Raw genomic sequence first — 288,358 nt, 5'->3', positions numbered from 1 at the left:
ATTTAAAATTATAGATTCTTAATAGATACAAACATGATTTAGTCCAAGGGCTCTTAAATAGGAAATAAAAAAATATAAACTATATAATAAAAATCAGTAAAATGATTTTCTTTTAATTAAAAATTTCTGCTCCTCAGAAGTTAAGAAAACAGAAAATTAAACAATAACATTTTGGGAAATGTTTGCAGAATATATCTGATATATGACCTTATTGGAAATAAACAACAACTACTTATATATGGAAATAAACTATTACTACTTATATATTGGAAATAAACAAAAACTATACAAAAAAGATCTTCACAACCCAGATAATCATGATAGTGTGATCACTTACCTAGAGATAGACATCCTAAATGTGAAGTCAGGTGGGCCTTAGGAAGCATCACTATGACAAAGCTAGTGGAGGTGATGGAATTCCAGTTGAGCTGTTTCAAATCCTAAAAGGTAATGCTGTGAAAGTGCTACACAAAACATGTCAGCAAATTTGGAAAACTCAGCGGTAGCCACAGGACTGGAAAAGGTCAGTTTCATTCCAACCCCAAAGAAAGGCAATGCCAAAGAATGCTCAAACTACCGCACAATTGCACTTCTCACACGCTAGTAAAATAATGCTCAAAATTCTCCAAGCCAGGCTTTAGCAGTACTTGAACACTGAACTTCCAGATGTTCAAGCTGGATTTAGAAAAGGCAGAGGAGCCAGAGATCAAATTGCCAACATCCTGAACTGACTGAACTGACTGAGGACGCCTTCTGTTCCTATCCATAACGCAAGCACGCTTCCATGTTCAGTTTAGTTCAGTTGCTCAGTCGTGTTTGACTCTTTGTGACCCCATGGACTGCAGCACGCCAGGCCTCCTGTCCATTACCAACTCCCAAAGCTTGCTCAAACTCATGTCCATTGAGTCGGTGATGCCATCCAACCATCACATCCTCTGTTGCCCCCTTCTCCTCTCGCCTTCATTCTTTTCCAACATCACGGTCTTTTCCAAAGAGTCAGTTCTTTGCATCAGGTGGCCAAAGTGTTGGAGTTTCAGCTTCAACATCAGTCCTTCCAATGAGCACCCAGGACTGATCTCCTTTAGGATGCACTGGTTGGATATCCTTGCAGTCCAAGGGACTCTCAAAAGTCTTCTGCAACACCACAGTTCAAAAGCATCAATTCTTCAGTGCTCAGCTTTCTTTACAGTCCAACTCTCACATCCATATATGACTACTGGAAAAACCATAGCTTTGACTGGATGGACTTTGTCAGCAAAGTAATGTCTCTGCTTTTGAATATGCTGTCTAAGTTGGTCACAACTTTTCTTTCAAGGAGTAATTCTTTTAATGTCATGGCTGTGGTCACCATCTGCAGTGATTTTGGAGTCCCCAAAAAACAAAGTCTCTCACTGTTTCCATGTTGGTATGTATTATATAAATAAAATGATATTTCACTTTTATATTATTACTTTGTGGGATTACTCTAATATGTTCCTAAAATGGTTAGACTGGGTCTGAAATTACTTGCTCACTACATGTTGTCAACACACAACACAAAAACACAAGATCAGTTGAAATCAAATGACTGGAATGTAAAGAATGTTCAATCTAAAAAAGTATCTATGTATGACTTTTTTTATTGTTTTGAAACAGAAGGTTCAAATTAAATTAGATCAACAAAGTAGGGAAAATTGTGAGAACAGGATTAAAGTGTTTTACTTTACAGAGATAAAATTCTGAAATTATTTCATTATCTCTGATATATCTAGAAATCCAATGAAATAACATCTTACTCTAATTCATATTTAATTATAGATTCCATGTGAATACACTGTTCTAAGTTGTTTTATGTATTAAGATTATGGTTTTATTATGTTTTAGGCATATTTTATATATATTTCCTTTATAGAGAAAGTCATTCAAGTAAAAATTGTATCTTATCACAAGAAGATATTGTTTTTCAAAATTTGCTATTGTACTTAACTCCATGTCATGATTAGACAATAATGAAAAGCTGCTTACCTAATTTAATATCAGAATGACAAAATAAACAGTTGTCAATAACAACTTTGATGTTCATTCTGAGTAGATCTTCATGTGTTTCAATTGAAAAGAAAAGAATTACATACTTAGTCATGAGAACAGGGCTTAGGAATCTCTCTATATTGAACAAATCCACACCTGGTATTCTAAAAAGAAACAACTGAAGAGGTTAGAGCAGGCTAAGCACAGGTGGGCTCCTTCTGAAAACTCCTTTTAGCTCAGTTCTACTGTCAATGTCCATCATCAGTCGTCAATACAACAATCTCTTCATCTCCAACAAAACAAAACAAATAAACAAAAAAATCTTTCCCTGGGGTTGCCTGTTGCACACTCCAAAGAAAGCACAGTGCTTATGTGACCAGGTGTGCACAACAGGAAGAAGTTAAGATGAAGCCATCAGAATGATAACAATCGTGCCTTGATGAGTTCTTGTTATTTTAAGACACACCTGCTCCAAGTCAGCAGGATTTCTGAGGAAAATCTGAAATGTGTTGGATGTATCCCAAGGCACATAAAAGACTGAATTCAATTCTGTCTAGCTGATGTTTAGAAATTTACAGCAGTGCTGACTGGGCTAAAGGCCTTTCTTGCAAAATTCTAGAAGACTCAGTGTTGCATTTGTCAGAATAAATTACTTAGCAGATCCCTTGCTAAAAATGTATAACTTCCAGTATACTAATGCATATATATGGAATTTAGAAAGATGGTAACAATAACCCTATATGCAAGACAGAAAGAGACACAGATGTGTAGAACAGACTTTTGGACTCTATGGGAGAAGGCGAGGGTGGGATGATATGAGAGAACATCATCAAAACATGTATATTATCAAGTGTGAAACAGATTGCTAGTCCAGGTTGGATGCATGAGACAAGTGCTCTGTGCTGGAGCACTAGGATGACCCAGAGGGATGGGATGGGGAGGGAGGTGGGAGGGGGATCCAGGATGGGGAACACATGTAAATCCATGGCTGAGTCATGTCAATGTATGGCAAAAACCACTACAATATTGTAAAGTAATTAGCCTCCAACTAATAAAAATAATTGGGGGGAAGAAAAAGATCTAAAGTTACAAAATGAAACCCTGAACACTAGAGGAAAACATGGGTGGATTTCTCCTTAATCTCAGTATAGGGAAAGGCTTTCTAAACAAGGCTCAAAATTCAAAGACAGTAAAGAAACAAAATTAGTAAATTTTATACACTAAAAAAAATAATAATCATAAATCAAGAGAAAAATCTCAAAATTAAAATCAAAAGAAAATTTGTAGCACAATTCCCAAAGGGCTGATAGCCCTAACCCCTACTATAAACTTTAAAATTGAGGACCAAAGGACCAAAATAAAATAGAAAAAAGAGAAGATATATTGGCCTTTGTTTTTCAAAAGTATTAAAGTCATGAAAAGAAAGAAAACTGAGCTACCATCACAGACTAAAAGAGACAGGCCATGTGGGATCCTGGCTTACATCCTAGATAAGAAAAACAGCATTAGTGAGGAAAAAAAAGAATTAAAAAAAATGTATAACTTCCTCCCTGCCCCCATCCTTCCTTCCTCCTTCTGAGTATGTGTGCTTGTCTTGACCAAACTAGAAATGTGATAGGAAGGTATATTATTATGTATTGGAAAAGACTCTTTTGGTGTCTCTTTGCAACTTTAGGGTTAATTGATAATTCAGAAAGTGACACCATTTGTATTGTAAACCAGCAGTTCAGTTCAGCACAGTTACTCAGTCGTGTCCAACTCTGCGACCCCATGAATAACAGAATGCCAGGCATCTCTGTCCATCACCAACTCCTGGAGTTTACTCAAACTCATGCCCATCGAGTCGGTGATGCCATCCAGCCATCTCATCCTCTGTTGTCCCCTTCTCCTCCTGCCCCCAATCCATCCCAGCATCAGGGTCTTTTCCAGTGAGGCAACTCTTTGCATGAGGTGGTCAAAGTATTGGAGTTTCAGCTTCAGCATCAGTCCTTCCAATGAACACCAAGGACTGGTCTCCTTTAGGATGAATTGGTTAGATCTCCTTGCAGTCCAAGTGACTCTCAAGAATCTTCTCCAACACCACAGTTCAAAAGCATCAATTCTTCGGCACTCAGATTTCTTCACAGTCCAATCTCATATCCATACATGACTACTGGAAAAACCATAGCCTTGACTAGACGGATCTTTGTCAGAAAAGTAATATCTCTGCTTTTTAATATGCTATCTAGGTTGGTCATAACTTTCCTTCCAAGGAGTAAGTGTCTTTTAATTTCATGGCTGAAATCACCATCTGCAGTGATTTCGGAGCCCCTAAAAATAAAGTCTGACACTGTTTCCAGTGTTTCCCCATGTATTTCCCATTAAGTGATGGGACCAGATGCCATGATCTTAGTTTTCTCAATGTTGAGCTTTAAGCCAACTTTTTCATTCTCCTCCTTCACTTTCATCAAGAGGCTTTTTAGTTCATCTTCACTTTCTGCCATAAGGGTGGTGTCATCTGCATATCTGTGCTTATTGATATTTCTCCCAGCAATCATGATTCCAGTTTGTGCTTCTTCCAGCCCAGAGATTCTCATGATGTACTCTGCATAGAAGTTAAATAAGCAGAGTGACAATATACAGCCTTGATGTACTCCTTTTCCTATTTGGAACCAGTCTGTTGTTCCATGCCCAGTTCTTTAACTGTTGCTTCCTGACCCGCATATGGGTTTCTCAAGAGGCGGGTCAGGTGGTCTGGTCTTCCCATCTCTTACCAAATGGATAGCTATGTGGTGATAAGACTTAAATCTGCTTATGAAAAATGAAAAACTTTGTGAGAACAAAACAATGTGTTGTGACAGAGAAAATGTTGTAATCCATATGTGTTTGCTAACAAAGAAATGAAGCTTTAATAATACTCTGAGTTTTACATGACATCCATCATATGCAGGTTAATCTAAGGGCAGAGTAGAGAGTGTGTAGTTTGCTCTCACTTTTCTTTGCCTCAGCACATTGAGATTCCTGGCCACTTCCAAATTAAAATAAGACAAGACAAAACTAACAAGCAAACAAGCAAAACCACTTATAGTACAGACAAGAGGCATAAAAAATAATTTCCAAGGACATTTTGGATTAAGGATAATTGTAGTTATTTACACAGAAGTGAAAGAATAGGAAAAAGCAGAGTTGACACTCTTTATACATCTGATAAAAGCCTGTGTTGTCTGTTCAGTTGCCACAGTCGTGTCGACTCTTTGTGACCCTATGGACTGCAGCCCACGAGGCTCCTCTGTCCATGGAATTTTCCAGGTAAGAACACTGGAGTGGGTTGCCATGCCCTCCTCCAGGATAAAAGCCTACTATATATGAAATCACAGAGTAAGTCATAATCTAGCCAGATCCAACAGGAAACGGGTTAACATTTTCAGGATATTAAGAAGCCTTTTAGAACTATAGCTTCTATTTTTTTTTATTGTAGCTAATAGATAAGGTAAAAGTAATTATATATAAATATACATTTATTGGAATGAAAACAATATTTTACCTGTTTGGATGTGTAATCACATAATTGTGAGAATATCATGTATGTGCTAAAGTGAATGGTGAGTACTGCACAGAGGCCAGTGCTATGGAGGAGGATAGTTTACAAACTGGGACCTGAAGAATGGGGAGGGATGGGCTGGTTCAAGGTGAGCTGTCTGATTGAGGACATGATGCACAGAGACAAAATAACACACTGTGTAGAGAGCTATAGAAAATGTTTAGGCAACCTAGGCATAACAGACTTCATGAATATTTATTCTCTCATCCAAAAATCATATATCTTCCTATTGTTAATCATAAGTTCATTTATAACCCTCTCCTCAAAAGTTGCTATAACCAAATGACTGAGATGGAATTAAAAAAAAAAAAAAACTTAGAGGTAGACTAGATAAAAATTTTCACTGTTGACAATAGTCTTTAAATAATTTTCTTTTTTTAAAAGGGCTTTATTGATATATAATTCACATAGTGTGTGTGTGTGTGTGTGTGTGTGTGTGTGTGCTTGTGTTAGTCGCTCAGTTGTGTCTCACTCTTTGTGACCCTGTAAACTGCAGCTTGCTGCGCTCCTCTGTCCATGGAATTCTCCAGGCAAGAATGCTAGAGTGGTTGTCATTCCCTTCTCCAGGGGATCTTCACAACGCAGGGATTGAACCCAGGTCCTCCTCACTGCAGGCCGATTTTTTATCATCTGAACCACAGGGGAAGCCCTCACATAACATACAATTCACATATTTGGAATATACAATTTAATGGTTTTTAGTATTTTACCAGACATGTGCAGCCATCACCATACTCAGTTTTAGAACATTTTCATCACTATTTTTAGAAATATTTCTTTGGAAATGATGAAGCTCACCTTGCCAAGTGGAGAAAGGGGACTTTCGGCTCATGTTCCCACATAAGGAATGTGGAAGTCCTCACTCTGTCTTAATAAGGAAAAGGCTTAACAGAATGAAAAATCAATAACTCTTCCTGGATTTGTAAGAGAGGGGAGGACACAGGCAAATCACTGGGTCCAAGACTGGAAAGAAAGCTAACACAGGAAAACAACTTACCTGAGCCGGAGACTCAGGAGCAGAAACAGCTAAGGAACCAGGGCCAAGATAGAAAAACCTGAACTATAATTGCCTTATTGCTGGAGGCACCACATGAACAACTTTGAGAGTTAAGAACTCTGGGGGCACCCAGTAATAAGGAAATCTCCCCAATATTACAAGATTTACCTTCAGCAACTCCACTAGGTTCCCACAGTAAATACTGGAGAAAAATTCTCTCATCCTTTCAGCAGAGGGAAGGGAAAGAAATCTTTTAAAATAAGTTAGAGCATTCTGTTCTTAGCAGGACCTGACCTTTGTTGTTCTTTAGTCGCTGAGTCGTGTCCGACTCTCTTGTAACCCCATGGATGTAGCCCACCAGGCTCTTCTGTACATGGGATTTCCCAGGCAACAATGGTGGAATGGGTTGCATTTCCTTCACCAGGGGAATGGACCCAGGGATTGAACTTGCAGCTCTTGCATTGGCAGATGGGTTCTACATACCACTGAACCACCAGGGAAGCCCCACATATACAATAGGTACATTCCTGCAGAAGGAAATGGCAACCCACTCCAGTACCCTTGCCTGGAAAAATTCCATGGACGGAGGAACCTCATAGGCTGTATATAATCCATGGGGTCGCAAAGAGTCAGATATGACTGAGTGACTTCACTTTCATTTTCCACATCCATAAGGATGACAAAAGGACCACATCTCTTTGTGCCTCATCAAAAAAATAGTCAATTTTTATTTCAGGAGAGAGGTTAATGGTTACTTTAGCAAAGGTGGTAAGTGTAGAGGTTTTGATAATAAGTAAGAATAAGGATGTACTTTGAATGTACAGTTGATGGAAAGATATTAAAATTAGTACATTAGAGGCCAAAAACTAGACTCTCTACTTCCATTCTTGTCTATTTAGAGTTTGTCACACAGTAGCAGGAGAATGTTCTTTAAAGCCATAATTCAAATCATCTCAACTTCCTGCTCAAAATCATTTAACGGTTTCCTTTCTCACACTAGTAAAATCCCAAGCCCTCATGTCTTGCCATGCCTGACATGAATTAACCCTGTGCCCACGTCACTAGCATGGTATCCCTCTAGACACACCAGCATGATGTCCTCCCAGACACACTGGCCTTCTCTGCTTTATTCTGGTTGATGAGGCACGCTCCTGCCTCCAGGCCTCTGCACATAAACCTCTGTCTGGAAAGGTCTTACCTCAGACACTCCCGTGACTTACACCCTCACTGCATACAGGCCTTGCTCAAGCATTGCCTCAGCAAACAGGCTTTATCTATTCTTAAAACTGTCAAGACCACCTCCCACCCAATCAACAATATCCTTATAATACTTTTTAAAAACTATTTATCATTCTTATTAGCACCAGCTATATTTTAGTTATTTATGTGTCTGTGCACTTGCTAGTTTTTCACTGAAATATAAATGTATGACTATAGAGATTTACGTTTTCATTGCTGAATTCCCAAGATTTAGGATAGCACCTAGTACAAAGCAGGCTTTCTAATGAAAGAATAAAAATGCATGAGTGGAGTTACTGAATTGGATTATAGAAAAGATAAAATGAGGACATATCTAGGATGTATTAATCAGTTGGGTATGTGTAACATCCTTTACAGTTTCAGGTCAGAGAAGGGCAGGAAAAGCTTTAAGGAATCTTAGCTTTTTTGACTCATATTATTTAATAAAGACTGCTATCTTAATATAGTAGTAATTAAAATGTTTTAAGATGCAAATTAAGAAAACAAATGTAGAGTGTTGGAAAGGACACTGATCTCAGAACACAAATATCTGAACTTTGAATTTCACTAAGATCATGGCATCCGGTCCCATCACTTCATGGCAACTAGATGGGGAAACTGGCTGATTTTATTTTTTTGGGCTCCCAAATCACTGCAGATGGTGATTGCAGCCATGAAATTAAAAGATGCTTACTCCTTGGAAGGAAAGTTATGACCAACCTAGACAGCATATTCAAAAGCAGAAACATTACTTCTCAACAAAGGTCCGTCTAGTCAAGGCTATGGTTTTTCCAGTGTTCATGTATGGATACGAGAATTGGACTATAAAGAAAGCTGAGCACCAAAAAATTGATGCTTTAGAACTATGGTGTTGGAGAAGACTCTTGAGAGTCCCTTGGACTGCAAGGAGATCCAACCAGTCTGTCCTAAAGATCAGTCCTGGGTGTTCACTGGTAGGACTAATGTTGAAGTTGAAACTCCAGTATTTTGGCCACTTGATGTGAAGAACTGACTCATTTGAAAAGACCCTGATGCTGGGAGGGATTGAGGGCAGGAGAATGGCATCACCGACTCAATGGACATGGGTTTGGGTGGACTCCAGTAGTTGGTGATGGACAGGGAGGTCTGGCATGCTGTGGTTCATGGGGTTGCAAAGAGTCAGACACGACTGAATGACTGAACTGGACTGAACTGAAAATCCATGGAAATTCTCTAAAGTACCTCTCCTGGTTTTTTTGGTTTCTGTCCTTTTGACTTACATTGTCTTTTCTATCTTAGACTCACTGGATAAGATTATTGAGATCATTGCCCCAGCCGTTGTCTTTTTTCCCTTCTGAGAAACAGTCTTTCAGTTGAAACCCTTTACTTTGTTCAGAAACAAACACCCAAGACATCACATCAACCCTCATCAAATGCCTCTGTTATCTTTGGAAGCACATTATTATTCTTGCATTCTTTATTAAATGAGAACAGCTATTGATAAGTTACTTTAAAGATCCATAGTGGTATTTAAAATAAGAAGCAAAATATTATACTGTAAGATGAACCAGTACACAGAAACACAGCTTAATTGGAATTAATTTAGACAATCAATCACAACATTGATGCTGCCAACAGGGCTCAAATTAGTGCCAACACCGGTTGAGATTCTTCTCTGACAATTGTTTTATGAGTATTAAATAAAAAGCGTAATAGCATTAAGCTCAAAGGAATCCTGTTGTTTCTCGCCTCCAGACACAACTTATCACCACTTACTATAAATCTGTATCCACTCATCTTCTTTTCTAGCTTGTTATAGCATTGATTCAAAATCCTTGATTTTTCCTTAGTTACATCTTGCACAACAATTTATCAAATGTCTTGCTGAGATCTAGGGAAAAGACTCCCACTGCCTTTACCTCACCTACTTTCTTATTCACTGCAAACACTTTATCAGATCTCTCAGGTCCTATCCTTTGTTCTTATAAAATGTCGGCAATACGATATGCTCAATGCGCTTCTCTTGAAATATTGCATGCTTGTTTACTGTAATTGAAACGGTTACTTGTTATAAAAACATCAGTTAATAGGAGGATTTCTTTTTAAATCAATTTAACAAATCATTTTTCTATTCTTGTTCTCAAAGAGAAGACTGAAATAGTATGCTTTTCAGAATTGTGTACCCCTTTTTTCTTTATCTCTCATATCACTGCAAAGACTGCTGACCACTCTCTCTTTTTGAAACTATTAGGTTGACCTTTTTCATACCATTTCTTACTGATCCTCCTATTTCTCTGATCATTTCCTCCTTTTCAATCTTTTCCTCCAACAGTTATTTGAACACTGATGTTCATAAGGGTTTCCATACTCAACCCATTATTATTCTCCTACTATATGCTTTCTCTGGGTGATCTCATTTATTCTTGTCACAAACCCTATTCTCTCTCTTAAAACTCTGTTGTCCACATGCCTACTGAACATCATTAACTTCTCTTTGCATAGGAATGTTTAAGTCAATATTTCTGTAACTGGCCTCATTTTTCATTCCATAATAACCTTGATCCCTTTTTCCCCCTTTCCACTGAATATAACTATCTTCTACGTCATTGCTCAATTCAGAAAATTGAGTCATATTAAACCTCTCCTTTCTCTCTTTTCAAATACAGTTGATCACATTTTACTGATATTCATCTTGGAAAACTTTCTAAATTCTGTTTCTTTTTCTTCAAGGCTCTCCTATTACTGTGTTAGTATCATGACAAGAAACCTGTACTTATTCTTGCTATGACGGCTCTTCTGAAAGACATCTGTACACTGCAGCTAGATTAATCCATTTCACATCAACTGTTCAAATCTATCAATCATTCTCCATCATGGAGCTTGAACTTTAAGCTCCTTAATTTTGAGAATAAAGTCCTACTTATTGTGACATAAGTATGCAAAACTCTACCTTTGTCTATCTGGAAATCTTATTTCTGGCAATTTTAATCAGTCATATTTCTCTTATATATTTAGCAATGCTGATCTTTTTAGAAAGAAATTTTTAGAAACTATTTTTTCCCTTAACCTGAACTACATTGGAGAAGACTCTTGAGAGTCCCTTGGACTGCAAGGAGATCCAATCAGTCCATCTTAAAGGAAATCAGTCCTGAATATTCATTGGAATGACTGATTCTGAAGCTGAAACTCCCAATACTTTGGCCAACTGATGTGAAGAACTAACTTATTTGAAAAGACCCTGATGCTGGGAAAAATTGAAGGTGGGAGAAGGGGATGACAGAGGATGAGATGGTACAGATGGCATCACTAACTCAATGGACATGAGTTTGAGTAGTCTCTGGGAGTTGGTGATGGACAGCGAAGCCTGGTGTGCTGCAGTCCGTGGGGTCACAAAGAGTAGGACATGACTGAGCAACTGAACTGAACTATACTTTATTGAATTTCAGAAATTTCAGCAATATGTTTTCTATTCTGCAGTCTTATGACATTTTCTATCATATCTTCATCTCGGTAGTTACTTTATGTTGACACTAATCATTTCAATAAACTCCTCCCACTAGCCTGTGCATTAATAAGATAAAAACTCTCTGCACCCTTAATAAGATGGTGAGTCCTGGGAGGGCAGATTTCACTTTACATTAAACTTTAAAAAAAAAGTTCCAAAGCCAGAAACGTACTTTGGACTTACATAGACATTTAAGGGATATTTGTTAATAAGTAAATTAGTGATTGAACAGATGCATCTATTAACTGTCTCTTCTTGATTTCTAACAACTTCTCAGTAGGGTAAATATTACATCTCTTTTATAGGAAAGAAAACAAAAAACAAAAACAAAACACTAGAAGTTGAAGTAGCCAAAGATACTTCTTTCTTTTTTTTTTCTTTTGTAATATTTAAAAATAATTTATTTATTTTAATTGGAGGCTAGTTACTTTACAATATTGTAATGGTTTTTGCCATACATTGACATGAATCAGCCATGGATATACATGTGTTCCCCATCCTGAACCCCCGTCCCACCTCCTTCCCCATCCCATCCCTCTGGGTCATCCCAGCGCTCCGTCCCTGAGTGCTCTGTCTCATGCATCCAACCTGGACGGGTGATCTATTGAACATATGGTAATATACATGTTTCAATGCTATTCTCTCAAATCATCCCACCCTCACCTTCTCCCAGAGTCCAAAAGTCTGTTCTTTACATCTGTGTCTCTTTTGCTGTCTCGCATATAGGGTCATCATTACCATCTTTCTAAACTCCATATATATGCGTTAATATACTGTATTGGTGTTTTTCTTTCTGACTTACTTCACTCTGTATAATAGGCTCCAGTTTCATCCACCTCATTAGAACTGATTCAAATGCATTCTTTTTAATAGCCGAGTAATATTCCATTGTGTACATACCACAGCCTTCTTACCCATTTGTCTGCCGATGGACAGGGTTGCTTTCATGTCCTAGCTATTGTAAACAGCAGTGTGATGAACACTGAGGTACATGTGTCTCTTTCAATTCTGGTTTCCTCGGTGTGTATGCCCAGCAGTGGGATTGCTGGGTCATATGGCAGTTCTATTTCCAGGTTTTTAAGAAATCTCCACACTGTTCTCCATAGTGGCTGTGCTAGTTTGCATTCCCACCAACAGTGTAAGAGGGTTCCCTTTACTCCACACCCTCTCCAGCATTTATTATTTGTTGACATTTTGTTAGCAGCCATTCTGACTGGCATGTAATGGTACCTCATTGTGGTTTTGATTTGCATTTGTCTGCTAATGAGTGATGCTAAGCATCTTTTCATGTGTTTATTAGCCATCTGTATGTCTTCTCTGGAGAAATGTCTGTTTAGTTTTTTGGCCCATTTTTTGATTGGGTCGTTTATTTTACTGGAATTGAACTGCATGAGATGCTTGTATATTTTTGAGATTAATTCTTTGTCAGTTGCTTCGTTTGCTATTATTTTCTCCCATTCTGAAAACTGTCTTTTCACCTTGCTTATTCATTGTGCAAAAGCTTTTGCACATTCCTTCATTGTACAAAAGCTTTTAAGTTTAATTATGTCCAATTTATTTATTTTTGCTTTTTTTTTTTCCTGTTAGCCAGAGGTATTTCTATAGGCCATATGGTTAGTAATGGCATACCATAAGACAAGACCAAATCTTTCAGTATTAACTATGTATTTTTTTTAACTACAAGCCATAGTTCTTTGAGATATGCTACCATGACCATCAACAAACATCAAGCCAACGATCTTGCTTGAGTTCTGCTAGTAACTGAAAGCATCTAGATATACTAAAAGAGCCTCAGTTAAAAGTCTTTCTCTGTCATTTTATATCCAGCATATAGTATAATGCAGAAATTAAGTAACCTCTTAAATAACACAATTGAATTTTTAAAAAAGCAAGAATGAAATAATCAATGAATGAGTAAAGAAATATTCTAGGTGACCATCTGATTTTCATTGGAATGGAAAGAATGCATGGACAGAAAAGTCTTGGAATAAATGAAAATATTAGCAGATAAAATTTTCAGCTATAGTTTTTTCTGAAGCTGGTTCTGATACCTTCTCTCTTCCTCCCTTATATCTTTAAGTATTGGGGATAGGTAGAGAAAATAGGATTCATCAATGTGAGGATACTACATTTCTGCAATCATCCTGGACAGTAGGGGAAATGATTTTAAAGTGAATAGAATCTGCCTAAATTAATGTGGCTTCACCATGTGTTTTAAATTTATGGAAAGAAAAAAATGGGAAAGAAAAAGATACTTAGCATAGGTAGTAACAGTGTGAAAAAGAGAAATGACTGACAGCTAGAAAGAGAATGGAAAGCAATGTTCACGATCAGTCTAAAACAAACAAAATTAACATTAGCTTATGAGGTTCATTTTTTTTTTTAATTCCTAGGAAATATAATGTATGTTGTCATTATCATGCCCTGTTCTTCTAAAATTTTTACATTTGTAGCAACATGACAAAGTTCATCTTGATTTTCTGATTCAGTTGAATCCCTCTGTAATATCAGTGATAGCTTGAAGCCATCTAATTGTTATAATGATTTAGAGACAATACTAATCTTCATGGAGATCTTTCAAGAGTTAATCAACATGTAATTTATACTGGTTCAGGTGCGACTACCATGTTTTTTGCGTGAATTTCCCATTACTTCTTAAAAAAAAATGCCAAATAGGCCATAGAGTTTTAAAATATGGGCTTACAGTTTGAAAGAAGTTAAATACCTTCCAAACCTTGCTAGCTTAGTTTCCTCATCTGCTGTACATGGATAATAAAAGAAACTCTTTTGTAGAATTTTTTGGGGGGAATGATGAGGTGAGGTATGTAAAGTGCTGTGTACAATGTCTGGTATATCTTCAGAGACAAATATATTTAATATGAACTCTTATTACTACATCATAATTTTAATCATAATATTCTGATGACTAAATATGGAACATCTGAAAAACTCATAAAAAAAGAAATAATGGTTTACATGCTGCTCAAACCCTGGAACTCCTTTGCAGAGCTTTCATATGTGTAGTGTCTTGGACAAAGACTATCACCTTTTTATAGATTCTCACTGATAGACTGGACACAGAGCTGTGACCTCGTTCAGATATATATTATCAGTATCCCTTCAAATAGCCGTTTTATGTTCCTTGTTTATGATGTGAAGGTTTACTATCCCATATCCTGCTGAGTGACACCATGTTTTATCTTCCCTCTCCGAAAATCCTGAGGTGCTTCTTCCACTTCTGATCAAAAAATAAATCTTCAAGCAATTTGAGGTTTACTCAAGTTATTAAAAAAAAACAAAAACAAAAACTGTCATTTGGATATGTTAAGAAACTGGGGTGTGATGGTTCATAGCTAGTGAGCACCCCCCTCCTTTCCTGTAAAATAGTGCTTAGAAATATGAAAGTCCTTATTTTAGAAATTTTGGGTATGTGCTCCTTTATCTTCTAACATTTAATCTTCCTTTTTAAAAAATAATTATGCATCTTAAAGTTAAGGAGATGCAAAATAGTGGCTAATCTTCTTGAAGAGAATCCAACAAAAGGGATTGATAGTTCAATGATCCATCTCAGTTTTAGAGTCACTCCATCCAGTCTGTTTGGTAGTTTATTCATTTATTCATGGAGATTTACTGAGGACTTTCTATGCCAGACACTTTTATGTTTGCTGGAATAAAACTATTAAAGCAGACAGAATACCTGCAAATTGGTTCTTGACTTCTGATTATTTTTAAATCAAACAACCTTGTTTCTTCTCAAGCAACAAAGACAACTGTATTCATGTATTCAAACAGAAGTTTAAGATAAAATACAGAGTAAAAGTTCTTGTGGTAATGTTAAGCTTGGTGGTTCAAGTAATCATTTTTTAGTGCCCATTTAATATTGTCTATATATGTTTCAATATATTCTCAAGATGTCTTCCTAAAATCCACTACCATTTACAAACAATCCCAATCTGAACACACATATTTGTTATTTGCCACATTCTATTTGTCATCAGCTAAGTGTTATAAGAAACTTCAATTTTATTTGATTTATTACAAAGTCAATGCTTAATATCTTAAAAATATATTTAACAATTTTCAGAAAGCTGGATATTTGTTTCTGATCTATGAAGAAGAATATTTAAAATTGGCTTGGACCACAAAAGCCTATTTCCAGTACTTTGTTTCCTTTCCATAAATCATTGTTCAGAACAGTGAGCCAATTTACTATTAGTTTCATTGATCCTCTCCACTGATCTTACAGTTCTATAAAGAATTTTGTCAAAGGCTTTCCAAACATCTAAGTTTAAAATCCTCTTTAACTCCCTTTCCACATTTGTCTACCTGGAGCGAAGTCCCTGAAGAATTTCACAAAAGTAGTGAGCGATCCCTTTTATTCCCTAAATGTGTGTTGTCTGTTCTTAATCAAGCTGAGCTTTTCAAAGTGGTTTCCATTTGATCTCTAAAAATAGTTTCTGAAAGTTTTCAACATAACAGAAGTTAAAGGAAACTCTGAAATATTGAAGTGTGTTTTCAAGACTGGTCAGTTAGTATTTTGTTTCATCATAAATTTAAAGGAAGTTTTCTTAATAGAAAAAAAATATTATCAAGGCAAAAGCTACATGTCTTTTTATTTAAAACAAATTTATTGGTTAAGGAAAAATTTTAGTTTCTATTAATTGGTTATCATATTATATTATTTTTTCATTGACAACAGGGAACACATTTTTTTCTCTTCTTTCAGAATGTTGGGTCTATTAGAGCAGTTCTGAACTCTGATAGTCATCACAGGAGAGGGAGGGAACATCAGTGTTTGTCAAAGATTTGTCTTAAATCTATTAAAATGTTATAATTGTTTCATAGAAATTCACTGTAAATCTATCCAGCATTGAGATTCATATATAACCACAGAAGTCCTGTGTTGATTTTGTTTTTAAATTTCTGATAAAAATATAAGACTCTAATCACCTCTTTGCTTAAGATAAATGTGACCTTGGGTGAATAACTTAAATTTTCTTAACCCTAAAAGCAGATGGCCAGGAAACTTTAGAAAATGGTAGAAGATAGAGATAATAAGATCATAATGAATGCTTGCTTGAAATTGTTGTGTTTTTCCATGTGCTATGTGTTATAATATACTTAGTACTTCTTTGCAAACATGCAGAGTTTTCAGTTGGGAAGGATTAAGCTGATCCCATCAAGGTGTTCCCACTCCTTATTCTACCCAAAACTATTATACATATTCTCCAACATTTTGTAAAAATGAACATAGGGTTGTAACTGCATTTGGTGGATGACTTTATTTCTTTTAAGGTAAACCTCTGTGTCCCCCCAATATCAAGGTGGCTTTTTGTATATAAAATGATTCATATTTAAAATGACCAAGAATGCTTATCACCATTATTGGCATCTGACCCATTCATTCTCTTTCAGTGAAAAGTTTGATTACTGAATCTTAAGTAGATACCTTGAGAGAAGGGTCAACTATTAAATTACCCTCCTTGACATACAAACCTTGGATATTTTCAGCCAATAAAATACTAAAATAGATTTTTCTACTCTACCCACACAGAACAATGGGTCAAAAAAAGAGGATAAAATAAAAGGATTTCCTGATATACAAACTATGGCTTTTGCTGGACTTTTTAATTAAGGCTTAAGGGTCCACAGAAATTTCAAAATAGGTTTTATATAACCCACATTCTTGCTAAAAATCATATGTACAAAGGCCTCTTACATTCTCTGGGAAAAAATAATTTATAGTTCAAATAAAATGTTTCATGAATTTCTCAGTGTACATATTTCATGTATGAATTATCAATTTATTTCACCTATTATTCAATTCAATTCAGTTGCTCAGTTGTGTCCGACTCTTTGCAACCCCGTGGACTGCAGCATGCCAGGCTTCCCTGTCCATTACCAGCTCCTGGAGGCTGCTCAAAGTCAAGTCCATCGAGTCGGTGATGCCATCCACCCATCTCATCCTCTGTCGTCCCCTTCTCCTGCCTTCAGTCTTTCCCAGCATCAGGGCCTCTTCCAATGAGTCAGTTTTTCACACTAGGCGTCAGTTCTTCACGTCTTACCTACTATTAAGATACCCAATTGTCTTTAATTATCACCGAAACCTGAGAGAAAAGTAAAGAAGGTATAATTCTATATGTTTCATGGGTAAGGAAAGTATTACTGATCATCTTAATTAACATTTCTCAAAGCAAAGACACAGATAAGTGGGAAGGTCAGATTCTGAATAAGATATATGATCTCAGAACTGTTACCAGATAGGGAGAGTGGAAAAGAACCCTTCCTCCTGGGCCTCCGTTCTTGATAAGGACATAAAGAAGAATCTGAGGCCTTACCATGGGGAAAAACAAGTTTATTGATGAAAGAACAAAAAGAAAACCTCAAGGGAGATGTAAGCCAAGCCAAGAAAGGCACTGGCACCAGAATGGTGAGGTATGAGATTTTCAAGACAGGGCTTTTATATATTCATCTACGAGGGTGTGAACTGACAGTTCTGATTGACAGTTGCAAGTTACATAACAGACTCTATTGAGCATATCTTTCCCATAATTCAGTCTGTTATAATCAGATGTATGTATGTATAGAATATTTATGAACCTTCATAGGCTCCCCAGCCACCTAAGGTCACTTGAGGACACAGCTATGCATCAAGGCCGCATGTGCCAGAGTTGAGAAGTCCCTGTGGTTAATTTGTATCCACTGGGCATGTTGGGCGCATGTGTCAGAGTTGGAAAAATCTCTGTGATTATTCTGCAGTATGTCTGTGAGTTCTCCTGGGCCTTATCAGGGCATGTCTGGGGTGGATCTTTTTTCTGCTAGGCCACCCGACTGCTCACGCCTAACTTCCTAACAGAACTGTCATCTTAAATTTCCAACTGTTTCAATTACCAACTTACATTTTAAACTTCTAGCAAAAGTACTGAAAATTATAATTAATCCAAATCCTCTGACTCTCCCCATCCAGGTACATTATCTCCTTAGGAATGTTGGTTGTCCTATTGACCATTATTTTCCTAATGCATCTCATCAAATTCTATCGTTTCCCTTCTATTGACCTTTATCAAACTGATCTTAATACTGTGGTTGCCCATAAAGTTTTCCCTAGTCATCAACTTTAAAATTTCTACCACATATTTGAGTAATTGTGTTGCAGTTTCCTATCTATTGTCTAAGAATTGTAGGCTGTGCAGGAACAGAAAAAACAAGACTAGCTATGAAATCTTGTTCTCTCACATATCAGATAGTAAGGTTGTCTCCTGAACTGTAAGACCATTTACTTAATATTTTCTTCTCATTTTTAACTGCTGATATTTCACTGGTTAAGAATTACAGGCAGACACATTTGCCATATCAATAAATAGAATGAAATATATTCTTCATTGATTAAAATGCTACCTATTATATTCTGAATAAGCAAGTCTGTTGGGACAGATGTGGGCAAAGAGGACTGAAAATTGCAGAAGTATTCCATGCTGCCTATTAAGGAGGAATTTGTATTCATAGGAGTGATAACATGAATTCTAATTCTAAAATTGAAGGCAGAAAGTTCAATAAGTTAGGCATTAATTTGCCTACTAACTGCCTGTTCCTTTTCATTATGGGTGCTGCAAGGAACTACTGCTACACATTTGAGAAACATGTTTACCTTTGTTCTATTATCAAATTCTTGCATAAACATGAAATCAGCTAGCAGATAGCTGCCTAACAATTGATTGAAAAGCAAGTGACTAAGGAGGTCAATGTGGGCCAGCACAGTTATCTCCGGTAATTCAAATTGTGAGAAAGTTTTGTTTCACTTTGAGTCTAAGCCTAAAGTCTTTGAAATTTCTACTCATTGATTCTCAAGTATAAAACATTTACGTTAACTTGCATGAGCTTAAACAGGTTCAGTCCTTTAAGATGATGACTAGTTGATATGATTTCCTGATAATTCTGGTCACCGGTTTGCATATAGCTTTAAAACATATTGCAATGCTCAGAGCTGAACACACTATATTATATATACCCTTTGCACATTTAGAAAAAGTTATATATAATATTACTGTAATCTCTGAGTTGACATTATTTTAAAATATTTCAAAGTTTATCAAATACTTAAATACCCTCAACATATTTTCAGCAGTCAAGAAGAATGTTAGCTTTTTTCACAAATCTAAATAAAAATTATTTTATTTCTTACAAATATTTTCTTGCACATTTTTATCTATAACCTATATATTTGAATTATTTTGATTTTTCAATTTTAATTTATAGCTCAAGCTAATTAAGTGTTCCCCAACAAGCAGCAAGTGGAAAACTGTTATTAGAAAACAACTTATTAGGCAGTAAGAATAACATGTAACATTTACTACAGTCCATGTTTTTATGTGAATTGTTTTAATGTTCACAACAAACTATAAAATATATACTACCATAATTCCTACTTAAAAGACAGGGATATAAGTTTAAAGCATTTTGATAACTTGACCAAAGTTACAGATGCACATCTGTGGCTGCCTTACTGTCATGAAACCAAATTCAATTTTTTTCTGCATATAATTTTACCTTTAATTCAAGACTCAGTCTTTCAGTGAAAAATACCAGTAATGGGGCTTCCTTAACAACCCTCAGACATTCTTAGGTAGATTTGAATTCAACATTTTATTTTTCAGGCCAGCTATCAGCATGCCTTCTTACTCACTGTGTTCTTATAAGGAATTCCTTGAACATTATTTGCATTTAGGTAACATAGGAATTCGGTATTCTAAGTCTCAATGGGTCAAATTGCAGGTATTCCCTAGACGTCCCCTTCCCCCAAGTTTGGTCAATCTATAATCTTGATGCTCAATAGAATATGAGACCTTTGGGACAACTCTCTTCCGATGATATCATAGAAACTATCTGCTACAAGTAAATATTTTAAATCTAAAATTAAGGTATACAGACTCAGGCAAGTGTAACGGAGACTAAAATAAAATTACATGATTGCTTTATTATGTAAAAACTAGCTGTGTGTTTTTCTCTTATGATTGCAAATTTTATTCCAAACATGAGTTTTAAAAGAATATGAACGGTGTTTTGATAAGAAATGTAAATGCTGAACACTTTCAGCTTTTAACAATACACCTTTTGAGCACAATTTCTATCAAATATTTACATGATATGAGTAAGTAACTAATTTTAGTTGAAATAATCAAGTTGTTTTTCAATCCAGAAAAATAAATTATTTGTTATATCAGCAGTAACTTTTTTTTTTCACGGTATTAAAAGGCTTTCTAGGCTTCTCTGATTTGAGTTAAATCTCTGTGAATACTCCAGATTCTTCATTATTAAACTCAACTACCCCTTTTTTAAATCACAGATTCAGAAGAGTCATTTTTTTTAAAGTTGTGTGGAATATTTAACATATATTATCTTTTTTCTATTTCACATTTCCAGATTTTAAATATATATACATATGTGTGTGTGTGTGTGTGTGTGTGTGTATGTATACACACATATATTTGAGCATGTGTCTATGTTCGGTATAGCTGAAAATTAACAAAAATATTCAAAATTTTTGCTATATAAATGACCAATGTGGTTAAATGTATGTTCATGTGATTCTAAAGAGACTATAAAATATAATACATCAAAACATATTGCCTCAACTGTATCCAAAAACATTTCTCAATAATATAATTTTAGGGTAAGAATAATCAATATAATAAGGAAATATATATTATTTACTATTTAATCAGATAATTGAAAAGGAAGAGGAAACTTTTAACACATGCCAAGACTACTTGTTCTACAACTATTTATGGTTTGCTTCACAAGCTATGATGGATTTCTGCATAACCTTAGTGTCTTCAAGTTTTACCTTTCTTCCTTATAAGAGATCTTTATTTTCCAATTAATAACCTTATAGCAAATATAGAGGCACTGCAGTCTAAATTAAGAATTAGACATTACTAATATAATAATGAGAAGAAACTACACAGAAAAGAACCAAAGGTAAAGCAGACTAATTGTAAATTCATTAACACCAAACTGTTGCAATAACTATTTCTATTTTTGAAAATCCCAGGTTCCTCTTCATACTCAGGGAGATTATCATGGATCCATATCAATTAACAAAAGCACACACCAGGGAGGATTACATCATTAATGCATATGAGTAAGATGATTTAATTTCACAATTTTACAAGTAACTGGTTTATGGAGGCCAATTTTCAGGAGTTTTATTATTACCTATTGTTCTATTTTATAGTTCATAATTCTCAGAGGAAATTAATTAAAATGATTTTTTAAAGATATAGGTTCCTTCTGGGGCAATACATTAGTCATTTTTATACTTCAACATTCACACATAATGCATAAAATTGTCTTTTAAAAATTACTGCCACTACAAAATCACCAGAAATACAGAAGAAAAAAAAAAAAGCATCTTATATACAGACACCTAAACATAGTTAATGAAGAATTCAGAGTGAAGCAAAGATACCAATAAAGCAAACATTCAGTCATTCTAAATATTCTTTTATGTCCTGGATATGACTTTCCAAGTGTCTGCTGCTCATGCTCTCCAAGTCCCATGTATGCATGCTCAATCACCCAGCCGTGTCCGACTCTTTGTGACCCTGTGGACTGTAGCCTGCCAGTTCCTCTGTCCATGGGATTCTCCAGGCAAGAATGCTGAAATGGGGTGCCATTTCCTCCTTTAGAGGATCTTCCTGACTCAGGGGTAGAATTGGTGTCTCCTCTGTCTTCTGCACTGGCAGGCAGAATCTTTTACCACTGAGTCACCTGGGAAACACTTCCAAGCCCCAACATTACTCCAAATAACTTCAAATTGGTGGACAAATTATAACATTTTCTCACATGGTATTACTAATAAATGCCTGTGGAATTTCCATCTTTTATGTATACAACTAAATTTTTATATATAATCCATATATAATAAATTGTAAATTTACTAGTAACATTTTCTTACTCAAGCTCTTTACAATTGCATCTGCTCTTCACTCTGACAATTTGAGTTTTCTCACATGAAAGCAATATAAATAATATCTATATTTTGTCACATTTACTCATATAGGAGTATCATTTTTTTAAACTCATGAAGTCTATCCATTGACTGTAAAATAATATTTAATTAAGTAAAATCAAGTTTACTGATATCTTCATTTTGACTTAGAAGATGATGAATTTAAATGATTAACTGGTACATTTCATCCTTTAAAAATGAAGAAATTTCTAGATGACTTTAAACAAATGTAAAACTTTAATTTGGTAAGTTTTCAAAAGTAAAGATTTTCTGGTAAAATCAAGGATTTTTAAAAAATGGTTAAAGATCCAATTTTAAAATGTGTGAATGTTGTCTGAGAAAGATTTGCTGATTTAACCATTTTAATTCTCACTGAGTACTTGAGAGACATATGGCTGGCAACTATTAATATCCATTTTTTCTCTCACTCATATATTTGTGCTTCACTATAATAGAACAAAGGATGGAATAGTAGGACTATTTAAAGTTAATCATTTCATTGTTGTTTACAACTAAAGAAAAATATATCTATGTATAAACATGATACATTTGTATGTTCAGGTACTGTACACATATGACACAGTTGAGTGAAGGGAACTTTTGTTTTGAATATGTATTATGGGGGTGATAGTACTACTTTTTGCCAGTTCTTAGCATAGAATTAAAACAGTAATACGTCAGACATACTGGCTATAGAGAATTTTAAAGAATAAATGTTTATAGAGATTCTAGAAGAGATGCTTCTAGGGATTCAACTTTGGCAAATCAAATTACGCTGGAAGAAACATCTTTACACTGTGTCAGAACAGAAACGCTATAAAATATCACTCTGCATTTTATTCTATTTCTATGATCATAATGTTTAGTGGTAGATATTAAATTGGATCACATAATAATTCAAAGACTGTCGTGGTAAAGCAGCCTCATAATAAGTCAGGATAGAGAGCATTTAGAATATATTATCTTTTTCTTAGCAAATAATTTTTATTTAGAAAAAAACAACTCACGGTTATTCTTAAAATTTAGAAATAAAGTTAAATTGGATAAACAAAAGCCATCAGTATCATCCTGAAATAACCACTGAGATCATCGTAAGAAATTACCTAAATCTATATAGCATTCTCCGTTAGTGCTCTGGCTGTATCTCACTTAACCTTTTAGCACACACTAGTGCCCGTGTTTTCACTCATTAGCCAGCATCTGTTTCTGTGTTGGAGGTCCGCCTGAGGCTGCCAAAACACCATTAGCCATTCATAGAGAGCCAGAATATCCTGGGAATTTATGACCACACTCCTGTTCCCACCATACAGGTCTTAATGACTGTCCTGTTGAGCTGATATAAACACTCCTCTTGATTCTGGGTGTCATCTACAAAGCTTTTCTTCTGGGATCAGGACAAAATTATCCTCTAAGGGACTTTGCTTGCATTGCCCATTTTTTGTTCTACTTTTATTCCTGTCCTTTTCCCCAATTCCCTGTTGGATTTTTTTGTTTGGGGGGATTACATCCTAAGAAGTTACATTCAGATAAAAAGACTTCACAGAATCTATTTTTCTTCCAATTCAGTTCAGTTCAGTCACTCAGTCGTGTCTGACTCTTTGCAACCCCATGAATTGCAGCACGTCAGGCCTCCCTCTCCTTCACCAACTCCTGGAGTTTACCCAAACTCATGTCCATTGAGTCGGTGATGCCATCCAACCATCTCATCCTCTGTCATACCCTTCTCCTCCTGCCCCCAATCCCTCCCAGCATCAGGGTCTTTTACAATGAGTCAGCTCTTTGCATCAGGTGGCCAAAGTATTGGAGTTTCAGCTTCAACATCAGTCCTTCCCATGAACACCCAGGACTGATCTCCTTTAGGATGGACTGGTTGGATCTCCTTGCAGCCCAAGGAACTCTCAAGAATCTTCTCAAACACCACAGTTCAAAAGCATCAATTCTTCAGCACTCAGTCTTCTTCACAGTCCCACTCTCACATCCATACATGACCACTGGAAAAACCATAGCCTTGACTAACGGACCTTTATTGGCAAAGTAATGTCTCTGCTTTTTAATATGCTGTCTAGGTTGGTCATAACTTTCCTTCCAAGGAGTAAGTGTCCTTTAATTTCATGGCTGCAATCACCATCCTCAGTGATTTTGGAGCCCAGAAAAATAGTGTCTGAAACAGTTTCCACTGTTTCCCCACCTGCTTCTCAAGAAGTGATGGGACCAGATGCCATGATCTTAGTTTTCTGAATGTTAAGCTTTAAGCCAACTTTTTCACTCTCCTCTTTCACTTTCATCAAGAGGCTTTTTAGTTCCTCTTCACTTTCTGCCATAAGGGTGGTGTCATCTGCATATCTGAGGTTATTGATATTTCTCCTGGCAATCTTGATTCCAGCTTGTGCTTCTTCTAGCCCAGCGTTTCTCATGATGTACTCTGCATATAAGTTAAATAAGCAGGATGACAATATACAACCTTGACATACTCCTTTTCCTATTTGGAACCAGTCTGTTGTTCCATGTCCAGTTCTCACGGTTGCTTCCTGACCTGTATATAGGTTTCTCAAGAGGCAGGTCAGGTGGTCTGGTACGCCCATCTCTTTCAGAACTTTCCACAGTTTATTGTGATCCACACAGTCAAAGTCTTTGGCATAGTCAATAAAGCAGAAATAGATGTTTTTCTGAAACTCTTTTTTTTCAATGATCCAGAAGATGTTTGCAATTTGATATCTGGTTCCTCTGCCTTTTCTAAAACCAGCTTGAACATCTGAAAGTTCACATATTGCTGAAGCCTGGATTGGAGAATTTTGAGCATCACTTTTTTAGCATGTGAGATAAGTGCAATTGTGCTGTAGTTTGAGTATTCTTTGGGATTGCCTTTCTTTGGCATTGGAATGAAAACTGACATTTTCCAGTCCTGTGGCCACTGCTGAGTTTTCCAAATTTGCTGGCATGTTGAGCACAGCACTTTCACAGCATCATCTTTCAGGATTTGAAATAGCTCAACTGGAATTCCATCCCCTCCACTAGCTTTGTTCGTAGTGATGCTTTATAAGGCCCACTTGACTTTACACTCCAGGATGTCTGGCTCTAGGTGAGTGATCACACTATCATGATTATCTGGGTCATGAAGATCTTTTTTGTACAGTTCTTCTGTGTATTCTTGCCACCTCTTCTTAAGATCTTCTGCTTCTGTTAGGTCCATACCATTTCTGTCCTTTATTGAGCCCATCTTTTTGTATGAAATATTCCCTTGGTATCTCTAATATTCTTGAAGACATCTCTAGTCTTTCCCATTCTGTTGTTTTCCTTTATTTCTTTGCCTTGATCACTGAGGAAGGCTTTCTTATCTCTCCTTAATATTCTTTGGAACTCCGCATTCAAATGGGACTATCTTTCCTTTTCTCCTTTGTCTTTCGCTTCTCTTCATTTCACAGCTATTTGTAAGGCCTCCTCAGACAACCATTTTGTCTTTTTGCATTTCTTTTCCATGGGAATGTTCTTGATCCCTGTCTCCTATACAATGTCACGAACTTCCATCCATAGTTCATCAGGCACTCTATCAGATCTATTCCCTTAAACCTATTTCTTACTTCCACTCTATAGTCATAAGGGATTTGATTTAGGTCATACCTGTATAGTCTAGTATTTTTCCCCACTTTCTTCAATTTAAGTCTGAATTTGGCAATAAGGAGTTCATGATCTGAGCCACAGTCAGCTCCTGGTCTTGTTTTGCTGACTGTATAGAGCTTCTCCATCTTTGGCTGCAATCAATCTTATTTCAGTGTTGACCATCTGGTGATGCCCATGTGTAGAGTCTTCTCTTGTGTTGTTGGAAGAGGGTGTTTGCTATGACCAGTGCATTCTCTTTGGCAAAACTCTATTAGCCTTTGCCCTGCTTCATTCTGTACTTCAAGGCGAAATTTGCCTGTTACTCCAGGTGTTTCTTAACTTCCCACTTTTGCATTCCAGCCCCCTATAATGAAAAGGACATCTTTTTTGGGTGTTAGTTCTAAAAAGTCTTGTAGGTCTTCACAGAACCATTCAACTTTAGCTTCTTCAGCATTAATGGTTGGGGCGTAGTCTTTGATTACCGTGATACTGAATGGTTTGCCTTGGAAATGAACAGAGATCATTCTGTTGTTTTTGAGATTGCATCCAAGTATTGAATTTTGGACTCTTGTTGACCATGATGGCTACTCCATTTCTTCTAAGGGATTCCTGCCCACAGTAGTAGATATAATGGTCATCTGAGTTAAATTCACCCATTCCTGTGCATTTTAGTTCGCTGATTCCTAGAATGTTGACATTTACTCTTGCCATCTCCTGTTTGACCACTTCCAATTTGCCTTGATTCATGGACCTAACATTCCAGGTTCCTATGCAATATTGCTCTTTACAGCATCGGACTTTGCTTCTATCACCAGTCCCATCCACAACTGGGTATTGTTGTTGCTTTGGCTCCATCCCTTCATCTTTCTAGAGTTTTTTCTCCACTGATCTCCAGTAGCATACTGGGTACCTACCGACCTGGGGAGTTCCTCTTTCAGTATCCTACCATTTTGCCTTTTCATACTGTTCATGGGGTTCTCAAGGCAAGCATATTGAAGTGGTTTGCCATTCCCTTCTCCAGTGGACCACATTCTGTCAGACGTCTCCACCATGACCCGACCGTCTTGGGTGGCCCCACACGGCATGGCTTAGTTTCACTGAGTTAGACACGACTGTGGTCCTGTGATCAGATTGGCTGGTTTTCTGTGATTGTGGTTTCAGTGTGTCTGCCCCCTGACGCCCTCTCGGAACAGCCACTCTCTTACTTGGGTTTCTTTTAGCTTGGACGAGGGGTATCTCCTCAGGCCGCCCCTCCTGACCCTGAAGGTGGAGTAGCTCCTTTCGGCCCTCCTGCACCCTGCAGCTGCTGTTCCTTGGACGTGGGGTAGCTCCTCCTGACCGCTCCTGCGCGGTCACAGCCCGGGGCTCGGATCATCAACCCTGACCTTGGGCGACGGGTAGCTCCTCTTGGCCTCGCTTCTGCGTGGTCCGTCACAGTCCCCGCACTTGGTCCATCGCAGTCGCGGAGTAGCATCTAATAAATGTCATGTTTCACACATTTAATGACTAAATCATGTACTGAGGAATAGGGGCATATGGCAAATGTTACTGTGGTATTGAGTATAATGCTATACAAGTCCATGTTCACTTCCTTACTTTGTGTCACTTCTAATAACTAAAGATATCTTTACTAACTAGCTAGAACTAGGCCACAGGAATAAGTAAATCTAGATTTATGAAAAATATAAAGGACTTACTTATTTTGAATAAAAATAGTATAGAATAGAAATCACTTCTTAAAGCCAATATTAATATTTAGAAAAATATACAACATCTCTCAAGGAAAATGGATACACTGAATAATAAAGACTAAGAATTTAATCAGTTAAAATGTTGTAACTAGAGAAAAATGACTAAACTTTACAGTTGGCTTTGGCCAACACTATTAATTATTTTAGCTATGTATATTCCAGTGCTACTGGCAACAGTGTTTTTATTTCCTGGCTTGCATAACAAGAAGACTGGCTATAAAACTAGGTTCTGGACATTAGAATAAGGTAAACTGTGTGCAGTTACTCCAGAGCTTCCCAAGTAATGTGGTGATAAAGAGTCGGCTTGTCAATGCGGGAGATGCAGGAGACATGGGTTCCATCCCTGGGTCGGGAAGACCCCCTAGAGTAGGAAATGGCAAACCACTCCAGTTACCTTGCCGGGGAAATACTGTGGATAGAGGAGCCTGGTAGGCTACAGCCCATGTTTCACAGGGTTGGAGATGACTGACCCATTTAACAGGTGCAGCTTCTAGGAACTGGCTTTAACAGGGAGGTGGAAAACTCTCCTGTTGTTTGGCAAGTGGGTAAAAAGTCTAAGATTAGGGGGTTATTCTTGCCCAAGACGTAGAGCATGGCAGTGTCATTATATGCATCATAAAATCACTCTTTTCTGATGGTGCTGCTGCTGTTGCCATTAAAACCTTGAGGTTCTCAGTGTCGAATCCTGACAGGGAGAGAAGTTAGTTACTCTTTCCCTTTAGTTACTGCTACTTTATCAATTCAAAACAAATAAATCAAAACAGTCAAACAAAAGAAAATGAAAATAGGCCAAATTATAAAGTAGATATGGAAATAAAGTGAAAGTCTCTCAGTCAGCTCTGACTCTGCGACCCCAGGGACCATACAAGTCCAAGGAAGTCTCCAGGCCAGAAAATTGAAGTGGATAGCCATTCCCTTCTCCAGGGGATCTTCCCAACCCAGAGACCTAACCCAGGTCTCCTGCATTGCAAGCAGGTTCTTGACCAACTGAGACAGAAGGGAAGCCCAGATATGGAAATAACACACTATTGACACATATAAAGAAAACATTTAAAGTATTATCAGAAAATGTTTGTAAGTTCTTTACTAATAAATTTGCATATTTCCAAAAAATTATTTCCTAAAATAGACAAAGTTGATAACATATATGGAAATCTAAATTAACCAGTAATGATGATGATGTGATATTATACTAATACTAATTTTAATTATAATACAATTAAAGGTATATTATTGTCAAATATGAATTGTTTTTAAAACCTCTATGACACTAAATGATGAAAACTACCCAAAACACATTATGAAGTAAAGTTACATTATTTACAGATATTGATCAGTTAGCATCATCATTGTCAATAATAGCTACATTGTGTTGGGTTTCCTAGTGTCACTAAATGGCATTGGATTATTTAGTCCTTTATAATGATTATAAGGTATTTATTGTTGACCTTACTTGATAAACAGGAATTTAAAAAAGAAATTTATTTTGTATTGGAGTATAGTTGATTTAGTCTTGTGCTAGTTTCAGGTTTGATTTGGAAATATTAAAAAGATTTATACAAAATCCTAAAAGTAGGAACTGACATGGTTGTGATTTGAATCCTGTTTATCTGACTTTGAATCATATATTCTTATTGACTGCCTACATTGTTCTTCTCAAAGTTTTTCAAAATAGTCTAATCTTTGGAATATTCACGGGTGCTACTTGAGGGAAAAAACTCCAGAAGCAGAAATTTAGTAAGTAATGGTTAATCAAAGTTAGTTAATTTTCTCTAGGCAAACTTTCTTAGAAGTATTAATACACTAATATAATTTTGGATTTTCCAAGAAGTAGGGTTCTCAAACATTTTATTCAAAAATAATTTTGAGAATAAATTTGGTAAACCTGTGTTCCACATAACTGAATTTGGAAAATTGCTATGGAAGACTCACAGACCATCACCAGACAGGTAAAATTTGTACAAAGCATTAACTTCCACATGTTAAATCAATCACCATGTTTGAAAAAGGTTCTGCATGGATTTTCATTTCAAGGCCTCAGTCTTCAATATTGATATCAGTTTATCCCTCTATGCTTATGTTTCTGGAATCAATTTTCTAGACTTCAAAATTAGTTTTCTCCTATGTATATTGCCTTTTGCAATTTAATCACTCAGATTATCATTCCATTTAAAACATTGGTTTCTCTACACAAAGGTTAAAATTCTAAAATGGTCTAATATACTAACACTTTTAAGTTCTCCTTGTTTTTTCTTCTTAGTTTTGAGTGGATCTGCCTCTACTTAATCACATATGATAGTTGCAGTTTTATATATTTTTTGTAATATACTTAGTTTATTATTTTCCTTGTAATGTTGCATGATGGTGGACATTTAATGTTCAATTGAAGTTTTGTCCTTTTATGTTGTTATTATTATTAAAATAATTATTCCTATTATTAGGACATACATTAGATATATGGAGGGATATAAAGTATGTAATGCCTATCGATAAAACACTTTAAGAAACAATGTATTATAAATATATTGAAATTACTAAGGGACTAGTTTATAGAGGCTGGTAGAACAGCATAACATCACAGGAAGTTACTATATAAAATCCTGGGAAAAAATGTAGATATACTTTTTAATCTATAGGACTAAGGACCAGCATAATGACTTGCAGCAGGGGAATATATATCTTAAATATCTTGTTCACCTTTGTACATCAGCTGCTTTCAAAAGAAGCTGTTTTGGGAGAACTAGTGAATATCTTCATCATCAATGTTATATTCAAGTACTTACTATCTGCTAAGCATTTTGCTAAGCATTTGCCATAAACTGTGACAGTTCATTTTCCAAATAGTTTTATGAAGCAAATACTAATAATTTGGCAATCTCACAGGTAAGAGAAACAGGCTGTAATGTTTATTTTTATATGTTGATGTGGCTAGGCCACAATGCCCAGATTACTTGGTCATATATTATTCTGGGTATTTCTGTGAAGGTTTTTTTGTTATTTTGTTTTGAGATGAGCATTTAATTAGTGGACTTTGATTAAAGTAGATTGTCTTCCATAACGTGGGTGAGCTGCATCCAATCAACTGACAAACTGCCTTCAGACTAACTGCAGCTCTTCCCAGCTATACAACCTAATAGTCTATAGTGTAGATTCTGGATTTGCCATAATACTGTGAGCCAATTAAAAACTCTCGGGATAAAGAAAGATGATATAAATATAGATATATGCTTTCTGACTCAGCGGTAAAGAAACCACCCAGAATCTAGCAGGAGACACAGGTTTGATCCCTGGGTCAGGAAGGTCCCCCAGAGAAAGAAATAACAACCCACATCAGTAGTCTTGCCTGGAGAATACCATGGACAGAGGAGCCTGGCGGGCTACAGTCCATGGGCCTGCAAAGAGTCCGACACGACTGAAGTGACTTAGCACAGCGCAGCACAGGGCTTCTCTGTTGGCTCAGAGGTGAAGAATCTGCAATGCAGGAGTCCAGGTTTCCATCCCTGGGTCAGGAAGAGCCCCTGGAGGAGAAAATGCCAACCCATTCCAATATTCTCACCTGGGAAGTCCCATGGACAGAGGAGCTTGGTGAGTTATAGTCCATGGGGTCACAAAGAGGCAGACACAACTGAGCTACTAACGCACACTACTGTCAATGGCAAGTGGATTTTTCTGGTTATGAATCTTATTCATTTAGAAAATTAAACTGGTTATATAGAAGACTTTAAGTCTTAAAGCTCCAGGAGAATGTGAATGTATTTGAAATAGTAAACTGGAAATGGGGAGTCAGACAACACAAGGCACAGAAAGGCCAGAGTTAAATTAAAAATGACCAGCATGTATACAGGGCTGTCTTTTCCCCAGTCATCCCCTAGTTTCCATCCAGCAGATTCTTTCAGCAAAAAATGTTTGAATAGGATTTGCTTTCATGTGGTTTAATCACTAATAAGTGGTTTGGCCTCCAAATGAGGTTCATTACCAGTTTCAAAGCTGGTCAAGACGATCTCATTTCTGAGAGATGTCTTTCTGGCTTATCCACATAATGGCTTTCTTCTCTCTGCCCATGTTCACTTCCATCTCCTCTTGGTGCCCTATTACCTCATGAATATCATGAAATGGTTTCTAGACACTCCACCCTCACACCTTAGTTCAATGATTTTTCTCTTTGTGTTTTATTTATGGACTTCTTCTTCCAGGATATAATAGAAATTGGTGTCTAGGTGTCTAGGTTCCAGCTCCTGAGAATCCTGGTTGATCTGTCATTTTCCAAACATACTACTGAAATGTCTTTTTACTTGAATATTGTATGTAAACATCTTATAATGATACATTATCTTCTTGCTGTACTTCAGATTTTCCCTGAAATTGGTAGTTTTTTAAGTAGTTTGAAAGTCAGTGTGATATGTTCAGTTATTTTTGAGCAAATATTTACACTGCCACTGTTTTACTCTGCAGAAAAAATATAATTTCCTTCCCTGTTAATAATGGGTACATTGTTTACTTTAGTTTAAGGACTGTGACAAATCATGCCCAAGCAGAGGATTTACATGGCTTGGGGAGTTGTCTTGGACCTTCCCAGTTCTGACATCAACCAGGAAATCATCCTATGTACTGGTATGACCTGCTGAAAACACTGCTCCTAGACATACAGATCTAGGAGCAAGAAATGAACGTTTGTTGTTGGAAGTGACTGAGACACTAATGTTGTTTTGAATATAATACAGTCAAAATGTAAAGAATCTGCCTACAATGCAGGAGACTGCCTGCAATGCAGGAGACCAGGGTTAAATCCCTGTGTTGGGAAGATTCCCCTGGAGAAGGAAATATCAACCTACTCCAATATTCTTGCCTGGAGAATCCCATCAGTAGAGGAGCCTGGTGGGCTATAGTCCATTGGGTCACAAATGTCACACATGACTGATTGACTAATAACATATACAACATGACAGTATAGATATTTAAAGTCAGTATTTTTTTGTTAAAGAGTACCCTCTAACAATTGTTTTAAACAACAGGCATGCAGACAACAAGCTTGAGATTATACCATTAAAATAATAATGCATTTTACATATAAGAAAGTAATTTTTCAAAACCACACTTCCTATAAGCTTTGCCAGAAATTATTGTTAGATCCAAATTTCAAAATTCTTTTATGATTAGTTAAATAAAATGATACTTGAGAATATAAAGAACAATTTCAATGCTACCACTTGGACTTTTTTAAGTTAATGACACAAACACAGTAATAAGCTGATAAAAATAAAATTCCATGTTAAGAATAGGAAAATTTAAATTTTGAGTCATCTGTGATTTTTCTGTGATTAACCATCTTTTTCTGTGATTAACCATAATCAGTATGCCCAGCACATCCTCACTTCTCTCAAGATTTCATTGTCAAATAACTCAATAAGTAAATTATCCTAGTTTTTGCTAAAGAACACTAACCATCAAAAAATTAAACTGAAATGAGATCCAACCAGTCCATCCTAAAGGAAATCAGTCCTGAATATTCATTGGAAGGACTGATGTTGAAGCTGAAACTCCAATACTTTGGCCACCTGATGTGAAGAGCTGATTCATTTGAAAAGACCCTGATGCTGGGAAAGATTGAAGGCATGAGGAGAAGGGAACAACAGAAGATTAGATGGTTTGACAGCATCACCAACTCAATGGACATGAGTTTGAGTAAACTCTGGGAGCTGGGGATGGACAGGGAGGCCTGGCATGCTGCAGTCCATGGGGTCAAAGAGTCAGACACACCTGAGCAACTGAACTAAACTGAACTGAGACAGAGTAACAGGAGAAAAATTAAAATTAACTTTATATTTATAAGATCCTCAAATATATGAGTAGGACAGAGACCTTACATACCTGAGGTTCAAAGACAAAGAGATAAAATGAAGTATATATGCCATCCTCAGCTAAGGAATTGAATAGGGGTCTGAAGTTTCCAAGGACAGGAGAGTCATTCACAGGAAGACTCTAACTCTGGGAGATAGTGATGTATCCTGCCATGTAGATGAAGCCACTTAGGTAAAATTTGTCTAAGACAGTAACTTTTTCTGGGAAAGATGCCCAATTTAAATTTTTTACAGGTAATTAAAGAAGAAGCAGTTGTCTCTCTTGAGCCCACAGTGGTCAAAAAAATCCATTAGTTGTTGCTCAGTCTCTAAGCTGTGTCCTACTCTTTGCAGCTCCATGGACTGCACCACACCAGGCTTTCCTGTCTTTCACTATCTCACAGAACTTGCTCAAATTCATGTCCATTGAGTCAGTGATGCTATCTAAACATCTCATATTTGCCTTTATCTGAAAATAATCTACATGCCCAAGTAGCACAACTTGGGGAGATCTGTTTTAAATCTCCTTATCTTCCAAGGTTATGTGGGTCTGGTCATCGAAAATGTGAAGAATAGCAAGCATATCCTCAGGGTCAGGCTCGTGTCTACTGCTCCAGTATCGTGTCAGTGGAGGCATGTGACTGATGAGAAAGCCAGCTATGAAGGCTTAATCTGAGGGTGGACAAATCAAGTCTCTATGACTCAAGGAGAAGTAGATTTTGTTAGGGAGTTAGTTGAGGAATAAGAAACTCATGAGGAGTTGTTAACTAGTTCAATTACTTCCATTGTATCTACCTATAAATTGCAATAAAACAGTAGGACTGCCTCATTTGAAAGGCTGAAATTAAAATTATCAGACTAGAGAACAGAGGTCTCTGTTTAAAATCAATTGTCACTTAAACTGTCAATGATTCTAATATAAGGGAAATGAGTTAGCAGAATCTACATGCTAATGTCATTATGCTGAAACTCTATATTAGATAAATGTATTTGATCACTAAACTGATCAATCATTTATTCACTGAGTGCTCAAGTTTTGTTCCTGATACAAAGTATATGTCAAATATAAATCAAACATAGATTTGTCTGCATAAAGCCCACTGTTCGGACTGAAAATATTTTCCAGCAATGAAACCAACTACGCTGTTGTTGTTTAGTCTCCCAGTCATGCCCGCTTTTGTGACATCACAGACTGCAGCATGCCAAGCTTCTCTGTCCCTCACCATCTCCCAGAGTTGCCCAAGTTCATGTCCATTACATTTAAACTATCTCATCATCTGATGTCCTCTTCTCCTTCTGCCCTCAATCTTTCCCAGCATCAGGGACTTTTCCAATAAGCTGGTTGTTTGCATCAGGTGACCAAAATCCTGGAGCTTTAGCTTCAGCATCAGCCATTCCAGTGAGTATTCAGGGTTGGTTTCCCTTGAGATTGACTGCTTTGATCTCCTTACTGTCTAATGGACTCTAGATATTGTAAAGTTAAAAAGGGTAAATCAAATAAATTAATTAAAACATACTTTGGGAGTTTAGGAAGAGTAGAATATATTTACTTCCGGGGAAGCCAGTTACAATAGAATTCCAGTAACATTTCTGTGCAATCAGTCTTGCTTTGGGGATTAAGAAAATAGAATTCACAAGATAAGAATGTGGTTGGGGACACAGACTGAAGACATATATAGAGCAAGCATGAGTCTCTGCTGATACAGACATTCTTTTAGGCATGGACAGAGCTTCACTAACTAATGATTGCCTGCTATGGAATGAATAATGTCTCCCAACCCTTATCATGGGCTTCCCTTGTAGCTTAGTCAGTAAATAATCTGGCTGCAATGCAGGAGACCCATGTTTGATTTGTGGGTTGGGAAGATCCCCTGGAGAAGGAAATGGCAACTCACTCCAGTATTCTTGTCTGGAGAATCCCATGGACAGAGGAGACTGGTGGGCTACAGCCCATGGGGGTCACAAGAGTCAGACATGACTGAGCGATTAAACCGAACAAACCCTCAATGAGACCGTATCTTTAAAGATATAAGTAAAATTAACAACAGTCAAAAGGGTGAGGCCCTAATCCAAGACTGGTGTCAAAAAGAGTGGTGTTTTTATAAGGAGAGAAGAGAATGACAGCCCTTGCCACCACCTTCAGCCTAGCTTGTCCACCCAAAGATGGCAAAATGCAACAAGGGTCTCAGGGCAGGCAAGCAGAAGGGGACAGAATCCCCTGCCAAGTCTGGATCCCTCTCCCCTCCACCTCCTCTCCTGTCTCCCATAAAACTCCAGCCAGAGGAGGTGTTTCCAATCTGAGGATGACTTTCCAGAGCAAAGCCTCTACAAGGGGTCTCAGCCATTTTGAAGGGCACACAGCATCCCCCCTGGTCAGGGGTGTCAGAGAAGGAAGAGTGAGGCTTTTTTGGTTTAAGACACTGCTTGTTTAATGTAAATAATAGAAAGCCTTCATATCTTTTCTGTAACACTGAGTCATTTTAATGTCATCGTTATCGCTATTATTGGTTTTGAGCTTGAAACCAAGCACAGATGCCCTTAGATAAATACATTTTTGAGAAGTGTTCCACAGGAGAAGTTCATGACTTTAATAGTTCTCTCTCTCTCTCTCTTTTTTTTTTTTTTTTGTTCTTGTATGTGTGTGTGTTGGAGGAGCATAAGGAAGTTTTTCCTTGAAAGACTTTTAAAAGCTCAGAATACTTGTCTTCTCTCTGGTCTTTTAAGCAAAAGGATTCAAGGATTCTCAGTGAGAAGAGCATTCTCCTCTAGGTTCCCTGGGGATTCGCCTGGGGCTGGGACTGCTCAACTGAGGAATATTCAGGAAGGTTCTGAAGACCTCAGGGCTCCAGGACAATGAGAAGAGGATAAAGTATCTCTTGGGAAGCTGATTTAGAATCTGAGTCCTCCTCATTCGAGCACCACCCCCTTTCCTCCCAGTGAGGACATGCACTGGACAAAGGCCGTAAGAAGATAGTCAGGAAGCAGCCATCTGCAAGCCACGGAGAGAGACATCCTAAGAAACCTAACCCCCTGACACCTTGTCTTTTGCCTCCTGTCTCAAAAACCTTGAGAAAATAAATTTGGGTTGTTTATGGTTGCTTATGGCCAACAGATTAATACATGACCCTAATGCTTCTGTGTCATGTAAACAAATATAAGAATTTGTAGAAGAAAAAGATAAAGTGATGTGAAGATAATTTGCTAAAAGGAATAAAGCTAAACAAATACAACCAAGATTTTCAACCAAATTTCTTAACACTCACACTTTCAATATATTTAAATAACTAAAATTTGTTTAACTTTTTTTTTTTTTTGCATCTACCAGAAAAGTGAAAGTCTCTCAATCAGGTCCGACTCTTTGCTATCCCATAGACTGTCACCTGTCCAGTTCCTCTGTCTATGGACTTCTCCACGCAAGAATACTGGAGTGGGTAACTGTTCCCTTCTCCAGGGGATCTTCCTGACTCAGGGATTGAGTTGGGGCTAATGCATTGCAGGCAAATTCTTTACCAGCTGAGCTACAACGGAAGATCTGAGGCTTATTCAACTAAGAACTGATGAGATAGACATGTAGATACCCAAATGCAATGTCTCCATTTTGTTTCCATTTGCACCTCTGGGCACTTTTTAACTTGTAGAGAATAAACAACAGCCTGTTTCTAGGCATGCACAGCTGTTTACTTCTGTGAAGGACAAAGCATTTCTATCAAACAAAGTTCCACTTCAGCTCCATTTTTTTCAAGGCATAAATATAATAAATACTCTAGAGTCATTAATACTGGATAATTTGATTTAGTATATATTAGTATTGATTTGCTGATCAATTATATCACATTATCTGCAATCATTCCATGTCTAGTAATTTATTAAGTGCAATAATCTTACTGCATGTGAAAGTCAAAGTATTAGTGAAAGTGTTAGTCGGGTGCAACCCCATGGCCTGTCCAAGGAATTCTCCAGGCAAAAATACTGGAGTGGGCTGCCATTCCCTTCAACAGGGGATCTTCTCAACCCAGGGATCATACCCAGGTCTCCTGCACTGAAGGCAGATTCTTTACCGTCTGTGCTACCATTAAAGGCAATAATCTTATGGCATGGGATGAAGTAAAGAAGCAGCAAATAATTCAAAGAGGAAACTGTGCCCTTATACACACTTTTATGGACTTTGATACTTCATCAAGTTTGTGTGACTGATACAGATATATTGACATGTAAATATATTAAGATATGTTGGGAGGATTGTAGACCCAACTATTTCTATAACTGTAAGAAAAAAGTAATGGAATATGGATTATTTCACTCTTTGTAGACAAAATTAAATCCATAAAATTAATATTACATTCCAACTTTATTGAAAGTCTTGATTTCACTCTGAATGAGAGGGAGAGAGAGAGAGAAGTGGCTAGATATGCATATTAATTTCTTTTATGGATACTAAGCCAAAACCCAAGTGGATAGAATTCTTTTAACTTGGAAATTATTTTGATGGACCTTTTCTCTGGTAACTCAGCATCTAAAATACTACCAGTGGTAATGCTAATTTAGGAACAAAACATACTTTATACATCACTGGGCATTAAAAATCCCTTTTTTTAATGGGATCTTCCTTTTTTCAAAGAAAAGAAACCTGGTGATGTTAAAGGTTAATATTACTTTTCTCTATTGTTGTGTTCTTTCATATTCATATCTGTAAATCTTTGAATTTAATATGAATTTAATAAACTTACCAGTGAGCATGTTTTGCATTTCTTCTCTTATTTAGAGTTTACCTGAAAGACTCTTCTGATATCAATATATTGTCTCAAAAAGTGTTCTGCTTCCCTCAACCATCAAAATTCAGCATCCCCCATAACTAGAAAATCTAGTTTACTGAGAGTCTCCCTAATTGGATGGGCCAGAACCTAAAAGCCTCACTGCACCTTATAAGAAGTTAATAAGAAAAGAGAGTAATTGTGCTAAGTTTGAATATTGGCATGACATGACTTCACATAATTTTTCATAAATACATTTTCTTTGGTCTATGTGATCATTAATTGGTTGCTAAAATTAGAGTTGCTTTAGCAAAAGTTATTTTATCTTTATCATAATTATATTTAGAAAAAAAATTGATTAAATAACTAGAACACAGATTAAGTGCAAAAGGTTAAAATGAATTAAAATTAAACAATTTTACTTTAAAGCAAAAGTGGCTTTAGGGAAAACTAAAGGAAATTGATAAAAAACTAAAAGACCTAAGATATTGATTATTTTGAGGTTTAAAAGTTGATGTTATTCACTACTAATCTCTAATTAGTACTTAAAATTTAACTTTAGCTGTCATAAAGGTTAAATGAAATAATATAAGATTATGAAACTTTTACCCCAAATAGGTAGAAACTAGGGTGAATCATTCATCCTTGTATTTGACTATTTTTGTGTTAGCAGTCCTCAGCCTAACTGTGTAAATTAAAATCTGGATATTTTCAGGCTTTACTGAGGTTGTTCATTCAGAATACAATTGTGAGATTCCTATGCAAAATATTTCTTTGGGAGTTAGTAAAGAATAATGATTATTTTTTATTTGGCTTTACAATGTCCTTTAACCAGAAGTGTATGCACATTGCATGATTTAGGAAGGTGCAAATGACCAAATAAGCCTAATTGGTCAAGTGGGCCTTAGGAAGCATCATTACTAACAAAGCTAGTGGAAGTGATAGAATTCCAGCTGAGCAATTTCAAATCCTAAAAGATGATGCTGTGAAAGTGCTGACACTCAATATGCGAGCACATCTGGGAAACTCAGCACTGGCCACAGGACTGGAAAAGGTCAGTTTTCATTCCAATTCCAAAAAAGCAATGACAGAGAAAGTTCAAGCTACCACACAATTTCACTTATCCCAAATTTTGCACTCATCTCAAAGTAATGCTCAAAAGCCTCCAGGCTAGACTTCACCAATATGTGAAACAAGAACTTCCAGATGTTCAAGGTGGATTTAGAAAAGGCAGAGGAACAAGAAATCAAATTGCCAACATCTGTTGGATCATAGAAAAAGCAAGAGACTCCCAGAAAAAACATCTACTTCTGCTTCATTGATTACACTAAAGCCTGGACTGTGTGGATCGCAACACACTGTGAAAAATTCTGAAAGAGATGGGAATACCAGACCACCTGATCAGCCTCCTGAGAAATGTGTATGCAGGTCAAGAGGCAACAATTAGACCCAGACATGGACCAACACACTGGTTCCAAATAGGGAAAAGAGTATATCAAGGCTGTATACTGTCGCTCTGCTTATGTCAGAGTACATCATTGAAATGCCAGGCTGGAGAAAGCAAGCACAAGCTGGAATCAAGAGGGCCAGGAGATAAATCAATAACCTCAGGTATGCAGAAGACACCACCCTTATGGAAGAAAGTGAAGAAGAACTAAAGAGCCTCATTAAGAAAGTGAAAGAGGAGAGTGAAGGTATGCAAAGATTCTTTAATATCCACAAATCAATCAATGTAATACACCACATTAACAAATTGAAAGATAAAAACCATATGATTATCTCAATAGATGCAGAAAAAGCCTTTGACAAAACCCAACATCCATTTATGATAAAGACTCTCCAGAAAGCAGGAATAGAAGGAACATACCTCAACATAATAAAAGATATATATGACAAACCCACAGCAAACATTACCCTCAATGGTGAAAAATTGAAAGCATTTCCTTTAAAGTCAGGAACAAGACAAGGGTGCCCACTCTCACCACTACTATTCAACATAGTTTTGTAAGTTTTGGCCACAGCAATTAGAGCAGAAAAAGAAATAAAAGGAATCCAGATAGGAAAAGAAGAAGTAAAACTCTCACTGTTTGCGGACGACATGATCCTCCACATAGAAAACCCTAAAGACTCTACCAGAAAATTACTAGAGCTAATCAATGAATATAGTAAAGTTGCAGGATATAAAATTAACATACAGAAATCCCTTGCATTCCTATACACTAACAATGAGAAAACAGAAAGAGAAATTAAGGAAACAATACCATTCACCATTGCAACAAAAAGAATAAAATACTTAGGAGTATATCTACCTAAAGAAACAAAAGATCTATATATAGAAAACTATAAAACACTGATGAAAGAAATCAAAGAGGACACAATAGATGGAGAAATCTACCGTGCTCATGGATTGAAAGAATCAATATTGTGAAAATGAGTATACTACGCAAAGCAATCTATAGATTTAGTGCAATCCTTATCAAGCTACCAACAGTATTCTTCACAGAACTAGAACAAATAATTTCACAATTTGTATGGAAATAACAAAAAACCTCAAATAGCCAAAGCAATCTTGAGAAAGAAGAATGGAACTGGAGAAATCAACCTGCCTGACTTCAGACTCTACTACAAAGCCACAGTCATCAAGACAGTACGGTACTGGCACAAAGACAGAAATATAGATCAATGGAACAAAATAGAAATCCCAGAGATAAATCCACGAACCTATGGACACCTTATCTTCGACAAAGGAGGCAAGAATATAGAATGGAAAAAGGACAACCTCTTTAACAAGTGGTCCTGGGAAAACAGGTCAACCACTTATAAAAGAATGAAACTAGAACACTTTCTAACACCATACACAAAAATAAACTCAAAATGGATTAAAGATCGAAATGTAAGAGCAGAAACTATAAAACTCCTAGAGGAGAACACAGGCAAAACACTCTCCAACATAAATCACAGCAGGATCCTCTATGACCCACCTCCCAGAATATTGGAAATAAAAGCAAAAATAAACAAATGGGACCTAATGAAACTTAAAAGCTTTTGCACAACAAAGGAAACTATAAGCAAGGTGAAAAGACAGCCTTCAGAATCAGAGAAAATAATAGCAAACAAAGCAACAAAGGATTAATCTCAAAAATATACAAGCATCTCATGCAGCTCAATTCCACAAAAATAAATGACCCAATCAAAAAACGGGCCAAAGAACTAAACAGACATCTCTCCAAAGAAGACACACAGATGGCTAAGAAACACATGAAAAGATGCTCAACATCACTCATTATCAGAGAAATGCACATCACAACCACAATGAGGTACCATTACACGCCAGTCAGGATGGCTGCTATCCAAAAGTCTACAAGCAATAAATGCTGGAGAGGGTGTGGAGAAAAGGGAAACCTCTTACACTGTTGGTGGGAATGCAAACTAGTACAGCTGCTATGGAGAACAGTGTGGAGATTCCTTGAAAAACTGGAAATAGGACTGCCATATGACCCAGCAATCCCACTCCTGGGCATACACACCAAGGAAACCAGATCTGAAAGAGACACGTGTACTCCAATGTGCATCACAGCACTGTTTATAATAGCCAGGACATGGAAGCAACCTAGATGCCCATCAGTAGACAAATGGATAAGAAAGCTGTGGTACATATACACTATGGAATATTACTCAGCCATTAAAAAGAATTCATTTGAATCAGTTCTAATGAGATGGATGCAACTGGAGCCCATTTTACAGAGTGAAGTAAGCCAGAAAGATAAACACCCATACAGTATACTAATGCATATATATGAAATTTAGAAAGATGGTAATGATAATCCTATATGTAAGGCAGAAAAAGAGACACAGATGTATAGAACAGACTTTTGGACTCTATGGGAGAAGGCGAGGGAGGGATGATCTGAGAGAATAGCACTGAAACATGTATATCATCAAGTGTGAAACAGATCGCCAGTACAGGTTGAATGCATGAAATAAGTGCTCAGGGCTGGTGCACTGGGATGACCCAGAGGGATGGGATGGGAGGGAGGTGGGAGGGGGGTTCAGGATGGGGAACACATGTAAATCCATGGCTGATTCATGTCAATGTATGGCAAAAACCATTACAATATTGTAAAGTAATTAGCCTCCAACTAATAAAAATAAATGAAAAAAATAAAAATTATATAAACATCAAAAAAAAAAAAAAAAAAGAAAGAGGAGAGTGAAAACCTGGCTTAAAACTCAACAGTCAAAAAATTAAGATCATGGCATCTGGTCCCATTACTTCATGGCAAATAGATGGGGAAACAATGGAAACAGTGACAGACTTTATTTTCTTGGGCTCCAAAATCACTGCAGATGGTAACTGCAACCATGAAATTAAAAGACACTTGCTCCTAGGAAGAAAAGCTATGACAAACCTAGACAGCATAATAAAAAGCAGAGACATTACTTTGCCAGCAAATGTCCATCTAGTCAAAGCTATGTTTTTTTCAGTAGTCAGGTATGGATGTGATAGTTGGACTACAAAGAAAGTTGAGCGCCAAAGAATTGATGCTTTTGAATTGTGGTGCTGGAGAAGACTTTTGAGAGACCCTTGGACTGCAAGGAGATCAAACCAGTCAATCCAAAAAAAAATCAATCCTGAATATTCATTGGAAGGACTGATGCTGAAGCTGAAGCTCCAATACTTTGGCCACCTAATGCAAACAACTGACTCACTGGAAAAGACTCTGATGCTGGGAAAGATTGAAAACAGGAAGAGAAAGGGATGACAGATGATGAGATGGTTGGACGGCATCATTTACTTGGTGGACATGAGTCTGAGCAAGGTTCAGGTATTTGTGAAGGAGAGGGAAGTCTGACATGCTGCAGTTCATGGAGTTGCAAAAAGTCAGACATGACTGAGCATCTGAACTGAACAGTAAGCCTAATATTTGTGAATGAGATCATTGTTTTCTAAACATTTTTCACATTATCTGCATCAATAATCAGTCAGTAATTGCTTTTCTTTAAGCTCACGTTGTACCTGAGTTCTAACTCCTTGGTCCATGCAACTCCTCTATTTGTTGTAAAAATGAGACAACAGTATAGTATACATTATTAAAGTGGGGACAGATTTCACAGAAGTCCCAACTTGGGATTCCTCTGATTATATTTACATATTTCTGTTCTTTTTTTTTTTTTTTTTCTTTATTCTACTTTATCTTATGTCATAAAGTTCTGCACTGGTATTTTGCCTTCTCATTTCAGTGCTTCTATTATTCTTTGAAGATGATTCTCAAACTATATGTCATTAAATTCTAACATTCCATTATAAATGTGGTATCATTTAAAGTTTTACTACCTTACTACCTTGCATACACTGTGAAATATTATGCATGCTTGATTCACTTGTTTAAAGGAATATTTATATGCTACTTCAGCTCTCTAACTCCAAATTGAATATGAATCCTCTCTCCAAAAATTAAAAAAAAAAAAAAATCCAATAGCTCTCACATTCGACAGGGCATGGATTAGTTTTTTAGCAGAGCAAAAGAATCCCTAATTAGGAGTAAAAAGCACTGCAAGAATGTAGAAGGCTCAAGAAGTTAGATCAAAGAGCACATATAATAAGAGCTAACACTAGTTTAGTGATTAATATGTGGTAAGTACAAAATCAGGCACTTCACTGGTGTCACTGCATTAATTCTTATACTAAACCAACAAGGTCACTACCAATAATATCCCTATGTACACATAAAGAAATTCAAAATAAACAACTTTACAAACATCACACAGTTAAGAGTTATTCAATTTGGGGTTTTAATTTAGTAATGCTTCAAATGTTTCATGGCAAATAGATGGGGAAACAGTGACAGACTTTATTTTGGGGGCTCCAAAATCACTGCAGAGTGTGACTGAAACCATGAAGTTAAAAGACTCTTGGCTCCTTGGAAGAAAAGTTATGACCAACCTAGACAGCATATTAAAAAGCAGAGACATTACTTTACTAACAAAGGTCCGTCTAGTCAAACCTATGGTTTTTCTAGTAGTCACGTATGGATGTGAGAGTTGGACTATAAAGAAAGTTGAGCACCGAAGAATTGATGCTTTTGAACTGTGGTGTTGGAGAAGACTCTTGAGAGTCCCTTGGACTGCAAAGAGATCCAACCAGTCCATCCTAAAGGAGATCAGTCTGGAATATTCATTGGAAGGACTGATGTTAAAGCTGAAACTCCAACATTTTGGCCACCTGATGCAAAGAACTGACTCATTGGAAAAGCCCCTGATGATGGGAAAGATTGAAGGCAGGAGAAGAAGGGGATGACAGAGGATGAGATGATTGGATGGCATCACTGACTCAATCGACATGAGTTTGAGTAAACTCCAGAAGCTGGCAATGGACAAGGAGGCCTGGCATGCTGCAGTCCATGGGGTCGCCAAGAGTCAGACATGACTGAACGACTGAACTGAATGCTTCAAAAGCTTATACCACCTTCCTAATATATCATATTTATTCCTTGACATTTTTCAGCATCGTGCTTCTGAATAAAATAATAAAAATAAAAGTAGCTAATATCAACTAATCTTTTAACATGCACTGGAACAATGGGAGCTATGTGACTAAGGTTAAATGGAAGCTATGTGACTAAGGTTAAAATCCAGATAAGTAGCACCTAAAGAAGAGAGAAGAGAGAACATGTACCACTCTGTCCCCTAGGTGGTACCAAGTGTAAGTCATATAACATTCACTTAAAGAAAGAAGCGAGACAGAAAGACCCAAATACAGCTTCTTGCAATGAGTCAGCCCCTCAAGTCCATCATATTCACTCCACAGCAGACAATGTGGCTGGACACAACACATGTTGCACTACAGTAGAAGGACCTCCATCCTGAAACTCAGAAAGTTAGGGGCATGCCTGAAGGTTATTAACACATGTACCTAAGCAGGACAAGCCCAGAACTGGGAAAGAGATGCTGAGCACGATTAACTTTCCCAGCAAATATAATACTATATGATACCACTCTATAAGTTATATTACATTAATATAGATTATATTTATTACATGATACAATGATACTATTTACCTAGTTCTTTGAAGAAAAGTTAGGCCATGTACTAATGTATCTTTGTGTGTGTGTGTGTGTGTGTGTGAATCGTTTTCTTTGAAAAAATGTATACATGGTAAGTTTTGATCTTTTAGAAGTTCCTCATCTCTGTCTCAAATGGAGATCACTATTTTCAATATCTGTGGATCTTTAAAGAAAGATGGAATCTGGGTACACAGAATCACATTCTTTTGACACCAGTCATTTTATGGGTTCTCAACTGAAATCCATAAGAATCAACCAAGCTTCATATCCAGAATGACAGACAGAATAAAAACCTCTGAAATCTGATTCTCCAAAACAGCAAAAAGAGCACTGGCAAAAGTGGTTACATTCTAATTTTTTAGGATTCGAGGAATCAACTGTAGGCTTACAACAATATAGGACTGTTTATTCAAGAAAAACGACTGAATCTTGGTATCCTCCACTAGACTTAGCTACTTGATGATAACCACCAGTCTTGTTTCTTTATCTCCATCATCTAACACAGTGTCTGCCACTTGTAGTGCAAATGACTCTGGAATGATGAAGGCCCATCTAAACCTTTTAATGAAAAAGTTCTCCTAGCCCTATGAGTCAGATGTGAATGCAGCCAAACTCTGCAGCAGTTAATCAGCTCTTGTGAACATCCACACATAGCAGAGCTCTGGGTAGCCATGCCCGTGGTTCTCCTCCTGTGACTAACATTGTGTCCCATAATTAATCCTTCTCCCTTTCTTCCATACCAGTAGCAATCTACCTGTAAAATACATTCAGCCATACTATGACCTTTCCTAAAAGCAAAACAAAACAAAAACATGCTCTTAGTTAATTTTCTGGCAGTAATATCCAAAGATGGAAAGATAGGTGAAATGGGAATCTATTTTGAAGAATAAATGTCTGTGGAAAATAACAGCAACACAACTAAACAAGCAACAGATGAAACATGTAACAAGAATTTCATTCTCATATGTAGCAGTCTCTTTTGGAGTTTGGGGGTTAGTATATTACATATTGCTAAGGTAAAGAATGAAAAATATCTATTCACTAACTTTTCTCTTATTATGTTGGTACTTTATACTAACGTCTTTATAAAAGGCTTGATAATAGCATCCAAGGATTTTTAAGAGAAAACATGACAGCTAGAATAAACGGAATTATCAGTTTTGTATTGGAAAAAAAAAAGAGCTAATAACATTTTGTATTACTGACAACTTAAAGATATCGTAGAAATTTCCTCCAGGAATATTACATATTTGCTGATGGGGGAAATGCCCTTGCCTCCTTTCACCTGGCTGGTTTGTGGTAATGGCTACTGTAAATTGTATTTCACATCATGGTGAGATGTAAATCACCTCTAAGCTCTTTGGGTTTTTCTTGTAACTACTTTTAGAGTTTCAATAACTGCATTTAGAGTATATTTTTCTCTGTCAAGGCAGATTTCATCTTTCACATGCCTCTTCCAATTTCTTTAAGATTCATATATATTATAATATTTAATAATATATTAGGACTATTTTATTTTGTAAAAAAGCCCTATCAGGTTGTTATTTTAACATAACTTTCTATATACTCTATCTGATGAAAAGATTATGTGCCAGACAAAATAATATTCATACATTTACATGCTACAACTTGGATGGGTTAAGCAGAGACATGCTACAACTTGGATGACCTTATCTTGTGAGTACAATATTACCACATGTAATCCCCACTGATGTCCAGTGTTTTAAGCAAACCTTTTAAATTTCTATACACACTGTCCCATTAAAAAATTTAAAAATCAATACTCAAAAACACCTGAGAGTGTTTTAAGTTTGCTTATCCTTAAAATATAAACAAACACTGATTTTTCACCTCACATCCTCTCCACAGGATCTTCTGTCTATTGGAATGCTCCCAATTTTCTGTTTACCTCACAAAGATCCTTTTATGCTTTAGATCAGATCCAAGCTTCCTGTACAGAATTCTTCCCCTAATCCACAGAACAGACAAATTAATTACTTCTCTCTCTCTAACTTTCTCATGATTACTACATGGTACTGAACTTCTGTTTGTTTGTTTTTACAAATTTGTCATTCACTTCATTGTCCCACTCATCCAGTCATTATACAGTAATTGTTTGGGGGACTTCCCGTGACCAAGGCTGGTCTGATGACAGTACCTTATTCCCCAGTGGCTATGATTAATTCAAAAATTTGGCACATAACCAAGGTTAATTACATTCTCTTTCTCTTTCCCTCTTCTCTTTATTTAACTTAGAGTAGAAGAAGATACCTCATATTCTTTTATATTACCAAGAGAATTCACCATCTCCTCTTTTCTATGTGCTGACAAGTAGAAAACTCGAGTCAGCAATAGAAGAAAAATGAATTTTCATGCATAAAGAAACTAATGTGAGGAGAAAGGAAAAGATGTCTTAGAGATATCAAGGCCTTGGTTGAAATATTTCCAATATGTACCCTTGCTCTTTATAATTATGCAAGCCCCCTCATCCCTATTAATGCTGAAGTTAGTTTGAGATGAGTTAATGTCACTTGCAACTGAAAGATTCCTGACTAACATACATACCTAGGTGATGATGAAGATTTAGCTTTAGTTTCTGCAGAATTTAGTTCAGACAATTAACAGCTGATTAAAAACATTTAAACCACATTTTCTGCATGATTACATTATAAGGCACTAAAGCCGAGGGTGTTCTGTTTTGGGTTGTTTTGAATATTGAGTAGAAGAGAAAACTATTCGACTATTCATGAAAGAAAAAAGTTACAAGGAGAAACATAGAGTTCAATATTAGCAATTAGGAGTTCAAGTTCATTGAAGCTAAACATCTCAAAGTAAAACATCATAATGAGGGAAAAGAGAAACGTCTTCCTGTTCCTTCTGGATACCCGCCCTCCCTCTGTAATTATGCACAGAATAGAGAAGTTCCATTTCAAAAGCCAAGATGCCAACAAAGAATATATTAAAGTTGTTGGTGTTTTTTAAATTTTAATTAAAATGTCTGTGTTGCTGTTGTAGTAAGAAGGACGTTTTCAATTTCTTGTACAATAATAGTGAGCAGGGAGTCACAAAATGGTAAGATCAATTACACTTGGCTTTGCCACATGGAGAGCTAAGCATTTTAGAATCAGTTTTTTTTTTTTGTTTTTTTTTTTTTTGTTTTTTTTTTCTGGCAAGTGCACCTTTGTACTTTACAAGACATCAGGAGGCTATGCATTACACAGAAATTAAAAAGAGAGACTTTAATGTATCATCTTCTAGTATGTAGCCAATATGAATTCTTCTCCAGTGGGTTGGCATTTTCTCCTAGATCAGTTCACCAACATCATATTGTCACTGAATAGGAATTCATCTCTAAAGAGTTAATTTCAGTATAATTTTCAGATTGAATGTTTGGCTCTTTAAAGCCTAATTTGCAATCCACTGTAATCAGCCCACAGAGTGAGCCCTGACACCCCAAGTAGGCAGCAGAACAGAAAGACATTGTATATTCATGTTTAGAAAGAAGAAACCAGGGAGACATGAACCCATAGAAATATATTCACTCGGTTGCACACACAAGCTGACTAAGACATTCTGTTTGTACTTTGTAATGGATTTTGCATACTGTGGTTGTCTGGGCGACATTCAGAGGACAAGGGAACTTCACAAAGTGAAGGATAGCAATAAATGTACTGAGAATTAAAATCCACTGACTAAAACTGCAATGGCGTAACTTTGGCATCTATATAAAACTGTCTTTCTTTTTCAGTTGACTCCTCTTTTAGTCAGTCAGTCAGATTTGAAACATATTGCTGATGTGATCTGCCTTTCAATCGGCCTGAGGGCATCTTCATTTGTAAGAGGCAGGGGGTGAAAATGAAGGTTCAGGAACAAAACCATCTGGGGCTACTGTCCTTATGCTTTATGCATGCCACCCGTTAAGAAAAAGTTTCTGATAATTCCCTACTACCTTCTAACTCTATTATCTATTTGATCTCTATTCAGGCTTTAATAAGTAAGAGAAAAGGCATATAAGTAATTTACCTGGCTTATATTTTTCCAAGTAATGCTCTTCAGAGTTGCTAATACTACAGAGTCCCTCAATATATCAATAAAATTTTGATCAATATACCAAAGCCTTGGGATTAGGATATGTGTGACACCTGATCATCTGACACAGCAGTCAGATGAGGCTTAAAAAATGAAAATAAATAGAAAAACAATACAGTGGGCACAGAATAGTTTGAAACTCTACTTGTTCATTCAGAGGCATTTCTAGCTTTTTTTCTTTTTCTAGAGGTGAAAAGATGGCTCTTTTCAAAGATATACTCTACTAGTCAATCAAACATATTAAGACATACGTGCTGAAGAGCCAGAGTTTGTAAATAGTTAAAGATTTGATAGGTTGGGTTCTGTGACTGAGATGATACTATTATAACTCTCGAATCAACTGTAAAATTTTCAAGAGGTTTAAATTTAAGGCTCTGGTGTCTTTCTGTGTTGACAGAATTTTGTAAAACAACCTGAGCCTGCACATGTCAAGATAAAATATACATGCAGGATTCTGAAGTTGACTTTGTGTATATTTGCTGAGGTTGTTAGGGTCTTGAACAACAGCAACGTTTCCTCTCATATCCTATTTTTTCCCAAATTTAATACATATTCCCCAATTCCACACCAATTGCTCTAAATCCTCTATATTAAAAGTTATTCCCACAAATAATAATTTTTCAGATGTTTCTTCTGTAAAATGTAAAAACCAAAACAAAACAAATCTGGCTCTGAGAATTTTTATACAAACAATATGTATCACGTTATGCATATTTTCAGAAGGAAAACTTCCTCCAGGGAAATGAAAATTCTAGTTCAAACAATCTCTTATAAAGATAGTTTTGGCAGGAAAAAAGGTAGTTGTGCTACTCATGATGCAACTGAATCCACATGAGTAGCTTATTAATTGGATGCTGGGTTAATTGATGTGACAAACATAATCAACTTGAAAGTGCTTATCTTTTCCTGACATGGCTTGGTGATTGGCTGAGTTTTTTCCATCCTTTGTTCTATTGTAAATCAATTGGATTGTGTGGCACCAAGAGTTTTGCATTTAGTGGGCTTGTAGTGGTAATCACAAAAGGTACTGGATTTCCAATCTTGTCATCCTCAAATAATATATGATAAACAAGTCTAAGTATTAAAACATTCCAAAGCAACCGGTATACTGAATATAAACCTCCCATTTTATCTAGTTCCTTGAGAAGTTGATATTTCTTACACAACATCGATAGTGTATGTCTAAAACTATAAGACAATTAAGAAATATTACCATTATTAATAAAATTGAATACAGGCAAAATTGGCCACCTGATGCAAAGAGCTAACTCTTTAGAAAAGCCCCTGATGCTGGGAAAGATTGAGGGCAAGTGGAGAAGAGGGTGACAGAGGATGAGATGGTTGGATGGCATCACTGATTCAATGGACATGAGCTTGAGCTTACTCCAGGAGACAGAGAAGGACAGGGAAGCCTGGCATGCTGCAATCCATGCAGTCGCAAAGAGTCAGATACAACAACAGGATTGAATGAGCAACAGGATTGAATGAGCCACAATGTTATAATATTTAGATAAGTTTACTTGTAAAGAATAGTTCTGAAAAAGTGCTGCAAGGTTATGAGAAGGTGACTACCTACAGTTACAGAGACAGTGGAGCAACAGGGAGGGAAGGAAAAAGAACTGCAAATTAATACTTCAGTATCAACGAGAATGAGAGCCAATGAGTTTTAACTGGGGTGGAATGGCGTGTTTATTCATATATTTATTAAACAAAGAAAAATGGTGAGTGCCTGTTTTGTTTTGTTTTAGGCACTTTACCAGCAAAGGTTGTTACATAAGATTAAAAAAAAAAAAATCCAGTTATATGTGAGTTTTAGTGAAACAGTGAATAAGCTTTTAGGATATGTATAACCTTTGCAGTATTTACAAGATGCTTACAGTAAGAACATGTTTGCTGTGAAAATGACATTTGAATGGGTATCTTTTTAATCTGCTAAGTCTGGTGACCCTAACTGTATATGGAGATAAAGTGGTCAAAATATATAATATTTGACATGGCAGAATTTAGAAACAGAGAGATATAATACTATAGAGAATTTTAAATCACCCAAATTTATACACCTAAAATATTAATGGAATGGATAAACAGTTTTTAAGGAACAAAATGGCTTCATGCAATATTTCAAATTTTATGTAACTCTTCAAAACAAACCTATTTCTGATCATCTTTGCAATCATGAACTGCCTTCATCATCTAGAGGAAAATGTCTTACATGTAATCTATGCAGCAAATCCACAAAAACAGCTCTTTAATGAACATCTGGGTTACTTAAAATGAGAAGCATATTACCAATGTATATTTTAACAGTCTTCCTTGAAATCTGCATTCACAATTCTGAGTTTTTATGCTCATTGTAATAAAAATAATGAGCTATATTTGTGGTCAATAAAATTATCTCCCCCAATAATTTAAGAATATTTTCCATGGAAACATATATCACCATATGTAAAGTTGTGTATGGATGTGACAGTTGGACTAGAAAGAAATTGAACACCAAAGAATTAATGCTTTTGAATAATGGTGTTGGAGAAGACTCTTGAGAGTTCCTTCAATAGCAAAGAGATCCAACCAGTCCAGCCTAAAGGAAATAAGTCCTGAATATCCATTCGAAGGACCGATGCTGAAGCTGAAACTCCAATACTTTGGCCACCTGATGCGAAGAACTGACTTATTTTAAAAGACCCTGATTCTGACAATGATTGATGGCAGAAGGAGAAAGGATGACAGAAGATGAAATGGTTGGATGGCATCACTGACTCAACGGACATGAGTTTGAGTAAACTACTGGAGTTGGTGATAGACAAGGAGGCCTGGTATGCTGCAGTCCATGGGGTTGCAAAGAGTTGGGATACGGCTAAGCAACTGAACAGAAGTGAAAATAGAGAGTCAACAAGAATTTGTCATAAGACTCAGGGAACTCAAACCTGGGCTCTGTGACAACCTAGAGGGGTGGAGTGGGGAGGGAGGTGGGAGGAAGTTTCAAGAGGGAGGGAGCATATGTTTACCTATGACTGATTCATGTTGATGTTTGGCAGAAACCAACATAATACTGCAAAGCAATTATCCTTCAATTAAAAATAAATAAATTTTTAAAAAGAATATTTTCCATAATTTTTTCTATATAGACCTGTAATGCCTTTACTGTTAAATTATTATATAAAATTGCATTTGATTGTAACCGAACACCTCTTTAATGTCATTAAATCGGTGTCATAGGTGGCACTAGAGGTAAAGAACTTGCCTGCCAATGCAGGAGACATAAGAGACTGGGGTTTGATCCCTGAGTCAGGAAGATCGCCTGGAGAAGGCAATGACAACCCACTCCAGTATTCTGGCCTGAAGAATCCCATAGACAGAGGAGTCTGGCAGGCTACGGTTCATATGGTCGCAAAGAGTCAGACATGACTGAAGCAATTTAGCACATAATGTTATTAAATAGTATGTGTGAGATGAAAATATATCCTGCCATATTAATAAACAAGAAATGTCACAGCCATCAGTGATTCCTGGCCTCCAAATGTGAATGAGGGCCTCCAGAACTGGGACCCAGGGGATGCTGTCAACCTCTAGGGTGACTGCTGGGGAGCTGGAGGAATGCAAGAAGCAAGGTGAACAAGGAAACAGGATTAGCCCAATAGTTGAGGTGCATAGGAAAGGAATGAATTCAGTGAGACCAGAGGCTTGCATCTTCCCATACATAGAATGCTAAATTCCTTAATTTGATACCTGATCTTTGATGTTCAGACAGCCTGATCCCTTTGTTGCAAACTTGTATATAGCCTGACTTCCCCTCCTGCCTCCTTGGAGCAGTTTTCTCAGAGCTACTGAGATGCTGTCTCCTGGGCTCAGAGTCCTAAACATTCCCATCAAATAAAATAACTCTCTACTTTCAGGTTGTGACTACGTTTTTTAGTTGACATATGTTTCATTGTATTTTGTTTTGTTTCTTTCTATCATGTAAACTCAACTGAGGTAGGCATTCTCTTTCTTTTATTTTTGCCTTTAATATTCAAGGTCTCAAAATGAGGGCTTCAGCTTCAGACATTTCACCTGCATCTCTATCAGGAATAAAAAGGAACTCAAAACACGTCTAAAGGCATATTAGTATTTTTTGTGTGGCTTATTATTTTTTAAATTGAGGTAAAATCAGCACAATTTAATCACTTTAAAGTGTACAATCCAGTGGCATTTAGTGCACACACAATTGCAAAACCCTCATCTCTAGGCCTATACATATTTCTATCACCACAAAAGGAAACTCCATATGTGTTAAGCAATCTCTTCATAGTACTTGGAGAACACCAATCTGCTTTCTGCCTTTATGGGTTTACCTAATCATTCCTTTCATAGATAGGGAAACATATGCCTTGTGACATTTTTTATCTGGCTTTTTAAATTTAGCATCATGTTTTTGAGGTTGATCCATATTGTAGCATATGTGTGTTAGCTGCTCAGTCATGTCCGACTCTTTGTGACTAACAGGGCCTACTTGGGGGCTCATGGTTGAAATGGCTCATTATGTTGACCTCGCAAATAAAGAATAAAATCACAGTGACCCTTGAGATTGACCAAATTGCCCAAACAACAAATTCTGTTTTCCCTCTGGCACCTATATTTTCAAGGCTACAAGACCACCAGATTCTAGACCTCTGGCTATGTGACTGCAGGACTCGGCTACAAGCTAAAAATTAACCATCCCTTCAGAGAATTTTCATTGGTGGGGTATAAGAAAGACCCTGTCAGAAAGGGAGGATGCTGGTTCTCCTTAAGGGCCAGTCACCCTCTTGTTTCCCTCTAATAAATTTCCCTTTTCTTTGCCTGACTGCCTGGCTCACTCTCTTTTCTTGCCTTACAGTGACCCCATAGACTGCAGCCCACTAGGCCCCTCTGTCCATGGAATTCTCCAGGCAAGAATGCTGGAGTGAGTAGTCATTCCATTCTCCAGAGGATCTTCCCAATTCAGGGACTGAACTGGGGTCTCCTGCATCGCAGACAGATTGTTTACCGTCTGGGCCACCAAAGAAGCCCACTGTAGCATGTACCAGTAGCTAATTACTTTTTATGGTTAAGTTCAAGCACAGGTATACCGATTTGTTCCTGCCTTGTAGTTGATGCAAATTTGCGTTATTTCCACTTTTTGACCATTGAGACTAGTGCTGCTATGAACATTTTTGTACAAGTATTTGTTGGGATGCTTGTTTTCAACATTGAGTGCTACATATTTAGTAGAATTTCTGGCTTACATGAGAACTCAGTGTTTAACTTCTTGAGGACCTGCCAACTATTTTCCACTGAGCCCACATTTTACATACTCACAGTCAATTAATGTAATTTTTAATGTTTCTGTTTCTACATCCTACCCAATACCTGTCTCTCTTTTTTTTTTTAAATTTCCATTAAATTGGTGCACAACGGTATTTTATTTTGGTTTTGATTTCCATTATCCTACTGATTAATGACACTGAACCTCTTTTCATGCATTTATTACCCATTTGTGTATTTTCTTTAGAAAAATGTTGAGTCAAGTCCTTTGCCTACTTTCAACTGGGTTATCTTTTTGTTGTTGAATTATGTGTGTTTTTTACATATTCTGGACACTAGACACTCACCAGGTTTATGATTTGCAATTTTTTCCATTCTATAGGTTGCATTTTCACTTCCTTGATATTATCTTTTGATACACAAAAGTTTTTAATTTTTTGAAGTTGAACTTACCATTTTTTAAATTTTATTGTTTGTGCTTTTGATTCCATATCTAAAAATCTATTGCCAAATCTAAGGTCATAAGGATTTATTTCAGTATTTTCTTCTAAGAGTTGCATAGCTGTAGAACTTACATTCAGGTCCTTTGTATATCTTTAGTTTATTTCTCTATATATTCCAAAATAGAAGTCCAACATCATATTTTACATGTGGCTATCTAGTTGTTCAAGCACTATTTGTTGAAGAGACTATTGTTTTTCCATTGAATGATCCTGGCATCCATGTTGAAAATCAATTGGTCATCTATGGGTTTACCAATGAATTTTCAACTGTATACTATTGATCTCCATGTCTATAATTAAACACAACTTCTGTGTTTATTACTGTAATTGTGTAATAAATCTTGAAATTTATCCTCCAATTTTGTTTTTGTTTTAAAGATTGCTTTGTCCATTCTGTGCTTTTAAAATTCCAAATGAATTTTTTTCTGTCAGTTTTTCTGTTCCCCTCAAAACACTTTGGGAATTTTTGTGGGGATTACATTGAGTTTTTAGATCACTTTGGGTCATAATGCCATCCTAACAATATTCATAAACAATGTTCTCCCAATTCATGAACACAGAATGTCTTCCTATGATACACTAACTTTTTATTTTCTGCCCAGCAATTGATGTCTACATACCATAGGCCACAGATTTTTCATATCCCTATAATTAAAAGGAAACCTCGAGGACTAAGTTCAATCCTGTCCTGCCCTCAAAACTAGGGTTAATTTGTAAAGACAGACTGTGAAATGGATACTGGGGGAAGGGCAATTAGCAGTGTCGACTACACCTCATTATAACCAAATTCATGTATAATTCATACATTCTAGTTATATAATCACAGTTTTGAAAGCATTAAAATTGTCAGGACCTTTAAGAATCAGATGAACTAAAATCAGAGAAAACTGAGAATCAGTCTGCCAAGAGCCACGACTGTTACTGGAGCACAAACACGTGGGTTTCTTGTGTCATAGGAGCTAGATTCACAAAGGCAACAATCGCAAGGGACGAAAAGCAGGCCTGGCTCTGAAAATTGACACAGCATGGATCCTGCCACATTCTTTTGCTCAAAGTGTCATGAATCCTGTACAGAATAAAGACAAAGGGAAAAACAGACCACCTATCTTTCTAGATGGAAAGAATATTTAAAAAAATATCCAGAGGTATAGGAAGGCCATAAAGAAGGCTGAGCACCGAAAAATTGATTCTTTAAAACTGTGGTGCTGGAGAAGACTCTTAGAATTCCTTTGATAGCAAGATCAGCAAGATCAAACCAGTCAATCCTAAAGGAAATCAACACTGAATGTTCATTAGAAGGACTGATGCTGAAGCTGAAGCTCCAATATTTCGGCCACCTGATGTGAAGAGCTGACTCATGGAAAAAGATTCTGATGCTAGGAAAGATTGAAGACAAAAGGAGAAGGGGTGGCAGAGGATGAGGTGGTTAGATAGCATCACCGACTCAATGGATGTGAATATGAGCAAACTCCAGGAGATAGTGAAGGACAGGGGAGGCTGGCATGCGCCAGTCCATAGGGTTACAAAGAGTTAGACACAACTTAGTGGCTGAGCAACATTGGGAGGTCATGAAAATCTGTACTCCACACACAAATTATTCATAATCCTTACACATAAAAATGATCATCCTTAAAAGACTGTAGAATGTGTAACCCACTACAGGAATAAGATCAAGCACAAGAACAAGATCATGGTCTAAAATCTCATCATTTAAATCAGGAAGAGAAAAGAAAAAGAAGTTTCTCAGATGCAGTTACTTAAAGACCTGTGAACTAAAAAGACAGGCTATCTGCTGAAGATTTTTCTGAGGACTTAACATAAGCTCTTACAGTCTTATAATGAATTTGACCTTACCCAAAAGTTATTCCTTATTTTAAGAATTACTTTCTGGAAAAGCCTAGAAATGAGAAGAATTGATTTTCAAATCCAGAATTTCCTGCCTTTTATATTTCCCTTAATTGCAATTCAAAATCTTAATAGTTCTTCTTTAGCCATCTCCAGTCTCCCTATATTTTATCATAGGTAGTTATTTGAGATCACATGTCATTCCCTACATTGCTCTTGAAATTCTCTCCAGTTAAACTATTAAACTAGATTCCTTTCTATATTTTCTATATTCCTGTAGGTGATATTCTTGCCAGACTGGCCATCATTTTATAACAGTTAGGCTTCCCAGGTGCCTCAGGTGGTAAAGAATCTGCCTGCCAATGCAAGAGCCACAGGAGACGTGGATTTGATCCCAGGGTCAGGAAGATTCCCTGGAGGAGAAAACGGACACTTCTCCAGTATTCCTGCCTGGAAAATTCCAGGGACAGAAGAGGCTGGTGGGCTACAGTCCATGGGGTCTCAAAAAAGGTCAGACGGGACTGAGCAAGCATGCACGATTATAACATTTATTCCTCTCCTCCAGTCTTCAACAATAGTTTCTCACTATCCTTCTAACCTTCAAAGCTTGACATCTCAGCTTTCAGGCACAATCTCCTCACATCCCTTCCCACCTCTGCTCCCTGTCTAGTGGGAAGGCCAGTGTCACATGATTTAGGCTTTTGATATATAATATTCCAGTTTCCAATACCAAATTTCCTTCAAGTTTTATATTGGTATGTAATAACTTTGAAATGCATGGCTTAAAACACCACTTTATTTTGTGAGTCAGAAATTTGGGAAGGATTTGGCTGGATTACTTATTTCGTCTAAACTACGTAGTGTTAAGCAGGGTGGCTAGGACTGGAGAAACTTTCTAGGCTGCTTTCTTACCACTTGTTTGCCACGTGAGTTGAGATGCTAGGAGTCAATACTGGGACCTCAACTAGGATTGTGGAAAAGAGTGCTTACATGTGGTTTCTCCATATGTCTTGAGTTTCTCACAGCATTTATGGCTGGATTCCAACAGGGATGAAACTACAAGCAAGCGTTTCTAAAGTAGATGGAGAAGCAGCCAGTCTTTCAAGGCCTTACCACAGAAACAGGTACAACACCATTCTGCCATAGTCACTTGTTCAAGGAAGACATAAAGCCTGCCTAGATTCAGGAATGAAACATAATAGACCCCCACCTCCGATGGGGAGGCTTGTCAAAGAATTTGTGGCTATCTCCCATCTTTAATCTGTCAATGTTTAAAAGTGACTAAAGCTGAACATATACATATATATTTACCTCTATGAGCTTTCACTTCCAGTAAATTCCTTCAGGTATATACTCAACACACTTAAGTGCTTATGTACCCAAAGATATGTAGTGGAAAGTTCATAAGTGCAGTGCTTAGAACTGAAAAGAAAAGAAGGGGGGGAATATTTAAAACCTCATTAATGGGAGAACCATTTCAGCATTTTATATAATGATATAATATATAGAATTGAGCACTTAATAATATACAACTACCCATATAAATATGGATAAAAACCGTAGACATGGTGTGGAGTTGAAAACAAACAAATAAAAAGATTATGTACTATCTCATTCCATTTATATAAAGAAGCAAACTGAATGTCTTAGGTTTAGCTTCTGAGTCATGGGAAGTTATCTGGGCTTCCCTGATAGCTCAGTTGGTAAAGAATCCACCTGCAAAGCAGGAGACCCCAGTTTGATTCCTAGGTCAAGAAGATCCGCTGGAGAAGGGATAGGCTACCCACTCCAGTATTCTTGGGCTTCCCTTGTGGCTCAACTGGTAAAGAATCCTTCTGCAATGCAGGAGACCTGGGTTCGATCCCTAGGTTGGGAAATGCCCTGGAGAAGGAAAAGGCTACCCACTCCAGTATTCTGGCCTGGAGAATTCCATGGACTCTATGGTGTCTCAAAGAGTCAGACACGACTGAGTGACTTTCACTTTCACTTTCTGAGTCATTGAGAAAGTTTAGTTTCTTGGCCTTCTTTCTGGTTCAGAGTTATGTTCAGTTTGTGATAATATGTACATATTTCATTTTTGTGCATTTTGTACAGTAATAAGTTAACAAAAACAATAGAAATTATGATCAAACACTATATTGGTTTCTTGTTGCTGTTGTAACAAATTACCACAAATTTGGGGGATTAAAACAACATACATTTATTATCTGAGAGTTCTGGAGGCCAGAAACATGAAACAAGTCTTACTGAGCTAAACTCAAAATGTTGGCAGGGCTACACTGCTTCTGGGGGTTCTAGGAGAAAATGTGGATCTGCCTTATTTAGCTTCTAGAGGCCACCTGTATTCCCTGGCTCAAGGCTCCTTCCCCCATCTTCAAAGATAGCAACATAACATCTTCAAATCTCTCCCTGACTGTGAGTTTCCTGCCTTGTGATTAAGTTAAGGCCGCCAATAAAATCCAAGAGAATATTCCCATTTCAAGTTACTTAACTTAATCACATCTGCAAACCCCTACTGCTGTGTGAGGCAACATATTCACAGGTTCCAGAATTAGATATCTTTGGGGAAACATTATTCAGCTTACCACACATATTGCTACCTCTAATTTACATTCATATTTTCTGACTTCCCACCATTTCCTATTTTTATCTCTCTTTTTCTTTATTCATCAATGTGAATACTTTGGTTTCATTTATCAAATGGGCCCATAAGAAACTTTATCTTAAATCATTCTTTATTTGAATTAGAACATTTCCAGATAAACTGGGATAATTTATGACTGAATTGAATAGTGAATGCTCAATAAATATCATTTTGTTTTGCAGGCATTGTAAAATCATATGCTATGAAAAAATGGGCCCTTTATTACCCAATATTCAGTACAGGGAATAAATAAAGTCCAGCTATTTTAAATAGGAAATTATATAAAGCCTGAAATCAGGTGCTTAAATAATTATTTCAAGGGAAGTATGGACAGGTCCCTGACTGAATAATGGATTTATCCCATATAAAGAGACAACAGATCCAAGAGAGTTATTACTATTTCTTAGTAAAACAGAACTGAGTCAGATAATGGAGCTGTACTGATATTTCATCCTTCTCCTCATATTTTGTAAACTGACAAGGGACACTATAATAGGATATTCCTGTCCTGTCGCTTCTACCTTCCACATCTTACACAAGAGCATGTAATTGCCAAGGTAGCTAAAAGTGAGCCTAGGAAATGTGCTTTCTTTTGCGTCTTCCAACAAAAAGGGGAGCAGAATGGGTTCTGACTGCCAGATATGCTTCACGGACACCATACTCTACAAGACTCTGAAGAAAGTTGTTTCCTAGATTTTCTATAGTCTAGTATTATCTCTCAATTTCTGCCACCATTCTTAGGCTCTAATTCAATCATGCGCCACTTGGGATTAACTTTACTGGATTGTGGGCTTATTCTGACAACCCACCGTCTCGGTGGCTTACCCAAAATGAAGTTCCTGTTCCCCTGCGTGCCAGCAGCACCTCTCCTCTGGGACTACTCTCTCCACAGCAGTCAGCTATGACTGCTCTGCTCTGCTTGGCTCTGCCCCATGAATATTCTTCATTCATGGATCCAAGCTGAAGCACCCACAGCTCTGGAACATGATATCCTCTTTAGAGTGCTACCCAAGACTGGATTTGAAGTTTCCACTTAGAATTTTCATACTTCATTTCTGCTCACATTCAATCCGTTAAGTAAGTCAAAAGGACCTGTCACAACTCAATGAGGTCAGGAAATAAACTTCTGCAAGAGAACTCTAGCTTCTGCAGCAAACACTGGCCTCAGTGAAGTCCTATAGTTCTGCATTTCGTGGTTTTGAAATTCTAAAAATTCTCTTCATTCCTTCTTGAGTTCCATCAACTTAAATTTAGCTTATAAATGACTCTAATTCTTACAAAGTCATATAGGCATATTAAACAATTAATCATATATTTTATAATTTATTATGTATACCCTCTGAATAGTATATGATCAGAAATTACTAAATGCTTAGTAATAACTATATAACCCTACATGCCAAAGAGAAATCATACTATTTTCATGTGACAAAATATACTGGTAGAGATCCTAATATTATGCCAATTTCAAATAAATGCAAACTGACACTTAAAGCACTTTGTAATATACTCAATATCATGGTTAACTAATGGCAGAATAGATGGAGAAGCTCTATACAGTCAGCAAAAACAAGACCAGGAGCTGACTGTGGCTCAGATCATGAACTCCTTATTGCCAAATACAGACTTAAACTGAAGAAAATAAGAGAAAACCACTAGACCGTTCAGGTATGACCTAAATCACATCCCTTACGATTATACAGTAGAAATGAGAAATAGATTCAAGGGATTAGATCTGATAGACAGAGTGCCTGAATTACTATGGACGGAGGTTCCTGACATTGTACAGGAGACAGGGATCAAGACCATCCCCAAGAAAAAGAAACATAAAAAGGCAAAATGGTTCTCTGATGAGGTCTTACAAATAGCTGAAAAAAGAAGAGAAGTGAAAGGAAAAGGAAAGATATATCCATCTGAATGCAGGGTTCCAAAGAACAGCAAGGAGAGATAAGAAAGCCTTCCTCAGTGATCAATGCAAAGAAATAGTGGAAAATAATAGAATGGGAAAGACTAGAGATCTCTTCAAGAAAATTAGAGATACCACAGGAACATTTCATGCAGAGATGGGCACAATAAAGGGCAGATATGGTATGGACCTAACAGAAGCAGAAGATATTAAGAAGAGGTGGCAAGAAAACATAGAAGAACTCTACAAAAAAGATGTTCATGACCCAGATAACCACGATGGTGTGATGACTCACCTAGAGCCAGACATCGTGGAATGCAAAGTGGGCCCTAGGAAGCATCATTATGAACAAAGCCAGTGGAGGTGATAGAATTCCAGCTGAGCTATTTCAGATCCTAAAAGATGATCCTGTGAAAGTGCTTCACTCAATATGCCAGCAAATTTGCAAAACTCAGCAGTGGCCACAGGACTGGAAAAACATCAGCTTTCATTCCAATCCCAAAGAAGGCAATGCCAAAGAATGTCCAAACTACCACACAATTGTACTCATCTCACCTGCTAGTAAAGTAATGCTCAAAATTCTCCAACCCAGGCTTCAATAGTATGTGAACCACGAACTTCCAGATTTTCAAGCTGGTTTTAGAAAAGGCAGAGGAACCAGAGATCAAATTGCCAACATCTGTTGGATCATTGAAAAAGCAAGAGAGTTCCAGAAGAACATCTGTTTTATTGACTATACTGGCATAGTCTTTGACTGTGTGAATCACAACAAACTTGGAAAATTCTTAAAGAGATGGGAATATCAGGCCACCTGATCTGCCTCTTGAAAAATCTGTGTGCAGGTCAGAAGCAACCATTAGAACCAGACATGGAACAACAGACTGGTTCCAAATAGGAAAAGGAGTACACCAAGGCTGTATATTGTCACCCTGCTTATTCAACTTATATGCAGAGTACATCATGAGAAATGCTGGGCTGGAGGAAGCACAGCTGGAATCAAGATTGCCAGGAAAAATATCAATAAGCTCAGATGACACCACCCTTATGGCAGAAAGTGAAGAACTAAAGAGCCTCTTGATGAAAGTGAAAGAGGAGTATGAAAAGTTGACCTAAAATTCAACATTCAGAAAACTAAGATCATGGCATTCGGTCCCATCACTTTATGGGAAATAGATGGGGAAACAACGAAACAGTGAGAGACTATTTTCTTGGGCTCCAAAAACACTGCAGTTGGTGGTTTCAGCCATGAAATTAAAAGATGCTTGCTCCTTGGAAGAAAAGCTATGTCCAACTAGATAGCATATTAAAAAGCAGAGACATTACTTTGCTAACAAAGGTCTGTCTAGTCAAGGCTATGGTTTCTTCAGTAGTCATGTATGGATGGAAGAGTTGGATGTAAAGAAAGCTGAGCACCAAGAAATTGATGCTTTTGAACGGTGGTGTTGGAGAAGACTCTTCAGAGTCCCCTGAACTTCAAGGAGATCAAACCAGTCAATCCTAAAGGAAATCAGTCCTGATTATTCATTGGAAGGACTGACTGATGTTGAAGCTGAAACTCCAATATTTTGGTCACCTGATGCGAAGAACTGACTCATCAGAAAAGACCGTGATGCTGGGAAAGATTGAAGGTGGGAGGAGAAGGGGACAACAGCGGATGAGATGGTGCATGGCATCACCTACTCAATGGACATGAGTTTGAGTAAACTCGGGGAGTTGGTGATGGACAGGAAAGTCTGGCCTGCTGTAGTCCATGGGCTTGCAAAGAGTTCCACATGGGACACAACTGAGGGACTGAACTGAAATTAATGGCAGAGTAAGTATTTGAACTCAATCAATCTGACTCAGAAACTGTGTACATAACTAAATACTATGTATTCAATTGAAATAAAGAAACATCGTGCTCAGTTAGGATATGTTGAACTTCAGTGACATAAATTATTTCTATTTATAGGTTATATATATTTTGTAAACAAATAACTAAATTGATAAAGTTAAATGTTCAAGGAATTGCTAATTTATATGTTACCCTTCAAAAATGCACATTTTTCTTGTAGTTTCTTTTTGCTATTATTAAAAAGATATTGGAGAATAATTGTTTAAAATATTGTGGTAGTTTCTGCTGTACATCAACGTGACTCAGTCACAATTTTATATATATATGCATATATGCACATATATATAAATTTATATTTGTATATATCACTTCCTTCAAGAGCGCCCCCATCCTACCCCTTTAGGTCACAACAGAGCCCCCGGATGGGCCCCCTGTGTTATATAACAGCTTTCTGCTAGTTACAATTTTACACATGATAGTGTATATACGTCAGGGCTACTTTCTCAATTTGTCCCAGCCTCTCCTGTGACAGTTAAAAGCAGGACTGTAGGTAGACTTTTGCAAAGATGGTTACATTCTCTTCTACCAATGTTCATGTCTCTTTGTAATTAACTTTCTCTTCCCGCCAAGAGGTGGTATATGTTTTCCACCTGGAATTCCGACTTGGGAAATTGTATATCAATGGGAGTGCTAGATCAATATTTTTTAAAAGCAACATCATTGGTTCTGTATACAAACAAAAGCTTATAATTAACAGAAAGAAAGGCATGCTTATACATTTCTATTTTTGAGGTGCAGATAATTATAGGTGCAACACAGAAAACTGAGCTGATTTTCAAAGAAAGAAGACAGGAGTTAAATAACAGCACAGGGTGTTAATGTATATTGTTCTAAACTAAATGTAAATGTCATCCCAACTATCTTGAACCTACCCAAAGTGTTTATGTTTATATCTCCTTTTAAATGCAGTATATATTTTTATAGATTTAGAGTTCCCTTACAGATAAGAGTTTGATTTGTTTAATTTTTTCCACTTAAGGAAATAATAATAAACTATAATAATAATTATAATAACCATAAAAGATCAAGGCAAATAGTTCTGCTTCACAGTCAACTTAAAGACTGAAAGCTGTAACTTTATAAAATAGTAGTCATAGTGCAAAGCTGCACAGGGCATAGTGCAAAGATCCCTATCAATGAATCTGTTAAAAATGACATTATAATCAGGCATTTCTGTGATTACAAAAAAAACAAAACAAAATAAAAATCATAAATAGTACAAAGGGAATTCAAATGTTTGATGTTTTTAAAACAAAATTTGCTTAATAAAGCTTATATAATTTATTTTAGCTGTGTGTTCAAAGTGTTAAAGTTAGTAAAACACATGGCCTGCATATTTAATACAAAAATATGAAATAAAGAAAATTATTTTTAAAAATTTCCAAGTATTATACATAAATTCATTCTTTTATCTAATAATTCCATTTACAGGCTCTAACCCCAAGGTGCACTCACACAACATGAAAAGATGTGTGCACAAATGTATTTGTTTCAGGTCTATTTATTATAGCAGAAGGTTGGTGAAATTAGGCAACTGATTTAATTAAGGAGAGCTATACAATGCACTGCTATGTACCTGCAAAAAGAAATGCTGAAGTTATCTAAAGTCTATAAGGAGAGAATAACAGCATTTATAGTTAAAAAGCTAAAAAGAAAATGAAAGACGTATATTTTGACCTTCAGAAAAAAAGAAAAGTTAAAAACTTCTACAAATCTAGGTAAACAAGCTCCCACATATGCAAGTATCTGTGTTTTCTCATTAAGAATTATGGAAGGGTAACCATAACATTTAAAAAATACTGGTTTATAGGTAAGGAAGGGGATAGATTAGAGAAGATAAGAATAGAATGAAGCCATCTATGAATGTACCTTGTAATGTAAATATGGTTTTGGAAACATCTAAACATTCTGCATAATTATGGAACAAAATAAAATCCAAGATAAGCAATTCCTAAAAATTGAAACTGACACAAACGAAAATGTGTGCAGAGGTACCTGTGATGCAACCACACAAAATGGCAATCTTCCCAGTGACACTCATCCAGAGTAATTTGGTTACAAATCCTGGTGGGATATTCCCTAAGGATAAAAACATAAAAACACAATATTTATATTAATACAATTGTTAGTTATCACTAAACACATTGCTGATGGGGTCATCAATTTCGAGACTGTTAAGCATGTAGTGACATAGGAAGAAGTGAAGTGAAGGCCCCTGAGATGTATCTGACTCTATGTCACCGCATGGACTGTAGCCTGCCAGGCTCCTCAGTCATGTCTGACTCTCTGCGACCCCACGGACTCCACAGTCCCTGGAATTCTCCAGGCCAGAATACTGGAGTGGGTGGCCATCCTCTTCTCCAGGTTTAAGATAAAACGAGTAAGAAAATATGTGCAATATTAAAAATTTAAGTGTGGGAGAATAGGGATGAATAGAAGGATGAGACAAATCATATAATTTTGAAGGTTAATTTGGAACTATTTTGAACTTAACGTTTCTTTTTTTTTTAATATTTATTTTTCTAATTTTCTCAGCTAAAAACACTAAGAAATAGCTAGTACATCCATAGCCATGGACCCTCATCGCGTACAGGTTTTGGTCTCTATTTCCATTGTAAGGAATTCCATGCCAAGGAATAGGGTTTTTTAGAGCAATAGCTGCTTCATATTAGGGATTGTTGTTCAGTCTCTAAGTCACGTCCTATTCTTTTGCAACCCCATGGACTGTAGTTCACTGCTCTCCTTTGTCCATGGGATTTTCTAGGCAAGAATACTGGAGTGGGTTGCCATTTCCTTCTCCAGGGGATCTTGTTGATCCAGGGATTGAACCCACATCTCCTGCATTGGCAGGCAGATTCTTTACCACTGAGTCACCAGGGAAGCCCCAAGTCAGGGATAGAAAATGTTTAAGATGCAAATAAAACCACAATGAGGTACCATCTGACACTGGTCAAAATGACCACTATCAAAAAGTCTACAAACAATAAATGCTGGAGAGGGTGCGGAGAAAAGGGAACCCTCTTACACTGTTGGTGGGAATGCAAACTAGTGCAGCCGCTATGGAGAACAGTGTGGAGATTCCTTAAAAACCTGGAAATAGAACTGCCATACAACCCAACAATCCCACTGCTGGGCATACACACCGAGGAAACCAGAGTTGAAAGAGACACATCATCGCAGCACTGTTTACAATAGCCAGGACATGGAAGGAACCTAGATGTCCATCGGCAGAAGAATGGATAAGAAAGCTGTGGTACATATACACCATGGAATATTACTCAGCCATTAAAAAGAATACATTCGAATCAGCTCTAATGAGGTAGATGAAACTGGAGCCTATTATACAGAGTGAAGTAAGTCAGAAAGAAAAGCACCAATACAGTATATTAACGCATATATATGGAATTTAGAAAGATGGTAACGATGACCCTATATGCGAGACAGCAAAAGAGACACAGATGTAAAGAACAGACTTTTGGACTCTGAGAGAAGGTGAGGGTGGGATGATTTGAGAGAATAGCATTGAAACATGTATATTACCATATGTTCAATAGATCACCCGTCCAAGTTGGATGCATGAGACAGAGCACTCAGGGCTGGTGCACTGGGATGACCCAGAGGGACGGGATGGGGATGAGGTGGGAGGGGGGATTGGGAAGGGGAACACATGTAAATCCATGGCTGATTCATGTCAATGTATGGCAAAAACCACTACAATATTGTAAAGTAACTAGCCTCCAATTAAAATAAATTAATTAATTTAAATTAAAAAAAGAAAATGCATCAAGGGCACCAACAAGGACAGAGCCAACCTGAATAACTTCCTCTTTACAAACCATGGAAATTTGAATATAAATTGATATGTTGAAACACATAAAAATAATTAAATGCATGATTTCATAATATTAAAAACGTAATTTTGGTCATTGTGCTTGAAGCTGAGAAATCAGTGACTAATTTAGAAAATGGCAAACAAAGCAGAAAAAAAAAAAAAAGCAGATTTTACTTGTCTTTTCTTAGCAAATCCAAACTGAGAAACTAAACAATAAACAGCTACTTAGGAGAAATATATCTGTGTAGGAACAATTCCTGGTAGCTCGGATGGTAAAGAATCTGCCGGCAATGCATTAAACCCGGGTTCAATAGCTAGGTCAGAAAGATTCCCTGGAGAAGGGAATGGCAATCCACTCCAGTAGTCTTGCCTGGAGAATTCCATGGACAGAGGAGCCTGGCAGGTTACAGTCCATGAGGCCTCAAAGAGTTGGACTTGACTTAGTGACTAACACACATATTTATGTGGAAATACTCCAGCTAATAAACAAAGAAGGAAAAAATAACTAAAATATTAAGTTTTGCAATCTTCACTAAAATAGTCCCAATTGTTACTAGCATTACAAAAACGTCAGGCAAGAAGACATTATGTTGTTCCCAGTATAAGTACACAATACCATTTATGAAGTTCTCTCTATATAGACCGATTCTGATTTAATCAACCATTTAGATCTCATTACCAATTTCCAGGAGCCACAGTGAACAGACACAAACTTATAACACCATGGGGAAACAACCAGCAAAGTTCATGATAATTAAGTTCTCCAGGAGATGGTGAAGGACAGGGAAGCCTGGCGGCCTCAGTCCATGGAGTTGCAGAGTCAGACACAATGGAGCAACTGATCAACAACATTCTGACTCAAGGATGCTTGGAAAAGTGAATGCCACCTAGATATTTGATATTAAAAAGTGATTATTAATAAGTTTAAAGTTTTTATAGCATTAGATTATATGTGCAAAAGAAGCTTTTATCTTTTAAAGACTTATACAAAAATATTTACTAAAAATAACCAACCAGCCAAAAAAAAAAAACACAACATTTTAATCTAGCAGTGTTACTCCAGTAGATTTATTTAGCAAAAGACAGATATCAACATGTCAGATTTGAAGTTCCTACAGAATGCACAAGTATGTCTATTATAGTATTATCCACAGTGGTTAAAAAAGGACAGAAAGAGAAATCACATCAACATTGTAATAGATATGTTATGGATTTCCAGCAAATACTGTTGAATTCTTGAGATAGTCACAGAAAAGAGGGCATGGTAGGATTCTGTTCTCTTTAGAAGAAATACTAATAAAACTTCTAATTCTATATGTGTGCCTGATGAGTGTGAGTACTTATGTGCATTCATATATACATTACAGTACTGTCATATGGATACCAGTAAAAGATGAAAGAATTTGTCCTAAGGTGATGCCCAAAAATATTTTGGGTAGTGGAATTGACAACTTGATAAGGAAATGACAGGGAGAGGGGCATCCACAAAAAGGGAAAGATAGACAAAATTTACAAGAATATATACAATCACACTTAAACATATAAGTAAACTTTAAAATATGTCCATACAGGAATTAAAGGTCAAACAATATAAATTAAGATAAAAAGAAGAATGACTCTAGTATGGCAATTTTTTCCTGCTTCCAAAAAACCCCAGAGATAACCACTGATAGAAAGCAGTAGAGAAAAATGTTCTCTTAAATGTACATTTTAAAATAAGATGCTCTTAGCAATAATCAATGGAGAAGGCAATGGCACCCCACTCCAGTCCTCTTGCCTGGAAAATCCCATGGATGGAGGAGCCTGGTGGGCTGCAGTCCATGGGGTCGCTACGATTCAGACATGACTAAGCGACTGACTTCACTTTCACTTTTCACTTTCATGCATTGGAGAAGGAAATGGCAACCCACTCCAGTGTTCTTGCCTGGAGAGTCCCAGGGACGGGGGAGCCTGGTGGGCTGCCGTCTATGGGGTCGCACAGAGTCGGACACGACTGAAGCGACTCAGCAGCAGCAGCAGCAGCGGCAACAATAATCAAATGAAATCTTGATAGTGTCTTGTATTTCTTCTACTTTTGGAATCATACAAAATAACAGTCTCTTTTTGGAAAAAGAAAATTTTCTTTTTAAAATGTATTGTTATTATGAGTATTATAAAGCTATAAGGTATGTAAATTATATACACTTCCCTTATTTGAAAATTCTAGTTCATATTTTTATGTCCTTTTAATCATCTTCAAATAAATTTGAAACAAGATTGAAGGTTATTTTAAATAGTTTTAATTGAAACATTTATCATGCAAACGTTATGTCTGCCAAGAATGTGTTGGCAGTAGGCAAAGGTGTAACTTCCCCACAGGGGTTTTGCTATCAGACATCAAGGAAAGCCTGCAACATAGCTATCATTGACACCAAGAGCATCCCCTAAGCAACTGAATAACAAGTTTGAGTAGAGAATAGAGAGAAACTTAACTTTAAAATATAATCTTTTTGCACAGTACCTGTTTTCCACTATCCCTTTATAGTAAACTGCCATATAAAAATATTAATATACTAAGTAACCACAGCTGTCAAATCATTGTTATTAAAGTAAAAAATCTAAAAACAGCATCATCAAATTAATAACAAAGGCTATTTTTTAAGATTTCACTATTTATTCCAGTTTATGGGTACTCAAATAAGTTGCATTACACCTATATTCATTCCTAGAATATTTTCCCTGCATTATAAACCAATAAACAGAAGATGAAGATACAGTTTATTTTAACCAAGTGCTTAAAAGAAAAATAAAAGTCCTTCATAAAATCTGCCTCTTATATAGAACATAGCAGTTATCATTATTGTGTTATGCTAATTATGAGTGTGATAATGCTAATAGAATGTGAGTAAATGTTTATTACTGATGATAATGAATTTTTTAAAAAAATTATGAAGCATTGAAATGAATTGAATTTTTAAAGAAAAATAGTTTATATTAAAAGATATGCATGAATGTAACAATATAAAAAGAAATATCCCTTTTTATTTTAATAGCAGTATACATTTTTAGTGTTGTGGAATGTATTAGTCATGTGAATCTCAACCAAAGAAAACAAAAAAGAAATGTATTGCACAGTCAGCTTATAGTACCAACTATAAGACTGGACAATAAATCCAGTTACCCTCTGATTTTTTCTATATAAAGAGCTAGCATTTTGTGTGTGTGTGTGTGTGTGTGTGTGTGTGTGTGTGTAGAGGCTGAGGAGTTAATGAGGTGGAAAGATAAGCAAAACATGCCAGCCTTGGTACCGAAAAATTGTGTCAGTAGGACATAATACACATAAGCTACATACTAGAAGACATGGTAAAATATAGTTTATGTGTGACATCCTTATTTACATACTGGTGTACGACCCCGGGATTTGTCAGGACATTCAAGAAGCCACAAAAGAAATATGGTACGTCTTTGGGGAATATAAAAATGTTGAAGCACTGCTGGTGTTTGCTGAGCAAAAACCAAATTCTAATTCCTTTCCCATTTTCTGGTATATGGTAGATCTGAGGGGTAGCCATGTGAAATATTTCTGCCCAGGAAAATGAGAGTGTTGCTGGTTTCTAGGGGAAAAAAAATGTGGTTATGGTCAATACCTTACCTCCTTTCTTGCCTTGGGTAAAGATACACTGGAATTTTAAAAGCTGTTTTGTAACCATAGGTTGAGAAAACTACACAACAAGAGTGAGAAATCAGAAATTCAGATTTTTTTCTTTTGTAAAATTATTAAGATCTTCTACTATTATTAAATTCTGTCTCCAAATTTATTGCTGTGAAATATTTAAAAAGTTAGCATATTTTATTCAGTTAATTCACTATATTATTTACTCATAGCTGAAACTTACTTCCAGTTAGTACACAGAGGAAGTTAATTGATTTAACTTTTAATTTAAACTGCTTAATATTACATAAAGTGTTGATGCTATAGAGTGGGAAGAAACATTTAGTTTATTTTTTTAGTTAAATCAGGGAATTTAAAAGAAATCCCAAACTTGTTGAGGGCTACTCCATAGCAGACGTGAGCTTCTTGGGAATTTTCACTTTCCTTACACATACAAGGTTTAGATATAACAATAAAATTGTTTGCAAACACAGACAACATCTCTTCCCAACATGGGTATACTTCCCACATTCTGAGATAAATTATTGTCTATCATTATTAACATTATCATATTATTACTGAATTAGTGTAATTTGATAATGATGCATGCTTGGTGTTAATCATAATAATGAAGTATTTGGGGTGAGGTCAAATTTAAGTGGAAATCACAGAGGGAAAGAGAGAGAGAGAAAGGATCATAATCAAATGCAAAATACATCAGAGAGAAACTGAAGTCAGTAATGAATCTGCATAGCCGGAAGTCAGGAAGGAAGAATAGGAGCTTGCTGGCCTATACATTATGGGGCAAGAAACATCAAGGAAATATCAAAGGCTTTTTTCCTTTTGAAGCTGTATCTTAGGGCTGGAGTTGAGCCTTGTGTAGGTTTCAGACAGCACTGCTACTAAGGGTCTGAGGAACAGCATGTGGCCTGGGATCCGAGGTCAGCTCGGAACCTGCAGAGCTGGAAGAGTACATGAGCTAATGATTACTGACAGGTACGCTATTTTTAATTTATGTCAAAGCCTGATACTGTCCCCTTGCCAATCACTAAAATTAAAAGGTGTGTTGTCTAGATTCTTCCACTCTAGCCATGAGAGAGTAACTGATACTGAATGGAATCTCCTGCCTAAACAGCGTTAAAACTGGGCAGAATATGGGAGATAATTATTTTCAGGCCTTAGACATCATACCTCACAAAACTACAACCCTTCAGAGAAAGGAAGCACACATTTTTACTTTTACACTAGCTTTCTTCTGGGATAACTTTTTGGCCTCTGTAAAAGGGGGTGGAGACCAAGCAGGGCACAGAGTTCTTTGATGTGCCCAGGAGGTAGATAGCAGATTTTAAGGCTCCTAAGTTACCTGGAATTTATGGGATAAGTTATCAGAAGCTATCATGGAGCTATGTGGAGGGCAATCCCTAGAGTTTACATGGGGATTCCTGAAGTAACTTGGCAGAGGATGAAGGTACACAGATGGGGACAAGATTCAATGGAACATGTATGTCAGGGAGATATTGGACCAGTTCTACAGGACTACAGATGCCTCATTGTGCATTTCCAGTATTCAGTTAAGCCAGACATTTTTATGCCCCAAGGGCAACATTCTGGGCTAAAGATAAACAACCTACTGTACACCAAAGGGAAATTTTTTTTCTGAAATTAAGGTGCATTGTTACATCTTACAATTATTCTCAGCCAGACAGTGCTATTGAAATAGTGGCCATTTTTAGTGCACGCAGTGAACTTACTCTAAAAGCCATCTGTTGATATTTTCTTATAAGGTAACAAGGTATAGGATCAAAATTTACCTAATAAATAATAGTGGCTTTGTATCATCATCATTAGCTTGATGTCACAGAGAACAATGTTGTATAGGAAAACAAGAGCATGGATTATTCTGAGCCAAAAATAATTCAGAAGAATTGCACCCCAAATGTGAAGAAATTTTAGAAATGCAACTCTTAAGTCAGGATTGGGCAGATTATGCTACATAAACAGTCTAAATTGATATAGCCTATCACATCAAATGCTTAATTTTCCATCATACATATTTATAAAGATTATTCTGCAAAGCAGCAATTTAATGTGTTTTTATCTTCTAATTCAACTGTCTTACTGAGGGTACCTCCATAGTCACTAAGAAGTAGAGGAGAGAGAGAGAGAATGAAAAATCTCACATGCATGGGTTCTCACTGTACTAATATTAGCTTTGACTAGAAATAATCACACAGGCCCACTTATGCACAAACACCCTAGAATATGATGTCTTTATTTACGGAAACAAAAGTAAAACCTAATAATAGTGAATACAAACAATGCCTATCAGAATTCACTCTCTGATTGTCAGATACATGTTTGATGGCCAACAGATAGAACCCTCCCGAAAGAACACAAACCTCAAATGCCATTCAGATTCAAAAATGAGCTCAAAGGCTAAGCTGTAATGCCCTTGGTTTAGAGATAACAACATCTATGCAGGACAAAGCCATGATTCCCTAATGGGGTGTCTCTTCTTTCTGGTACGCTTTCTTGCCAGAACCCTATATGTGCTCTGCTTAGTCATTCACTCGACCCCATAGACTGTAGCCCACCAGGCCCCTCTGTCCATGGGATTCTCCAGGCAAGAATACTGGAGTGGGTGGCCATGCCCTCCTCCATGGGATCTTCCCAACCCAGGGATTAAATCCAGGTCTCCCACATTGCAGATGGATTCTTTACCATCTGAGCTACCATGGAAGCCCTCCAGAGCCTATAGACCAAATAAATGAATAAATAAGTAAATATTTATAAGTAAAAAACCAAATAAATAAATAGCATCTGCAATATAGACCACCGGTGTGCTCAGCTCCCTTGGAGCCACCCCATGTTTTGCTGCACTGCCCTGTTGAAGAAAAAGGAATGCAAAAAGAGAAAGTGATTGTCTAAGGAGGTCTTACAAATAGCTGAGAAAAGAGACGTGAAAGGCAAAGAAGAAAGGGAAAGATATACCCAACTGAATGCAGAGTTCCAGAGAAAAGCAAGGAGAGATAAGAAAGCCTTCTTAAGTGAACAGTGCAAAGAAATAGAGGAAAACAATAAAATTGAAAGACTAGAGATCCTGTCAAGAAAATTAGAGCTAGCAAGGGGACATTCCATTCAAAGATGGGCACCATGAAGGACAGAAATAGCAAGAATCTAACAGAAGCAGAAGAGAATAAGAAGAGGTGACAAGAATACAGAACTACACACAAATGATCTTAATGACCCAGATTACCGTGATGGTGTTGTCACTCATCTAGAGCCAGACATGGTGGAGAGTGTGAAGTCAAGGTGAGCTCAGAAAGCATTACTGCAAACAAAGCTCGTGGAGGTGATAGAATTCCAGCTAAGCTATTTCACATCCTAAAAGATGATACTGTTAAAGCACTAGACTTAATATGCCAGCAAATTTGGAAAACTCAGCAGTGGCCACAGGACTGGAAAGGTCAGTTTTCATTCCAATCCTAAAGAAGGGCAATGACAGAGAATGTGCAAACTGCCATACAACTGTGCTCACTTCATATGCTACCAGGGTAATGCTCAAAATCCTTTGAGACTTCAAGAGTACATGAACCGAGAACTTCCAGAAGAACAAGTTGGATTTAGAGAAGGCAAAGGAACCAGAGATCAAATTGCCAACATCCATTGGATGATAAAAAAAAAAGCAAAGGAATTCCAAAAGAAAAATCTGTTTCTGCTTCAATGACTATTTGAAAGTCAAAAGTTGTTGACAACAAACTAGAAAATTAATAAAGAGATGGGAATACCAGACCACCTTAGCTGTCTCCTGAAAAACCTGTATGCAGATCAAGAAGCAACAGTTAGAACTAGACACAGAACAGACTGGTTCAAATTTGGGAAAGAAGTATGTAAAGTCAATTGACTGTCAGCCTGCTTATTTAATTTATATGCAGAGGAATGCAACATGCAAAATACTGGGTTGGATGATTTACCAGCTAGAATCAAGATTGGCAGGAGAAACATCAACGATCTCAGATATGAAGATGACACTGTAGTGGCAGAAAATAAAGAGAACTAAGTAGCCTCTCAATGAAGGTAAAAGAGAGTGAAAATGCTGGTTTAAAACTAAGCATTCAAAAACTAAGCTCATGGCATCCAGGTCCATCACTTCATGGAAAATAGATGGGGAAAAAGTGGAAACAGTGACAGATTTTCTTTTCTTGGGCTCAAAAATTACTATGGATGGTGACTTTAGGCGCAAAATTCAAAGATACTTCATCTTTGAAAGGAAAGTTATGACAAACCTAGATAGCATATAAGACATCACTTTGCCAACAAAGGTCTGTATAATCAAAGCTATGGTTTTTCCAGTAGTCCTGTATGGATGTGAAGTTGAACCATAAAGAAGGCTGAATGCTAAAGGATTGATGCTTTTGAGCTGTGGTGCTAGAGAAGACTCGAGAGTCCCTTGGACTGCAAGGAGATCAAATCAGTCAGTCCTAAAGGAAGTCAGCTCTGAATATTCACTGGAAGGACTGATGCTGAGCCTGAAACTCTTAAGACTCTGGCCACCGGATACGAAGAGCCAACTCATTGGGAGAGACCCTGATACTGGGACAGATTGGGAGCAAGAGTAGAAGTGGGCAGTGAAGATGAGATGGTTGGATGGCATCACTGACTCAAAGGACATGAGTTTGAGCAAGCTCCTGGAGACAGTAAGGGACAGGGGAGTGTGATTTGCTGCAGTTTATGGGGTTGCAAAGAATCAAACATGATTTAAAAATTGAAAAACAGCAAGAGCAACAAATGTTGTCAGAGAGAGACAACCTAAATAATCTCTATTTCGTCGATATTTAACCCTGGTATGGAGTTCTTATCAATAATGAGTTCTTATCAATTTTTCTTATATAAAAAAAAAACACATAAAGGTTTGCTCCATTAACTAACTGTAATACAAAAGCTTCCACCAGATACATGTTTATTACTACTACAAGGAAAATTAATCTGTAATCAAACTAAGCATGTACCATGAAGCTTGGAAGAATAATTATAATGTTAATAAGAGTTAATGAAGTTCTCTGTATTTCATATTGCTTATTGATTACTGAAAACCATAATATTCTGACTTGGTCAAAGCTTCACCTAGTTGCATTAGACTAGTGCTTATGGCCTGTACTAAAGCTGCACAAATACTACAGAGTAAAAGAAAGAAAATACCTTTAGTCTGTGTTATAAAGCAATGATATCAGAATTCAGACAACTCTTAAATATTGAAATCGGTTATATTTATCTGCCTTAAACTTGCTGTATTCTTTTGACATTTTATGTTAATTTCACCTTTGATCATTAAAAGACTGGGAGCAAAGTAGACAATGATAAAAGCTCAATTTTTAGAAAAGTAATAGCATTCGAGGCTCAAAAGACAGACCTTCAGGCTTTCATGCTAAAGGAAATGAGCTAGACAGAAAATACTATAAGATCTGTCTGATATGTGGAATCTAAAAATAAAAAAAAAAAATAAGAAAGAAAAACAAATAAGATAAAAACCCTGGGACCTGACCCCACCTAGCACTGCGCCAACCCCAGCCTTGGCACACCCCTCCATTCCCACAGCCAGTCACACTGTGACCTGGCCCCAGCACCAGTGGGCTGGCAGCTGCCCCAGCGAGGACTGGCCCCAATAAAGCAGAAGGGCCCATGCAGCCCAGGAAGCAGGCACCTGTCAAACAGGTAGCTCGTGAGCAGAGGGGACTGTCTTACTGGGTCCCAGAGGACACTTCCTACATAAAGCCATTTATTCAGATTTAGGAAACATAAATGACCAATGTAATAGATAAAAATAAACAAAGGAAAGTTGACAAAAGTGAGGAGACAGAAGAATATGTTTCTAATGAAGGAACAAAAAATAACAGAGAAAAGAACTAAATGAAGTGGAGATAAACAATTTAGCTGACAAATAGTTCAAGATAATCATCATGACGTTGCTCAATGAAATCAGATGAAAAATGGATGAACACAGTGAGAAGAGAGTTATAAGTTATGTAATTGAAAAGCTAAACAGACTTGAAGAATATGAAAAGTGAAACAACAACAAAACAATAAAACCTACAAGGAAACCAAAATAGATTAGATAATACAGAGGAACAGATGAGCAAACTGGAAGACAGAGTTGTGGGAATCACCCAAGCTGAACAGAAAAAAATAACTTTTAAAAATGATGAGAGGTTAAGAAGTCTCTAGGACCATGTCAAGCATCATAGGGGTCCCAGAAGGAGAAAAGAGAAAAGGGCAGATAATTTATCTAAAGGAATAACAGTTGAAAAACTCCCCTAAGCTGCTAAAGAAAGCAGATATCCAGGTCTAAGAAGCATACAGAGTCCCAAGCAGGATGAACCCAAAGATATTCACACCAAGACATAATATAATTAAAATGGCAAAAATCAATGATAGATAATCATTAAATCAGCAAGAGAAAACTAGCTTCATACAATGGAGCTCATAAGATTCAGTTGACTTGTCAGCAGAAACTCTAGTCCAGAAGCGTGTGGCATGAAATATTCAAAGTGATGAAAGGAAAAACTATAAGCAAGAATACTCTAACCAGCAAGGGTATCATTCATACTGGAAAGAGAAATAAAGATTTTATAGATAAGCAAAAGCTAAACAAGTTCAGCAGCACTAAACCAGCTTTATAAGGAACATACAAGGGATTCTCTAAGTAGAAAAGACAATAGTTAGAAATATTAAATTATGAAAGGAAACATCTCATTGGCAAACATGCAGTAAAAGAAGATGAATCATGTGTAAAACTAGAAGAAAGGTTAAAAGACATAAGTAGTAAAATCATCTATATTCACAGTAAGTAGTTAAGGGATACACAGGATATCACTTTTGTCCTAATTGTTACCATCTAAAATTAAAAAAAAAAAATACTATTTGTAGCAAATTTTAAAAAACTTCCCTAAAAAGTATATTTAACTCTTGACCGGGAGAATAAATAGTAGTTAGCACCATTATTAGTTTCAAAGTCAGCTTTAGAAAAGATTCACATATGGGAAGATATTTACTCATCAAAGTTTTAGCATTATTTTTATGGTTTCATCATGGAAAATAGGCTGGAAGGGGTAAGAAGATAGACATGATTTCTAATACACACACCTTTTACAGTAATATAGGTGAAAAGTGATGGTGTCTTAAATAACACAGTGTATAAAGAAAAGAGAAACTGAATTACAGAGACATATTAGTGGTGGTAGGGGTTATAAGACTGGGTTGGGGATTGACAGAATATGGAAAGTGATGGAAAAGACAGAGTCACAGATACTCTCTAACACAGAGATAAGTATGGGAAAACAGACAGAGGGAGAGGAGGAAAGTAAAATGGTTTTAAAGTGACAAGGAATAAGATGTGAATGTGTTGAGTTTAAGATACACTGAACTACTGAACATTTATTTGAGTACTGGAAAATTAGAGCTCAGATGGAGGACAGAGACACAGGAAATTTCAGAACTTAGTATCAGGGAAATCAAGGGATAAAAGTGTTTTATAAAAGAGTTGTTAAGAGTGACAAAGGCCTTGAATTTTACCTTAACTAACGGGTTTATAAACACAGGCTCAGCCAATCCCACTTGCAGGAGAGACAAGCAATGCTTCTTGAAATGTTCCCACCGTGGACCTACCTTCTTGTTATCCAAACTAAGTCAACTGGCTTTCCTGGCTTTAGTTTTCACTATATGATGTGATCACTTCAACCAAAAGACTTTGAAGTTGTTATGAGTGATAAAGGCCTATTAAGATCATAAAAAATGAAGAACTAAATTATGTGTAGCTAATATAGACAAGGTACAATGGGAAGTGAATGATTTTTAATATTTTAGAACTTTGTTAAAATGTTGATGAAAAGGGCATAATTGAGATTGATTAATATGAATCTGTCAGATTGTCTGACTTTGTGATTTTTTAGCAGCTCTCAGAAGTCTGCATAAAGGCAAAGAGGAAACCAAAATTTAAATGAAAGTGTTGTATATGTATGTATTTTCCTAGAAAGTTGTGACAGAAGCAGAAGGGCAAAGAAATTGAGAAAATTATCCAGAGAGTCACAGAAAAGTTGAATCATGATAATGAAGGCACTTGTATCAGACAGAGTTCTTAGTTACAACAATGAGAATTAAATCAGACAACACATTTATTAAATGATATTTCATACCTCATGGACTCTCCAGTAGTGACAGAGAGTTTGCCAGGGGAAAGTACTTAAGCAGGAAACATACACAGAATAATATAGAAATCACTGTAGGGAAGAAATTACTGCTACCATCATTCTGCAATGGACAGTTCTTCAAAGACATTTTGGTTTTTATAGGTAAATCAAAGGAATGGACAGCAAAATCCCGTAAATCAAAGGAATGGACAGCAAAATCCCTGACCTTGATCCCTCCTAAAGCTAAATTATCTCCAATGCCTCCTCAAGAAAAATAGCATCCTGTGCACCTGTGCTTTCTCCCTTTTGAATCTCAAACCTGTGCATCTCTGGTCCTATGACTAGAAAGGCAAGGTTTGACTTTTACACTGGTAGGTATGAGTTTTAGCTGGAGGAATTTCCCAAGCTGAAGAAAGCAATTCCAAAGATGTTTGGTGATCATCACATAAAAAGAAGTTCTGTTCTACATGTCTAATGTATTCTACATGTCTACATGTGTAACTCTCCTGAATTTCCCTTAGCTCCTCCCCAAAGATCAACAAGAAGCATTGCTTTCAGAGAGATGAATTCATACTTTTCACACCAGTCTTTGCTAGCATCAATGTCTAGAAAACATATTTTGGGTCACTTGCTAGTAGAAAGATGCACAGATGCCTCTATGTTAACTCAGCTGTTTAAATACACATTTTCAAACAAAATATTTGCAGCACTGATGCCAAATTCCTCCTGACATTCACAATAATATTGGATTTGACTCAACCAAACAAGTGCAACAATATCTGGAACAAAAAATTTCACCTAAGCTTTATCTGTTTAGAGTATTTAACAGTCTTCTTTAGATTTTAGTTTGGAAGAAAATTTGAGAAAGTATTGGTGATTGAAGTTGTACAGTCATTAAATTCAAATGGCATGCTCCTACTATTTAAAGTATCTTCTAGCTTAATGTTAAATTGTCCTTAAAATAGTTCTGATTTAAATCTGCAAAAAGCTTTACAATGTGCTCAGTCTGTGTAGAACACTTTTCTCAAAGGTTGAAACTAAATTACTATCTTCAGAAGACGGTATCTTCAATGTTACTTAAATTAAAAATGTGAAATCCCAGAGGATGTGTAGCAAGTAATTCCTGTATCTCTTTGTTACACAATCATACCTAAAAACAGAAGTAGGATGTTTTTTAATGACAAAGAGTCAGTTAAAAGTAATTATTGTAGGTAAGCACATACAGAAACATAGACTTAAAAAAAAGAATGAGATACTAACAAAACCTAACTTCTCCCTGTTTGTTTATATCTCCATTACAGCATTTAGAGAAGAATGTATCCCAGTCTGATGTATGCAGGTATCTCTCCAATCTGTACTCTGAATGCCTGGTTTATGCCTATTTTTATATTTATACTCTTAGTGCCTAGAAATGCATTTCGTATTTATCAAGGCTTTTTTTTAAATAAAGGTTAAAAAAAAGAGACATTAATAACAGATGAGAAGTACAAAGGTAGAATGCAAGTAAGCATCCAGGAACAAATGCATGTATTAATATTTCATCCTGGACACCACTGAGAGAGCTGAATATGCTAGTCACACCATGGAAACACCAGTATCACTGTTATTATGTTACTGGAATGAATAAGCATTGCTTCAAAAGAAATAATCTGGTGACACATAATACCATATTTATACACCCATATCAAGGCTGAGACTTGATACAGAAATACTCTGATTTTAGGGGACAGACTGTACTCACTGACAACTTTTACAGACTAAAAAGTGTGATTAGAGTAACAAGAAAATAGAAAATACATGAAGAAACATGGCATTTAGAATAGATACAGGAAATAAAAAGTAGAACATGATGATAGTTCTCCATGTGAAATGGATGGAAAAAATTGGAAAATTCTTCTGCTCAAATACTTAATTTTTCTGAATGTCTTATTACTCCTACATAAAATGTGGGTATTAATACAACCTGGATGGTTCAAAGGACTAAATTAAAAAACAAATTAATAGCCACTAGATAACATTTGATATATTGGTATTTTTCTTAAACCCTTGGCTTTTATCTTATTCCATCAGTTAGACCTACTGATCTCTATGATCTCAGGGTGAGATGATGCAGGAAAAAAAATAATTAAAAAAAAAGAAAAGACTGGGGAAAATTTGGGGAATTATAAATATACATATGGTTTTTAAGGCCATGAAATTTGACTGTATCACCAAAAATTTGCTGCTGTAAGTTCTTGGAGGTAAGGTAAGGTAAATTATATTATTTTAACAGTGTATTAGATTTAGTATCCAAATAAAGGGTGTGTTTGAGAGAGAATTATGGATCAACACAAAGAAAGCATAAGCAGATATTTGTGCAGGTAGATATACAGATATAACAACAGGAATCTATAAAATTGCTTCTAATTACCCTACTGAAGTGCACAGTAGGGGCGTCAGCTGAGGAATAAGTGTGAAAGGAAATACTGAGTGACTGACCAGAGAGGAGAATGTGTGAAATAGTGATTCTTGTTAGTGGGAGAATAAGAGATTTAGGGAGTATTGTTTGAGAGCCAGGAAGCACTGAAAAAATATGCATATATTAACTGAGACCCAGCCCATGTGGTTGTTATTTTCTTCCAGCCACGTGAGGCCACACAAGAGCAAATACAGAATAGAAAGAGTTTAGGATTTAAACATGGTTTTGTATTAGATTTCTTCTAATTCATAGGTCTCATCTGATCAATGACTTTCCATGGCTTCCTTCTTTATGCCTTTTAATAATTCTAATTCTCTCTAATTCCTCTCACTTCTAAGTAAAAGTGAAAGTGTTAGTTGCTCGGTCAGACTCTTTGTGACTCCATGGACTGCAGCCCCTCCAGGATCCTCTGCCCATGGAATTCTCCAGGCAAGAATACTGGAGTGGGTAGCTATTCCCTTCTCCACAGGGTCTTTCCAATCCAGAGATCAAAACCAGGTCTCCCACATTGTGAGCAGATTCTTTACTGTCTCAGCCACCAGGGAAGTCCATCTGCAAGTAGCTCACGAACTATCATTTTCAAGGATAACAGTAACGACGTTTGAACTGCTTGTTCTCCTTTCAATTTAACGCAATATCATTAACAATATTTTCTCAATACAATGGAAAGATTGTTATAAAATAAAAATGCGATCAGTTCTCTTCTTTCAAAAAGTCAATGAAATTCCATCACTCTTAGGGTAAACAGCCAAATTACAGTGCTTTTATGACATAAGTGAAGTGAAGTCGCTCAGTCATGTCTGACACTTTGCGATCCCATGGACTGTTGCCCACCAGGCTCCTCAGTCCATGGGATTTTCCAGGCAAGAATACTGGAGTGGGTTGCCGTTTCCTTCTCCATTTCCTTCATGACATAGGTTTTCTTTACTAACACTCTGGCTCTATATTCTGTAATATTTCCATTAGCACTTAACATTTTATCAAGATACAACTATTTGCTAGTCCCTATCATGACATGCTTTCTCTTCCCTCTAGGCTTTTGCACAGAGCATTTATTTCTAATGTTCAAATCACCTACCGAAAGCTCCCTCCTTTCTGGCCCTCTTTGTCTTTGCCTGGAAAACTCTGATCAGGTAAGCCTCAAGAAGGTGCTAAAAGCTCAGGTGCATTTTAATTTACTCGCTGATATGGTTTTTGCATTTCCCTCAACCACATCTATTTATCATTTGTTCAGTAACAGGAAAATGACAAATATTTGCCAAAAGTCTCACTGAATTTAGGGGAAAATTATCCAATGATATCAACGATATTAATCAGAAGTATCATGATAATGTTTAGTTGAAGATAATGCCCCCCTCTAATTTTTGAATATAGCCTCCTAATGAATAAAAATGAACTGAAACTAAATCCCCAATTAGGAAATCAATGGTTTAATATACTGGAGCTATTTTGACTTATTTTATGTCATTGCATATAAAAATTATTAAGAAAAAACACAAAATAAAGTGTTTTGTTTGGATGGTAGAACATCATTTCAGTGGCAAAACTTCTAGTGCATTTGAATTTAATGAAAGCACAATCATTAATTTTGATTGCTATTACTTAAATTGTCCAACATCATTTTCCTGTAGCAGAGTCAAATGAGTAATCTCAAACTAAAAATGGCATACAAAAATGATCTGAGACTAGAAATACTGCTCAATCGATTTCTTCCTATGCTTTCAAAAGTCAGTGAGCTCTGTCATCTCAATACTATCCTTTCTAAATCAGATAAGAATGGATTTTTTTCCTAATGTGTGAACCAAATGAAGGAATAAAAATTTAGTCATATATTTTACTGTACCAATATAAATTCATGAATAAATGGACAACTCTTCCAAATGAGTCCAAGCATTCATAGTTTCAGCCATGTCATTCCATAATAATACAATTGCAAATGTTTTGTCATGACCTTACATTATTTAGTAAGATATGCCTGACAGTTATCTTTAAATACCTATTATCTAAGAATGCATGTCGCTAATTGATCTATTTCTGCTTAGATGCATTCCCAACAGTTGCTCTTCTTATTACAAAATTGCATATGTGCATATTCAGTGTTCAGTTAATTTCTTAGATTTCAAGGAGGCAACTCAAATTAAAATGGTCCCAAGATGCTTCTTATTTCCCCAAATCTGCACCTATCCCAGCCTGAAAATATTCTTCTCCTTAGAAAACTCTACCATGAACAATAAAATTTCTCAAGCCAGAAATGTGTATCTAGTTTTGGTAAATCTTTATTCAACCTCATATTGATCTATTAGCAAGTAATTTTGTCTATAACTTCAAATGCATCTGGAATTCACCCAATAAAATCTATTATCTCTGTGACCACTGTCAAGCAAACCATAATCAACCCTTATCTGGCCTACATGCTTCAAACTTCTAGTTTTTATCTTCTATGATTCATTCATCTAAATGAAGCTAAAATGATCTTTTCCAATTATGATCACAATACTTTAATAATTAAACAACACATACCTAACAACTTAGCTATAATTTCTTTATCTGGATTACTTTTCATCTCATTATAGGCCAGGAATACACACAACTTCTTCAGGGAAGTGCTAGGGAAACTTTTTTAAACTCCTCAAATTAGCTTAGGTCTCACTGGTAAATGTGGCCAGCATTCTACATTTCTCATCATAACTTTCATCACAGTGGTCGTCATAACATATATGTATTAGTCATCTCAGGGTGTCATAACAAAATTCCATAGACTGGTATCTGAAACAATGAAAATTTATTTCTCACAGTTCTGAAGGTTGGAAGTCCAAGATCAAGGAGTGTACCCATCCAGTCCCCAGGAATAGCTCGCTTCCTCATGTGCAGACTGTCTCCTCTCCGTGTGCTTGTATGGCATCTCTGCATGTGTGTGTGGGAGACAGAGACAGAGAGGGAGCAGGAAAGTGAAAGGGAGTTAGACCCAGGCAGAGCTGGGAGCTACTTAACTCCCTGGGATTTCTTCTTAGGAGAGCACTTCTCCCATCATGGAATCTCCACCCTCGTGATTTCATCTAACCTTAACTATGTCCCACAGGCACTGTCTCCAAACACAATCACACTGAGGGTTAGGAATTAAACATATGAATTTTGAGGGGGACACATTTTCGGTTTATAACAACATGTTATTCAAGATGTTATATAAATATTCAATTAATTAATATATGCTTATATTATTTTTTTTATATTTTCCTTTATAAGGTAGATGAGAACACATAACATTTTTATGTCATATGCATAAATATTTGGAGCTGAATAAATGTCTATAGAGTGAGTGAATAACTTAATGAGCAACTGAAATTATGTTTGGGTCCCACAATACAAACTGAAGCTACAGGTGACTTATGATGCTATTATAATAGATAAGTGATATTGCTAACATTCATTGGATCATAGAATATGAAAGAGAATTCCAGAAAAAAAAAAAATCTACTTCTGCTTCGTGGACTACACCAAAGCCTTTGACTGTGTGGATCACAACAAACCATGGAAAATTCTTCAAGAGATGGGAATACCAGAACACCTTTCCTATCTTCTAAGAAACCTGTACATGGGTTGAGAACCACCAGTTAGACACTTACATGGAATAACTGATTGAGTAGATATTGGGAAAGGAGTATGTCAATGATGTATATTGACATCCTATTTATTTAACCTCTATGCAGAGTATATCATGCAAAATGCCAGGCTGAATGTCTCACAAGCTGAAATCAATACTGCTGGGAGAAATAACAGCCTCAGATATGCAGATGATACACTTTAATGGCAGAAAGTTAAGCAGAACTAAAGAGCCTATTGATGAAGGTAAAAGAGGAGAGTGAAAAAGCTGGCTTAAAACTCAACACTCAAAAAACTAAGATCATGCCATCAGGTCCCATCACTCCATGGAAACAGAAGGGAAAAAAATGGCAACAGTGGCAGACATTATTTCCGTGGGCTCCAAAATCACAGTGGATAGTGATTGCAGCCATGAAATTAACAGATGTTTATTCCTTGGAAGAAAACCTATGACAAACATAGATGGCATATTAAAAAGCAAAGACATCACTTTGCCAACAAATATCCATCTAGTCAAAGCTTTGGTTTTTCCAGTAGTTGTGTATGGATGTGAGAGCTGGACTATGAAGAAGGCTGAGCACTGAAGATTTGATGCTTTCAAACTGTGGTCCTGGAGAAGACTCTTGAGAGTCCCTTGGACAGCAAGGAGTTCAAACCAGTCAATTCTAAAGAAAATCAATTCTGAGTATTCACTGGAAAGACTGATGAGGAAGTTGAAGCTTCAGTACTTTGGCTACATGATGCAAAGAGCTGACTCATTGAAGAAGACCCTGATGCTGGGAAAGATTGATGGCAGGAGTAGAAGAGGATGACAGAGGATAATATGGTTGGATGGCATCACCGACTCAATGGACATGAGTTTGAGCAAACTCCAGGAAATGGTGAATGACAGGGAAGCCTGGGGTGCTGCAGTCCATGGGGTTGCAAAGAGTCAGATATGATTTAGCAACTTAACAACAGTAACAGGTGACCTTTGATGCTATTATAATAGAAATGTGATGTTGCCAAGAAAATAACATTTAAAAGAACAGAAAAGAAGTAAGTACATCATATGACTGTGCAGTGGTGATTCTGAAAAAAAGAACCATGTATTTGAAGGTGTAATGATACGGTGTAGTTGGTTATCGTTACAGAGTCACAGACTATCTTAATTTTATTTTTCTATTTTTAAGCATTTTGTCCTATTGAATCAATAATTAAGAGCAAATAATACCTACTCAATAGGAAGAATACCCAAGACTTTTTGATTTAATTCAAAAGATCTGGCATAAATTAAACAACAATATTTAATATTATCTTAAGACGTGATACAGAGAGACAGGAAAATGGAAGGCAGAACAAGTTCAATATTGTCAGTGAGATTCTGATTTCAGACTTAGAGTTCAGGCATTATAATAGATTTTCCAATACAAAATATAAATACACACTATTTTCAACTCAGGCTGGGAGTACCACTTTTAAGTTTGTTCCTGATAGTGTCTATTAGTTGCTTCCAGAATCTAAGACCTAGAATAGGAATATGCTCTTAGGACCTTTCTTGGCCTTTCAAAGGATCTGCTCATCTCTAATGCTACCAGCTGCAGCTGCAAACTGCTTCAGCAAGGAAAAGCACACAAATAAACCATATGAAAATGTAACTTTTTCCACAAAAGTAAGTATTTTAATGCTAGCTATCTGAATTTTACAAACATCTGCCAGTAAGATATTGAGCAAGCGGTTAGAAGAGGTGACAGTCAGAGAACTTAATGCTAAGTTTTACTTCCTCACTTACCATGATTGCATCTAATAACCAATGAGAACCAGTGGGTTTACTGATTTGGGGAAGGTCTGGGGATGGAAGAGGGGGTCATTATCAGTCATTGTGACTTTTTAAAATGAGAAATGTAGCTTTATTCTGGTCTCAGAATCTTATAAAATTTACTCTGCAGACGTTGCCTTCTCCTGCCCCTCGATAAAAACATTATCATGTTTTGCATGATCATGTCCTGCCCCTATGCTTTTCTGGCTTATTAGTATAGATTCTTGCAGCCATTTTAAGAACCTATATAGTCAACATCAAGTAAATATAATTCTAGTACAAGAATGTACTATATGGAAAAAATCACAATTATATACTTGAAATACTTCTCTTCTCCCCAGATCAGGTCTCTATGTGAAAGAAAACTTCCTCCTGTTCCCACTGCTATCTTCTTTTTTTTTTTTTTAAATAAACTTTATCTTTGTAGAATATTTTTGGATTCACAGAAAAAATGAAAGTAAAGTACAGAGCTTACCCACCTCCCTGCCTCCACACAAGCATAGCCTCACCAATTATCAATATCCTCCTCGAGAGGGGCACACTTGTTACAACTGATGAACCTACACTGACACATTCTAATCACCCGAAGTCCACAGTTTACATGGCAGTTGGTCCTTGCTGTTATATTTCTATGGGCTTAGACAACTGTATAATGACATGTCGGGGTTCTCAGGTGGTTCAGTGGTAAAGAATCTGCCTGCCAATCTAGGAGATGCAAGATTTGTGGCTTTGATCCCTGGGTTGGGAAGTTGCCCTGGAGTAGGAAATGGCAACCCACTCCAGTATTCTTGCCTGGAAAATTCCATGGACAGAGGAGTCTGGCGGGCTACAGTTTATGGGTTTGCAGAAGAGATGGACACACCTGAGTGGGCACATACACACACACACACACACACATAATGATGTGTACTTATCATCATAGTATTATACAGGATATTTCACTGCCCTAAAAATCCTCTATGTTCAATCTAGTTATCCCTCTACCTCCAACCTCTAGTAATCACTGATTCTTTGTTGTCTATTGTCATAGTTTTGCATTTTACAGAATGTCATAGAGTTGAATTCATATAGTACGTAGCCTTTCCAAATTGGCTTCTTTCATTTAGTAATATGCATTTAAATTTTCTTCATTTTTTATATCTTGACAGATCATTTCTTTTTAGCAATGAATAATATTCCATTATCTGGATGTACCACAGTTTATTTATCCATTCACCTAATGAAGGACAGCTTAGTTGCTTCCAAGTTTTGGTAAGTATGAATAAAAGGGTAATGTTTTTTTCCATTACATTAGCACAAAGACTATTAATAATCTTCTAGTAATGTATTCTACTTAAAAGAGGCTGTAATTCTTTCCAAAAGAAATGAGCTTAACAGTAAAATTATACCTACAATAACATTAAAATGCCTTTGCCAATTATAATTGATTAATATATTACAGTTGATCATTCTGTTGATCATACTGTTGATTATACTGTTTAAATGTTTATTAATAAGTCATAATGTATCAGAAAAATGGAGAAGCAAGATTAATAAGGTAAAATTCCCTTCTTTGGGTTTACAGTGGAGATGTGAGTAAAGTCTTTCTTTACCATGGAAACTACTTGCAGCCTAAATCAGTATTATTTGATGCAAATTAAAAATGTCATTCTTTTTCTTGATTCCATGAATGTCTAATTTAGTAAATTCTTCTGAATCTAAAATATGTATTTTAATAAGCATTTCAGGTGACTCACATACTTGAGAACCACAGAGAGGCACAAACAATAAAATACAATGAAATGGGGGTTAGTATTTCAGCAAGATAGTGAAACAAGACATTTTTCACATGTCTCCCCTCCACAACAATAACTTGGTATTTACATACTGAAAGAAATGCCTTTGTGGGTGATTTTGGGTTGTGAAACCCTTGCAAAGTCTGAGACTGCAGAGAGCTATTTTGAGAAAATAAGCCCACACCTAGGTGGTTGCCTTGTAACCATTATCTTCCATACAGACCCAGATATAGCTCCATATATCTCCTTCACTACAACCCAGTCTGGCTGTGGTTCACCAGCAACACAGACCAGTGTAATAACCCAGAGGAAACATACCCACCATGTGTCAGGTAATAGGCATACAAACTTCAGTCCTGCCTACAGAGCCCATGAACACCCTTCAGCCCTTCTTTCTAAAACTCAAGAGCCCTTGAATAACACTGATGCTTTCAATAACCTATATGCAACAGAGACTCTCTGGAAATCAGGAATCCAGAGGAGAAGTTGCAGCATACTTCTGGAGGAAAAAAATCCAAGGTTAGATGAATTGAATAAGGTAAGATGAATGACTTCACATCGCTCCCTGACTAAGAGGGGACAGCTGAATGCCAAGAAAAACCTTCTTGACTTGTGATTTCTCTCATGGGGGACAGTAAGAGCCTGCAAGTAACCATCTGATTTGCTGAGCTTTTTTGGATTCTGCTAAAGAGACTCACTTTTATCTTCTCCCATCCAGAGTACTGAAGTGTGCTAAATAACTAGGGGTTAAGACTATCTGGGAGAGCAGCAAATAAGTCTCTTGTAGGGCAGTAAGGGGATATGAAATCAACTAACTGCACTGCAGACTCTAGCAAGACTCTGTCATGTCTGGCCATGAGCTGCTGGGAATGTCTCATCTTTGGATACTCAGAGTAGTCCCTTGGGTATCACTGGTGCTCCTGTCACCTCATTCACACACATACCCTGTACCTGGCTCCTTGTGCATGCTCTTGATGGTGGTAAGAGGAAGACACTGCAGATAGCTAGTGAGTACCTACAGAAAGTCAGCCAAATTATACAGGCCTGGGTAAAACCATGTATTTATACATCCAGTACCACCCTCAGGAAAGCAAAAAGGGAGGCTGCCAGTAATCAAGACAAAGCATGCAAACTTAAGAATTCTGCTACACGAGGAAGCAATATGTGTGAAGTAGGTATGTCCTTCTCTTTTCAGGGAAAATCTGATAAAGCCTTAGAGTCTTTAGAGGGTTGATAGAAAATATTTCTTTCCCAAAGCCAGTCAGTAATGGCTGGACATGACTCCACTTCAAATGCAAAGACAGCAATTCAAGACTTCAAGGAATATAAAAAATCAAGAAAACATTGTATTACTAAAAGAACAAAATACTTTTCCAGTGACTAACTCAAAAGACATGGAAATCTGTTACTTGTCCAAGAAAATTTCAAAATAGCTATTTTATGAAAGTTCGGTTAGCTATAAGAAGACACAGAAAAACAATTCAGTGAAATGAGGAAAATAGTACATAAATAGAATGAAAAGTATAACAAAATAGAAGCTATTTAAAAATTCTACTACTGAATAATACAATCACAGTGAAGAATTCAGTAGAGATCTTCAACAGCAGACTTGACCAGACAGAAAAATGAATCTGTGAACTTGAAGCAAGATCATTTGAAATTCTCCAGTCAGAGCAGGAAAAAGAAAAAGAAAAAAAAAGAAAAAGAATGAAAAAGAGGGAGAAAAAAGCTTATGCGAACTGTGGGATACCTTTAAAGGAAACTATTTACTCATTATTGTAGTTTTAGAAGAAGAGGGAGACAGGCAGAATGCTTTTTAAAGAATAATTGCTGAAAAAAAAAAGAATAATTGTTGAAAACTTCTACAACTTAGCGTGACATATGGGCAATCAAGCTCATAATATTCATGGTTCCCAAAAAGTTTATACCCAAAATAATCTTATCCAAGATACATTATAAAAAACTGTCTAAAATCAAAGAGCAAAAAGTTTAAAAGCTGCAGGAAAAAAAAAATGTCCTCACATATAGGAGAACCCCCACAAAGCTGTAAGATTTCTCAGCAAAAACCTTGAAGGCAAAGGGGAGAGTAGGATCATACATTCAAAGGGCTGAAGGAAAAAAAAATGCCTACCAAGAATACTTTACCTGGAAAAGCTGTCCTTCAGAAATGAAGGAAATATAAAAACTTTCCCAGTTAAACAAAAACTGAGGTAGTTCACCAGTAGTTCCACTAGCCTTGCATCATTTAAAAGATGTAAAATATGTTCTTTAGGTTGAAATGAAAGGATGCTGACAAGTAACATGAAAGCATGTGAATATATAAAACACAATGGCAAAGGTATGGGTATAGTCAAATTCTGAATAATCCAATACTGTCATATGGTAGTAGTTTAATCATTTAATTCTAGTACAAATAATAAAGAGCAAAAGTATTAAAAATAACTACAATATGTGTTAATAAATGCATAATATAAAAAGATGTAAATTGTGAGATCAAAAACATAAAATAGGGGGAAAAAAGTAGATTTTTGGTATGCAACTGATATTGTTGTTATCAGTTTAAAATAGATGGTTATATATGTGCTTAATGGAGGCTTTCTGGTAACCACAAGGGTAAAGCCTACAGAAGATTCACAAACAGTAAGAGAAGGGAATCAAAGCACATCACTGTGGAAAATAATCAGTTTATAAAAGAATATTGTGAAAGAAGACACAAGAATAAGGAGACTACAAAATAGACAATTAGTATGGTGGAAATAATAAGTTCTTGTATGTGTGTGTGCTAAGTTGCTTCAGTCATGTCCAACTTCTTGTGATCTGGACCCACAATGCTTCTCTGACCATGGGATTCTCCATGCAAGAATACTGGAGTGGGTTGCCACTTCCTACTCCAGGGGACCTTCCCAACCCAGGGAACTGGGTTGGCATAAGTTTCTTGTATTGGCATTGGCAGGCAGGTTCTTTACCACTAGCACCACCTTATGAGGCTAGCATTAACCTAATACCACAGCCAGATAAGGACACTATAAGAAAAGAAAGCTACAAGTCAATATACATGATAAATACATATACAAAAATTCCCAACAAAATATTAACAAACTGAATTCAACATCATATTATTCAGCATAATCAAAAGGGATTTATCTTTGGGATGTAGGGATTGTTCAAGATATGCAGATTAATTAATGTGATATACTGTAGTACCGCATTGAGACTGAAATATAAAAATTATATATATTATTTATATATTATATATATTATAAGTATATATTATATTTTGTGTCTTAAGACACAAAAAGGTTTTGACAAAATTTGACATTCTTGTATGATGAAAACCTTCAAAAAACTGGATATAAAAGAAATATATCTTAGCATAATAAATACAATATATGAAAAACACACAGGTAATGTTATGTTCAACAGTGAAAGACTAAAAACTTTTAATCTAAGATCATGATGAAGACAAGGGTACCTCTGAAAGGTAAAAAGAAGAAGGAATATTGGTTGGGGACCACATGATCAGAAAAGTAACACAATGCTAGAGAATTAAATCTTTCCAAGCAGCAGAAGAAAAAGGGATCTGATCCAGTGTTTCCCAGTTCCCAAGCAATTAATCAATTCAGTGCACCCAGCTAGACTTATTCCTCCCCTAACCACAAACAGTGCTCTACTATAGGCCCCAATAGAGTTATTCCATCATAAAAAGTGAGCAATTTGGGAAGGGTTCTCCATCACCCAGAGATAGGCAGGGATCTTGTTAAAAACACCCTGGTCCTTTGTGTCTCTTGGTCTTCATAAGCCTGCTATATCCTTTTTACTGCCAATAGAGGATTACTGGGAGCATCGGTGGTAGGTGTGGTGGAGAGATATTCTTGATTGTCCATAGGTAGTGAGGAACTTTGGCCACAACAAGCAAATATTATCCCCAGAGGAAAAACTGAACAAACTATAGAAGGAATATCTATGTTATTTGCTAGACTTGCATGGGAATCTATTATTAAATCAATAAAAACATCAGTATAGAGAAAATAGAAAACCAAAAGAAAAAAATCAATAAAACATAAAACTGGTTCTTTCTGGAGTTCTAATAATGTGATAAGCCTATAACCACAGTCATCATGAAAAAAAAATACTATTGCTAAGAATGAGATGTGACATAACTACAATTTATGAAGATAATAAAAGAGTATTAGGTAAGTAGTAAGGAAAAACAAACAACAAAAAAAGCACAGAAAGAAGATGTTGGTAGTCAGAGAGAAGGAATCTTAAAGAATTGTTTTGTGGTTTTTTTTGGAAGGGGCATTGGTGTAGTTGACAGAAGAAATGCTTGAAAACAGACAAAAATTAAGTGCTATTTATGTTTCATCCTTGCTTTAACAATGATAATTGCCCTGTCTGAACTCAAAGTTTAGTTAGGAAGACTAACTATTCAAGCATATATGCAAAACCATTACTGATATGCAAGCCAAAAATGAAATTAACTCTTGAGTCATAGAATTCATAGAAAAATACCTTACAGAAAATAGTGAAGTATACCCTTAACAGTGTTCTTACATGAAAGATCAACAGTGTATTTAATTTAGGCTGTTTTCAAATTTCACAATGTATGATAGTTCAGATGTGATTGACAATGAGATCTCAGAATCTTTGAAGGATTTTTTATTGTAGGATAATCAATTTGAACTTTAGGGGTGGGGAATCAACTTTGAGTTCAATGTAAAATGATTGGAATAGATGAGAGAAGGAGGTCAAAAAGTGACCTATCTATAGCAATTCAGCCAAAATATTATGGGTGCTTATGTGACCAAAGTATAGATTATTATATTTCATAGATAAATTCTAAGAGATTTAGTGATGGATTAGATGTGAGGATTTACATTCGAAGAAAGCTGAAAAAGCATGATATCTAATTTTCTTGTTTATATAGCTGGATGCACAGCAGTACCACAGTCTGAAAAAGAGATGATGAATATTTTTTCATTAATATAAAATTTATATCATGTTATTATGACAACTTTAAAGGGAAGTGTCAGAAACTAACATTATTCCTCTTTAATGGATAATTTTGTCTGTTCCAAATAAAATGGACCTTTGTTAAAATGTCAGTGAGCATTGATTTTTTTCAACAGTAGCAACTGTTACCATTGAAAAAGTAGTAATATATTCTTGACAAATCTGGACTTGGAAAAATGGTACAGAGTTATATCCCCAAAGGAAACCTAAGAATGGCTGAGGGGTATTATTAGTAAATGATCAAAGAGACAATAATAATATTAGATTTTTTATGAATGTGAAATTAAATCCATTGCTCCCATAAAAATGTTTTTAAAAAAAGGGCAAAGTAGAAAAGTGTAACTGCATTGCATAGAAAACTGATAAACATTAATTTATGTTTGAGTTGATGTAATTCTTCCCAAAATATTTGCTTTCATAAACATGTAGTTAAAACATTAAATAGAAAATATCAGAGTTAGAACAGTAGTATTCTTCATTTGCCATACATATTTTGATTGTATTCTGTGTATAGTAAAGATTAAACATAATGCAAAAATTAATACAACAATATCTTCCCTAACTCACTTGGCTGTCAATTAAGAGAAATGAGAAAATACACAGATTGATAGAACACTGTATTATAAGTGCCAGATAATAGTCTGGAAGGCTCCCTGGGGGACATATTAGCAACAGGAGAGCAGAGATCAATTCTTACCAGAATTTCATTGTTCTTCACTTAGAGTCTTCCAACAATGCTCTAAAGGCAGTCTTTCCTGTTTCTATGTAGTCCCAGGCTTCTAAGGTACTAGATGAATTTAAAGCTACCAAAAGCCACATACTGGAGTATAATAACTGCTGTTTTGTTCTTGTTAGCTACTTCACACTATGAAATAAAATTCATATTGTATGGCAAAACAAGAAAAAAAATTCAACATTTTTTTTTTCCTCTGCATTTTGGCCTCCTCTCTGCCCTCTTCTGTGCATTGTATCACTTCATTATGCATCCACCAAACTTCCCCCACTGGCAGAAATACATGCTCAATCATAAAGAACAACATTCACCTAGCATAAAAAGACAACTCCTTAAAAAGTAACAAAAAGTAACATCCCTTCTTAGTCTTGTAAGGGACCACAATGACACATGACCTTCTTGATTGTATAAACTGTCTATAGCTCATTTAACATATAGCCCTCTGTCTCAAAAAGTGTTATAACTGTGCTTTGACCTTTAACTGGTGGAACAATTCTCAGAGTTTTCTGATAGGCTGGCTTATAATCCTTATTTTGGTGTGAATACAATTTTCCATTTCTTTCTTAGATCGACGGATAAATTTTGTCCCTGAAACATCAATCACATTTTACTTCCACGTGCTCACCTCAGTTCTTATACAAGTAAGTAACTAAGCACAAGCAACCAAAGTTCTTGCTTGCATCTTTCAATTTGTTAATATCGAGGTCAATGTAAGTGCATGGTAAATTCTCAATAGCAGTGAAAAAGTGAGATAACTGAATTCACTGAAAGAAATAGTAGTTGCATTATTTTCTGTTAGCTAACAAGAATATCTACCTTTCTACCATTCCAAGGCCCTTATCCATCCAAATGATAATAATAGGAGTGGTCTCTTTTTCACCAACTTGATGCCATGAAAATGAGAGGAGAATTTCTTAATGGATTCTTACTGTAGTCTCCAAGGCTAGAAATACCAGTGTGCAGCTGAGTAAGAAGAATAGGTAAATCAATAACTTTAGTGGCTGTTATAAGACTGACCAGACAATAGAGAAAACCCTGATATCGTTTTCATCACCACAACCAGCTAGCCATGCATAGACCATCTTTAAAAGGAAAACCAAGGTAATCTCTGGTGTTAAAAGATTCTGCTTCTACAATGTCAAAGAGAGAGACATACGTATCTGCTGCTGCTGCTGCTAAGTCACTTCAGTCGTGTCCGACTCTGTGCGACCCCATAGACGGCAGCCCACCAGGCTCCCCCGTCCCTGGGATTCTCCAGGCAAGAACACTGGAGTGGGTTGCCATATCCTTCTCCAATGCGTGAAAAGTGAAACGTGAAAGTGAAGTCTCCCAGTCATGTCTGACTCTTAGCGACCCCATGGACTGCAGCCCATCAGGCTCCTCCGTCCATGGGATTTTCCAGGCAAGAGTACTAGAGTGGAATTCCATTGCCTTCATCTATCTGTTTGTCTATCTATCTAAATGCTGTGCTGTGCTGAGTCATGCCCAACTCTTTGCAACCTATGAAATGTAGCCTGCCAGGCTCCTCTGTCCATGGGATTCTCCAGGCAAGAATATTGGAATGGGTTGCCATGCCCTCTGCCATGGGGTCTTCCCAAGCCAGGAATTGAACCCATATCTCCAGCATCTCCTGCATTGCAGGCAGGGTCTTTACCCAATGAGCCACTTGGGAAGCCCATCTATCTAGCTCTCTAGCTATATAAATTTATATAACAATTCCCCTAATGTCTAGAGGGGAAGTACAAAGTACAAAGTACTTTGTAGGAAGTACAAAGACATTATACTTTCCCCACTCATCTCTTTGTCTTGCCATAATTACTCTACATCAGGAGCACTGTTAAATATAATTCAGACATAGCACAGCCATAAGTATGTAGAATGTAGTTTGACTTTGGTATGTCATTGCAATTTTCTCTCCTCTTCTTCTTTTTGTCTCTATACATATGAGATCAACAGGTTTATTTTTGTCTCACCTCTAGCTTTCAAAGCATGTAATGCCAGTGATATAAATTTAAAGGAATAGTACATTTCTTCTATTGGTGTTAAGGATTCAAGTACTTCTATTTCAACACAGAAAATCTCATATGCTTCTCTCCTATGATGAAATTAAAAGAAAAATTTAACGTTACATCCCTCTCCCTTGCTGCCTTTTATATTGTCAGAAATTCATTTTTAAACATCCAGGCACATTTACCCTAAACCAAATCTCCAGAAATACTAGTAATCAATTTTCTATCACCATCTGACTTAAATGCTATAGTTAAGAATGATTCTGCCAGTTCCATTGTATAGAATAACTACAGTATGAAGATGCAGGTGTTGACCTGAGTTGCAAAGGCATCTAAGAGGAAGAATAAGACGAAAATTTATGAGCCTTGCAATGTTAGCTTATTTTTAAGCTACAAACCATGCCTGTTTTCCCAAATTGCTGATGATTCTGCCAGTAGCAAAGCAGCAAGACTAGGAGTGCTAGTATGAGATGACTGCTAGAGAGGTATACACACGCAGATGCAAACACTGACATAAACAAAATATATTCCATTCCTACACAGTACTTGATTCATCAAGTTTGAATCCAGTATTTAATTAACTAATTATTTAACAACTTCTGTTCTGTCATTCTATTTAGAATTTTAATGACATTCTATTTAACATGCAGTAGGGTAACTGTGTCTATAAACTATAGCCTCATTTAGTGATTCAGACTAGTTCTTTCCTATTAATAAGTTACCGTTTTCTTTTAATCTCAGAATTTAGAAGCAAGTCTTGAACCCTAGTCTCCTAAAAGGAAAAAGAAGTAATGTACTTAACTCTGACTGAATCAGACAGTTTGCACAAAATCATGGGAAATGTGCATTCTAAAGAGGCAGATGATTGTACAAGCATATTGCATAGAATACGTAAGTGGAGCCCTGGAGGTCAAAATGTAGAAGCAAACCAATTAAGCTAAGTATCCACTAAATTGTTTTTCATTGTCTAATTGAAAAGTGATCACAGAAATCAGAAAGGTTTAAATTGAAAGGGCTTTTAGTTTAAATCTGACCTTAAGCCAATGTTATTTAAACATGGGAAGCAATATATTCTGGAAGGATCTTTTCTAGAAATTCAAAATCCCACTTGAGTATGTATTTGAATCATTTCTGGGTTTCTTTGACTGCCATTTTCCAGCCTTTAGTTACTAAAAAGAACATACTTATTTACATCAAATGTGAATATTACAAATTTATTTGGAAATCTTAACTGAATCACTATATGTTTCTCATGAAATAAATTCAGCCATTCATTCACTGCTTTTGCTGAATAATTTAGATCATTTAAGCAAAACATGAAGCATTGGCCTAAATAAATTTATCTATTCATGCATTGCTTTTGTTGAATAATTTAGAACATTTAAAGAAACTGAGTATCTGTGTAAAGCACTCAGGACTAATCGTCCCCACAGCTGAAAGACATCACTAGCAATCAATGCCACTTGTGACTTCATAGTCTTGATGAAACTTGATTCTTATGTTGATCCTGTACAAGAATTTTAGAGTTTACACACTGCTAAAATAAAATAGGGAGAGAAATTGCTCTTACAAGCACCTATTCGGGGGACCAAACCCAGGTTTGCCCTTCTGCCAACCATTATTTTCAGGTACCAAAACAGCCCTTAAAACACAGACAGAGAAGATCAAGCAGAACCAGCAAGGCTTCATCAAAAGCAGCATGTGTTCAAACTCAGCTTCTCTCCAGGCCTTAATGCATTCCCTTTATGAGGCTACAGCGTTCCAACTGGCTTTACAAGAGTATTCTTTCTTTGGATAAATGCAGTAGGGCAGAGAAGAGTGGTTTCTGCTGCTCCAGTTCTTTCAGGCCTTAATTCTTTACCAGCTCAAGTCCCGGGCAGAGGATGTTGGATTGTGAAGTGTCTGGCTGCAGAAAGAAGAGAAGCCTCCTAGGCCCTAAGCAATGAACCTTCCATCACATATACACACTCTACACAGATTGTGCTCTCTCAGTGTTTCTGGAATAATTCCACGAGGCCCTATTAAGAGTTTGCTTAATCAGAGAAAATATCAAAGCGTTTAATTGTTTGCAATTCTTCTGAAGTTGCAGAAACCAACAGCCAATTAGTACTCAAACTCCTCTTTTCAGATGGAAAACTAATCTCTTTTTAATAGAAACTTTTCCTACTCACTTTTTTTTTCCCTTGGAAATGCATTTTATCCCAAATCACACTTAGAATACAATGGAACAGAACATGAAATGATATTTTTCTGCAAGCTATCATCCTTTCTGGTTCATTTTCAAGATCTTTGATATTTACATATGACCTTTCCATTTGTATTAACAGTTTATTGGATTTTTGCATTCCAGCCAGCAGAAGAGAAAGGTAATTTACAGAAAGATTTGACAGTTATATACACAGCTATAAACTCCAGTCCATTAACTTATTTCTCATGTAACCTTTAGACAATTCTACCAAAACATCCATATAAGCATATGCCTTTTCCCTTTATGTTAAAAAGCTCTCATTATAGAGCCCTATTTATAGAATGTCAAATGAAAGGAAAACCATTCTATCATGTCTCTTTATGGTTTACAGATGTTTACAGCTCAACTTTTAAGGCACATAAGTAAAAGAATATTTTCATGTAATTCATTGCATTGTCTAAAGCAATACATAATGTTATCTCTATACAAAGTATGTGAAAGTTGCTCAGTCATGTCTGACTCTTTGTGACCCCATGGACTCTACAGTCCATGGAATTCTCCAGGCCAGAATACTGGAGTGGGTAGCCTTTCCCTTTTCCAGGAGATCTTCCCAATCCAGGGATTGAACCCAGGTCTCTTACATTGCAGGCAGATTCTTTACCAGTGAGCTACAAGAGAAGCGCAAGAATAATGTAGTGGGTAGCTTACCCCTTCTCCAGTGGATCTTCCCGACCCAGGAATTGAACCAGGGTCTCCTGTATCACAGGCAGATTCTTTACCAACTGAACTATCAGGGAAGCCCAAAGTATAAGAAAACAAAGTAAATATACAAAGTATAGGGAAACGATTTATGTTAAGAATAATATTTGGCTTTAAATTTTGCTAGGATTATTTTTTTTAATGCAATCATATTGGTAGTTTCCTGAAAACTTGAAATTGATAGATTTCTGTATAAAGACAGAACTGAATTATAGAAAAGTGGAAATATTGAATATTATTTGGTTTTTGCACAGAACAGATATGTTTCTAATTAAATATTAATATTTAAATACATGGCATAGCAATCTAAATGGATTTTTATACCACTATGCCCAGAGTCATTCCTTTGTGATAAAAACCGCCAAAGAGAAGCTGTAAGTTTTTTTTAAAAAGAAATTGTAACAGAAGAAAATGTCCTTTTACATGAATCCGTTTCATCATTTACAAAATACCACAACTTGTAATGCTTTCTGTAATACAATTGAAAACCAAATACTATATATTCATTTCATCTTCACTGTACAAAAAAAAAAAGAAAAGAAATCACAGAAATTTTAAGAAATGGAATAGTCAAAAGGTACTAAAAATCTCAGTCTGTCTGCTTACCATTTGTAGGCAGGAAAAAAGGAATGTGTGAACTATATTGATGTGTGGCTCAGAGGTTAAAGCGTCTGTCTGCAATACGGGAGACCTGGGTTCAAATCCTGGGTCGGGAAGATCCCCTGAAGGAGGCCATGGCAACCCACTCCAGTATTCTTGCCTGGAGCATCCCATAGATGGAGGAGCCTGGTGGGCTACAGTCCACCACAGTTAGGGCCAATTGAGTATTGCAAGCACAATACTCAGAATCTGAACACTGTTAACTTATTAATAATTATGCCTTGATGGATTTCTATCAGGCCTATAAAGTGGGTATGAAATGAATGAGATAATAAATTATTTCCCAGAAAATGTGTTTAACTCAAGGCTTTCTGGAATTCTTAAAAGAGTCCTATTTACATTATTTATTTGTACTTTATAATATAGAGTAACAGAAGGAAGAGTATGTTAGACTAGCAGATGCCCGTGTTATACATTAAACAATAGTGCCAGCTGATCTTAGGAAACAGACATGAGAGACTAGTTTACTCAACAATGGTTTTTCTCTGTACTTTCTCTTTTATTTCTGCTTGGCCTCTTAAGAAAATGGAAAAGTTCTATAGTGCCATCTGGTGTGAATTAAGGGAACAGCCTCTTTCAAGCAGCATGTACTAGAATATTCCTCCAAGAAGAAAGCTCAGACTGTTATAAAAAGTAGCCCTTCAAAGATGACAAGCTCTTGACCAATCAACTCTGTTGAGTTTAGGTATAAAGTAATTATTTCTTAGTTTGTGACAATGTTATTTTACCCAAGGATTTTTTTATAAGTGAACAAAAATGGCAGAGAGAAGTTACTGGTTCAAGAAAAGGTTCTGAGGCATTTATATTTTGATACACTCAAGAATATATGCTAATATAGAAGGATGTACAATAATTCACTTTAATGCACAGCATACTATGAAACTTTGTCTCCATACATAGAAAGTACTGAATAATGAGGAAACAAGGCTGGTGATGGGTTTAGCTGTATATTTATCATTGTGTTCATGAAATGAAGGTATGCAACCTTGTTAGCAATAAGGACCTTTTCTGATATGAAAGATACTCATGATGCAGTGCAAATTACATGCATATGTATATTAAAAAAACAAAATCTGGTTCTTTATCTTACTCAATAGATAAAATATTCAATACTTGTCCTTAAGGGAAATGTAATTCAAATATTTTCATGATAAAGTACTATGCTTCTCTGCAGTTCCTTTCTGATTGGGAATATAAAAGTGACAAGTGGCGACTCTTGAATCCTAGAGAGGGTCGTGCTCTATGTTTAGAATGATGGTGAGGAACTGAAAATATTCTAAATCAGCTTGGAATGTTAAAGCAGCAGAATTCACTTCAAATGCCCATTATACAAAGAATATAACCTGAAATGACAGCATCCTATAGAGGCTGGAAAAATTTAAACTTTTCATCACTCTCTTCTGGTTAGCCTTTCTGAAATAATTCAAGCCGGAGTTAGCCATCCAAGCAATCATTTACATTCTTGGACTCACTCAGTGAATGCTCATGTATAATCAACCTAATTCCTAAGAACATTTTAAAGGTATAATGATACTGAATATTTTAAACCAGATCATAATACTGAACTGTGTTGCAGTGTTATAGCACCTTTCAAATTAGATTCATGGGTCACTAAAATTCATTATTTAAAGATTAGCAGTCTCTGTCATAGATCAGCATTTTATAAATGAGGATATGCTATCAATCTAGACAAAGAAACTTATTTTAAATTATAGATCATTGCAAACCAAGAAGGAAGGAGCATTGGTGCTTTTAGAAATTATATCTGTCCTTCAGAATGTGTTTATTATGATGGATTACCTATTAAGCTGCTTTTATTTCCCAAGTAGTGATTTCAAAACATTTACAGATTTCACTAGCAGTTCCACCTGTCGCCCTCAGCGTGGTCAACCAGACTTTGCTTTATACCTCGCAAGTCTCATTTTATGCTCTTCCTGTATTTCTCCCGACTTCAGCTATTGTCAGAAGTCCTTTCTCTACTGTTTGCTTTTATTTCACGTTGGTGTTCTGAGGCAGAAAGAGGTTTAGAGCAGAGCAACTTGCTTGATTAAAAAACAGTTGAACAGGTGTTTTCTTTTATGAAGCAGAGCCTATAGGGATTTTCACTGGTACTCAAGACCCCAGTGGATCCATTTAAACTGTGGATATTCCATAGAGCTCACTCCACACTAGTTAAGAATCCAGGAAAATGAAGTCACATGTTGAGGTTTATGTAACATTCCCTCTCCCTGCCTGATGCTGGAAGAGTTGGGAGATAGTTGCAGACGTTAGACAAATAGATGTAAAATATTACTTTTTTATTAATGATGTTTTCTGATGAATGCAGATCTGGCATTAAGCCAAGGGCACTTGTTAATACTTTACCAATGAATATGGCAAATTCAGCCACCCTTCACAGATAAAGGCAAATGGTCAAATTTAAGGCTAGCCACAAGAACAGAGCTTGTACTAGCTGAGCCTAACAAGAGTCAAGAACTGTTGGGAATTCATGCTTCTACTAGGAGATGAAAAGTGTGTTAGTTGGTCAGTTGTGTCTGACTCCTGTGACCCCAGGGACTGTAGCCTGTCAGGCTCCTCTGTTTATGGAATTCTCTAGGCAAAAATACTGGAGAGGGAGAGCCATTCCTTTCTCCAGGGAATCTTCCCGATCCAGGGATCAAACTGGGGTCTCCAGCATCACAGGCAAATTCGTTACCATCTGAGCCACCAGGGAAGTCTTCCCCTCTAAGGAACGTAGGAGCTTTGAGTCACACATGTCTTGTCTTGTCCCTAACTTTTCATTTCAAAGCCTTCACAGTGGGGCAGAGGGGAAGACTAAGGAGACAGAGTGTTAACTGGAGGGATCATTTCTTCATGCAGACATGAAGGAACCGAGTTTCAAATCATAGCAGATATATCCTTTCTGAGAAGGTCAGTAAGCAGAATACATGTTAAATCACAGCTTTGTCTCAGCTTAATTATCTTCTGGGGGCTTCCCTGATAGCTCGGTTGGTAAAGAATCCTCCTGCAATGTAGGAGACCCCGGTTTGATTCCTGGGTCGGGAAGAACTCCTGGAGAAGGGATAGGCTGCCCACTCCAGTATTCTTGGGCTTCCCTTGTGGCTCAGCTGGTAAAGAATTCAGCTGCAATGGGGGAGACCTGTTTGATCCCTGGGTTGGGATGATCGCCTGGAGAACAGAAAGTATTCTGGCCTGGAGAATTCCATGGACTGTATAGTCTGCAGGGTTGCAAAGAGTCAGACAGGACTGAGTGACTTTCACTTTCATTATCTTTTTGGTTTTATTAGTTAACAATTAATTAGGTAGAGTTTAGTGAACTTTCAGTATGTTTACTTGAAGGGAACACCTTTATGTTAGTATTTAAAATGGAACATGTTGAGTTGGAATACTCATTCCCACTTGAAATCCTTGTGCTTCCTCAGCATAACCATCATTTGTGGAAATAACTATATAGGGACAGTACATTCCTTACTATCTTTAACTTGACATGGACTCTTTGACCAAATTCAGATGCCAGGTTTAGTTCTTTTGTATTGCTTCTTTTAACTGCTGTTTATGTTCCAGCTTCAGACTCCACGATACTAAGTTAAATAGTTTATTCCATCCTTTCTCCCTCCTTCCCTCTCTCTCCTTCCTTCATCTCTCCCATCTTTCCTCACTCCCTTCTTTCATTCCTTCTTTCCTTCCAGCTTTCTCTCCCTCCCTCTTTTCCTCCATTCCTTCCTTCCTTCTTCTCACACTTTTCTCTATATTTAAATTTTAAAACTTTTTATAACATTCCCTTTATGTCTTTAATGTAACAAAATATTGAATTTCACTCTAGTCTCCCCTTCCTTCCTCAAAGTGCATCTTGTATTTCCCAAAGCCATCAGCTTCAAAGTAATCCTGTAAATTATGAGAGGTAAAAATTGTTTTAGAGATTGTATAGTCTGATTCATTATTTTACAAATGTGAAATTGAGGCACAGAGGATGAAATGGCTTTGCTAGACCATACAACTAGAATATGCTAGCATGACTTTTTTTTTTTTGTAATTTCAGATGTATTATAAACACTCACTGTTGCTAAGACAGCCTTTTCTACATCATGTTAAATGATACTTTTTATCAGAAACTCTTCACAAACAGATTAAAATGAACTCTGAATTTACTCACTGCTTAAATATCAATTCAAACCATTTTCAGGTCTGCTAAAATATAATTTTAATGCTTATATACAAATGCTTCTCTTTATGTGGACCCCCAAACCACACTTCAAAGACGAACAATTCTTAGTTTCAGCAGCCAGTTGTGCTGCTCTAAATCCCATGTCTTTCTGTACAAATTAAATGGGATTCTGCATGAATTTTCTTTTCTTTTGCAGCACTGTATTCCCTAAATTAAAGCCTTGTATTAAACTACATGTTCACTGGCCAGAAAGCCTTAATCTATACAAAGCTCTGGCATTTTCCTTCCATTGTTGCTATTTTCCTGGAGAAGTGAGGTGGATGAGTGGCTTCTAAAAACACCACTAGCCATTGGTTAATTGACTCATCTGAACTGTATCGACTACATGGCTTTATATATCATATCTATAATATTTCACATTATAAATAGGCTGATAATAACATGGCTGATATCATCAGTGTTCCCATTGCTATATACAAACAATGTTTATTGGACATGTAGAATTATATTCTTAAATACAATTCTACTTAGAAAACAGCTTTTCTAAGTGCAAAAATATAAAATTAAAACTACCAAAACCATCAATAGTTATTGCTCAGCAGTTCCTGCCCCACACTTTCCTATCTTCCTCTCTATAGGCACAATACTCTATAAATGACTTATACTGCTATCTGGAATTAGCACCAGGTGATATATAAGAACTGTAAGACATGACTTTGGCCTATAAGGTGCTTATAGTCTTATCAGGTATCAAAATTAATACTTGATAAAATAAAAACAAATAATCTTAACACCAGTCTATGCTAGCTACTACCCAATTCTCTGTTTCCATTCACAAAATAAATAAATAAATAAATAAAAACAAAACCTCTGTAAGGTAGTCTAAAACTCAGTTGTCTCCAATTTCCCTTCTCCTATTCTTTCCTGAGACTCTCATTGGTATTTTTTTTTCTCAACCATTCCACAAACAATGCTCTTGCCAAGTTTGTTAATATCACCCATGTTGCTGAGTTCAATGGTCAACTCTAAGTTCTTCAAGTCTTTATCAGTAGTGTCTGACTCAGCAGCCTGATTGCTCCTCTACCCTAGAAATACATTCTTCAACTGGCTCCCAGGGACTATACTTTCCTTGTTTCCACATCCATCACTGGTCCTTCTCAGTATTCTTCCTTCTTGTCTACCTGACTGTTTATTATTGGAGTATCTCAAGGCTCAGGCTTAGTACCTCTTCTGTAGTTTCACTTACTTTATTCCTGAATTAATTAAATCACATAGCTTTAAATACTGGGGCTTCTCTGATGGTTCAGACAGTAAAGAATCTGTATGTAATGCAGAAGATCCAGGTTCGACCTCTGGCTTGGGAAGATCTCCTGGAGAAGGGAATACCTACCTACACTAGTATTCTTGCCTGGAGAATTCCATGGACAGAGAAGCCTATCTATACACTAAGGTTGATGGTTCCTATATTTATATTTCCCACATAGACTTCTGTCTTCATTTTGAGACTCAAATGTTCAACACATTTATTCAACAAATAGTTTTCTTTACTTGAAATTGCTAACAAGCCTCCCACATTAATATGTCTAAAATCAAATACTTGGTTACACTCCCTTCCCCTCCAGAATGAGCCCGTCCCAGGATCTGCTTGAACTCATCGGCAACTCCGCTACACCTGAAGACATAAGCTAGGAGTTATCAGTGGCTCTCTTCTTTCTTTTATATTCCATATGCAGCTAGGCAACAAAACCTGTGGTCTGTACCTTCAAAATCTATCTAGAACCAAATCATTTCACCACGACAATCTGGGTCCAAAATGCCATCACTTCTCACTACCTGTTTCACTGTAAATGAAGTTCAGAGTTTTAACAATGACAACAAGATCTTATACAATCTGAAGCTCTCTTACATTTCCAATCTTGTTTACTATCACTCTTTGCTTTGCTTACTCTGGCACAGTCCTATTTCATGGATTTTACACTTGATGTTCCCTGTGCCTGTAACCAAGGATGGCTTTCTGGTGTGCATCTAATATGATTCCACATTCAGAAGAGGACCTCTGACTTGGAGTTTAATGCTTTACAGCCACACTTTGAAAGTGTTAATTATTTTATCATTGAATATGTGTTCTGCAAATAAAGTCCAATAGAGATTGGATGCATATGTCATAGACTTGGGAGTCTCAGCTCGTGTGAAATCCTTTCTCTTGCCTCCTCTCTGTTGATGGGGAAGAGACTCTCAAGCACCCACTCCCCTGTCCCCACCCAGCAACCGCTGCTACCTTCTACCCCCAGTGGGAGCTTAGACATGGATCTGAGGCAAATCAGGGTAAAAAGGCAAGAGGCTGGGCTTGTGAGGGTCAGCACCTGTACAGCAAGTATCCCGTGCCTTTGCAAATAAAATCCATGGCAACTTGAAATATATCCTGGGAGAAAAGGAATAGCTACTTGATGCTTCTTAAACAAGAGGACTTCGCTTTCATTTTACGTGGCTCCTCAGACATTATGCAGTCAGCTCTACTTATGACACTATATCCCCATAGATCTACACAGGTAACTCACTCACATTCTTTAATTCTTTGATCAAGAAAGGCTTTCACATTGAAGTCCTGAATAACCACCCATTTGAGAATCAAAACCCCTTCCAAACACACACTTTCATTTCCAGGAACTCATCTATTCACTTAATTTTTCTCAAGGGCATTTGTTCTCATCTAGCACACTGTGTAGTTTATGTATGTATTTTTGCTCATGTGTTTCCTTTCACTTATAATAGCCCTATGAATTCAGGGTTTAGTCAGTCCTATTAGTTTGAAAATAATCACACATTAATGGAATTTCTCTACCATGTGTAAAACATAGAGAAACCTCTATTAAATCGAGTTGAGAGACCGGAAGGGGTAGCTCTCACATCCTGAGACAATAGCAAAGCCTAAGAGGAAAAAGAAAGACTCCTGGCAAGAACTCAGCTAATGAAAATCTCTGGACTCTTTGTTTACTGCAGCCCTCCCAACTTCCTCTTCCCTTCAGGAACAGTTTCCCCTCCGGTACGGAGATATACACATGGCTTGCTCCCATGGTTGCAGATGCTGAGTTGTAATTCTCTGCTGATCCTAAATAAGCCAATCTTTGCTAGACAAATATCTAGCTAGCTATTTGTTGTAAGTCAACATTTTGGTGGCCCATATGGGGACCACAGAAGACTCCTAATGGCTCCAGGGCTGGTGAGCAAACAGGTTCTCTACCCACAAATGAACCCGTTGTGGCTCACTGCCTATGGGAGTCTCTGGTGGCTCAGTTGGGAAAGAATCTGCCTGCAATGCAGAAGACCCAAGTTCAATCCCTGGGTGGGGAAGATCCCTTAGAGAAGGAAATGGCAACCCACTCCAGTATTCTTGCCTAGAAAATCTCATGGACAGAGGAGCCTGGTGGGCTACAGTCCATGGGACCACTCCCTTTTGTTAACTGCTCCTCACATAACTCTTTCACATTGCAAAAACCTTAATCCATCCACTCTTCTCCCCTCTGCCAGCAACAATGTCCTTCACCCCTGTTTTATACTGACAAAACACCTCCTGACTCCTCATGACAACCTATAGGAAATTCTACTGGGCATCTCTGATTTCTCATGGTTCACTGATGATTCTTACTTAAAAGATAACAATGGCAAATATTGTGCTCAATATTTTAATGCTGTTGAGGCAACATCTTTACCTATAGCTACTTTGGCCTAGGCTGGAATATACACTCTTACATGTGCTTTTTCTTTAGCCAAGGACAATATTCCCAATATTCACACTGATAGTGGATATACTTTCACAGTAGCTCATGATTTTGACATAGCATGTTGTGAAAGCAATGTGGTTTCCTTATTTCCAGGATAAACAGAATTTAAAATGATCCCTGTGTTTAGGAATTACTGAACCCAACATTTGTACCTGTTAGTTTAGCTCTTATTACAATTACAGGGCATTCTAAATTTGACTCTCTGTAAGCTAAGGGAAATCACCTTGCTGATATTGCTGTAAGAAGTGCTACTTTTAAGGGGACCAATAATAGCCAAATCTCTATCATGGTCCAAAGGGATATTTCCCCAAAAAATGAAAATGAAAACACAGCCTAGAGAGATCCAAATATTGAACCTCAGAAAAGGGAAAGAAAAAAAAAAAGATTAGAAATTCAACAGCTATTGTTTGATAAAAAGGGAAATCTCTGGTTTTGACTAACTAACCACCTGGTCCTACCAGAAATTCTAAAAGTTCCATTCTTCACCACTACACATACATTAAATCATTAGCCTGCTAACAAAATTAGAGCCTCCATGAATCAAAGTTGGTGGGGAAACATTAACAAAGCCACAAAAAGAGCCTACTCACTTGTTCCACTTGGCCAAATACAAACAGGGAAGCCTGTTTGTACTGATTCTAGATATTTTAAATTGCCTAATGTACCATTTAATTTTTGGCAAATGGCTTTCATAAAGCTCCATCTATCTAATGGATATAAATACCTTTTAATCATGGTCTGCATGTTTTCACTCTCTAAAAATCTTCCCTTGCTGAAAGGCTACTGATTCTTCTGTGGCTAAAGTTGTGTTGTAAAAGATTATCGCTACCTAGAAAACGTCTCTTGAACTTTACAGTGACCAAGCAACCCATTTTACTGGCCGTGTGCTTTGAAAAGCCTGTGCTATATGGCTGGTTTTACAGCACTTTCACAGCACTGATCACTTTCAATCCTCTGTTTAATTGAACAAAGTAATGACATTGAAAAAAAAATTGGAAAGTGAAGGTTGCTCAGTCATGTCCTCTTCTTTGCAACTCCATCAACTGCAGCCCGCCAGGTTCCTCTATCCATGGAACTCTCCAGGCAAGAATACTGGAGTGGGTTGCCATTCTGTTCTCCAGGGGGTCTGCCTGACACAGGGATTGAACCCGGGTCTCCTGCATTGCAGGCAGATTCTTTACCATCTGAATCAACAAGGAAGTCAACTAATGGCATTATTAAGACTCAATTGGTAAAATGTGTAGAAGCCCTTAAACACTGTGGACAAAAGCATTGGCATTGGTCCTTCTAAATCTCAGACTCACCTGCCTTGGGACTCATTAACTTTCATGATCTGAGACAGTAACAGGATGTTTAATGCACTTGGTTCCTGTTTCTTTTTACACACAACTGATAAAAGGAGAGATTCTCCAATACTGCCAAGGTCCATTTGTATCTTTTAAAAACAACCATGTTCTGATAGAACAATTTTTTCACAGTGCACCCTTGGGAGATGGTGATGTTGAACGTCACATTTTGCAGTCTGGAAAGTTTGTCTTATTGTAAAAGACAAATCCAGAAGAATTTTTTTCAACCTGCTGGAAAGGGCCCTATCAAATATTGCTAACCAACCCTTGTGGCTAGAGATACTACTAACCAAAAACCAAGAAAATGACTCGGGTTCTGTGATACACCTAAGAAAAGCTCCAAACCTTTACTGGACCTGCACACCACCTGGAGAGCTGAAAGTAAAGATTTTCTAGCATTGAACGAGACAGCATCTGATGAGACAGCTTCCCAGATATATCTCGCCAGTTCTATTAGAGGTTTCTTGCCAAACCTTTGATGATGACATAACACTTCAGATGATCTCCAGTGTCTCTGATCTTGATAATGTATGAACTTTACATTAAAAAATAATGCCAGGACATGGAAGCAACCTAGATGCCCATCAGCAGACGAATGGATAAGGAAGCTGTGGTACATATACACCATGGAATATTACTCAGGTCATTAAAAAAAGTTCATTTGAATCAGTTCTAATGAGATGGATGAAACTGGAGCCCATTATACGGAGTGAAGTAAGCCAGAAAGATAAACACCAATACAGTATACTAACACATATGTATGGAATTTAGAAAGATGGTAATGATAACCATATATGCAAAACAGAAAAAGAGACACAGATGTACAAAACAGACTTTTGGACTCTGTGGGAGAAGGCGAGGGTGGGATGATCTGAGAGAACAGAATCTAAACATGTATATTATCAAGGGTGAAACAGATTACCAGCCCAGGTTGGATGCATGAAACAAGTGCTTGGGGCTGGTGCACTGGGAAGACCCAGAGGGAGGGGGTGGAGAGGGAGGTGGGAGAGGGGATCGGGATGGGGAACACATGTAAATCCATGGCTGATTCATGTCAATGTATGGCAAAAACCACTACACTATTGTAAAGTAATTAGCCTCCAACTAATAAAAATAAATGGAAAAAGAAAAATAATGCCTAAGAGTTCTCCACCCAGTCCTCTTTGTTACTCAAATGTGACCTTAACAGGTTTCTAATATGCGTATTTTCCCTTTGACATGATGCACTACACCCAGAAAGTATCTTTACTGACACTGAAGAACAAAAAACTGCTAAAAGTAGAAAATGTGACTCTGGATCAGCAATGCTTTCAGAGAAAGATCAAGATCAAAACAGGGAAATGTAAGAAAATGAATTAACAGAAGCTTCAACCTCGTAGAGTTGGGAGACGGGGAGCTCTCATGCCATCTAATAACAACTGGGCACAACAGGAAGCAGAAAGCCTCCACTCAAGGACTCAGCCAGTGAAAACCCAGGGGCTTTTTTTCTGTAGCCCTCCCAACTTCCTTTTCCCTCTATAAAAAATGTTCTTTTTTTCTTGGATGTGAGAACCTGTATGTGGCTCACCATGCTTACAGACCTGGAATTGCAATTCTCTGAAGATCCTTAATAAACCTATCTTTGTTATAAAAATGTCTGGCAGTCTATTTGTTTCAGTCAATACATATTTTTATGGGGCACCTTGATACTTAAAGTCACTTTGTGTTTAACTTGTAAAAATACCATCGATTGTGAAGGAAAAGACCCCCAGAAAAAACTTTATATCTACTTACTGTGTGTGTGTGTCTGTGTGTGTGTGTGCTGAGTCAGTCAGTCGTGTCCAACTCTTTACAACCCCATGGACTGTAGTCCGCTAGGTTTCTCTGTCCGTGGAGATTCTCCAGGCAAGAATACTGGACTGGTTGCCATGCCCTCCTCCAGGGGAATTTTCCCAATCCAGGGGTTGAACCCAGGTCTCCAGCATTGCAGGCAGATTCTTTACCATTTAAACCACCAGAGAAGCTTACTCACTAGGTTCAGTTATACATAATTGAGTAGTAAGCCCAAGTCAGACTGATATTAGAGCAGTTCAGGTGGAGAGCAGACCTGGTTCCTGTGTCTCAGGTTATCTCAAGAAGGAACTGAAAAGAATTGTGTCTCTTCTGGTGTTTAGAACAGATATTAAAACAAAAAGATATTATAAAAAGAAACACTTCTTTAGTGAGAAGATATAAGTACATCTAATTATTTAAACTACAAACTATATTAGATGCATAAAGTGTTTATAAACATATATGCATTCATACATATATATGTCTTACCCAAGTTACAGAGGGAAATGTATTTTGTTTGCATTTTTTAAATGAATGTCAGTTTCTGCTATCTCAATTTTTTCTGTGAATTTTAATTCTGATGTCATAATCAGATCACCAGAGAGACAAGAATGGATGAAAGCAAAACACTACTGCATTGTAATTGTGTTGGGAGAGTGATAACAAACAAAAGTATGGAATGGTACACCATGTTAGGAATTAGAAAAAGATTTGTGACATTACATAATAAACCTATAGTCTACTGACTTTTTAACTTCTTTAATTCAAAATTAAAATCAGAATTGAAGTTTTCTTCATTGACTAAAGAATAAAGGCACAGAATGCTGTAGTGCCTTTGGAAAAACACAAAAGGCGGTCACACAAGTAGAGAAATTCGAAAGTTTTTAGTAAAGTGATAGTGAGCATCTTGTTAAGTCACCACAGATAAGACAACAAGGAAAACAGAAATAGGAAGGGGAGGATCACTTTGATTCATTGGCTCAATGCATATTTACTGAATATGTAGTTTGTGTCAGATACTCTTATGTTTGGAACATAGCAATGAACAAGAAAGAAAAAGATTCCAGCCTTAGCTATCAAGCAGTGTACTGAAAAAGGTGAACATGATTATTAGGGGAAAGCAACATTTGGAAGGAGAGCTGAAAGAAGCTAAATACACAGTACATGCATGGCAAGAAATCTGCTGAACAAAACAAATTACACAACACTTCCAGAATGACTTACTGCCTTGGGGAAATACAAAACTGAACACAAAGAAGAAGGAAAAATCACTGAAAACTGCAATCATAATAACGATGAGAAAAATGGCACTGGAAAAGAGAAATTCAGTAAAAATACTATAATAGAATCAATCCCATGCAGCGCACAAATTAGATTCCCCAAGAAGCCAGGCAGGAAAAGTCAAATGTAGACAAAGAGAATGATGGGCCAGGATCAATCATCCATTTTAAGCAGCAGCCCTCCCTTTGATGATTAAAATCAGTATTATAGGTCTATATGTAAGTATGTATACACATATAAACATGTAAATACATATACATTTGTATATATTTTATACACACACACATACACATACTGCAGTCACAGAAAAATATGACCCTTTAACTCCACAGCAATTAAATTGTCCCAAGGAATTTTACAAAAAATAATTTACACTTTTCTTTAAAGTTTCATTTAAAAGTATGTATAGCTCAGTTGGTAAAGAATCTGCCTGCAACATAGGAGACCCTGGTTTGATTTCTGGGTTGGGAAGATCCCCTGAAGAAGGGAAAGGCTATCACTCCAGTATTATGGCCTGGAGAATTCCTTGGACTCTATACTCCATGGGGTCACAAAGAGTTGGACACGACAGCAACTTTCACTTTCATATATATATAACTTGCATTTATCATACAGAATGATACATATTGCCCCCAAAATACAGTTGTCTTCAAAAAAGCAACAGTTGCTTTGAAAATTGAATATACATTGTATACTGAGGTGCTTTCTTCTTCCTTTTGTGGTTCCATATACACTGGAAATACAAATATCATTATTAAATTCAGATTCATATTTAACTTAATCTGGTCATAACATATAAACTATCACCAAAAAAGTACAGATATCTGTCAGGAGCTCAGCTGAGCTGGAGAGAGAGCTGAGCTGCCAGAGAAGTCAATTAAAACAATCGTGAGGGAAAATGGAAATCACACTGAAGCCTCCAATCACAGCAAAAGTAAAGTAAGATGTTTAGACAGAAAAGGCACCAGCTCCCCACTGTTTCGTTTCTCCCACTGAAGAGCACACCATTGAAAGACCTGATGGATTAGCACATAGATGGGATCATCTCATGTGTGTCTTGTTTTGTTGAAGGAAACCAAAACAAAAAGACCTGGTAGTTTTCTGGACCCAGGGCTCAGGGTAGGTGTAGAGAGGGAAAGGGTTATGAATACAGAAAGGTTAGGGCGCTGAGTCTGAGCGAGGAGTGTTTCACGTTTTACCTCTTCTTTCCATAAGGAGGCCTTGGCAGAAACAGCTGAGAAAGATCTCTGCCAAAGGCCTCTGTTAAAGAAATTTAGGTGTCTAGTCTAGGAATACAAAAATGCATGAGAGCATGACCTTCCGGAAGGGCCTGAGCCATTGAATGAAGCTCTTTTCAGAGACCACAATGCATTGGCTGTGCACCGAGTCTGGTGAGAGGGCAGTTTTCCTCATGGGGCCTATCAGACAAACCTTTACAATTGTGTACAGTTGCACCTTAAAAATTCATAATAGGCTTTCAGCCACAAGCCAGACTCTTCACTAGGACTAGGAATTTCCCAGGTGGCACAGTGGTAAAGAATCAGCCTGCCAATGCAGGAGATGCAAGAGATGTAGGTTCGATCCTTGGGTTGGGAAGATTCTCTGGAGTAGGAAATGGCAACCCACTCATGGAGTCCCAGAGATGGACTCAACTGAGCACTCACACACATAAACACAGACTCCACACTGCTCTTAAACTCAACACTAATCATGGGAAATTCAGAAAAAATGTCAACAAATACGTGCTTAAAAATAAATACATAAACATGTCTGGGAAGTTGCTATTTCTTAACAAATCAGGAGGTTGATATTTCATACCCTGATTAGAAGAATGCTCCTCACATCTTTTAGGATGTAGAATATATATTTTGAGAAGCCAGGGATACAGAACTACTTTTCACAGTTCATTTAACTGCCCATCATAGAAATCAAGAAAGATTTCTTGATTTCTAGCATTTTTTTTCACCCACCAACATGCACCAAACTAATTTCATCTCTCACCTAGAAAGCTATTAAGCCAATGGACCGATGTCCCTGAATCCACCTCTAAACTAATATCTGAGAAATGGAAATCTGATCAAGTCATTCCCCCACCTCCCCATGTACTTAATTCCTGTCAGTAGCTTTCCATGGTTCTGAAAAAGAAAAAAAAAAAAAAAAAGCCCAAAGTCCTATATGGTCTTACATGACATACACACTGCCTAACTCTGCAGAGTCATTTTTCAAAATTGTTCCTATAACTTCCAGATATATTGAAGTATTTTCAATTCCTCAGACACTGCAAGCTACTGCTGGTTTCAGAACTTCTGCACATGCTGTTACTCTGATGCCGTCTAGCGCCCGCCCCAACTCAGCCCAAATGAGGCATTAGTTTATATCTTCTTCATCCTCTTTATCACCATATATCAACTTGCTCATTTTATTAGTGACTGTCACTCAAGAGACTGCAACATATTTCATGCAAGCCGCTAGAAAATAATTAACTAAAAAATTGGTTTAAATAAAAAAGAATCAAAGGACATCAAAACAAAAAAAATCAACAAAACACAAACGAAAACAACAAGAGATGAAAAGAGAGACAAAGGAACTACACAACTAAAAGAAAACAACTAATAAAATGGCAATAATAAGTTCTTCATGACTGATGATTACTTTACATGCAAAAGGACTAACAGAAACAGACTCACAGAGAATGAACATATGTTTACTGGGGGAAGGGTGACAGGGGAGAGACAGACTCGGACTTGGGGACCGACATGTACACAGTGCTATATTTAAAGTAGATAACCAGCAAGGGTCTATTGTATAGTTTAGGTTTTGCAGGAAACAAATGGACTAAACTCTCCTATCAGGTCATAAGGTGGCTAAATGGATATTGACAGCTATATGCTGTCAATAAACAACTCAATTTAGATCTAAGAACACACTGACCAAAAGTGAAGGGAGAAAAAGGTACTCCTTGCAAATGGTAACTAAAAATGAATAGGGATGGCTACAGTTGTATTAGAAACAAAAAGACTTTAAATCAAATACTCTTAGGTGAGACAAAGGAAAACAGGTAATGATAAAAGGAAATATCCACCAGGAAGATGGAACAAATATAAAAACTGGCAATCAAAAACATCCAACAGGGAAAAGCTCAAGAACAAGTGGTTTCATTGATAAATATTTCCAAGCCACTTATTCGATAAGGGGTTAATACCCAAAATATATGTATCTGACTCTCTGCAACCCTTTGGACTGTAGCCCACCAGGTTACTCTGTCCATGGGATTTTTCAGGCAAGAATACTGGTGTGGGTTGTCATTCCCTCCTCCAGGGGAACTTCCCCATCCAGGGATCGAACATGAACCTCCTGCGTCTCTTCCACTGCTGGCAGACATTTTGCCCACTGCGCCATCAGGCAAATCCCAAAATATGTAAAAGACTCCTACAAATCAATACCTTAAAAAAAACAATAAAAAACCCAAAGTAATAACCTGATTCAAAAATAGGCTATTGATTTAAATAGATGTTTTTCCAAAAAAGACATACAAATATCTAACAAGTATATGAAAAAGAAAGTTCAAAGCCATTTCCATGTTAATACAATCTCCAATCATTATGGAAATGAAAGAACTATGATGAGGTGTTACCTCACACCTTTAGGATGATGATTATTCCCCTTTATCATCACCAAAAAAAGTAACATGTAATAGGAAGTGAAGAAAATTGGACCATTTTCAAAACCCAGCTTATATAGAACATGGTATGGAGATTTTTCAAAAAATTAAAAATAAAACTACTATATGATCCAGCAATTCCACTTCTGGGTATTTATGCAAAATAGTTGAAATCAGGACATCTAGGAAATATTAATTAGCACTCTTATGTTCATTGCAGCACTATTCACAACAGACGGGATGTGGAAACAACTGGAATGTCTATTAACATATGAATGAATAAGGAAATGTGGTATGTACATACAATAGAATACTATTCAACTTTAAAAAAAAAAAAGAAAATTTTGAAGTGTGAGAAAACATGGATGAACCCTGAAAATATTATGCTAAGTAAAATAAGTCAGGTATTGGTAAAGACAAATACTGTATGATTCCAGTTATAGGAAATATCTAAAACAGCCAAATTCATGGAATCAAAGAATGGAATAGCAGTTTCCAGGGGCTAGGGTGAGGGGGAGTTCTGGAGGTACTAATCAAGGGCCATAAAGTTTTAGTTAAGGAAGATGAATAAACTCTGAAAATCTGATGTACAGCAGTATAGTTATAGCCAATAATAGTGTATTAAACACTTAACATTTTCAGAGAGTAGAGGTAAAGTTAAGTGTTCTTAACACAAAAAGATAAAACAATAAAATAATCTAACCAGATAGCTGAGGAGATATAATTTTTTCTTCATAAACAGTTTCTATAAGTGATTTATGAATTAAATTTTAATTCATCAAAACACTTAAGTGAAGGTGACTACTTTGCCAATAATGCTTTCAAAGCAAAGACACTTCTTATGTGCTCATTTCCCATGTATTTGCAGTTTTCATAAAGACAAATCTCAAAAACTTGAGTGTTAAATCTAATTTTTATAATATAATTATTTTGTAAAAACAGAAATCTGATCCAATTCAGCACTTATACGTGTGGAATGGCATAATTTTATACAACTTTTGGCTTGCTGATATGATAATCTTAGGATAAATTACTGATTAAAAAATAAGTGAAAAATAAAAAACCAAAAGACAAAAACACTAACCTTAAATTTTGCATTTAAATTCTTAAGGTACATAGACCACACTTCTACTTGCACCTAAGAACCTCTGACTAAGGAATGTAAGTGTTGAATAACCTTTAAAATGATGCCTTTAGAATTCTTGTGTTTCAATATCCTTGAATAATTTTGGAAAAAAAGTTTTTTTGATTATGTATTTTTGAATACATACATTTCTGAATATCTGTGTGTTTGGGTATACATATCCCCTCACAATGTTTAGTCTGACATCAAAACTGGTTGTCACAGATGTAACTAGCAGTGGATGCAATTTCTGATGTCTTATAAATATTAAATTTAAAAATAAAATTGCTCCATGATCACTTAAATCTTTTAACCAAATTTAAATGCCAGAGCAATTTGATATATTTAAAAGAAGATTAAAGATGAAAATTAAATTACTAAGAATCCTGAATAAAAAATCAAGACAGTCCAGTGTAGACAAGGACAAGTGTGACAATAACAAACTGGGAAGACAGACCGGAATTCATATTGCTCAGGCCAACCATGAGTTACTGGTGAGGACACGCAACAAACTAATTTCAGATTGCTATACATATAGCTGAATGTATGTTTCAATCCAAATAAATATGTTAAAATCCAATTCCCAAAGTGATGGTATTTGGAGAAGTGGCCTTTGGGAGATGATTAGGTAAGGGGTTGGAGCAGACATGAATGGGCTTACTGCCTTTATGAAAGAGGGTTCACAGAGCTCCCTTACCGCTTCCACCATGTAATGGTCTTACTAATAGAATCCTTAGCCTCCAGAACTGTGAGAAGTAAATTTTTCTTCTTTTCAGACTACCTATTTTATGGTGTTTTATTATAGCAGCCAAATGGACTAAGAAATCCACTTGATATGTAGTTAGAACATAATATATTCATCCTCTGTAGTATTATGCTTGTAACTTTTATTGCAGAATATGGATTAGTTAATTACTTCTTTTATACATTTAATAATTTCTTTATAATTATATTTGCTTCATATTAATCAGGGACAAGATATACCACCTTATATAAGTCTTTACTTATTGTTTCTATCTCATTTCTTTTTTTTTTTAACTCTTCCAAATTCCCCCCTTCAGTAAACACAGTAATTAACCTCAGTCAGTAGTGTATAGTTTAATTTTGGCACTCTGGCCTTATAAATGGGGCTCTAGTTATTAATCAGTATGGTAAGGTATTCTTGGGAAAAAATTGTCTAGAAATCTGTTTCTCATTACCTACTCAGTGGACAACTTTTCTGGTTGTTAGTTCTAAAAGGTCTTATAGGTATTCATAGAACCGTTCAACTTCAGCTTCTTCAGCATTACTGGTCAGGGCATGGACTTGGATTACTGTGATATTGAATGGTTTGCCTTGGAAACAAACAGAGATCATTCTATCATTTTTGAGATTGCATCCAAGTACTGCATTTCAGACTCTTTCATTGACTATGATGGCTACTCCATTTCTTCTAAGGGATTCTTGCCCACAGTAGTAGATACAAAGGTCATCTGAGTTAAATTCACCCATTCCAGTCCATTCTAGTTCACTGATTCCTAGAATGTTGATGTTCACTCTTGCCATCTCCTGTTTGAGCACTTCCAATTTGCCTTGATTCATGGATCTAATATTCCAGGTTCTTATGCATAATTGCTCTGTACAACATTGGACCTTGCTTCTATCACCAGTCACATCCACAACTGTGTGTTGTTTTTTCTTTGACTCCATCAATTCATTATTTCTGGAGTTATTTCTTCACTGATCTTCAGTAGCATATTGGGCACCTACCGACCTAGGGAGTTCATCTTTCAGTGTCCTATCTTTTTTTCCCTGTTCATACTATTCATGGGGTTCTCAAGACAAGAATATTGAAGTGGATTGCCATTCCCTTCCCCAGTGGACCACATTCCGTCATTCTTTTCATTATAGGGGACTGGAATGCAAAAGTAGAAACGCAAGAAACCTGGAGAAACAGGCAAATTTGGCCTTGGAATACAGAATGAAGCAAGGCAAAGACTAATAGAGTTTTGCCAAGAGAACACACTGGTCATAGCAAACACCCTCTTCCAACAACACAAGAGAAGACTCTACACATGGACATCACCAGATGGTCAACACCAAAATAAGATTGATTAAACTCTTTGCAGCCAAAAATGGAGAAGCTTTATACAGTCAGAAAAAACAAGACCAGGAGCTGACTGTGGCGCAGATCATGAAATTCTTATTGCCAAATTCAGACTTCAATTGAAGAAAGGAGGGAAAACCACTAGACCATTCAGGTATGACCTAAATCAAAACCTTATGATTATACAGTGAAAGTGAGAAATAGATTGAAGGGACTAGATCTGATAGACAGAGTGCCTGATGAACTATGGGAGGAGGTTCATGACATTGTACAGGAGAGAGGGAGCAAGACCATCCCCAAGAAAAAGAAATGCAAAAAAGGAAAATGGCTGTCTGAGGAGGTCTTGCAAATAGCTGTGAAAAGAAGCTAGTGAAAAGCAAAGGAGAAAAGGAAATATATACCCAATTCAATGCAGATTTCCAAAGAATAGCAAGGAGAGATAAGAAAGCCTTCCTCAGAGATCAGTGCAAAGAAATAGAGGGAAACAATAAAATGGGAAAGACTAGAGATCTCTTCAAAAAAAAAACTAGAGATACCAAGGAAACATTTCATGCAAAGATGGGATCAATAAAGGACAGAAATTGAATGGACCTAACAGAAGCAGAAGATATTAAGAAAGGTGGTAAGAATATGCAAAAATCTATACAAAAAAGATCTTCATGGCCCAGATAATCATGATGGTATGATCTCTCACCTATAGCCAGACATCCCGGAATGTGAAGTCAAGTAGGCCTTAGGAAGCATCACTATGAACAAAGCTAGTGGAGGTGATGGAATTCCAGTTGAGCTATTTCAAATCCTAAAAGATGATGTTTTGAAAGTGCTACACTCAATATACCAACAAATTTGGAAAACTCAGCAGTGGCCACAGGACTGGAAAAGGTCAGTTTTCATTCCAATCGCAAAGAAAGGCAATCCCAAAGAATGCTCAAACTACTGCACAATTGCACTCATCTCACACACTAGTAAAGTAATGCTCAAAATTCTCCAAGCCAGGCTTTAGCAATACGTCAACTGTGAACTTACAGATGTTCAAGCTGGTTTTAGAAAAGGCAGAGGAACCAGAGATCAAATTGCCAATATTTTCTGGATCATAAAAAAGCAAGAGAGTTCCAGAAAAACATCTATTTCTGCTTTATTGACTATGCCAAAGACTTTGACTGTGTGGATCACAATAAACTGTGGAAAATTCTGAAAGAGATGGGAATAACAGGCCACTTGACCTGCCTCTTGAGAAACCTGTATGCAGGTCAGGAAGCAACAATTAGAACTGGACATGGAACAACAGACTGGTTCCAAGTAGGAAAAGGAGTACGTCAAGGTTATATATTGTCACCCTGCTTATTTAACTTATGTGTACAGTACATCATGAGAAACTCTGGGCTGGATGAAGCACAAGCTGGAATAAAGATTGCTGGGAGAAACATCACTAATCTCAGATATGCAGAAGACACCACCCTTATGGCAGAAAGTGAAGAGGAACTGAAGAGCTTCTTGATGAAAGTAAAAGAGGAGAATTAAAAAGTTGGCTTAAAGCTCAACATTCAGAAAACTAAGATCATGGCATCTAGTCCCATCGCTTCATGGGAAATAGATGGGGAAACAGTGGCAACAGTGGCTGACTTTATTTTGGGGGGCTCCCAAATCACTGCAGATAATGATTGCGGCCATGAAATTAAGACGCTTACTCCTTGGAAGGAAAGTTTTGACCAACCTAGACAGCATATTAAAAAGCAGAGATATTACTTTGTCAACAAAGGTCTGTCTAGTCAAGACTATGGTTTTTCCAGTAGTCCTGTATGGATATGAGAGTTGGACTATAAAGAAAGCTGAGCACTGAAGAGTTGATGCTTTTGAACTGTGGTGTTGGAGAAGACTCTTAAGCATCCCTTGGACTGCAAGAAGATCCAACCAGTCCATCCTAAAGGAGATCAGTGCTGGGTTTTCATTGGAAGGACTGATGTTGAAGCTGAAACTCCAATACTTTGGCCACCTCATGAGAAGAGTTGACTCATTGGAAAAGACCCTGACGCTGGGAGGGATTGGGGGCAGAAGGAGAAGGGGACGACAGAGGATGAGATGGGCTGGATGGCATCTCTGACTCGATGGACATGAGTTTGAGTGAACTCTGGGAGTTGGTGATGGACAGGGAGGCCTGGAATGCTGCAGTTCATGGGATCATAAAGAGTCAGACACGACTGAGTGATTGAACTGAACTGAACTCAATGGACATGATTTGAGCAAACTTCTGGAGATAGTGGCGGACAGGTGAGCCTGGAGTGTTTCAGGTTATGGTGCTGCAGAGTCAGACACAGTTTCGTGAATGAACAAGAAAGAACATCTACATCTATATTACACAATCACTGAAGGCAAAGGATACCTCTTCTTTTAACATTTCCTAGTGGAAAATGAAGTGTATCAGAGAGTAGACTAGATACTGTGATTACTGATTGAATTATTCTGGAATTGTTTAGGAAGTTTGGGCATAAGGGTTATTGGAAAATAATGTTCTTCCATGAATACCTTCCTTAAAACAGAAAGCAACATGAATACTAAAGGGACTATAGTTTCAAAAATTATGAGTGGAAAGGCCAAACTATGATGCACTCAATATTTATTACAAGCAGAACACCTTTTAAGATTAATGTCTATAACACTTCCTCAAAGCTTACACTACCATTAAACTCATTGCCTCATGAACAATATAAGGCTGTTTTATGGGTGATATCAGCCATTCTTCATTCAGACTCTCTTTCAATCCTCTATACACTGTGGAGGAATAAGGCCACCTTTCTAAAAATAGGCCTTTGATCCTGTCAACTAGAACTAAAATTATATCACTCACATGACAAAAATTCTTAACTGAGCAATACTTTGTAATGGTAGATTCCAGAATTACATTATTAAAATCACATCATTTGACAAAACATATGAAATGTGAATGTAATTAAGGCATGTGCTCAAAACTGATTTTATTATTTTTAGAACACATGATTCATCCTTTGACCAGCCAGTATTAAAACCATAACTACAGTAATACTAATCTGGTTTTACCTGGAAAATGAGGTTAGCTTCATTCTTATTCAGCTATAAAATAAAATTATGAATTGGTGATACTATAAATTAAGGCAGTGGCATGTGTTAATGCATGCTATGTTGCTTCAGTCATGTCTGACTCTGTGACTGGATGGACTGTAGTTGGCCACACTCCTCTGTCTATGGGATTCTCCAGGCAAGAATACTGGATTGGGAGGCATTGCCATCTTCTGGGGGATCATCCCAATCCAGGGATTGAGATTGTGGCTTTTAGGTCTCCTGCATTCTCAGGGCTGTTTTTACCACTAGCACTGCCTGGAAAGCCCAAGGCAGTTTTACACAATGCTTAAAAAGTTGAACAATAACTCTACATACTCTAAGGCTCATATCTTAAAAACCACGCTTCTTTTCAATTGTAATAATCAGGAGTATTTACTCACCATTTTCAAAATGAACCATGATGTGCTAACTAATAATTGTGAATGCTGTTGTTCAGTCACTTAGTCATGTCCAATTTTTTGTGACCCCATGGGCTGCAGCACACCAGGCTTCCCTGTCTTTCAGCCTCTCCTGGAGCTTTCTCAAACTCATGTCTATTGAGTCAGTGATGCATCCAACCATCTCATCCTCTGTAATCCCCTTCTCCTCCTGCCCTCAATTTTTCACAGCACCAGGTTCTTTTCTAATGAGTCAGCTCTTTGCATCAGGAGGCCAAAGTATTGAAGTTTCAGCTTAAGCATCAGTCCTTCCAATGAATATTCAGGACTGATTTCCTTTAGGACTGACTGGCTTAATCTCCTTGCAGTCCAAGGGACTCTCAAGTGTCTTATCCAACACCATGACTCAAAAGTTCAAAGGCAGTGCTTTTGAACTCTACCTAAAAAGAGTATTAAATATTTTTACATCTGAAAATATAACCTATATCCAGTTACAGGTAAAATAAACACGTAGCAATACAAAAAAATTCTATAATACCTTGGATGAAGAATTCTTTCAATAGTATTGTTAGCAATTTTAAAAATATAAAAATTTCTGCAGGGAAAAATAAAATGAATTAAAACAATTTGTAAGCAAAAAGCAATGGAGGAAGTGAAAGATATACCCAACTGAATGCACAGTTCCAGAGAAGAGCAATAGAGAGATAAGAAAGTCTTCTTAAGGGGATAATGCAAAGAAATAGAGGAAAACAATCGAATGGGAGAGACTAGAGATCTTTTCAAGAAAATTGGGAGCTATCAAGTGAACTTTTCATATGAGGATAGGCATGATAAAGTACAGAAATGGTAAGGACCTAACAGAAGCAGAAGAGACAAAGATGTGGCAAGAATACAAGAAGAATTATACAAAACAGGTCTTAATGACCCAGAAAACCACGATGGTATGGTCACTCATCTAGAGCCAAACATCTTGGAGTGTGAAGTCATGTGGGCCTTAGGAATCATTACTATGAACAAAGCTAGTGGAGGTGTTAGAATTTTGGTTTAACTATTGAAAATTCTAAATAATTATGCTGTTAAAGGGTTGCACTCAATAAGCCAGAAAATTTGGAAAACTCAGCAGTGGCCACAGGACTGGAAAAGGTCTTTTTTCATTTCAACTTCAAAGAAGAGCAATGCCCCCAAATGTTCAAACTACCAAACAATTGTGCTCATTTTGGACACTAATAGGTTATGCTCAAAATCCTTTAAGCTAGGCTTCAGCAGCAGATAAACTGAAAACTTCCAGATGTACAAGCTGGATTTAGAAAAGTCAGAGGAACCAGTTATCAAATTACTAACATCCGTTGGATCATAGAAAAAGCAAGAGAATTCCAGAAAAACACATACTTCTGCATCATTGAGTACACTAAAGCCTTGACTGTCTTTATTACAACAAACTGTGGAAAATTCTCAAAGAGATAAAAGTACCAGACCATCTTACCTGTCTTCTAAGAAGCCTGTATGCAGGTCAAGAAGCAATAGTTAAAATTGGACATGGAACAATGAACTGGTTCAAAATTGGGAAAGGAGTATGTCACAGCCGTATACTGTCACTCTGCTTATTTAACTTCTATGCAGAGTCCATCATGCAACATGAAAGGCTGGATGAGTCACAAACTTCTATCAAGATTACTGGGAGAAATATCAACAAATTCAGATATGCAGATGATGCCACTTTAAAGTCAGAAAGCAAAGAAATATAGAGCTTCTTAATGAGGGTGAAAGAGGAGAGTGAAAAAGCTGAGTTAAAACTCAACATTCAAAAAACAAAGATCATGGCATCCAGTCCCATTACTGAATGGCAAATAGATAGGGAAAAAGTGGAAACAGTGAAAGACTTTGTTTTCTTGGGCTCCAAAATCATTGTGGATGATAACTGTAGCTACGAAATTAAAAGATGCTTGCTCCTTGGAAGAAAAGCTGTGACAAACCAAGATAGTGTACTAAAAACTAGAGACACCACCTTGCTGACAAATATTCGTAAGAGTCAAAGTTATGGCTTTTTTCAGTAGTCATGTATGGATATAAGAGCTAGATCATAAAGAAGGCTGAGTGCTGAAGAGTTGATGCTTTTTAATTCTGGTGCTGGAGAAGACTTGAGAAGCCCTTGGACAACAAGGAAATCAAACCAGTCAATCCTAAAGGAAATCAACCCTGCATATTTACTGAACAGATTTATTATGAAGCTCCAATACTTTGGCCATGATGCAAAGAACTGACTCATTGGAGAAGACCCTGATGCTGGGAAAGTCTAAAGAAGGAGGAGAAGGGGATGGCAGAGGTTGAGATGGTTCGATGGCATCACTGACTCAATGGACATGAGTTTAAGCAAACTCTGGGAGATGACGAAGGACAGAGAAGCCTAGCTTTCTACAGACCAGATGCAAACTGTCAGACATGACTTAGCAACTGAACAAAAACAAAATTGTACTTAGACGTTCATAACAGCATGATTCTTGTAACCAAAAAGTGTAAACAAGTGTCCATCATCTGATGAGTCGATAAATCAAATGTGGTATATCCATACAATGGAATAGTATTTATTAGTCAAAATGAATAAATTAATGATAAATGCTACATCATGGATGAACCTTGAAAACAGTATGCTAAGTAAACTAACTAGTCATGTATTACATGATTCTATTTCTATGAAATGTTCTAAAAAGACGAATCTCTTGAAACAGAAGGTGGTATTGTGGTTGTCTGGGATTGGCAGGATGTTAGCAGTGACTGTTAACAGGAAGAGGATTTCTTACTGAGGTGATGAAATGTTCTAAAGTTGACCGTGGTGATGGTGCACATAGCTCTGGATATACTAAAACCTACAGACCTGTACACTTTAAATAGGTGAATTATGGCATATTAATTATATCTCAAAGGCTCTTTAAACATTAGAGGACATGGCCATAAAATTATACTGGAAGGGTCAATAAAATCTCATAGTTCCAAGTAAGATAATTTTTGCCCTAAGTTTTATAACAAGACTGACTCAACATCAGTAGCAGCACTCTTGCTGACAACTCTTCTGTTCTGTCTATTTTTGGATTTTGGTAGTTAGTAGATTAACATTAAAAGATATATGATAAACTTGGAGACCAACTGGTGTACATATCTTAATTAGAAAAAATAAATGTTTCTGTAATATTCTCATGTGTCTAATAATAACATGATGATAATAATATCAACAACAAAACTATAGTACTGGTAGCTAATAGTTATTAAATGTTTAATATGAATAACTTTTTAATAAGCACTGTTCCAGGTACTTTACAGGCATTAACTTCTTTCATCCTCACCATAGCATTGTGAGGTTTAAACTATTATTGCCTCCACGTGACAGATCAGAAAAATGAGGTTAAATAAACTTCCTGAGGTTACAACAGCTAGCAAGGATAGGATTAGAATTCTGGCTCTCTGTTTTAGAGTTCATGCTCAATCATTATACTTTCAAAAGCAACATATTAGTTGGAAAATAACAAAGAAACTAGTTAAGGCAATGACCTCTAGTGAGGCTATTACAATTGCATTTAAACCAAACAATAACTATACTGACATCTAAAATTATCATAATAGAATATTTTTATCATGATAAAGTAAACTTTATGATAAAAAGATTTATCATAATAAACTTGTAAAATGACACTAGTACTTATTGATGACTGACACTGTAAAGAAGATTAATTTATAATACAAATAAACTATAAAGCATGATAGAAAATTTATATTTTTATGGTCTTATTAATTAGAAAAGTGATTTGTTGAAGAGTTTACTTATGGGTTCACTACTTTTTTCAAGTATATATCTAGTTACAATGTAGGTATATATTAGTTAATATCTACAGGATCATGAAGGAATGAATGAAATCTGCTGTGACAAAACAGTCCTTCAAATATTAGGAATCATCCAAGGATAAAAAAGTATCTATTAGTATTAGTGGGTTCACATAAAATATATAGATGGAAAGTGAGTTCACTATCTGAATTATGCTGCTGGATATGATACAAAATCTAATTAGAAAGAATGTATAACAGTATATTTAAATTGATAAATTAGACAAATATTCTAAAAGATGAGTTAATATGCAGACACAATTCCTCATATCATAGGAAATTAAACCTTGTCTAATTATAACAGACCTTACTAATTATTATGAAATACTAATGAGAAAAACATACATTTTTAACAACGGTAATAAATCAGCTCTACATAATCTTGACAATTCTATTATGCCAGGTATCACTGGATGTACACAAGTTAAGATATGGCAAAGCTAAAATTAAAAAAAAAAAATCTATGGGTAAGACAACCGTGAAAAGTTTCCATTATATAACAAGTATAATTTTTTGTCTCAGGTGAATCAACTCTATGAGATTTGACCATACCACAAGATCCAGGATTCAAAAGAGACAAAGTCAAGAAAAAGTGATACCTAGCAAATTTACTTAAATATTAGAGATAATAAAAGATGCATCTACAGTAAGGAGTATTATAAGAAAACTAGTTAACTTCTTAGAAGGATTTGTACTGATAGGTTTAACTCAATAGCATCAATAACATTTTAATAACTGCTCACATATAAATAATGTGTATCTTTTGGTGACTGAAAAGTTAATTTGGTTTGTCATCTCTATTATTCAATTATATTGATTTTATTAATGAATTTATAATCAATAAATAAAGATTTGAGCAAAGCAGTTGTCAATAGTTCACCTAGACAATGTTTTTGGGGCATTGAACAAATATTAAAAAAATATTTCCTCTAGTATATGAAAACGCCTCTGACATCAAAGGACCCTGCGGTAGTGTAACAGCATATGTAGCACATATTTATGATGTTAAAAAATGACAAAGTTGGGAATTTTTAATGGATTGCTGTTGGTGTTGTTTGGTTGGTAAGTAGTGTCCAACTGTTTTGTGACCCCATTGACTGTAGCCTGCCAGACTCCTCCATCCATGGGATTTTCCAGGCAAGAATACTAGAGTAGGTTGCCATTTCCTTCTCCAGAGAATCTTCTTGACATAGGGATTGAAATGGCATCTCCTTCATTGGTAGGTGAATTCTTTACCACTGAGCCACCTGGGAGACCATTTAATGCCTTATAGAGATACATAATAGCATGTATGAAATTGGTATCATTTAAGGAAAACAACTAGATGTTTTATATATTCAATTTAATTTCAATTTATTCTACAAGTATAGTTATTACAAATGCAAACTGAAATAATTTTTATATTTGTATGTGCATATTTTAAGAAGATAGAATGAAATTAATGCACAGTTTATAGCTAAACTGTAGCTGTCTCTTAGAGCTTGGTTCTATTTTTTAAGCATAAACACAAACTTTGTAACATAGAGTTATAGATACTTAAGCATTATTGGCCTTTAAGATACATACAGACAGTTCAAGGCAATAACCTAAAGACTTTAATAATTGTATGGCTATTACTTCATAGTCTGAGATGTACATTCAATTGGCTATTGGTATTGAAAGACTCAAATTAAACAATAGACAGCACATAACATTGTGTCACAAAATTATAGTTTGTTGAAAAGAACAAATTTGTGAGCATCATGGTTGTCTGTGTGTCAACAATGGCATAATGTGGTAGTAATGATACATTATCTGATTTTTAAAATTACAGTTGACAAAAATTCTTTTATACAAAAAGTAGCCAATTTGCAATTTCCCAATGAACTAAAGTCATATCAATTTTTGAATGACAGACCCTGATAATACAAAGTATAAAATATCATTTTGAGCAGAAGTTAAAGTAGCTAATGAAGTTAATATATCCCTTTGATGGGAGTTTTAGAGACAATTTAGAAAAAAAGAAAAAAGGATTCTAAATAGAGAAATATTAGAAGGTCTTTAGAAAATAAGCAAAATTAAATATTTTCAGATAACTTAAAATTCAGCCCTGAATTTATTACTGAATATTTACCCGGAACCAAGTCTTTTATATTTAATAAGTTATGTTTCTTATGTTAAAAAAAATAAGGTTAAAAAAAAATAAGGTAGATGGATTAGATTACTCTTAACTCTAACTTCACCAATTCAATTTTTGATTATTGCTGTGTGTCCAAAAAGTAGTTATTATCTTAACTCTAAAACATGCTTTTCTATCACATTACTTGTGTGTGTACATGCTAGCATTACCAAAATCCTTACTTCACATTGGCTCAAGACTGAACCCCTTTTAGTATTTCTATTGACTTTTATTAGTTCTGTATTAACTCTCTAAAGAGACTGCTTTCCTTCATTTTCATTAATAAACTCTATAAGAATCTTGTACATGAAAATTTTATATGCAGAGAAGGTTGCATGTAGCACACTGGATTTTCTGAAAAATAATATAATTTGCAAAGTAGGAGATAAAGTTTGTACCAATGATAAGAAAAGAAGTGACACAGTGAAATTTTTGGAGAAAAGGGAAGTAGTTTAAGGAGACTCTGATTAAAATAGAGTAAAATTTATGGAACTAATAAAAGAAGAAGATATTAAAAAGAGGTGGCAAGAATACACAGAAGAACTATACAAAAAAGATCTTAATGATCCAGAAAACCATGAAGTTGTCATCACTCACTTTAGAGCCAAACATCCTGCAGTGCAAAGTCAAGTAGGTTGTTAAGAAGCATATCACTACAAACGAAGTTAGTGGAGGTGATGGAATTCCAGCTGAGCTTTTTCGAATCCTAAAAGATGATGCTGTTAAAGTGCTGCACTCAATATGCCAGCAATTTGGAAAATGCAGCAGTGGCCACAGGGCTGGAAAAGGTCCATTTTCATTCCAATCTCAAAGAAAGGGAAGGTCATAGAATGTTCAAACCACCACACAACTGCACTCAGTTCACATACTAGCAAGTAAAAATTCTCCAAGCCAGGTTTCAACAATACATTAGCCATGAACTTCCAGATGTTCAAGATAGATTTTAAAAAGGTAGAGGAACCAGAGATCAAATTGCCAACATCCATTGGGTCATAGAAAAAGCAAGAGAATTCCAGAAAAACATCTACTTCTGCTTTATTGACTACACCAAAGCCTTTGACTGTGTGGATCACAAAAGATTGTAGAAAATTCTTAAAGAGATGGGAATACCAGACCACTTGCCTGCCTCCTGAGAAACCTATATACTGGTCAAGAAGCAACAGCCATACAGCAGTCAGAGAAGAAAAATAAATAAAAGGAATCCAGATTGGAAAAAAAATAAATCTCTCACTGTTTGCAGATGACATGATACTGTACACAGAAAACCCTACAGACAGTAACAGAAAATTACTAGAGCTCATCAGTGAATTTAGCAAAGTTGCAGGAAACAAAATCAATACACAGAAATCACTTGCATTTCTGTATACTAACAATGAAATATCAGAAAGAGAAATTAAGGGATTAAGCCCATTCACCACTGCAACAAAAATAAATAAATATCTAGGAATAAACTTACTTAAGGAGACAAGAGAACTGTGCACAGAAAATTATAAGACACCAATTAAAGGAATCAGAGTTGACATAAACAGATGGAGAGATATTCCATATTCCTGGGTAGGAAGAATCAATATTGTGAAAATGACTATACTACCAAATGCAATCTACAGATTCAATGCAATCTGTATCAAATTACCAGTGGCATTTTTCACAGAACTAGAAAAAAAAATTCACAATTCATATGAAAACACAAAAGATCCTGAATAGCCAAAGCAGTCTTGAGAAAGAAGAATGGAGCTGGAGGAATCCACCTTCCCGACTTCAGATTATTATGCAAAGCTACAGTCATCAAGACAGTATGGTACTGGCACAAAAACAGAAACATAGACCAATGGAACAAGATAGAAATCCAAGAAATAAACCCATGCACCTATGGGTACCTTATTTTCGACAAAGGAGGCATGAATATACAATGAGGCAAAGACAGCCTCTTCAATAAATGGTGCTGGGAAAACTGAACAGATACATGTAAAAGAATGAAATTAGAACACTTCCTAACACCATACCCAAAGATAAACTCAAAATGGATTAAAGACTTAAATGTAAGACCAGAAACTATAAAACTATTAGGAAAACATAGGTAGAACATTTGATGACATAAACCAAGGCGAGTTCCTCTATGACCTACCTTCTAGAGTAATGGAAATGAAAACGAAAGTAAATAAGTAGGACCTAATTAAAGTTAAAAGCTTTTGCACAGCAAAGGAAACTATAAGCAAGGTGAAAAGACAACCCTCAGAATGGGAGAAAATAATAGCAAATGAAAAAACTGACAAAGGATTAATTTCCAAAATATACAAGCAGCTCATACAACTCAATGCCAGAAAAGCAAACAACCCAGTCAAAAAGTGGAAAAAAGACCTAAACAGACATTTCTCCGAAGAAGACATACAGAGGGCTAACAAACACATGAAAAGATGCTCAACATTGCTCATTATTACAGAAATGTAAATCAAAACCACAATGAGATATCACCTCACACTGGTCAGAATGGCCATCTTTGAAAAGTCTACAAACAATAAATTCTGGACAGGTGGAGAAAAGGGAACACTTCTTGCGCTGTTGGTGGGAATATAAATTGATACAGCCACTAGGGAAAACGGTATGGAGATTCCTTAAAAAACAAGGAATAAAACCACCATATGACCCTGCAATCCCACTCCTGGGCATATACCTTGAGAAAACCAAAATTGAAAAAGACACACATATCCCATTGTTCATTGCAGCACTATTTACAATAGGTAGAACATGGATGCAACCTAGATGTCCATCAACAGATGAATGGATAAAGAAATTTTGGTACATATACACAATGGAATATTAGTCATAAAAAGGAATGCATTTGAGTCTGTTCTGATGAGGTGGATGAACATAGAACCTATTATACAGAGTGAAGTGAGTCAGAAAGAGAAAGAGAAATATCATATTCTAACTCACATATACAGAAACTAGAAAAAAGGTGCTGAAGAATTTATTTACAAGGCAGCAATGGGGAAACAGACATAGAGAATAGGCTTATGGACATGGGAGAGGGGAGAAGAAGGTGAGACATATATGTAAAGAGTAACATGGAATCTTACATTATCATATGTAAAATAGATAGCCAACAGGAATTTGCTCTATGGCTCAGGAAACTCAAACAAAGTCTCTGTATCAAACTCAACTCAAACAATCCTCTGTATCAAGAGGGGTGTGGTGGGGAGGGAGGTGGGAGGGAGGTTCAAAATGGAGGGGATATATGTATACCTATGGCAGATTCATGTTGAGGTTTGACAGAAAACAACAAAATTCTGTAAAGTAATTTTCCTTCAATAAAAAGATAATTTTTTTTTTTTAAGGAAGCAACAGCTAGAACAGGTCATGGAACAACAGACTGGTTCTAAATTGGGAAAGGAATACATCAATGCTGTACACTGTCACCCTGCTTATTTAGCTTATATGAAGAGTATATAATGAAAAATGCCAGGTTGGATGAAGATAGGACTAACCTAGACAGTGTATTAAAAGGCAGAGACATTTTGCCAATAAAAGTCCATCTAGTCAAAGCTATGTTTTTTGTTTTTTGTTTTTTTCCAGTAGTCATGTATGGATGTGAGAGTTGGAAAATAAAGAAGGTTGAGGGCCGAAGAATCGATACTTTTGAACTGTGGTATTGGAAAAGATTCTTGAGAGTCCCTTGTACAGCAAGGAGATCAAGCCTGTCAATCTCAAAGGACATCAATTTTGAATATCATTAGAAGGACTGATGTTGAAGCTGAAACTCCAATACTTTGGCCACCTGATATGAAGAACTGACTCATTAGAAAAGACTCTGATGCTGGGAAATATCAAAGGCAGGAGAAGTGGACAACAGAGGACAAGATGTTGGATGGCATCACTGACTCAGTGGACATGAGTTTGAGCAAACTCTGGTCGATGGTGAAGGACAGGGAAGCGGGCATGCTGCAGTCTATGGGGCCGCAAAGAGTCAGACACAACTGAGCGACTGAGCAACAAGACATTTATCTACTCTATTAGTTTATTACTAAATATTTTGTCAAGTTTCCAACAACGTCTTGGTTTAAAAGAGCATACATTTATTACTTTACAGTTCTGAAATTCAGCAGTCCAAAATACATCTCTGTAGACTAACCATGTGAGCTGAGGTACATTCCTTCTGGAGGCTCTGAGACAGAATATATTTATTTGCCTTTTTCAGTGTCTAGAGACAGCCCTCTTTTTTGAGTATAGTCTCCTTCTCCCTCAGGGAGGGTAATGGCAACCCACTCCTGTGTTCTTGCCTGGAGAATTCCACGGACAGAGGAGCCTGACAGGGTACAGTCCATGAGGTCACAAAGAGTCAGACATGACTGAGTGACTAACATACATACACACACACACAGTCTCCTCCTCACAGAAACATCATTCATGAGTGCTTTGATAATCACATCACTTATCAACTCCTCCCTTCCTCTTTCTTTCATTATGACCCTTGTAATTATATTGAGTGTACCCAGATAATCCTGCATAATTTTCCATCTCAAAATCTTTAATTAATGATCTGGGGACTCTCTTTGGATAAGTTAACTCACTTCAGTTGTGTCCAACTCTTTGTGACCCTATGAACCATAGCCCTCCAGGCTCCTTGGCCTGTGGGATTCTCCAGGCAAGAATCCTGGAGTGGGCTTCCCTGCCCTCCTCCAGGGGATCTTTCCAACCCGGGGATTGAACTTGAGTCTCATGTCTCCTGCATTGGCAGGTGGGTCACTTTAGCCATGTAAATTAATATATTCATGGGTTCTGGGGATTAAGATACAGGTGTGTTTGAAGGTCAGGGTGTTGTTCATTGTTCTACCTATTGTATATTCCATCCTCTGGTCTCCAAAGACTCGTGCCCATTCCTCAGTATTCACCTGATCTTATTCATGCATCAATCCATCAGTTCAAAGATCCAAATCTCACTGTCTACATTGTTAAAATCATGTATGGTTGAGACACTGGGTATGATCAATCCTGGGATGAAATTCTTCCTCATGTGTAGACCCTATGTGAATCTAGAAAGCAAATTACCTACTCCCCCAATACAATGTGGGACAAGCATAGGATCCCAGTTACATCTATTTTCTATTTAATAAAGGCAAAAATGAAAGGGAAATAATGTGTCAATTCCAAAATCTAGCCACCATAATAACATTAGATTTCAAGGTCTATATATAACCCTATTCATGACTGTATAATCTGAGTTCTGAGGCTCTGTTCTCAGAGTTATCTTTCTTTGTTCATGAAAGGGAATTCACATGTGGGCATATTTAGAAAAAAAAATATGATCTTGCTTATTATGCTAGGAAAATCTAAAATTGTATGAATGATATAATAGTTGGAATTCTTCAGTTTATAAAGGCATTTTTATCTGTGTGATGTTTTTCTAGCTGCATATTATAATGTGATATACACCTAGTGTAGCAGAGACTTGGAATAATGGGTCAAAATTTGGTGTAGCAATTTGCCAGAAGAAGAGTGAAAAAAAGGATAATGAACTAGGTATTACTAGTTTAAAAGCATGGTAGCAGTGATACATTTAGGAGTCAAATCTATTAAATATTAATAGAATAAAATAAGGTTAGTGCTATGGACTAAAGTGAATCCTCTCTAAATTCATAAGTTGAAGACCTAATGAATGAAAGAGTATTTGGAGACAGTATTTTCAGGATGCAATCAGGGTTAAAAGGAAGTCTTAAAGATGAGCCCTAACTGCACAGAGCTGGTAGCTTTACTCAAAGAGGAAGACAGAAGGAGAGCTTTTTCTTTTCATGTTGACAAAGAAGTCATGGGATCACACATTGAGATGAAAGCCATCTAGAACCCAAAAGAAAATCTTCAGAATGAAATCACATTGCCAGCATCTTGACCTTGGACTCCCCAGCCTCCAGAATGGTGAGAAATACATTTCTGTTGTGTAAGCTACTCAGTCTATATTATTTTGCGATGATAGGCTGAGTAGATAACACAGTAGCAAACTAAAAATTTGGGAGAAAAAGACTAATTTTTAATCATATTGCTCTTGAATTTTAGGGTTAATATTTATTAAGAGTCATTAATGATAAATTGAAAATTTAAAAAAAATTATCCAGGCAGTAGATTATTAACTTTAATCTCATTGCCACTGCCTTAGCTATGTGCCTCTTAAACTTCCATTAAGGTAATCTAATAACTTCTTTTTTCAGATTTCCTTCTTATGGACTAGATCCTTAAAATACAACCTCTTCAGATGACAATGTACACTTTCTAACAAGCAACCCTCATCCCAATATTCCTTTACTCATAGACTCCTAAAGTTGTAGTCATGCCATTTTATTCAACCCTCAGTATTTACTCTGTCAACTGTCATTACTCCTAAATCCAAGATCATACACCTGTCATCCACTGTGAACACCTCCATAAGCTTTTTTTTTCCTTTTACTCACTGAGATATCAGAGGAAGAAATGCCCTAGATTTTACCAAATTAACTGCTTTGACTATGGGCTGGTAAGCAATTTCAATTATCAATCTTTTCTCCCTTGTTTCTTCTATTTCATTTTTCTCTACCCTCTTCTAATACACAATTTTCAATAATGTATAGATTTTCCAGCCTTAAAAACAAAGGATCAGTAATATCAGCAACACATTTTCCTAAATCTTTGTAGGCATGTATGCCACCAACTCAAAATAGTATTTTGTTTCCTTATTGCCAACTTATTAGAAAAATCATACAGTAAAAGCAAGATACCTTTACAGGCACAGAAGCTGTGTTAAAGCCAACTTTGATAGACTCTGCTTAGTTTTCTCTAAATTCTAAAACATATTGTTAAATATTTCCTAATTCTTGAAACTCTTGGAATGTATTTTTTAAAAAACTTTTATTTTGTGATTCTTAAACATCTCTCACAGAATAATTCTCTTCACCTATCTGCTCCTTTAATTGGTATACATTAGAAGTTTATTCTTCCTCCTCCTGTGGGCACTTAAATTTTTGTTATGAGGGTAGACTTCATATTTGTGTTCTTATAAAACAGAGCAGACAAATGAAAACAAAGGGACATAAAGAAACTTTTGGAGACAATGAATGTATTTCTTACATTGATTTTATAATGGTATTCCAGATAAATGTATACATTCAAATTCATCAAATTACATGCAATAAGTACGCATAGTTCTTTGTCTACAAATTATATCCCAAGAAAGCTGTAAAAAACTGGTAAAAGGCAGACTTGGATGTGCCATCATTCTCAAGTATATTCTTTTTCAAATCAAAAGAAACTAAAGAAAAATATAAATATAAGTCCAGTCAACTGTTCCATAATGCTAGATAGTATTTAAACAATAAACAAAAACATTGATAAATTTCTGTAAACTATAAAATAAGTTGAGAACAACATTAACATGAACCTCAACAAATCAGTAAACTTAATCACTGTTTACTATTTAGCAGTAAAATTTATAGCAAATATTGGTAATTCACAAAACAGATTTAATGTAATACTTGCAAATATTTGGGCTAGTAATTTCATATTTGTTCATTCAGGAATATCGACTGATTGATCACAGTGTTCAGAAAAATTTCTGAGCACTGGGAAAAAACAGTAATCTAAGTGTATGAAAGTTATATCCTCATTAAGTTTATACAGGAGAAAATAAATATAACAATGAATAAAATATTTTACATAATAAAAATAGAAAAATTAAGCAGGAAATGGATAAAAAATATTGGCGAGGGCCAGAAAAAACCTGCAAACTTAGTGAAGACAAGAAAGAATTCTGTAAAAGCAGAATATTTGACTAAAAAAATGAAGAGTGTGGCAACAATGTTTTGAAGGAAGAACATTTCAGGCTGAAGAACTAGCAGCTGTTAAATTACCGTGATAGTTCAAGTTACCAAGAAGCCGCCAATATATCTGCAGGAGAAAGAACACGGTAAATAGTGTAGGAGGGATGTTATCAGAGAAGTATCTTGAGTTGAGGTGAGGTAGGAAGGAGCTGAATCATATATACCCTTAAAAGTCACTGTTGAGATTTTGGCCATTGTATTAATGAGGATTACGTGCTTCCCTGGAGAAGGAAATGGCAGCCCACTCCAGTGTTCTTGCCTGGAGAATCCCAGGGACGGGGGAGCCTGGTGGGCTGCCGTCTATGGGGTCGCACAGAGTCGGACACGAGTGAAGCGACTTAGGAGCAGCGGCAGCCGCAGGGGCTTCCCAGTGGCTCAGTGGTGAAAGAATTCACCTGCCAATGCAGGAAACATACCTTTGATTCCTAGGTTGGGAAGATCCCCTGGAGAAGGAAATGGCAACCTACCTCAGGATTTTTGCCTGGGAAAGCCCAAAGACAGAGGAACCTGTCGGGCTACAGTCCTCGGGGTCGCAATAGCAACTAAGCAACAATTAATAAGGATTACAAATACAGGGATGACAATGTGACTAATCTTTACTATTTAACTTTTTTTTCTGGTTAATGTTTGAAAATTAACTGTATGTGACCCAGGGGGACTAGTTAGGGAGCTATTACAATATTCCAGGCAAAAAATACGATGGTGGCTTAATGATGGCTGGATGACACTGCAATTTTCTTTATATTTTGAAAATATTTAATGAGACTCTTGATAGACTGAATTAGTTTTGAGAGAAAGAATTTAAGAATGACTAAGTTTATTTTAACCAAGTGGAAGAATGAAGTTGCCATTTATAGCAGTGGGAAAGACTTAGAAAAACAAATTTGCAAATATGGGGGGGTACTTGGAATTTGTGTTTGGTCTTGATCAATTTAATATTCCAATTAGATGTTTAGTCAGCTATTTTTAGTTCACTGTTAGATGCATGTTAGGAGTTAAAGAGAATTGGAACAGAAATATAAATTTTAGAGTCGTCAGGGTTTACATGATAATTAAAACAATGAGACTAAATGAAATACATAAGGACGTTAGTGCAACTATAACACAGAAAAGTAAATCATCCTTGTAGTATTCTACAGTTTAGAGGTCAGAGAGATCAAAATAGTACAGTTAGGATAGCATTTGTATTAATATTACATTGTGCAAGTTTATTTGTATTTTCTTCTTCAGTAAATTATATATTCCAAATTTTAAATTTCTCAATTGTTGTGGAAAATGGCAGTAAAAGATGTATAATGGCAGAGTTACATAAAAACAAGGGAAATATCATTTTAGACTGTGACATGATCTCACCTGGAGAAGGAAATGGCAACTCACTCCAATATCCTTGCCTGGAGAATTCCATGGACAGAGGAGACTGGCGGGCTGCAGTCTATGGGGTCACAAGAGTCGGACACACCTTAGTGACTAAACCACCACCAGCATGACCTTACTATTTCTTAGGAAAACGAAAAGAAGTTGTATATTATGCTTCAAATTGAAAGGTTAAAGATTTAAACATGAGAGGATATTTTAAGAAAATGTTTCTATGAATACACTAAACTCACAATTTAATATGAAGGATTACTTAATTAAATTTTTGGTTGTCATTTTTTTCCTTAGATTTATAATAGAGAGCAGTTTAATCTTAAATTTCTTTAAAATCTGAGCAATGATTCTTTGATATGATTATCAATATAATAACACCTTTGTTATTTGATGTGTTCCTCATCATTCATTTTCTGAGAGATTTTCTTATAAAATTATTATACTCTGAAAGAAAGAAAAATGAACTAAAAACTGATATGAAGTACTTCAAACACTTGCAAGAACTGGTCTACCTACTCTTAAAAATTGAAACAATATATTTCAGAATTAGCTTAAATGATGATTCCTAAAGCAATCTACTCTGTGTGCGTTTGCAAGTGGGGTAGATGGACACTTACTTTTAAAATTAATAGTGAACACATCATTAGCCTGAAATATAAGAGTTATGATATAAAGTATTAAAAAAATCATCTAAGATGACAGAGGAAAAACTTCATTAGTCTTTTGTGATGTTACATGATCTAGATATATTTCAAGTAATGAGGGTATTGAGTAGGTGGGTTCATGAATATGTAAGTGTAATGGCACATATTTTCATAAATAATTTAACCTGTCAGTAGTAACAAATTAAATTTACATATATAAATTAACAATTAAATGATTTAAGAAATACAGAGAAAAACCTGCATTTCCTGTGGAAACTCAGAAGCAAAGACTTCACACATGAGAAATCTTAAGGCATTTTAATAAGGTGATGTGTTAAAACACTAAAGGAAAAAAGAACTACAATTTTTTGAGGAAGAAGTAAAAAACTGAGAAAGGAGAAAAATACGTACTCAGCAAAATCTAATTAATTCCATTAAGCTCAAAACCCCAGAGACCAGAAATAAAGGTTACACTGGAAAAGTAAAGTGAAGGTAGATTACTCTCAATTATGCTCACACAGAAAAAATAAATGAGGTGATGAGGTGTTGAATAAGTGGGCAATCTGTTGAACCATTCTCATCTGAACTGCATAGCACTGATGATTTAAGGAAAGAAAAAAAAAACAACAATTTCTCTCAAAGCTAGTTTCTAATAATGGTATTTCTGCAAGGTATAAAAATAAGGATCTGTCCCAATAAATAGAATAAAATCTTTGGCCTGAGATTCTATTCACTGTCATTGAATACATGACATACATACATTGAATCCCATTCTTCTATGGGATGTATATGTCAGTCTATTCCCAACATACATCTCCATTCGAGTTCCTGAAAGAAAGCAAACATACACGTCTTCCTTCAGTTCAGTCAGTTCAGTTACTCAGTCATGTCCGACTCTTTGCGACCCCGTGAATCTCAGCTTGCCAGGCCACCCTGTCCGTCACCAACTCTGGGAGCTTACTCAAACTCATGTCCATCGAGTCGGTGATGCCATCCAGCCATCTCATCCTCTGTCATCCCCTTCTCCTGCCCCCAATCCCTCCCAGCATCAGGGTCTTTTCCTTACAATAAAAATATTAAGTGGAGATGCTCATTATTTCACAGAGAAATAAATGTTGAGCAAGGAGTAAACATATAATTTCCTCTGCAAAAATAATAAAAAAAAATTCTAAGATCCTGATATTATTTTAAATAAGGTCTAAAATATGGACTCAGAAAAAGAAACTCCAGTGAGAATATTCACAGCAATTAAAATCACAACAGCAACAACAAAAAGTTAGGAATTTTTCTCTGAAATTTATATTTGTACAAAAGAGTTTATTGTCTTAAGATTAGAAGAGGCAATGTGCAAAGAGGAAAGAAAATACATAAACTCTGGAAAATTGCTTTGTTGAGAAAGCAGTGAATTAAAAAATTAAAATATCTAATAAATCCAAAAGCAATAAAGAAGAAAAAAGTATTGGAAACAAAACAAAAACCCAAGAATTTACTCTTGGAAATTAAAGTTCCTGAAAAATATAATATGTTATAGGAAACACATGATATATTTTCAAAAGTACTTCAAAAAGCTAACAATTTAAAGAGAACTGCTATGCAGAGGTCATTAAGAGGACACAGTCCGATGCTGTTCTCTTCTGAGAATGTTTGGTAATCTGAAATAGGTGGCTGAAAGATCATTTTGTGTATATGATGAACTTTGGTGTTGCTGCATTTTGATTCTAAAAATCAGTTTCTAAAGTTAATTGTAGGTCTAAATATTAAAGATAAAAAAAACAAAACAAAACATGGCTTCCTAAAAGTAACATAAGTATATATCCCATCTACTTTAAGTAAGCAAAGATTTCCCCAAGGGCCAGGACACCCAGTGGTCGGCAGTAAAGAATCTGCCTGCAATGCAGGACAGAGGTGCAGGAGACACGGGTTAGATACCTGGGTCTGGAAGATCCCCCGGAGGAGGAAACGGCACCCACTCCAGTGTCCTTGCCTGGAAAATCTCAATCCATGGGGTCACAGAACAATCAGACACAGACAAAACTGGATGACTAGACAAGGAAAAGGAAAAAAAGATCACTAACTTGCATATCAGTAATCTAGAAACTTTCAATAGTACAGTTAAGACAGTGTAAAGACAAATTAAAAATGGAGAAAATTTATTTTCAAAGAATCCACTGGAAAAAATGGATGAAAGCCAAGAACATTAAACAAGAGGATTTACAAAAGACCAGCTGCAAAGGAAAAGTTCTCAATGTCTGTAACAACAGAGAAATGCAAATTAAACCAAAATGAAATATTAATATTTACTAATCAAAGTGACTAGAATTTAAAAGCCTAGTAATGCTAACTGCTGTTGGGCTTACAGAACAATTAATAATATTACACTGATGGTGGAATGTAAATTGGGACAAACATTAAAATGTCAGTTTACTTGAGCAAAAGTGAATTACAGGACTTATTGATTCTCCCCTTGATACATAAACAAACAAACAAACAAAATTTGTATATATGTGACCACAAAGGCATATGTAAGGATATTTATAGAAGGGTTATTGAAAATATCTTCAAACTGAAGTGATGCACATCAGTTCAGTTCAGTGGCTTAGTCATATCCGACTCTTTGCTACTCTGTGGACTGCATCATGCCAGGCATTTCTGTCCATCACCAACTCCCTAAGCTAGCTCAAACTTATGTCCATCTAGTTGGTGATGCCATCCAACCATCTCATCCTCTGTCATCCCCTTCTTCTCCTGCCTTCAATCTTTCCCATCATCAGTCTTTTCTAAGCAGTCAGTTCTTCACATCAGATGGCCAAATTATTGAAATTTCAGCTTCAGCATCAGTCCTTCCAGTGAATATTCAGTACTAATTTCCTTTAGGATTGACTGGTTTGATGTCCTTGCAGTTCAAGGGACTCTCAAGAGTCTTCTCCAACACTACAGTTCTAAAACACCAAATTTTTGGTGCTCAACTTTCTTTATGGTCCAACTCTCACACCCATAGATGACTATTGGAAAAACTATAGTTTTGACTAGATGGACCTTTGTTGGCAAAGTAATATTTCTGCTTTTTAATATGCTGTCTAGGTTTGCCATAGCTTTTTTTCCAAGGAGCAAGCATCTCTTAATTTCATGACTGCAGTCACCATCTGCAGTGATTTTGGAACCCAAGGAAAGAAAGTCTCTCACTGTTTCCATTGTTTCCCATCTATTTGCCATGAAGTGATGGGACCGGATGCCATGAAATTTGTTTTTTTAATGTTGAGTTTTAAGCCAGTTTTTTCACTCTCCTCTTTCACTTTCATCAAGAGGCTCTTCAGTTTCTCTTCACTATCTGCCATAAGGGTAGTATCATCTGCATATCTGAGGTTATTGATATTTCTCCCAGAAATCTTGATTCCAGCTTGTGCTTCATCCAGCCCAGCATTTCTCATGATGTATTCTTCATATAAGTTGAATAAGCAGGGTTACAATATACAGCCTTGACGTACTTCTTTCCCAGTTTGGAGCCAGTCTGTTGTTCCATGTCCAGTTCTAACTATTGCTTTTTGACCTGCATACAGATTTCTCAGGAGACAAGTAAGGTGGTCTGGTATTCCCATCTTTTTAAGAATGTTCCATAGTTCGCTGTGATCCACACAATCAAAGGCATAATCAAGAAAACAGAAGTAGATGTTTTTCTGGAATTGTCTCGCTTTTTCTATGATCCTAGATGTTGGCAATTTGATCTCTGTTTCCTCTGCCTCTTCTAAATACAGCTTGAACACCTGAAGGGTCTTGATTCATGTACTATGAAGCCTAGCCTGCAGAATTTAGAGCATCACTTTCCTGGCATGTGAGATGAGTGCAATTGTGTGGTAGTTTGAACATTTCTTGGCATTGCCTTTCTTTGGGATTGGAATGAAAACTGACCTTTTCCAGTCCTGTGGCCACCACTGAGTTTACAAAGTGATGCACATACTACCTGTAAAATGGATCTTGAAGTCCATTAAATAAAGTCCTACAATAGAAGACTGTCAATAAAAATGAGTTAACTGTGGCTATATGTAACAAGAATAAATCCCCAAATGTATTATTAAGCAACAAAAACAGGATATCAGAGAATTTTTCTATATAATTTCATTTATATCAGGGTATAAAATGGGCAAAACTATGCCATAGAGTTAAAAACTAAAATGGTAGTTACCTTTGTGAGATGAAAGGGAGTAATAAATAAATTGGAACATATCTGTATAGGGATTCTGGAGAGCTAATAATATTATATATCATAATCAAGGTGGTGTACACTGAAGTGTGATCACTATGTGTTAACTTATATATTTGTACTTCATAATCTGTGAACTTTCCTCTGCTGTTGTGCACTTACTCATGTCTGACTCTAGGATCTCATGAATTGCAGCATGCCAGGCTTCCCTGTCTTTCACTATCTCCCTGAGTTTGCTCAAACTCATGTCCATTGATTCAGTGACACCATCCAACCATCTCATCCTCTGTGCCCTCTTCTCCTCTTGCCCTCAATCTTTCTCAGCATTAGGGTCTTTTCCAATGAGTCAGCTCTTCACATAAGGTAGCCAAAGTACTGGAGCTTCAGCTTTAGCATCAGTCCTTCCAATGAAAATTTAGGGCTGTTTTCCTTTAGGATTGACTGGCTTGAAATCCTTGCAGTTAAGAAAAGCTTAAAAATATCCTGGAGATGTGCAAAATGAAGCATAAGCATGCTTTGTTGTTTTATTATACTTTATAACATTGGAAAATTTGGAAATAATATAAATGCTTTGCAATGGGGGATTTGCATATTAATACAAAAAACAGCACACAGATATCATAATATTTAATGATATGAAGAAAACTAAGGTATTTTAGATGAAAAGGAAGGTTTAAGAACTCTGTACACAGTAAATAACTATAAACATAAATGCATTCATGCATTTCCTATTTAATATTCCTCATACTAGCACCAATTTAGTCCAAATCTATCTAAATATTTCTTGTTCATTAAATGTGTGTGTATATATGTGTGTATGTATATATGTGTATATGTATATATACATATATGTATGTGTGTATATATGTATATATACATATATGTATGTGTATGTGTATATGTGCATAAGTATATATACATGTATGTATGCATATGCATATATGTATATATACATTTATGTATGCATGCATATGTATATATGTGTATATGCATACATATATACACACAGGCAGGTTTCACTGCTGGCTCAGTGGTTAAGACTCTGCCTGCCAATATAAGAGCCACAGGAGGCATGGGTTAGATCTCTGAGTTGGGAAAATCCTCTGGAGGAGGAAGTGGTAACCCCCTCCAGTATTCTTGCCTAGGCAATCCTATGGACAAAGGAGCCTGGTGGGCTACAGTCCATGGGATTGCAAACAATTGGACATGACTGAGTAACTAAGCACATTTACACATGCACACACCAATCTTGTTTTCATAATTCTCCGAGTGTCATCCTGTGGTATTAACTGGAAAGAATCAGCTTGGCACTTTCTACTGTATGTTATCATGTCAAAAGTGTTGTTTAGTCTACATACTGTAATTAGTCTGTCAGTGAATGCTACCTTCTTCTCCTCTGAGTTCAGCACAATCTGGATTTTTGTTCTTTATTTCTTTGCAATCTCTTTTCCTGCCTTAATTTTTATTTGAGGGAATGTTTTTGACCTATAGTGCCTGACAAATGGTCAGGAAGTTAGCTTTATATCTCCTCCAAAGAAGCAAAGGACAATTCTAAATATAAAACGTATGTTAGAGCTACATAAAGAATCTCTAAAGAAATCATGGCAGAAACAGGTAAAACTCAGAGAAAATCTGGAATTATTGGAATTCCTATGCAATTTCTGAAAAGCATTTATAAATATTAGTACTGCCTGAAAGAACTGAATCCCAGTTGTAGGATGCTGACTAGAGACATGACAGGGATTATATTGTGATTTGTGGGGAACTGCCCCCATAGGAATTAGGATCAAAGTGCACTGTTGAGGAAATTATCTTATTTGTATCAACAACAAATGGCCCAGTATAAATGGAGTATAATTAAACTACATATACATCATATAAAATGTGATTATAATTTTTAAGGGACTAATATTATAGTTGATTATATTTTATTGCTACATTAAAAATCTACACATAAAACAGTGACATTATTGTAGATAATATACTTTAAAAATTAGTTCCCTCTCCATCATCAATCATTTTAGATCATGTTTCTTATACTTAGTTAAATGTCAAAAATAGAAATATCATTTTGAAAGTGATTATTTGGAATTGAATTTTCCTATTAGAACTTTAAAATCACTATTTACTTAGAAAAGAAGTATACATTTAAATATTTATTTAAATTAAGGCTCAATTCGAAGGAACCACTCGAACCTACTACTTTTCCATAAATGTAATTTACATATAGATTTCATATTCTTCTCTGCTTTAATACTATAATCTAAAAACTGTATTAAAATGTTTGAGAGCTTATTTGTTCAAGTGTACTTTGTCTTATTATTCTATAATGCCATTCAGAGTACTATTACAGGGTGTAAAATAAAATTTCATTATTGATTAGAATACATGTTTAAAGGTCAGCTCTAGCAAAGCATTTCAAAACTTGATTAGATTATGCTTGTTAAAGTTTCTGCACACCTTTGAATTTCAAAGTAATTATATTTAAACAATATATTGGCAGGAAAATATTATGGCTATGTTGCAAACTGTGACATTATTGGGTCAAATAAGGCATTTCTAAGCTTATGCCATTTAAAGGTTCTCATGTTCCCAAAGAGAACAAATTTTAGGTTTATGTTGGTTTTAAATTAATTAGTACTTTTATATTTCCTTTAGTAAGGAATATATACATATAAACTTTCCAATACTACATTTTTTAAAGTCTGTGGAATTCATTAGATATTATTTCCTTTTATAAAAACTTCACAAATATTCATTTATCTTGTCTATTTTCCAAAAGAAGAACAGGTTTTCAGTGATAGTACTCTTCCAATTATTTTTAAACCTATTAAAATATTCTTTTAGAGATGCTGTAGTAGTTACTCATGTTTAGTCATTTTTAAAATATAAATTTGTGGAATATTGTCTTTTAAAATAGTAGATCTAAAAAAATAAAAAATAAAAAAAATAAAATAATAGATCTAATTAAACTTTATCCTATATGCAGATGACTTGATTTTAGAAATGGAGATATATTATGACATTTTATTCTAATAAGATTTATAAACATTTTTAGTATGTAATATAGAATTGGATAAAATGGTAAAATAAACATTTTTATAGATTGCTGTATAATGCAATCAATAACTCCAGGAGCAGCTGTATATAGCCTGAACCCTGATTCAGAAAACTTAATGAAGTATTTCCCCTACTGATAAGGAGCTATCCTAAATATCTTGTCAATCTCAATAATAATACTGAATAATTAAATGATTAACTATTCCCATAATTTTAATACCCAGTATGGCAGCCCTATATTGAATTAAATTTTTAAAAATTTTGCCTTGATATTAATCATTATGCCAGTATTACTTTATAAAAATATACAATTATTTTTACTAAATCATTTCATATATAATTAACATCAATTGTAACCTATGACATAAATTAGCCTTTTATTTATTAACTCAATCTATATACAACATTATCACAGAATGTGGTGAAACTATACATTAAGAAATAATTTCAACATTTCTCAAAATTTAATGTATTTTGAGAGAGAAAGAAGTCCGGAGTACATCGAATGAACTGATTAAATGTAATTTGATGTCTTAAATCATCTCTAATGTATAATTTTGAAAAATAAATGGAATTAATATAATCACTGAAGATAGATGTCCTTAATAAAATAATCAAATATATCATATTCAGGAAGATCAGCAGATCTTAGCTTTCAGAACATGCTCAGGTATACATAGTTAGGAAGATACAGTTTACATCCTTCAGTGATTCTTTATCATGTTCGTATATCAGTTTCTTCTAAAAATGAAAAATGGAACCAGGGTGTTCCTCAAATTGTTAAAACTTTGAGGAATTACTGCTATTCTATTAAATTTGTAGGGCTAAATCTATAGAATAAAGACCAAAAATAGCTTCTTTTCAAAGGATTGATCTTTAGTCCCAGTATACGATATTCTAACTCAAATGATAAGTTATCTAAAAAAGTTCCTGCAACTTTTACTGAAGTGATCTTCATACTATTTTCACTTATAAACTCTGTATTTATGCACAGTTGGATAATAAAATATTGTCAAAACAGTGAATGTTACTCATGGATAAAAAGAATCAACACGTGATTAATAAAATACAATAATGACTTTGGTTCAAATATGAAGTTAATATCTCCAATTTCTTGATAAGCGCGTTATCTAGCCTTGATTATACAAGGTAATATTACCAGGAATATCAATCAGGAAGTTTTCTGTTGGACTAAAGGTACATTTCCATAACATTTTTAGGCTACACTGTTACTCATTATCTAACATATGTTTTTCCAAATACAAAAAAAAAAAAAACTGTCTAATTTAAAGCATTAGATACTTTTTCAGTGAACTTATACTAAAATAGAAAAAAATATGAAATATTTTGTGATTAATTACTGGATGTTTTATGGATTCATTTGAGCTAGCAAATTTTCTTGCATCTTCAGGGGCTTCACTATACATACTGCCTGGACCATATTTCCCATTTTTATTACATGCCAACAATGGGGAGTTACCAAGTTTTGGAGTCCCTTCTCTTGAAGTAATGGGCCAACACCAATACCTCCATAGGGCTGGGTAATTGCCTGAGGAGGATCACTGAATGTGTGACTTAGACGTAAAGCCCTGAGGTTCTTATTGTGATTATAAGATTCACTTCAGCAACAACATCAGAGAACTTTGAAAAGACAGGTTTATTACTTATAGGTCCTGGAGGGATCATGGCATGCCTGGGACCACACAGTGAGATCATGGGGGAGAGGGAGAGAGAGAGAGAGAAGACCTGGGCTTCCACTTCTCTTGGGGTTGAGGGCAGAGTACCTAGGTTTTCATGGGTTCACTTCTTACTGAATTTAAAACACAGTGGCTGGCAGTAAAGTGGAAGAAGGGGAAAGCAAGCAGTGAGACTGTCAATTACCTAAGTCAAATAGAGCTCTTAAAAAAATGACAACTTCAACAATGAGGTGACTTGGCTTGTTAACCTTGGTGATATGTTTGTTCAGGATGGATTTTTCTTAAGTAGAGGTCTCTGCCATCAGAAGCATGATGTCAGGCAGTTACAGTACAGTGAAAATGGCTAATTGGCAGGTGTTTTTCATATGTATTGTCCTGAAAATTAACTCAAATACTTGGAAAAAACTGAAATGTGGCATGAATTTTGAAAGAAAACAAAATTATCATTTGCAGTAGATACAATATTTCAATTGAAATACCCAAGACAATCAAGTAAAATCTAGGAGAACTATTCATTTCCTTTAGTGTAATGAGTGGGAAAGGACAGTACATTGATGGTTATCACTCCACTGGATAACAATAATAGAAAATTTAAAAAAAAATTCTTTAACCCATACCATACAACAAAATAAGGTTGAGAAATAATAAGTAGCTTGAAAAAGATACAAAACAAAATAAATAAAACATCACATTATTATGATGTGATGTGTGTGTTAGTCACTCAATCTAGTCCCACTCTTTGCAACTCCATGGACTGTATGTAGCCCACCAGACTCCCCTGTCCATGGAATTCTCCAGGCAAGAATACTGGAATGTGTTGTCATTCCCTTCTCCAGGGGATCTTCCTGACCCAGGGATCGAACCTGTGTCTTTTATGTCTCATGCATTGGCAGGCGGGTTCCGATAAACATCTGAGCAACCAGCATTATATATATATAATTTTTATATTTTCCTTTTCTTTATTTAGATAAGGAATCTAAGTTATCCAAATCTATTAACTGTATATGTTTAGTATAGTTATATGGAGAAGGAAATGGCAACCCACTTCAGTATTCTTGCCTAGGGAATCCTGTGGACGGAGGAGCCTGGTGGGCTGCTGTCCATGGGGTTGCACAGAGTTGGACACAAGTGAAGCAACTTAGCATGTATGCATGCATTTGGAGAAGGAAATGGTGACCTGCTCCAGTGCTCTTGCCTGGAGAATCCCAGGGCCAGAGGAGCCTGGTGGGCTGCTGTCTATGGGGTTGCACAGAGTTGGACACGACTGAAGTGACTTAGTAGCAGCAGCAGCAGTATAGTTATATATATTTACTGTCATATAACCTATGCATATGTGCATGAAAATCACTGAGGACTATGGCTATTCGATCCTTGAAAATAGATGATAATTATACTTTTAACTCCCCAGGAAGTATAAAGGTCATAATAGGTGCACAGTACATGCTTATCATATGACTAAACAGTGTAGAATAAATTGTTTAGTCGTTAAGTTCTGCCTGACTCTTTTGCAGCCTATGCACTATAGCCACAGGCTTTTCTATTCATGGGATTTCCCAGGCAAGAATACTGGAGTGGGTTGCCATTTCCTTCTCCAGGGTATCTTCCTAACACTGGGATGGAATCAGCATCTCCTGAATTGGCAGGTGGATTCTTTACCACTAAGCCACTGGGGAAGCCCCAAAACCTAATATAATGCTGTTAAAAATGGTCTGATATCTTCAATAAATTAGAAATTTTTATTTTACAGTTTTCAAATGTTTGGCATGGGTAATTGAAGAAGAAATTATGTTTCTCCAAGCAGTTTTAGGCTCAAGGTAGTACCAGTTTACACTTAAGAGTATTTACTTGACTTTCAATCATAAAGTTTCAAATAAATGTTTTGCACCTGCATAGAAGAAAAGGCCCCAAAGGAAGCCCAAATATCACAGCAAAAGGGACCAGGGCTCGGGAGGGCAATCCTGACTCTTGGACTCTCCATGTGCTCCAGAATAGATTAAATGCATGAAAAGAAGAATATGTTTTGGCAGCATGGTGAGATCTGTATCCCCAGGATAAAATTGAAGACATTGTTGCATTCAATACAGACATAGATCTCTAGAAAGATATTTTCATAAGCAAGCATTGCAGGAATTCAGCTGCGCGTGCCAAGAATATCTCATGAAATAGTGCAGGCCTGGGATGAACATGCTGGAATCACAGAGGAGACTGTTGAAACAGTAACTGCTTCAGTGACACCCATCGCAGCAGGAGATGACAGTGGTAGTAGCAGCAGCAAAGAAAGAAAAAAAGGGCCATTTTTTCCATTTATAAATGCAATTGAACATATGGCAACCTTAATTAGGACTTTTCTCATTAACTCAGAATAGGCAACCTCTCCTGAAGCACCCTTGATAGAGAATCTGCATGAATAACTATCTATAGGTTTGCAAAAAGACCATTTAATAAGCTGGAAATGAAGAAGTCAGCTAAGAGCATCTGTGCAGCATTTGCTTATTTTTACCACATTTAGTCACTCTGCTGTGTACCAGGAGCCCTGAGCCACATTTAAAACTCCCATTGATAAGAGCGGTTTATTTAATGCCACCTTCAAAGAGTCTGCCTGTAGTTAGAAGTTGAAGCACTATTAAAACACAAGAAAATATTAGCAGAACTGTATGCATAGAAAGCATACATTGTATGCTATAATTATATTAATGTCACAGGTGATACATGAAAACTAAATTTGGGATTTCCAATAAGAAACCTAATACTGCCAAAATGGGTTCTCTTTTCTCTCCACAAATAAGTACAGTGTCAGCTAAAAGTCTATTCACATGTAAACATTTTACAGTATAAATGGACAAAACAATGACAGCATAATTTTTAGTAATAGGCCATTCTTTTGTAGTTCTCTGTGTACTTAACATTTAGGATTTGGAATGAGGCAGGGATAGAAGAGTGATTAAAGAGTGGATCTTCACATTATAATGTCTGGATGAACTTAGACTAAGAAGCAAAGGTGGATGATATTTTTGTTAAACATTCATAGATGTAAAGTAAGTAATTAAGATAGGAAGAGCCCAGGCACTTGAATTGGTGACCTGGCTTCAAGCATCCATTACTCCACTCATCATCTTAGACAAATTACTTATCTTCATTGGGCTTATTTCACAACAAGAAGATGGATGTGATAACATCACCCTGCATCATAGTGGTAACCTCGATAAAGCACTTAAAGCATTTATGAACACATCTACCAGAGGACCAGAGTCTAATAAACTTGAGATATCATAATGAAGAACATTTGGATGTTAGCATTTAGATTATGTGGATTTGAGGCTCAATTATTTTCATTTAATTTACACAGCTAAAGCTACAAACACAGTTGCTCTGAGCCACTTTCCCAACTTGTTCTAATTATCAGAATCAGTTAGTGGTACTTGTTAAAATTCCAGGTTTTCAAGGTCTTCCTTTGAAGATTTCAACTGAGTAGAAATAGAGCACAGCATGGAAGTCTGCCAAATTTTGGAAACACAAGTCACGTGAAGCCACATGGCTAGAAAGTAAGCACAATCCAAGGAGACATTTCTTGAGCTTCCCTGGTGGCTTAGAGGGTAAAGTGTCTGCCTGCAAGGCGGGAGACCTCAGTTCGATCCCTGCATCGGGAAGATCCCCTGGAGAAGGAAATGGCAGCCCACTCCAGTATTCTTGCCTGGAGAATCCCATGGATGAAGGACATTTCTTAGTGCCTTATAAAAAAACAGACAATAGCCTGGAAATGAAACATCATTTTGCTTCCTCATGCTTCTTAAAAACTAAATACTTGCTCTCCATAACTGAAACTAGACAATGCTTTAGTTCTTGGAAATGATTATTTTTAAAGAAGAAACACATACCTAAAATAACACTCTCCAGCATAAATTGAGTATAGTAAGTTGTACTAATTAACAAAGTCAACATAAAATTGCATTTCTTCCCTTCTATGTATTTCCTCACTTTTGTGATCAGAGATGACTCTCCAAAGGCTTTTCATGTTTCTGCACATCTAAGAGTAGAGGTACTAACTTAATCTTGCCCCAGACTATTTTTTCCCAGGAGACTTATACACTGAGGGGACTTGGCACAAAGAAAATATATCTCTCCAGAAAAAAGGAGCAGGAATTCTGAATACTGTTTTAAAAGATTTGAGTTCCTGAAGCTTAGGGTCTGCAACTACAATGAAACTATGTGTGCAAGTATCCTCTGACTCTTTTTGTATAGCTCTGTAGAAACTGACAGTCAGAGGACTTATCAAAAATGATAATACAATGTTTACTGCATTGCTGTGATTAATAAACTGTCTTTTCCCTGACTCATGAGACTCATCAAGGTATTAGTTGATCAGTTGTGTCTGACTTTTTGTGATCACCTTGGACAGTAGCCCACCAGGCTCCTCTGTCCAAGGAATTCTCCAGACAAGGATGCTGGAGTGGATTGCCATTCCCGTTTCAAGGGGATCTTCCTGATCCAGAATTGAACCTAGGTCTCTTGTGTTGCCAGGCGGATTCTTTACTATCTGAGCCACCAGGGAAATACTGCCTTCTATTAATAGCAGTATTCAAGAAAGTGTGGTATACTAACTTGTTGGCTTGCAAACACGGTAAAGTTTGAAACACTTCACAATTCTTCACAGAAAATTTGTTGTGAAAACTTCTTTTCAGATATCCTGATTATATACTCTTCAATATGTCTTAAAGATCTAAAGTTAAAGGGAATCCTGATATGAAAGGTGTTATGGAAGAAAGAAAAAATAAGAATGGCTAAATTTTTAATTATTAATATATATTCTGATTCCCCAAATCAAAGATTTTAAGGGAATGAAAAGCAAGTTTAACATACCAAGATCTCTGATAATATGAAGATATTCCTGTAAACAAATTTCCATCTGTTTAGCTCTGGCTGGCTTTGTATCCACCTGTATCTCTTTATGATTCTATTCAGATATAATTGCTATCAGGGGAAAAACTTTGTTGTCTTTCCAGTGAGTTATATTTTCTGGGTTAACCCTTCACAAGGAGCAATTTTAAGTCACACATCTGGCAGCCAAGTGATCAGTAGTTAGATATTCGGTTTATATAAAGTTTCAAGAACAGAGATTCTTAGTTTACACAGCAGGACACAAAAGAAAGAGATAAAATATAGACTCCAAAGCCAGCCAGACAGGTAGTTGATAGGATTCAGGATAAAAATCGATGGCACAGAATTTACAGTTTGAGGTTAAAAATTAGTATGAGAAAGAGAATCTCTAGCAAGGGAGAGGATACCTCAAGTTTCAGATGCCAGGGCTTTACTGGAACCATCTTCCGTTCCCTTGACTTATTCTTCGATAGCCTTAAAAAAAAAGAAAAAAGAAAAACTCTAGCTTTATTTTCTTTTTGAATATTTAAAATATAACCCATTCTTTTTTTTTTTTTTTTTTTTGTATCCTTGAGAAATCTCTCCCTCTGACTATTCTCTGATGCCTTGCCCTTTTAACCTCTGAGCCAACCAATCTTCCATGAAATGTGATTTTCTTTTTTAACCTTGCTTAAATACAGCATCACTTAATGAATAAGAATCATCCAAAACTCATTTTTTTTCATCTCTCAAAACAGTATTTTCACTTCCCATTTATGTTTTCTTATTTTCCTTTGTATGTAGGTTCAGCATAATGTACTATTCCTTTGGGTTTATAAATGTGACTTCCGAATTTTTCTTTCTCTTTTTGATTTGTTGTTGGCCTCAGAGGGATAGTGACAATGATGCCTAATTCTTTGAACTCTATCCCAGCATACACTGCTAAATTATGACACTATGCTGCCTGCAGTAAGCTGTTTTCCTGCTGCTTCACTTCTGATATCCTTAATCTCTGAATTATGATGCCAAGTGAAAAATGTGTTATGGTATTGGTCATGCTTCTTTTAATTCAATGTGGTTCTCTTGATTATTTTTGTCATTATCTCTAGCAACAATTTCCATCCAAAAAAAAAACAAAAAACATGGAGTAGTGACATTTTAACTTAACACTACTAGACAGTATTTCCAAAACTAAAATCAACAGAATTGATGCCAAGAAGAATTAACATGTAGCTCAATATTATCCTCCACGGGAAGAAAGCCAAAAGAGTGGTGTGGCTTGCCAAAACTCTGTAACCTTTTAATGTTAGCACTGCTTTGCAGTGTTATTTGCTACTTTTTTCAGGAAAAAAATCACAAACTCACTTTTTATGAAAATAATTTGTCTCTTGAAAATGAGAAGGGATATTTTGAAAAGAAAGAATGTAGACTGGAGTCTTATACTGTGTATTTATCTCTCTACATTATTTAAAAAGTGTTCCAAATATTCTAACTTCTGCAATAGGTTTAGAAATAAATTGGGCATACATATCGATTTACTAGGCAGCAATGCATCTTAAAAGATGAAACCAATTTTGTGCTGAATCAAGTATATACTGCTGAGCAAGTGCCCAACTTTCTCCCAAGTTTCAGTTAAAATGTTAGTATATTGAAATTGACCATTGTGGGAGTATTTATACTATAAAAATTGACAAATGTTATATTAAGGCTTTGTGAATTTATTTATTCTGAAGAGCTGGTTTACTACTGTAAGAGAACTGTTTACAACTAAAGATAGAAACATAGTTATTGGCTATTATTAAATCTCAGATGTTAGATTTTCTGTTCAAAATATCTCTCACAAGAGTTTAAGAAAGTCACATGTAAGTATCAAATTGTGATTTCAATGCAGACAGTGGTCAGTGCTTAACTTCTTTATTTTATATTTTAATTGAAATATAGCTGATTTACAATATGATATTAGTTTTAGGTGAACAGCATAGTGGGTCAATATTTTCATAGATTATATTCCTTTTAAAGTTATTAAAAACTAATGACCATATTTTGCTGCGCTGTACAATAGATCCTTGATGCTTATGATTTTATGCACAGTAGTTTGTATCTATCAATCCTCTACCCTATCTTATTCTCTCCTTTTCCCAGTCCCCATTGTTATCTACTAGCTTGTTTTCTGTATCTGTGTATCTGTTTCTATTTTGTTATATACATTTGTTTGTTTTATCTTTTTAGATTCTACATATAAGTGATAACATGCAATATTTTTCTTTATTTGACTTATTTCACTAAGAAAATAATATCCTCTAGGTCCATTCACATTGTTGCAAATGACATAATTACATTCTTTTTTGTGGCTCAGTAATACTCCATTTATGTATATACCACTTATTCTTTATCCATTCATTTGTTGTTGGATATTTTTGTTCTCTAGTTTGACTGTTATAAATAATTCTGCTATGAACACTTGGGTACATGCAGTGCTTTACTTATAATTCTAACAATTTCTACTCAGATTATTGCTAAGCAAACATATTTTTAAATATCTTAAATAAATATTAGAGGGACTGTATTTATCTGTATATGTTCTATTTTTGACTCATATAGGAAATTCAACACAAAATGTATCTTGAAAAATTGTTTTAATGTTACATTTCTACATTTTTATTCTTTTAAATTTTGATTTCAAAATTCACTTGCCAGTGATCATTTACTACAGCATTTTTGAATTTTGAACACAACACCCCAACATGTATTTTTCAAAGAAAAATTGTCAGTTGCCTAAGAATTGTTTAATCACAACTTATTAAAGCATCACATAATTTGGTTAGCATACTACATGGCAAAGTTTTAATTAATGCTCATGAAATATAGTGATCTATTTAACCCATATTATACATGAAAAGTGAAGGAGAAAAGGAAACATATTCCCATTTGAATGCAGAGTTCCAAAGAATAGCAAAGAGAGATAAGAAAGCTTTCCTTAGCTATCAATGCAAAGAAATAGAGGGAAACAACAGAATGGGAAAGACTAGAGATCTCTTCAAGAAAATTAGAGATACTAAGGGAACACTTTATGCAAAGGTGGGTTCACTAAAGGACAGAAACAGTAGGGACCTAACAGGAGCAGAAGATGTTAAGAAGAGGTGGCTAGAATACACAGAAGAACTGTACAAAAAAAGATCTTCACGAGCCAGAAAATCACAATGGTGTGATCACTCACCTAGAGCCAGACATCCCAGAATGTGAAATCAGGTGGGCCTTAGAAAGCGTCACTATGAACAAAGCTAGTGGATGTGATGGAATTCCAGTTGAGCTATTTCAAATCCAGAAAGATGATGCTGTGAAAGTGCTGCACTCAATATGCCAGCAAATTTGGAAAACTCAGCAGTGGCCACAGGACTGGAAAAGGTCAGTTTTCATTCCAATCCCAAAGAATGCTCAAACTACTGCACAATTGCACTCATCTCACACACTAGTAAAGTAATGCTCAAAATTCTCCAAGCCAGGCTTTAGCAATATGTGAACTGAGAACTTCCAGATGTTCAGGCTAGTTTTAGAAAAGGCAGAGGAACCAGAGATCAAATTGTCAACATCCTCTGGATCATCAAAAAAGCAAGAGAGTTCCAGAAAAACATCTATTTCTGCTTTATTGACTATTCCAAAGCCTTCGACTGTGTGGATCACAATAAACTGTGGAAAATTCTTCAAGAGATGGGAATACCAGACGACCTGTCCCACCTCTTGAGAAACCTATATGCAGATCAGGAAGCAACAATTAGAACTGGACATGGAACAACAGACTGGTTCCAAATAGGAAAAGGAGTATGTCAAGGCTGTATATTGTCACCCTGCTTATTTAACTTCTATGCAGAGTACATCATGAGAAATGCTGGGCTGGAAGAAGCACAAGCTGGAATCAAGATTGCCAGGAGAAATATCAATAACCTTAGTATGCAGATGACACCACCCTTATGGCAGAAAGTGAAGATGAACTAAAAAGCCTCTTGATGAAAGTGAAAGAGGAGAATGAAAAAGTTGGCTTAAAGCTCAACATTCAGAAAACTAAGATCATGGCATCTGGTTCCATCACTTCGTGGGAAATAAATGGGGAAACAGTGGAAGCAGTGTCAGACTTTATTTTGGGGGGCTCCAAAATCACTGCAGATCGTGATAGCAGCCATGAAATTAAAAGACACTTACTCTTTGGAAGAAAAGTTATGACCAAACTAGATAGCATATTAAAAAGCAGAGACATTACTTTGCCAACAGTGGTCCATATAGTCAAGGCTATGATTTTTCCAGTGGTCATGTATGGTTGTGAGAGTTGGACTGTGAAGAAAGCTGAGCACTGAAAAATTGATGCTTTTGAACTGTGGAGTTGGAGAAGACTCTTGAGAGTCCCTTGGACTGCAAGGAGATCCAACCAGTCCATCCTAAAGGTGATCAAGCCTGGGTGTTCATTGGAAGGTCTGATGCTGAAGCTGAAACTCCAATAGTTTGGCCACCTCATGGGAAGAGTTGACTCATTGGAAAAGACCCTGATACTGGGAGGGATTGGGAGCAGGAGGAGTGGGGACAGCAAAGGATGAGATGGCTGGATGGCATCACTGACTCGATGGGCATGAGCTTGAATAAACTCCAGGAGTTGGTGATGGACAGGGAGTCCTGGCATGCTGTGATTCATGGGGTCGCAGAGAGTCAGACATGACTGAGCAATTGAACTGAACTGAACTGATACAACCTATGTTACATAAAATATGTTTCCATATTCCTTCCTTTGTGGCATATGATTTTATATTAATTAAGAGCAGGATAAGGCCTGATTCTGTTTTTCTAACATTGTATCTCAGTGATTGATGCAATACCTAACAGATATTTTTTGAAAGAATTGATGAACAGAAAAAATTGAATGAAATATATTTAATGTAATAGCTTTCTTCTAATAATTTTTCTGCAGCTTTTTTGTGCAAATAAAGAAACATGGTGATTCCCAACTTGACTTACTTTATAATCAAAACACCTTTAATTCTATTTTTGTTTCTATTTGGAGAGTTTAGGTTCTACTCAGATTACCTGGCCCTTGCCAGTAATTTTTAATTTTTTATTTGTTTGATACCTTCTTTACTGAAGTAAAAATCACCTCTCTATCATGTGTTTATTTAGATCTTAATGCAAAACATTAAGAATAATAAAGGTTAAATTAAGCTAAAGTTATTCAATAGTACAAAAACGGAATCATGTTTATTGATTGGAAGGCATTTTTGTTTTTGCATGTGTCTTTGCCTATGTTAATTAACAACTTAAAACTGAATTGATTACTATGTTCTTCTACTTACTAGCCTATTTTCTTAGTGTTTTAGCTACTTTAATTATTGCTGATCACTGACCTGAAGCAAAGAAGCAATTTTCTTGTTAAAGTACTAATTATCAACTAAGTGCTTGGTATTCAGGGCATTGAAATCAAAGAAAAAAAGTAAGAGTTAAGATGATAATAAAGAGTGCTAAAATTTGTATTCAATTCCACTTTCAGAAATCAGATATCTTTTTAAATGTAAATTGTGTAAAGAGTCTTTATTAACCTTAAATACTCTATGAAAAAAATTGTATACAGTATATTTTTACAGAAGACTTAGTTTCCACTCTATTATTGGTTACTATAAGTACTTTTGTTAAGGAGAGAAAAATAGGCAATGAAACTAGAGATTCATAATCATAATATGTAAAGGTTCTCAAAATATTTATTTTAATCTAATACCATGGGATTTCTTTAGGCCTTATTATTATATTATTCTAGGCAATATAAGCACACAACCAGAAAAAAAAAATTCATTGAGTATACACTTGGGACAGGAAGAGGGCAGGGCACAACCTTTAAATGAAGGACAGCCACTGAGGACACAATATAAACTGGCTAGAATCAATTAGGTCCAAGATGGTGGATGAACTGCCTTCCACAAGACATCCAACCTCAGTGCACACTCATTGTAACACAGCGGCATAAATGATGCACACACACAGGGTCGATGACACTTCTGAGGCCGAACAAAGGTCAGAAAGGGGGCAGTATGCCATTTCCTGGAAATCCCCACTTCTTCCCCAAAATAGTTAAATAATCCTGCTACTTATTAGCCCATGAAATTACCCACTCCTATAAAAACTGACAACAGAGTACCCTGGGGCCTCTTGCCTTCTGAGATGGCTCACTCAGTCTATAGAGTATATATCTTCCTGAATATACCTTCTTTCACTTACGATGGCTCACTCTCAAATTCTTTTATGTGTGAAGCCAAGAATCCACACTACACGGCCATCCCAGAAACTCACTTGAGACATAGGATGTGACCATCATCTCAAGCCCCACTTTCTTTCTTCCAACACACTCATTCAGTGTAATTAAAAAGAAGTTGGATTTAGCATATGTTTGCAAATAAATACTTACGCAAAAACCAACTTTTCTTAAAATTAAATTGCATTTTGTTATCCATCTAATCTTAACCCAAACAATTTTATGCATAAATATTGGTGAAATCAAATTCATATTTGATATCAAGGCAAGAAAAAAAAAACATAAAATGTTTTATTGTCTATTTGGGTCTCTTCTCTCCATTTTATTTTTATTTTATTTTTTCTTCTTCCCTCCATTTTAGTGTGTGGTGTGCATCTGCATTAATGAGACCTCCTTAGGAGGTAACTTTCCTTCTCAATCTCATGAGGGGTCATGAAGACCCCACTACTGGCTCTATATGTGTTGATCTGAAGTGTGTAAACTGTCAACACATCATTTGAGTTATAATCCTTTGTCACAAAATCTTCCACATGATCTTAAGTGAAACAAGTTTTCTTCTTAAGTTTGCTCCTGACCTTACCTGTCTATCCTCCCCCAGGGATTAAGTTCAGAGCTGCATTTTCCTTCCTCAGTTCAAGCTGACTTTCAGCCATTTAGTACTTAAAGGTTTTACCTTATTTTATTATCATAAATGAATGATACTCTTAGTCTTTCTGGGCTACTATAAAGTAGATGGCTTATAAAAAACAGAATTTATTTTTTACTGTTCTGGAAGCTGACCAGCCCAAGATTAAAGTTCCAGCAGAACTAATGTCTGGTGAGAGCCCACTTCTTAGATGGCCATCTTTCCACTGTAACCTCACAAGAAAGAACGGACACAGTTGCTTTCTAAAGCTACTATTTTAATGACACTAATTCTGTTCACCCAGGTGTTCAGTTCAGTTCAGTTCAGTCGCTCAGTTGTGTCCAACTATTTGTGACCCCATGGACTGCAGCATGCCAGGCTTCCCTGTCCTTCACCAATTCCTGGAGCTTGCTCAAACTCATGTCCATTGAGTCACTGATGCCATCCAACCATCTCATCCTCTGTCATTCCACTCTCCTCCTGCTTTCAATCTTTCCCAGCATCAGAATCTTTTCAGATCAGTCAGTTCTTCGCATCAAATGTCCAGAGTATTGGAGTTTCAACTTCAGCATCAGTCCTTCCAATGAATGTTCAGGACTGATTTTCTTTAGGATGGACTGGTTGGATCTCCTTGCAGTCCAAGGGACTCTCAAGAATCTTCTCCAACACCACAGTTCAAAAGCATCAATTCTTTGGTACTCAGCTTTCCTGCCTTTTTTTTTTTTCACTCAGCTTTCTTTATAGTCCAACTCTCACATCTATACACGACTACTGGAAAAACCATACCTTTGACTAGACGGACTTTTGTTGGTGAATTTAAATAATATTTGTACATTGGAGAAAATGTTCTATTAATAAACAATATTATTTTAAATATTCTTTATCATTGTGTTTAAAATATATCCAAAAGAGAGGCTCCCTATTCTCTTCATCTGCTTGTTAGAGTACTACATTGCCTGTTGGTCCTTTAATGGGCCAGAACCTGGTGGTCCGGAGGTGACAATGAGAGTGAAAGAAGGAAAGAGGCTAATGTTCCCTGGGTTATGCAGCCAGCTTTCACGCTCCAGGGAATCAACCAGAAATAGAGAGAGAGAGAGAAAGAAAGAAAGAAAGAAAGAGAGAGAGAGAGACAGACATGGGGATCAAAGCTCTGATGGAGCAAAGGTGTTTAAATCAACATTGTGTGGGCATATATACTGTCTTACAAGGTAGTTATTCTCAGCAAAGATAAAGATTAAAATTCTGACTTAGCAAACACAAGGTGATCCCTACTAAAGAAAGAAGAGGGTACTTATCACCATCATGAGAAACTAACAAAGGAAATGCCTGGATTCCTCAGCCCAGGGAAAGGTGTGCCTCTCCTTTTAATTCCTGAATATTCAGGAATTAATAAGGGCCAAAAGTTTCCTGACGGATACATAACAGCACACAAGAAGCCTCCTGTTAAATGCTTCCTGACAATTGCCTTTGTTTTATTTTTAATTTTTCACTTGTATTTTCACATTGCAAGATATAGAAACAATGCATTTCTTTATCAGAACCACATTGGGATTCTCTTAACAGTTTCCAGCTAAGTAAACAGTTTTTGGAGTCCTTCCAAGGAATTCTTGGTCCTTAATTTCTCCAATTACTTACTTATCTAAACTGAAGATTATATGCCCACTCTCCGATAGCTGCTTACAAACTGAAGAAAGCAACATCCTCTAATAAAACACCATTATCCAAAATCCAAGAATCAAGTTATGACCTTACATTAATAGTCTTCCCATTCAGTACTGTTAGTTTTCTTGGACCGGAACACCGGTGGTCCGGAGTCGACGATGAGAGAGTGAAAGAAGGAAAGAGGCTAATATTCCCTGGGTTACGCGGCCGGCTTTCATGCTCCAGGGAATCAGCCAGAAATAGAGAGATAGAGAAAGAAAGAAAGAAAGACACAGGGACTCAAGCTCTGATGGAGCAAAAGTGTTTTAATCAACATGGTGTGGGCATATATACTGTCTTACAAGGTAGTTACTCTCAGCAAAGATAAAGATTAAAATTCCAGATGTACTAAACATAAGGCGATCCCTATTAAAGAGAGAGAGTTGTAAACAATCACTTTTTACTGTATGGTTCATAGGAAGGAAGAGGGTACTTATCACCATATTGAAAACCTAAGAAGGAAATGCCTGGATTCCTCAGCCCAGGGAAAGGGGTGCCTCTCCTCTTAATTCCTGAATATTCAGGAATTAATAAGGACCAGAGGATTCCTGACAGATCCAAAACAGCACAAAGGAAGCCTCCTGCTAAATGCTTCCTGACACAGTACAAGTTTTTTGAGTTTTCACACATTGAAAAGTGTGAAAAGTGTGAAAGTGAAAAAGTTCTTTATAATAAGAACTTTTCTTGGTCCATCCATATATCAATTTGAAGGCCATAATTCAAGAAAACTCACTGGGAACAAGATCCTATAGGAACTGCTTTCAAGGATGGAGAGTGGGGAAAGTGGTTCTTTGGTAAAAAGGACAAAACTTTCTGCCCTGCCTTCTATTTTGAAAACCCTATAAGCCAACCTGGGTTGAATTCCCACTGTTCTTTACTCTTAAAGGGTTTGGCCAAACTCTTAAGAGCCAGATGTAGGTCTTCGCAGAAGGGGAAATCAACTGGATGATTGAGGACCTGGATCACATAACTTGGTTGCTTGGTTCCTTCTGTCAGGAGGAGGAGATTTGAAAAAATAATAGGATTTCCACCTAGAACTAAAGAAGATAGCACAGAGGTCATATTTTCTTGCTTTGGGTATGTTCGAAATTCTCTATGTTATGCTCGGTATCCACATCAACCACGAATATATATCAGGCAAGTCTCAACTTTAAACCCTATATATCAGAATAAATTAAATGAAGACAAGATTATGTGGAACAAGAGAGTATTTGCAAATTTAGTGGAAACATGCCTCTAGTTACATGAGAGGAAGAAATGTAACAGCAATAGGGCATAGTTTCTACAGACATACCCCAAATAGGCTTCCTGAGAGTAAAGTCAGCAAGCTATTATAGGTAACTGCTGCTGCTGCTGCTAAGTTGCATCGGTCGTGTCCAACTCTGTGCGACCCCGTAGATGGAAGCCCACCAGGCTCAGCCATTCCTGGGATTCTCCAGGCAAGAACACTGGAGTGGGTTGCCATTTCCTTCTCCAATGCATGAAAGTGAAAAGTGAAAGTGAAAGTGAAGTCGTGTCTGACTCTTCACGACCCCATGGACTGCAGCCCACCAGGCTCCTCCATCCATGGGATTTTACAGGCAAGAGTACTGGAGTGGGGTGCCATTGCCTTCTCCGATTACACATAACAATTGTTATCTAATTTCAGTGTATTCAGAGAAACAGCTTAATCTTAGCTCTATAGTTGCTAAGTGCAAATAAACATGAAAATGGAAACCAAATATGTTTTTCGAGACTAACAGGGTGTTAGGTATAAATTGGAAAATCTATTGAACCTATTTTGTGCTATAGACTCTAAAATGAGAGAGTAAGCCTAATAATCTTTGAAGTTCCACACCACCCCCCAACAGATTTAACATTCTGAATTGCTCCACTTTGTTTGATCTTTAGATTTGAAATCTTTTTTTCTAATCAACAGTATACTCCTAGGATTAAGGAAAACATGCATATTTGCATATTGAGACACCAGTGTCTATCGGTATAGGTGTATATTTGTGAGAATAAAGCATATTCCTTGAAGAGTAAGTTACATTCCTCCCTCAATAGTTTCCTGCAGTGGGAGTCTTTCCTGGCTCCTCGGATCAGGGGATCTCTTAAGCAATAGTTTTCTCTTTCATGTAAGTAGTTCAAAAAACAGGAAAGTGGAGCAGTTGCTCCCAGAGAAGAGAGTACTGCAGACATCATTCAAATTGATGCTAATTCCTTTAGAGTGATCCACTGAAGTGCTAATGATGCGGGCTCATTGCTTCTGGCCTAAATGTTCTGAACTTTGCTTCCATTCTCTGCACTGTACTACCTCCACAGTAAGAATGAAACCTACAGCTGTGGACCTTCTGCTAAGCGGTAAATATGATTCATAGACAAACTATCACAAGAAGTTATAGCAAAAGGAAGGGGGACATCCTACAATGTGCAAGTGTTCTTTTCTTATTTTAATAATGAAGATAAGTGACCACCTTCTAGGAAAGCCTCCTAGACCAGCCGCATCTATAATTTCTCGGGTGTAATTATGTCCTAAGCACTAAAACTCCATCAGCCTGTTGATGCACTTTTAGTTGTCCTCAAGGGTGGTTTCTGAATGAAGAAAACTCTATTAAAGAACTTAAGTAATCAGGACCCAATTTATGTAAGTTCCAGTTCCAAAATTTGACCTCCATCTTAGACTTTTAAATTCAGCTTGAAAATCTTGGTATAATTAGCCTGGATCTAGAAAATTTTAACAAACTTTGAGAAAATTTTGTCCCATGTATATAACAAACTCAAAACAAAATTTATATTCAAATGCAATATATTTGATTTACACAATAGAATTCAATTTTCAGATTTAGCCATTTTCTAGGTACGTGGTAAAGAACCCAGCAGTCTATCTAGGAGACCTAATAGACTTGGGTTCCATCCCTGGGTTGGGAATGCTCCCTGGAGGAGGGTATGGCAACTCACTCCAGTCTTCTTGCCTGGAAAATCCCATGGACAGAGGAGCCTGGTGGGCTATAGTCCACAGGGTTGCAAGGAGTTGGACATGACTGAAGTGCCTTGGCATGCACACAGGTACCTAAATAATTCCTATAAGTATAAAGATTTTGTTTATTATATAAACATGCATGCATGCATGCATGTACTCAGTTGTATTTGAGTGTTTGCAACCTCACAGATTGCAGCCCACAAGCCACAAGGCTCCTCTGTTCATGGGATTTTCCCAGCAGGAATCTGGAGTGGGTTGCTATTTCCTCCTCCAGGGTATCTTCCTGACCCAGGTATCAAAACTGTTTCTCCTGCATTGCAGGCAGACTCTATTTGTGAGCCACCAGAAGAAGTATATATATATATATATGTAATTTGTACTACAAAGAGCAATTATTCTCAAAGGCCAAGTTCTCTTCAATATACTAGAGTATACAATTATACATTTGCTCTCTACATTTCGTTTCCTAATTTGAAGCTTCCTATTTTGCACGTGTTGGCCCCTCTTTGTCTATCTTCTATATTTGCTTATTTCTCTGAGATAATTTTGATCTTAAAAAAAAGTGTTTCTTTTTTGTTTGGTTTATCAGTTTGTCATTTTTCATATATAATTTAAATGATACAATGTAAATTTCTTACATTATATTAGAAATACTTCAACTGTCTATTGTTTTCAGAACATTCATTCATTTAGCAAATACGTCATAGCTACCATATGCAAGGCTTTGTTCAAAAACTAGCAACTATAAGAAGTGACATGTCTATTCTCATAGATAGGTTATAATTCTGATAAAGTACTTGTATCTGGCATAGATATGATGGGAAAATTGAATAACTCTAATTAAAGCCAAAACATTGCTTTGAATGTGATTTCTTGAATAAAAATCTGGTTTTAGGGTTATCTGTTGCCATTTCTATTACAAAAATATATACAAATATATCAGGGAGCTTTTCCTTAAGATATTTTCACTCCACTAAAGCAAAATGTTTTGCTGTATTTAAATCTGCATTTTGAGTTTTGATGACACTCTTCTTACCAGTATTCATTTAATCCAATTCTAAGTTAAAAGTTTATTCTTAAACTAATATAGATAAATTTTCTCTTCTTGAAAATAGGCTTGATATGACTCAGTTTACATGGCATGATGGGCTTATTCATAAGAAAATAATATTTGGTTTTGGTCATCTTTATTTTTTTCTTAGTGCCTGATATATTTAAAAAGATGATCTATTTTTATTCAAATATTTTATATCTTCCTAGAATAACTAGATGAATTAATAACTAGATGAATTAAATATTTAGATGATGTTTTTGTGCTATAACTTAAGAGTTCCACATTTTGTGTTATACATTAATGATCATGGACACAGATACTGAATTGACGGAATTCTTCAGATAGCGTAATGGGATTCCTGAGGTTAACTATTATGTGTAATGAATTTTGAAAGATATATATATATATATATATATGTATATATGTTTTCAAACTACTCATTTCTCTTCAAATACTTGATCAGAATTGCCTACAGAAAATGTTTTCACACTTCTACTCTAGTTTATCATTTTTACCTGAGTCTTTTATCAATAAAATGAAAGATTAAGTAGTTGTGAATTCAATTTATTAGCTAATACTAATTTATTAGCATTTTGGAAAGGTGTTAAAAGTTTCCTAAAATGTTTTATTATTCCCTATTTCATTTCCATTTTGCTATTATTACTAATATTACAAACATTACCTGTAGGTAAATATCCTTTAATGAATTCAAACCAATAGTAAGCCCTGTAGCACGGAGCCTAAAATGGAGTTTAAAGTCTGTTTAACTGTATGATACTAGAGCATGTTCTGGATTAAGGCCTAAGTGTAAGATAAGATATTATAAGAATCTAAGAGGAAAACATAAGCAGAACATCCTTCAACATAAGTCAGAGAAATATCTTCTTGGATTCATCTCCTAGAGTCATAGAAATAAAAACAAAAATAAAGCAACTAGTCACTGGAAGGACTGATGCTGAATCTGAGGCTCCAATACTTTGACCACCTGATGCAAAGGGCTAATTCATTGGAAAAGACCCTGAAGCTGGAAATGATTGAGGTCAGGAGAAGGGGATGACAGAGGAGGAAGTGATTGAATGGCATCATTGGCTCAATGAAGATGAGTCTGAGTAAACTCCAAGAGATGGTAAAGGACAGAAAGCCTGGTGTGCTGCTGTCCATGGGGTTGCAAAGAGTTGGACACTATTGACTGACTGAACAACAACAAAGCAATGGGACCTAATTAAAAAGCTTTTGCACAATAAAGGAAACCATAAATAAAACAAAAAAAAAAAAATCTAAAAAATGGGAAAAACTTTTGCAACAAGATATAGCTTGCAAGGGATTAGTTTCCAAAATGTAAATAGCTCATACAGTTCAATATAAAGCAAAACAAACAAGCATCCCAATCAAAAAAAAAATGGGCAGAAGATCTATTAGACATCTTTCCAAAGAAGACATAAAGATAGCCAAAATGCACATGAAAAGATGCTCAACATTGCTAACTTTCAGAGAAATGCAAGTCAAAACCCTAATGAGGTGGCACCCTGGTCAAAATGGCCAACATCAAAAAGTCTACTAACAACCAGTGCTGGAGAGTGTGCAGAGAAAGAAAAAAACAGCTTTGACACTGTTTGTAGTATGGACAACAGTAAGGAGGTTCCTTTAAAAAAGTTAAAATATGCTACCATGTGATCCTTCAATATCACTCAAGCATATAGCCAGAGAAAACCATAATTTGAAGGGATATATACACCCCAATGTTCATAGCAGCACTGTTTACAATAGCCAAAACATGGACACAAACGAAGTACCCATCAACAGATGTATGAATAAATAAATTGTACTACATATACATGATTGAATATTAATCAGATATAAAAAATAATGATGGATGGACAGGGATGGACCTAGGGCTATCATACTAAGTGAAGTAAGCCAGACACATATATAGAACTTATATGTGGAATCTAAAATAACTATACAAATGAACTTATTTGCAAAACAGATTGACAGACATAGAAAGCAAACTTACGGTTACCAAAGAGGGGATTGATAAATTAGATGAGTTTGGGATTAAAATATATACAGTACTGTATACTAAACAGATAACAACAAGGACATACTATATATAGCACAGGGGTTTATGCTCAATATCTTATAATAAGCTATAGTGGAAGAGGATGTAAAAACAGAAAAAAAAATATATGTATAATTGAATCACTTGGCTGTACACCTGAAACTAACACAACATTGTAAAGCAACCATAAATCAACCATATTTCAATAACAACAACAACAACAAAAGTCTGTTTAACTGTTAGTTTACTGCTCTCAAACATTTATTTCTATGCACTGATAGACACATAGTGGGTGAGAAGGAAAAGTCTACAACAGTTTATGAGAACCAAGAGAATGAGTACAGGATGATAGGATATATGCACACACACACACACACACACACACACACATACACGTTCAGTTCAGTTCAGTCGCTCAGTCGTGTCCGACTCTTTGCAACCCCATGAATCACAGCACACCCGTCCTTTGTCCATCACCAACTCCCGGAGTTTACTCAAACTCATGCCCATCGATGTGGTGATGCCATCCAGCCATCTCATCCTCTGTCGTCCCCTTCTCCTCCTGCCCCCAAACCATCCCATCATCAGGGTCTTTTCCAATGAGTCAACTCTTCTCATGAGGGGGTCAAAGTACTGGAGTTTCAGCTTCAGCATCAGTCCTTCCAATGAACACCCAGGACTGATCTCCTTCAGGATGGACTGGTTGGATCTCCTTGCAGTCCAAGGGACTCTCAAGAGTCTTCTCCAACTCCACAGTTCAAAAGCATCAATTTTTCAGTGCTCAGCTTTCTTCACAGTCCAACTCTTACATCCATACATGACCACTGGAAAAACCATAGCCTTGACCAGACGGACCTTTGTTGGCAACGTAATGTCTCTGCTTTTTAATATGCTATCTAGGTTGGTCATAACTTTCCTTCCAAGGAGTAAGCATCTTTTAATTTCATGGCTGCAGTCACCATCTGCAGTGATTTTGGAGCCCAAAGAAAATGAAGTCTGACATTGTTTCCACTGTCTCTCCATCTATTTCCCATGAGGTAATGGGACCGGATGCCATGATCTTAGTTTTCTGAGTGTTAAGCTTTAAGCCAACTTTTTCACACTCCTCTTTCACTTTCATCAAGAGGCTTTTTAGTCCCTCTTCACTCTCTGCCATAAGGGTGGTGTCATCAGCATATCTGAGGTTATTGATATTTTTCCTGGCAATCTTGATTTCAGCTTTTGCTTCTTCCAGACCAGCGTTTCTCATGATGTATTCTGCATATAAGCTAAATAAGCAGGGTGACAATATACGGCCTTGACGTACTCCTTTTCCTATTTGGAACCAGTCTATTGTCCCATGTCCAGTTCTAACTGTTTCCTCCTGACCTGCATACAGGTTTCTCAAGAGGCAGGTCAGGTGGTCTGGTATTACCATCTCCTTCAAAATTTTCCACAGTTTATTGTGATCCACACAGTCAAAGGGTTTGTCATAATCAATAATGTAGAAATAGATATTTTTCTAGAACTCTCTTGCTTTTTCGATGATCCAGAGGATATTGGCAATTTGATCTCTGGTTCCTCTGCCTTTTCTAAAACCAACTTGAACATCTGGAAGTTCTCAGTTCATGTATTGCTGAAGTCTGGCTTGGAGAATTTTGAGCATTACTTTTCTAGCGTGTGAGGTGAGTTCAATTGTGCAGTAGTTTGAGCATTCTTTGGGATTGCCTTTCTTAGGGATTGGAATGAAAACTGACCTTTTCCAGTCCTGTGGCCACTGCTGAGTTTTCCAAATTTGCTGGCATATTGAGTGCAGCATCGCTTTCAGGATGCTGAAAGTAACACTTTCAGGACACTTTCACAGCATCATCTTTCAGGATTTATAATAGCTCAACTGGAATTCCATCACATCCACTAGCTTTGTTCATAGTGGTGCTTTCTAAGGCCCACTTGACTTCACAATCCAGGATGTCTGGCTCTAGGTGAGTGATCACACCATTGTGATTATCAGGTGTATATTAAAATTTAGGTTATTTTCCCCTCCCTTACTTTGTTGTTTTTTCTTCCCACTTATTTACACTTATCTGTCTTATTTTTCTATAACATGAAAAATCTTTGGTAATTTTTTCCTATACAAGCATTTAAAGCCATGAAGATTTATAGATTTATATGTATTTATATGTATATAGATTTATATGTATAGATTTATCTTGCTTCCACAAAATGTGGCATACTTTGTTTCATTTTCATTCAGTACAGAATATTCAAAAATTCATGCTGTGTTTTTCACTTTCTTATGGATTTTAATTATATTTTTAATTTTCAATATTTGACTATCTTCATAATATTCTGTTTTAATATCTAGTTAAAGCTAACTGTGACCAGAGAATATATTTTGTATAAATTCAACCTCTGTAAATTTGTTAAAATTTCTCAGGATGTGGTATTGTCACTATGTACTTGAAAGGTACTATGTATTCCATTGTTGGTAACAGTGTTTTACAAATGTAAATTTGGCTCCATAGTTTGATGATACTATTCAGATAATTTAGAGGTTTACTGATTTTCTGAAGTGTACTACTTTTGTCAGTTATGGAGAAAGCAGTGTTGGAATTTTCACTTGCATTTCAGATTTGCTGATTTTTCAAGTATTTTTTACTCTCTTTCTCTCGTATATTGAAGCTTTACAATAGTTTACTTTCATTCCTTTTGTACATGACCATGTCAAATGACTCCATTCTTATAAACAGGACAGCCCAAGTGTTGGCTTTATCTGGACCAAGATCAAAAGTGGAAAGTGAAAGTGAGAGTCACTCAGTTGTGTCCAACTCTTTGCGACCCCATGGACTATACAGACCATGGAAGTTTCCAGGCCAGAATACTGGAGTGGGTAGCCTTTCCCTTCCCCAGGGGATCTTCCCAATCCAGGGATCAAACCCAGGTGTCCGGCATTGTAGGCAGATTCTTTACCAGCTGAGCCACAAGCCCACAAGGTCAAAGTCACTGCCAAATGTGACCTGGTTCTTACTCTTGCTTGAACCACTGGTTACAATAATTCTTTTACTGATTTTTGGTCCCTGCCTTTTTAATCTACTTGTCTAGTTTGTTCCTTCTAAGGACACAACAGACTCCCAGACAAGAGAGAACAGTGATACAGAGATTTTGGTTACTCTTCAAAATGGACCCTACTGAAATAACAACAGAATACCCCCTGGGGCCCCTTAATAAGACAAGACAAGAACTCTGTGACCTCAACTAGGTAGGGTCTACAAGCCCCTCGTCAGCTTGAAGAAGTTACTAAAGTGACTTTTACCTTTCATCTTCCCAATAAAGATATATTGCAGTTCACATCTCTAGAGGGCGTAATTGAGCAGAAATTGCTGGATAGTATAGGACTTTTAGATCTCAATCTTGTTCTTTTTTCCCTTTAATTTCAATTTTCTTCTTCTCAAGTAAGCATATCTCTCTGTTCCAGTTTCTAGGCATTCAAAGGAATACCTCCCTGGACTGGTAAGTCATAAAACATTCAGTTCCTGGACAGAACAATCATTAACTTCTGTCTAACTTATCAAGGAAAAGGAACTAACAATTCTCAAAGTTGAAAATGATGAATCTTTATAGGATGTGGATCTTTAAGCCTTTCTCAACTCTGGTATCAAAAATGACTATGTAACTTAGTGGATTAAGTAGGAATGAGTTTATGGTTCTCACGATTCTGTGGGTTACAGTCAACTAAAAGATTCACTTGTCTGGAAAACTCAAAGTTGCTTATTCACACAATTAGTGATTGGTGCAAACAATCAGCTGCGGGACCAGCTGAGGCTGTCTAATGAAACACCTCCCCCCTTGATCACATGTTATGTAACTGAGCTTATCAGAGAGTGGTGGCTCAGTTCTTATAGGCATGAAGTGAAAAATTGCAATCCTTTAAAGTGAGACTGGTTATGAAAAAGTCTGTTAATGTCACTTGTGATGATGCATTTCCTTCCTTGAAGGTCCGTTAATGTTGCTTGTGATGCATTTCCTTGTCAAGACTAGTCGTAAGACCTATCCAGATTCAGGACAGAGAAAATAATATCTGCCTCCTGATGTGAGAAAAGGCATGGATGTGCAAAGAGAAGAAATTGTTGGGGGCCACTGTTTGAGAATAACTTAGTGACCTAGAAGAAATTACATTCTCAATGTCTACTTGTGTTTTCTTTCAATATATTTTTCTTTTTTTGGCAGGTATGTGGATAGAATGTGGAAAGACCTAGGCTGAAACTTTTTCAACCTAGATTGAAACTTTGTTTTAGTCTTTATCCCTGATGTGGTGTGGCAGCCACAGCATCATTTCTTATCTGCTTGAAAATTTATATCTCTTTTCTGAAAACAAAATCTGGTTAAGCCTTATATTATCAGATGTTACTGCAGATCTCTATCTGTGAAACAATTTTTCCCGCACTCATTCCTATTAACCATCCTTTGCTCTAATCTTACAGTTTTGAGTATTATTTTCCATTCTTCATCACAAGGCAGAACTCTACCAAAATATATCAAAATGAACTAACAGTAAAATAAGCAACTTTGAAAGTATATGTGATATATTGTAGCAAACCTAGAAATATCACGATGCTTAAATTTTGAGATTTAATCCTTTCTAACGTTTCCAGAATTACACTATAATAGGAAAGTACTATTCCTGCTGTGTTTGCAAAACAAAAATCAAAGAAATTGAAAATATTAAAAGCTGTAAATATATTCCATGCCAGTTGTTGAAAAAAGGTGATATGTTATCAAAGAAATTATTTTTCATAACTATAAAAATAGCAGATCTCAGACATCTAACAATATTTGTCTGAACTACAGAATAACCTTTAAATATGTGGAAAAAAATCAATCACTCCATCCACAATATCAGGGATAATGAATGTTTAAAGATAAATTTTTAAATATACCTGACATATCTACTTTTGTTTTCACTTTCTCAGTATTCATATTATATATATGTTTACATACATATATATGTGTGTGTATACATATGTGTGTGTATGTGATTACAGATTTACACCAGTTTAGATTTTAGAATATGATACCATCAGAATTAATTTTTATCCAGATAGCAGATATTATTACACTTCTACCATCTAATATGGAGAAGAGAATGGCAACACACTCCAGTATTCTTGCCTGGAGTATCCCATGGACAGAGGAGCATGTAAAGTCCATGGAGATGCAAAGAGCTGGACACAACTGAGCGACTAACACTTACTCACTTAACATCTAACCATTCTGTAATAAGAATTATTTAGAAGTCTACCTTTCTAAATTGGTGGTTTTATCTTGAAATCTGAGAAACTATGAAAATCAGGCTCTTTAGGATACAGACACAAACTTATATCAGGCAGAATGCCTTTTAGCCTGGTTAAATAAGGTAATCTAAACACGGTTTTAAAATTATGTGAATTTATTATCTTATATTAAAAATTGTGATCTAGGAAAGCTAGCAGGGCTTCTAATTCTGTGTCAATGCATCATTAAGAAAACAGGTTCTTTCCATCTTTCTGTTGTGCCATCCAAGCACAATACAGCAATTATAATTCCTGGTATTGCATCCAGAGGTATAATATAAAACAGAAAAATAGAATATCTATCTTCCATGTTTTGCATTTTAAGAACAAAGATATTTTTCTCAGTTGTTCTGTAGTAGATCTCTCCTCATAGGCCTGAACTGAATCAAATCATGAGTCAAAAGAACACTGTTAACAAAAATGATCGTCAATTGGTTCAAGCTAGTGAAATTTATTCTACACTTGGAGACAGTCACTGTTATGCAGTAGGTAAATTACATTGTTATGTGGGGTGTGTTTGTGTGTTAATCTACATCCAGGGATTTTTCAGTAATTGCATTCTAAAATCATTATTAAATCTGAGGTCTAATTCCATAATTCAGCAATATTTGTCATTGGGAAGTGCCAGAGATGTTACTAATTAATGAAATAAAAATTTGAAATAGACTTTTTATGGAACGACAGCTTGTTAATAAAATCAATGTTTTGAATTAAAGTTAATTGGTTAAATCAGTGAACTGGTGAATGTGTATGAATCAGGTAACATACTGTTACCTGAAACACTTTCTGTATTTCCAAGAGTAAGAACTTAGTAAACCCTTCACTTTTTACATTCAGAATGGTATGCAGGGATTTTTTTTTTTTTTTTTTTTTTTTTTCTTGAGGGGTTGCTTTCTATGTCCAGAAACAGGATAGATAAGATGTCCCTTATGTAAGACTGACTGAAATCAGCCTCTAGAATAGTGTCTTGTTGCCTTGAGTAAAATCTTTCATGAAAAGTGAGTTTAAAGAATAATGTGCTCTTGTCAGTTTGTGACAGTCTGCAAGCACCAATGGTAAGATTCTCTTCCCATTGCCACATATAGAGATATAATGTCCACTGCTTCAAACTGGCCAGGGTAAGAGGATTTGCAGACTTCTCTGGCGGCTCAGTGGTAGAGAATCTGGCCAAGCAGGAGACACAGGTTTAATCCTTGGGTTGGGAAGATCCCTCAAGAAGGAAATAGCAGCCTACTCTAGTATTCTCTCATGGGAAACAGATGGAGAGGAGCCTGGAGGGCTATTGTCCATGGGGTCGCAAAGAATCAGACAAGACTTAGTGACTAAACCACCATCACCATGAGTATCTACATCTAGAAAATCCCTAAATGGCAGACATCAATTTTCGGTTTTAGGATGTATGGTATATGCATGTATTCATTCACTCATATAATCACTGAGCTGACTGGCGGGACTGCATGAAGTTACACAACAGGTTTAAATGACAGTGTGTTTATGTGCTTCAACATTATCATCAATGTGAAGTAGAAGAATTTGGTCTGAGACTTGCTTTCACACTTTCAAGGTTGTGAAAAATAGTAAATGCAGACTTAATATCCTCTAAATACTATTCTTCTATGTGCAAAAGCAAAGCAAAACAAATCCAACAGAATAAAGCAAAAACAAACAAACAAACAAAAACTCACCATTTTGGAAAAATAAACTCTTGGAAATTAAAAAAAAAAAAACTTCCCTAGGCAGGTAAAGCTAAGCTAATTTGATTTCTATTATTAAGAAAGAAGAATATGATTTGGATGGGCAACGAAAATCTTTTACTAAAATTTCAAATCCATCTCAATCTTCCTCTCATTTTGTCTCAATCATTTTCTACTTGCCCACCATTGTATGTATTATTGTTAGTGAGATATTTCTGATTAATGAACACACTAATGCTCATTTATTCTCCTTAGGCAGGATGCAGGCTGGCTGGAGGGTTGGTTAACCTATGCTTGGCCTGGCTGAGTTGTTCCGCTCGAGCTGAAGTTCCATCTGGGCATGGCTCCTTACCCTTGGTTAGGTTTAGGTCTGCATCATAAGTGTTCATTCTGCCCCCCAGGCTGAAATGGCGGTAGCTAACCTAGTGGTGTCATTTTTTATGAAGACAGATTTGCAAAAGACCAAACCCGATCAAATAAGTACATTAAAAGTAACCTCCCACGGTTCAAAGCAAGTCACAGAGCCAAGTCCAAAGTTAAAAAGTGGGAAGCATATTCCCAACATAGAGTCAGAACATCACTGTAACCAAGTCTAGTATTTTCTAAAAAATCAAATTAGGGAAATTGTACTCAATCAACTATATGCCATTAAAAACTTTTTTTAAAAAGAATTATACCCAAAGGTTTACAGAAATATTAATAAACCTGCACAAACCTGGCATTTACATTTAGGATCTGTAGCAGGAAATATTTTATTCAAACTAATTAACAAAAAACAATCTTAATGAGCTGAAAGTTTCATGTCCCAAGAGAATATTTTACAAATGTAAATAAACTTACAGCACTAAAATTAAGTAAGAAATTTCAAGCATATATTAGGAAAATTCATAAGGGATAGCTGACTTTCCCTCAGTTTGAACGACCCAGGATTATGACTTGAGCCAGGAAACAAATAGCTTATAATAGTAGCTCACAGCACAGAAGGAAGCATGGCTTTCATCCTCCCCTTTGTTCCTCTTGCCCTCAGGTGCTATGGCAGGAAGACAGAAATGTAGATGCCTAGGAATATGTGATACAGCTTAGAAATCTTGAGCTTAGAAAACCCCTGAGTTTATAAAGGAGGCAACAGCAAATCTATTCAGCCTCTGCTTTGGAGGGAGACACCACCTTCATTTTCTTGAACAGCAAAAGAGTTAGCTCTTTTCTCTGGAGGGAGACACTACATCTTCATAGGATGTTTGATATAAAAAACAACTCTAAAATATTTTAAAATTATGTGGACACCTGATTTTCTTGGGAGGGAGAACAGAATCTCACTCTCTGGAAGATATGTATTGTTACCCAATCTGAACAATCATAAATCATTTATTTGTAATTCATTAAATTATCTACAGAATATCAAAACCATGTTAGTAAAAAAGATATTATATACTGTCAATAGAATAATTGAAGTTGTCAATGTTTAGTTTCATGTAGAAAAAACAAACAAGCAAAAGGCTGAGTGCCAAAGGATTGATGTTTTCAAACTATCGTGTTGGAGAAGACTCTTGAGAGTCCCTTGGACAGCGAAGAGATCAATCAATCCTAAAGGAAATCAATCCTGATTATTCATTGGAAGGACTGATGTTGAAGCTCTAACACTTTTGCCACCTGGTGTGAGGAGCTGACTAATTGGAAAAGGCCCTGATGTTGGGAAAGACTGAAGAGAGGAAGAGAAGGGGAAGGCAGAGGATGAGATGGTTGGATGGTATCACCGACTCAACGGATATGAGTTTGAGCAAGGTGTGGAAGATGGTGAAGGACAGGGAAGCCTGATGTGCTGTAGTTCATGGGGTTGCAAAGAGTTGAACACGACTGAGTGAACAACAACAAGCACTGATTAAAAACACAAGCTTTAAAGCCAGACATCTGATTTTAAATTGCCATTTTATTAGCTGTGTGGTGCTTCCCTGGTAGCTCAGCAGGTAAAGAATCCTCCTGCAATGCAGGAGACCGAGGTTCAGTCCCTGGGTCTGGAAGATCCCCTGGAGAAGGTAATGGCAGCTCACTCCATCTTCTTGCCTAGGAAATTCTATGGACAGAAGAGCCTGGTGGTCTATAGTCCATGGGGTCCCAAAGAGTTGGACATGACTGAGTGATTAACACTTTGACTTAGCTGTGTGAGGATGTATTACTTAACTTTTTGGGTTTTTGTTTCTCCACTTATAAAATGAGAATCATCAGATTCATTTCCTCCTTCCCTTCCCCCCTTTCCTTCTTTATCATCATCACCATCATAGTGACTAACTTATGATAGATGAATGTTTAATACAGTACCAGCACTTGGAAAATGCCCAGGTATCAAACACTATGTAAATAAAGTTATATCTTAGCTTTAATACACTATTAAACTTTCATAAAATCAGAAGGGCATTTTAATTTTATTCAGTTAAACTCTTACTTTAATGAGTTTAAACACTAATCCAGTTTTCAATGTCATGATTTCTTAGATATGTATATTAGTCCTGAGACCATGATTGATACCATCATCCCCCTTCTCACCTACTCATTTGCAGTGTTGCTTACCTTAAGCCAACACTTCTACTGGTCTATAATGCTTTTTCAGTGGCATGTACCTGACCTTTATTCCTAAGGTGTCTGAACTCTCATTGCTCTGCCCTTATGAGGTTCATTTGGTGCCATGGCCTATTTGCAATTGCTGATGACAACAGAAGAATTGCAACAGAAGAATTAAGAAGAAACACAGCATATGCCCTGAGCCCCAGACATAGACACCTCTGCACCCACGATGTAGCAGCAAACTCTTGATTCTCATAATAATTGAGGCTGATATCCCACACATCATTAAAATTATTATTATTATTATTTTTTGTCCACTGGTCAAATTCTATGTAAAGCCCCAAGTAATTGCACAACACAACCATAAGCATACCTTTAGGGAATGAGGAAATGTTATTGGCCCTAGGGAACCACACTAAAATCCCCAGTAGGGAAATCACAAATTCCCCAAGTGAGTCATTGAGATTAATACTAAAATAACCACTCTTTCTTCAATCCTTGTTTTGATTTCTGGCTCTATATATTCTAACTGTAGGGATATGACAGTATAAAGTAGACATTGGGTCAAATAAAATACTGAAAATTGAAAGACACTCTCAACAGTGAAAAGGATCACCTCTAAGCTAGTGCCCAGGTCAAATCTTTAAGAGGCCATTCCAATATTCAGCCAGGTAAGCAGTTTAGAGTTGACACTATCTGTAACTATGGGTCCTTTACCTATGTGTGCTGACACACGTTTTATAAAATGAACATCTTCTCCAAAGGAATGTTAAGCTGGATCCTATGTTAGTAATCAATGTTTCACCTTTCTAACAGCACTGCGTGCTGAAGCAGTGCAGGAAGTGAAGGCAAACCCAGACCTGGGACGCACACTGACCTCGGTCAGGATGAATTATTGTTCTTGTGGAGATCAACCTGACCCTAAGTGTTCCTCTTGAAGTATGCTACTACATCAAGTGTTTGATATTTGTCTCCTCTGCTGATACTTGGTGGCACAGTGGAAAAGAATCTGCTTGCCAAAGCAGGAGACACAAGAGATGTGGGTTCCCTGCAGAAGGAAATGGAAACTCACTCCATTATTTTTGCCTGGAAATGCTCATGGACAGAGAAGCTCTAGTCCAGGGGGTTGCAAAGAGTTGGACACAACTGACACACACATACTTACACACTGGTATTTGATATTCTTCAGGAACAACACTAGAGAGTCTATATGAACCAGAATCCTTGCCAGTGTGCTGATGCTTAGCTTTTGACTCCTTCACTGTAACTTGTGAATGTCAACAACAGTTCTGAGCATTTTGATGATTCTTAGGTACAGAGTATTCAATATTTCTGCTCCATCCACATAATCAAGCATCATATCTATGTAATCTGATGCATATCTTTCCTACTATCTGTTAAAACCCAATACTTCTGATGCTGCTATTTCCCTTTATCACTGTGAATGAAAGAAAGATCAGTAGTATCACCTTATCACCAATTGTCCTGACCACACCAAAGATTTGAGCATTCATATTCACTGATGTGATGCTGGTGATGCTCACCGATATTCACTGCTATAATGAACAACGTCAACATTACAGTACTGATTAGAAAACATGTATGGAGTTCCAAGGTGCCTCTTTCAGAGAATAGGGAAAATATATTCTATTTTTTTTAAAAGGTATGTTCTCTTTCCAGGTCCTTTTCTCTTTACACCCACTTTTCTACTCCTTTGATCAGCATAAACCAGTCTAGTTTGCAAACTATGAATATCTATATTATTCCATACTGAAATGATATCTTTGTTGAAGATATGGTGAAGAAAAACAAATGAACCTAAATGTCAATTTTTCAGGCAATGTGTCAGTGACTTTTTTGTCTGACTTTTATTTAGCTTAGTGCAAGGTTTTAGTCATGCAGCTTTGAAGCAATGTAACATGTGTCCTCCTCAGAAAAAAAAAAAAAAAAACACAAGTTTCCTAATTAAATATATTTGGACAAACTTTTTGGTGATTCATGAGGCAAATTGCCCTTAAAAGTTTCTGTGATGCCCTATTTTAAAGCATTGTATTCTAATATTCAGAGCTTTAAAAAAGCAATGCAAACCCTAGTCAGATTTCCTATAGTATAAATTTATTGTATCAATTTTTCCATAGGATAAATTGTCTATAGGAAGTCTGAATCCAAGAGCAAAATTCCTATCATCAAAGACTACAGTTCTCTTCTTTCTTTCTCTGCTTACTTCTATATGTTGGCTTCATTGTATAGAGAAAAATCTCTTTGTGTAATACAAAAAGGACCACTGACATATGCTGGTTTGCATTTTACTAGACCCACCTAGGTCTTGGGCTTGCTGAAATGCTCTCTGATGTCATCAGTACAATGATTGGCCCAGTAAGGGTTATGTGGTTGGCTTAGGAAGTAAAAAAGAGGCCTTCAAGGAAACTGAGGGATCAGAATATGTCCTGTATATATATCTGTTGAATTCAACCAAACTTCTTTGAGCATAGAGGGTTTTTATTAAAAACATCAAATAAAATATTTTTGCAAAGCATATACAGATATTGAAAATTTTATATGTACCAAGAATACTAGTATGACAGACTTTCTATTCATATATGATTCTTTCCATTAACATGCAGAAATGCAACATATGTTGAATTTCAAACAAGATGGCTTAAATATGTACTGTGGTTATGTCTGAATAAAAAAACAGTGATGTTATTCTAGACACTGAAAAAGCATTTTAAAGACTTTACAATGTGTTGTATAATTTGCTGGTAGACTATTGGACTTTAAAGACTTTTTTTTAATACAAAAAAGTCATGGTTGGATAATCTAGTCAAGAACATTGAGTGTTAAGTGCTTTGATGCTTAGCTACGTAATCAAACAATGTGGCAATGGGAAATAGGAAGGTCAAATGAAAAGAAGTGGTGACAAATGGGCATTGATCTCAGGTCATTGAAGTATATTTCAACCAGTAAAATGGCCTTCTTAAGTTGTTAAGACTTTCACAGTACACAGAAAATAGAAAGTATTCTAAAACTGATGTGTGAAAAAAATGTTAAAACATGATGTTTCTTAAAGTGTGTGAGAAACACCCTGATTCAAACATGTAGTAGAAATATTCCATTTTTATATTTAAGCTTTTCCATGTGTTTGAATGGAATGTTTGTACAGATTGCTATACTGTGAAATGAATACAATTAGAGTAAAAATAATTACTAATAATTGATTTGCAAGTAAAATTCATAATTTTAGCTATGTAATTGCATTTAACTATGTAATGAAAATTTACTTGGGAATATGTCAAAAAGAAGGAAACAGTTTTTTTTCCAAGTTTATAAGTATAGGTTTTAGAGGACATTATAAAAATAACTTCAGTCATCTATTATAAAATTTCTGCTGTTTCTATCCTCTAACTAATCCAAGGAAGGAAAGAAAGAAATAATCCTTGATGTTATCTGTTCCTTTATCACTCAGAATTAGTAATCAATCATGTATTACTGATTTTAACCCATTAAAAATGTTCATAATACTTTACCTTTTCATTCCCTCACTACTTCCCTAGTTCAGATCTATATTACTTGCCTAAACGACTTCATTAGCTTCTTATTCTTTCTTCCTAATTCCAGTCATTCCTCCTAAAATCAAGAATTTTTCTCTGAAGTCTAAACTTATTGACAATGTATTCCTCACTCTTCAGCAAGCCACTTAAGTTATTATGTGAGTTTGGGCTCCTTGTTATCTACCAGTCACAAGAGTACATAACACAACATCTGCCTATGACTAAGCTTTATCCACTGGAATTTCATGAACAACCATCTCATGACACATGTGACTGAACTTAGGAGAAATCCTGCTGCATATATCTTAGCTCTCTCCTCAATCTGGTTCAAATTTTATTTATGATTGCCCACAACAAGAAATCCCCAAATAAGGTAGATTTCAGAGTTGATTGACTTAACTGACAACAATGTCATCAATTTCTAGGGAATTTCCATCACCCAGCTCTGCCGTTTTTGGTACTGGTTTCATCAGCAGCCAGTAGCTGTAGCAGATTTCATATAACACAGAGCAATATATATATATATATATATATAATATAGGGTGCCATGATTTTCTGTGATTTTCCTTTAGGAGCCAGGAAGCAGTCTCCAGATAATGACCTGTATATTTTTTCTCTAACATGTCATTCAGTTCAGTTCAGTCACTCAGTCGAGTCTGACTCTCTGTGACCCTATGAACTGCAGCATGCCAGGCCTCCTTGTCCATCACCAACTTCAGGAGTTTACCCAAACTCATGTCCATTGAGTCGGTGACACCATCCAACCATCTCATCCTCTGTCGGCCCCTCCTTCTACTGCCCTCAATCTTTCCCAGAATCAGGGTCTTTTCCAATGAGTCAGCTCTTCGCATCAGGTAGCAAATATATTGGAGTTTCAGTTTCAATATCAATCCTTCCAATGAACACCCAGGACTGATCTCTTTTAGGAAGGACTGGTTGGATCTCCTCGCAGTCCAAGGAATTCTCAGAGGCTTCTGCAACGACAGTTCAGAGAGCATCAATTCTTCCACATTCAACTTTCTTTATAGTCCAACTCTCACTTCCATACAGGACTACTGGAAAAACCATAGCCTACACTAGATGGACCTTTGTTGACAAAGCAATGTCTCTGCTTTTTAATATGCTATCTAGGTTGGTCATAACTCTCCTTCCAAGGAGCAAGCATCTTCTAATTTCATGGCTGCAGTCACAATATGCAGTGATTTTGGAGCCCCCAAAAATAAAATCAGTCACTGTTTCCCCATCTATTTGCCACGAAATGATGGGACCAGATGCCATGATCTTAGTTTTATGAATGTTGAGTTTTAAGTCAACTTTTTCACTCTCCTCTTTCACTTTGATCAAGAGGCTCATTAGTTCTTTGCCTTCTGCCTTAAGGGTGGTGCAATCTGCATATCTGAGGTTATTGATATTTCTCCCGGCAATCTTGATTCCAGCTTGTGCTTCATCCAGTCCAGCGTTTCTCATGATGTACTCTGCATATAAGTTAAATAAGCAGGGTGACAATATACAGACTTAATGTACTCCTTTTCCTATTTGGAAACAGTCTGTTGTTCCATGTCCAGTTCTAACTGTTGCTTCCTGACCTGCATACAGGTTTCTCAAGAGGCAGGTCAGGTGGTCTGGTATTCCCATCTCTTGAAGAATTTTCCAGAGTTTGTTTTGGTCCTCTGAGCCACAGTCAGCTCCCGGTCTTGATTTTGCAGACTGTGTTGAGCTTCTCCATCTTTGGCTGCAAAAAATATAATCGATCTGATTTTGGTGTTGACCATCTGATGATGTCCACGTGTAGAGTCTTCTCTTGTGTTGTTGGAAGAGGGTGTTTGCTATGACCAGTGCGTTCTCTTGGAAAAACTCTATTAGCCTTTGCCCTGCTTCATTCTGTACTCCAAGACCAAATTTGCCTGTTACTCCAGATGATTCTTGACTTCCTACTTTTGCATTCCAGTCCCCTAGAATGAAAAGGACATGTTTTTTGGGGGTAGTTGTAAAAGGCCTTGTAGGTCTTCTTTGAACCATTCAACTTCAGCTTCTTCAGCATTATTGGTTGGGGCATAGACTTGGATTACCGTGATATTGAATGGTTTGACTTGGAAACGAACAGAGATCATTCTGTCGTTTTTGAGCTTGCATCTAACTACTGCATTTCGGACTCTTGTTGACTATGATGGCTACTCCATTTCTTCTAAGTGATTCTTGCCCACAGTAGTAGATATAATGGTCAACTGAGTTAAATTCACCCATTCCAGTCCATTTTAGTTCATGGATTCCGACAATGTCGCTGTTCACTCTTGCCATCTTCTGTTTGACAACTTCCAACTTTCCTTGATTCATGGACCTAACATTCCAGGTTCCTATGCGATATTGCTCCTTATACATCGGACCTTGCTTCTATCACCAGTTACATCCAAAACTGGGTGTTGTTTTTGCTTTCGTCCATCCCTTAATTCTTTCTGGAATTATTTTTCCACTGATCCCCATAGCATACTGGGCACCTACCGACCTGAGGCGTTCATCTTTCAGTGTCCTATCCTTTTGTCTTTTGATACTGTTTATGGGTTTCTCAAGGCACGAATACTGAAGTGGTTTGCCATTCCCTTCTTGAGTGGACCACATTTTGTCAGAACTCTCCACCATGACCTGTCCATCTTTGGTGGCCCTACATTTATAGGTATGCTAGAATTGGGTAATATAATCATTTCTGAACAAGTCACATGCATGAGGAATGGGATTACGTCCAGAATAATGAATCGCCGCTGAAGCCCTGAGTAGGGCAATGAAAACTGTAAGCCAGTTATTTTGGGAGATGTGGCACTTGAACAAAACTGCCATCTTATTAAACAGAAAAGAATGAGGGAATGCATACTATTTATTTTGCCTATGGATTTGCTATTGAGGATTTTCTAATCCTAAACATCATCTCAAACAAGTCAGACATTGCCTTCTTGAGGCAATCCTAATTCCCTTCACTCTTGTGACACAACGAGTGGGTAGTTCTTTCTTAGGGCTCTAATAATAGATTATACCAGTCATTCAGAATTTGGGATTATTTGTTACTATAATTGATTCTTCTAATAATCTGTGAGTACTGAGAGAGTAATAATATTTTATATTCATTTTACTGTACCCAATATGATATTTCAATAATATTTGCTGAATGAATTGCTGGATACTGAAAATTATTCAGTCAGTAAAATATTCAAGTAGAACTGCTTCTTTTAACTAGCACTTAGAAAAACCTTGGATATTTGAAAATAGTTATAGGAATTTTTTTTTAAAATATGCCCTGTCTTATAGTCTACTCAAAACATGTTAAGATTATAAGATAAAATAGAGAAAATGGAGTTTCCCTACCTTTCTAAACTAGGTTAGGCATCTCTGATGCATTCTATTGTTTTCCAGTTTTCTTTGAGGGAAGCTATGCCAATGATCCTGCTTGTCATAGTTCTCTCAGTATTTAGCCAGTGTGTATTCCATGAACACATCACAAATATGTATGATTATGTAAATATACTAAGGATATTTGCCTTTTACTGGTTATGCACTATAACATCTTATTTAGCTATTGCTACTTATATATCTTTATTGATTAGTATGCTGCAGAAAGTGCCACTAAGAATCTCAGAGGAGGGTTCAAATTGACATAGTACTTCATTGGTAGGAGTCAAGAGAATGCCTATCCCTTTAAAATTAGATCAGCTGCTTGTAAGCCTCAACAAATATCAATTGAATGAGAAGCCCACGTTTCCAGACACAGCAGATTTCAAACACTCCATTACAAAAGGGAGCCTGTGCTATTGGAATAAGATCTTTGTTGTGCCAGTCTTGGTACCTGTTACCAGGAGTCATGCAAGATCCTGTCGACCCTGAGCACTTCTGACCAGATCATCTACTCTTCTTTCCCTTCCAACATTCTTTGCTCCCCACAACTGCCTTGGGAACACCAAAGAAGATTTCATTATGCCTTTTAACCTGTCTCTGTCATTCAGCACAAGAATTTCATTTCTGCCAGATCAGTCATTTTCTTGGGATTTCAGTCCCCATAGGATTCTACTCACTGAGTTCCCTGTTTCCATCTCCCAAACCTCACCAAGTACCAAAATATTGCACTAAATAATCTATAGCTCAAAGTCAGTCATCAGCAATTTTTGTGAAACTATGTAACTCTTTTGAATAATCTTTTCATCTTTTTCACTCTGAATCCTGCTTCTGCTTTGAGTTGACTGTTTCAGTGACACAGTGTCAATGTTGTTGTTGATTTTTGTTTTCTTTTCCCCCATACTTCTTGATCTACTGAACTCAAGGTGGGATAGTTTTCTTCCTTACTCTTCCTTGTCTCTTTCAAATTGCTCTTTCTCTCTCCCCCAGAGCGGGGTGAAAAGTTATTTAGCTGTGAAATCAGACACTACTGCCAACTGTCGTTGCTTGTTTTAATTATCTGCTGATCCTTGGGCCAGCCTTCCTTCTGATAAAAAGACTTTAGCACCTGCCACACTGATGACTTTGCCCACACAGTCACTGTCATGAATTTCATAACTGTTAGTGTCTATGACCATAGCCTCTTTGTTTCCTGATGCTGTCTCTACCAATTGTCAGGTATCTAACTCCGTCATAACATATACTAGATGCTCTCACTATCAATAGCTCACTCTTCAGCTTCCACCTCCCATTTCCCCAATTTCTCCATTGACTACACTCAGTCTTATGAGAGCTGTGAAGCAGCACTTCCACTAGTGTCCCTCCTCCCTCTTCTAGTCTTCTTTCTTTGCTTAAGTGTGAATCCTATATTTAATCGTTACAAAACACCTAATTTCTTTCTCATTTTTTTTTTGCTTTGCTGTACTTGTATGACTAATTTACAATCCTACAGAAATCTAATCTCTACCCCCATGACATGCAACTGCACAGCAAAATACATCTAGAAAACACACACACACACACACACACACACACACAAGTGCACACATACATGCACACACAACCATTCTATTTCAATGAGTCTCCTCTCCTGAAATAACTTCCTATACTGGGATGCTATATTTACATTCCCAAACTTGACTTCTTCATTAAGTTGACATCCATAATGTCCAAATGGTTATTCATTATCTCAGAGTCATCTAAATTCAATATGTGGCAAAATGAACTCCTCTTTTATATCCCAATTGTGTCCCTCCTATAATGAAATTTAGTAAATAAAACTGAGAAAGAAAATCTTGGGAATCACCAATGACTAGCCTTCTTTCAGTCTTTGTCTCTCTGTCACTATTTCACTCAATCCTCCCCTGTCCCTCTAAATCTCTTTCCCTGCCACACCACACATATACTCCACCAACAAAGTCTTTTGGCTCTAGTTGGAAAATACATCCACGTATGATCATTTACTTTCTTTGTTACCTTCCTTACCCGACCACTGTCATCTGCAGATAGAATTACTGTAATATCTTTCCAACTCTAACTACTCATGCTTTTACCTTCCTTCAGAATATTTTGTATTCCATTAAAAATAAAGCATGCCATGCCACTCATCTCCTCAACATTTAAAAATATCTTTCTATTTCTATTTATTTCACTCAATAAAAGCCAAAGTTCTGACCACTGTAATAGTGAAACTTGCATCAAAGTTCAGCAGGCAAGGATAACTATTCCAGGCTATTGGAACAGGGGAGAGAGACAATTATTTTAGTCTAAACACAACTCTACTGAAATAAAGGGCAAGACGATTTTTAAGCACTGTAGTGAGTTAATGGAAAAGTACTGGAGGATGGTAGGGCACTGTGTTTGCTAATTGGATTTATCCAAAGGCAAAATAAACTTTTCATATCTTTTAAAACAGAAGGTAGTTTTACAACTCTGAGCAATACATGCAGAGAAGTTAGACACCTATGCACCCACAGAAATTGTGCAATAAGGATGCTATCTTCCTTGGCCATTATGGTTCAAAGCGATGCCTTTGTAAGTCCTTGAGAAAAAAAAAAAATCCTGGGTTTTGAAAGTGGTAAGAAGTTTCTTAAAGGAATTATATCTGAAAGGTGCAGAGGTGCAGAAAAAGAATTTACAAGTTTTTTTAAGTAAATGCACTAAGAAAAATGATACATAGGTATACCTGTATATCCATATACTTATACATGCAAATGTGTATGTTCATACACATTTGTATATTTACATATATTTACATATTTCCTCTAGTTTCTCTTCTTATTTCTGGTTTTGATTCTTAAGATCTAGAGTAGAATAATGATGCTATCTTAGATAAAGTTTCCCAAAGGCAGACACTGAAGTAAAGATTCATCTATCAGTGACTTATTGAGGAAGTAATCTATTAAAGAAGTGACTTACTAAGGAAGAATGTGAGGAAGCAAGAGGAGAGACGGTAGAGAGTCAATGAAGGATGCTGTTTCTGAGGAAGACCCAGTGAAGTCGAACCCTACAGACAATCCTAAAACAAATTTATCGTTATTAGGGTTTATCAGTCAACAGTTGTAGAGTTAAGTAAAGTCAGCATTCATCATTCTATACTGAAAGTGATTTACTGTGAGATGGAAAAAGAAAATATAAACTCCCATAAACTTTGGGATCTCTTTATCTGAGTCTGAAACAGCAACAGTGTTTCAAGAAAATTTTCAGACAATGGCATGTGCTATTGATTAGAAACCGAGGAACAGACACCCAGAAATGCGAGCTCTGTCAGTTTTTAATCCAGAAGCCTCTTTGTATATAGTATATAGTATCTCTATTTCATAGTAAGAGCCTAAGGGAACTTTTCACTAAGTGTTGAAGGCCCTCTTCCAGCTTTGCAGACCTCCAACTTCTTGCTGTGTCCTCGTAGAGTGGAAGAGTTGAGGGATTTCTCTTAGGCCTCCTCTTCTATAAGGATATTAACCCCATTCATGAAGGCTCTGCCCTCATGACTTAATCAGTCATGATCTCCCAAAGGTCCCCTTCCTATTACCATCATCCTACAAGTTTTGAGTGGACACAGATTTTCATAAATAGCAGAGACTAAGTTATTTATCATTAATCTATAATCAATCACTCACATGTTTCATGATAGGGAAATTACTATCATTATCACCAGTAGATATATAAAAAGAGATACAAACAACTGTTCCCCTTGATGCATCAAAAGAGATTTTGAGAAAAACTGGTGTTTATGTTGAATCCTAAAGGAAATTCATGGTTTTCATGACATAGTTAAAAAATATATATATATATATATATTTCAGGTTAGAGAAAAATGCCATGTGCAGATGAATGGTGAAAGGACATAGGCTAAGATCTCTATGTAAACAGTTGGTTCATGAAGAAACAGTGGAGATTTTTAATCAAGAATCAGTTCAGTTCAGTTGCTGACTCATGTCCAACTCTTTGTGATCCCATGGACTGCAGCACACCAGGCTTCCTTGTCCTTCACCAACTCGCAGAGCCTGCTCAAACTCATGTCCATTCAGTCAGTGATGCCATCCAACCATCTCATCCTCTGTCATCCCCTTCTCCAGCTGCCTTCAATCTTTCCCAGCATCAGGGTACTTTCCAATGAGTCATTTTTTCACATCAGGTGGCCAAAGTATTGAAGTTTCAGCATCAGTCCTTTCAATGAATATTCAGGAGTGATTTCCTTTAGGATTGACTGGTTTGATCTCTTTGCAGACCAAGGGACTCTCAAGAGTCTTCTCCAGCACCACAGTTCAAAAGCATCAATTCTTTGGTGTTGAGCTTTCTTTATAGTCCAACTCTCATGTCCATACATGACTACTGGAAAAACCATAGCTTTAACTAGAAGGACCTTTGTTGGCAAAGTAATGCCTCTGCTTTTTAATATGCTGTCTAGGTTACTGAATACTTGATGAGGTCAAATCTCTTTTGGTAAAAGATAACTTGGAGGCTAAGTAGAGTCTGTAGAGGAATAGACCTTGTTGGCAAAACAAACAAAAGACAAAGAAAAACAAGACAATGAACTAAACAGTTAAAAGGATGTTGCAACGATCTGTCCTAATTGAACAAACTGAGAAAGTATGAAGTGTGGAAAAGATTGAAGCTAAGTATTTAATGATAACCTAGATTTTAAGAACAAAGGAGATGGATGGGTTGTGGGTGACTGTGCAGATGGCAATGTTGTCAAATAATGAAACAAACCAAAATAGTGTGATGATGATAATAATAATGATAATGAAAACTATGAGTTTCGGAGGCAGAATTATATATTGAAACTTGTGTATATGCTTGGAATTTCTGAGATGTATCCATTCAATAATTTTAAAAGTATATGACTGTTAATCACATATTAAATACCAGGAACTGGCTTTTTATTTATAAGTCAAATAGTCAAGATGAGATACCATAAGTTAGTAAAAAACATAGATAATAAGCAGATTAACAAACAAATACAAAGATAACTGGAACTTGGAGCACATTCTATGAAGAAAATAAGGAGGATGCCATGATAGCAGAACCAATCTAATATATTCAGATGAGAATGTCTCATCTTTGAGCAGGGAACTGCTGAAAAACAGGCCTAGGCTTTGGCAGCAAGGTCTGAACTGAATGTCCAGATTTGGAGACCATCAATAGATCACTGGTAATTGAGGCTTTGAAGGTGGAAAAGCTTCTAAAAGACAGTGTGACAAATTAGAAAGAGCCATTTAGCTAATGATAAATAAAACTGATTAACTGGCTATATTTATTTGTTTCAATAATACTGTAAAGAGATTGAGGATATTTACAAGCTTTTAGAAGGGATTATGTCATAGTAGGGTTTATGAAAATGGATCTATACAAAGAGAAAAATGAGTATTCCCAAGCCATCCAGTAAATAAACATCATAGACAGCATAACATATTGAGGTTTCTTTTTCTGGTTCATTCTTTATGGCATTAATCTAAAATTAAATAATGTTCTTAAGATACAGCATAACTGTAAATGGTAACAATTTACTGGAATATGTAAACATGACTATATTCTAGGAAATAAAATTTTAATGCTAAAAATAAATTCCTAGTGAGTGGCTGATTTTTTTACTAATGAGTGAAGGTAAACCAGACTAATGCAAAGCTTTCATTTATATTATTGTTGATAACATTAAAATCATTATTAGAGTAGGAAATAACATACTGTGAAATGATTCTTAAAATGATATATTCAAGAAATAAAATATGGTTATTCATATGAATAGGAGTTGGTTCTGAAGCTCTAAATATTTTAATTATAATCATATTTTAATCTTATCATTTTAAACATAGAAGAATGTGCTCTTGTTACTGAATATAATACTCATTTTATTTAAGCAATCAAATGTGTTTCTTCATACATGTACATACTGAGATAATAGTTGAGGTAATTACTTTCTTCTAAATATCCCTTTTTAATGTAAAGAAACCAAAAACATACTAAATCTCTTATTTAAGGTCAGTTCTAAGTGAGGTTACCTGTCTATTAACCAGAAAAAGCAATTCAGGATGGGTCAAACCAAAAATGAATTAAGAATTTGTGCACATCAAGACAAACCTGAAGAAGAAATTGAAACTAGTCACTAACCACAATTTTTAAAAGTTATGTTAAGAAATCTAATTTGATCAATTAGCAACTGTTTTTACCAATTTAAGTGAGCACCCATAGAGAAACTTGGTTTATTAGAATTCAACAGCCCAGAAGAATACTTCTAACTGACAATGTGATGTTATATACCCATAGAATATATGGGTATATATGGGTATTTACTCATAGAAAATATGGGTATATATGGATGCCTACAGTATAACACTATAGAACAGAATGTTTAACCTCCCTGCAACTGTGCTGCAGAAATGAGGATACATGATGCATACATGAAATATTTAAAATGTGACTATCTATGAAATATAATCATAGATTTTATGGATAGCACTCACCGTGTTCCCGTCACACTGGGCCTGCCCCGCTCACGGGTGTCAGTGCTTTCGCTGTCTACACTGCTCAGGCTCCCAGCTGCTCTATATGGAGCGGGCCCTGTGTTGAGTGCGGTTCCAGTTTTCGGGTACTCCACAAAAGCGCAGATTCGGTTGCGCCTGCGTTTTGTGCCTTCCCCGGCCTGAGCGGTTCAGGCAGCCAGAGGCTTGGGCGCACTCTCCCCGGGTACGGCGCGCTTTTTCCCTCCGAGGCCCCAGCACGCACCGCCAGTCGCCAGTCGGGTCTCAGGAAGTCTTTAGATAGGAACCCGGAGGCCTGTTTGCAGTGTGGGAGGGGGTGGCTTCTCAGGGGCTGAGTTTGCCCTTTTCCCCTCCCCCCTGCCTCCTACCTCCAGCGCGGATGGGCTAGCTCTTCTCTGGAGATTCTCAGTCCCTTTGTTTTGCGAACCGCCGGCAGTGTGCTCGGGCCAGTTAACTTTGTCCCTTGCTATCCCACAGTTTAAAAAAGCTCCCTCCGATTGCTCTCAGGGTCTTCGGGCCGGTCCTTACCCTAAGCAATGCCGCCCGCTCCTCTCCGTTCCACCCCCGCTTGTTGCTGGCGGATACGGGCGTCTGGGGTACTTTTCTGCTGGGAGTTGCTTTTAGGCACGTAATCTGTGGGCCTTGTTTAATTTTTCCTCCCAGTTAGAATGCGGAAAACTTCCCCCAGTCCCGCCAGAGAGAGGGTTTCCTGGTGATTGGAAACTTCCTCTATTAAGACTCCCTTCCGGGGACCGGTCTCCGTCCGTAGCTCTTTTGACTCCCTTTTTATCATTTATATTTTGTCCTACCTCCCTTCGAAGACAATGGGCTGCTTTTCAGGGCGCCTGATGTCCTCTGCTAGCGATCAGAACTGTGCTGTTTTCAAAAAAAACCAATGTTGTAGCTAAAGATGTCATTGACTTATACTGATGTTCTTTTTTTTCCAAAAATAGTGATATATAGAACATAGAAAATACAATATTTCATTGCTGAAAGCTATCTAGTGACAGCATTTTTTATTCACCGAATCAAAAACCTCATCGAAGTCACATGTGATGCCCCTGCTGCACTATTTCATGTGATGATGCTACTTACCAGAGAAGCTGCATGTGTTTCCTACCCCACTACATATCTTACAGTTACTACAAGTCTTTAAGTCTTTCAGTATTTCACTGGCTTGTGATATGTTTCCTGGATTCATAAAATCCACTCCAGATTGAGTATGCATATATATTATATATACTATATATGTACATACACAAAATATACACATTATATATATATATATATATATATATATATATATATATATATACACACACACACACATACACACACACATATAATTATATGTTCATTCTGAAATAGTAGAAAAAGTTGAGGTTTTATTCCATCCCCTCTGCCTAGTTTTGGGTATTCAAAGAAGATAGAAAACATCTTTTGGTGACTTACTTCTCTCTACCCTCACCTTCATAATTTTCGTGCATGGTCAGTAGTGCCTGACTCTTTAGGGCTCTTCTGTCCATGGAATTCTCCAAGCAAGAATATTGGAGTGGGTTGACATTTCCTATTCCAGGGCATCCTCCCGACCTAGGGATCAAACTCGCATCTCCAGCACCGGCAGATATATTCTTTACCATTGAACCAAATGGGGAAGACCACCCCTTCCCTAACCATTACTCAGTATCTCTTCCTCAAGCAAACATTAGCTGGATTACCCAGTGAGCAGTGCCTTAGCAGCCCATAGGAAATAGCTGCCTGAAATGCAAGGTGAGATATCCTTGAAATGCATCTCCCTATCCTCTTGGTGTTGAAAACTCTTGAGAGTCTCTTGGACTGCAAGGAGATCAAACCAGTCCATCCTAAAGGAAATCACTCCTGAATATTCATTGAAAGGACTGATGCTGAAGCTGAAACTCCAATACTTTGGCCACCTGATGCAAAGAACTGACTCATTGGAAAAGACCCCAATGCTTGGAAAGATTGAGGCAGGAGGAGAAGGGGATGGCAGAGGATGAGATGGTTGGATGGCATCACTGACTTGATGGAGGTGAGTTTGAGCAAGCTCCGGGAGTTAGTGATGGACAGGCAGGCCCAGCGAGCTGCAGTCCATGGGGTCACAATGATTTGGACATGACTGAGTGACTGAACTGAACTTATCATCTCTACTCCCCATTCCACTTTTTTCACTACCATTAACTGACCTGATCCATCCACAGTTGGCTCCTTTTCCTTAATTAGCAATTAGTAAAAACTGTAAGAAAGGAGGTATTACTAGCTACCTTAAATCTCCAACACCCTTTGTTATTTCTATTATGTATAGGACATGGACTCTTAGTACCAGAAACTTAAAAAAATAAGAAGAATAAAAACATTTCTACTATCTTATCTACCCCTAAAATGGAGACTATGAAAGACAGAAAGTTAATCAGTATTTGAAATCACTGAGAAATAATTAGAACTTTTAGTCATGATATGCTGTAAGCAAAAGCCTAGCCAAAAAAAACAAAAAAAAACAAAAAAAAACACGTGAAATCAGGACTAAAATGACAAAACATATAATAACACTAATATTATGGGAAATTTTTCTGGTTAGTTAATAAAGTTAGATACAAGAAAGTTGTCAACATATGACAATTGAAAAGAAGAAATTTAATCATTTCTGATGCTATAAACTGGGGCTTCCCAGGTGGCTCAGTGGGTAAAGAATCTGTCTGCAAGGCAGGCTATGCGGGAGATGGTGTTCAATCCGTGGGTTGGGAAGATCTCCTGGGGGAAAGCATGCCAACCCACTCCAGTATTCTTGCCTGGGAAATCCCCTGGACAGAGGAGCCTGGCGGGCTACAATCTATAGGGTTCCAAAGAGTTGGACATGGCTGAGCTGACTGAGCACGCACACAAGGCTTTAACTCACTGAAAGATACAAGAAAATATATTAAAATACTAATTCAAGATAATATATTAAAACTGTATCCTAAATGTATGAGGAATAAGTAAAGCTATCAAAGCAGAGTTTTCTTACAGCTTCCCCTATATAAACAGCTGCCAGTTATAAAATATAAGGGAAAAATTGCATTTTCTAATGCATAAAAATGATAAAATATCTAGGAATAATGTCATATTTAATATATCAACACAAAGACATATAAAATACTCAGGATGAATTAAACAGAGACACTGATGTTCAGAGTATAGGTTGGATCAATTTTTGGGGGGAATAATGTGACAATACACATTACTTTTGAAAGGTGCTTTTTTTATGCACAGAGTTTCTGCTTAATGTAATTTCTCCTACAGACATACACATGTGCAAAAAAAGTATGAAAAGCTACCCATTTTAGCACTGCTCTTAATGTCAAAAGACTAAAACCAAATTAATTACTTACAAGTTAGGGAAAGTTAAGTGATTAATGATACATTTTTACAATGAAATGATAGTCACTTAAAAATCAATCATTTAGGTTATATGATAAGGAATAACCCAAATGTAGATTTTGAGTGTCAAAAATTTAGAGTGGCTAGGAGTATAGCATATTTTTATTTTTAAATGGTATAAGCCACACACGTATACAAACTCACACACTCAATTATATGTGTATATCCTGCTTGCTTGCATGCTTATCTATGCATTAGGTTCTTATGGACTGTTATCCCTCAAAAGAAACTGCCTACCCAAGAAGAAGTTGCATGAATGTGTAAGCACTACATTGTTTTAAAAGTAGGATTCTCTGTAATCTCCGAAAGAACTAATCACTGGTGTCCTAACACATGCAGCTATGTAACAAATTAATCTCATACCTTTTAATCCACAATGACTAGTAATATATTTATCCCATCCTAGGGATAAATGAAAAAAAAATAATTAGTCAAATTACATTCTCTGCTCTGTGAGTGAATGAATAACACTGATTTAGAAAGACAAGAAAGCATAAGAGGTATATTTAAATTATATATTATTTGATACTGTTTGAATTTTTAACACTTGAATATATTTATTCTTTTTACAATGATTATTTTGTGTTCTAAACACTGTGCTTAGTGAAAAAAGAAGTAACCTCATCCAAAGAACTGCTTCTACATCCTAGAAGCTTTGCACAGATGTCTCTATGTGGCTTTATGACTCTTGTGTGGGCCACATAACTGATTTCTTGACCCTTAATCAATTGGGTCATGGCTAGGAAGCAGTTCTGACTATGCATCTCGCCTCTATGATGAGCATTGAAATGGTGGATATGTCCCAGAATTTCTTTTGGCACATTGATTCTGAGAAATGAACAATGGATCATTTTCCTTCACTTCTTCACTCTGAAGCTGAATGTAACTAACATTTACAATTAAAATCCTAAAGTTGAAATAATGTTGAGATAACTGACAAATGAATGGCAACTATAGCTCTTTAGGTTACAAAATGGTACATTAAACAAAACTCTCTTGTGAATTCCTTTATTCTTTATTCACATTTGATCTCTTCCTGGATCTTTACATCTTAAAGGAGTTACAACACTTGACCTAGTAATAATGATAGTTCATCTTCTTCAGTCAAATACTGGGTCTATCCTACTGGTAAGGGCAATACTTTGATGGTTTCTTTCAGAAAACATACAGTCAAATTGGAGTGCAAGAGAGCATTAAACTTTAAATATCTATCCTGAATTTCTCCCTAGCTTGAGCTTTATTAAAACTTCTGTTTATTATAATTATTATTACACTTGCTCTACCAACAGACTAAACACAACACTCACATCCATTCTATGCCATGATTTAAGGCAATTTCTAATAAAAATGGAGGCCCACTCTTCTTACAAGTCTCAAAAATATTGATCATATACATGAACATTTAAAGGAGCAAAAATGATAAAAATAATCTGAATAATTTTAAGTTAACTTATTTAAACACATTTAATTAGCATCTTTGCATTTAGAAACCCTACTTTTTGTACATCTCATAAAATATTTTATTAAAATCATTTGTACACAAAATGCTTTCAGTATCACTTAAACATTTTTGATGCCATCCAACATTTTTAGAATGTATTATTATATCTTAATGTATACATCATATATATCTTAATGTAGACATTCATATATTATGCTGTCACTGAAAATATGTTTCAAATCCATACACACCCACTAATACCAGTGTTTTATTTTTTCATTCTTTCAATATATGTATATATGTCAACATTGATTATTTTTAAAAATATTTTTTACAATATTACACTAGAATAAATATGCAGTCATGCGCCTCAGGAAAATCACCATGTTTTTGATAATTCCGTTGCCTTCTATTTTACCTCTTCCTCCAATTAACATTTTTAAAGGCTTCCCTAGTAGCTTGAATGGTAAAGTGTCTGCCTACAATGCAGGAGGCCCGGGTTCGATCCCTGGGTGGGGAACATCCCCTGGAGAAGGAAATCGCAACCCACTCCAGTATTCTTGCCTGGAAAATCCAATGGACGGAGGAGCCTGGTGGGCTACAGTCCATGAGGTGGCAAAGAGTAGGACACGACTGAGTGACATCTCTCCACTCTTCACTTCACTTCAAACATCCAGAACTAGGAATACTTGGGCTTACTTTCAGTTCAGTTCAGTTCAGTCGCTCACTCGTGTCCGACTCTTTGCAACCCCATGAGTCGCAGCACATGAGGCCTCCCTGTCCATCACCAACTCCCGGAGTTTACTCAAACTCATGCCCATCGATCGGTGATGCCATCCAGCCATCTCATCCTCTGTCATCCCCTTCTCCTCCTGCCCCCAATCCCTCACAGTATCAGGGTCTTTTTCCAATGAGTCAACTCTTCCCGTGAGGTGGCCAAAGGATTGGAGTTTTCAGCTTCAGCATCAGTCCTTCCAATGAGCACCCAGGACTGATCTCCTTTAGGATGGACTGGTTGGATCTCCTTGCAGTCCAAGGGGCTCTCAAGAGTCTTCTCCAACACCACAGTTCAAAAGCATCAATTTTTCAGTGCTCAGCTTTCTTCACAGTCCAACTCTCACATCCATACATGACCACTAGCCTTGACAAGACGGACCTTTGTTGGCAAAATAATGTCTCTGCTTTTTAATATGCTATCTAGTTTGGTCATAACTTTCCTTCCAAGGAGTGAGCGTCTTTTAATTTCATGGCCGCAATCACCATCTGCAGAGATTTTGGAGCCCCCAAAAATAAAGTATGACACTGTTTCCACTGTTTCCCCATTTATTTCCCATGAAGAATGGGACCAGATGCCATGATCTTAGTTTTCTGAATGTTGAGCTTTAAGCCAACTTTTTCACTCTCCTCTTTCACCTTCATCAAGAGGATTTTTAGTTCATCTTCACTTTCTGCCATAGGGGTGGTGTCATCTGCACATCTGAGGTTATTGATATTTCTCCTGGCAATCTTGATTCCAGCTTGTACTTCTTCCAGCCCAGTTTCTCATGATGTATTCTGCATATAAGTTAAACATGCAGGGTGACAATATACAGCCTTAATGTACTCCTTTTCCTATTTGGAACCAGTCTGTTGTCCCATGTCCAGTTCTAAATGTTCTTTCCTGATCTGCATACAGGTTTCTCAAGAGGCAGGTCAGGTGGTCTGGTATTCCCATCTCTTTTAGAATTTTCCACAGTTTATTGTGATCCACACAGTCTAAGGCTTTGGAATAGTCAATAAAGCAGAAATAGATATTTTTCTGGAACTCTCTTGCTTTTTCAATGATCCAGTGGATGTTGGCAATTTGATCGCTGGTTCCTCTGCCTTTTCTAAACCCAGCTTGAACATCTGGAAGTTCACGATTGACGTATTGCCGAAGCCTGGCTTGGAGAATTTTGAGCATTACTTTACTAGCATGTGAGATGAGTGCAATTGTGTGGTAGATTGAGCGTTCTTTGGGACTGCCTTTCTTAGGGATTGGAATGAAAACTGACCTTTTCCAGTCCTGTGGCCACTGCCGAGTTTTCCAAATTTGTTGGCATATTGAGTGTAGCACTTTCACAGCATCATCTTTCTGGATTTGAAATAGCTCAACTGGAATTCCATCACATCCACTAGCTTTGTTTGTAGTGATGCTTTCCAAGGCCCACCTGACTTCACATTCCAGGATGTCTGGCTCTAGGTGAGTGATCACACCATTGTGATTATCTGAGTAGTGAAGATCTTTTTTGTACAGTCCTTCTGTGTATTCTTGCCACCTCTTCTTAATATATTCTGCTTCTGTTAGATCCATACCATTCCTGTCCTTTATCGAACCCATCTTTGCCTGAAATGTTCCCTTGGTATCTCTAATTTTCTGGAAAAGATCTCTAGTCTTTCCCATTCTGTTGTTTTCCTCTATTTCTTTTCATTGATCACTGAGGAAGTCTTTCTTATCTCTTCTGGCTATTCTTTGGAACTCTGCATTCAAATGGGTATATCTTTCCTTTTCTCCTTTACTTTTCACTTCTCTTCTTTTCACAGCTACTTGTAAGGCCGCCTCAGACAACCATTTTGCCTTTTTGCATTTCTTTTCCATGGGGATGTTCTTGATCCCTGTCTCCTGTACAATGTCACGAACCTCCGTCCATAGTTCATCAGGCACTCTGTCTATAATCATAAGTGATTTGATTTAGGTCATACCTGAATGGTTTCATGATTTTCCCTACTTTCTTCTGTTTAAGTCTGAATTTGGCAATAAGGGGTTCATGATCTGAGCCACACTCAGCTCCTGGTCTTGTTTTTGCTGACTATAGAGCTTCTCCATCTTTGGCTGCAAAGAATATAATCAATCTATTTTGGTGTCGACTATCTGGTTATGTCCATGTGTAGAGTCTTCTCTTGTGTTGTTGGAAGAGGGTGTTTGCTATGACCAGTGCGTTCTCTTGGCAAAACTCTATTAGCCTTTGCCCTACTTCATTCCGTACTCCAAGGCCAAATTTGCAACGGACCGCGCAGAAGCATGGCCATGAGGAACTACCCCTCGCCCTCACCCCAAGGTCAGGGGTGGCGACCGAGAGCGCCAGGCTGCGACAGCGCAGGAGCGGCGCAGAAGAGCTTCCCCACGTCGGAGGTCAGGGGCGGCGGCCGAGAAGAGCAAACCCACCTCCAAGGAGGGGCTGCTGCGCGGGCGCAGGAGGGCCGAGAGGAGCTACTCCAAGTTCAAGGTCAGGAGGGGCGGCTGTGAGAAGATACCCCTCGTCCAAGGTAGGAAGTGGCGGCTGCGCTTTGCTGAAGCAGCCGTGAAGAGATACCCCTCGTCCAAGGTAAGAGAAACCCAAGTAAGATGGTAGGTGTTGCGAGAGGGCATCAGAGGGTAGATACACTAAAACCATAATCACAGGAAATGAGCCAATCTGATCACAGGACCACAGTCGTGTCTAACTCAGTGAAACTAAGCCATGCCGTGGGGGCCACCCAAGACGGTCAGGCCATGGTGGAGAGGTCTGCCAGAATGTGGTCCACAGGACAAGGGAATGGCAAGCCACTTCAGAATTCTTGCCTTGAGAACCCCATGAACAGTAGGAACTTATTTTAGTACCTCCTAAAACAAGGATATTTTAGCCTAATGCAAATTCTGGGTAGTATGATATTCCTTATATTACTTTTAAAAACGGCACATTATTCCTTTCTGAAAATCAAATTTTAAGAGGAAAATGCATATTGTATTGTATTTTTAAATATAGTGAAGTTATTTATTCACTGCCACACTGGAAATCAAGCAAGATGTATGATGTTTCACTCATGTTTTTATTAGTTATAACAATTAACAAATATTTGAAAGGAGACATAACTTTTATTACTGTTTCATTTTATTTTGTTGTACTTAAGTTTTTATATTGCCTTTATGACTTCTAATTGGAAATGTCAAAAACAATATAGGATTGCAGCTTAGAAGGAGTTATACTGCACCATATATTAAAGTTATCTTAAAAAGTTTCTGTACTGCCCCACTGCTCCCCAGGGTTTAGGGTTTAATATTTTCTGTGATTCAGTTGATGATAGATAAGACATAAGAGATAAGAGAGGGATACTGAGATTAAACTACCTTTAACACTTTTTAATCACTGATTAAAAACATAATCAGTGTTTAAAGTTGCCAGTTAACTATTAAGAATTGAAAGGTTGGGTTATTGACAAAAGCTTTAAATAGCTTCAGTGAGAAGCTGGATGAGAGATAATCTAGCCTTGTGGAATACCTGGAAAATAACCCCATTTCAAACATATCATTTCCCAGAGGAAGACAGGAAGGAAAGGGAAGGTAGCTTGGGGACATAGGGGGAAGATAAAGGTGGGGGGAGGGGAAAAAAAAACACAATGCTGTTTTAAATAGCAAAGAACTAAGCAAAATCAACATCTCTTACTTCGGCCTAAAACACTATTCACAAACTGATTTTACTTTAAGTATAGAAGCAGAGAAAGACCCTAAACATGGGAACCAATTAACAATTTATATCCTAAAGTCCAACAGTGGTGCATAGTGAAACAGTGAATTCTTATTTTTTAATACTAGTATTTTTTGCTTCACATTTCAATGCTTAATGAAAAGTGATGGCACAGATTTCTGTAAGAGTTTAAACAATGGTTTTAAAATATATTAAATCTATCCTCTTAAATTCTAATAGTTTCTAAAATGTGGGATTTAGTTCTGTATTCTATATAAGAAAATACAAGGCTTTAATAACCAAGGATATAATATAGTTGTCTAGACAGATGGACATTTAAAACTTTTTTAGTAGAGTTTTGCTTTCACCAAAAAAAATTAAAAAACACAATTCTGTCATATCATACATTTCTTCCTGAGCTTCTAAATTATTTTTAATTTGCATTCATTAAGGCTCACTCTTTGTGATGTGAATGTCTATAAGTTTTGACAAATGCATACTGTCATATATTCACAATTACTGTGTCAAAGAGAATAATTCACTCCCCTAAAACTCCCCTGTGCTTTACTTTCCACCAAACTTCAAGCCACCGCTGATCTTTTTACTGTCATTACAGTTTTGGCTTTTCTAAAATGTCATATGATTGGATTCATACAGTATGTGGTATTTTCAGAATGAGTTTACTTAGCAACATTCTTTTTAAATTTATCCAAGTATTTTTTTGTTTGATTCAATAGCTTATTTCTTATCACCAAAGACTATTCCATTGTATGAGAGTAATGCAGTTTGTTTATACCATTCATCTATTCAAGGGTATCCAGCTTGCTTTCAGCTTTGGCAATTATGAATAAAACTTCTATGAACACATGGGTGCAGATTTTTGTGTGAATGTGTCTCCACATCCTTTAGGTAAACTCCTAGGAGCGTGATCCTTGGACTGCATGATAATACAACATTTTGTGGTTGCTGAGTCGCTAAGTCATGTCCAGCTCTTTGCGAGCCCATGGATGGCAGCACACCAGGGTCCCCTGTCCTCCACCATCTCCCAGAGTTTGCTCAAATTCAGGTTCACTGAGTTGGTGATGCTATCTAACCATTTCGTACTCTGCCACCCCTTTCTCCTTTTTCATTCAATCTTTCCCAAAATAAGGGTCTTTTTCAAAGAGCTGACTCCACATCTTGTGGCCAAGGCATTGGAACTTTAACAACAGACCTTGCAATGAAAACTCAGGGTTGACCTTTAGGATTGGTTGGTTTGATCATCCTGCAGTCCTCTCCAGCACCACAATTCAAAAACATCAATTCTTCCATCCTCAGCTTTTTTTATGGTTCAACTCCCATATCCATACTTGATTACTGGAAAAACTCATAGCTTTGACTATATAGACCTTTGTCAGCAAAGTGATTTCTCTGCTTATTAATATTCTGTCTAGGGTTTTCATAGCTTTCCTTCCAAAGACCAGGCCAAAGAATGTTCAAACTCTTGTACAGTTGGGCTTATTTCACATGCTAGCAAGATTATGCTCAAAATCCTTCAAGCTAGGCTTCAGCAGTACATAAATCAAGAACTTTCAGATGAAAAGTACAAAATTTACCTTTGTAAAAAACAAATTGGTTTCCAAAATATATGCCCTGTTTTGCATTTATACCAGCAATAAATGAGAGTTCTTGTTTCACTTGATAGTATACTTTTTTTTTCTCTTTTTTACATTTTAACCATTCTAATATGTCTGTAGCAGCATCACATAATTTTGAGATGTCGGGAATACAAATGAGATGAAGCATCTTTTCATGTGCTTAATTGCTATCAATGCATCTTCTTTGGTGAAGTATATGCTCAGATATTATCTTCAGTTTTTAACAGGGTTGTTTGCTTTCTTATATAGGGGTTTTAAGAATTCTTTATATATTTTGAACACAAGTACTTTATCCTTTATGTGTTTATCACATATGTTCTCCCAGTTAGTTGCTTACCTTTTGTAGAGCAGCAGTTTTAATTATAATAGAATTCAACTTATCAATTGGTCTTTTTTTTTTTTTCCTTCCCTGGATTGTGCTTTTGATGTTGAATCTAAAACCCATCACCAAAGGCCAATGTCATGTAGATTTTCTTCTATATTTCCTTCTGGATGTTTTATAGTTTTGTGTCTTTTACTTAAGTCTATAATCCACTGTGGGAAAAGGTATAAGGTCTTAATCTAGGTGATTTTTTTGCTTACAGATGTCTATTTGGTCCAGTATAATTTGTTGAAGAGAATGTTCTTTCTCCAGTGTATTGCTGCCTTTTTTTTTTTTTGGTCAAAGATCAGTTGACTATATTTATGTAGCTGTACTTCTGGGCTTTCAATTGTATTCGATTGACCTGCTTATTCAGTTTCTATTCTATCTGGACTACTGTATCTTCACAGTAAGTTTTGAAACTGGGTAGTGTAAGTACTACAACTTTGTTCTTTATTTACAATACTGGGTTACTTATCCTTGAACCCTAAGTCTGTTGATATCTTGGTTTGGAGGTACATGATTATGCATCCATTTTCATGTCTTCTTTGTTTTAGTTCTTTCCCTCTCTTCTCTTCTAAGAACACTGCTATCTGACTTAGAGTCCACCCTAATTCAGGATGATATAATCTCTAGATCTTTAAAAATAATTACATCTTCAAAGACACTTCTTCCAAATAAGGTCACATTCATAAATTTCAGGGGCTAATCTTTTTCGGAACTACACTCAGCTCACTGAAGGAAATATTCCCTCTGCCTCGGTCTTTTTCAGAACATTGTGGAGAATTGGTTTCATTTTTCCTTAAATGCTAAGTATAATTCATTAGTGAAATCATCTAGAACTACTGCTTTATGTTTTGGAAAATTATTAATTATTGATTCAATATCTTTAAAAGGTAAAGGCCTACTAATTTTCTTTTTCCTTGTGCAAATTTTAGAATTTTGTGACTTTAATTAGATTGGTTAATTTTATAAAATAATCTGAATATCTAAAACTATCTTAAGAAAGATGACCAAAGCTAAATGTATCAAGCTCTCTCATTTCAAACTATAATATAAAGCTACAGTCATCAAGATAGTATGGTACTGGCACAAAAACAAAGAAATAGATCAATGAAACAGAATAAAGAGTCCCAAAATAAATCCATACTTATATGGCCAATTAGTCTGTGACAACGGAGGTAAGAATATCCAGTGATGAAGAGTTTTTCAATGAATAGTGTTGGGAAAACTGGACAGTCACATGAAAGAAATGAAGACAGACCATTTCTTTATGTCATATACAAAAACATACTCAAAATGGATTAAAGACTGTGCATAATCTATAAAAATATTGAGTCACTATGTTGTATACTTGAAACCATTATAATGCTGTAAGTCAACTATACTTTCAAGATTGTCTCTTTGTCCTTGTTTTCTAAAGTATGAAAAGGACATGCTTGGAGCTCTCTCAGCTTCCTTAATTTATAGTCTTGTGTGTTACTTATTTTAGAAAATACTCAGCCATTATCACTCCAGTTATTTCTTTTCTTACTTTCAGGATTCTTATATGTTAGAGAAAAAACTGGAAGTCTAAAATAAGCATTTATCATTCTAGTAAAACTCAGTAAGCTCATGTTTAGGTCCTAAATGATTTGTCTTTTCTTCAGTACACTATATCATAAGACATTAACTCTTTAGAGGTACCTTTAAGGGAATTCCCTGGTGGTCCAGTGGCTAAGACTCTGCATTCCTGATACAGGGGGGCTGGGTTCAATCCCTAGTCAGGGAACTAGATCCCACATGCCACAACTAAGACTATGCAGCCAAATGAATAAAAATAAATGTTAAAAATTTTTAAAAAAAGTTCATAGGGGTACCTTTAAGATTAAGCTTCCTCAGTTATTAACATAATTATTGAAAGTCACTCAGTCTGGAATTCTCCAGGCCAGGATACTGGAGTGGGTAGCTTTTCCCTTCTACAGGGGATCCTCCAGACCCAGGGTTTGAACCCAGTTCTCCCACATTGCAGGTAGATTCTTTACCAGCTGCGCCACTAGGGAAGCCCACTAACATAATGGTAGTATTTAAATGTTCTGTTCAGTAGATCAAGTGTAAATTTTATTTTGTGTTAAAATCAAACAGAAACTATTAACCCACCTATCTCAGCCATAAATTTAAATTGAGCATTTTAAAAAGAACAAAAATGGAAATATATTTTGTTTGAAAGCTTTATCTTAGTGTTTAAGTACTTATTATACTTTCCTTTCAAGGAAATTGATGAAATGATTGAAAGAAATCTTTAGAAACAGTTTCAACATTTGACTGTACAACATTGGTATTGCATTTTACTCTTACACAATATATAACTGCAAAATGAATTAAATTCAGTGACTTAAATTACTTCAAAGTACTTTTATTGAAGATAAATCAGATAACCAGATTGCAAATACAATTTAACATGAAAATCTTGTTTCCTCTTTGTTTTCTAAGGGATGACTTTATTATTAGCATACCTAACCAAATTAAAATTGGAACTGGTTTATATACTCATTTTTCTATTTTTCTTTATGTTTTTGGTCTGAGAAGCCCTATTATCAATTCCTTGATTAATGACATTAATTTAAAGAATCAATGTGTGCCATTAGAAGTGTTGCTGTATTATTTGTTCATTATTCTTAGATGGCCAGATCTCTGTTTTTCTCCCTTCTCCCTCTCCTTTAGAAGGAAGGAAAATAAGAATTCTCCTTTTTTAAACTTATTTTTTCCAAACACATACTTATATATGGATATTCAAGGAAAATGTATGCTCAAACATAGTAAGTTTACCTATTGTCAAGTCACATTAGAAGCTTCTGGATGATATCCAAAATAGGCATGGGACTGTTGCCTCTTTGATACAGAATATTTGCATTTAAAATGACCATATGTCAAGTGCATATATTACAGCAGATCATCAAGAACTGAATTAAAATAATGACTTTAAAAGGAAAATCACAACAATGCTTCCAGTTTGGGAATTTCCATTGCTTAGACATCTGCTCTTTATTGTATCATACCCAAATGCATACAACTTGTATGCTAATGTCCTTATTCTTAATGTAGCATATCTCACCTGGACAACTCTTTTCCAGACATTACAGGGAGCTAAAACTAAATTTAGTTCACTTAAGTGCACATTTTCAAACAGTTAATTTTAAGAAGACACTGATTTTTATTAGTCCATTATCATGAAAAGTATAAAGGTTTAAAAAAAAGTTTTTAACTACCAGAATTGTTGCAGAATTCATACTTAAAGTGCTTGGGAAGACATGAGAAATCTCTGTATATTCCACTCAATTTTGCTGTGACCCTAAAACATCCTGTACAATAAAGTCCATTAAAAAACTGTTTGATCCCTACAAAAGTCAATTATTTAATTCTTATGCCAGAATAGTATTTGGACAACATCAAAATATATTTTAAGTGGCATACATAAAAAGTAATTGTATGCAAATTGTATTGGTAAAATAATTAAAAATCCCTGAAGATAATTCAAACTTATGACTTATACTTTAAGTTTGCATGTATAAAAGGCCTGTGTTAGGTACAATTGTGTTTATATGTTTTAAGTTTATGAAAACAACTTGAAAAATATACAAAGAATATGCTTTGCATTATATTTCCACAAAATACTGATTTAATTTAGGAAACATTATATTTTGTTTAGAATTATTTTTAGGTTCTACACATGTTTTTTGGGGTCCATGCATGAAAACGCATAAGAATTTTAAGTGCAAACAAATTGAAAACATAAACTTAATTCAATACTGTTTACAGTAGTGTATATTACCTTTGATAATTATCAATATCTTAAATTAAATAAATACTGTGCATAAGGGCTTTTATCTCCACAAACTTGGTAAGAAAAAAACACTTTCACAGTCTTGGAGCTCAAATTGTATGTCTTACCTACACAAGACAAAATATTAAATTTTGGTGAACTCTAGTTATAAACATTCACTACCCAAAATTTTGTTAAGTTGAAATACATGTTTATTATTATATAAATGAAAAAAAAGACCACATTTTTCCTTCTAAATGTGTGATACATAAGGTTCAAAATGCTCCTGCATAACAATATTTTAGTTTAGCTCCAACTAAATGTGCAATATTCTTGCACATTGCCAATATGTAGGCAAATATAGGGTCAAGTTCAGAGTACACTCACAATTTCAAAATATCTTTCTTAAATTTACATGAGGACCTCTCGTCCTTCTCAAAGTGCTGCAATACTATTTCTTGAAATCAAAGATGCATTATAGGATAAACCAATTAGATTAAAAATATAAAGATTTGAAAAGCAGCATATCAAATACTTAGTTTGAAATGAACTTGATAGTTGATACTTCAAAAATAGCACTGAAGTCTTCATAAAATATCAGAACTATAATATTTCATAACACTAATTTATCTTGTTAATATTTCTATTTTGAAAGAAAAATGAGGATTAAGACATTTACTTTAGTCCCTAGGTTCTTTGCATATGGTCTCAATTTCATCATGTTTAAAGAATGTTCCCTGTATTACAATGAGCAGTAAACAAAAAGCAAAAACAACAATAAAACATCAACAACAATAATAAAAAAAAGTACTTCAAATCTCCCTTCTGACCTGTATTTGAATTTCCTTCATTATTCTTTCAGGTTTACAGAGTATGATAGAATATACACTGCATGGACAACTCAGTGGTATCATACAATATTTGTGTTTGTCTATCTGACTTATTTCACTTAGCATAAAACCCTTTAAGTTCATCCATGTGGCTGCAAATGGCGAAATTCCATTCTTTCTATGGCTGAGTAGTATTCCATTGTGTGTATATATGTGTGTGTGTATCTATATATACATATATATGTGATATATACATATATATATATAACATGTCTTTATTCATTCATTTGTTGATGGACACTTGGGTTGCTTCCATATCTTGGCGACTGTAAATAATACTATGAACACTGGGGTCTATGTATCTTTTTATTTTGGTTAAATACCCAGTGTAGATTTGCTAGGTCATATATGCTAGTTTTATTTTTAGCTTTATGAGAAATCTTCATACTCTTCCACAAAGGCTGCACCAATTTACATTCCCAACAACACCATACTAGGGTTTCCTTTTCTCAATATCCTTGCTAACATTTGTTAATGGTGTTTTTTCTGATGATACTCATTCTGAAAAGTGTCAAGTGATATCATATTGTGGTTTTGATTTGCATTTCTCTGATGTTTATTTATTTATATGTATTTAGCTGCATCAGCTCTTTGCCACAGTGTGAGGGCTACTCTCCAGTTGTGGTGTGCAGGCTCCAGAGTGCAAAGGTCAGTAGATGCATCACAGAGGCTTAGTTACCCTGCAGCATCTGGAGTCTCAGTTCTCTGATCATGGATCAAACCCATGTCCCCTGCATTGCAAGCTGGATTCTTAACCAGGTGCCACCATGGAAGCCCCTGCATTCCTCTGACAGTTAGTGATCTTGAGAAACTTTTCATGTATCTGTTAGCCATCTGCATACCCTCTTTAGAAAAATGTATATTCTGGTCTACCCATTTTTTAGTTGAGTTATTTGTGGCTTATTTGTTTTTAGCTGCTTATGTATTTCATATATTAATGCCTCATTGGTCACATTATTTGCAAATATTTTCTCTCATTCAGTAGACTTTTTCATTTTGAAAAGCCAACAATTTTTATGATAATTCTTAGGGTGTTCTCCTTCCATTTAGCACTACAGGAAGATATATATTTGTATATTTATCATATTTTGTATTGCACATCCCTACTAGTTGGACCATGATTTGATACTTGACCCCAATATAGCCATTAATAGAAGGCCAATGACACATGATGTGGTCTAATGTTGGAGTCAAGCCTAGACCAGATTTCTATTCTAGATGTAATGCATAAATCAAATCAGTACAGATGTAGGAAATATAAACTGAAAAGAATATTTTGTGAGAAGATAAAAGGGATATAGAATGTAAAATGTAGAAGCTATGTCCCAGTTGAAAATATGAGTGTTCATAAGGCATAGTACAGAGGAAATTTCAGCATGAGAATGTAAAAATAGAAGGAATAAATGAAGTAAATTGAACCATGGATTTAACACAGTCACTGGACTAAGAAATAAACACAAATGGAATCAATGTTGAGATTTCAGAACTGCTATCAGTCTCTTAGATTTTCTCTTCTATTATGAAACATTTCAATTTTTTTATCATTTGTGTTAAAAGCTGCAAAAACTATTTACTATACTCCTTTCACTTATTGATTCTAAAAATTTAATTGTGTAACCTGTTCTTTGCCAGGCACAATTGCAGGCATAGGGGATGGGGTGATGAACAAGTTAAACATATATTTCATGGTGTCTGCATTTCAGAGGAGACAGAAAGTCAAAAACTAAATATATAAATAAATACTATGACATAGCACATGATGAACACTATGAGAAAATGTGTCAGATGTAGTTAACACAAAATTGTGAACTTTAAAAAAAAAAATGTCCTTCCACATCTCCTCCCCATCTCCTTCAGAGTATGTAACCTTTACCCTACTCATTGTAAGAAATGTAGTTACTTGGAGTTAAAATATGGTTCACTACAGAAAGATTATAAAGGAAAGTAAAGAGACAACATTCAGTTTCCAACAGACTGAATAGAATTTTGCAGGGAACCTATAACCTCAGCTAGATTGTTATCTTGAAGGAAGATATTTGAAATTGCTTCATGAACTTTTTCCTCACCCAAAAACTTCCACTAAAGTTCCAGGAGCTAAGGCCTGTAAACATCTCCTAGGAGCCTCCTACTGTCTAGAGAAAATAACCTTCCTGTGATACTGGAACCATATTTCTATTCCTTATGAGCAGACTAAGTAACAGATGCATGGCATTGAGATAAATAATAATAATAAATTTGACAACAACAAAAGGAAAACTCTAGAGAGCCTGGGAGTTGAGGAAATTATTAGAGAAGAAAAAGAGAGAGAGGGAGGACTGTAAATTGGGCCAATCTGGCCCACTTTTTTCTCCTCTTTGGGCTTTAGCTCAAGGGATTAGACAAGTGAGAAGTAAAATACATAGCTCTCATACACACTCTCATCAATTAAAATTCTAGAAAAACAGCTGCTCTCTGGCTTCCTCAGTGCATGCCCACAGTGTAGGTATAGATCAACCCTCCTGACACACCAGGGTCAAAGTGGACCCCAGGTTTGTCCCCCTCTTGAGCGGGTGGACGTGGTGTTGTGAGCTAGGGAATGTAGTATGGGGCTCCCTGCAGTGAGTAAGGTAGGTGACCCCTGGGAGCAATGGGGGATAGAAGTGATAGGGACTTAGCATCACAGGAGGCAGGGTGAGGCCAAGACAGTTGGGAACTAATGGCTAGCCAAGCTGAGGGGCAGTTTCAGATCTCTGCCACAGATGCTAATCAGACAAGGAGTGTCTGGTAGACACAAGATAGACAAAGGGGTCATGGGGAAGCAGAGAAAATCAAGCCAACAGAACTACTCTTATCTTCTGCAGGTCTGTGTGGGGCACAGCCTTCCCCACATCAAAAAGGGACACTGTCTCAGAAAAAGGAGATAAGGGAAGAGATTCTCATTTGAAAAAATGAAGCTTGATGTCCCAGAGGCTTTTAGGGCTAATAAAAGGACAACTTGAATGTACTGGTTCAAAGATTAATCCTTGAAATGAACACAACATCTTTCATTTAGGTAAACTATAGATGTCTTATGGCCAATGATAATGTGGGTTGTTACAAAGCAATTTTTAAAATATTTTATAGTACATAATTCCATTTAACAGTTTCCCTCTATATCCCTTTCTAGTTTTTGTTTTTTTTTTTCTTTTTTCCCCCTATGAGGCTCAAGTACAAAATAAGAGTTTAATAAGGCTTAGTCTCTTTTCTATTATCCCATTTACATTTAGTTAAATACTATTATTATTTTATGGTCCTTTGTTTATGACCTTATTTATCCATAGCTATTTATTCAAGAAGTATTTATTAATATAATTTTTGCACAGAACAATACTAGACTCTGAATATAGCAGTCATGAATAAACCACAGTGCATCCTCTCATAAAGCTTATATTCTTTATAAATGTTACAATGTTAAAATAATCAATTGTGCAATTAATTACTAAAATATATTAGTAATAAGAACAAAAGTTAATAATGCTGACGAGACCTCTTATGCACTCAGTTAATCATTTATATACATCATATTTTTAAATTACTATTAACACTGATGAAGAAGAGAAACCAGCCCTGGGCAAGTTAAATAAAGAAATATAAGATTTCATGAAACATGACTGAACTAAACTTTTCAAATACAGTCTGCCTTATTTCTACTGAAAGTCAAATCTCAGGAACATTGTGAGAAACAGGTAGTGGTGGGGACTTTGCAGGAAAATAAAACTTCTTTCTAGTCAAAATCGTCTCTTTTGAAAACCTTTTTAAGGGGAATATGTAAACAGATTACCTTAAGCTCAAAGTCAGTATTTTTTCAAAGCGAAATAGTATATATAGTATATTATTCTGTAAGAATTTATAATTGCATTTTTCCTTATCTAAGTCAGAATTTTTGAGGTATAATTTAAATACAGTGAAATATATTCTATTTGGCTGTATTTTTGTTACACACACACATATTCATTACATACACACACATATAAATATATGTAATATGTGTTTAATGTATACACACATGCACAAATACATGCATGTAAAATTTCCTACGCTCAGCTGTGTTGTTAATTCCCTTCCCTCTAATCCTATTCCCCGGGACTACTAATATGATTTCTGAGCTTTTGGTTTCACCTTTTTCACAAGAGCATGTAAATGGTAACCTTCAGGTTATAGCCCCTTTGGGCTGACTTATTTAGCATTATGCTTTTGAGATACTTCATGTTGTTACATGAAATCATTATTTTTTTCTTATTCTGTTGTACTGATGTATCACAGTTTGCGTATCCATTCACCAGTTGATGGACACTAGGTTGTATTCTATATTTAATGATTATAATATAAACATTCACATAAAAGTCTTTTTGAAGACATATATTTTATATCTTTTGGGTAAATACCTCAGATTAGGATTATTAAATAATAAGATAGTTTATATTTAATTGCAAAAGGTTATGTAATTTTGAATTCCTATTAGAAATATATAATATTTAAATTTGCTACATGCTCTCATTAACAATTGGTAATAAAATTTTTTAAATTTTCTAATAGGTGTGTGTTACTCATTTTGATGATGGTTCAAAAATTATTATATTTCACCTATCAAGTTAAACCGGCAAACTTTTTCTTTATAATGGTAATTATATGAAATTAGGATTAAAGAAGTACTTTCAAAGTTTTTCTAAAAATTTTCCATTAATGTAAATTGAATATTACTTTAAATTTGAGAAAAAATGGAATTAATGCATGTATTTATCACTTACAACTCAGATATATTTTTTAAGCTAACCATCTAAATTTATGCTCTTTAATATTCCCTTTAAAAGTTATTAAATTTGGAAAATCACAAAGAAAAGCATTGCTTAAAAAAGAAGAATACATAAAAGTGATAAATATTTTGCCATTTTCGTACTCTTTACTTCAACATATAGATATGGCTTAGTAAGCTAATCTTTGTCTACATAAATCTTCAGCAAACGAAATTTCCCCCAAAATGAAATAAAAGTAAATATTTATAACCAGTTTAAATAAATGTCAAAGTTTTCATATAAAGAAATACCAGGGTCCCAATGATCTTTTAGTTCCCGATCCTTGCCACCCCACTTTTGATTAGTGTAGCTAGGGTGAAATGTTTATGGCTACTGAAAACAATCTAGAGGATGGGGGAAGGTTTGGGAAGTCATCTTTGAGTAAATGCAGTGGAAAAAAATTCTCCAAAAAGAGAGAACAATGTGTTATTTCTGTAATATAAAACAACACTAAAAACTTCATGATAATTAACATTTCTTTTCATTTTCCATTTCATAAGCTGTGTAAACAAATTTAATCTCTGGACTGATTTTAGTACAATTTACTTAATGCTATGATTAAAATATTATTTAATAATTCACCACTGTCTGATTTAGCAAAATGTGATGTATCAGAGACATATATGCACCATATATCCTTAACAGGAAACTCACTTTAACAGCCTTAAAATGACATGAACCACCCGAATTCTTGTTAGAATAAATATTCTGATTTAGTATGTCCAGGTAGAATCTACATTTCTACCTAAGTCTTTTGTTTTGCTGTTCAGTGTCTAAGTTGTATATGAATCTCTGCGATCCTATGGACTACAACAGGCCAGGCTTCCCTGTCTTTCACTATCTCCCTGAGTTTGATCGAATTATGTCCACTGAGTTGGTGATGCTATCTAACCAACTCATTCTCTGATTTCCTCTTCTCCTTAAGCCTTCAATCTTGCCCAGCATTAAGTTCTTTTCCAATGAATTGGCTCTTTGCATCAGTTGGCCAAAGTATTGGAGCTTCAGCTTCAGCATCAGTCCTTCCAATGAATATTCAAGGTTTATTTCCTTTAGGATTGACTTGTTTGATTTCCTTGCAGTCTAAGGTAATCTTCAAGAGTCTTTTCTAGTAACACAATTTGAAAGCATAAATTCTTTAGCACTCAGCCTTCTTTATGGTCCAACTTTCACATCTGTATATGACTACTGGAAAAACCATAGCTTTGACCTTTGTCAGCAAAGTTATGTCTTTGCTGCTTAATACACTTTTCAGGTTTGTCATAGCTTTCCTTCCAAGGAGCAAGTGTCTTTTAATTTCATGGCTGCAGTGATTTTGGAGCCCAAGAAAATAAAGTCTGTCACTTTCTGTTTTTTCCCCATCTATCTGCCATGAAGTGATGGAACTGGATGCTGTGATCTTAGTTTTTTGAACACTGAGTTTTAAACCCGCTATTTTCACTCTCCTCTTTTACCTTCATCCAGAGGCTCTTTAGTTCCTATTCACATTCTGACATTAGAGTGGTATCATCTACATATCTGAGGTTGTTGATATGTCTCCTGGCAAACTTGATTCTGGTTTGTGATTAATCTAGCCTGGCATTTCGCATGATGTACTCTGCATTTAAGTTAAACCGGTGACAATATACAGCCTTAAAGTACTCCTTCCCCAATTTGGAACCATTCATTTGTTCCAAGTCTGGTTCTAGCTGTTGCCTCTTGACCTCCATACATGTTTTTCATGAGACAGGTAAGGTGGTCTGTTATACTCATCTTTTTAAGAAGGCATGTCTTCAACTCAGCCTTCAATTTTTTCTCCTCATCCTACTGGGCCTTTCATATGTATTTGATTTCTCCTAGAAATGTTTTGGTCACTTGGCTTGAAGCAGTCTCCTGATTTTTCTTTCTACTTCATTGGCTTCCCCTCAGACTCTTCAGCAGCCGAAATATTGAATACTGGAAATCTCCAGAGTTCAATCCTTGGCACTCTCCTTTATTCACAGTGACTCACCCAGCTTCATTGATTTAAATAGGATCTATTTCACAGACGTGTCTCTCCTCTTATTCTGAACTAATGAGTTGAACGTACTATAGCATTCTTAACATTTCCCCTTGTAACCGACAACTCAAAGTAAAGTGCTATAAATACAGTGATCAGCAATCTCTATTTCTCATTTTCTCCATGGCACATATTCTCCCTCTCCCACCTTAGCAAGCTACAATTTCATCTTTCCATTTTCTCATTCTAAATCACTGAGAAATCATTGTGGAATTTCTCTAGTGTTTTTTTTTTTTTCTTTTTTTCCTTCAAATTTTCCTTAAATGAATCAACAAATTTGGATAGTTCTGCTTCTACCATATATCTGGAATTTGAATATTTATCACTATTTGTCTAATTAACATTTTGTAAATAGCTGCCATCATGTCACACGCAGGAAAATGCAAGAAGCTAATTTTATTCTCATTACTTATAATTTAATTTTTTTCCAACACAGAAGCCTGAATCCTTTAAATATGTGATTTAGGCTGCCACTACCTACTCATCTACTCAATAACCTTCAAAAGTTTGGCCCCTCACATGATTCATAATTAAAGCCAAAGTTCTCCTTAATGTCTAACAGGATGGACATAGTCCTATCGCTGTTGCCTGTCTAATCTCACCACCCACTACTCTCCCAGCTCATTCCTTCCTGTCACACCAGCAGCCCTAATGATCTCCAAACACAGCAGGCTCATTCCTGCATCAGCTCCTTAAACTGGAAAGATTTCTGGCACATATAAGCATGACTTCTTTAGTTCGTTTTCTTTTCTTTTTTTTTTTCTTTTTGCTTAAACCCCATCCACTAAATTACTTCTATATTTAAAATTGCAAATTCTTTCCTCTCACAGGTTCATTGGCCGTATATTCTTTGTCTGATTAAATAAAAATTTATAGCTCTTTCACCATATGACACACGGCATGTGATTTTTTTCTTTTTTCTTTCTTTCACTGAGTGTCTCTTTCCCTCTAGAAGATAACCTTCATGAGAACAAAACTTTTTATTTGCTTCATTTATATCTTTATTGCCAGACTGGCACATAGTAGGTATTCATAAATAACTGCTCAATAAATGAATGCGAGTAAGGGAGGATAACTGATGACCACTTCAACTTTAAGTGAAATCAAAGTATGTCACCATAACAGTAATTTGTAAAACATCCATTTTTGGTAACAAAATGAAAATATTTAGTAATTTTAAATAGAGGGATATTAAAGTCATGAAATATTAAAAACAAACAGTAATTATTGAAAAACTATGGCAGAAATGAAACACTATTCTGGCTTAGAAGTATGCAGGACTGACAAACATATTTAACAGTAAATCTTGGAAGACAGTAATTTCAAGGAATCTATCTTCAAAGAATAACCATATCTATGCATAAAAATATATGTATCAGATGTGATTATTATACCTTAATATGAAATTGTAATCAACTAGAAACATCTTAAATATTCCATAAAAGAGGAGTAGGAAAATAGTATGTTATTTATGTACAATGAAAAAAATGGGAGTCATTAAAATAAAGAATTAACACCTACATGGGTTGTGAGGGAAAATCTATGAAGTGGTTACACATTATAAAAAGCAAAAAAAAACAAAAAAAAATATAAAAGCATGATCCAATTTCTACTAAAATGAAATACTTGTGTAATGTATGTGCATGTGCATGCACGTGTATATGCATATGTGAGTGTACTAGCATATACTCCTGTCAAAATGTTAGCCATGTTTATTTCTGTGGGGGAGTTAGAAATGTGACAGACCAGGGCCATAAAAGATTCAAAATGTGTATTCTATATAATTATGTATTTTATAAATCATTTGCAGTTAGTCTGCTCATGAATTAACACCTTTTTTAAAATAGCAGAAAATTTCAACCTAGGTTCAATGTGTTAGAAACATTCAAATTTCAACAAAATTAAAAGAATAATGAATGCGCCTATAAAAAGCAACACCTATCTAAGACTTGGAAAGGAAACCTCTTTCAGTATCTGGAAACTACTTATTTTTCACATGAATGCTCAGAAAGTTTAGCAGATGTATAAAGTAGGCAAAAAATCTATCATTAATTCTGCAACTGGTTATAGAATCTATCAAGTTTTATCCTTATCCTTTCACAATTCCCCTACTATGTATAAATCCATAGCTTTGTCTATTTTAGTTTATTAATCTACATCCATCCTTTTCTTCATCTTAGATTCATTTATATAGATACACTCTTCCTTTATAATCAACCCCTTTCTCAGTAGCAGTCAAAACAAAGCAATCCTAACAGCTAATATAGGAGAAGTGTTAATAGACTGAAAGTGCATGACTTCCGAAAGAGCCTAACACTATAACAGCCCTAACATCCCCTAAGAAAACTTATGCTGCAGAATGTGAGAACATTTTAGACTGTTATAATTTTCTTGCTCTCCAACATAATGGCTTCCAGATGGCTTCCTATTAGAAAATACTGCTCACGGAGGATAAATTTGGAATTCCATTCAGAGTTTGTAAACATCTTTGAATATTAATGTATATTGGTGATAATTTAATATTTAAAGGTAATTATTTTATTCATTTTCAATAATGCATGGTCTTTTAAACTAAATGTGTCCCCTTATGACATTGTTTATGCACATCAAAAAGAAATATATGACATCCAAAATTGCATTATATCTGAAGCATTAATCTACTGTAAAGAGTACAAATAAATTTCAAGAGTAACTTTTAATTACAATATTGTTAAATAAAACTATTTGTGGCAAAAATATAAGGGATTTATATTGGCAATTTTTCTCACCCATCATATGACTCCATATGACACCTATGGCTCAATAAGGTAGTAGGTATATTAGAAAGTAGGTATAGTAGTCAATATAATGGATTCCCAAAGATATCAGTGTCTCAATCTCCAGAGCCAAAGGGAATTGTCAGATGTGATAAATGCTGAGAACTTTGAAATGGGACTATTAGACTATGTTATCCAAGTGGATCCAATCTCCCCACATGAACCCTAGAAAGCATGGAACCCTTCTTGATTGTGGTCAGAGGGAAAAATCAAAGAAGAAGAAAAAAGGAAGAGGCAATATTTCTGACTTTAAAGAAAGCTGGTGAGAGGCACAAGTCAGTGACTACAAGCAGCTTCAGAACTGAAAAGAAACAGAAGCCTTCTTCCAAGAGCCTCTGGTGAGGAAATGAGCCTGACTGGCAACTTGATTTTAGCCCAACACTTCCACGTTGGACTTCTGACCTATAGAACTGTGGGATAGAAATTTTGTGCTGTTAAGTCACTAGGTTCATGGTAAGTTCTTTCAGAAACCATGAATAAGTAGCACATAAGAATACAAGATAAATAAGATAAGCCCACTCTTCTTAAGTGAGTTAACCAGAATAAAAATGGCATGTCTTATCCAAGTATTAACAGTGAAAACAATGACAAGGAGGAGAAGGAAGAGGATAACCAGTAGCATAGCATTCACTGAGTGCTTCCTCAGTCAGTTCAGACACTCATTCACGTCCAGCTCTTTGTGACCCCATGGACTGCAGCACGCCAGGCCTCCCTGTCCATCACCAACTCCTGGAGTTGCCTCAAACTCATGCCCATTGAGTCGGTGATGCCATCCAACCATCTCATCCTCTGTCGTCCCCTTCTCCTCCCATGTTTAATCTTTCTCAGCATTGGGGTCTTGTCAAATGAGACAGTTCTTCACATCAGGTAGCCAACATATTGGAGTTTCAGCTTCAGCATCAGTCTTCCAATGAATATTCAGGACTGATTTCCTTTAGAATGAACTGGTTGGATCTCCTCACTGTCCAAGGGACTCTCAAGAGTCTTCTCCAACACCACAGTTCAAAAGTATCAATTCTCCGGTGCTCAGCTTCCTATAGTCCAACTCTCTATACGTGACTACTGGAAAAACCATAACCTTGACTAAACGGACCTTTATTGGCAAAGTAATGTCTCTGCTTTTTAATGTGCTCTCTAGGTTGGTCATAACTTTTCTTCCAAGGAGCAAGTGTCTTTTAATTTCATGGCTGCAGTCACCATCTGCATTGATTTTATAGCCCCCAAAATAAAGTCAGTCACTGTTTCCACTGTTTGACCATCTGTTTGCCATGAAGTGATGGAACCAGTTACCATGATCTTAGTTTTCTGCATGTTGAGTTTTAAAACAACTTTTTCACTCTCTTCTTTCACTTTGATCAATAGGAACTTTAGTTCTTCTTCGCTTTCTGCCATAAGGGCGGTGTCATCTGCATACCAGAGGTTATTGATATTTCTCCAGGCAATCTTGATTCCAGATTGTGCTTCATCCAGTCCAGCATATTTCATGATGTACTCTGTATATAAGTTAAATAAGCAAGGTGACAAAATACAGCCTTGGCTCCTTCACCGATCTGGAACAGTCTGTTGTTCCATGTCCAGTTCTAACTGTTGCTTCCTGACCTGCATGCAGATTTCTCAAGAGGCAGGTCAGGTGGTCTGGTATTCCCATCTCTTTCAGAATTTCCCAGAGTTTGTTGTTGTCCTCAGTCACAGGCTTTGGCCTTAATCAATAAAGCAGAAGTGGGTGTTTTTTTCTGGAACTCTCTTGCTTTTTCGATGATCCAGTAAATGTTGGCAATTTGATCTCTGGTTCCTCTGCCTTTTCTAAATCCAGCTTGAACATCTGGAAGTTCTTAGTTAATGTACTATTGAAGCCTTGTTTGGAGAATTTTGAGCATTACTTTATTAGTGTGTGAGATAACTGTAATTTTGTGGTAGTCTGAACATTCTTTGTCATTGCCTTTCTTTGGGGTTGGAATGAAAACTGATCTTTTCCAGCCCTGTGGCCACTGCTGAGTTTTCCAAATTTGCTGGCATATTGAGTGCAGCACTTTCACAGCATCATCTTTTAGGATTTGAAGTAGCTGAACTGGAATTCCATCACCTCCACTAGCTTTGTTCATAGTGATATTTCCTAAGGCCCACTTGACTTCACGCTCCAGGATGTCTGGCTCTAGGTGAGTGATCACACCATCATGACTATCTGGTACATGAAGATCTTTTTTGGATAGTTCTTCTGTGTATTCATGCCACCTCTTTTAATATCTTCTGCTCTGTTAGGTCCATACCATTTCTGTCCTTTTTTGTGCCCATCTTTGCATGAAATGTTCCTTTGGTATCTCTAATTTTCTTGAGGATATTGCTAGTCTTTCCCATTCTATTTTTTCCCCCTATTTCTTTGTACTGATCACTGAGGAAGGCTTTCTTATCTCTCTTTGCTATTCTTTGGAACTCTGCACTCAAATGGGTATATCTTTCCTTATTTCCTTTGGCTTTCATTTCTCTTCTTTTCTCCGCTATTTGTAAGGCCTCTCAGACAACCATTTTGCCTTTTTGCATTTCTTTTTCTTGGGGATGGTCTTGATCAGGCCCTGCTGTACAATGTCAGAAACCACTGTCCATAGTTCTTCAGGCAGTCTATCAGATAGAATGCCTTGAATCTCTGTCACTTCCACTGTATAATCATAAGGGCTTTGGTTTAGGTCATACCTGAATGGTCTAGTGGTTTTCCCTACTTTCTTCAATAGGAACCAAGAATATTTCTGATTGTTTCACACAAATAAGCTTGAATGCATTACTTGTATTTGTTAAATACATACAGCTGTTGTTTTTCAGTCATCAAGTCATATCCAACTCTTCACAACCCTATGGACTGCAGCATGCCAGGCAGGCGTCCTTGTTCTTCACCTTCTCCCAGAGTTTTCCCAAACTCAAGCCCATTGCATCGGTGATGCCATCCAACCATCTCATCCTCTGTCACCCTCTTCTCCTTCTGCTTTCAACCCTTCCAGCATCAGGGTCTTTTCCAATGAGTCCCTCTCTACCGTGTGTGTGTGTGTGTGTGTGTGTGTGTGTGTGTGTGTATGTGTGTGTGCAATGAGTCCCGCTCTCATCGTGTGTGTGTGTGTGTGTGTGTGTGTGTGTGTGTGTGTGAGAGAGAGAGAGAGAGAGAGAGATTGTCAGGCTCCCCTGCTGGCTCAGACTGCAAAGAGTCCACCTGCAATGTGTGAGGCCTGGGATCAATCCCTGGGTTGGGAAGATCCCCTGGAGGTATGCACGGCAACCCACTCCAGTATTCTTGACTGGAGAATCACAGTGGACAGAGGAGCCTGGAAGGCATTCATGGGCTCCCGGAGAGTCTGAAACGACTAAGTGACTAAGCACACACGCATGAGGTTGTCACTTTTCTACAGACAATAAAACTGAGGCACAGAGACACATTATATTTTGCCAAAGATCACATACACAGGGGCTGGTAGAACTGGAATTCAGATTCAGGCATTTAACTTGTGAGGGGTTGAATCAGATCTTAAAATAAAAAAACAAAGTTTGGCAAGTAGATGAAAGATAAAAATGGAATTCTATTCAAAGTTTGTGAAATGCTTTGAAAAACTCTCTTTCTTGGTAATTAAAAAAAAAAAATTCTCTTTAATGAAATCAAACAAAGTAGGGCCTGGCTCAAAGATGCTCCAACTACCCTGACTGATAGAAAAAGAGTGAGTTATATGCTAGAGATATGAGCACTATCAGTCCCTGTTAAAGCAGACTAGCAAACAGAAGAAACAATGCATAGTTAAATTTATGTATTCAAAATTACTGATTATGGGTTTTTATAAATTGGGATTTAAAATCTGAGATGATATAAGTTGGTTAAGGAGGCCATCTTTTGCGGGGTTGGGTGACTGGCAAAACTTAGCAAGCTGTTGGATATTAATTAAAGTGAAAACATGGAATTAAGGACAAACATACCAAAGAGTTTGCATCCATTAATCTAAGATAGCTGTACTGTAGATAAGTAAATAAGTGAAGTAAAGATAGACTCATCTCTATTTATCTCAAATAAAGGTCACTATCTGGGAATCATTGCCATATATATGGCATTCAAGGTTGTCTATATCTCCCAGAAAGATAAGGAAAGGAGAGTGAAAGGGTAAGGTTAGAATTGCAAAGAATACCACCAATTAGAGGGTAGAAGAATGGAAGTTTGACTGAGTTGCCTATGGTAGGAAGGTCAAAATCGCATTTACAATCAAACCCCACACCCACTAGAAATGCTCAGAGGGCTCAAACAAACCTTGGTTGCACCAGGACCCAGGGAACCCACAGAGACTGAGACAGAACTGTGATTGAGTGTCTCCTGTGGAGGTAAGGGTCAGCAGTGGACTGTCGCAGGGACAGGGGCTCTGGCTGCAGCAGACCTGGGTATGGCATAAGCCCTCTTGGAGGAGGTCACCATTAACCCCACCATAGAGCCCCAGAACTTACACAGGACTGGGAAACAAACTCTTGCTGGGCAAAAACAGAACCTTGTGCACCAGGACCTAGCAGAAAGGAGCAGTGACCCCACAAGAGACTGACCCAGACTTGCCTGTAAGTGTCCAGGAGTCATGGGTCAGCAGTGGCCTGCTGAGTGGGCTGGGGGCACCGAGTGTAGCAGTGCATGCATGGGACATTTTGAAGAAGGTCGCCATTATTTTCATTACCTCCACCATAGCTTGGACACAGGTAAACAACAGGGAAGGAAAATAGCTCCATCCATCAATAGAAATTTGGATTAAAGATTTACTGAATATGGCTCCACCCATGTGAAAGTGAAGTTGCTCAGTCATGTCCAACTCTTTGCGACCCCATGGACTGTAGCCTACCAGGCTTTTCCGTCCATGGGATTTTCCAGGCAAGAGTACTGGAGTGGGTTGCCATTTCCTTCTCCAGGGGATCTACCTGACCCAGGGATCGAACCCAGGTCTTCTGCATTGCAGGCAGACGCTTTACCCTCTGAGGCACCAGGAAGCCCCTATCAGAACCATCACCCATCAGAACAAGACCCAATTTCCCCCCAGTCAGTCTCTCCCACCAGGAACCTTCCAAAAGCCTCTTATCCTTCTCCATCAGAGAGCAGACAGACTAAAAACCACAATCACAGGAAACTAACCAACCTGCTCACATGGACCATGGCCTTCTCTAAGCAAAAGAAACTATGAGCCATGCCATGTAGGGCCACCCAAGACAGATGGGTCATAGTGGAGAGTTCTGACGGAAATGTGGTCCACTGGAGAAGGAAATGGCAAACCACTTCAGTATTTTTGCCTTGAGAACCTCATGAACACTATCAAAAGGCAAAATGGTAGGACACTGAAAGATGAACTCCCCAGGTTGGTAGGTGCCCAATAAGCTACTGGAGATCAGTGGAGAAATAACTCCAGAAAGAATGAAGAGACAGAGCCAAAGCTAAAACAATGCCCAGTTGTGGATGTGACTGGTGATGGAAGTAAAGTCCAATATTGCTGTAAAGAGTAAATTGCATGCAGGACCTAACCTGGAATGTTAGGTCAATGAATCAAGACAAATTGCAAGTGGTCAAACAGGAGATGGCAAGAGTGAACATCGACATTTTAGGAATCAATGAACTAAAATGGACTGGAATGGATGAATTTAACTCAGATGACCATTATATCTACTACTGTGGGCAAGAATCACTTACAGGAAATGGAGTAGCCATCATAGTCAACAAGGAGTCTGAAATGCAGTACTTGGATGCAATCTCAAGAAGGACAATGATCTCTGTTCGTTTCCAAGGCAAGCCATTCAATATCACAGTAATCCAAGTCTATGCTCCAACCAGTAATGCTGAAGAATCTGAAGTCAAATGTTCTATGAAGACCTACAAGACCTTCTCGACTAACACCCAAAAAAGATGTCCTTTTCATTCTAGGGGACAGGAATGCAAAAGTAGGAAGTCAAGAAATACCTGGAATAACAGGCAAATTTGACCTTGGAGTACAGAATGAAGAAGGCAAAGGTTAATAGAGTTTTGCCAGGAGAACACACCAGTCTTAGCCAACACCCTCTTCCAACAACACAAGAGAAGGCTCTATACGTGGACATCACCAGATGGTCAATACTGAAATCAGATTGATTATATTCTTCACAGCCAAAGATGAAGAAGTTCTATACAGTCAGCAAAAACAAGACTGGGAGCTGACTGTGGCTCAGATCATGAACTCCTTATTGCCAATTTCAGACTGAAATTGAAGAAAGTGGAGAAAACCACTAGATCATTCAGGTATTACCTAAATCAAATCCCTTACATTATATAGTGGAAGTTACAAATAGATTCAAGGAATTTGATCTGATAGAGTGCCTAAAGAACTATGGACAGAGATTCGTCACATTGTACAGGAGGCAGAGATCAAGACATTCCCCAAGAAGAGGACTGGATAAAGGCAAAATGGTTATCTGAGGAGGCCTTACAAATAGCTAAGAAAAGAAAAGTGAAAGACAAAGGAAATAAGGAAAGATACCCATTTGAATGCAGAGTTCCAAAGAATAACAAGAAGAAATAAGAAAGCCTTCCTCAGTAACCAGTGCAAAGAAATAAAGGAGAACAATAGAATGTGAAAGACTAGCAATCTCTTCAAGAAAACTAAGGGATACCACAGGAACACTCCATGCAAAGATGGGCTTAATAAAGGACAGATTTGGTGCAGACCTACCAGAAGTATACGATATTAAGAAGAGGTGGCAAGAATACACAGAAGAACTGTACAAAAAAGATCCTCACGACCCAGTTAATCATGATGGTGTGATCACTCACCTAGAGCCAGACATCCTGGAATGTGAAGTCAAGTGGGCCTTAAGAAACATCACTATAAACAAAGCTAGTGGAGGTGATGGAATTCCAGTTCAGCTATTTCAAATCCTAAAATATGATGCTTTGAAAGTGATGCACTCAATATGCCAGCAAATTTGGAAAACTCAGCAGTGGCCACAGGGCTGGAAAAGATCAGTTTTCATTCCAACCCCAAAGAAAGGCAATGGCAAAGAATGCTCAGACTACCGCAAAACTACAGTTATCTCACACGCTAGCAAATTAATGCTCAAAATTCTCCAAATGAGGCTTCAATAGTAGGTGAACCATGAAATTTTAGATGTTCAAGCTGGATTTAGAAAAGGCAGATGAACCAGAGATCAAATTACCAACATCGACTGGATCATCGAAAAAGCAAGAGAGTTCCAGAAAAACATACACTTCTGCTTTATTGACTAAGTCAAAGCCTGTGACTGTGTGGATCACAGCAAACTCTGGGAAATTCTTAAAGGGATGGGAACACCAGACCACCTGACCTGCCTCTTGAGAAATCTGTATGCAGGTCATGAAGCAACAGTTAGAACTGGACATGGAAAAAACAGACTGTTCCAAATTGGTAAAGGAGTACTTCAAGGCTGTATATTGTCACCCTGCTTATTTAACTTATATGCAGAGTATATCACGAGAAACACTGGACTGGATGAAGCACAAGTTGGAATCAAGAGGGCTAGGAGAAATATCAATAACCTCTGGTATGCAGATGACACCACCCTTATGGCAGAAAGTGAAGAAGAACTAAAGTACCTCTTGATCAAAGTGAAAGGGGAGAGTGGAAAAGTTGGCTTAAAACTCAACATTCAGAAAACTAAGATCATGGCATCTGGTCCCATCACTTCATGGCAAATAGATGGGGAAACTTTGGAACAGTGACAGACTTTAATTTTTGGGCTACAAAAACAATGCAGATGGTGACTGCAGCCGTGAAATTAAATGACACTTGCTTCTTGGGAGAAAAGTTATGACCAACCAGGACAGCACATTAAAAAAAAGCAGAGACGTTACTTTGCCAACGAAGGTCCGTCTAGTCAAAGCTATGGTTTTTCTAGTGGTCACATGTGGATGTGATAGTTGGACCATAAAGAAAATTAAACACCAAAGAATTGATACTTTTGAACTGTGGTGTTGGAGAAGACTCTGAAGAATCCCTTGGACAGTAAGGAGATCCAACCAGGCCATCCTAAAGGAAATCAGTCCTGAATATTCATTGGAAGGACTGGTGTTGAAGCTGAAACTCCAATATGCTGGCCACCTGATGTGAAGAACTGTCTCATTTGAAAAGCCCCTGATGCTGAGAAAGATTGAAGGCAGGAGGAGAAGGGGATAACAGAGGATGAGATGGTGGATGCCATTACTGACTCAGTGTACATGAGTGTGAGTCAACTCCAGGAGTTGGTGATGGACAGGGAGGCCTGGTGTGCTGCAGTCCATGCGGTTGCAAAGAGTTGAACATGACTTAGCGACTGAACTTAACTGAATTGAACTGATGGTTGGAAAACTTCTAGAGTGGGAATAAACCATGAAAAAGAAGAGTGATTTCTTGAGAAAGAGTTCAGTTTAGCTAAGGGCTCCTCTGATATCTAAATTTAAGTCAGTAGGACAGCTGAAGAGAGGTGACTGTTTGCCTTGGACCTCTCCACACGTGATGCAATGATGGAGTATGGGCAAGATTTCACAGGCGCTGCAACATGAATGTGCTTTACAGGGAATGGAAAATAGTAAAGACAGGTCTATCTTTTTTAAAAGTGCACATATGAAGGGAACAAATGAAATGGAATAGTTACCATAGAGGATTGGGGGGATCAAAGGGGGCTTCATTTTATTTGGTTTCCTTTTGAAAATTATATAAGTTAATATATGTGTCTAGGCTACTGGCAAAAATACCCCAGACATGAGAAACAGCAGGAGAGGATATCTGAAAAAGTGAAACCACTGAGAATGTAAAATGAGAGATGCATTTGTGGAGATGCTTATTTTGACAGGACAGGATACATCCCTTCCTTTTATCAGTTGAGAAGAAGGCATCAGTGACACAAACACAGGGAGGATAAGTTACGGATGGAAAGAGGGATTTCCTACGTCAGTTCCTAAAATATTAGAAAGCAGGAGGAAATTTGAGGTTAACAGACTGCTGTGGATGTGTGATACAGTCAGAATAAAGGTAAAGAATGGAGCTTGGAAGTTGCAGTGACTGGGACAGCCCATGAGAGAAAAAGACTGTTCAATCATGGTGAGAGGTAGTTTATAGAACTTCTGTTCTTAAAATTATCACCACTGCACACTCTTGCTGCTGGACATGCCACTTTTAGAAACTGTTTAAAATTTCCATTTAAACAGTTCCTGTACAGTTTAGAATTTCCTTTTTAAAGTGGAAACCATCTTGGAGGACTCAATTAACCTGGTATTCAGGTATTACAATCTTATGTTTAATGAGTACAAATTATTAAGAATATATATCATTATTTTCACAATCAGCTGAGATGATCAAACTGAATGAGAACAATGTGAAGGTGACTTGGAGAAAGAAGTAGTATATACTAGAAGAAATGCCTCAGGGGGTTGTTTTTGCAATCCTATACAAAGGGGAAATAGCAAAGGTGAACTATTTCCAATTTTGTTGAAACTTAAACCGGAAAGACAATAACTATTAGGCAATTTGGTAGTATAATTCACAAATTGTGAATCAATAATTTGTAAAATGGTATATGATAATGGTGGGATCCAGATTTCTATGATATTAACAAGCATTAAATATTTGTATACAGTATTGCCTAAAAATTAACAACTTCAATACCTTTATTCTAGTTCCATATACTACATATCATATCACCAGGGAAATCCATACTACACAGCTTACCAAACTATATTCTTTATAACTATAACTTGTTCTAGGAAATGCTAAATAATCTTCTAACACACAGCTTGTCAAACTATATTCTTTATAACTATAACTTGTTCTAGGAAATGCTAAATACTCTTCTAACAAATAGAGTCTTTGTATTAAAGTACCTCACACTATATCATCTTTCTGAGAATTCAAGGAGTATGAATGTAAATCCTCATTTAACTTCTGTTTCTCTGTAACAAATATTAGAACATCTTGCTATCACCAGGTGCATAGTTTCAGTATGAAGTCAATTGATTCATAAATTGCAAGGTCACCTGTTACTGTTTTCATTTTTCTTAAAGTTACCTTTGGAACTCAAGAGATGTAGACAAACTAGAATAAATGAACTAAATTCATTTTCTCAAAAGGAACTTGTGGTTTTTTTTCTTCATGACATAGAAACTCATGCCCATGGATTTAGAATCCATTTTCTTCACTCTATTCTCAGATTCATATAAACCCTGGGTGCCCACTTACTATTATTACTTTTTTTAATTTAATGAAAAGTATTTCATTAATCTTATGAAAAAAATAATATTTAAAACACTTCTTCCATTTTAGGTTTAATTGAAAAAGATATTTTAAAGGTGTTTTAAGAAAGTCTAATTGCCCTGAATTTTCAAATTTTACTATCTAGGGAGTTAGGACAAGTTAATGGGGGCAATCTAAATCAGTTGGAATTATTCAGATGCTGATTATTCAAAATTGTTTATAGATATGTTTGTTCTCCTTTTAACAAACATGATACTGACTTGGCTGAAAGTAAAATTGGGTTAATTTACTTGAAGTGTCTTTATTCACTTAACAGACTGTCTTAAAATTATCACTCTAGGAAAAGTTGAAAGAAATTTAAAAGTGGAAAAAATTTTAATCTCAAAAGAAAGTGACATGGAACAAAATAACAAATATTTGGAAACTGAATGCTCTTCTTATAAGATGTTAGGAAAATGATTTTGATGGTGGTAATAAAGTACTTAATGATATATTATGATCTACCATCTTAAGCCAGAGCTACTTACTGTTCAATAAAATTCAAACTGAAAAAGATAGCCCTGTTATATTTTGTGGCAAGATATTTCACACCGCCCTTCCCTCCACTATTCCTTTTAGGATATTAGGGAATTTGGATGTTTTGGCTTTACTTATTATTATATTCTTTTCCATAAGAGCAGATTTAGTAGCTATGAGAAGAAAAACACAATGTCTGTCAGCTGTCTTTGAGAACAAGGGAAAAAAAGTATTTTTTTGGAAGAGGTCACAGGTTGTGTGTAGCAATTAGGTAAATAATATGGAACTGAGTAATGTGGGCTGAATTGCTAGTCACTCAGTCACGTCTGATGCTTTGCAACTACATTGTGTCTTCCTACAAAATTCACGTGTTGGAACCCTAATCTTCAATATGATGGTACTGAAAATAGAGTAGAGGAAGTAATTAGGTTTAGACGGGGTCATGAAACTGGGGCTCTCAGAATGGGACTGATGCTCCTATAAGATGAGACACCAGAGAGTTTGTTCTTACTCTTTTTCCACCACGTGAAGACATGGTAAGAAGGCAGCCATCTGTAAACCATCAAGAGAGCTCTCAGCACATCTCAATCATGCTGGCACCCTGATCTTGGCCTTGTGGCCTCCAGAACTGTGAGACAATATATTTCTGTCATTCAGGCTACCTAGTTTTTGAAATGTTGTCATGGCAGCTGAAGCTAAGATACCAAGCATGTTTCCTTTCTGCTCTTGGGAGTGTCTAGGGTGGGAGGTAGCAAGACCTCAAAAAAGATACCTTTGATGCATCAACAAGAATTGGATTCAACACCCAAGACTCGAATCATCAAAGAACCTTAATTTTAGTCATTTCATAAAAGCAACAGAACTGCTGCAACAGAAAGCACCCAACTAAATCAACCATGGGTATCTCAGTAATAACTGTCATGAAAAAAATTTTAATTTCTTGGTACTCTTGAACTTATGGATTATGAATTGAGACTCATACCCTTCTAAATTATACTGATTACTTAAAATATGTTTTTATTAAATATTTTTCATTGGGTTTATCTTTCTATAAACCATTAAATAGGCAATTGGATACAGATAACAAGTTGATAGATATGAAAGAATATTGTGGATAGTATTAAATCAGGCATTATAGAATATAAAATTATTAAGCCATTAACTTTTCATATCCATGCACATATTTAATACTTTAGTGTAATATTTCTATTCTATACAATTACAACTTCAATCAAGAATCTTAAGTTATTAAAAATCAGTTTCAAAGAGAAAATCTTGTAATGTAAATTATATACTTAAACTTATTAAAATAAGAGCAAAAAGACATTCTTCAATAAGCACTGATTAATATGAAGTAAAATTTTCCAAACTGGCTAAACTATTTTTAATAATAATTTAGGTCTAATAAATATTTTATTTCCTGAGAATTCTCTCCATGGTGCCATGTGTGTTCATCAACAAACACATATAGTATCTATGCTGCTGCTGCTGCTGCTAAGTCGCTTCAGTCGTGTCCGACTCTGTGTGACCCCATAGACAGCAGCCCACCAGGCTCCCCCGTCCCTGCGATTCTCCAGGCAAGAACACTGGAGTGGGTTGCCATTTCCTTCTCCAATGCATGAAAGTGAAAAGTGAAACTGAAGTTGCTCAGTCGTGTCCGACTCTTAGCGACCCCACGGACTGCAGCCTACCAGGTTCCACCATCCATGGGGATTTGCCAGGCAAGGGTACTGGAGCAGGTTGCCATTGCCTTCTCCAAATAGCATCTATACATTTACATAAATATACATAAATTTATACACCCATAATACTTTTCTTTATAAAAATCATCAAATACTGCACATAACTATGCAGTAATTATGGCTATTTTCACTGAAAAAAAAATATAAAAGAGTTGACATGCCTGTAGAAGTTCACAGAACTAGAAGTCCTGCCACACTTAATCAGATACCTTCTTAATTGTTTGACATACATGAAGTCAGTTCATAAACTTGTGATGCGTTATCCACATATATAAAACAGTATGATTTTAAATACCACTCCTTCAAAATTATATATTCCTAAAATTAGAGGAAGTAGATCTTCCTCACAATGTATATGCCTCACAACTATCCTCAATTCAGCTAGTGAATACATATCTTGTGCCATGTGAGATATGTCCATTTCTAAAACAATTTTATTTAAAACATGAATTTGTGAGTTCTCTCTTATAGGAAAAGTGCTCCCAAAATTCTACACAGGGAACCAATGAAAGAACATTTTAATGCATGAGAACAAGGAAAAGTCAAAATTTGCTGTTGTTCAGTCACACAGTCATCTCTGAATATTCACAACCTCACCGATTGCAGCATGCCAGGCCTCTCTGTTCTTCACCATCTCTCTGATCTTGCTCAAACTCATGTCCATTGAGTCGGTGAGACCACCCAATAATCTCACCCTCTATCATCCCCTTCTACTCTTGCTTTCAATCTTTCCAAGCACCAGGCTCTTTTCTAATGAGTTGGCTCTTTATCTTAGGTAGCCAAAGTATTGGAGCTTCAGCTTCAGCATCAGTCCTTCCAATGAATATTCAGGACTGATTTCCTTTAGGATTGACTGGTTTGACCTCTTTTCAGTCCATGAGACTCTCAAGAGAGCCTTCTCCAACACCACAATTCAAAAGCATCATTTCTCTGGAGTTCAACTTTCTTTATGGTCCAACTCTCACATCCATACATGACTGCTGGAAAAACCAGAGCCTTGACTAGCTGGACCTCTGTTGGCAAAGTCATATGTCTGCTTTTTAATACTCTGTCTAGGTTTGTCATAGCTTTTCTTCCAAGGAGCAAGCGTCTTTTAATTTCATGGCTGCAATCACCATCTGCAGTGATTTTGGAGCCCCCAAAAATAGTCTCTCACTGTTTCCATTGTTTCCCCATCTGTTTGCCATGAAGTGATGAAACTGGATGCCATGATCTTTGCTTTTGAAGATTGAGTTTTAAGCCAGCTTTTTTACTCTCCTCTTTCACTTTCATCAAGAGGCTCTTTGGTTCTTCTTCACTTTCTGCCATAAGGGTGTTGTCATCCACATATCAGAGGTTATTGATATTTCTCCTGGCAACCTCATTCCATCTAGTGCTTCACCCAGCCAAGAATTTTGAATGATGTACTCTGCATATAAGTTAAATAAGCAGGGTGACAATATACAGCATTGCCATACTCCTTTCCCAATTTGGAACCAGTCCATTGCTCCATGTCCGGTTCTACCTGTTGCGTCTTTACCTGCATGCAGGTTTCTCAGGAGACAGGTAAGATTGTCTGGTAACCCACCAGGCTCCTCTGTCCTGGGATTCTCCAGGCAAAAATACTGAAGTGGGTTGCCAGTTCCTTCTCCAGATCTTCCTGACAGGGTTCAAACCTGGCTCTTCCACTCTGCAGGCAGAGTCTTTACCTTCTGAGCCACCAGGGAAACCCAAATGGCTGCTATGTGCCTGGTTAAAACCCAGGTTCCCTTAATTTGCTTATAGGGTCCTTTGGCTTCCCTGGTGGATCAGACAGTGAAGACTCTGCCTACAAGTCAAAATAGTGAACATAATGCCTCACAATGCTTTTATAAACGATGAGAGAATAGCACATTCAGAACCAACTTGGGGAAGGCAAACATACAAGTCTTCAACAATAAATAAATCAAAAGGACTCTAGAGGCTTAAGTTATAATCATTCATTCTCATCTACTGTGTATTATGCCACTCAACTCAGCAGCATTGACAAATCTAGTTTTCTAAAAAGCGGGAGGTTGCTTTTTGGTGCAACACTGGCAGGGAGTTTGCTGGTGGGCATCTAAATTCAGTGAGTCCTGTATTACAGCAACAAGGCAGCAAACATGATGAAATAAATTCTGGCCAAACTGTTCCCTTTTATATCCTTAATAATGTTTAGATACCCTTAATAGGGTAAATATCATTCTAGGTTTTTATTGATTTTCCATCCCATATATTAAAATGTAGACCTCAGTCTCAGGTTTAAAAGTAATTAGAGGTAAGCAGAATTATGTGTGGTAGGTGACTAAATAATGGCATTAGGAAAGTATTGCTTTGTTTTAAAAGGTAGAATGAATACCATGAGTAGAAACTTCATTTCAAATCTGAAATCATTAAAAGGTTGCCCAAGGACATGTGTCTAGTTTCACTGTTTGAAGCAAAGGCCGACACTCATTAAATTGTCACCACAAAAAGCTATAAAAACAATTCTTTTAAATATAATAGTGGTGAAAGAGTTAATATGGGAACCCAGAATGTTACAAGTTTGCTATAGGATCAGCTGAAACTTTAGGCTCTTTTAACAAAGAACTTCCTTTTGGTAATACTTAAAATCACATATTACTGACCATTAGTTCAATCATATTACAGTCCAAGAAGTTATTTATTATACTAACTAGTCAGTCAAGTAACAAACATATCCATTCAAAATACAATGCTAGTCTTCAGTAATTCTGAAATAAGTATTCAAAAAGGACTGAAAACATCCCTGCCATAATTTACATACAAAATTCAGTAATTTAAGAAAGGAGACACTACTCTCCTTTTAAACTTTCGGATAACATAGAGAAAGTATTTTACTTTTTTATTCTTCAATCCCGGGAAAAAATATAGCAATATTTATCAAAAAAGGGGAAACTAAGATGTGCTCTACAGAACAGCGTGAATTATGGGGAAAGAAAGAACAGGGCTTGATGAGCACAGAAGCATAAAATTTGACAAAGATTTATCTAGTGGATACTACATCTATTCTAGGTTAGATGGATACTGCAGTAAACAAAACTTCCAGCAAGGTAGAAAATGTAAATATAAAATATTTTCGAAGGAGATAAGCATTATGAAGGAAAATAAAGCACACAGTAAGAGAAGCACCACTTTTCAATAGGCTGAACAGGAAATGTCTCTCAGATAAGGTAGTGGAGAAATATGAAGGAGATAAGAAGGTAAACTATGTGGATAACAAGTTGCTGATACCAAGGAAAATAATATTCTAGGGGATGGCAACTGCAAAGATTCTTACATTTTTTTCTTTTGAGACTGCCATGTAATTTGTGTGTAAATATATGTACAAATATAAATCTTCTAAAATAAATGATCAATATGCATAGTTTTACAGTATGAGGCATTCTTAAAAATGAGCAAATGTACCTGGGAACTTGGTAATGTTATTGAGTGTCATCTAAGATTATTTTGTAATATATACATGTATTGAATCATTATATTGCATACCTGAAATTAATATAATGTTATATGTCAAGTAAATCTCAATTTAAAAAAAATCAAAAAGTAAACTGTCTCTAAATATAATAGACATAAGTATGTGTCACATATACAGATAGTAACTTGACAAATACAATTATTAATTATACCAGATTATTCAAGATGATATTTCATGCACCAAGCAAGTTATATGTATCCAATTATTTATTTCATGTTAGCATGTAACAGGGATTCAATTGTATGACTATTTTTCTGGATCCTTCTACTTTTCATCAGATATAGATATGGATATAAATATAGATAATATTTTTCATCATTTTACTCCAAGCTTCTCATTCCATTCTCTGCTTCTAGTAAGGTTAACAAAAAAACAAGCACTGAATAGTTTTCAAATTAACAGATATATGAATGAATAGATGAATGGATACAGGAATGAATTAAGGAATGGATTAACTGAGGATTTCAGGTGGTGTGTAAACTGTTCCAGAAAGAAAAGCAGTGTGTGTGTGTGTGTGTATACATATACATGTGTATATATATATACATACACATACATATATGTATATATATGCTTGAGTGCCCAGAATTATATAAGTAAATTATTAAATTAAATAATATAATCAAAATCAAATTATCTGATATAGGTATGGACCGTCTGGTGATAACCATGTGCAGAGTCATCTCTTGTGTTGTTGGAAGAAGGTGTTTGCTATGACCGGTGTGTTCTCTTGGAAAACTGTTAGCCTTTGCCCTTCTTCCTGTCATATTCCAAGGCCAATCTTGCCTGTTACTCCAGGTACCTCTTGACTTCACTTTTACATTCCAGTCCCTTATGATGGAAAGGACATCAATTTTGGTGTTAGTTCTAGAAGGTCTTGTAGGACTGTTCAACTTCAATTCTTCAGCATTATTGGTTGGGATATAGACTTGGATTACTGTGATACTGAATGATTTGTCTTGGAAACAAACAGAGATCATTCTGTCATTTTTGAGACTACATCCAAGTACTACGCTTCAACTCTTTTGTTGATTATGATGGTTACCCCATTTCTTCTAAGGGATTCTTGCCCACAGTAGTAGATATAATGGTCATCTGAGTTAAGTTCGATCACTCCAATCCATTTTAGTTCACTGATTTCTCAAATGTTGATGTTCACTTTTGCCACCTCCTGTTTGACCACTCCAATTTACCTTGGTTCATGGAGAGAGCATTCCAGGTTCCTAAGCAATATTGTTCGTTATAGCATCGGACTTTACTTTCATCACCAGTAACATCCACAACTGGGTGTTGTTTTTGCTTTGGCTCCGAATCTTCCTTCTTCCTGGAGTTATTTCTCCACTCTTCTCCAGTAGCATATTGGGCACCTACCGACCTGGGGAGTTCATCTTTCAGTATCCTATCTTTTTGCCTTTTGATACTGTTCATGAGGTTCTCAAAGCAAGAATACTGAAGCGGTTTGCCATTCCCTTCTCCAGTGGACCATATTTTATCAGAACTCTCCACCATGACCCATCTGTCTAGGGTGGTCCTACATGGCATAGCTCATAGTTTCATTGAGTTAGATAAAGCTTGGATCCATGTGATCAGTTTCATCAGTTTTCTGTTATTATGTTATTTTCATTCTGTCTGTCCTCTAATGGATAAGGATAAGAGACTTACAGAAGCTTCCTAATGGGAGAGACTGATTGTGGGGGGATCTGCATCTCATTCTGATTCTACACATCACCATCGCAAGATGGTCAATGCCAAAATCAGATTGATTATATTCTTTGTAGCAGAAGATGGAGAAAAACTATACAGTTAGCAAAAACAAGACTGGGAGCTGGCTGTGGCTCAGATCATGAACTCCTTATTGCCACATTCAGACTTAAAATGAAGAAAGTGGGGAAAACCACTAGAACATTCAGATATGACCTAAATCAGAACCCTAACGATTATACAATAGAAGTAACAAATAGATTCAAGGGAGAGATCTAATAGGCAAAGTGCCTGAAGAACTATGGATGGAGATTTGTGACATTGTACAAGATGCAATGATCAAAACAAAGCCCAAGTAAAAGAAATGCAAAAAGGCAAAATAGCTGAGAAAACAAGAGAAGCTAAAGGCAAAGGATTAAAGGAAAGTTATACTCACTGAATGCAGAGTTCCAAAGAATAGCAAGGAGAGATAAGAAAGCCTTCCTCACAACAGAGTGGAAAAGACTAGCAATCTCTTCAAGAAAATTAAGAGATACCAAGAGAACATTTCATGCAAGATGGGCACAATAAGGATGAAAAGGGTATGGACCTAACAGAAGCAGAAGATATTAACAAGAAGTGTCAAGAATACACAGAAGAACTATCAAAAAAGATCTTCATGACCCTGATAGCCACGATGGTGTGATCACTCACCTAGAGCCAGAACACTGGAATATGAAGTCAAGTGGGCCCTAGAAAGAATCACTATGAACAAAACTGGTGGAGGTGATGGAATTCCAGTTGAGTTAGTTCAAATTCTAAAAGATGATGCTGTTAAAGTGCTACACTCAATATGCCAGCAATTTTGGAAACTCAGCAGTGGCGACATGAATGGAAAGGTCTGTTTTCATTTCAACCCCAAAGAAAAGTAGTGTCAAAGAATGTTCAAGCTACCACACAATTGCAGTCATCTCACATGCTATCAAAGTAATGCTCAAAATTCTCCAAGCAAGGCTTCAACAGTACTTGAACCAAGAAGGTCCAGATGTTCAAGCTGGATTTAGAAAAGGAAGAGGAACCAGAGATCAAATTGCCAACATCCATTGGATGATCGAAAAATCAAGAGAATTCCAGAAATCATCTACTTCTTCTTTATTGATTATGCCACATCCTTTGACTGTGTGGATCACAGCAAACTATGGAGCATTCTTTAAAAGATGGGAATACCAGACCACCTTATTTGTTTCCTCAGAAATTTCTATGCAGGTCAAGAAGCGACAGTTAGAACCAGACATGGAACAACAGACTGTTTCCAAATTGGGAAAAGAGTACATCAAGGCTGTATATTGTCACCCTGTTTATTTATCTTATATGCACAATGCATCATGAGAAATGCTCTGTTGGATGAAGCATAAGCAGGAAGCAAGATTGCAAGAATCAAGAAAGATCAATAACCTCTGATAAGCAGATGACAACTCCCTTATGGCCAAAAGTGGCAGGGAACTAAAGAGCCTCTTGATGAAAGTACAAGAAGAAAGTGAAAAAGCTGGCTTAAACTTCAACGTTTAAAAAACTAATATCATGGCATCTGGTCCCATCACTTCATGCAATTTGGTGGGGAAACAATGGAAACAGTTACATATTTTATTTTCTTGAACTCCAAAATCACTGCAGATGATGAGTGATGACTGCAGTCATGAAATTAAAAGACTCTCGCTCCTTGGAAGAAAAGCTATGACAAACCTAGACAGCATATTAACAAGACAAGATATTACTTTGCTGACAAAGGTCCATCAAGTCAAAGCTCTGCTTTTTCCAGTCGTCATGTATGAATGTGAGAGTTGGGCTATTAAAAAAGCTGAGTGCCGAAGAATTGATGCTTTTGAACTGTGTTGATTGGGAAGACTCTTGAGAGTCACCTTGGACTGCAAAGAGATCCAACCTGTCAATCCTAAAGGAGATTAGTCCTGAATATTCACTGGAAGGACTGATGCTGAAGCTGAAGCTCCAATAGTTTGCAAGGAACTGACTCATTCAAAAAGACCCTGATGCTGGGAAAGATTGAAGGCAGGAGGAGAAGGGGATGACAGAGGATGAGATGGTTGGATGGCACCACCAATTTGATGCATATGAGTTTAAGCAAGCTCTGGGAGTCGGTGATGGACAAGGAAGCCTGGTGTGATACAGTTCATGGGTTTGCAAAGAGTTGGACACAACTGAAGTGAATTGAATCAAATCATAATGTCCACTTAACAGAATTACATTTTATAAAAACAACTGTCACTGAATACTATATTTTTTGTAGTGTATTGATAGGGAATCATATGCATATATATGAGAAGAGCAAGGCAACCCAGTCCAGTATTCTTGCCTGGAGAATACCCATGAAACTAGCCTGGGGGGTTGCAGTCCATGGCGTAGCAAAGAGTCGGACATGACTGAGCAAGTAAGTGTTCACACATACATATATATATGTGTGTGTTTGCTTACCTGCTCAGTCATGTCCAACTCTTTGTGACCGCATGGACTGGAGCCTGCCAGGTCTGCTGTCCTTGGGGATTCTCCAGGCAAGAATACTGGACTAGGTTGCTAAGCCCTCCTCCAGGGCATCTTCTCAACCCAGGTTTCGAACCCAGTTCTCCCACACTGCAGCTGGATTCTTTATGTCTGAGCCACCAGGGGAACTCATATATATAGTATATGTGTGTGTGTGTGTATTAATTGCATGTTAAATGAAAAATGGAAATTGTCACAACTGAATTTCATATTCGATCTACTATACAGATGTGAGTAAAAATGTTGAAGTAAGGATCTTTGAAAATTTCTGCTCCGTGAAAGCAACAAGAAAACCAGCAAGAATTACTGGAATCGTCTTTTTCAGAAGTCTAGAAATTCCCTGGTGGTTCAGACAGTAAAGAATTCGCCTGCAATGTGGGAGACCTGGTTTGATTCCTGGATTGGGAAGATCCCCTGAAGGAAGGTTGGCAATCCACTTGTGCCTCAAAAACCCCATGGGCAGAGGAAACTGGTGGGCTACAGCCCATGGTGTCGCAAAGAGTTGGACACGACTGAGCAACTAACCACAGAAATTAATCAAAGACGTGCTGCAATCTAGGACTGTTATTTCAAGAAAAATGACTGAATATTTGTTAGAACTGCGAGCTTTGTTTTGTTTTTACTTTCTGTAGTCCCATTCCCCATGCTCCAAACTGTTTGTGAGCCTTGAAAACTAATAATCTGCATTCATGGTGAAAATCAGCAGTCTTGCAGGCACTGAAGGGAAAAGACCAGTGCAGGAGCTGCTTCAAAAAAGCTCATTCCAAGAGAATTGTCATTATTTTATCCATTTGTGGTTTCCTAAAAGATTTCCACTGGCAAGGCCTCTCTGTATCAGACTTTACTTAGAGACCAGTCTGTGTGAAAAGTCTTTTCCCCAAAGGTATTTGTCAAAAATAATTATAAACAATTATTAAATGTCACAGCTCAGAACTGTAAGCAAGAGCTAAGGCAAAGATCTAATAACAACAAAAACACCTGTAAAGGAAAATGTTCGTAATGATGTGTTCACAGAAGCTTCATGAAGCTCTATATATTCATGAGAATCTAGAAGGCCACATGCACAAAGTATCTTGCCTTCCCAGGGCTGTACACAACTTAGGAAAATCTGAGAAGACCCTAATGTCTCCTCTAGCTAACTTTAAGGACATGCATTGAGTAAGAAGTCAAGTCTAAGGTAGATCTGTCAACTACCAGTGTGAATACTAAGGTGTGATGTATCAAAATATTCACATGGAATTTATTCACAAAGTTTGGGAAACTTACTGTTTCCTGGGAGTTAAGGAACCTTCTGCATTATCATTAGCTGACCACTCAATTGACTAAACAGAGACTGCAATAGATACATATGACAATGAGTACAGATTTGGCAGAATTATTACTGCAAAGTTTCTAAACAGAAAACAACCAAAATAATCAGCAATAACAAAAACCTTGGGGAGGCATTGATGTCAAGTGTAGCCACTTTAAAAGTGTTCTCAGCAAAAATTTATGAGTCATGCCAAAACAACATGAGGATATAACCCATAAACAAGAATAAAGAGGGCTGCACAGAGACTGAGAAGATGCAGATGTTGAATCTATTAGATATAGACTTTAAATCAATTACTTTAAATATTTTCAAAGAAGTAAAAAAAAAAAAACCAACATGGATCAAACTAAAACTGTCAGAATAGTGCCTCATCAAATAGAGAATATCAAGAGATAGGAATTATTATTTAAGGAACTAAATTGAAATTCTGGGGGTTAACAAGTCCAATGACTACAGTGAAAAATTCATTAGATTCACAGACAATTGGAGCTGGCAGGAAATAGTGAATTTGAAAATAAGTCAATTGAGATTATCCATGATGATAAATAGAAAAAAAGATACTAAGAAATAATAATAAATAAAATAATAATAAGACAGAGTTAACAAACAAGTTTGTCAATTTTGCAGAATATAAGAATTATATATTAAATTTATTTTTATTTCTAGATACTAGTGAAAAATGAAATTAAAGTTAAGAAAATAATTTCAATGATCATAGTATCAAAAATAAAATGTTCAGGTATAGATGAAGCAAATTAAGCAGTAACTTGTATTCTTGTGTTTTCTTAAAACTATAAAACATCATCAGAAGAAACTGAAGAACATATAAATAAATGAGAATATATACCATGTTCATGATTGGAAAACTTCATATTGTTAAAATGGCAAGATATGTCCCAAATTAATCTAAAGATTTCATGCAGTGAGATGTCAGAATAAGAATAAAAATATAAATCAATGAAATAGGATTGAAATCCAAAGATAAATCCTTACATTTATTGTCAGTTGGTTTTTACCAAAGATGCCCAAGATAACGCAAATTGGAAAGAGTATTCTTTTTAAGAAATGGTGCTATGACAAGTGGTCATCAACATGCAAAAGAATAAATTTAGACACTTATGTCACATTAAGTACCAAAATTAACTAAAAATGAATTATATTTCTAAATGGAAGAACTAACTTCAAAAAGCTTAGAAAATATATAGGAATAACTGATTATAAATTTGTTTTATGCAATCATTTAATGATATAATACCTAAAGGAAAAGAAACCCAAGCAAAACAGATATACGTCAAAAGTTATTAAAATGGAAAACTTTTGTGCTTCAAAGGACACTACTAAGAAAGAAAAAAGACAAATTGTACAATGGAAAAAGTACTTACGAATTATATGTCTGAAAAATGTCTAGTATACAGGATAAATGAAGGATATTTACAAATCAACAATCAAAAAACTAGAAACCCAATTAAAATCGGAAAAAATATTAAATAGGAATTTTCCAAAAAAGTTATACAAATGTCCTACTAGTACATATCAAAGAACAGTGGCTAAATTGCACTGAAGGATTAAGTTGCAATCCTCAGAATTCAGGTGTTTGATGCTATATATGCAATATCATGGCCTTCCCTTGTGGCTCAGCTGATAAGAATCTGCCTGCAATGCAGGAGACCTGGGCTCAATCCCTGGGTTGGGAAGATCCCCTGGAGTAAGGGAAAGGCTACCCACTCTAGCATTTTGGCCTGGAGTATTCCATGGACTGTATAGTCCATGGGGTTGCAAAAAGCTGGACACGACCAAACAACTTTCACTGTCACTTTAATGCAATATCATACTGCTTTTTTTTCTTTCCTAGAATTATCAATTTTTCAACATTTTTCCCAATAGCTATCTTCCAATAATAAATAAAACCCTAGCATGAGAGGAATCTTATCTGTTTGTATTTTAGTTCCTGATTATATGTTACGGTTTATGTTCAAACATTTGTTGGCTAAATATGTGAACCAGAACAAAAGTCTTATCAGAATCAGGATGATTTGGGAAATCACAAGAACTTGCATATCATCAAGATGAGATTACAGGCAAGATGTCAGTTCCTCCCAACTTGATCTATAGAGTCACTGCAATCCTAGCCAATACCCTAGGCAGTTATTTTATGAATATTCACAAACTGATTTTAGTATTTATAGGAAGAGGCAAAAGACACAAAACAGTCAACAATATTGAAATTTTCCAACATCAAGACTTTCTGTAAAGCTACAGTAATCAAGACAGTGTAGTATTGGCAAAAGAATAGACAAATACATCAATGAAATAAAATAGAGATCTCAGAAACAAAGCCCCAAAATATAGTTAACTAATATTTGACAAATGAGCAAAGGTAACACAATAAAACAAAGACAACTTTGTCAACAAATGATGCTCAAATAATGACAAATCCACATGCAGAAAAGATGAATCTAGATTCAAACCTTACCTCTTTCATTCAAAACTAACTTAAACTGTATAAGAAGAGATCTAAATGTGAAATGTAAAACTATAAAATTCCTAGAAGACAACATAGAAGGGAATCACATGACCTTGGCAATGGTGATGCCTTTTTAGATAGGTGTAATTTCCCAAATTTAGGCATCTTAGGTGGTACTGCTGCCCATAAATAAATATACATAATAGACATAATTGAAAATGAAAAACTTAAAATGAAAATGCATGCTCTACAAAGACAATATAAATAGAATTAGAAGACAAAGCATGGCTAGGAGAAAATACTTTCAAAAGACACATTGATAAAAGCTTGTCATACACAATATACAAAGAACTCTTAAAATTCAACAATATGAAAACATGCAACCTGATTAAGAATGGGCCAAACACCTTAACACACACTTCACCAAGGAAGGTGTACAGATGGTAAATAAGTATAGGAAAAGATGCTTTATATCATGTCACTAGGGAAATGCAAATTAATGCAGAATGGGGTGCCAATACTCACTCATTTGATGAACAATATCCAGAACACAGACAATACCAAATGTTGGTAAGGATTTGAGGCAACTGGAACTCAAATTCATTGTAAACTATGGTACATCTTAGACAAAGAGCTACTAGGGTTTTAAAAAAGTTTTCAAGTAATAGAGAGTATGGGGAATCTTAAATGCATATTACTAAGTGAAAGAAGCTAATCTGAAAAACTACATGTATTATTCCAACTACCTGACACTCTAGAAAAAAATAAAACTGTGGAGACAATAAAATATCTTTGGTTGTCATGGGGTTGGTGTTGAGAAAAATGAAAAGACAGAGCACTCTTTTTAGGGCAGAGAAATTACTCTGTATGATATATAGATGGATATATGTCATTGAACATTTGTCCAAGCCCATAAAATGATAACAAGAGTAAACTGTTAAGATACATTATGGACTTTGTGTGATTATTATGTGTCAATATAGTTTAATCCTTGGTAAAAATTGTACCACTCAGGTGACTGATGCTGATAAGAGAGGAGGCTATGCAGGTGGTATATGAGAGTTCTCTGTACTTCCCTTTTAATTTTGTGGTAAAGTTTGTTAACCTTTGTTAAAACTCCCCTAAATATAGTCTTACAACTGTTATATAATGTAACAATATTTTATTTTTAAGAAATGCAACTATGAACTGTTTTAGAAAGATTCAAATTTTTTCTCTCAATTACCTGTGGAACCTTAGAAAATTCTATAAACCACTTTGGGATTCATGTTTTTCACACAAAAGAGAAAATGAATTCATATCTAAAAGATATCTCCAGACTGAATAGTCTCTTTGTTCTACACCTTTGCCCTTCTTTAGAGAAAGTCTCTCTCTCTTTTTTTTTTCTTTTAAGACAGACAGACCGCCATAGACAGCGCCTTATCTTGACGTGTCTGGAATTTGGAAGCTTAACTGCTCTAAGTTCCCCTACAAATGGCCCTAACAGAGCTTGCTTGGTACTCCAGAAGGGACAAGTAGAACTCTTACAACTCAGACTTCCCAAAAACATCCACTATATGTTTGCATTTTCTTTGATCACACTTCTCCATTGCCTTGTCATGGGCTCCAATATGTCATAGTTTCTCATTTTCAAGACTAAGTTGTAAAAACTTTTCCTTAGCATTCACAAAAATAAATGACTTCTCATTCCTTATAAACCCAATAGTATATGCATCCTCATGCCATTATATTATGCTAATTAATTTATCTCCCTCTTCAAGACCACAGAGACTTAGACGATGGTATTTTGTCAAGTGAATAGTTGGCTTATTAACATTTGGTATTAATAAGTACATAGTAAATGTTTATATGTTTGTAAGTAATAAGATAATTAAATTAAGAAGCAATTTAGTATGCTAATTTAGTCTCAAACATTATTTATTTAAATAAATAAATAAATGCTACATCGAGGGCTTCCCTGGTGTCTCAGATAGTAGAGTCTGCCTGCAATGTGGGAGGCCCGGGTTACAGAGACCTGGGTTTTATTTGTAAGCTGTAAAACTTATGCTCCCATAGAACGGAAAGTATTGAAGATAAATGAGAGAAAAGATCACAGATCTACCTCTGAAATGCTAATGACTTAAATAAGCATGAAAAACTAGAAAGCTTCATCATTATTACAACAACTACAAAATATAAATAACAGAAAGTATTCTCAACACACTAACTCTAAGGTTAAAAGAAAAAAATTGATACTGGGAGAAATTACAGTGCAGTTTGTGACACTGTATTTTTAAGACAACTACGTGCTACTCATGTTAGGCAAAAAAAAATCTTTTTCCTCTATAACTAATATTGAATATAAATTTTTAGATATTAATGCACGCATTTTTCAACTGAGTTGAGAAGTAACAAACAGAATTAGCTTGGTTCTGTATAAGAAAGTTGCCACAGACATTTTACTGACAATCGCCCATCTCACCACAAAGCATGAAGAAAGTTCCGTATTCTGAATCCAGCCGATAATTCTGGGCAGTTCTGAAAAGGCCAGTAGTACTTAGCAGAGAGTTTCTATGTTCAGTGTATCTTACATATGCCCCCTTTTTTAAGTGCCATCTGCTTTTTAAAAAATCTTTTTCAACTGAAATGAAACCAGTTTTCGGAGATCCCGATATCTCACTTGTGTAAACATTGACATTTCTCGCTCACAATGTATCTACATATTTACCTTGAAGGCCCCAGAAGATACTGAAACAAGAAGGGGGAACAGGAAATATTTAACTTTGGCAATCGCCCTCTGGACCTGTGAATATCATTTCAGGTCTGGGCAATAATTGTGCAATGTTTGCCAAATATTTACATAAACTCTGTTGGATCCGTTTTATTATTTATGCTTTTTAAATTTTCCTTTTTTACCTATAATCCACAGATCATTATGCATTCTTAAAATCTTGTATGGTGTTGGCTACTAGATGGCATATTCTCTTCCCACAAATATTGTGACCATCCGCCCTCTTACTATCACATTGTTGACTTACTCCGCTCAAAAGACCATTTCAAATAACTATAGTAACTTCCTATGTTCTGATGTGCTTCTCTCCCCAAGGAAAAGCAATATCTAGACGTATAAAAGAAAGGTCTGAAAACGTCGGACCAAGGAAGCGCTGCAGGATGTGCAGAGAGAGGAGCTAAGCGAGCCCTCTCTGCTCCTCACTCACCAGGATATGTGCTGTGCGTAGTCGCGAGGGACCTGTCAGTAGAGACATAGTCTCTGTTTGAGGTTCCTAGCGGTGTCTATTAGCGGGGCGCTGAAAGGCTGTGAAGCTATTTCTCTGTATTACTCAAACTGTCACGCCTTCTCTCGCCTTTTTCGAGAGCAACTCCATGATATGTTTCTCTATTAGTCATTTGTTTTGCTTTCTCTACTGGGTCACCGGGGTGTTCATCACACTTGAGAATTTCCTCCATGTGTGCTATTTGTTCACGTATGTGTGTGGTATATACCTTAGGACGTGATTTCAGATCATATTCCCTTATGTGGCCCCTTCAGAGACAAAGGATTTACCATTAGGAAATAAAACTATGTGTGATATATACCAGGACACTCCTGCAGCTCAAACAGTCAAGAATCTGCCTGCAATGCAGGAGACCAGGGTTTGATCCCTGGGTTGGGAAGATCCTCTGGAGAAGGGAATGGCAACCCACTCCAGGATTCTTGCCTGGAGAATCCCATGGATAGAGGAGCCTGGAGAGCTACAGTCTGTGGGATTGCAAAGAGTCGAACACAACTGAGCGACTAATACACATGATATTTACCATCCATGTCAACTGAATCATAACCAAGACATATTTTTATTTCAGCATCAATGTAAGATTTATTATGCCAGTTTTTTTTTTTGTCAATTGTCAGATTGCCAGTGCTTAAAACAGCGCCTGTCATATAGTAAATGCTTAATAAATATATTCAACAAATATGTTTCTAGACTTCTAAACCAAAACATTTTTTTCTAGGTCTCATCCCATGGTGACTCAGACAGTAAAGAATCCTCCTGCAACGAGGGAGACCTGGGTTTGATCTCTGGGTTGGGAAGATTCCCTGGAAGAGGGCATGGCAACCCAGTCCAGTATTCTTGCCTGGAGAATCCCCATGGACAGAGGAGCCCGGCAGGCTACAGTCCATGGGGTCGCAAAGAGTCAGACACAACTGAGTGACTAAACACATTCTGTTTATGGATCTTATATTATTAAACATAAATTATATTTTGTTTATAACTAGTACTAACACTAACATGATCAACTACAGTAAACTGATATATACATGCTTTCTGAATGTTGTCTAATTGAGTTCTCATTTGTACTCATATTCAAAGGCATTTTACAGCAGTTAGCTAAATAATTCAAGTAGGAAAAGTCATCAGAATATCTCGCTTACAGAGGTAGCTTAATAAATTATCTTGAGATGTTAATAGCATTTTAAAAAATTCTCAACTTTGAAAATTTCTCAACTAAATTTCTCTAAATTTTCTCAACTAAATTAAAAAACTCTCAACTAAAATTTCAAAACATTATGTTTTGGCATGGTTTACTATTAGATTATCTTTTTTTATACAGAGCTTCTTGGTGTAATCATTTGCTTTTTTTTTTTCTTTTTTTTTGGTAATCATTTTCATATCACATAAATAATAATATTTATCAGGTCAATCTTTTCAATGATAAGTATCCATTGCAGAAATTACTTTAAGAGCTAAGAGAAAATAAATCTAAGAACAAAATATACTAAAAATTCCTTTGATGGGACAAATGAGTCAAAATGTAAATATATTTTTTAATTTTTATTAAAATATAATTTACATGGTGTGAAATACACAGACCTGTCATGTGCAGTTTGATTAGTTTTGGTGAATGAAAACACCTGCCAACCATACCACTATCTAATCAGTATACTTATAAATGTCTGTCACTACCTGCTTTTTTTAACAGTTTTTTGAAGCCAGAGTTTATTTTTCTTTAAAGCTTCTCAAGAATCTTTAACATGTCTAGAGCCCATAGGATATCCAAGTTTAAGATGATATTATAGTCAGGAGGTGACTGATCGTTCCTGCACTGCCTCAGAAGGATCCTGGGTAATCTATACCTCCAAATTTTTTCTTGTATAAAAGTTGATATCTGATGTCTAGTATCTTCCAAGAGTGAAATGTGTCTGATCAGAGAACAAAGATATAAAACCATTGCCAGGTCATAGTATTATTTTTTCAGTATAGAACAAATAAACATATGCAGAATCTATGTGAAAAATCTTTCTTACACTATTCTTTGAAACCAGGCCCTCAAAAGATCTGTTTTAAAAGCTGGGACCATGATGAATTTTACTGATATTAAGTGCAGCTCTTTCATAACTGATATAAGCTAACACCACTCAAGATAAAATTTATTACTTGGATTTTTCTTTTTTAGCCAAAATCAGATCATCAATATTTTTATGGTGAAATCCTCCATTAAAATGCTTCAGCTAAATTTTTCTTATCCAGTTTTTGGTAGGTTTATGATATAAATGATTTAACATCTTGAGGTACCTTGTGTGGAAGGTTGTGGATATTAAAAGAAATAATGGCTAGTACAAATTATATGTATCTAAATGACATATAATATTTAAAAAAATAAGCTTCTTCTGAACAAAAGTTTTTATTTTTGCACAGGAAATTACAGTAGTGGATGTTTTAGCTTGGATAAAATAGGTTCCATAGGATGAAAAGATCTGGGTATCCATTTGAGTAACTTAGAGAAAGGAAAAAGACCAAAATTCAGACTCTACTACAAAGCCACAGTCATCAAGACAGTATGGTACTGGCACAAAGACAGAAATATAGATCAATGGAACAGAATAGAAAGCCCAGAGATAAGTCCACGAACCTATGGTCACCTTATCTTTGACAAAGGAGGCAAGGATATACAATGGAAAAAAGATAACCTCTTTAACAAGTGGTGCTGGGAAAACTGGTCAACCACCTGTAAAAGAATGAAACTAGAACACTTTCTAACACCATACACAAAAATAAACTCAAAATGGATTAAAGATCTAAATGTAAGACCAGAAACTATAAGACTCCTAGAGGAGAACATAGGCAAAACACTCTCCGACATAAATCACAGCAGGATCCTCTATGACCCACATCCCAGAATTTCAGAAATAAAAGCAAAAATAAACAAATGGGACCTAATGAAACTTAAAAGCTTTTGCACAACAAAGGAAACTATAAGCAAGGTGAAAAGACAGCCCTCAGATTGGGAGAAAATAATAGCAAACGAAGCAACAGACAAAGGATTAATCTCAAAAATATACAAGCAACTCCTCCAGCTCAATTCCAGAAAAATAAATGACCCAATCAAAAAATGGGCCAAAGAACTCAACAGACATTTCTCCAAGGAAGACATACAGATGGCTAACAAACACATGAAAAGATGCTCAACATCACTCATTATCAGAGAAATGCAAATCAAAACCACAATGAGGTACCATTACACGCCAGTCAGGATGGCTGCTATCCAAAAGTCTACAAGCAATAAATGCTGGAGAGGGTGTGGAGAAAAGGGAACCCTCTTACACTGTTGGTGGGAATGCAAATTAGTACGGCCACTATGGAAAACAGTGTGGAGATTTCTTAAAAAGCTGGAAATAGAACTGCCATATGACCCAGCAATCCCACTTCTGGGCATACACACCAAGGAAACCAGATCTGAAAGAGCCACATGCACCCCAATGTTCATCGCAGCACTGTTTATAATAGCCAGGACATGGAAGCAACCCAGATGCCCATCAGCAGACGAATGGATGAGGAAGCTGTGGTACATATACACCATGGAATACTACTCAGCCATTAAAAAGAATTCATTTGAATCAGTTCTAATGAGATGGATGAAACTGGAGCCCATTATACAGAGCGAAGTAAGCCAGAAAGATAAAGACCATTACAAGATACTAACACATATATATGGACTTTAGAAAGATGGTAACGATAACCCTATATGCAAAACAGAAAAAGAGACTCAGATGTATGGAACAGACTTGTGGACTCTGGGAGAAGGAGAGGGTGGGATGTTTCAGGAGAACAGCATTGAAACATGTATATTATCTAGGGTGAAACGGATAACCAGCTCAGGTTGGGTACATGAGACAAGTGCTCGGGCCTGGTGCACTGGGAAGACCCAGAGGGATCGGGTGGAGAGGGAGGTAGGAGGGGGGACTGGGATGGGGAATACATGTAAATCCAGGGCTAATTCATATCAATGTATAACAAAAACTACTGTAATGATGTAAAGTAATTAGCCTCCAACTAATAAAAATTTAAAAAAAAAAAAAAAAGCCCTAGAAAATGTCATATCTGGTTAGCTCTCTAACACTTTGAAAAGAACAGATGAACAGGTTTTCCCAGCCCTGCAAACTTTGCTAGAGCTTATGAATAATTATCCATTAGCTGATTTTTAATATTTAACGAAACCAAATTTTTGGCAAATTCTCCACTCACATGTTCAGTTATCCTATATCTATCTTATACCCTGACAAAATGTATTTTTGGATTGTTTATTCACACTTTGGCATAGAAGTGAGGTTACACTACTGTGAACTACAGTGGTATTGGAACTGTAAGAGAACTTAATTTAAAATGATGTAGTTCTCCATGTATGTTAGTCATCATCTTGTACTTACCAAGAAACTCTTGAACCCCCCACAGCTTTCACAGCATATTTGAATAATGCCATATAATTAAAAGTTTAGGTAAATCAATCTGGGCTTCTCAGGTGGCACCAGTGGTAAAGAACTCACCTGCCAATGCAGGAGACCTAAAATATATGGATTCTATCCCAGGGTCAAGAAGATTCCCTAAAGAAGGAAATGTCAACCCACTCCAGTATTTCTGCCTAGAGAATCCCATGGATAGAGGAGCCCGAGGGCTACAGTCCAAGCCAAAAGAAACTATTTCAAAAACACAAGAGAGATATGGACAAGTTCTTGATAAATAACTGAAAATGCAGAAACTTTCCTGAACTAGTAGTTTTGTGTGTAGTATGTGTGGGTGTGTACCTGCAGACTTTACATATCTTTCTAAATATTAGCAGTATCATAGTAAGTGTTTCAAAATAAAACTAAGGGAAATGAATAAAATAACCTCAATGTTTTCTGAGAAATATGAGAAAATATTGGAATTTTACTGAAATAAAGGACAACTTGAAATGTATTCAGATATTTATAATAAAAAATAATATTTACAATATGAAGTAATAAAAAGGCAGAAGGGATGGATGCTAGTAAAGAAATCAAATGGCCAAATCACCAAGGGAAATAAAATTTAAAAGGTGAAAGTAACACATACAAAGCTACAAAAGGAAATTTAATCCCCATGTGCTCTCCAAGACCTTATTTTTGGTTATCTGCATGATATCTCTACTTGACTATCCAGCCAACACTTAAAACTTAACATGTCTATAGCCAAGCTCATTAGTTTCTCTGTCTTTGTGTTCCCATCACCGTCAATATCATTATACTCCTAGCTCATCGGCTATTAAATTTACAGTCATCTTTGATTTCTTCTTGTCCTGAGTCAGCCATATCCCATCTATCAAAAGTCTTCTTCTAAAGAGTTTTTTCAAATTTGGTACCTACTTTCAGTTATTACAATCAGAACCCCTTCCTGTGTCATAGCTATTATTCTGGAATAACCACTATAAAAATGTGTCTATAAAAGTCACTGTTAAATTGTATCTATCTTCTTTTATGTAACTTTTTAAGTAATAGTAAGAATTATTTTCATGATTTAATGACTTCTGGAGTCCAAATGTGGTCTCGACTTACAGCCTTAATCAAATTAAAACCATAATTAATTTAAATCAAATTTATATCATAACGAATTTCCCAGATTTCATCTCTGTTCTTCTATATTTTATTCTTGATAATTCTGTGTACTTCCAAATACTCAAGCTACTAACTGAATAGTGATGACAACAAAACAGACTTTCATCCCCTAAATTATAGCTTAAAAATAAAAGCTTGCAGTTGATCTTAGTTTGTAATCACACTCTTTTAAACTCTTTACATATAATATTCAACCTTGTAAGTTAGATATTATCTCTAGTACAGAGAACAGAACACTAACACCCAACTTGATTAAATTAATAAATGATGGATCTTGGACTAGATTCATATATGATGATTCAAGAGCCCACATGCTTTTAACATCTGTGTTTTTCTTCTTTGTGCTGTGTGCTCAGTCATTCAGTCGAGTCTGACCCTTTGTGACACCATGGACTGTAGCCTGCCAGGCTCCCTGTCCATGGAATTTTCCAGGCAAGAATACTGGAGTGGGTTTCCATTTCCTCCTGCAGGGATCTTCCCAAGCCAGGAATCGAACCCATGTCTCTTAGGTCTCCGGCACTGGCAGGCAGGTTCTTTACCACTAGCACCATCTGGGAAGCCAATAAGCAATCAAAATTCAGAAAATGTGCTGTTAGGTATTATTGAGAAGCACTTCCTTTTTGGCAATATTATTTTTCAAATTTCAACAATAGTTATTTATCCAATAAAAGTTTCTTATTTTTTACTTAGATTTACTTTGATAGCTTTTAAATTGTGATTAAAATTAGAGAGGGAAAAGCAAAAATATACTGAGCTGATTATACAAGAAGCATTGATAAAAGCATTTTACTCATACTCTAACATCTAATCCTGAAGTAGGCACAATAATAATTTTCTCCATTTCTCTGATGTTGAAATTTAGCCAAAGGTAAAATAACTTGCTCAGGGTCACATAATAGGTAGTAAAGCCAAGATTAAACCTTCATTTATTTAGATTCTGTGGCCATTATGCTATGATATTTGCAGGTATAAACATTAAATCTTCATTTATTCTTCCATTTAGCAAATGGTCATTATGTACATCATATCAATCAGGAATTGTGCTAAGTCCAAGCAAGTTTATGCAGCTATAAACATTTTCACCTTCTTTAATGGGATCCCAGTACAGCATTGCATTAGTTTTTATCAGTTCTCACTCTATAAAATTTTCAAGTCAGACTGTAGGAGAAAGAGAAATGAAAATTATATTTTAAAGATGACATCCAGAGTAAAGGACCAGTACAGTCTAGGTTGTTTTCTATATTGAAGGAATTTATTAAATGTACTTCAGTTGTTTGGTAATTATCAGTCTATGTGTGTGTGTGTGTGTGTGTGTGTGTGTGTGTGTGTGTGTGTGCCTGTGTGCGCATTTATAGAGAAAACCTTATGAAAGCCTTTAATCATCACAAGCATTTTAAAAATGAGACTGGAATACTTGCATCAAAGAATATATACTGTCACTTTTCTTGCATGATAATGAAACCTGAATGCCTTTATTTCTTGTTTTCAAGTAAAATGGAACAATCAAGTGATTACATACTGGAAGCCAAAACATCATCCTCCCAATAAGATTATAATAGTAAAATTTACTTGCTAATTGGTGCTATGCACATTTTAATAACATTTAATCACATGAGAATATTTAACACTTTAATTACAAGTTTGAATGCAATATAAGTTGTTATAAGTGTTCTATATAATGCAGCATTGCTATATGCTTCTGGTAACTTATTTTTCTTCTTAAAAAATGCCTCATAGTCTAAAGAAAGAGTAGCAAAATTTTATGCAATTTGTTATAATCGCAATGAATTTTCCTACTCAGTTTTCACAGCCTTCTTTTTCAGCCTTATTTTTTTTTTTTCCTTAAAATCACCATGCTAATACTTTTACTTTTTAAGAGGATTTTATAAGATAGAAAAGCTAGGAATGAGATAAGTAAACAGAAGCTAAAAAAAAAAAAAATAGCTAACCTCTGGGGCATCCAATTATTTTCACTGTGGGATAACCTCTTGGCATTCATCTATAGACCCTCAAAACAGTGTTTTGTACTGCATAGTTCTAAAATAAGTGCTTTTAATTTTTTAAGTTTATGAAGCATTGAGAATAAAGAAAGCATATGGCTTTAAATAAACCTTATCCTTTTACGATCTACAGAACAAACCCACTGTGAAATGTTTTCTGCTCTTAATAAGTGATTTTTTTCTTACCTACTCTTCAAGCATAAATGAAATTTTATTGAAATGCTCCTTGATACTAAATAATTTATCATTAATCATTACACTTAATAAAGTACAAAAACCAATATTACTCTTGATGCTTCATTTGGTTCACTTCAAAGGAGACTTATTTCAATAGGATAATTTTTTTTCTAAAAGCCACAAATGAACAATGATCCTAGAAATTACCTATATCAATTTTTTTCCTACAGGTACAATTGGGTTATAAGATATGAAATGCCCAAACATTAAGTCAAAGATATTCACTAGTAAAATCTAAGCAGGTTTATTTAAAAAGACAATCTGTGGTATTAGGGCAATTTATAGTTATTGATAAAAGAGAATAAAGACACACTCTGGCTCTCTTAGAAAATTTTACTTCATATCAATTATTGCTTGCATATAATTTCAAATATTTTTGAGACATAGTCTGTGTATATTTTTTAATCACTGCTATTTAGAGTTCTTAACACTATTTGCACAATAAGTGCTAACTTCTAAAATTAATCTTGTTTGGGCTTCTAGAAGACTATACTTTTGGTTTCCTTCTTTGCTCTCAGACACCTTCTGGATTTGACTTGCATTTTTTCTTCAGTCAGTTCAGTTCAGTTCAGTCACTCAGTCATGTCCGACTCTGTGACCCCATGAATCGCAGCAGGCCAGGCCTCCCTGTCCATCACAAACTCCCAGAGTTTACTCAAACTCATGTCCATTGAGTCGGTGATGCCATCCAGCCATCTCATCCTCTGTCGTCCCCTTCTCCTCCTGTGCCCAGTCCCTCCCAGCATCACGGTCTTTTCCAATGAGTCAACTCTTCGCAAGAGGTGGCCAAAGTATTGGAGTTTCAGCTTTAGCATCAGTCCTTCCAATGAACACCCAGGACTGATCTCCTTTGGGATGGACTGGTTGGATCTCCTTGCAGTCCAAGGGACTCTCAAGAGTCTTCTCCAATACCACAGTTCAAAACCATCAAGTTTTTGGCGCTCAGCTTTCTTCACAGTCCAACTCTCACATCCATACATGACCATTTTCTTACCCAATCTCTAATGACTTTTTTCGCTTGATATTCAGTTCTGAGCATTCTATCTTACTTTCCATAGTCCTCAAATTCCACATGAATTCATAACTACTAAGTTTCAACTACTCTCAATGTAGAGCTCTAGATTATATCTATATTCAGCTTCATATCGACATATCTAGCTGCTTATTAAATATCTCCACTCGTATGTATCTAAAGTATACCCAAACTGTACTGTTGACCTATATATTGGATTGGCCAAAAAGGTCACTCAGAGTTTTCCATAACATCTTACAGAAAAACCAAACCAACTTTTTGGCCCACACAATATGTTAATATACTTGTACTCCCCATCTTAGTAAATATAATCTTTATATATCCATTTGTGTACCCATTTGTATAAGCAGAAACCTAAAATGTACCTTTCTCTTTCCTTCTCCCTCTCCTTGACTACCATACATACAGACTTCTAAATGTTCTGATTCTCATTTTCCTATCCTTTCAAATTAAAAAACAAAAACAAAAGCAACTGTATATGGAAGAGACTAATTTCTCAGCAATTTTGTTTTATATTTTGAAGAAAATAGGAAACCTTGATTTCTAAGCTTTCTTTGCAGATGAAAAGCTCTGTTTGAATGATATCTGTTCAATGGCATGCAGGATAAAATGATGCACCTCACTTCTGTACTGGTCAGGACCCCATGGTCTGTAGCCCATCAGGCTCCTCTGTCCATGGAATTCTCCAGGCAAGAATACTGGAGTGGGTTTCCATTTATTTCTCCAAGGGATCTTCATCCCAGGAATCAAACCCACAACTCATAGGTCTCCTGAATTGGCATGCGGATTCATCACCACTGCACAACCTGGGAAGCTCGATATAACATCCTACTAGATATAAATGACCCACTTTCTTGGTTGGCTGGGCAGATGGAAAGATTCCAGTGGAGAATTTTAGGAGATTCCTAAATCAGAGAAGTCTGAATCAGAGAATTTTCTGTGGTGAAGGAAAGATTCTGTATCTCTACTGTCCAAAACACACACTGCCAACCACACGTGGCTACTGAACACCTGAAACACAGCTGGTGGGACTGAGGACTGGAGAACTGATTTTTACTTTAAAAAAATCTAATGAATATAATTGCAATTTAAATAGCTGCACAAGGCTAGTAGATACTGTAGTGAACAACACAGCTTTAGAGAATGGTGGGCCACAGGACGTTAAGAGTATGAATCCCTCAGTCATCACTTAAAGGAGAATTTTCCATAATCAAACCTGCATCTCCTGCGGCTCCTGCATAACACATGGATTCTGTACCACTGGACCACCCGGGAAGCCCATTTCTTATTGCAGCATTAATTTACTAGTATAATAAATCTTTTGGAATGGGGTAGAATGGTGACCAAAATATAAATAAGTAGCTCAGGGTGAGCAGTTGGATTGTGGTGAGAGAGGCAAGGAAATCAACCTAACAGGTCAGAAAGCTAGATGTCCACATCACACATACAGTGGCAAAACAGTAAATCCTCATTGCAGTTCTTAAGACAGAGAATACAGATCTCTGAGCAGCTAACTCAAGGGAAGGTTTTTGGAAATAACCTAGGCATTGATATGACTGTTGGCTGTTACTGGAACTTTTCAACATGGTGTTCCAAGAAAGAGCTAAGAATTGGCAGAAAGAAATTTCAGATAGAGCAAATGTTGAAACTTGAAGGGCATAAACACATGATGCTCCTTGATTTCAAAGAATAAAGTATGCTATATTAAAATACTTCAAAAGACTTCTACTGCAAGGTATGACAGAGAAGTTTGTTGAGACATAATCCCCCAGTAAATAATAATCCTAAAAGCTGGAACAATAAACAAAACAGAAAAGGGCTTGAAGGTTTTGGAGAATATTTAGCAATAATATTTGAATGAAAAAGGTGATATATTGAGATAAATTCTGCATTCACTACCACTTTTCTATTCAGGTCATTTGCTAATGTGGAATACTAAAGGCATAGTCATAAACAGAAGCTTAGAGCTTCCAACAATTCCATCTGTCATAGAGAGCTAAACTTTTGAGATGAAAACTGCTAAAATTAGTTGAATTGAGGACCTGTGGACCTGGATAATAGGGAATCACAGAAAAAAATTTAGTCCACTGTTCTGTGTATACTTCCCCTTGAAGAATTTATCAATTTGAACCTTCACATGTAGAGATTGACAAAAGAATCAAGCAAAAGGCAATGGCTAAGAGACTAAAAAAGCTATATATAAATATATAGGTGGAAGTAGTAGGGAGACTGAAATTGGAGGAGGTACACCACTAAAAGAGATACAAACTCCCCAGATTCCCAGTTAATATCCTTAAAGAAATATACTCTTATAAGTGAAAACTAGTTTTAATTACATAGTACTTGCAACACAGTTCATTTCCCTTGACTGGATGAAATTATACAGTAAATTTTACAGTAAATTCCTGACTGAAGAAATAACTGTCCTTTGTGGAAAAAGATATCATAATTACACACTGTTTGGCATTAAATAAACCACTGCCAGGAACATCAGAGACAAGAAAAAATAACTGAAAGCAGAATAAGAGAAGAACAGGCCATCAGGTGATCCAAATTTGAAGACAATCAAATGTGGGAATGAAAATAACTATAGCCATTAGATATAAGACCATATATAAAAGTTATTTTTCACCAAAAACTGAATATTCACTCTATTTATTTCCTTTTCAACTTAATGTTTACATTCACATATTAGAAATGCTATTTTCAAAAATTAATTGAATGTATATTTAGAAAAGTTTCCTTTTCACTTCTGGTAATAATACTTGAAGATACTATCCAAGGACATTCCTATTAAAAAAAAACAACTCCCAACCCATACAAATAAACTGGAGAAAGAACGAAAGTAGAAAGAATCTGGTGGTTTAAGTATGTATCTGGAGGAGGAAGGACTCCTTCTGTAGGAAGAACTCTAAAGAATAACTTTCCCCATTAAGCAGCTTTTGGCCCAGGATTGAATCCGCTGGAGTAAACTTACAGAGGGACAAATATACCAGTAAAAGAAAAGAATAGAAAAACTGTACTGTCCTTGCCATGAAAACCTAAATCAGTCAAAAAATCAATTAATCTGTGGCTGAAGGACATTCTTGAATGAAAAGAGCTAGCTATGTCTGCCTATAAATATGACCTATAAATAAATCAGATATTCTCAGATAAAGACAAATTTAAGAAATCTTTGTGATATTGGATATGAAAATAATCTCTCAAACATGATAAAAACCAAAACTTTCAAAATATAATTAATTCTAACAATATTAACATTTCTTATCCTCAAAATCTAAAAACAGGCTATATAAGCTACAGTGAGAACATATTTGCAAAGTTATTTTTGCAAAATGATCAAGTCCAGAATATATAAAAATACACAAAATGAAAAACAAAACTTGTATTTTTTAAAAAAATTGATAAATTTGAATGGCAACTTTATAAAAGCAAATGAACAAATGGATAATAAACACATGAAAAGAAGGTCAATATCTCCAGTCAATAGGGAAACGAAAATCAAACTATGGTAAAGAACTTCTACACACTCAATAAAATGGTTAAATTTGTAAAGATAGACAAACACAAGTGTGAATGAGATGTGGAACTATCATTTATCATTTTGCATGGTGAGGATCATCTTTAACAACTTTAGAATACAGTTATCATTGCTGTTCAGTCTCTCAGTCCTCCTGCTCTTTGGGACCCCATGGAGTGCAGGGCGCCAGCATTCTCTGTCCTTCACTATCTCCCAGATTTTGCTCAAACTCATGTCCACTGAGTTGGTGATGCCATCCAACCATCTCATCCTGTTGTCCCCTTCTCCTCCTGTCTTCAATCTTTCCCAGCATCTGGGTCTTTTAACAATTTACAAAATTAAATGCTCATTTACCTTCCAATTTTTTTTAAATACCCAGAAGAAATATAAAAAATATATGTCACATGCAAATTCTTCTACACAAATATTCTCAGTAGTATTATTAGTAGCCAAAAATTAAAAGGAACCAAAATATCCATCGACTGGTGACTGGCAAAATTGTGGGCCATCAGTTCTGTGGAATACTGTTAATAAACTGAAAAAAATTAAATACTAACACATAAAACAACAAAGAAGAATCTCAAAAGTATTATTCTAAGCTAAGGTTGAGCAAAAGAACTATACAATGCTTGGTTTTATATTTCATATGAAATTTTAGAAAAGACAAAAGGATAGTAGTAGAAAAAAGATCAGGTGTCGTCATGGCCAGGAGTTAGAGAATTGATTGCAAAAGGGCCTGAGAAAATATTTACAGTGATAGAGCTCTTCTGTATGTTCCAGTGAAGGTAACATACAGTGGAGGTAACATACAGTGGAGGTTAACTAGATAAGATTACCGAATTTAGAAAACTATACACTTAAAATGAGTGAATATTATTGAATGTAAATTACAACATATTAAATCTAAAAATTATCATCTACTGGTTAACTTCAGTTGACTCAAACTTTTCCATATCCAAACATAACTTCTTCTTCAACAGAAATCCTGTCTTATATAATTCTTTCCTCCTTCTGCCTCCCCCTCCTCCCTTCCCCATCTCTTTGTCTCTCTCTCACACACACACACATACACACACACACACTAGAATTGTATGGGAAACCAAATGCATATATTTTATTTCATCTCATATTAGTAACTCAAAGAAGACAAATATCATTCATTCTTCTTTCAACACATATCATATTGGCAAATTCATTATCATCCTTAAGACTGTAATCTGCAGAAATACAGAGTAGTATATTAGGGCTTCTAAGTTAAACATGTATTCTTTATATTACATTTATCCTATATCACTATACGTTTACCTATTTACCTTAGTTTTCCAACTATTTTAAGATGACAGTGGTGGTGTAGTTCAGTTGCTAAGTCATGTCCAACTCTTGTGGTCCCGTGGACTGGAGCCAACCATGCTCCTCTGTCCATGAGATTTCTCAGGTAAGATTCCTGGGGTGGGTGTCCATGCCCTTCTCCAGGGGAATCTTCCCAACCCAGGGACTGAACCTGGGTCTCCTGCATTGCATACAGATTCTTTACTGACGGAGTCACCAGGAAAGCCTTTCAGGTGGCAGTTTACCACTTGTTAATGTTTATATGTGTATTCATAACGTGTTTCTCGCGTGTTTTCTCATTCTATATGGACAGCCAGATAAGAGTCTGTGCTGAGCCCCACTTACATAAAGAGGGATAAGTTTGGCCTTTTTGGTATTTATCACTTACATCATATTTTCTATTCTGATCTGTTCTAGATTATTACTGATTAGCTGACTTTGACAGAATCTTTACATCTGGACAAATGAATGTTATCTGAAATTCATTATTAGTATTATCGTCACTAATCGTAGTGTTGGTTTACGGAGTCCGTCATATAAGTGAATAGTAATAGCATGTCTGAAGGAAATATATTCATTTTATTAGCATGTACAGTTTTATTTAAATGGGGCTTCCCATGTGGTGCAGTGATAAAGAATCCATCTGCTCATGCAGGTGAAACTAGGAAACACGGATTTGACCCTTGGGTTGGGACGATCCCCTGGAATAAGAAACGGCAACCCACTCCTGTAGTCTTTCCTGGAAAATTCCATGGACAGAGAATCCTGATGAACTATAATGGAGTTGCAAAGAGTTAGACATGATTGAGTACATGCATGTACACACACACAAACATGCTCACAGCTTTATTTATTGGTATCATAAATTTCCAATGCTTGACAATCATTATACTTTTGATTAGAGAATATGCGTTGTTTTGTTTTGCTTTACATTTGGAATATATAAATATAAAGCTATTTTCCCTTAATAGTTCCACTTTTGGAAATAAACTTTTTGCTTTAGTAAGTACTTAATGTTTATATTAATATCTCTAATAATTTCATTACCCTTATTTATAATTAAAAGGGATATTTTAACTTCAATATCTCTATTCAAGCATCTTTAGAAAACAATGGATAGGGATATTTGGTATATTTAAAGATAAGTCAAAATGATAGTTCATCCAGTTTGTTTAAATTCATTATGACTTCTAACAGTATTCATTATATTATTTTCCACCAAAGATTTGCTATACATATGACTGTGACCATGAATTTCACTTCAGATTTCATGTGTGCTATGCTTTGCTCAGTCGCTTGAGTCATGTCTGGCCCTTCGCGATCCCACGGACCATAGCCCACGAAGCTCCTCTGATCACGGGATTCTCCAGGCAAGAATACTGGAGTGAGTTGCCATGCCTCCTCCAGAGTCAAGTTTCATAAGAAAATCTAAATTTCGAGGGTCACATTGACTGTTTCTCCCAATTACTATTTTATTTATATACTTTTATTCTGGGAATTTTTATTGTTTATTACTTCTAACAAATGTCTGCTAAAAAGTATATCTGTAACCAATCCGGGAGCTCACAAAACAAAAAATAACCCATTGTAGTGAATATTCGAAGAAGTACATGGGGAATTATATGCTCAATAGCTTTTGCTTTCATTATATGATTCTCCATGCAAAGCTTTGTACGATGTCTCACAACATGAAAGTCGTTTGCAATACATGTCATGTCAGTTCATGATCATGACACTCTGATGCCAAAAAGGAATATAAAACATGCTCCATAATCTTTCCTAATTAAACACAACAAAGCTCAACAGAAATAAATTTCTGTCCAAAAGCTGACATTTATGTTTTATAAAGTAGCTACTTTTATAAAACACTCAGAGAGATCTTTGTGAACTTAGGGTACTATCATTTTTAAAAATCACAACATATTTACCATTAATAAGAAAACTTCATAGAAATGCATTGTAAAGTTCTAAATATAAAGGATAATCTTTGAAAACACAATTAAATGGGAACTAAAAAGTATAAATCACGCATTATTTATCTGTGGTTCCTTATTCCTACTTGCCACCACTGTATCCACTAGCCTAGTATCTGGAAAAGAATGGACACACAGATAATATTTTGAATAAGTGAATGAAAACAAGTATAAATTGTTCCTTATTGAAAGATCTCTAAATAATTAGAAATTACTGGAACATATAACTTACTATACTTCAAAGCTGATTCTGTCATAAAAACAGATCTGGATACATGAAGAAAGGTGCTTAAAAACTGTGTCTCAATATCATCATCTATAAAATTGGTAGAATACAATAATCTACCTCACATGGTTACTTTAAAGATTAAATGGAAAATATAATTGCAATTTTGCATCTCAAATGTGTCTTCTAAATATATGGGAACTTGTTTTTATAACTATTATTCCATTTATTTTCTTGAGTGATAACTCATTTCATTGAAATGGAAAAAATAAAATTTAAGAGGGGAGAGAGAGAAAAAAACAGAGATCAACAGAGAACTTTACTTTGAAATTTAAACAAATTTTATCCAGAGAGTGAAGGGGAAAGTCTGTATGTTCACTACCATGAAATTGCAATTGGCTGCAGGGATGTAAATCTCTGTCTCTGCAGAGTGATGCATTATCACTAGCTTCAGTACACAATTTCCATTCAATCAGGTTGTTAGTGCCCTTTCTTCAGAAAGTCTAAACCATGCAGAAACTTGAACATATTCATAAGATATGACAACTACCTTTTATAACTTCAATTGTCCTAATTCTGGGATAAGTTTCTTGAGAATAAATCCACCGCATACGAAGGTGATGTCTCTATTCAAACAGTCCTTTGGGCAACAGGAAATTGGCACAAACTATGAATAATAACTGTTTATTAATCTAATCCACAAGGCTATGTTCCTCCCAGAGTATACATGTAGTTCTCCCTCTTTTTTCTCTCTCTCTTCACCCTCCTTTCTTTCCTTATCTCCACCCTCTCCCTCTCCTTATCCCACTAGATATTTGATATAGATGTGCCTAAAACATAAGTTTAAAATTATAAATTTAAAACTGCCATTTAACTTTATACTGTACTTTTTCTCAAGGATTAACTATCCTGTATATTTTACTTGCAACTAAATATATATACATGTTAATATATATTTAGGACTTGCCTTTATGTGTGTGTACAAATATAGGTGTACAAACATCCAGATCTAGATGTATCTATCTATAATACATCCAACTATTCATATTAGCTTGCAAATAAGGTGTCATTTCCTTTAACTTTGTTATCTTCTAATGTCACTAATAGAAAATTTAAAATGTATATGCTTACATTATATTTCCTTTGAACAATGCTAGTCTAGACTCTTGTCCTTATGAAAGGACATTTTGGGTATAGGGAGCAATTCCATGGCACTTCATTTAGAACACTTTTAATACTTGCTGGTGACAGAACAGTAATGGCTTAAGGACATTACTATTTAATTGTTTCGAGCTATCTTATGGGCAACACTTGTTATAATCATGCTCATTTTTTTCTTCACTGTTGTTTGGATTTACACAAATTAAAAATATCACAGAAGACACAGAAGCATTTGAGGGCAAACTTGAAAGAATATAAGTTGTAGCAAAGTGCAATCAGGAATCAAGTTATTTTGAGTATTTTATAAAAGTTATAAGCCTTAATTTCCCAGTAGAAATTCTAAAAAACAATTGATTTTAGTCACTGTGATGGCTAAATGTCACATTTTTTAAAAAATCTTTATAATCAGCAAGCCAGTATTGAAAAGAGAAGCAAGACATTGACTTATAATGTGGTAAGGATAGCCTAATTGAAGCTATTAAACAGTCAACATTTATTATCTTCTCCAGAGTTGTTTTTGCTTTAAATGTACCTTCTCCACTTGACAGAGTAACTCTAATGCCTTTTTCAGAAACAGAGTATTTTTCAACACTTTAAAAGAGTCAGATTGCCAAGAAATGGAAATAGTAAGCACTATTAAAATTGTAGTAAATGAGTGTTTATGACACATTAAAAATTATAGTAAATATGGAGGCATAGTAAATATAAAGTGATCTATGTGTGCATGTGTGTGTGTGTGTATCACTGCCTATGCCTTAATCTAAAAATTGTGGGAGTTTTAGAAAATAAATTTTTAATTTATGTGTTTATTATCAAGTTCCAACAGAGTGCCAATATTGATGGTAAAAATTCTCCTTCCTCGGTGAGAATCCTTGTAATAAAAAAATAAACAATGTCCATGCTACCTTAAAAAATTCACAAGTGGTAAAAACCCTCGGTGACAAACTTATTACTGAAATAAAATTAAAAATTCAGAGCATATTGATCCATGCTTTGTTTTGTGAAGTGTTTTATAGAGCTCAATAGCAGAATTTTAATCCATATGCTTCACACCGTTTGTGCCATACTCAGCTTTTAAGTCATTGATGAGCATATGTTTTTACAAAATTAGATTTATCTGGAGTAATGAAAAATAATTCACTAATGTTAAGACTTTGTAAGACTTCTCTCCTTGTATTGTGATTTCAAGTAGATCAGGTGATTACTTTTAACATGGCACCTTGTTAAGATTCTTCTAAAGGATGACAATTTTCATTTTTGGTATTTCATAATGGTCACTCTGTAAGTGTTTATACTGGAAAAGATTTCAGCTTAAACTTACAGTTTCATATGTTCACATATATAGCAAGCATCTATACTAAAAATATTTTTTCTCATATCATAACATCCTTAATATTTCATCCAAGAAAAATGACATCTAAAATACTATATTAGTTTTTAAAATAATTGTTTTTCAGTACTTCTAAATAAAAAAATATATATCAAAAAAGGAATTTTTTCAAATCCATATATGCAGAATCCAAAGGCTTATTTGCCTTTATCTTGCAGATCCTATTGATAGTTTCCATAGACACATGGTGGTATCCTGTATCATGTAATGTAACCAGAACAGACATGGTTGTCTCATCAGTTGTCCTAATAAGTGAGAGCACCCAATCAGTTTAATTTTAGATGTCATTCTAGCTTGGAATCAACATAATTATTAGATGATATTTTACCTTTTAGTAATACTCTTTCATTTATTCATTCAACAATTATTTTGAATGTTTACTATGTGTTAGCATTTTATTAGGTGCTAAATTTATGGCTTTGAATGAATACACAATTTTCAGCCAGACAGAATTTATAATTTGGTAAATATTTAGTAGATTGAAAATAACAAACCTTTCTTTTTTTTAATTGTATTTTACCAAGTTGTTTAGTTATTTAACACATAATCTTGGCTTAGGTATTTCAGGATCAAAATACAGAAACACTGAGTTTGTATTCTCAGAAGAATGGCTACTCCAAAGTGCTGTTGTTCACTATATAATTCTCCAATTTTCATCTAACATACATATGCTATATATATGTATATATATGTGTGTGTGTGTGTGTGTATGTATATATATGTTAATACACATATGTTTCATCTAACATACATATGTACCATTTAAATTTAAAATTGCACTATATATTTCCTGAGGATTACCTATCTATTTTATTTGCAATGCAGTGAATTTTGGACTGAGTTTGATTCATGCTAGATAGTATTATCTACATCTTTACTTCCTCAAACTATGTCTGGACACTATTCTGCTTCTGGTACTAGCAGAAACAGTTATTGTATTTCTCCCAAAAACTTAGTCCTATAATCAGTAAATACTTTGTATACCCTTAGACATGCCATAGATTGGATGATATTTCCCTTGCTTTTTTTTTTTTTATTTGCTTCATTTTTAAACATAAATGTTATTCCAATAACACTTTCTGCCTAGAAGGAAATGCTATCCCAACAGAGACTATAGTCGACAAAGTTTCAGAGTTCATAAATGCAGGGTATTAGAAAGAGGCAAAGAGGACAAACCACTACGTTCACTTTCAGATTGTTCTAAACCTCGGCTCTCTCAAAGCAAAATACCCTACTTCTCACTTGTCTGTTGTTGTCTAACATCTACCTCCATTCCTCAGCCCTGACAAAAGAATCAAAGAATTTGAGGTATTTAGACAACTTCCTCATCATATCCCCAATGGATTTCGTGAATCCATTGCTTCTATAGAGAAATTTGTAGTTTTCAGTTGGAGACAGTCAGGTTTTTCTCCTAAGAACACCAACACTCCTTGCTAATGTGTGAGGGTACCTACAAGTCAGCCAATACACAGCAAGCACTCCCACAAGCAGTTTTCACATTTAATCTTCCTGCAGTAAGACCATAAGACAGATCATATTCAATTTTGCAAATGAGGAAACAGAGGTGTTGGAAGAAGAAATAACTTACCCTGAATCACAGAGTCAGTATTGGAAACCAATATTTACTTTATATCCATTAACACTGCTGTCAATCACAATTATGGCACATAAAATCTGTTATAATTTATCAGTTCATATAAGGAAGTTCACATTTAATTCAAAGCCACAAGAACCTGCTTATCAGTAGGTCACTTTAGAAGGATCTTAAAATTTGGCAAAATCATCATGTCCTTATATTCAAGTTACTTGTTATCTACCTCTGGAGAGAAAGCACTGCAGGACACTTGGCAATTTAAACTAGTGAGATATACATATAGATGATATTGACATAGATATATCTCACCAATTATATATTTTCAGTTTTTGTATTAGTGAATGTATAAAATATAAATAAATATGCTTATTAGTATGTGTTTCCTTCTCTTCTTCCCTTATTTCTTAATTCAATTGTTTATTTAAATCCATCTGGTGCAACAAAATTGAGTAAGGTTTAAATGCATTTTAGAAATATCTAACAAATGTTTTGAAAGTACAAAAAAATTGTTAAAAAAAAACACTACCTAGAAAAATTGAATAGGAGAGTGTCTGAATATGAGTCAAATGACTCAAGATGAATTATGCCTGAAAGATTTTCTCTAAGGTGTGTGTATTTCAAATATATTTTGGAAGGGGCAAAATGCACAGTGTATTACACAGAATCAAGAGAATATTAAGTAGAAGGCTGAGATTATAATGTGAATTTAAAAGAATGGCTGGTCACTGGTTCAGGGAAGGACAATCAAAGACTGCTAAGTGTCCAAGAGCATGGAATATGGAAGTAGGATTATTTACATTGGCTAAGATGTAGCTATAATTTTAAAGATAGGAACCATTATAAGAAAATATTTTAGCAACAGTATACAAAAATGATAAGAAGAATAGGAAGATTTTAAATTTGCTTAGAGTTTTAAGACTTTTTAAATCTTTTTATTACCTATATTATCTTCTCACCATGGTATGTTTGGAGTATCTTGCATTTCCTAAGTAATCAGTGAACATAAGGGGAAGTTCAAAGCACTGGAAAAAGAAAGATCATCACAAATTATATCACCTGGCCAAAGAACATTATCTTCTAAGATGGTCACTGAAAAACAATTAAGCATAACAGTATGAAACGCTTAAACACAGTGTATTAAATAAACATATTAGCACTTCTTTTCAGACAAGAAAGACAATTATTTACTAAATGTTTGCTTACAAAAGCAACAGAAATTCTGCTTTAGTTCTAGTCCAGTAGATCTTAGCTGAATCCTAAATCATGAGCAAATTCCAAAATGAAAAATTAAAAAAAAAATCATTTAAATTAGAGAATGCTTTAATAATTCATTTCTAAGAGTTAAATAAGTGACTGAAATATTTTTTCATATTGAAATGAGAATTTGCAAGGGAAATTTTCAAAAAGTCTACATTCCAGGACATGAAATTGAGGAAAAATATTTGAAAATCTGTCCTAACATTTAATGTTAAGGAATTCATGGTAACATGCATTTATTTTATGACAGTTCTTTATAAAACTATAATTATAAAATAATTTTCTTATCTTTTAACCTATAAAATATTTCTCAGGAACAAAAATTAACAGGAACAAAATTTAAGAACAAGGGTGCCATTTAAAATGTTAATCTACTTCTAAATATTTCCAATCTATCATATATATTTTCATATTAAAAATCAACAGTGAGAACCTCCCCAAACTGAAAAGTATATGTTAGGCCAAGATCCCATTTAAATAGAAGATAAAACAAGTTGTCCACTTAAAAACAAAACCAAAATGTACACTTTGAGTATTTCTACTTGCTTGTTTGAAATGTACTTCTGTCATTTTTTCTCTTTATGATTTCCAAAACTAAAAAATTCTAAGTAACTTTTTTTTTTCTAAGTAACTTTTAAACACTGAGTTTGGCTCATGAAGGACTTCCCGGGTGGCTCAGATGGTAACATGTCTCCCTACAATGCAGGAAGACCCAGGTTCAATCCCTGGGTCAGGAAGATCTCCTGGAGAAGGAAATGGCAACCCACTCCAGTGTTTCTGCCTGGAAAAATCCCATGGACGGAGGAGCCTGGTAGGCTACAGTCTATGGGGCCACAAAGAGTCGGACATGACTGAGCGATTTCACTTCACTTGGCTCATGAAAATATTTATAGACTTCATTCTATGTACAAAGGCATCAACTGATATACTTTTATCTTGTTTCATTTTCATTGTTTACTATGGTAATGATTTCAGCTAAATGACACTGAAAGCTTCTCCCATTTAATCTATGTTGTTAAGCTCAGTGTATTAATAACTTTACAAATCAGGAAAGTAAAGATGAAATAAATGAGGAAAAGGTTACAAACTGAATATTAAATCTCTAAATGGCAGTAATATCTTAGAGGAATTCTGAATAGCTGAGAACAATACTTTTAAAACCTGTTAAATATTTTGGAAATGGTTTTGTAGAAAGCTTTTTATATATTTCTTAATGACCTCCATGGTATAAACTAAAAGTAAGGAAACTGGATAAGAAGTGGTAATTCAATACTATCTAATTTTGATCTGAGTGTTGTCTGCTTTTTACTGTTCACATACCATAATTTGGTCTTAAAAGCATATTTTTAACTCTCTCAAGCATTCTAAATGCCAAAATTTTGGCTCTTGAATAAGCATATTTCTTTCAAAGGACATGCTCTATGCAATAAAAACTATAAGAATGTTAATAAATTTATGATATTAATTTTTATAGTAAATATGTTTTAATAGATTTAAATATGACATATTCCAAGCAATGTATACAATTACAAATCACACAAATAATAATCTACACAAATATGTATACACAAAAACATGATTACTATGTGACATTCTTTCCAGCTGACATTTCAAATCTTTTAGCAGAAAATGAAAACTGAAATTAAATTACAAATTAAGTTGCCTACTCTTCAACTTTAATTAGGTGATTTTATTTTCAATTACTCTACTTAAACTCTTTTACATGGGTATTAAAGATTGAAATAATACATTCATGATTAATGTTTCTTTCAACTTCTATAGGGCCTGCCTTATCATTTGCTACATCCTCTATGCCTAGCATTAACAAGTATAATCCATTAATATTATTACCTGACACAAAGATAAACCAGAATTTTTTAAATATCTAAAGAAATCTTATAAATACATAGTATGTTCAGAAAAAGTATGTTTATTAATTACAGAATTTTCACTGTGTATTTATTATACTATGTATAAGACAATCAGAACATAACTAACATTTGATGAATGCCATTATGTCTATATCACAAAACATCTCATTATTAAGAATCCTGAATTCTGACTCTAATATTTATTACATATAAAATTATAATTTTCTGTAAGATAGAGAGTGCAAGTGTCATTGAATTGAAAGTCCATGGATCTTTTTCTGCTATTAATCAAGGTAGAACACTGTTGGCTGGTGGACGTAGTTTTTACACACTGGGATTCAGGAAGCACATGGCAGTGATCCCTGAGAAAAGGTAAAAAAATAAGTCAGGGTCTACCACTGTCTCACCTTACTATATGGAGAAATCCTGCAGGGTAAGAACAAAGAGGGAAAACCCAAATAGATTCTATTAGTCTCCATGAGTTGAAGAGAAATGCTGAAGATTCAGATTGGCCAAGCTGCTACAATTTTCAGGACAGATGATAGGATAGGAGAACCCTGCACTAAGAGGAGGGTGATGCAGACAGATGATGCTGAGAGGGGCTACAGAAGACTCCACTGAAGTCTTCAGTTGAGGACTGATCACCATCAACATGCAAGGGAACTACAAATGATAGAAAGTGAGCCACCAAAAAAGAGCATATAGAATATGCACCAGCACTCACAGAAACCTAGAAATAATGCCTGTGTTAATCAGAGATCAAATTGCCAACATCTACTGGATCATTGAAAAAGCAAGAGAGTTCCAGAAAAACATCTATTCCTGCTTTATTGACTAGGCCAAAGCCTTTGACTATGTGGATCACAATAAACTGTGGAAAATACTGCAAGAGATGGGAATACCAGACCACATGACCTGCCTCTTGAGAAACCTGTATGCAGATCAGGATGCAACAGCTAGAACTGGACATGGAACAACAGACTGGTTCCAAATAGAAAAAGGAGTACATCAAGGTAGTATATTGTCACCCTGCTGATTTAACTTATATTCAGAGTACATCATGAGAAATGCTAGGCTGGAAGAAACACAGGCTGGCTCTTGATGAAAGTGAAAGAGGAGAGTGAAAAAGTTGGCTTAAAGCTCAACATTCAGAACACTAAGATCATGGCATCTGGTTCCATCACTTCATGGCAAATAGATGGGGAAACAGAGGCTGGCTTTATTTTTCTGGGCCCCAAAATCACTGCAGATGGTGGTTGCAGCCATGAAATTAAGAGACACTTACTCCTTGGAAAAAAAAAAGTTATGACCAACCTACACAGTATACTGAAAAGCAGAGACATTACTTTGTCAACAAAGTTCTGTCTAGTCAAGGCTATGCTTTTTCCAGTAGTCACGTATGGATGTGAGAGTTAGACTATTAAAGAAAGCTGAGTGCAGAAGAATTGGTGCTTTTGAACTGTGGTGTTGGAGAAGACTCTTGAGAGTCCCTTGGACTGCAGGGAGATCCAGCCAGTCCATCCTAAAGGAGATCAGTCCTGGGTGTTCATTGAAAGCACTGATGTTGAAGCTGAAACTCCAATACTTTGGCCACCTGATGTGAAAATCTATTATAACTATATCACCTGTGCTAGTTTAAAGGAGAAAGAAATAATAAAATGTCTTACTTTTTATATTGCAACCTGGATACATTGTCCCTTTGTCCCTTGGAGAAACTTCTTTCAATGGCTGTGAAACTTGAATTCCACCTATCCCTGAGACTTTTTCACATAACTAAAGGTTGCTTTTTCTTCTGCCTTGTTTTCCTCTGAGTTTGGCTATATTGTACCGTAAATGGCCCAGATGTTCAAATCCATTCTCTTGAATGGCTGGCAAATGCTATCCTTAATCCTAGATTTTCAGAAATTTAGCAAAAATTTTGTAGTTTTGTAAGGTAACCCAAAGGGACATGTGGAAGACTTTGTGACCTTCTGACATCTCCAAAGTCTCAGTTCTGCTCTTCTCAATCTTCTAACTTCCTTCCTCTATCCTTTCTAGAACGACCTTAGCAGTTCCAAATTCAATGTCTGCTTTTCCCTCATGTTCCCCTAAATGCAAACTCACACTCATCAAAAAACTCAGCAAAGTAATAACAATAAAGTCCTTTGCAGTATGGATATAGTCATTTGTCTCTTCTCTGCTCTCATAGTAATTATGCATGTGCCTTAAAAAACCTCTAATACTTTGACCACCTGATGCGAAGAGCCTACACATTGGAAAAGACCCTGATACTGGGAAGGATTAAAGACAAAAAGAGAAGGGGGTGGCAGAGGATGAGCTGGTTAGACAGCATCATTAACTCAATGGAATGAGGTTAAGCAAACTCCAGGAGACAGTGGAGGACAGGGGAAATTCATGTGCTACAATCCATGGGGTCTCAGAGTTGGGACACAACTTAGTGACTGAACAACAACCCCAAACAATCAACAACCCCTTAAATTCATTAATTACCTCAGTCAAGTTTTAATAGTTTGCTGAAAAGGCAAATGATTTTAAAAGATGATTTTACATAAATATTCCACTACACATATGTACATCTATTCTGATTTTGCATTTAATCTTTTAAGGACAATCCCTTCTTATTAGATCTATTTGGGGAGATTAATTGTATAGGTTCCAGAATACTTCATCAGGGATTTTGTAACACAATCTTAAAGCGTATATATCTGGAATCATGTCTCAGGAGATGTGTGCTCAAATACTGAAGTATTTTTCGAGGAAAAACTACAGTTATCCTCCAAAGAAAATTATCCTCATATAATCGTTAACACAACTGAAATTTTTGACAAGCCAGACACCATGCTGTTCTCTTATTTCATTATCTAATCTAATATTTACAGTACTATTGTGGGTGGTCTGTGTTATATCCATTTCATGCATGATGGATCTTGGGCTCATGGCTATTAAGCAAAATGCCTAAAACATAATCAGTTTCAAATTTGTCTTCCTGACATAAAATCCAATAATAATATTGTGTTTATTGTTTCCCCCGACATGGTACTATTGATCCGTATATGTGCATTTTAGGCATTTGTTAGCTTTATTTTCACCTTAGGGGATATTCAATTTACCTAATCACTTATAAAATATCAAGTATGGTGAATATTTATTCAAATGTCCACAACTTTAGACAGAATTATACTATCAGTTTAATCTTTTTCTTGGATCATTACCAGCAGTCTCAACAAAGTCTTAACTAAGCCTAATGATGTTACAGACACTGGATATCATTGGTAAAATAAATGGCTTATTTAGTTAGTAAATGGATGTGAGAAAAGTGTTTCTTTGGCAAATATAACAGGAGTTCAAAAGCTCTGAACTGACTGGACATATTATAGAGTTACATTGTTATTGCACATGAAAAAATGAGTTTAGTTCAGTTGGCAAAAAATTCTGTTAATCACATGACTTATAGCTTCAATGTGGACCTTAATGATAGATTAACAATTCAATTCTTTTAGTTTATTTTGATGTGCTGTTCATATAAATTTCTAGAAAGAAACTACAGATCAATTATTAAAATTTTTCAGCAATTTACCACAAAGAATATCTTTCCTCAGTTCCATTAATTTGTATGTCTGATTTCACCTTTTTTTTTTTTTTTTTAATTTACTTAGGTGCAATTTGGAGGTTCTCCAATGGACTAAACACATCTCAGTATATACAGGGATTCCTAAGTTCTCTTCTTAATGTTGTGCTAATATCTCAAGGACTACACAGGGTCCTCTGAGTCGTTTATCATACATGTTCTGCAGTTACCAACTGTTATTCTGCTGGATCACATACTAATACAGGAGGATCTCAAAATATTCTTATGTACATATACTAATATCTTCCATCTGAAAACAAAATTAAAATAAATCATTCATATCTCTATTCCTTCTTAAAGCTGAATATCTTACATAATTTTTAATGATTCATTTTAATCTTCTATTCAAATCTACAAAGATTAGCAATTTTTCCACACAGCATAATTTCATTTTCTACTTGAATAATTCAGGCATATGTTTTATCCTTGAAATAAATAAAAAATTTTTATTTGATCTTATGTAATGAGGACTCATCAATACTTTTAACTAAATTTGTCTTTTATAATTAAATTTTTTTATTCAATTGAATTTCTATTATTTCTGAGTAAGATATATTTTTCACAGAGAAATCTATTCTCATTTCAACCACTTTAGTGCTTTTTTTTTCTTAATAAGGGAAAATTTCAGAAGTTTTTCCTCTACGTAATTAAATAGTCTCTATTGTATTTATTGAACAATGAGCATAATGATTTTTACAGCAAAACATTTTTAGCATACTACTTTTTCCTCTGTATTATTTAGCTTCTATCTAAACACACACATATGCATACACACGCTATTTGGAAACTGTTTATGTCCAACTCTCAGATATAAATAAAGGCTAAATTACATGTAGCTAGCATGCATTAATTTCTGTAAACCAAATAAAGTGCCCTACTCACATCACACAGTTCTGCTGACTAGCTAAAATAGTGGTTAACTCAAAAATCTGCATTTCCTGGAATGCCTAGCTACCAGAGTGTTGTTTTAGATTTAGGATTTGTTTGTTTGTGTGCTCATTTTATTTATTTATTATTTGTTTTGCTTTATTTAGTGAGTTATTTTTTTCCTTTTGATTGGCATTTATTCCTGTGTATAATGCAAACACCATTGCCTCAAGATATAATGTGCCCCTACCAAGACTAATTTCTATGCAACAATCCAGCACTTTTTTTTTTTAATTCTATCTTTTGAGTTAGAAATTAGAATTTCTTTGTATACTGGGAATGTGTTCTGATTGAAATCAAAATAACAAGAGCTATGTTACTTATTTGTTTCTTTAAACCCAGGTTGCTGGCTGCAGGATTGAAGGGCGTTAAGTTTTACAATATTCTGCTTTCTCTCTCAGCAGCAGGTCTCCTCTATTTGCTGAAAAAGCTACTAATTATTTTTATTAATTTTACTAGTGATTTTATTCTTAACTTAACTAGTTAATCTTTTGTTCTGGGGACATTTCTCAATATTCTGAAAAAAGGAGTTTAGTCTCTTTTCTCTTTGTCAATAAGTGAGCCATTTCTTAAGAGTAATCTGAGAAGTGGACTTCCAGGCTAGTCCTCATTTGGCTCAAATGAAATTCCTTTCTATTCTTTTTATTAAATTTTTATTGATTATTTTTACTGACAGTACTAAAGTTGAGCCACCATTATAAAAGACTATGTTACAAGAATGCAATATATTAGAATTATGTTTTTTTCCCTTAAAAAAATAGGAGAATCTACTAGACTAGCAATTGTTTCAGACAATACAAACTAGTAATTCAAATTATACATAAGAGAGAACAAAGAACAAACTTTTATTTTAAATAAGTCTTTCAATTTCATGGATATAAATATAATCTGTTTTTGGAAACATTCTTTGAGAGTTAGTAGAAGAAAATCAGGAAAGATAAAACTTACAGGGATAAGTCTCAACTAAAATATTTAATATTTAAAAAGTTGAATTAAGAGTTTCAATAGTAAAAAAGTCAATATTAGACAAAAATGAGACCAAAACAATCTGATCTACTTGAAAAACAGTGAACACACCCCTAACTAAGCCTTTGAAAAAGAAAAGTTCAAAGATAAATCAAACAGAAATATTAGTAAATATTATGATGAAAAGAACAGATTTGTGATGGCTATAAAAAGATTTATAAATCATGAAGAAAAACTCAAATCTCATAGAAAATAGGTAAAACATATATAAATAGATAGGTCCCAGAATGGAACCCAAAATGAACAAAATAACATGTAAAAAAATGTCCAACAATTTCAGTAATCAGAGAAATGCAAATTAAGGTTAAAGCAGCATATCACTTTTTACTCATCAGACTGGCAAACATATAGTAGACAATGTATTTGTGTCAGGGATCTGAAAAAAAAAAAGGTCTATGTTTACATACCATGTCAGAAATATGAATCATTACTTAATTTTGTGAAAGCAACTTGATAACGTCTATTACAATTAGATGTATTTGCATACATTATATATTAGTCAATCCCATAATGCTATAAATAACACATACATTTACATAAATGAGGATATTTGTATTGACCGTGACCTCTTTATAATAGTCGGAGAAGGCAAAGGCACCCCACTCCAGTACTCTTGCCTGGAAAATCCCATGGATGGAGTAACCTGGTGGGCTGCAGCCCATGGGGCCGCACAGAGTCAGACACAACTGAAGCGACTTAGCAGCAGTAGCAGCAGCTTTATAATAGTAAAAAGATATGTTGATTATAAACTTGGATAAAAAAACAATGGAACATATAAACTCATGGATATTATGCAGCCATGGTTGGATCAGATCAAATTAATAGAGTGAAACATTTGTGAAATTAAAAGCTATGAATTGGGTGCTACATAGTGGACAGAAATATCTGTTTCCTATCTATGTATAGAAAATCAATGATTTAGAGGAGCTGAGACAACAGATGAAGATGACTGTTCAAATATTTTACTCCTGCAGATTCATGACTTGCTTTGCATAGTAAAGTAAGACAAAGCCCAGAAACATAACAATTATAGACAGTTCTTATAGGGAGAAAAAGAAAGTGAAGTTGCTCTGTCACATCCGACTCTTTGTGACCCCATGGACTGTAGCCTACCAGGCTCCTCCCTCCACGAGATCTTCCAGGCAAGAGTACTGGAATGGGTTACCATTTCCTTCTCTAGGAGATCTTCCCGACCCAGGGTTTGAACCTGAGTCTCCTGCATTGTAGACAGAATCTATACCATCTGAGCCACCAGGGAAGCCTCTCATAGGGAGGGGGATTAAAAACTGGCCTAACACATCACATAAACATTATCAAGAAAAGGATACTTCAAAATATGAGCATTTTGATTAACTACTTTTATGATACAACAACAAACAATAGGAAGTTCCCACATCCTTCAGCTAAAATTAACTCAAGCATAGTAACTTTCTTCTTTGCTATTAGCCTTATAATTCTCAAGTTTTCTAACAGGTATAAACTTTAATATGAGCAGAGAGGGTTTAAAAGTATTATCTAGCTTCTGACAAACTAGCAAAGAAATGGTCGGGAACACATTTCATGTTTTACTAAAAGCTCTACTCATACAATGTCTATAAAAGCTAAATAAAGTTTCTCATGTTAAAAATTTTTATTAGATTAAGATATATCTAATAGATATATCTAAAGATAACCCTAACCCAGTTACTAAAATTGGAAGCAGATTTCCCCTTTGCAATATTGGTAAAAATGACATAGAAATGTTAAAGATAAGTAACAGACAAACCCTCCTCCCCACCAAAAAAATAAAAATAAAAAATATTTTTTTTCTACAGTGAAACAGTAAAAGAAATTTGGAATGAAATATTTTTTAGCATATTTTTTGGTTAAAATGCTTTTTTTTTAGTTTATAAAGCTTATTGCTGCCAAAGTTAAGGGCAAAAATTGGTACCATCTTTCTGGAGGAAATATTGGCAGTATATTTAAATGTTTAATATCATTAACCATCAATTTTATTGCAAGGAATTTTTAGCCTAAGGCAATAATAAATAATATAAGCCAAGATATACTTGATGAGCAAAGATGTTCATGAATTTATAATTGATTTATAATTCAACAAATTTTAATAAAATATGGAAATTCAATATTATGATTTATCTATCAAATATTAAAAATCATTTCAAAATTATAATAACTTGGATAAAATTAATAAGTAATGCTAAATTCAGATAACTACTTAAATTCATATGTGTCTATATAGAATAATACTGGAAAAGATGTATAAATTTATGGTTGTATTCAACTCAATATAATTTCTTTCTATTGCTTTTAATATTTTAAAAATCTATTCCAAAGAGTACATATAAGTTTTGAAATATGAAAGCATTATTTGTGAAAAATGAAGATTCAGACTGAGCATCTCAATTCAAAATTCCCAACATCAAAAGGCTATTTCATGTGATTTTATTTTCAGTGATGTCTCTTTACTGTTTAAAGTGGCTGTGCCTAGCATTTCCCTACTTTGATAAGCTTTTCTTTTTAGAACAGTTGAGGTACAGTGAATAATTTCTTTCAGCTTATCTCACATTAAAATGTGAGGTTTCCTTGTGGGATTTAAAAGCCACAAAACTTTATAAACATAAGAATTACTTCCACATTAAAGGACTAAACGCAGCAGGATAGTACTGCAGGCCCAGGGAATGACTTAGTCATTGAATTGAAATGGAATACTCCCCCCAGGTGATTTAGAAAATGTCATAATCTTTTCAATATGATGAACTGAACAGGCTTAGGGAGATCAAGGTAAAAGCTAGTTTGGAGGCTAAAAGGTGCAATCATCACAATTTGAACTTTTAATCTGAAAGACCTTCAATTTCCTCTCCCATTGGCGTTCACCAGATAGCTTAACTATAGGATTCACCTAATTCCAGCTCAACTATTTGAAGGTACTTTAAAAGCATCTATAAAGCATATGGGATCATTCAAGAAGCTGAGAGATTTGGGCATTTGAATCTCCCAATGCTAGCATCACAGATTGTAACTTCTAACTACCTTCATGCTTCAAATATAAGGACAGGCTCCCTTAATATTATTGCCAATAAAGACATAAATGTCAAAATCTGTTAGACACTTCTAGGACGGCTGTAATTGATGGGATGTGGATAAGGCCCAGTAGACTGATGTATGAGATTTGTGGTCTTTTGGATGACAGTGTTCAACTGCTATAACTGTGACCCATGATTCTTTAATTGGAGCCAAAAACTTAGCGAGTCAAATGAAATAGTGAAAAATAGCAGCCTCGCAGGGGACACAGATTAAGGATCGATGTGCAAATCGCAGAAAAATATAGTAGGGCTACAGTGACTGACAGGTAGGTTCCTCTTTAAACAGTGAGTAAAAGAGCTCCCTCCGAAGCACATACAAAGACATAAAGGGATTTTACCAAACTGTCAGGAAAATGGAGCATCAGGCACATTGTTCAACTCGGGAAAACTAGCAAAAGTACATCAGTCTAGTTACAATAAAAGTTCTGCTTCAAAATTAGGAGACTGTGCAGATGACAGACAGGACATTGGAAAATTCCATTTGAACAAAAGGATACAAGAATTCTAGGATTATAGGAAACATATACATCCTAGACAAAAATGTCAAAATATCATTCTATATGTCCCCATGCAAATCAATTTGAAGTTTTAGATATTTTTAAGGAATAAGGGCATGGACTCTATTCATTCAGTTCTATTTAAGAACACATACACTACTATTTCTAGCAATGAATCCATACAAATCAGACCTGAAGTTAAATTTCACTACTTTTTCATAAACATTTTATGTACCACTACCTTAAAAGTGCTAGTATGTTTAATCCTTGCTACAAATTTGTACATATCATTGATTCTCCCTTTTACAAATCAGCAACAAAGGCAAAGATATATTAAGTAACTGGTTTGATGTCATGTAGATAGTAAGTGGGAGAGTCAGGCATTAACCTCAGGAAGTATGATTCCACTGTCCACGTGCTAAACAACACACTAGCATCCACCTCTGAGGAAACATAAAAGCCTGTCTTCACTTTTACCAGAATCAGTATCCGGCATCATCACATCTTGGCTGTGAGAAAAGAAACTGAATTATTGACAACCTGATGGACTCCAGATTTCATACTGTCTGGGACATGTATATATCATTATCTTTGCTAATATTCACTTACTATAATATTAAATTGTATTTCTATGCACAGGGTAGCACATACAGACACACACACACACACACACACACACACACACACACACACAGAGTCTGTCCTTACTCTTTAGCGGTTCTTAGATTAGAGTGCATAAGAAATACGTGGGAGGCTTTTTCTATAAACACAGCTTGATCTTATTATTCTAACAAAATTTGATTCAGTATACATGAGGTGGATCTAAGAATTTTCATTTCCAACACATTTCCAGATAATGGCAATGTTGCAGGTCTATAGATCTCACTGACCAGAGTCCTGGCAGAAAACTCTCCAAGGACATTTATGACTTCTTTCAGTTCTGATTTTCCATGGCTGTTAAGTCTTAGTATCTGAAATTGCCCCCTTTGCATTTCTTCAGAAGTCACTGAAACGAGCTACAAGCTGCACTCACCAGTAGTATTCCTGTTTGTTTCTGCTTAATTTTTTATTTTAGCCAAAGAATGAATGAAACCATTAGATTCCAGCATGGCCACCTGAAACTTTTAAATGAGTTTATGTCATGAGGTTGTTAAAAGTTCTTGTTATGCTTCTAATAAAGCTTCACTGATTAACCCCTTTCTAGATGTCTACTGTATTCCTTTTATACATATTATGCTATTGGAATATTTTCTAGTATGTTTTTCTTGCTCATTTATTTCTGGCACATTTTTGTTCTTCATTTTTGTTTACTCATCATAAACTACTGGAAACAAATGAACTATAAACAGTCAACATGAAAAATAGGCAGAGAGGAAGATGAAATATAATATGATCCACAACCTATCATAATAATAAATATAAAAAACATACAACAGTCATAATCCTATACAGGAAGAGACATTATGTATTTGTTGACTTTTAAATTCAATTAAATTTTATTGGAAAAACAAAAAATAAAATGAAAGCTTGAAAACAGACTTATGGAGTCAGAATGAGCAAAGGAACTCAACTCATTTCTACAAGGCTTCTGAACTCAGATTCTGGAGAAGCACATATTTGCAACCCAGAAATCATAATAACAGGATTATCAGACACTGCATGCTTAAAAATACAGCCGTAGGGAAAAAATAAAGGAACTGAAGTTGGTTTTAACAGAAAAAGCACATTTTACAAATTATATTTATAATAAAATAACAGAGTTCTGTCACATGAAGGGGGATGTCCTGTATGTGATAAACATTATACTACTTCCAGCCCCTGGCAGCCAACACCATGGCATAATTCTGGCCAAGCAGGCACAAATAAATTCAAGTAAAAAAGCAAATAATTAAATTGGCAAACAAGGAAAATTATTAACAAGAAATATAAAAATAACATCATTTAAACATAAAGTATATTAAACATCACTGGAAAATATATCAATAGAAAAATAAAAGGTTTGGGTAAAAAAAAACAAAAAAGTGCTAACTCTCTAAGGGAGCTAACTCTCTAACTCTCTAATTCCTCTAAGGGAAAAATAGAAACAACCCAAACACTAAGTAATTATGAATGTAATATTTTATACATCTCAGATAGTGAAAGAGTAAAATATTAAAGCATAACAGCAACATTTGACATTTTGATCTTTCCAGGATTTGCAAATATTTCTAGATTGATATTTTAGATATGTTGTTATCCATTAGGTCTATGAAACTGGTATATCTTCTTAAGAAACATTTCTATGAAATATCCAATTCAATGGTCATTTGTAAAATTTAAAAAAAGAGAAAATATATGGTTTTCTAAATCACTTGATATATACAGTCAATTCTCCTTATTCACAGATTTGGTTTTTAAGAATCTGAATACTCACAAAAATGTATTTGTAACCTCAAAATCAATGTTCACAATATTTCCACAGTCACCTGTGGACTTGACACAGGGGTGCAAAAAAATGTGAATTCCTCACACTGCACTTCCCAGCTGAGGCAGTTCTTGTAACAGTACTCATTCTGTAAACAAGTCTTCTTTTTGCAGTCTATTTAGTAGCACTTAACACACTTGTGTGCTTTCATGGGCATTTTATTTCTTAAAAATGCCCACAAGTGCGGTGTTGAAAAGAGGCTGACATAGTGCTTCTAAACACAAAAAGGCTGTGATATGCTTTATGGGAAAAATGCATGTTAGACAACTGTTTAGGCATGGGTTATAGTTCTGCAGGCCCTGAGCTCAATGTTAATGAATTAATAATATACACTAAATGAGGTGTTTTTAAGCAGAAACAGACATAAAAGCATGTATTGATCAGTTGTCTAAGTGTTGTAAACAGAGGTTCTGCAGGAACCTAACCCTGAATTTACATGTTTGTTAATTCAATAGCCACACAACGTGATAACATATAACTACCACTTGACAGAATAACAAGAACTATCTGTAATTTTGTCACTGTCCTCTTTTCTTTCATTGTTTGTTTTCATGTTTACAAATTTCCTTATTTCACTTGGTAACTAGATTTTATTTTCTACTCATGAAAGTCACATCAAGAGCAAACAATTATCAGGAACAAAAAATACTGAAACTTTCATTGTAACAGTTGACCAGTTGTATATCAGCAATTTCTGGCAGAGGCTTAAACACAAGATTTATAATATAGGCTTAGAAACAGAATGGCCACTCTACTTAGGAGGTCATTAGATCTAGACTAGTATTCTAACTAAATGTCCTGCACAATACCACATAAAACAGAGGAGAGAATGCTGCCTGAATCGTGAAAAGTAACATTATAAAAGCACTACAAAGATTTCATCATTTTTTTTCCTGCTTTCTTTTTCTTTTTGCTCAGGGAAACCTAAAGAAATGCAAATTCAGACCCATAATTCCTTTTGAAATAATACTTGATATGAGTAGAAACATTGTGCCGCCCAACAGGGATTATCATTTTAATGATAAATTATTGTCCACACGATAGCACAGTGAAGCCATTGGTTGTTTTAATGGCCCTCACAGAAGTTAGAGTCAGAACAATTTTTTCTTTCAAAAACCTTATGATAAACGTGGGGCTTTGTGCATTTGAGTTATTGATATGAACATCAGGCCCTTCAGGATCTTCTGGGAATTCTATAATTTGATAACAGAAAACCAAAACTCCAAGGAGAGTTTAGTACTGAATTTGGAAAGATGAATTTTCAGAGGTTTTCTGTCTTTTGCATTTACTTCCCAGTCTTGTCTAGGGTTTTAGAAAAGACATTAAGTATGGTTTTTAAATGGCACCTGAGCATATCTCTCTTATTCAAACAAATAAATGAATGCATTTTGAAAGCCTACTAAGAGAGCCCCTTAAAATACTTCACTATTTAAGAGGGAAAAAAAATAACAAGGTATTTTGCATTTCTGGATGCATTTTTAAAATAAGATGGTTTCTGTGAAGAAGTCCATATTTAAGGAGAGTATTAGCATCCAAGGAGTGTGTGTTTTTATCACTAATCATTCATGTGACTCAAAATATCTGCAACAGGAAAGAATAAAGTGTTGATTTGAAGTTGAAAAATAAAAGTCATCTTACAGACCATTTAAAAATGACATGAAGCCCAGAGCAAGTGAAAAAATTCCAAAGAATATTCATAGGGACATTTCTTTCAGACATTTATCATTTGGTAATATAAGGTTTTGACATAAATTAAATCTCTGAAATTCCATTTCCATTATTTGAACTCCCTCCCCATCCAATACAAGTTTAACATAAAGATAACTAGGCTACATTTTCCTACATACTCCCTTCCCTTGAAATGATTCTTTTTCTTTCCTCCCTCTAACTCCAAATTTGACTTCAGCACTTCTACAAGTTCCAATAAGCCAAATAAATGTCCTTTAACTTTAGCAGTTTATTTATTTATTTTTTTAAAACTGAATCCCTTCCTCTGCATCTCTGGCTAACCCAATTATATAGTTTTTAGAATTAAGCATAAATCTCCATTCATTAACACTGTGTATTTATTTACCCTTATAGAGAGTTTAGAACTCAACCACCAAGGCTAAGAGGAGAAACTAAGAATTTAATCTAAAAAAGCAATAAATACATACATATATATATATATATTATAAATACATATATATATATATATTATAAATACATTTTTCAAAAAATCAGCTGAGTAGCTAAGACCACATAATTGGCTAAAAGTTTGAAATATGAGATTAAATAAATGATGGTAACTCTAATTGCTGATGTTATGTAACCATTTACATTGTGAGTGCAGAGGGATAAAGGAAAGAAAAAGAGATATTAGAACCCAAATAATTGATGATGAAAATCCCATAAGAGTAAGACCAATTCTAGCATGAGACTCTTCTAAAGGACTAGCTGAGCTCCAAGAGGAGGAAATGTCCTGCCTGCACCAGGATGTCAGGCTGTGTAGGTCACCACACATAATATAATGTTAAATTGTTAACTGCTAAATTAAACCTGTTCCCAGGGAAGAGTCAGGGTTTGCTTCAGTTAGTGAGGTGGAATACTGAGAAGGCAAGTGTCACTAATGAGGAAATTCAGAGAAAACCCAAGAAAAGGGATTCTGAAGGTTCAGGTGCTCAGTGAGCTGTGAGGAAAGGGGTGTCAAGGTCAGGTCTTGAAAAAGTATTGCAAGTTAGGAAACTAAGTGAGGAGTCAAGACAAACTAAAAGAAAACAGTGGGGTGGGGTGGAAGGCACTATTAAAGTATAAATGGGGTTTTAACTTTTACATATAAAAATGAAACAAATATATATTCAGAATGGTTTTATAAACACTACTATTAATAGTACTGGTACATTCATATTGTGGTGCTGGAGAGTCCCTTAGACAGCAGGGAGATCAAGCCAGCCAATACTAAAGGAAATCAACCTTGAATATTCATTGGAAGGACTGATGCTAAAGCTGAAGCTCCAACACTTCAGCCATCTGATGTGAAGAGCTGCCTCTTTGGAAAAGACCTTGATGCTGTGAAAGGCTGAAGGCGGGAGAAGAGGAAACAGAGGATGACATGGTTGCAGGGCATCACTGACTCAATGGACTTGAGTCTGAGCAAACTCTGGGAGGTAGTAAAGAACAGGGAAGCCTGGTGTGTTTCAGTCCATGGGGTTGCAAATGGTCAGACACGATTTCACAACTGAACAAAAGCAACTATTTTGACTGAAGCAATTTTTTAAATGTATGCATAAGAGACTATTTATTAATCTCTTGCTAAAAAAAATAGTTCATGAAAAATTTGACACAATCTCTACAATAGCAAGGAAGCTTAGAACACTGAAGAGGTGGCACTTATAAACACTGTATTTATAGCAGAGGCTTATATATGATGTTCAGAATAGCTCCCATCCCTGCCATTCAAAGCAGGCCAATCTTTATTATTAGCTAATGTAATCTGAACACATTTATATGAATTAATTTTCTTTGTGTAATAAAAATCTTGAGAATTTTAAAATTCCTCTTTCTGACTCTTACACTATTTTGCAAGAAGTAAACTCTTAATCAGTATGAAAATGACTTTGAAAATTATCTTTCAATGAAACTAGCTTAAAATCACTGATAAACCCACATATTGATGACTCTAGTCTATGCAAATAGTCAACAGTGATCTTGAAGTTGAATATCAAACTGCCTTGTTCAGTACTAAAATAGTCCCGCTGATGTGCTAGATGACAAATTGAACATGCTTTCATTAAGGTACCTTCATTAGACAATAACTTGATATTGGTTTGCTTGTTTGATTTCAGTAAGCATTTCATCTTTTTCTTGCAAAGTTAACCATAGCATGTAATTCCAAAATCATTTATCTATAATACAATTCCAATAATTCAGCAAAAGCAAGCCCTGTTAGAAATCGTAAACAACAGAGTTTACAAAATAGTACCTAAATAAGGTCATTGGAACTCTTCCATCTCTGAAACTTGTCATCTGCCATAATTGTTTGAGCCATAGTTTCTCAAAATGACATTTAATTTGTAAAAAAATAAACTTGAGATATCTTTACTAGTCAGTTATTTATCTGCTAACTTTTAATTCAAGATGATCTTATAAATCCAGATTATTTGGGGGGCAGTAATCAGTGACCAGATTGAAGATATCACATTACAGATATACAGATGGCAAAGGTTTTCTCAAAAATAAATTTCAAATCTGATGAACAGCCTCTCTATTAAGGAAACGGAAACTATTTCTGTTCTCAAGTAATAATGTCTCATGATGTTTTCTTTCCGTAACAGTGGCACAATGATTAAAAGGAGAAGGATTAAATGTAGAAGTTACTAAAGCATTATCCCCAAGGAACAGGAAAAACTGGCACACACACAGAATTTAACATAAGGACTGGAATCTAGCCATCCAATATGTATTTTCATTGCTTTTTGTGATCCTGATGCTACTGTTGCTGTTACTAGCATTCCTTTTTACAAAAGAAAGAAATCACTATTAGAATCATAAGAATAAGCATGTATTGTTAACTACATGAAAGCTTATAATTTTAAATTTTGCATTATGTAGATAAGCTATTAAATGACTCCATCTTGGTGAAGATTTTTAAAACTTCCTGTACTTTTCTGGAAACTAACAGGGATCATAATTTTTGAGACTGCAGCCAAGGACTGCATTTGGGACTCTTGTTGACTATGATGGCTATGCCGTTTCCTCTAAGGGATTCCTGCCCACAGTAGTAGATTTAATGGTCATCTGAGTTAAATTCACCCCATTCCCATCCATTTTAGTTCGCTGATTCCTAAAATGTCGATGTTCACTCTTGCCATCTCCTGTTTGACCACTTCTAATTTGCCTTGATTCATGGACCTCACATTCCGAGTCCCTATGCAGTACTGCTCTTTACAGCATCGGACTTCGCTTCCGTCACATCCACAACTGGGTGTTGTTTTTGCTTTGGCTCCATCTCTTCATTCTTTCTGGTTATTTCTGCACTGATCTCCAGTAGCATATTGGGCACCTACTGACCGGGAGAGTTCATCTTTCAGTGTCTGCTGGGAGCCAGCACATGGGATCCCACCCATGACAAGGTCATGAGGAGAAGACCTGACAAGCAAGGCAGATCAGGACTTCAGGGATTTCAAAAAGCTGCCCCAGCGCTCACCTTAAAGATGATATGTCTTTTTGATGCATGCTATATTAGACTACTCCCTAATTTCTGTGACACAGATAGAAGGCCTTCCCTGATCTCTCTCCAAACAGAATCAACTTAGAACTTTAATTAATATGTCCCCCGGACGGTGGTATCCTATAAGATTACCCAGAATGAAAGGAGTGTTTCAATTTAGACCCCTTTGCTGGCATTCTAGCCTGCTTGGCAAATGCATACTAGTGCACATGACTGCTCACAACACCTTAATCATAAACAGCGTAAAGAACCTGATCACACAAAAGGCCCTAATAGGCTCAGAGCCCTTCGAGGGTGAGGAAGCCCTATTAGAGAACACAAAAATATTATTCTAAAAAGAAAAATAAGAGCTTAGAATTGTTAATTTTCACCAAGAATGCTAAACAGGGGCTGCCTCAACGGAGCTGCAGAGTCTTTGTGTGGTAAACCTTTTAGATAAATTTAACTGATAACTTCTGCAAAAGGACTGACCTTTGTGTTCATTAAAGAATAGATTACAGAAAACAGCTTTGCATTCACCTAGGTCATAAAATGTCAATAGGCCCCAAGGCCAGAAGATAATGTACAAGACTCTCACAAAGAAGTATGCAGAAAACACCCTGGTTTCGTGAAGGATGAGCCGATGTAACATTAAACTATCTTCCCCTTAAAAATGTACTAACTTAGAATATAAAAGCTACGGGAAAAAATAAAGATTTGCCAGACTCTGCTGCACCCCTTGTCTGGTCATTCTCTCCCTCTCTCCCTCTCTCTCTCTCTTTCTCTTTCTCTTTCTCTCTCTCTCTCTCTTTCTCTCTCTCTCTCTCTCTCTCTCTCTCTCTTTCTCTCTCTCTTTCTCTCTCTCTCTCTCTCTCTCTCTCTCTCTCTCTCTCTCTCTCTCTCTCTCTTTCTCTCTCTCTCTCTCTCTCTCCTCGCAGACTTGGCCCTATCAAGGCTGGTCTCAAGTGTCTTTTCTCGCTGACGCCGTTCATCCTGAGGGTACCCTCTAGATCCTGCCGAGACTGGACCCCGGCAAGTGTCCTATCTTTTTACCTTTTGATACTGTTCATGGGGTTCTCAAGGCAAGAACACTGGAGTGGTTTGCCATTCCCTTCTCCAGTGGACCACGTTTTGGCAGAACTCTCCACCATGGCCCGTCTGTCTCAGGTGGCGCTCCCCGGCATGGCTCATAGTTTCATTGAGTTAGACAAGGCTGCGGTCCACGTGATCAGTTTGGTGGTTTTCTGTGGTGTGATTTTCAGTCTGTCTGCCTTCTGACGGCAGCTGTGTGGAGCTGGAGCAGCGGCTGCGAGGCCCTGGAGTGGCCATAAGGAGACAGCCCACATCGAATGTCAGAGAAGTCCGAGAAAGACAGTAGGGGAAGCAAATTCGTGCTTTGATCAAACCCCATTCCCACCAGAAACACCCAGAGGGCACAAACAAACCTTGTGCGCACCAGGACCCCGCCGAGACTGACAGAGAACTGTGTCTGAGCATCTCCTGTGGAGGTGCGGGTCAACAGAGGGCTGTCACAGGGGTAGAGGCTATGGGCGCAGCAGACGTGGGTACGGCTGGGTGTGGCAGAATTGGGATGGCATAGCCCTCTAAGAGGAGGTCAGCATTAGTCCCACCATAGAGCTGCCGGAACTTAACACAGGACTGGGAAATAGACTCTTGGAGGGCACAAACAGAACTTGTGCACACCATGACCCAGGAGAAAGGAGCAGTGACCCCACAAGAGACTGACCTAGCCTTGCCCGGGAGTGTCCAGGAGTCTCCAGCGGAGGCATGGGTCAGTGGTGGCCAGCTGAAGGGCTGGAGGCACTGAGTGTAGCAGTGCATGCATGTGACACTTTGAAGGAGGTCGCCATTTTCTTCATTACCTCCACCATAGTTTCAGTTCAGTCAGTCAGTTCAGTCACTGAGTCGTGTCCGACTCTTTGCAACCCCATGAATCGCAGCACACCAGCCATCCCTGTCCATCACCAACTCCCGGAGTTTAGCCAAACTCATGTCCATCAACTTGGTGATGCCATCCAAACATCTCACCCTCTGTCATCCCCTTCTCCTCCTGCCCCCAATCCCTCCCAGCATCACGGTCTTTTCCAATGAGTCAACTCTTCGCATGAGGTGGCCAAAGTATTGGAGTTTCAGCTTCAGCATCATACCTTCCAATGAACACCCAGGACTGATCTCCTTTAGGATGGACTGGTTGGATCTCCTTGCAGTCCAAGGGACTCTCAACAGTCTTCTCCAATACCATAGATCAAAAGCATCAATTCTTACATGCTCAGCTTTCTTCACAGTCCAACTCTCACATCCATACATGGCCACTGGAAAAACCATAGCATTGGCTAGACAGACCTTTGTTGGCAAAGTCTCTGCTTTTTAATATGCTGTCTAGGTTGGCCATAACTTTCCTTCCAAGGAGTAAGTGTCTTTTAATTTCATGTCTTTTAATTTCATGGCTGCAATCACCATCTGCAGTGATTTTGGAGCCCCCCAAAAAATAAAATCTGGCACTGTTCCCACTGTTTCCCCATCTATTTCCCAGGAAGCGATGGGACCAGATGCCATGATCTTCTGAATGTTGAGCTTTAAGCCAACTTTTTCACTCTCCTCTTTCACCTTCATCAAGAGGCTTTTTAGTTCATCTTCACTTTCTGTCATAAGGGTGGTGTCATCTGCATATCTGAGTTTACTGATATTTCTCCCGGCAATCTTGATTTCAGCTTGTGCTTCCTCCAGCCCAGCGTTTCTCATGATGTACTCTGCATATAAGTTAAATAAGCAGGGTGACAATATACAACCTTGACATACTCCTTTTCCTATTTGGAACCAGTGTGTTGTTCCATGTCCAGTTCTAACTGTTGCTTCCTGACCTGCATACAGGTTTCTCAAGAGGCAGGTCAGGTGGTCAGGTATTCCCATCTCTTTTAGAATTTTCCACAGTTTATTGTGATCCACACAGTCAAAGTCTTTGGCATAGTCAATAAAGCAGAAATAGATGTTTTTTCTGGAACTCTAGTGCTTTTTCGATGATCCAGTGGATGTTGGCAATTTAAGCCACAGGTAAATAACAGAGAGGGAACACAGCTCCACCCATTAAGAGAAAATTGGATTAAAGATTTAGTGAGCATGGCCCCGTCCATCAGAACAAGACCCAATTTCCCCCTCAGTCAGCCTCTCCCATCAGGAAGCTTCCATAAGCCTCTTACCCTTCTCCATCAGAGGGGAGGCAGACTGAAAACCACAATCACAGGAAACTAACCAACCTGATCATATGGAACACAGCCTTTTGTAACTCAATGAAACTATGAACCATGCCATATAGGGCAACCCAAGACAGATGGGTCATGGTGTAGAGTTCTGACAAAATGTGGTCCATTAGTGGAGGGAATGGCAAACCACTTCAGTATTCTTGCCTTGAGAACCCCATAAACACTATCAAAAGGCAAAAAGATAGGGCACTGAAAGATGAACTCCCCAGGTCGGTAGGTGCCCAATATGCTTCTGGAGATCAGTGGACAAATAATTCCAGAAAGAATGAAGAGACAGAACCAAAGCAAAAAAAAAAAAACACCCAGTTGTGGATGTAACTGGTAACAGAAGTAAAGTCCAATGCTGTACAGAGCAATATTGCATAGGAACCTGGAATGTGAGGTCCATGAATCAAGGCAAATTGGAAGCAGTCAAAAAGAAGATGGCAAGAGTGAACATCAACATTATAGGAATCAGTGAACTAAATGGACTAGAATGGGTGAATTTAACTAAGATGACCATTAAATCTACTACTGTGGGCAAGAATCCCTTAGAAGAAATAGAGTAGCCATCATAGTCAACAAAAGAGTCCCAAATGCAGTCTTTGGATGCAGTCTCAAAAACAATAGAATGATCTCTGTTCATTTCCAAGGCAAACCATTCATTAAGACAGTACTCCAAGTCTATGCCCCAAACAGTAATGCTGAAGCAGCTGAAGTTGAACAGTTCAATGAAGATCTACAAGACCTTTCAGAACTAACACCCAAAAAAGATGTCCTTTTCATTACAGGGGACTGGCATGCAAAGGTAGGAAGTCAAGAAACATCTGAAGTAGTAGGAATTTTGGCCTTGGAGTGTAGAATGAAGCAAAGAAACAGCTAATAGAGTTTTCCAAGAGAATGTACTATTCACAGTAAACACCTTCTTCCAACAACAGAAGACAAGACTTTACACATGGACAGGACCAGATATTTGATACTAAAATCAGACCAATTATATTCTTTGCAGTCAAAGATGGAGAATCTCTATACAGTCAGCAAAAACAAGACTGGGAGCTTTCTGTGGCTCAGATCATGAACCCCTTAATGCCAAATTCAGACATAAATTGGAGAAAGTGGGAAAACCACTAGACCATTCAGCTGTGACTTAAATCAAATCCCTTATGATTATACATTGGAAGTGGCAAATAAATTCAAGGGATTAGATCTGATAGAGTGCCTGAAGAACTATGGACATAGGTTCATGACATTGTACAGGAGACAGGGATCAACACAATCTCCAAGAAAAAGAAATGCAAAAAAGCAAAATGGCTGTCTGAGGAGGCCTTACAAACAGCTGTGAAAAGAAGAGAAGTGAAAAGCAAAGGAGAAAAGGAAAGATATAACCATTTGAATGTATAGTTCCAATGAATAGGAGGATAGATAAGAAAACCCTCCTCAGTGATCAGTGCAAACAAAGAGAGGAAAACAATAGAATGGAAAAGATTAGAGATTTCTTCAAGAAAATCAGGGATACCAAGGGAACATTTCATGCAAAGATGGGCACAAAAAAAAAGACAGAAATATTATGGACCTAACAGAAGCAGAATATATTAAGAATAGGTGGCAAGAATACACAGAACTACACGAAAAAGATCATCATGTCCCAGATAGTCATGATGGTGTGACCACTGACCTATAGCCAGACATCCTGTATTGTGAGGTCAAGTGGGCCTTAGGAAGCATCACTTTGAATAAAGACAGTGGGGGCGATGGAATTCCTGTTGAGCTATTTCAAATCCTAAAAGATAATGCGTGAACATGCTACACTCAATATGCCAGCAAATTTGGAAAACTCAGCAGTGGCCACAGGATTGGAAAAGGTCAGTTTTCATTCCAATCCCAAAGAAAGGCAGTGCCAGAGAATGG

General features: G+C 36.1%; 1 long non-coding RNA gene and 1 other non-coding gene across 2 annotated transcripts; one reads left to right on the top strand and one right to left on the bottom strand.

Annotated features, from left to right (window-relative positions):
* Positions 1–135,941: 135,941 nt before the first annotated feature.
* LOC139030261 (uncharacterized) lies at positions 135,942–242,542 on the bottom strand. Its single transcript, XR_011482568.1, has 6 exons — positions 242,361–242,542; positions 152,952–153,018; positions 140,644–140,756; positions 139,475–139,542; positions 138,056–138,134; positions 135,942–136,769 (listed from the first exon to the last, which is right to left on the bottom strand). It is a non-coding gene; the product is annotated as an uncharacterized lncRNA (long non-coding RNA).
* Positions 195,547–195,618, top strand: TRNAC-ACA (transfer RNA cysteine (anticodon ACA)). Its single transcript has one exon. It is a non-coding gene; the product is annotated as a tRNA-Cys (tRNA).
* Positions 242,543–288,358: the final 45,816 nt, after the last annotated feature.

This window comes from Odocoileus virginianus, chromosome 21, assembly GCF_023699985.2.
Source record: "Odocoileus virginianus isolate 20LAN1187 ecotype Illinois chromosome 21, Ovbor_1.2, whole genome shotgun sequence".
Lineage (NCBI taxonomy): Eukaryota > Metazoa > Chordata > Mammalia > Artiodactyla > Cervidae > Odocoileus > Odocoileus virginianus.
Note: the sequence above shows the minus strand (reverse complement) of the source record. Positions and strands in the feature narration are given on the sequence as shown.